The following is a 284,795-nucleotide window of genomic DNA, read 5'->3' on the forward strand; positions in this document are numbered from 1 at the left end:
TCCAAAATTCAGGAGTAATAGCTGGGTGACGGACACATTCATTATGTTTCTCTCTACTACTGAGTATGAAATTATCTATATTAATTTTTTAGAAGTCTAGATGGGATGAAAATTTAAACATTAAAAGTTAAATCACATAAAGCTTAGGGAGAAAAAGGGGAAGGTGGTGATCTTTGAAATCTGGGAAGTCTGTCCCTGGCTGGTTTGGCTCACTGGTTAGAGCATCAGCCTGTGGACCAAAGACTCCTGGGTTTGATTCCGGGCAAGTGCATGTACCTTGGTTGCGGTTTGGGGTCATGTGGGACCAGTCAATGTATGATTGATGTGTTTTTCTGTCTCCCTCCCTCCCTCTCATTCTATCTGAAGATAAATGGAAAAATATCCTCAGGTGAGGATTAAAAAAAAAAAGAAAGTCTACAATGGTGAGACCAAGGCAAAGCTTCAAAGTCATTCTCTTCCTTAAAGCACCATGGCCCTTAGGTGATTGGCTGAGCTCAGATGCTCTTCCTCCATTAATTCCTCCCGATTCCAACCGTTTGGATTACATTAGGACAGCGATTTTCAACTTGTGTTCTGCGAGAATTTTTAAAACATGCAATACCTGACTATTCAGTCAGTGGCACTAACCTCTTTTCCCTTAGATTGTCCAAAAAGTGACAACAGCCAACACAACAACAGCCGTCCTGTATGAACGAATCAAAAGTATACTTTTTTGGGTCAGATTGGCAAAAAAAAATTTTTTTTTGGTATGCCACAGAATGTTAGTAATTAGTTTATGTGTGCCATGAGAAGAAAACGGTTGAAAATTGCTGGGTTAGGAGTGAAAATAATTGGAGACTTTTGGGGCCCACTTAGGTTGGGGAAGTACTGCATCATTTCGTTTAATTATAGTGCACATGGCCCTGTGACCCACCTCAGAGTCTGGGACAGAGGAGCCTGGAGCAGGTACTGGCAAGTCCTTTGATGACGAATAAATAAAGAAATCGGTGGTTGCTGGGCCCTCCCCAGGCACCCAGGAGGACAAGTCCCAGCCCTAGCTGGCCCCCTCCGCCCGCGCCCAGCCTACCTCTCAGGCATCAAGCCCTGCCCCAGGGTCCCTGTCGCCTCCCCCCAGCTCCTCGTTCCCGGCCCTGGGCTTGCCCCTTTGCTCCTGGGCTGCTCCCCACCGTCCTTTCTACAGTATGGCCAACCCTGAACACGCCCTTCTCTACCCAGAAGCTCTTTCTGGCCCTCGCTCACTGAGCACAAACCCCAAGTTCCTCCTCTTGTCCCGAAGGTCCTGCAACACCCGTCTCCCGGCCGTGCCCCTCTCCCACCACAGCCGAGCCACACCGGCCTCCCTGGCGCCCCAAGGCCCCTTCTGGGGGCCTCCAGTCTCTCTCCCTGCCAGCTGCACCCAGAAGCCGGGGGCTCCGTCCTCCCTGTCCGTGGGCTGAAATGCCACCTGCTCGGGGAGGCCGCCCACCACTCTGCGGCCTGTTTTACTTACCCCAACCGGGTGTTACCCAGGTGTGTCGGACGTGCCCCCGCGAGCCGTGCGCCCCCGCGGGGAGCACCGATGCGGAGCCCCCGCAGCCCGCGCCCCCCGCCCTGCGCGCACACTCGTGGGGGCGCGAGGCTCCGTTTCACGGCGCGCTGACCTCACGGCCCCGAGCCCCGCCGACAGCTGTCGCCCTCTGGTGCTTTTGGGAACAGGACAGGTTATTAGTCGGTGCACGAGGTGGGCTGCAGGTGGGCTCGCTCGGTGGTCCGGCTCTCGGAAGAGGTCGTGGGTTATTCCTTGCGAAAGACAAAAGGGACACTAAGCTTCCCACACTTCTCCCCTGAATAGGTCAGGGGACCTGGCTCCTCACCTTGACCCCACTCCGGGTACAGGCACCTTTGAAGTGATTATGACGTGCAAATGAACCTCCCTTTTATAAAATTCAGCCGTGGAGAATGCGGGCATCGATCCCGCTACCTCTCACATGCTAAGCGAGCGCTCTACCATTTGAGCTAATTCCCCAGCTCCGGGGAGGTTTCCGCCGCGGGGACACATTGTGGCTCACGTCATCACCGGTTTCCTCCAGCCCCTCCGACCCGCCCGCCCGCTCGTCCCGCTACCCCATTGGTTCCCTTGCAGCCCCTAGCTCCACGGCCATGATTGGTTTGGCTCAATGGAGTTTTAAAAAGCATTGGCTATCGGATTGGTGGTCCAACACGTCCGTCAAGGGGAGGCCCTGCTGTTGCTACGGCGTAGGGGGACCCGGCCAGGTTTCTCCTGGTTTCTGATTTGTTTCTCCAGACTCCGGGGTTCTAGAGGTTCCGGATCCGTCAAGTCCATGGGAAAAGAATGCGCCTCTCGCGCTTGACTGACGGAGCCTGAAAGCCAATCGGAGTGAGTGCAACGGGGCCCCTGGGCGCGCCAATAGACTACAGGGGGCGGGAGAGGAAGGCCAATGACCGTGGAGCCGGGGGCGGGGTCAGGGCTGCAATTGGTTGCGAGGCGGCCGGAGGGAGGGCGGGGGGAACTCAAGGCCTGCTTGATACGTCCGCCATTTTGGGCGCTTCGCTGATGGTGTCGGTGAGCGCGTTTCCCGCCTGAGCGCAACTAGCGGCGGGTCGCGGGCACCTCCAGGTAATGAAGAAGGAGGAGGGCGGCGGCGCGGGCGACGGCGCGGGGTGCGCGGGGTGCGCGGCGCCCGGGCGGCGGCGGGGTCCCTGCGTCCGGGCTCGGCGGCGCGGGGAGGGAGCGTCCCGGCCCCCTCCCCTCCCCCCCGGAATTCGCCGCTCGGCGGCCCGGGAGGCGCGGCGCTCAGGCTGCCCGGGCCGTCCCCACCCGCTCCTGTCAGGCGCCCGCTCGCCCGCCGCGGGGTGGGACGCGGGCCCGGCGGCGAACTTTGAGCCCGTGTTGAGGTCCGCGGCCTTACGCGGCGGCGGGCGGACCGGGCGCGCCCCTAAGCCGGCCGGGCCCCGCTCTGCTCCGGCCTGTCCGCCCCGAGCGCCGCGCCGCGTGCGGGTCCCGGAGAACTTCTCTCCGCGCGGGCCCTTCTCCGAGCCTGTCAAGTTGAGGGGCAGCTCGCCGCAGACCCTTGTTGGACCCCGTCCCCCCGGAAAACAAGTTCTGTGGGTTTCTTGTGTTCGTTCGCCGCAGACGCTCCGGAGTATTTCGGCCGCCTCCCGAGCGCTGTTGGGACTCCGGTGCTGTGACTCGGACGTAGCCCCGGTCGCGAACGCCGCCCTGGCGCGTGCGAGCCGGCGGGGTGGCCCTCCCGCCGCTGCAAGGACCTCCCCCTTCGCGGAGCCCGGCCGCTGCTCCCGCGGACGGGTTTGGTCCGAGAGCCCGCTGGCCGATCGCAGCCGGGACTCCGGCTTGGGGGTGCGCGGACTGAGCCCTTGCTGGCAGCTCTGGGTCCTGACGTTTCAGCCCCGGGAGCTTCGTGCGGTTTTCCCGGCGCTTCACGTTTTCTGCGTGGGTCCCGCAGCGCTCGGCTTATGCTTTGCTCTCGGCAGGGGCGCTTGGTAGTGTTTCCTTTCTCCCCCACAGCACTCGATAAGGTGGGTATTGTCCCACGTCGTTCACGTGAGTTTCACTTCGAGTTTGTCCTCAAGGTCATGTTGCAGGTGGGCAGCCAGTGGGAAAGGGACTCCAGGTGTCCAGCCGCTGGGACGTCTACGGGGTGGGGAATGTTTGCGCTGTTTTCGCCCCGGACCTAGGTCGCCCGCGTGCAGATCTTGGTGTCACCAGTTGGTAGCTTTGTGACCTTGGGCAAGTCACTCAGCCTCTGGACTTCTTCGGTGATGTGGGAGTAATAATAGTGTCTACCGAATAAGTTAGTTTGGAGTAAATGAGTTCATACATGTAAAGCAGCTAGAAAAGGTGCCCAGCATGTAGACTTAGTTTGGTAATTAGTGGCTATTAGTAATTTAAGTTTGGTTTTTAAATGTTTAGGTATTATTAGGAAATCAAATGAACGTCTTTAGAAAGCTCCGGGTATTTAAGAGTCAGCTAGACTGAGGAAATGAAGTGGATTTTTTTTTTTCCAGCCTTTAACTAATTGGATTAAATAAACATTTCCAGGGTGATTATTAGTGGTGGTGCCTCAGAATGTTTTGTTTAGGAGATGGTTAAAGAAAAGCCCATTAGGAGCTCAAGTCGGATTCTGTTCCTTTGACCTTTGTATGCTACATCATAAGTGTGATTGGCACCCAAATCATGAACTCCAGGGCTTCTCAGCGTCTGTTGAAGATAGTGTGTTGAAGATAGTTTGGGAAATAACTGTTGTCCTGGATGAATGCTCTGAAAGCTGTTTTGCATTTCAGTGTGTCTGACCAGGGAGTCTAGAGTATCTAACAGAATGCCATCCACTCAGTCACACTTACACTCACAGTCTTACTAATTCCTGCCCCATGCTCTTCTCCATGGTACTCGAACCCATGCTTGCTCACTCTTCCCTTGGCACTCCTTGCTTGGGACCTGGCTAGCACTGGGAAATGTTATTTTGATAGACTCAGTCTTAAGTAGAGACGAGCACCTTGCTGGTGTAACTTACCCAAGAACAGGAAGAAAATGGCCTTGGGTTATAAAACTAGCTTTTGTGTAAAGTATACAAAACAAACAAACAAAAACTTGCTAGTTTCATTTAACTACTTGAGAATTTGAGTCTGACCATAGCTGGACATAAAATGAATAGTAATAATATTAAGACTGGACAGGGTGATGCTTGCTTAGCTTCTTTAAGATAAGGTTTTTTATATCCATTTTGGTACAAGATTACGTGCTTATTGAAGATAAAACATCAGCTCTTCCTTAAAACAGTATTTGTGGTATTAGTTTGTTTCTGTGATAAACTTGTATCTTGCAGTTTTATATTTTGGATATTTGAGAGGCAGCCTGAGGATATATTGTTCTAAAATTTTGCAATGTCTGTATTACCCTTAAGAGTAAATGGTAGTGACAGTGGAGCTCTTCTAACCATCGCTCAACTAAAATTCAGCATTGAGTGTATTTCTTTTTAAATATTATTTTTCCCTTTATTGATTTTTAGAGAGAGAGGAAGGGAGAGGGGGAGAGAGATAAAAAACATCTATGAGAGAGAACATCCATTGACCGCCTTCTGCACGCCCCCCACTAGGGATCAAGCCCACTACCTGGGCATGTGCCCTGACCGGGAATCGAACTGGCGACCTCTTGCTGCATGGGTCGACGCTCAACCACTGAGCCACACTGACTGGGCAGCATTGAGTTTATTTCATAAAAAGCACAAGAAGCTGTGGTTTGGTTCTCCTCATAAGTCAAGACCTGTGCCCCAGTGAGAGCTGAATAGTGCTAGTTACTTCTCTTAGATAAGATGGACTGAAAAAATAGACCTGGCCCCTTGGCTTTAAGCAGCTTTCTTTTTTCCCCCTTTCTTAAGGTAACTTCATATGATTGTTTTTTATTTACCGTACATCAGTGCTTCTTAACTGGGGATGATTTTGCCCTTTAAGAAACATTTGGCAGTGTCTGGAGATATTTTTACTGTGGGGAGTTGGCAATGTGCTACTGGCTTCTAGAGGGTAGAGATCAGGGATGCTGCTAAACATCCTGTAATGCACAGGACAGCATCTCTCCTTCCCGGACACACACACACACACACACACACACACACACACACACACACAAATTATCCAGCCCCAAATATCAGTAGTGCTGAGGTTGAGGAACCCTGCTCAAAGATAGATACTAGACTGGCCTCCTTTAATTGTTTGGGATACTTTTTAAGACCATGGATGATGGATCTCATCTCTGGAAATTTGTGGTGGGATTGATACGTTTTCATTGATTTTTTTTTTTTTTTAGAGAGATAAGAAAGGAGAGATAGAAACACCGATTGGCTGCCTCCTGCATGTCCCCTACCATACATCCCCTTCTGGGGATCGAGCCTGCAACCTGGGCATGTGCCCTCACTGGGAATTGAACCTCTCAGTCCATGGTATGATGCTCAATCCACTGGGTCACACCGGCCAGATGATAATACATTGTTTATTTATTTATTTTTCTTCATTGATTTTCAGAGAAAGAATAGACCTGGCCCCTTGGCTTTAAGCAGCTTTCTTTTTCCCCTTTCTTAAGGTAACTTCATATGATTGTTTTTTATTTACCGTAGATCAGTGCTTCTTAACTGTGGATGATTTTGCCCTTTAAGAAACATTTGGCAGTGTCTGGAGATATTTTTACTGTGGGAAGTTGGCAATGTGAGGGAGAGGAAGAGGAGAGAGAGATAGAAACACTGATGAGAGAGAACATCAGTTGGCCACCTTCTGCATGCCCCACCCCTGGGGATTGGGCCTACAGCCTGGGCATGTGTCCTGACTGGGAATTGAACCTGTGACCTCCTAGTGCATGGGTTGATGCTCAACCACTGAGCCACACTGGCCGGGTGATAATATAGTTTTTAAAAGCTCCCAGATAATACTGAAGTGCAGCTAGGTTTTGGAACCATTGTGCTACATCAAAAATTGTAGGGACTACTTGTGGGTCAAGGAATCCTTTAGGTGATTCATGAACTGTCTTTGTTGTACCTGGATTCTACCTTGGAGGTTATTTAGTAGTGGGAGAGATGGTGTACATACATTATTTTCAGGTGCCTGAAGACTGAACTTTAAAAGAAAATTTTAATGAATTGATGTTATAAAGTAATTTAGAAATGTTTTTCCCCATGAAAATAATTACCATATTGTACCCTGGCTGGATGGATCAGTTGGTTGAAGTGTCATCCCATCCACCAAAAGGTTGCAAGTTTGATTCCTGGTTGGGGCAACCGATCCATGCTTCTCACATTGATGTTTCCCTTCTTCTCTCTCTAAAATCAATAAAAACATATTTTCTGGTGAGGGTTTAAAGAAACTTTACCATGTTATGTTGGATCTTACCAGCACTCTTGGATATTTAGGGTTGTTTGCCCCTATGCTGAGTAACCTTAAACTACTGTGATTTTTGAGTTTTGCATCTTTTGCCCTCATCCTGTTCGTCATCTGTCAGTTCTGTTTTTAGATGTCAACTTCATCATTATCTTTTTTTATTCCCAGAGAGTTGGCCTTGGTTCAGTTTGCAAATTCTGCCCTTTGAGGTCAGGAGAGAGGCATACTCTGTGCTTCACCTTTCACACAGTGACCCTTGCCTGCTAGTAAAGGGGGCTCCTCTGTGCCCTGAACTCTGACCCAGATGGGTGTTTTCCTTTTGGGGAAGGTGAGGTGCAGTAGTAGAGAGAAGGACAGAGATCCTTTTATTCACATACACTTAAATTTTAAATTATCTAGTTTATTGAATGGAAGAATGTTAATATAAAAACTGCATAGATTTTCAGCAACTAAATGTTAATATCTAGACATACGAAAAAGATCATGCAGACACTTTCTAATCCTACATGCTGAAATTTAGTTTATGGTTGTATTTGAGAGTGACAAGCAACTCCTCTCCCTATCTACTTCTTCTAATCTTCACTTATTTGATCAGCAAATATATTGAGTCCTTACTCTGCCAGGAATTGTATTAGGGATTCACTTATGAACAGGTGCTTAAGGACGTGCAGTCTAGAGGGAGAGACAGCAATTTACAAGAGTTACAGTTTTGGCTGGGAGACCATATAACAAAGCTTGTTAAAATTGTATGTGGTGTAAGTAAGTAGGCTCTTCATGAGAGGCTCTCAAGGCCTCAAAGGAAAACGCTTATATGTGCTAGTTAGGTGGTTGAGATCACCAGGGGTCTTTTGCTAGAGAATAAAGGAGTTACATCTTTGTTTCTCCTGTGTATTAAGTGGTCATGTTGACTTGAGTCCTTGGTTTGGTGTGTCTTAAAAAGCATTGCTGTTCTTCCCATGCTGGTGAAGCTGTTTTGTAATGACAAATATGATCGATCTATTATGTCTTTTTTAAAAATATGTTTCTATTGATTTTTTAGAGAGGGAGAGAGAGATAGAAACATCGATGAGCCCTGGCTGGTTTGGCTTAATGGTTAGAGCATTGGCCTGTGGTCCAGAGAGACCCGGGTTTGATTCCCGCTAAGGGCATGTACCTCGGTTGCAGTTTGTCCCCAGTCGTGTGGGTGGCATCCACTCGATGTGTCCCTTTCACGTCGATGTTTCTCTCTCCCTCCCACTCTATCTGAACAAAAAACGAAAAAATGTCCTCCGATGAGGATTAAAAAAAAAAAAGAAACATCGATGAGAGAACATCGATTGGCCACCTCTTCCATGTCCCCCACTGGGGATTGGGCCTGCAACCTGGGCATGTGCCCTGACCGGGAATCAAACCAGTGTTCTCTTGGTGCGTGGGTTGATGCTCAACCACTGAGCCATACCAGCTGGGCTCTTTTTTCTTTTCTTTTCTTTTTTTTTATCCTCACCCGAGGACATTTTTCCATTTTTTGTTCAGGTAGAGCGGGAGGGAGAGAGAGGAACAGAGAGAGAGAGAGAGAAACATCGATGTGAAAGGAACACATCGAGTGGTTGCCACCCGCACAACCGACCAGGGCTGAGGACAAACTTCAACCAAGGTATGCGCCCTTAGCGGGAACCGAACCCGGGTCTCTCAGGACTGCAGGCCGACGCTCTAACCGCTGAGCCAAACCGGCCAGGGCTCTTTTTTCTTTTTTCTTTTTTTTTTTTTATTCCTCACCTGAGGATATTTTTCTATTTTCAGACAGAGTGGGAGGAAGAGGGGTAGAAAGAGTGAGCCCTGGCCAGTTTGGCTAAATGGTTAGAGCATTGGCCCAGAGTAAGGAATAGGGTTTGATTCCGGTCAGGGGCACGTACCTAGGTTGCGGTTCAGTCCCTGGCCCTGGTCGGGGTTGTGTGGGAGGCAAACAGTTGCTGTCTCTCTCACATAGATGTTTCTCTCTCTCCCTCCCTCTCCCACTTGCTCTCACTCTGTCTGAAGATAAATGGAAAAATATCCTCGGGTGAGGATAAAAAAAAAAAGAGGGGAGAGAGAGAGAGAGAAACATCAATGTGAGAGAGACACATCGACTGACTGGTTGCCTCCCACATGACCAGGGCTGCCTCCCACATGACCAGGGCTGGGGACTAAACCGCAACCTAGGTACATGCCCTTGACCAGAATTGTACCTGAGACTCTGGTCTGCAGGCCAATGCTCTAACCGCTGAGCCAAACCTGCCAGGGCTTTAATGTCTTTTGCTCCATAGATGTTGGATGTCAGTTAGTCAAACTTGAAATACTGACTGGTTCCATGCCTATCAGGGCGTGATGTAGGTACATCTTGAGTGTCCTTGAAAAGGATGGTCTTCCAGTGGTAATGGGTTTTTTCCTGCTACAGTCTGGATCTTAGGTTGACTAGAGATTTTTTGTGGCCTTTTTACTTTGGCTTAGATTTAGTTGCCACGGGAAACCCTTTTCTTCCTCTCTCCCCTTATTTTTTCTTTCCTGGGCGAGGGGGAGATATTAATTACTAGTCGCATCAGTACCCGATTTATTTCAGGTTTTGGATGATGATGATGAGCTGCATCTGGACATGGGTAAATTGGCGAGATGGTAAAGAAGCAAGTGAAAGGGATCTTGGCAGTAGTCGAAAGGCTCTTAGTTACGTACAGCTGGCTGGTGTTGACCTGTTTTAGAAGTATGTGTTAGTGAAGACTACACAGTCGGCTGTGAATTTATATAAATAAACTTTGGTGGATTATGAACATCTTTTTACTGATATAAGGAGGCTCTGATTTTGTACTTAAAGACTCTGGAGTCCATCTGGTGTGGCTCAGTGGTTGAGTGTTCACCCATGAACCAAGAGGTCACCAGTTTGATTCCCAGTCAGTACACATGCCCAGGTTGTGGGCCCAATCTCCAGTGGAGGGCATGCAGGAGGCAGCCAATATCTCATTGATGTTTCTGTCTCTCTCCCTCTCACGTCCTCTCTCTCTCAAATCAATCAATAAAGGGGGGGAAAAAAAAACCTCTGGAGAAAAATAGGGTATAATTAGTTCCAAAGTTTCTTGTAGTGGGAATGTATACTGACTTGAAATGGTTTGTGTGCCCCAGAGGGTAACTGTCATGAAATCTGGTGGTCTAAAGGAAAGATGGGTAAAAAATTGTTTTTTTTTTAACTTTAGAAAGCAGAACTAAAAAAGGCTGCAGAAAAAATAAGAATAGGTCAGAAGTAAGAGTATAATTGAATGTTGAGTCAGACTTAGAGAAAACTGCAGATTGCTAGTTGGAGCTTTGACTTTACCTGGATGTGTATCTGATCAACAGTGCTGGCATCAGAGAGGCTCTTTGACAAGAAGAGAAAGCAGAGTTTGCCTGAGAACATGGGGCACTCTGAGACCCTAAGCAGGGTAAGTAAGGCAGCTGTGTTATACTATCCACTAAAGCATGTTTCACGGTGGCCTAGTAGTTAATAGACATTGGTTGGACCTTGGTGAAATCTGGGCTTTCTTTTTTTAAACTTTTATTTATTTGTTTTTGTTTTGGTGCCCTGACCGGGAATCGAACTAGCAACCTTCTGTGCTCCTGACCATGCCCAGCCAACTGACCCACACTGGCCAGGGCAAATCTGGGCTTTCACTCCCCAGATAGGGGCAGTGGTGGAAGGAACATTGACAAGTATTGGCGTTTGGGGCTTCCCTTCATGAGAATCATGGTTTTGGAGCTGGAACATAACTTAGAGATCATTGATTATCTTAGAGAAAAATTTAGGCTATGCTGGAGAATGAACATGTAGGCAACTGAGAAATCTCAGTTCCTGGGTGATTCCTTAGGGTTTTGCTGGCTCCACTAGACTACAAGTCCAAGAGTCATTTGTTTTAAGAGTTGACATCACAGGTGGATCTCACTGAGAGTTAAGAACAAAGGGTTAACTTGTGAATTACTTCCTTTTGGTAGTAGTGCATGCCAGTTTTTGTCATTGTAGTAGGTGAGGTGATAGTGTCTCCTAGTTTTCTTTTGTTGACATTGATACACAGGGTTTCTCTTGCCTCTGGACCGTGGGTAGTGGGTAGGTCTCATCTGCCTCTGTTGCTGTGAGTTCGTGAGACCCTGCCCCTTGTGATTAAATAACACTTTGAATGAGCCCCACCCTTCTCTTCCTTTCCACAGTGGACCTCTTGTCCTTGCTTTATTACATTGGATTCAACAACTGTGCATTTGACACCTATCATAGACATAGTATTTTAAGCTAAGGGAGTTTTCACAGGTTAGTACCTCCTCTCTGTCCCCAGTTCAGAGTAAGTATAGTATGGAGGTCAAGAGTGTTCAGGGTCTAAAATAGCTTGTTTTGAGTTCTGACTCCCACAGTCTTCTGGCTGTGTAATCCTAATATTAGATGACATTTCTGTTCCTTAGTTTCCTTATCCGTGAAGTGAGTATTAAATATAGACTAATTAGCACAATGCCTAACGCAAGAGTAATATTTGTATTAATATCATTACTGTCACCGATCTTAATAATAATAGAAACAACTGCAGAAATGACTCTAATATTTAAAGATGAAGTGAATGCCCTGAAGAAGTGAAATGGACTATCAAGGGATCATAGAGGACCTCTGAGATCTAACCAGCTGCTCTGGAGAAGTACAGGGTGATGGTGATATGGGTCAGAGGAGGTTAAGGAGTTGGTGTTTGTATGCAAGTGTATGTTTGTTTTTTCAAATTTAGATTATGTTATTAAAATGTCTCTGTCATTATAAAGGTAACTGCTTTGGAGCCTCCCATGTTATATTGATTCATATATATTTTTTTCCATTTTTTGTACAGATAGAGTGGGAGGGAGAGAGAGAGGAAGGGAGAGAGAGACAGAAACATCGATGTGAAGGGACACATCGAGTGGCTGCCACCCGCACGACCAACCAGGGCCGGGGACAAACTGCAACCGAAGTACATGCCCTTAGTGGGAACCGAACCCGGGTCTCTCCGGACCGCAGGCCGATGCTCTAACCACTGAGCCAAACCGGCCAGGGCAGATCCATATTTTTTTAGTGTACTATGCTCTTAAAGAAAAATCACATCTGCTTTGAAGGATCAGTGTGTTTTAACAGATGATTGGTGTTTTTTATTTTGCACTTAATTTCTTCACAAATTCCACATTATTACCAGACAATTCTTCTGTAAAGAGTCAGTAAAATGTGAGGCTCTGGAGGCTCTATGGTCTTTACAACTACTCAGCTCTGCTGTGTTGTGTGGAAGCACCATAGACAGCATGTAAACAAATGAAGATGACTGTCTACCAATATAGTTTTATTTACAAAAGCAGGTGGTGGGCTGGATTTGTCCAGTCTCGTGCTAACCTATTTTTTTTTAATTTTTAATAAGATCACATGTTCAAATAATAATATCAGCATGTGTACAGATATTAAGTGTTAAAACCAATAATTGTGTATATACTAACCAGCTTAAGAAACATGATGTTGCCCTGGCTGGTGAGTACAGTGCCTAGAACCTGTCCCCCACCCCCTTCCAAAGGGTTGATTCCGGGTCAGGGCACACACCCAGGTTGCAGGTTCTGTCGACATTTCTCTCGCTTTTTTTTTTTTATCCTCACCTGAGGACATTTTTCCATTTTTTGTTCAGGTAGAGTGGGAGGGAGAGAGAGAGAGAGAGAGAAACATCAATGTGAAAGGGACACATCGAGTAGCTGTCTCCCACAGGACCCAACCAGGGCCCGGGACAAACTGCAACCAAGGTATGTGTATACCCTTAGCGGGAACCAAACCCGGGTCTCTCTGGACCTCAGGCTGATGCTCCAACCGCTGAGCCAAACTGGCCAGGGCTCTCTCGCCTTCTCACTCTCCCCCCTCTCTCCCTCCCTTCCTCTCTCCTCTCTGAAATCAATAAAATAAAAAGATAATTCACAGAAAAGTCATATACCAGTCATGTGATATGGCAGGGAGAAAAGTAAAGAAGGGAAGTGGGTGGTTTGCAGATTGAAATCTGGTGATCAGGGTGTACCTCCCTGAGAAAGGGACCCTTTTTAACAGAAGGTGGTGAGGGAAAGAGCCTTGTGGCTATGGGTGTGGGTAGGATGGCAGGAGAGCCCAGTGTGCCTGAGGTGCTCGGAAGGGTGGGAGGGAGGGACAGTAAAGAGAGACCATCCTAGGTGGAGGGAGAGCCTTAGGAAGAGTGGCAAAAGATAAGCTCGGAAGAGGTGGGAGTCCCTCACCCGGCTTTAGTTAGGATTTTGTCACTTTCTCTGAATGAGATGGGAAATTGTAGTGTTTTGAGCAGATGTGTGATGTGATCTAATTATGTCTTTGAAAGGTCCCCCTAAAGCTGTGTTAAGAATAGCTATCACCGTGCTGCTACAAGATAATGCAGCTGGGACTGAGGGGGCACACGGGTGACACTGAAAAGCATGTGGTTGGATTCTGGATGCATCTTGAAGGTAGTGGCATGTAATTAGCTGAGAGCCAGTGAAGGATGATGATACTGGGGAGTTTTGCTTGCTATGGGAGTTACATTTATGGAGAAAGGGAAGATGAAGGGAGGCAAGGTTGTGGAAGTAAGATCAGGAGTTGGACTTGGGGCATGTTAAGGTTGAAGCTTTAGAGCCAGCTGGAGACATGTAGGATTAAAACGTTTGGAGTTAAGCCCTGGCTGGTTTGGCTCAGTGGAAATGTACTCTGCCCGAGGACCCAAGGGTCACGGGTTCAATTCCCAGTTAAGGGCACATAACTGGGTTGCAGGTTTGATCCACAGCCCCAGTTGGGGTTGTGCAGGAGACAACCAGTCCATGTATCTCTCTCATATCAATGTCCCTCCCCCTCGCCCCTTCCACTCTGTCTAAAAATCAGTGGACAAATAACCTCAGGTGAGGGATAAAAATAAAGCTAAAAAAACCATTTGGAGTTGAGGGGAGAGGTTGGGGCTGAAGATAGAAATCTGAGACTGTAAAAGTTCTAAGGTTGAGTGAAAGCTCTAAGGAATGAGGGCTGAGTCAGCAAGGAAAGCAGGGCCCTGGTAGAGGTGAGTGCTGCCAAGGAGAATGTTGTCATGGAGGAGGGAGTGTGAGACCTGTGCTCAGGGCTACTGCTGTAAGGTCAAGTCGAATGAGGGCCAAGACTTGTCTGGTGCCTTTAGCAGCATAGAACATTGATGACCTTGACAAGAGCAGTTTCCGGAGGATGGTGCTGGAAACGCCTGGAATGGAGGGTTCGTGAAGAACTGTTTAGAGAAGAGGACCTCAAATGCTGCAGGGAGATTTGGGGCCCTGAGAAGGTTTTGTCAAGATGGGAGAAATTACAGCTTTTTTGTCATGTTGGTGGGAGATGATCCTGTACAGAGTGAACAACTTGATGAAGCAGGAGGGGGACACTTGCTGGAGCCTTGCTTCTGGGACAGCCACAGGGGATGGGCCGATTGGAGGTCCATAAGCTCCTCCTTGGTGAGAGGGGGGAGAACAGAGTAGGGGAGTTGAGAAAGTGGGAGCTGGTGGACATTTTCTTTTGTCTTTCCCAGTAAAATAGGAAGACATTATCAGCAGTCATTGGAAATGAGGGTGAGTAGGAGCTAGTGGGTTGTGGGAAGAGAGGAAAAGGTATGAAATATTCTATTGTTAAATAAGATAAAAATGTGAGTGGATTAGCAACATGGAATGGCCTAGCTGAGGGGAGTGATCTGAAGAGTTAAGTTCTTTCTAGCAGAAGCAGGATAGGCTGTGCTGCAGTTATGTTAGAGTTTTTGCCCCTGTCCCATTCCCAGCAAAAGTGGCAACAAACTGGTCAGAGGAGTGTCTACTAGTGGGGCATGGAGTTGAATCTAGGAAGGGATGAAGTGAGGACATGTGGGTAGTGAGGTTTGTCAACAGTGATGCATGTAGCTGTAGTCATTCCTCTTCACTTCTGTGTCCTGTTTTGGACTAAATACATTTCATTTTATTCTTTGTGCTGTCATTGGAGGATAGGATTGTTTTAAGTAAAGAAACAGTGCTATGAACAAGGGCAAAAACATTTCTCTAGGGTATAGACCTTGTAGAGTAGTGGGACCTGTACACCTTTAACTTTAGTAGCTGGTGCAAATTGTTTTCCAAAATGCATGTCCAGTTTACCTTCCCACCAGCAGTGTTCTACATCTTTGCTAACCCTTGCTGTTAGACTTTTTTTATTTGCCAGTTTGTTGGGTGTGAACTTATATGTCATTTTTTTTTAAAATCCTCACCGGAAGATATTTTTCTATTTATCTTCAGATAGAGTGGGAGGGAGGGAGAAACTTTGATGTGAGAGGGACACATCGACTGGTTGCCTCTCAGCACAACCCCGACCAGGGCTGGGGACAAACCGCAACTGAGGTACATATCCTTGACTGAAATCAAACCCATGACTCATTGGTCCTCAGGCTGATGCTCTAACTACTGAGCAAAACTGGCCAGGGTGTATTTTTTTTTTTTTTAAATAACTATTGAGATATAATTTACATGTCATAGAGTTCATCAATTTAAAGTGTACTAAAAATTTAGTGGGTTGTGGTATAATTACAGAATTATGTAATGATCACAGTCTAATTATAGAACATTTCATCACCCCAAAAAGAAATCTTGTGCCAATCAGTAATCTTTCTTCATTTCTACCTAACCCCTAGGCAACTTTCTCTTTCCATAGATTTGTCTATTGTGGACATTTCAAATGAATGGAATCAATACCATATATATAAATGGAATCACACAGTATGTAGTCCTTCGTGTTTGGTTCTTTTTGTTTAGCAGAATGTTTTATTTATTTTTTAATATGGTTTTTAATTTATTTTTTCAGAAAGAGGGGAAGGGAGAGAGAAATAGAAACATCAGCCTGAGAGAGAAATATCTGTCTGCTGCCTCCTGCACGCCCCCTACTGGGGGATTGAGCCCACAACCTGGGCATGTGCCCTGACCAGGAATCCAACCAGGAGCTCTCAGTCCATGGGAGGATACTCCATCCACTGAGCCACACTGGCTGGGCAGCAGAATGTTTTCATGGTTCATCCATGTTGTAGCATGTGTCAGTATAGGTAATTAATTGCTTTTTATTGCCGAATTAATACTTCATTGTATATGGATATACCACGCTATTTATCCATTCACCAGTTGATGGACATTTGGGTTGTTTCCAGTTTTTGACTATTCTTTATTTTATTTATTTATTTTAAAATATGGAACACTTCACGAATTTGCGTGTCATCCTTGCGCAGGGGCAATGCTAATCTTCTCTGTATTGTTCCAATTTTTAGTATATGTGCTGCCGAAGCGAGCACTTACTTTTTTGTTAATTCTCACCTGAGGATATTTTTTTCATTGATTTTTAGAAAGAGTGGGAAGGAGGGAGGGGGAGAGAGACAGAGACAGAGACGTCGATTGGTTGCCTCCTGCACTTGTCCCCAGCTGGGTCTGGGGATCAGAGCTGCAACCCAGGTATGTGCCCTTGACTGGGAATTGAACCCGAGACCTTTGATGTTGGGGGCCGACACTAACCATTGAACCATACTGGCTAGAACCACTTTTTTACTATTATTAATAATATTAATGAGCATTTGTATAGAAGTCTTTAGGTGGACATGTTTTTATTTCTCTTTGTGTAGACTTGGAAGTGGAATTGTTGGGTAATGTAACTATGTTTAAATTTTGAAGAACTACTCGATTGTTTTACAAAGTGGCTATATGGTATATATTCTTACCAACACTATATCAGGATTCCAATTTCACCATGTCCTTGCCGGACGTTTACTATTTTCCATTAAAAAAAATTGTAGCCATATTGAGTATAGAGTGTGATATCTCTTTGTGGTTAGATTTGCCTTTCCCTAATGATAATGCTGTTGAGCGTCTTTTCATGTGATTATTGGCCATTTGTATATCTTTAGAGGAAAGCATTTAAAAACTGCTCATTTTTGTTAATTTATTTTTTGCATGGGTTTAATGTTCTTTTTTCTCTGATTACTAATACAGTGGAGTATCTTTCTGGCTTTTTGGATTCCCACTTTTGTGAAATGCCTGATTGTCTTTTTAATTTTATTTTACTGAGTTGTTTGATTTTTCTTATAGGAATTATATATTTTGATTAATAATCTTTTATGAATTATCTGTGTGACAAATATCTCTTTCCATTTTGTGAATTGCCCTTTTTAACTGTATTTGCAGGATGTTTAAAAAGTGGTTAATGAAAGCAGGGAATAAAAGGGCAAAAAAGGATCTCAGTGTTCTGATCTTCCCTTCTAGCCTTCATGCTACACAGGTAGAAGAGAAAATAGATTTTTGGTTTATAGGTAGTTGTCTTTACAAAAGTTTTATGATTTTTCTGTCTATAAGTCTTACACATCTTTTGTTAGATTTATTCTTTGGGTATGCTATAGGTTTGTTTTACTGTTGTAAATAGTTTTTTAAGTTAAATTTTCTATTTGTTGGTAAATGGAAACACAAATGACTTTATATACAGCTCTTATATGCAGTCACTTCTAACTTAATAATTTGCCTGTGGATTCCTTTGGGATTTTTATGTAGGTAATCATCTCATCTTTGAATAATGATAGTTCATTTATTTTCAGTCCTTTTACTTTTTATGTATTATCACACTGCTTCAGGACAGCCATTACAGTGGAGAATATAAATGTACTGGCAGGCATCATTGTATTCCTGGTTTTAAAGGGAATGCTTTTATCTTTCCCCTTTAAATGTGTAGGCATTTTTTTTTTTTTCTTTAACAGGTTGAGGAAGATTTCTTTCATCTTAGTTTATAGAGAATTTTTCAAAAATCACAAGTGGGTATTGAATTTAATTGAATGCATTATTTGTATCTATTGAAGTGATGATACTATGATTTTTCTCCCTTCAATCTGGTAATGTGAAAAATTGCTCTAAAAGGTAATACTGATGCATTTCCAGGATAAATCCAGCTTGATCATGACATATTCTGTTTTTTTAAAAAAATCTTTTTTGGGGTATGTTTTGTTTGACTTGTTAATAATTTAGGATTAGTGGATCTGTGTTCTCTGGTAAGATTATTCTTCTATTTTCCTTTTTTGTATCAACCTTGATGACTTTGGTCATCAAGGTTATTCTAGTCTAATAAAATAAGCTGTAGTATTTCTTCCTTTTTATTCTCTTAAAGAGTTTTTATGTGAAGTTGGAAATATTTGTTTCTTCAGTGTTTGATAAAACTTGCCTGTAAAACGATCAGGGCCGCCCTGGCCAGTTTGGCTTAGTGGTTAGATTGTTGGCCTGAAGACCAAAGAGTCATGGGTTCGATTCTGGTCAAGGGCATGTACTTTGGTTGCAGTTTGGTCCCCCTCCCTCCCTTCCTCCCACTCTATCTGAAGATAAATGGAAAAATATGCTTGGGTGAGGATTTAAAAAATAATAATAAAACGAAACCATTAGGACTTGGTGATTTTTGTCTGAGATTTCAAAATTACTGATTTTTTTGCTTTATTATTATTTAAAAAAACTTTTTTTCTCTTGATTTTTTTTTAGGGAGAGAGGGGAAGGGAGAGGGAGAGAGAGATAGAAACATTGATGAGAGAGAACATTGATTGGCTGCCTCTTGCATGCCCCCCACTGGGGGTCGGGCCCACAACCTGGGCATGTGTCCTGACCGGGAATTGAACTGGTGACCTCTTGGTGCGTGGGTCGATGCTCAACCACTGAGCCACACTGGCCGGGCTGATTTTCTTGCTTTAATAGTCACAAGATCATTAGAATCTTTATTTTTTTTCTTGAGTCATATTTGGTAATTTACATTTTTCTAAAATTTGTTTATTTTGTCTGCATTTTTTTTTTTAAGTCCTCACCTGAGGATACTTTTTTGTTTATCTTCAGATAGAGTTGGGGGTGGGGGAGAAAGAGAGAGAAACATCGATATGATACATCAATTGATTGCCTTTCACACGACCCTGACCAGGTCCAGGTACCGAACCACAGCCGAGGTCTGTGCCTTGTGACTGGAATCGAACCTGAGACTCTTTGGTCCTCGGGCTGATGCCCTAACTGCTGCGCCAAACTGGCCAGGGCTGTCTGCCTTTTTCAAATATGTTAGCAGAAAATTCTAATTTCTTTTTTTCATTCATGAGATATATATTAAAATAATATATTAAGGGAAAAAAATCAATACAATGTATATATACATCATTACCGAAAATTGAATACCATCATACAAAAGATTTTATTTTGGGAAAGTGATTCCTAATTTATGGCAGGTTTTACTTTCAGAAATAAGACCGAAAAACAACACACTCTAATTCAATCTTAAAGGCTGGCGTGCTGAGCAAGGTATGTTCTTCCTCTTTGTAGAAACTCCTTCTTTACATTGTCAGGTACCAGGGCTCTGCCTTTTGGTGTGATTTCAGCCACCAAGTCATCAACAGTAACGTGTTCTAGTCCTTTTTCTTTAAATTACCTCTTTACAGTGTGCCTTCAATTGATCCTTCAGCCACATTCAATTAATTTAGCTCTCAGCAACTCTTTGAGATGTTCTCTTTCCCCAGTTTCTGTCAACTTTTGGTTAATTGCTGCTCTCATCTATGTATCTTTGTTCATCTTGCTAACCATGCTCTTCTGCTCCCCAGACTTTGAAAATTCTAATCTTTTATCTTTTGTATCTCTGCCTTATTTGTAATTAATCACTAATATTTAACATTTTAAACAGAATGCTTAGGTTATTGATTTTTAGATTTTTTCCTATACTTATATAAATATAAATATAAATATAAAAGTAGTAATGTCTCTTTAGTACCACTTCAGCTACACCCCAGAAGTTTTGTGCTGTAGAATGTCTGTCTTTCAGACATTCACATTTTCATTTGGTTTTTAATTTGACTTAGAAGTTTAGAAAGTATATTGAAAAATCTTGGTGTATACAGTATCTTTCTTTAAACCTTTATTATTGGTTGCTAATATGCATTGTGTTAATGAAATGTGGTTCAGTGTGATTTTGATTCTTTGAAATTTGTTGAGGTTGTTTTAACATTGTCTGGTTTGTGGCAGATTTTTATCAAAATTCCATGCGTGTTTAAAAAGAATGTATTTTTCCAATTTTATTTTATTTTTTAATATTTTTTTAATTGATTTTTTTAGAGAGAGAGGAAGGGAGAGAAACATCAGTGTGAGAATCATCGATTGGCTGCCTCCTGCACGCCCCCTACTGGGGATTCAGTCTGCAGCCAGTGAATGTACCCTGACTGGGAATGGAGCTGGTACCTCTCAGTTCATGGAACGATGCTTAGTTCACTGAGCCACACTGGCCTGGCTGTTTTTCCAAATATATATATATATATATTTTTTTTATCCTCACCCGAGGACATTTTTGCATTTATCTTGAGATAGAGTGGGAGGGAGAGCAGGAGGAAGAGAAAGTGAGAGAAACATTGATGTGAGAGACACATTGACGGATTTGCCACCCACTTGACCCCAACCGGGATCGGGGACAAACTGTAACTGAGGTACGTGTTCCTAGTGGGAACTGAACCTGGCCTCTCTGGTCTGCGGGCCGACACTATAACCTCTGAGCCAAACTGGCCAGGGCTGTTTTTCCAATTTTAATGTGAGATTTTCCCATGTCTATTAGATGAAATTAATTAATTGAATTCACATTCAAACTAGTAATCCTTAACTAGTTTAGTCTGCTTGTCCTGTCAGTTACAGGGAGGGGTGTTTTTAAAATCCCTTGTTGTGGGAGATTTGTCAAATATCTAGTTCTTGTTTTTGCTTTGTTCCTGTAAGTTTAGAATTGTTAAATTCCCAGTGACTTGCACAATTTGTGAATATTTGTTTCTAGGAATGTTTTCTCCATTAAAGTGTATTTTGTCAGATATTGATATAGCTGTGCCAAGTGACTTTTGGCTGATGTTGGCCTGATAGATACATGTTTTTCTGACCCTTCACTATCAAGTTTTTTGTGGCCTTAATGTTTTTTAGGTATGTCTTTTGAAAGCATCACACAATTAGATTGCATTAAAAAAAATTTTTTTCTTTATTGATTTTATAGAGAGAGAAAGGGAGAGGGAGAGATAGAAACTTCGATGAGAGAGAACATCGATTAGCTGCCTCCTGCATGCCCCCCACTGGGGATTGGCCCACAACCTGGGCTTATGCACTGACCTGGAACTGAACCGGCGACCTCTTGGTGCATGGGTCTGTGCTCAACCACTGAGCCACAATGGCTGGGCTAGATTGCATTTTTTTTTTAATTTTTATTTTTTTTATCCTCACCCGAGGATATTTTTCCATTTTTTTTTGTACAGATAGAGTGGGAGGGAGAGAGAGGAAGGGAGAGAGAGAGAGAAACATCGGCATGAAGGGACACATCAAGTGGCTGCCACCCGCACGACCAACCAGGGCTGGGGACAAACTGCAACCGAAGCACGTGCCCTTAGCGGGAACCAAACCCGGGTCTCTCCGGACCGCAGGCCGACGCTCTAACTGCTGAGCCAAACTGGCCAGGGCTAGATTGCATTTTTTAAATTTGACTTTAAACTGATGAGTTAGTTCATTTATGTTGTGATAGGCATATTTAATTTATTTCTATTACCTTATTTTGTGCCTTCTAATTTGACTCTTTTCTTGTTTTTTTTTATCTTCTTGCCTTTGTATTGTAGATTATTTTCCCCATTCCTGTTTCCCCCATATACTCACACCTTTTCTTGGTAGTCTTAGACATTTCATATTTAACTTACAGGCTAAAGTTAATTGATACCTTTGCCCTTATAAGAATCTTAGAATGCTTTAAGTCTTCTGCTGTTATTGCCTGATTTTAATTTTAGCCTGTGTGTGTGTATGTATTCTTAAAAGGCATGTTGCCTGACACTCATGTGTAGGTGAGTAATTATTTTCCCTTAGCACTTTTACAGTATTTTCTGCCTTCTTCCATTGTTGCTATTGAGATGAATGAGAAGTTAGCTGTCACATTGTCCTTATCCAAAAATTTGAGATGTTCTGTACCTAAAGCATTTGTTATGTTGTCTAGTACAGCATTTTTTTCTTATATTATATATAAGAAAAAAATCCTCACCCAAGGACACTTTTATCCTCACCCAAGGACACTTTTCCATTTTCTGTTCAGATAGAGTAGGAGGGGGACAGAGAGAGAGAGAAACATTGATGTGAAAGGGACACATCGAGTGGCTGCCACCCACACAACCCAATTAGGGCTGGGGACAAACTGCAACTGAGTTACATGCCCTTAGCGGGAACCGAACCCCTCTGGACTGCAGGCCGATGCTCTGACTGCTGAGCCAAATTGGCCAGGGCTTTTTCTTATGTTTTTAAGTTGCTGATATCTCTTAATTTGAATAATTATTTTGGTGTCTGGCTAACTCTGAATAACCAATACCAGACATGTGTTTTGGATAAGTATTCAAAAAACTTTTAAAAATTACAAGTAATGGAAGATGTTAATTTTTTTCCCACCGTACTAGGATAGAATGGATCACCTCAGTAGCTTCTGAGGCTAATATGTTTCTGTCATCCCAGTTACTTTAGCAAACCTGGAGGATGTTCATTTTAAGAGCTGGCAAATACGAATTTTTTTTTCTTCTTTAATATGGAGTGTTCCTGTGCCAATAGGAATTTCTTAGAGATTTTCTTCTTCACATTAGGTAGCTAATTTTAATATCCAGAAATGGGAAAGATTTCTGGGATAATTACCTTTTAAAATTGGGATCATTTGGTTGCCAGAAAACGTTTATGTGAACCTTAAATGTGACTGTAGCCAAGTACAGAACAGTGAAAACAAATCTGGAAAGGGATGTGGATCAAAATAGATCATGAGCTGAGAAGAAAGGCAGAGTGGAGTTCAGCATTTGTAATACATGGCCTGTCCCAGGAGAGAGGAGGGACTGTTTTATATTTATTGCCTTAGAGTAAAAAAGACTTTTTTTTAACATTGACTAATAAATGGAAAAGAGGCGATCAGAAACAAAAGAGGCATCAAGGGACATAAATGGCGTGTAAACTGCTGGGCTAGAGTTGGACCTCACTTTGTGACACTCTGGTTAGCAGACCCTGGAAATGGTGGTCCTGCTTCTGCCACAACTCTTCCTGAGGAGGGTTTAGGAGGTTTGGTGCCAGCAATGCTGGTCTCAGGAGCAAAGACTTTGTCCAATCTCAGTAATTTTCAGTAAAGCTAAAGAGTTTGAAATGCATAGGCAGTATAACTATTGTTTTCATCAAACTTCAAAGAAATGTCATAGTCTTCCAGGGAATTGAAGATAGAATGAAGAAGGATTGTAGAGGGAGGGCATGGAGGAGAGAGAGGGTCTTTTTTTGTGTGTTAATCCCCAGAAAAAAGTAGAGGGAGTCCATTCCTGCCATTTTATATATTCTCAGTCCTAGTTTTCCACTTTTTGGCATCAGTTGCTACTATATCACTGCCTTGTGATTAGTGTAACCCTTCAGCAGCCCACTGGTGCCTGCTTTGCACTAGGTGTATATCAGTTGTTTCTATCTTGTTTGCCCAGTGCCTGTTATTAAAGTTGTCACTTGTGGTTGATTCATTCTGTGCATTATTTTTACCTGTTTTTCCCTCAAGGTGAGTGTGGGATGTTGTTTTTCACATGAGGAAGCAGCCTTTGCGAGGGAGGGGAGGTAGTCTAGCCAGAACGGTTTGGAGGAAGGGTCATTAAGTTGTTGACCATTGACTAGCTGTCTGACTTTGGGCAAATTATTTAACTTTTCTGAGCCCCAGTTTCTTCATATGTAAAATGGAAATATTATTAAAGTTCTCTAATGTAGAAATCAAAAACTTGCACAGAACAAGTGGTTAAGGCCAAGCTGACTTTGTTAATAATTATTATATTTGATGAACTCTTACTGACTTTAGTCTTGAAATTTTGACTAGAGGTAGGATATTGTGAATTTTTATTTTTTATTCTATTGCCATTTTTTCTGTTTGGAATACAAAGTCCTAATTGTTTTTTTTAAAAAATTACTCAATATGTGATTATATTTGCTTTGCAAAAAAGTAAAATTATAGATAGGACTAAAATCTTTTGTGATCACCTCACAGTCCTTTTACACCTTCTGCTGCTAATAGTTTTGTGTTACTTTAACTTTTTTTCTGTGTTTGCATACTTAATATGTTCTTATGGAAATTAAATAGTTATGGGAGCATATATTTTTTTTAAAAAACCATTCACTACTCTTTATTGAGTCCCATGCAGTACCTAGAGGTCTGCCTCATTCTTTTTTTTTTAAATCCTCACCAGAGGATATTTTTCCAATCCATTTATCTTCAGATAGAGTGGGATGGGGGGGGGGAGGTGAAGAGAGAGAGAAACATCGACATGAGAGAGACACATTGACTGGCTGCCTCCCGCGTGCCCCTGGCTGGAATTGAACCCGGGACTTCATGGTCTGTAGGCTGACGCTCTTAACTGCTGAGCCAAACTGGCCCGGGCCTGCCTCATTCTTTTTAATTGCTACATAGTGAAAGTGTACTTAATAGCCATTTGCCATAAAAGTGGGCTTTCCTTTGGTATAATAAGCACTTTGTTCTTAGAAGCTTTTAGAAGTACAGGGTTTGCTGCAGACATAGATAAAATGCTAATTTATAAGCTGGATTCTTTTGTTTTTTGTCTTTGCATGTAAAGTGTAAGTGTTGCCCTGGCCGGTTTTGCTCAGCGTTTAGAGTATCGGTTTTGCTCAGCGTTTAGAGTATCGGCCTACGGTCCAGAGAGACCGGGGTTCAGTTCCCGCTAAGGGCACGTACCTTGGTTGCGGTTTGTCCCTGGCCCTGGTTGGGTCGTGCGGGTGGCAACCACTCGATGTGTCCCTTTCACATTGATGTTTTTCTCTCTCTCTTTCCCTCTCTCCCTCCCTCACACTCTATCTGAACAAAAAATGGGAAAATGTCCTCTGGTGAGGATTAAAAAATAAATAAAATAAAGTGTAAGTGTTAAGCAGTGGGAAAAAACCTCTTTTAAGAAAGCCGTTTCTGTTTATCTCCTTTTCAAATGATGTTTAAGTTATAGTATAAACGAACCATTAGCAAATCTTTTATTGTAAAATATATATAACACAATATTTATATTTTAACTTTAAAAAAAAAAACCTCACCCGAGGATATTTTCCCATCTATCTTCACGTGAGGGTTGGGAGGAGATCAGTGGGAGAGAGACACATCTATTGGCTGCCTCCTGCCCGACCCCAGCCAGGGCTGGGGACTGATCCACAACCAGGCACGTGCCTTTGACTGGAATCGAGCCTGTGACTCTTTGGTCCGTGAGCCAGTGCTCTAACTGCTGAGCCAAACTGACCAGGGCTAGACTTTATAGATTTCACAGATCACCACCTTCCCCTTTTTCTCCATAATTTTTTAAATTAATAAACTTTATTTCATAGAGCAGTTATAAGGTCACAGCAAAGTTGAGCCAAAAGTACAGAAAGTTCCTAAATACCCCTGTCCCACCTATCCCCCCTCTATTATCAACAGCACCAGAGTGGTAACGTTGGTTACAATGGATGAACTTACATTGACGAATCATTATCACCCAAAGTCCCCAGCTTATATGAGGGTTTACTCTTGGTGTTGTACATTCTGTGGGTTTTGACAAATATATAATGAGATGTATTCAGCATTGTAGTATCCTACAGAATAGTTTTACTTCTCTAAAAATTATCCTCTGTGCTCTGCCTGTTCATTCCTGTCTCCCACTTAACCCCTGACAACCATTTACCTTCTTAGTGTCTCTATAGTTTTGCCTTTTCTTGAATGTCATATCGTTGAAATTACACAGTGTTTGTACCATTTTCAGATTGCCTTCTTTCACTTGGTAATACACATTTAGGATTTCTCCATGCCTTTTCATGGCTTGATAGCTCATTCTTTCTAGTGCTGAATAATACTCTCTTGTATGGATATATGACCATTTATTTATTCACTCACCTACTGAAGGACATCCTGGTTGTTTCCGAGTTTTGGCAATTGTGGATAAACGTCTGTTTGCAGGTTTTTGTGTAAACATAAGTTTTCAACTCCTTTGGATAAATACCAAGGAATGTGATTGTTAAATGGTATGATAAGAGTATGTTTAGTTTACTAAGACACTACCAAACTGTATTCCAAAGAACCTTTATCATTTTCATTCCCATCAGCAGTGCATGTGAGTTCCGGTTGCTCCACAATCTCACCAGCATTGGGTGTTGTCAGTGTTCCGTATCTTGGTCATTCTAATAAGTGTGTACAATCAGCCCTCATTTATCATGGTTAATGAGTTCCGTGAAGTAGGGTTCTTTATTTATAAATAGAATATTTTTGCAGTTAGAGCATAGAAAACCTGTTTACGACATTCTAAAAACGTTTTTTAACATTATTAGAGCCCTCTGGACATGAAATAACACCCTTTAGTCACCATTACACTCGTATTACCCAATATATTAGACGAAATAAGAAAAAATAACATACTAGATGTTACAAATATCATATTATTATTGTACATTTAATTACACACACACACACACACACACACACACACAGTTTTTACAACCACTAACCTATGAAAATAGTGCAACTTGTTTAATGGTGAAGCGGTGAAGATGAAGAGATGTACTGCACAGCAAAGAAGAGCAAGGTTACTGCTCCTCTGAAGGCACGACCTCAGTAGGAGAGTCTTCAGGTGGTGCAGTATCTTCAGCAGGTGCATCATCATCTTCTGCTGAAGGAGTACTAGTAGTAGGCAGTGGGTGTCTGGGTGCGAGGCTGAAGAACATCGTGATGGGCAGTTGCTGGCGCTGTCTTTTCATACATGTGAGGAGGCTTTTGTAGGGTTCTATCGCTCCATCAAGTTCATTTCGGAATGCACGCATCATTTGTGGATCCCATTCACCAATCATGTCCTGTATCACCTCAATAGTCCTCACTACTTGCGAGAGACTCTCAAGTGTAAGGCCAACTTTCTCCTCCTGACCACTCCAGGAACCTCTGGCTGCTCTTCTCCTCCTCACTCGCAGACTTAGTCGTCATCACCAGATCCTCATCAGTTAAGGGATCCAAATGTGTCTCCAGCAGCTTATCTACATCATATCGGGCCATATCCGTGAAACCTCCTCCCAGCATCCGGGCTAGCTAACTGCCTTATCCACTGCTGAGTTGCTTATATCCTCTGGGGTGTTCACGTAGTCCTCTGCTGCAGGCTGGTCAGCAGAGGCAGCCTCTCCGTGGAGAACGACACGCTTCAGATGATACCTCTTCTGGAACTTCTTGAACCAACACTTGCTCGCCGTGAAATCCGTGAACGTTGCAGAAGAGGGTCCTGGTTGAGGTTCATCTGCTGTAAAGCGCTGATAGAGCTGCCTCTCCTTCTGGATCACCGGAATGTTTTTCTTGCAGCTGTCGCTGATCCAAACGGCTAGGGCAGACTGTTTTCACTATGAACTTATTACGACTTGTCACGTTGTGCTTTGCTTCCTTGTTGAAAGAAACAGTAGCTGTTGCACAGATGTTCTTTTCATCTTTACGGATGGAGCGAACAGTAGACTCATTCAAGTTGTAATGGCGGGCAACCTCCATGATTTTCTTGCCATCTTTGATCATATCCAAGAATTTCACCTTCTCCTGGATGGTAAGCATCTTCTGGCGCTTAGTTTCATCGTCAGAAGGCTTAGAAGAAGCAGCACGTTTAGGAGCCATCGTGGGGCTTAGATAAAAGTTCTCAGAAATCGTAAACACTTACTAGAGCAAAGATACTTCTGATGCAAAGCGATGTAGAAGCATGTATGAGAGAAATGAACTTGCATGAGGCTGAACCAATTAGTGGCCAGAGTAGGAAGAGGATAGGATAGCCAATCAGTGAACAGCACGCTCTGATTGGCTTGGTTTCACCACACCTGATTTTTTGGAAAAGTGTGATTGCCCACACAAAAGGAGTGGTCAAGTGGTTGCACCTGGTGTTGAAGTATTTGCGGGGGTGCTTGAATACATAGGCTTACAGTCCATATGTACAGTAATTCTAATTTTAATTATAATATAAAGGTGTATAATTGACTCAGACAAATGAGTGTGCACTGTATCATTTTCAGTCTCGATCAATTTTTTAATGAATATATTTGAAAAACCATGATAGAGTGAAGCCACGAAAGTCGAAGTGCGAAGTGGCAAGGGACAACTGTAGTAGTTTCTTGTTTTAATTTGCATGTTGCTGATGACATGTGATGTGGATCATCTTTTCATGTGATCACATCATTTTTAATTATATTTCATTGGATGGATAAAAGAACTTTGGTGCAGATAAAATCATTATTATTTGCATTGGATATTTTGGTACCATGTATTTGTGGATGACCTAGATTATTTGTCCTGTGGTAGTCCCAACACTGTCATGTGTTTTCTATATTTTCACATTTCTCTCTTTTTTTCTGTTTTAAATTCTTTGGACATTGTTACATTATAAAACTTTTTACTTAGGGTAAACTCATAGTAATAGAATAATTGGTCAAAGGATGTGTAGCTTCTCACACCTTTTCATGTCTATGGCCAGAAATGCCATGCCAGTTTATACTCTTACCAGCAGTCCCAGCCAGTTTTCCTCTTTTTAAAAATAAAAAAAAAACTTAAGTGATAGTCTTTCTTTTTTTAAAATAATGTTTTCATCAATTGTTTTTAGAGGGAGAGAACCATCGATGTGAGAAACATGGATCAGCTGCATCCTGCACGTCCTGTACTGGGGATCGAGCCTGCAGTCCGGGCATGTGCCCTGACCGGGAATCAAACCAGGACCTCTCAGTCCATGGGACGACACTCAACATGGACATGAGGACATGCTTAGAGAGACAGGGTTGCGGGGAGAGAAACATCACTGTGAGAGAGAAACATTGATCTGTTGCCTTCCATATGTGCCCCAACCAGGGATCAAAACTGTAACCCGGGTATGTGCCTTGGCTGGGAATCAAACTGGTAACCTTTCTGTGCACAGGATGGTACTCAACCAACTGAGCCATTCTGGTTAGGCCAACCAGTTTTACATTAAGAAATTATTATTTTTTATTTGGGGAAAATTTCACATGCACAAACAGAATAGTTTAATGAACCCTCAGTTACCCAGTTCCCAGCAACCATATACCCAAGGCCAGTCCTGCCCCACTTATTTCCCCATTCCTCACTTCTCTCCTGTATTGTTACTATTTTAAAAACTATTGAATTAAAGTACAAATACAGAGAAGTATATACACATCATAAATGAATTTTCACAAGCTGAAACCCATCTGGGTAATTGACAACGCAGGTGTCCTCTTTGTCCACCATCAGTCATTTTCTCCCTTCTAAGGGCAACTGGTAACCTGACATCTAATTGCACTGATTAGTTTTGCCCAGTTTTTTCCCTTAAATACGTAGAATCTTATAGTGTGTTCTCTTGTGTCTCATTTCTTTCTCTTGGCATTGTGTTTGGGATTGCCCATATTCACTGCATGTGGCTGTTAATTCTTGTTGCTATATGCAATTTCATTTTTTTTGTTTTAATCCTCACTGGAGGACATTTTTTGCATTTATCTTCAGATAGAGCGGGAGGGAGAGAGGGAGGAAGAGAGAGAGACATTGACGTGAGAGAGAGACATCGACTAGTTGCCACCCACATGACCCCAACCAGGTTGGGGACGAACCACAACCGAGGTACATGCCCTTAGTGGGAATCGAACCCTGGACTCTATGGTCTGTGGGCCGAAACTCTAATAACTGCTGAGCCAAACTGGCCAGGGCAATGCAATTTCATTGTATGAAGTTATACACAGTCGTCCCTTGCCACTTCGTGCTTCAACTTTCGCGGCTTCACTGTATTGCGTTTTTTTCAAATATATTTGTTAAAAAGTTGATGGAGACAGTGAAAATGAAACAGCACGCGCTCGGTTGTCTGAGTCAGTTATATACACCTGTATTGCAAGTCAGTCCTGGCTGTTGGTGGGAGGCCACAGTTTCTTTTGTAAGGGATTGCTTCATGTTCTGTCCTCAGGACTTAGTGACTGACTTTCTCTAGACACACTGATTTGAAAGAGAACCAGGTGTAAGCTGTTGTTTATGACATAGCCTCGAGTCAAATGGCATTTAATTTTGCCATGTTCTGTTTGTTAAAAGTCACTCAAATCATTCCATCTTATGATAAAAAAGAATGGAGTTGGGCTCCATCTTTTTGGGAAGGATGAATGTCAAAGAATTTCTACATTTTCAAACACAACACTTGGTAGGATTTCTTTTATTCTGTGTAAGTCTTTCAGGAGATACAAGTATGGTGAATATCTTCACCTGCTCTGTTGGTTGTCATGTCTTTTGAAGAAGAGAAATTACTATTAATGTAATTAATTTATCAACTTTTTACCTTTATGGTTAGCACATTTCATATCACTTTGAAGAAAATCCCAAAATAATTATTTTGTTTTTTCTGTAAATACTATGTCAGTAAATCTTTCAAAGATACTGTTTTTGTTTTAACTGTGACATAACCACATAACTATCATAGTTAAAAAGGAAATCCCACACAGTTGTTGCTTACTATTATTCAGTGCTTAGTCAGAGTTGAAATTTCCAATTGTCTGAAGTATAATTTTTTTGTACAGTTTAATAATTTTGGCAAATCAGGATCCAAATAAGGCTCACCAATTTAAAAATATATATATAGTTTCCTATTCATCTTTCTCTTAGACCACCCCCACCTCCTGCCATCTCTTTTTGGAAGACCTGGATTTTTTGTTTTGTGGTGTCCCCACAGTGTTCGGTACCGTTAGCTGTAAGTTTCTCTTTGGGGTTGGGTTGGGGGTGGAACTTTGTTGCACTTTCACTAGTGTTGCTTCTTTGGTTTTGATCTGTCTCTTGAGGTTGACTGTGGACCCAAATTGAAATTTTTGAAGAGCTTCCAAACTAAATCACATTGAAATTCATTCAATTTCTAATGAGTTTTTCTATACTTAAAATATAATGATGTCTGTTTGGAATCAGCTTTCTTCACCATCATTCTCTGTGTGTTTGTGAGGCCATCTGAGCACGCATTTTCTGTCTTCTGTCGATGACAACACACTGGCTGGAAGCCTTGTCATTTGGAGCGCACCACATCCTCCCTGGTAGTTTAAAATGTTGCAGGGCTATTGTTACTTAGTCCAGCAATTTTCAACAGGTGTATTGCAAGAATTTTTAAAACATGCAGTACCTGACTATTTAGTCAGGGACACTGACCTGTTTTTCCTTAGACTGTCAATTTAAAAAATGACAATAGCCGCTTGGCCGTGTGGCTCAGTGGATTGAGCGTCGTCCCATGGACTGAGAGGCCGGTTCTATTCCCGGTCAGGGCACATGCCCGGGTTTCAGGCCCGGTCCCCTGTAGGGGGTGTGCAGGAGGCAGCCCATCAATGTTTCTATCTCTCTCCCTTCCTCTTTCTCTAAAAAAGTCAATAAAAACATTATTTATTTATTTGTTTGTTTGTTTATTATTATCCTCACCCAAGGACATTTTTCCATTTTTGTTCAGATAGAGTGGGAGGGATAGAGAGTAAGAGAGAAGGAGAGAGACACATCGATGTGAAAGGGACACATCGAGTGGCTGCCTCCCACACAGCCCCAACTGGGGCCGGTGACAAACTGCAACCGTGGTACGTGCCCTTAGCAGGAACCGAACCTGGGTCTCCCTGGACCGTGGGCCGATGCTCTAACCACTTAGCAAAACCGGCCAGGGCACATTTTTTTTATGAAAGCCAACACAATAATAGCCGTCCAGTGTGAATGAATCAATATTGTATCTTTTTTTTTTTTATGTCAGGCAAAAATAGTTTTTGGTGTGCCGCAGAATTTAAGTAATTAGTTTGTATGTGCCATGAGATGAAAAAGGTTGAAAATTGCTGACTTGACACACTATGTTTATTGTCTAATTGTATTTTTCTTCTTTTACTGTCTACTAGTTTTACTTATTTTGCAGCTGATTTTTTGAGTTGTGATGACCAATGTTTTAAAGGTTGATGACTCGGAGTCTTAAGTTCTCTTTAGGCCACTTTACATTTCTGGTCTTCCCGTCTCTGTTTTTCCCTTCTAATAGACACGTTAGCAGTGAAAAATTAGGGAAATTAATGACAACGTGATTAGAATAAATGTAAGAGAAATAGACATTATTTCTTAAAATTCATGTATTTCTAAAGCTTAATTTGGAGAGTTGTTTTCCTAATATCAGTGGTATTTTAAAAATATCATTCAGCTTCAAGTAAGCACAAAATTTTAGTGTGTTGTTTTTAAGTGAATCTACAATAATGGTACCAGTTGTTGGCTGTAATTGATTCAGTGGACATTTGGGTGCCCGCCCATGCCAGGCCCGTGCTCTGTGCTCTGTCACAAGTGGTAACCAGATGACTGGTGCTGGTGCCCTCGTAGGGGTGCTCAGGACAGTGTCTCAGTAGGGATACGATGCAGGCCACATATGTAATCTTAAATTTTCTAGTAGCCTCATGAACAAAAAACAACAAAACAGGCACAGTTAATTTTAATGTATTTTTTACCCAATAATCCAAAATAGTATCATTTCAACATGTAATCAATATAAAAATTATTGAGATGTTTTTCCTTCTGTTTTTTTTTTGTACTAAGTCTTTGAAATCAGGTATGCATAGCACATCTCAATTTAGACTAGCTGCATTTCAAGTGTTCACACCTTTATGTGTCTCTGTTGAGTTTATATGAAGATACTGTAGCGGACTGCATAGGTCAGAATTAGCACCACTATTATTGCTCACATGGAGTAGCAGGGGACATTGACTAGGAACCCAAATAAACAATGGCTTGGAAATGCAGGGAGATAAATTAGGAAGTTGTTTTTGGTTACAGATGATGGCAGAAGAAGATGGAGATATTTAGAAGGTGGAATTGACAAAATTTTGATGGATTGGATTGGGAGGGAAAAGAGGAGCCAGGGCTAATTTCCAGGCGCTGTCTTTCACATCTGGAATGTGCCATTTCTGAGACAGGGAAGACTTAGGGAGGAAAAGGTTTGGTCCATGGTTGGTATATGATGGAGGACAAAAGCTCTGTTTTGGATATCTTAAATTTGATGTGCTTGTGAGACATCCGAGGGGAAATGTCTCCTAGTGGTTGGGTACCTGTGTTTGAAGCACAGAGATAATCTTACAGTATCTCAACTGTGTTTATACATGGAAAGAGCTTCATTTAGTCCACAAAACTTTTTTTTTTTTTTTTTTTTTTAATTCTCCCCAGTTTTTGTTTCAGTTGCTGGGGCAAGAGCGGGAATAGAACAAAGATAAATTGACATCCCAGCCAAATATAGTCACCTGGGAGAGGGTGATAAATAGGCAGTTCCATAGTGTGAACCCTGTGGGAATCTGTACCTAGGCAGTCATATAGAAGAGGAAGAAGAAGCCGCCTGCTAAGGAGGTGAGAAGCTGCAGTGAGAAAACAAGGAGTGTGCTGCCAAAGAAGCCAAGTGAGGACAATGCTCAGTATGCGGGTCTACTGGTCCATTGTACTGAGAGCTGCTTAGTGCAAGGCTAGGAAGAGTGTCATTTGGATTTAGCCCCATCTGGAGGTCACTGGTGACTTGAAAGAGCCATTGCAGTTGAGTGGTGCAGCTAGACCCCAGATTGGAATGAGTTGAAGAGGGAATGCTGTCAGACAAAGGGCTTCTTTTCTTACTTTAAATAACCACTACAAATCATTGACAAGACTAGCCTACTAGAAAAATGAACAAAGGATATAAACAAACATTTGGCAGGAAAGTGAAGTATAAATGGCTCTTAAACACATAACCAGTGCCCTGGCTAGGTAGTTCCGTTGGTTGGAGTGTTGTCTCATACACCAAAAGGTTGTGGGTTCGATCCCTGGTCAGGGTGTGTATGGGAGGCAACCGATTGATGTTCATATCCCCCCACCCCCACCCTTTCCTTCCTCTCCTAAAATCAATAAAAACATCCTCAGGTGAGGATTAAGAAAAACACATGTGGGCAGTGCTCATAAGACAAGGGTATGAGGAAACAGACATTTCTACACTGCTAGTGGGAATGTGACCTCCATGGAGAGCCATTTGAAAATATGCATCTATTGTAATTAGGAATGCTTACTGTTTGATTCAGCAGTTTCACTCCTGGGAACTCTGGCTTTTTGTAATACAAAAACTAAATGGTCATCAGTGGTGGCCTGGTTAAATCAACTATAATACAAAGGAAAGTCTGTATCAGATAAAAATATTATATTCTCCAAGAAAGTAGAATTTGTTGTTGCTTTTTTCTCCTACCATATAAATCAGACTTTATAATGATTGAGAAAAAGATCAGCAGGCTGTTATAGGCCACGGAAGGTATTTGGAAATGTGCCTTTAAAGAGCTGTGCTAAGCTTGTCATTTTGCCTTGACCTTTTAACACATTTCACATAAGTTATTAGTCTATATTCCCTTCTCCAGATACCTGTTAAGATTCTTTCAAAGGACCCTACCCTGTTTTAAATAGGTACGAGGTTGTATACCACTGGAAAGGCTTCAATGGATGAATTCACACTCCAGCTTACCTTACTGCATCTAAAAATAACCACAGCTTCCATCAAGAGAGCAACAAGTTACTTGGTTTGGGTCACTGACAGAGTAAGAAATATATGATGATGTTTGAGAACCCGGAATGTAGCAATGGGTTTATGCTATAGCTGTCTGATGTAGGAGGAAGACTTTCTTGGTCAACATTTTGTTGGGGAAAGGGACACATGAACCTGTATAGGCTGTATGTTTCCTTGCCACCTACATTAACCTGGTTCTACTGACCTTTCTGCAGTTTGACCTTCTTTGGAATAGCATGTGTTCACATATGGACTTAAAAATAAAAAAACCAGGCATACCCAAATCTGTCTCCCACTAGAGTACATTGGTATTGTACTTTAAATTCTCTGTCATCAGGACTCTCTAAGATCTTGTTTACATTTTCTTAGTTAATTTCTTAAGAATTTGAGACTGGTTATTTATTCGATTCCTTTTTCTTCATTTCTTTGAATATCCTGGTTTCACTTATATATTTTTTTTATTTCTTAGAGCCATAGGAAAAAAGTATGATATTTGAAGCATCTTGATAGTTTAATCCTCTCATTTTACAGACAAGAAAACAGGGTTAGAGAGATGAGGTTTCTTGCCCAAAGGTTGACCGAATCAAAACCATGTTCCCGTAGTCTTCTTCCCCATCAAGTTTGGTGGTGTGAGAGGTAAATGATACCATATATTATCATCAGGCCTAGATAACCTGCCATAATTTTGAGGGGTGTGTGTGGTTTTAATTACATTGTAACAATTCTAATGGAGACTATTACTTTATATGCTGCACTAATGTATTTATAGTCATGGGGACAGTCTAGTTGATCTCTACATTTTTTGGTTGAGAAAGTTGAAGCATGGAGATGTGAATTAATTCATCCAAGATTATATATGTTTATTCATTATATATGTTTATTTATTTAGTTGTTAAAAAAAATTATCTTTATTCTTGTCCGGCTTGTGTGGCTCAGTGGTTGAGTGTCAGTACATGCGCCAAGATGTCGCTGGTTCAGTTTCCAATCAGGGCACATGCCCAGGTTGTGGGCCCAGTCCCCAGTGGGGGGCATGCAGGAGGCGGCCAATAGATGTTCTCTCTCTCCCTCTCTCTAAATCAATAAAGAAATCAATAAAGAAAAGTTTCTAAATTCAATAAAGAAAAATTATTTTTAAAATTATCTTTATTCTTGAAAGTATCACATATGTCCCCCCTTTTCCCCTATTATCCCCCACCCTGCCTTTACCACACTATTGTCTGTGTTCATTGGTTATGCATATATACATATAAGTTCTTTGGTTCCTCTCTTCCCACCTCCCTCACCCCCTCCCTTTGAGGTTTGACATTCTGTTCCTGTGCTTAGTTTTTAATGATATTCTTTATCTGTTTTTATTGTAAACAAAGTTGAAAATTCAGTTTCTTTAGTCATATTAGCTATAGGTGCTCAATAGCTAGTTGTGTGCGGCTGGTAGCTACTGTATTGGACAGCACAGATCTAGAACATTCACTTTAAAAATATTTTTTTGAGAACTTCAGAAGTGTTAGTGGTGAAAATCAAGGCTTTATGAGTATGATTAGAATTGCCAACTAGAAATTAGGTTTGTGTTCAGAAGTAGGAGGAAAAAGTTTACTCTTGAGTTCATGACAGAGATGGTACAAAAGATGCTACATCTGGCAATGGCTTGGGCCTTGTTTATATTTTACCCATTCTTCGGAACAGCAGTCCAGAACTTATATGAGCCTTGGCTGGTTTGACTCAGCATTTGGAGTGTCGGCCCAGATTGAAGGGTCGAGGGTTCGATCCCCAGCTCTGGTGGTCAGGGTCTGTGGGAGGCAGCTGATCAGTGTATCTGTTTCCCATCAATGTTTCTTTCTGTCCCTCTCTCTCTGTGTCCCCCCCGCCAAAAAAAAGTGAAAAAGTTCGTGGAAGAATATCCTTTGGTGAGAATTGACCAAAAAAAAGATAAAAGAACCTATATGAAGGGTTTTCTTCTTTTTCCATCATCACTTAGCTATCTTGTTTTGCCAGTTGAAACTTCTATCCTTGGCTTTAGTTTTCAGTGAACACATTCATCCACCTTCATGGAGTTCAGCATGTTTTTCAGTCTCCATATTTATATTTTACATATTAATCTTGATTACCAAGATGCCCTACAAAAAGTTTTGATGTCTTTCTTGCTGTCATACTCTGGATTATGGAAATTTTGGCTTATACATCAAAATAAGTTTGCTGTGTAAGTGGCTGAGCCAGCTAGGTACAGCTTGGTATTGGAATTCAGGAGTCTTTTGTACCATCGCGCTACATCTTTCATGCTGTTGTAACAGGCATAGTTGGTTCTCTGGGCTTTACTTTGGATGCTAATTTACTAATTTATGAGTTGGCTCCATTTTAATAGCAACTTAGATTGGGTTGGCTTCATGCATGACTGCAGTGATTTGAGTGTCCATTAGGGTGCATAACCAGACGATGATGTAATCCAATCAGGTGCCAAAGTTTTTACTTAATGTCTTTCCATACATGATTTTGCTTTTAAAAATTGGTAGTATGGATTTACCTGGGGTATATTATACTTTAAACAGTAGCCTTTTTGCATTCTTAGTACAGCGATATTTGATTAGTGGTTCAGAAGCCTTGATATTCTTGCCACGGCTTGTATTAAAATGATTGCTATTTCTGAAATTAGCTGTGTGTGTGCATGCGCGCATGCGTGTACATGCGCTCAGCTTGAATGGATTTTGTATTCACAATTTTATGGATTTAAAAATAATCCACAGTGGTAGGTATTGAGGATAAAATGGTGAACAAGACCTCATAGATATGGTTATCTTCCCATCTCATTATCTTCCATTTCTTTAGGCTTGGATGTTTTGGAGAACATGAATGAGGATACTTGCAGAAATGGGATTGAGCTGGCCTACCTTAGGACTTCCTGGTATTAGTGAGAAGTTGAGTTACTTGCTTTTGTATGTACAGGCTTTGGGCTATATCACCTGTCTGTAATTGAGAGGATTTTTTTTGGTTGTCTGTGTGGGATATTCGATGTAAGGAGAAAATGTTTTCTTGCATGTTATATAATAGCTATGGCTTGCGGATGTAAATTTTTTTTTTTAATTCTCTCCCAAGGATATTTTTCCATTGCTTTCTAGATAGAGTAGAAGAGAGAGGAGAAACATCGACGTGAGAAACACATCGATCGGTTTGTCTTCCACATGACCCCCACTGGGGCCAGGGATCAAACCTACAACCCAGGTACGTTCCCTTGACCGGGAATTGAACCCAAGGCCCGTCAGTCCTCAGGCCGAAGCTCTAAATGCTGAGCCAAACAGGCTAGGGCTCCTGTTATAAATTTGCATTTAGTGAGGAATATTGGGAACTTATACTAAAAATTCATATGACAGCATAGGGAACAGATTATTACTGCTTTTTTTCTTAAGGTGAATTTAAAAAAATAAATTTAGTGTTTATATAAGGGTTATTTGGAGTAAATCCTTATTATCCTCAATTCTAAAATAGGAATAATGCCTAAGAAGATTGAGAAGGACTTGTATAATGCTAGCACAAAGGGTTTGTTAAGGGTAGATGTTCGTTCCTGCTATTCTCAAGTTCTGTGACTAAGCAAGTACATATTTAGATACTGTTTAGTTGAGAATCTGTTCTTCTGCTGTTTTAGGCTTAACTAGTCCTCATTTCTGACTGATGTTTTTACAATTATGTTGTTCTTGCCTTCTCTTCATTGGTCTTAATCAGAATCAGTAGTGTTAAAAAGAGGAGACACTTTTTGATGGAGTGAGGTTGTATGGCCATTGAAGAAAATGTGGCTCCTTGAAGGAATAATTGGTAAAAATAAAAGTATATAATTTTTTAAAAAATCTAGATTTCTTCTTTTGAGGGGGTCCTTCTGGATCCATTGGCTCTGAGAGAGTAATGTAATGAAACCAACTGCCATAGACTGAACATTAGTGTCTCCCCAGGTGTGATGGTATTCGGAGGTGTGGGTGGGATCTTTGAGAGGTGATTAGGTCATGAGGATGGAGCCCTATGAGTGGAATTGGTGCCCGTATAAATGAGTCTCTGCTTGCCCCTTCCCACAATGAAGACACAATGAAAAGATGGGTAACTGAACCAGAAAGTAGGTCCTCACCGGACACTGAATCTACAAATGCTATGTATGATCTTGGACTTCCCAGTCTTTAGAACTGTGAGTAGTGGATTCTTGTCGTTTATAAGCCACCCAAGCTGTGGTATTGTTACAGCAGCTGAAATGGACTAAGACATCAACTATTAAGTGCCATATTATTTATTAGCAAATGTATTTTTTTCTCCTTTAGCTTCCATGACATTGTGCTATTGCTCCCACTGTCTGTCAGTATTCTGCTCTGTAACCATGCCCCTTGTTCATAATTATCTTTTAATTTTTATTTTAGAGACAGGGAGAGAGAGAGAAACATTGAGTTGTTGTTCCACTTTTATGTATTCATTGGTTTCTTTTTTTTTTTTTAATTTAAATTTTATTTTTAATTTTATTTTTGTTATAGATGTTTCTCCTTTTTTACCCAATGGACACCCTCCTCCCCATCCCCACCTCCTACCCCTCCACCTCATCCCCTGGCTTTGTTGTCCATGTCCATTGGTTATGCGTACATGCATATAAGTTCTTTGATTTATACCCCACCCCCCCCGAGGGTTGTCAGTCTGTACCCTACTTCCATGTTTCTGGGTTTACCCTATTCCTCAGACTGTTATGTTCATTATATTCCACAAATAAGTGAGATCATATGGTATTTGTCTTTTTCTGCTTGGCTTGTTTCACTTAGGATAATACTTTCCAGGTCCCCCATGTTGTCTCAAAGGATAAGAGATCTTTCTTTTTTTTTTTTTTTTTATCCTCACCCGAGGACATTTTTCCATTTTTTGTTCAGGTAGAGTGGGAGAGAGAGAGAGGAACAGAGTGAGAGAAACATCGACGTGAAAGGAACACATTGAGTGGTTGCCACCCGCACAACCGACCAGGGCCGGGGACAAACTGCAACCGAAGTACGTGCCCTTAGCGGGAACCGAACCCGGGTCTCCCAGGACCGCAGGCCGACACTCTAACCGCTGAGCCAAACCGGCCAGGGCAAGAGATCTTTCTTAACAGCTGCATAGTACTCCATTGTGTGTATGTATCACAACTTTTTTTTTTATCCTCACCCGAGGACATTCTTCTGTTTTTTGTCCAGGTAGAGTGGGAGGGAGAGAGAGGAAGAGAGAGAGAGAGAAACATCGACGTGAAAGGAACACATCAAGCGGCTGCCACCCGCATGACCAACCAGGGCCGGGGACAAACTGCAACTGAGGTGCGTGCCCTTAGCGGGAACCGAACCCTGGTCTCTCTGGACCACAGGCCGACGCTCCAACCGCTGAGCCAAACCAGCCAGGGCTGTATCACAACTTTTTTATCCATTCGTCTACTGATGGACGTTTGGGCTGTTTCCAGATCTTAGCGATTGTAAATAGTGCTGCTACAAACATGGGGGTACATACATCCTTTCTGACTGGTGTTTCAGGCTTCTTAGGGTATATTCCTAGAAGTGGGATCACTGGGTCAAATGGCAGTTCAGTTCTTAATTTTTTGAGGTAACACCATATTGTTTTCCATAGTGGCTGCACCAGTCTGCATTCCCACCAGCAGTGTACTAGAGTCCCCTTTTCTCCACACCCTCGCCAGCACTTGTTTGATGATTTGTTGATGGCGGCCTTTCTGACAGGTGTGCGGTGATACCTCATTTTTGTTTTAATTGGCATCTCTCTGATGATTACTGATGTTGAGCATTTCTTCGTATGTCTCTTGGCCATTTGTATGTCCTATTTGGAGAGGTGTCTATTCAGCTCCTCTGCCCATTTTTTAATTGGGTTTTTTGTCTTCCTTTTGTTGAGTTGTATGAGTACTCTATATATTTTGGAAATTAACCCCTTATCTAATGTATCATCATTGGTTGATTCTTGTATGTGCCCTGACCTGGAATCTAACCTGCAACCTTGGCGTATTGGAATGACACTAACCATCTGAATTATTCTGCCAGGGCCATCCTTTAATTATGATGTAAAAGTTAACGGTTTCCTAGAAATTGAGTACTTGGGGAGAATTCCCCCTTTTTGATCTGTATTCTTTAGGAATAACCTTTCATCATCCTTATGGATTTCACCATCATCTGCATATTTTAACTTTCAAGACAGACATCTCTTTCTGGCCTTGGTTAGCTTTTTTCCAGTGGTCTCATGTCATAGTTTGTTTGGATACTGTTAAATTCTTTCTAGGCCAGGGTCAGGAGCTTTGTCTTCATTTTTTAAACAATGCTTTTCTAACTTCTCCTTTATTATCAATACCATAGCAGTACCCAGGCTTAAAGCAGATTTTTTCCCTAAGGTACTCTTTCCATTTATTCTTTCATCAAGTCCTGCTTAGTTCTTTCTGTAATTCAGTTTGCTAATGTCTGTAACGACTGACACCATATTTACAGCTTTATTTATTTTTGTATTAGATTAATAACTGATTGAAGCAGGAAGAAAGTTTAGAGTTAACTTAGCTAGTCTAATTTCTTTATTTTGTAGGTGAAGAAATGGATTCTCAGGTTAAATGACTTGTGTCAGATCAGAGCTGATGTTAACAGCTCTCTGGTCTCAACATTTACTGTCCCTTCTCAGTCTAGCATTCTTCTTAAAAATTTATTTAAAAAAACATATTGGTCAAAGCTTTATCCATAGTTAAGAGTGAGCTAGGTCTGGGAGGTTGGATAAGATAAAAAGCAATTCTTGGCGACCCCTCATTTCCCTCTTTCCTGAAGGCAACTATAATAATTTGAACTCTTTTAGTTAATTAAAAAAAAATTTACCTCTGTATGTCTGAAAGAGCATATTTGAAGTTAATATTTGCTTGAATGCTTGCTGATTTTTTTAGTTTAAAGCATATCTGTTGATTTTCTACTATGGAAAGATAGGGTTTCTACTATGGAAAGATAGGGTTTCTACTATGGAAAGATCTAGGATTAGCTTTCTCTTCTTCCCTCACTGCATCCTCCACACATTTTATCTTTCCCATCCTTGCAATATAGTTTTATTGCATTTTTTTTAAATCAGTATTTAGTTCTGTCATTATGACTGTGTGTGCTATTTATAATGTTTAGTGTTAAGTTACCAATACTTGTCCTTCCATAAATAACTTTTGTTTTCTCTTGGGAATGTTGGATCATTTGAATAAAAAAGTATTATAGCCAGTTACATGATCAGGTATTCTATCAACTTTAGCTTTTTGAAGAAATCTTTTCCTGCTCCAGTCTTGCCCCTCTGCTGGGATCATAGTGGTATACTGTGATCCAAGTTTGAGATGAGGGTTTTGTTGTTGTTGTTGTTGTTCCCTCTCTCCTACATTGAATCTCCTGTTTCTCTAATCATGATTGTTGTCTGTCTTGTTGTTCTCCCTCCTGTTTCAGTGGAGCACAGTCTCTAACAGTTTTCTGTGAGAAAGGTATATAGGAGGCAAATCTTTTGAGTCTTTCTCTGTTTCTGTGTACTCTTTTTTTTTTTCTTTTTCTTTTTATACTCACCTGAGGACACCTTTGTACTATCTTGAGATATAGAGTGGGAGGGAGAAAAGAAGGAAGAGAGAGAGAGAAACATCGATGTGAGAGACACATCTAGTAGTTGCCGCCACCCACATGACCCCAACTGGTGCAGGGACAAACTGCAACTGAGGTACGTGCCCTCAGTGGGAACCGAACCTGGGCCTCTCTGGTCCTTGGGCCGATGCTCTAACTCCTGAGCCAAACCGGCCAGGGCTCTGTGTACTCCTGATTGGGTATAGATTTCTGAATTAGAAATCATTTTATTTCTGTTAGTCTATGCTCTTTTGCACTTGTTTTTCCTTAATGGATGCATTCTCTTTTCAAGAATAACAATTTTATTTTATTTATTTTTTTCTTTATTGATTTTAGAGAGAGAGGGAAGGAGAGGGAGAGAGAGAGAAGCATCGATGAGAGAGAACATTGATTAGCTGCCTCCTGTGTGTCCCCCACTTGGTATTTGGCCCACAACCAGGGCATGTGCCCTGATTGGGAATTGAACTGGAGGCTTTTCGGTGCATGGGTCAGTGCTCAATCACTGAGCCACACCGGCCGGGCAACAATTTTATTTTTATGTTCTCTTTTTTATATACAGTCTTTTTCTCAACTAGCATTTTCTGTTTGTTTTGCTCTCTACCATTCACGATAGAGGCTTTCCTGAGATATCTGGTAACCCTTTGGTTATTTATTTATTTATTTATTTGTTCATTTATTTAATTCTCACCAGAGGACATTTATGTACATTTATCTTCATATAGAGCGAGAGGGAGAGAGGGAGGACAAGAGAGAGAGAAACACTGATGTAAGAGACACATCGAGTGGTTGCCACCCACAGACCCTACCCACGGCCGGAGACAAACTGCAACTGAGGTGTGTGCCCTTAGTGGGAACCGAACCCGGGACTCTTCGGACCGTGGGCCGATGCTCTAACTGCTGAGCAAAACTGGCCAAGGCTTCATTCATATTTAAAAGTCGAAATACACGTAGACATCACATAGAGTTGATTCATATGAAATTGTCATCTTTCCCAGCTTTGCCCACTATCTATGAGCATACTCAGCTCTCAGATCTTCATTTCTAGTTAACATCCTCCACTAAAAGGAACTAGGGCTCTTTGGAGAAATGACTGATTTCATAGCTGAGGCAGAGAATGGACAAGATAAATCTGGAACATGTTGTGCCCAGAAATAAGGAAGTGCTAAAAAAAAAAATAAGAAAAGCACCCAAGTCTGCTAGATAGAGCTCCCACTGGCCAGATCTGGGACAACTTGAGCATCAGAATGAATAATGACAATAAAGTAAGAATCTGTGAGCCCATTCTATTAATGAATTAAAGAAAAAAAGAGTGGGGAGAAGGGAACATACCTTACCTTACTGAAGTTAGATTGTCATCTGATAAATGCAGAAGGAACAGGGGATTTACGGGGAGGGGGGCATCATTTTAATTGTCACCCTAACAGTTGATTCAGGCAAGAGTTGACAATGAGTACTAAAACTCGTGGGTGAAAAAAATTTTTTTTTTCAGTTCTTTTTCTTTTTTTTTTTTTATTAATTCATTTTTACAGATGTTTCTCCTCCCCCCCCCACTGATTCCCCCCTCCCCCTCCCCGCCCTGTCCCCAGCTTTGTTGTACATGTCCATTGTTCATGCACACATGCATATAAGTTCTGTGGTTCATCTCTCCCCACCACCCCCTCTTCTGGGTATTGTCAGTCTGTACCCACTTCCATGTATCTGGGACTACCCCATTCCTCAGACTGTTATGTTCATTATATTCCACAAATAAATAAGATCATATGATACTTGTCTTTCTATGTTTGGCTTGTTTCGCTTAGGATACTACTTTCCAGGTTCCTCCATGTCGTCTCAAAGGATAAGAGATCTTTCTTACAGCTGCATAGTACTCCATCGTGTATATGTACCACAGCTTTTTTATCCATTCATCTACTGATGGACATTTGGGCTGTTTCCAGATCTTAGCGATTGTAAATAGTGCTGCTACAAACATGGGGGTACATACATCCTTTCTGATTGGTGTTTCAGGCTTCTTAGGGTATATTCCTAGAAGTGGGATCACTGGGTCAAATGGAAGCTCAATTTTTAATTTTTTGAGGTAACACCACATTGTTTTCCATAGTGACTGCACCAGTCTGGATTCCCACCAGCAGTGTACTAGAGTCCCCTTTTCTCCACACCCTCGCCAGCACTTGTTGTTTGATGATCTGTTGATGGTGGCCATTCTGACAGGTATGAGGTGATACCTCATTGTTGTTTTAATTTGCTTGGGTGAATGTTTTAAGAATGTAATCTCAAAATATCTTTGTACATATTACTACTAATTAATTACTAAGAAAAAAAAATGGTTATTTTACAGTGGAGAAATATGGCAAATTTTAGCCAAGTGACCAAAATTATCACCAGTAATGTGACAAATTGACATCATTTTGTCTCTTTATATGCGATACTCTAGGAAAAACAAAACTTCATTTATGTGGTATTCCTGCCAGATATGCATACTTGTATTCTCCAAAAATATCAGTGATATGAAAGACAAATGCTGAAGAACTGTTTCAGATGAAAGGAAATGAAGGATACCTGACATTAGGTGTGGTATATGATTCTGGATTGAGGTGAAGAGGGATTGCCATAAGGAACGTTATAGAGCTGTTCGCAGAATTGAAATACAAGCTATATAATCCTTGTTTGATGATTAATATGTTAAATTCTTGATTCTTACATAACTGGGGTTGTGTAGGAGAATATCCTTGTTCCTTGGAGATACACAAGGAATTATGTAAGGGTAAATGATGTGATAGCTGCAATCAATCAAATGTTTGGGATGTGTGTGAGAGAGGTCAAGCAAAAGGAACACAGTGATTGATGTGAATCTATCTAGCAAAGGCTCTGGGAGTTTTCTCTTATTGCTCTTGTAACTGTTCTGCAGGTTTACAATGAAAAGTGTTTTTGTTGTTTTTTTTATGGCAGCTTAGAATAAGAGTGGTTCATTGGAGGCTCTGATCATGGATGGGCTCATTGCCTGTGCGCTTCCCAGCTGTGATTACTTGAGCTCTTTGGTTGGGAGGCTCCCAAGTGTCACTATTTTTAGACTTTTTTTTTTTTTTCCCCGTGGAGGTCAGATCATTCATTCAGAAAACACTTTTTCAGTCTTCAACCTGGCTGGGAATATTGGAGCTTTGTAGGAGGATCCGGTTTGGGGTGCGGTGTGCCTGTGTCTCAACATTCATTTTGCAATCCCACAGTCCCTGTGTTTTCAGTGTGGCAGGCTCATTTTCAGCTGGCCTGGGACCTCCCAGTTCAGAGACCTTCCTTTTTGGCTTCCTCCTGTCATCTGCTAGGGATGTGAAGACAAGGAGATTTAGGTATCTAAAGTGTTCATTAAATAATTTTCAACCAATACTCCTTTTGCCTCCTTCTAGCACTCCTTGCCATTTTGTCTTATCCTGGTCCTTGTGGATTGTGCCTTTAGAAAACAAGACAAAACAACCAAAACAGTTTTTTACTGTAGTTCTGGAGGCATTTCAATGTGTGTTCTTACACACTTTTTACCCAGGAATCTCAGTACTGCATTTGTACACCATTCCATTCTCTTTTCCATCTTTTTATCTTGTTTCTCAGATCCTCACACTTTAAAATAACCAAATTTCTTACCATCAGTATGTAATATTGACGCACTTTCCCCTCAGTAGTCTAAGTGAAAAGACCAAACAGTTAAAGACTTTCTCAGAAAAGTGGATTATGTCTCAGCATACTTGTTACAACGTAATAAGCACCTCTATTCATGCTTTTTTTTTTCCTTCTGGTTTCCCTGGGTGGGAGTGTGCCATACAGTGAGGCAGGCAGGTTGATACAACTCCTCTGGGAGCCTGTGATTGAGTGGTCTGCACAAATGGGTCAGTGGGTGGTTCTGGCTGGTGGGAGAAATGATTGCAGTTCAGCTTTGAGGGTCCTGCAGTCACTCTAAGTTAAATGCCTTCTGTGGCGTACATAACTTCATTAGAGTTGAAAGGAATGTAGAACCCCTGTCATAGAGAGTGGTGGCAGTGGGACTAGACACCTCTGATGTTTAGTATTTAGTAGTGCACTTTTTACACTAACATGCTAAGCTTGTCCTGTCTAAGGACTGCAGTGGTACATGATCTGTTATGATTTAAAGCAAAAGTTTAAATGATCAATTATACTTTTTCAAGTGCATGTTCAAAATGCTTTTAGCCTTGGCCGGGTGGGTCAGTTGGTTGGAGCATTGTCCTGTACACCAAAAGGTTGTGAGTTTGATTTCTTGTCAAGGCACATACCTAACTTGTGGGCTTCATCCCTGTTTGGGGTGTATACAGCATTGAAACAACAATCAATTGATGTTTTTCACACCAATGTTTCTCTCTCTCCCCTCCCCCCTCCTCCTTTCCTCTCTAAAAGCAATAAACATATTCTTTTTTTTTTTATAATACTCACCCGAGGACATTTTTCCACTTTTTGTTTAGATAGAGTAGGAGGGAGAGAGAGAGAGAAACATCGACGTGAAAGGGACACATCGAATGGCTGCCACCCACACATCCCAACCAGGGCTGGGGACAAACTACAACCGAGTTACGTGCCTTTAGCGGGAACCGAACCCAGGTCTCTCTGGACCGCAGGCAGACACTCCAACCTCTGAGCCAAACCGGCCAGGGCAATAAACATATTCTTAAAAAAATAACACATTTAGCCCTGGTCGGTTTGGCTCAGCGGTTAGAGCGTCGGCCTGCGGTCCTGAGAGACCCGGGTTCGGTTCCCGCTAAGGGCACGTACCTCGGTTGCAGTTTGTCCCCAGCCTTGGTCGGTCGTGCGGGTGGCAGCCACTCGATGTGTTCCTTTCACGTCGATGTTTCTCTCTCTCTCTCTCTCTCTGTTCCTCTCTCTCCCTCCCACTCTACCTGAACAAAAAATGGAAAAATGTCCTCAGGTAAGGATAAAAAACAAAACAAAACAAAACAAAACAAAATAACACATTTAACTCAGAATTAAATATTATTTTCATTTTATCCTAGGTTTGTTACTGTTTTTGTCAGTTCATTTTGTTTTATGATGCACTTAGTATTGTTTCTGTTTATTATCTTATTTGAAGGAAAATGTTGAAGACACAATAGTGTTTTATATGGAAGAAAAGCATGAAACGAACAGCATTTTTTTGAGATGCCTTTGCATTCTATTTTTATTTATTTATTTTTTTGGTATGTGACCCTAGCGGGAACCGAACCTGGGACTCTCTGGTCCACAGGCTGACACTCTAACCGCTGAACCAAACTGGCCAGGGCAAAAGATGCCTTTGCATTCTTAAAGCATTTCTAATTAGTGTAATGTCCAGAGTTTGAGTCTTTTTCTGCAGTATTAAGTTAAATGAAGTGTCTTGGAGGACAGTTTATACTTCTTCCGTGTGTAGTTTGGTTAATTGACATTAGAGACAGCTAGTACTTCAGTGACTTTAATGTTCTGCTCATAGTTCCTAGTAAACATTACAATTGCTTAATAGTATTACATGGGACTAGTTGTGGACATTTAGAAGAAGACACCTTTAAAATTTGTTTTGGTACTTAAAATATAGTGCCTTTGCAGTCAATCCTATGTTGGATAAGAATATTATTGGTGTTTTCGTAATACAAAGATGAATGTATTTTTTCTTATTTGCTCATGGATAGTGCTGTTATGGTGCTTCTACTTCTGGGTTATTGTTAGTTTAGGATGAAAGCTGAGATACAGAGATGATCATGCCTTTTTTCTGTTTTCACATAGAAAAAAGTTCAATTAACTAGAACTTTTCAATCTCCTGAGGTATAGTTCTGTATGAGTCAAGATCCTGAACCAGTATCTTTAATAAAAGTAGTCAGTCATCAGACCAAAAGAGAACATGTTATGATTATATGCTCTTTTTTTTTTTTTTATAGGAGAGTTTCTGTTTTATGTCCGCATCCTTCTTTATTCCTGCTAATCTGCTGATGCGGTAAATTGAAGACAACCGTTGCCAGGATAACCTGTAATGGGCAAGGAGCCACAGAAAGAAAACATTTCTTTTAATTTTTAAACTTGGTTTGAAAGGTAAGACCATTAAGAGTATTAGGGGTTTTCTTCCACAAGTTACATCAAGAAAAGCAGTGTACTATCATGAGACCCCAGGGTTTAGGTGGACCAGGGCTAGGCCATCTCTTTCAAATAGGTACAGTATAGTTCTGTGGCACTATTTAGGAAGTTAAAAGCAGCCTCTGTAGGTTACTTTGGTATGTCTTGCCATCTGCAGCACCCATGGGATTCCGAGTATCCTAGGAGAATTGATCTGGGTCCCTAGGACCAGTCAGGCGTAGCAAGCTAAAGGAGCATGCAGAGAAAGCCTACTAGTGGATCAGCTGCAATTTCTAGGTAACCTGGCTCTGTGTGTGTGTGTGTGTGTGAGAGAGAGAGAGAGAGAATGTTTTGTTTTACACCAGCCAAAGGACATCTGGCTTCTAGCCAGACACCTGAGTCCTTTTTAGTACTAATTGTAATCACTTTGGAACTCTTTAATGAATCTTTTCATTAAAGACCAGAAGTTGACTTTGCATATTTGACTTTTGGCTCAATAGTCACTCCTTTGTGAACTCTTAGAGTATCTCATGAAATTGTTTTAGGATTATTTCTTCTCTTTACATAGATTTTAAGCACTCAGCGAAGAAAGTGTTCTGACTTCTACTTTAGTGCTTTTAGTTTTTAGTACTTTAAAAATAATAGGTATTATTAATAGGTGGTACGAGCCAAAATTTTGAGACATTTCTCAGGATAACATTTTTAAGACTTTGTTTTTCCCTTTTTTTCTCTCTCTTTTTCTTGTTTTATTTTTATTTTTCTTTGCTGGCAGAGACTGTTAGCTTTGGTAGCTTATAGAACAGTTTCTTAACTTTAGCTTTACTCCTCCCTTTTCTTGTTGTATGCTCCTCTGATCATCAGCAAGCTGTCCCACACTGGAATGGATGAGCTCTTCTCATAAGAAATTACCCAGACGTCTCCAGGATGCCTAGAATCAGTGCCAGGTGGTTGAAAAGGATTCCCAAAGAGCCCGTGGTCATCAAACTAAACTTTTGTTGCAAAGGATCAGATAGTAAATATTTTAGGTGTTTGTGAATCCAGAGGCAAAAAAGAGGATATGATGCATGTATTTATATAATGAGAGAAAACAGATTTTTTACAAATTTTATTGAAGACATTCAAAATATAGAAATTGAGTTCAATTTTCTGTAATACAGATCTAATGAGAAGGGTGGAATTCTTTTTTTTTATCCTCACCTGAGAACATTTTCCCATTTTTTGTTCAGATAGAGTGGGAGTGAGAGAGAAACATCGATGTGAAAGGGACAAATCGGGTGGCTGCCACCCGCACAACCCAACCAGGGCCGGGGACAAACTGCAACCGAGGTACATGCCCTTTGTGGGAACCAAACCCAGGTCTCTCTGGACCGCAGGCTGACGCTCTAACCACTGAGCCAAACCGGCCAGGGTGGAATTCTTTTTTCTTAAGGGTAACATTTCACCTACCTGGTATTTAGAATTAGAGGTCTCTTCTCAAAATCTATTGCAAATAGCCATCTAATCTGTTAAGGCTGATCAGCAGTGAGAGTGTACATATTTCATATTTGAGATGTCTTTACATAGCTGGTGCTGCCACATTCCTCTGTCCACAGCGTAGGTTCTAGTTGAGTATATTCATCACTTGGAAGGTATTTATACACTTCCATAAGTTTTCTCTTTCATTTAGCATGTAGGTTAATTTACAATTGAAAGTTAGGTGGAAGCTCGTCAGTTGCAGAACTAAATGGATGCTGAAATAGAGAAATTTTCTTCACCTGCGCATTAAGGTCTGAACGTGCTGTTTAACTGTAGTTTGAGTTCAGGAAGTACATTGACTGCAAATTTGTTTTTTGGTTTTTTTATCCTCACCCGAGGACATTTTTCCATTTTTTGTACAGATAGAATGGGAGGGAGAGAGAGGAAGAGATAGAGAGAGAGAAAGGGACACATCCAGTGGCTGCCACCGCACGACCAACCAGGGCCGGGGACAAACTGCAACCGAAGTACGTGCCCTTAGCGGGAACCGAACCCGGGTCTCTCCGGACTGCAGGCCAATGCTCTAACCGCTGAGCCAAACCGGCCAGGGCCATTGACTGCAAACTTGTATGGGAATGAGGACAGCATGGAAAATTTATGAAGCAGCCTGAATTTATGATTTAAACAGAGTTAGTATTGAAATGACTACTATCATATAAGTTTTGCAGGTTAGTGCTATTTTGCCTTATAATTTTAGGTTGACTTCATTAAGAAACATCAGGACTTCAGCAAAGGCAAATTTCCACAGCCATTTATTGTTCAGTAGTAGTGGTTGAGTGCTGTTCTTCTCATTCAGAAAAACATCAGTCTTGGTCTTCATAGGCTAAATCAGGAACTAATAATGGTTAAGTCCTGAGAGTAAGTTTATTAATGTCAAATTAATGTTGACATCATTGGCATTGGTTCAGTAACACACAAGGATTTTTAAAAAATCCCTCGAAGTACCTGCTGACGAAAGTAGAAAGAATAACCCTAAGCTTTAAATACTAGGTTATCACAGGTTTTATAAATTTGTCAAATTAAGCCTTTTGGCTCCATCTAATTTTCCCACCAGTGTAGCACATCATAGCAGATTCTACTACACATTGTAGTGATTTTATCTTTTCTCAACTTCTCTGAAATCATTCTGCTGTAGTTGTTTCATGCCGACTATTCCTAGAAGCAAATTCTTCATTACTTCAAGCTCCTCAAATAAACGACATTTGAGCTGTATCAACAGTCCTATGAACTCATCAAGAAACAATGGAGACCATCATTGGCTTCCTTGCTTGGCTAGCAAGCCAATTGGAAACCAACTTTGTGCCTTCCTTTTCATTTTTCATTTTTGGGAAGAAGTTCACCTGTTAGGAGATACTCCATTGTACATTTTCTAAGTTTTCTGACTGTTGCTTTCCTGTGAGTGGTGAATACTGTGATGACTGCTTTGTCTGGTAATGTTGATGTATACTATATTCTTTTAGCATAGGTGTGGTGTGATTGCATAATAAACAGCACTCTGCCATCAGATTTCATAACAAAGCAGTCCACATCCCACTGTGCCATAAAAGCGCATTTGAAGTATAGTTTTCCTTTTCTTGTTTTGACATGTTGGGTATGCTGGGTAGTAATAAAATCAAATGTTGCGGTACAGCATGTGGCCCTTGGAACACTGTTGCCTTATAACCCTGTCACTGTGATGGGTGAGCCCAGCTGATCTGTAGTGCAGAGTGGTGACAGCACCACCTATGATTTCCGTCAGTTACTCAGGTCTGTCCTTGTGTGAAAACAGCCAGAGACAGTCTGTAGATAGGAACGGTGTGCCTGTGTTCTAGGAAAACTTTATGGGCATGAAAATTTGAATTTCAAAGAATTTTCACAAGCCACGGAATGTCATTCTTTTGATTTCTCTCCCACCAAACAATTAAGAATGTAAAAACTTTTCTTTGCTCGGAGGTTGTATAAAAAATAGGTGGCAGACCAGATTTGGCCATCTCAGTACCAGGTGTCCCATGTCTCTGGAGTTGGTTTACATACTGTGGCAGAAAGAATGGGCTGAAGAGGGACCTAAACATGAAAAGGTACTATTGTGGTTTTGTTGCTGGTTGGATTTTTCTCTTTCTTTCTTGTTTTGTACAAAGGAGTCTTAGTGTATGCAGTTGCCTATGGTCTTAGCTTTCTCTAAGACTTGGCAGGTTACTAGTCTTTCCATTGTCCTGCTTTCAGACTGAGATTACATTTATAGTGCTCTCACTGAGTGCCAGGGATTGTACAAAGTGCTGTTATATTTTCTTTTCATAATTCTTAATTATATCATACGTAGGTTTATGGTTCAAAAAGTCAAACAGTATCACAAAATTATAACAAAACGTAATAGTCATCTGCTCCTTTTTTCCCATTCAGTGCCCTCCTTATCCCCGAATTACTGGCTAGGGGCAGCTACCCTCATCTCTGAGCTGTTTTCTCATATTTACTTCCTTTCATATTTCTAAACTCATATGGGTAGCTATTTCTCATCTGACTTCTAACTATGAAGATGAAGGTTTGGCCCTGGAATGCATAGCTCCTTCCTCCCCATTCTTCCAGCATAGTTAAAGCACAGCTTTGGTTAAAATGAATAATAAAAGTATATATATTTTGGTTAATTTTTTCCCGTCTCTGGCTTAATTTGTAGACATCTTCTCAGCATTGTCACATGTCGGATAATTCATCTTTCTGGACACAGCCTTTCTAGAACCCCCTGCCTCACTCATTTTTCTGGCTGGTTCCTCTGGACTTTCTCTGAGCTGCAGGAGTCCCCTTCATCATCTGTGTGTGTTGTGTCTCTGGTTTCATGTACCCTGTATCTCCCCTCGTGGCTATTGCCATGCCTCAGGGAAGCCCATTCTCCAGGAGTTTTGAGATGGTGTAACTAAATCTTTCAGACCTTCCATGTCTGAAACTGTTCCTTTTTAGAATTGCAATTGAGGAAGCTGGTGTCATTCTGATTTCCATTCCTTTTATGAGTGTTTATTTCTCTATAGAAGCATAGCTCGTCTCTCTGTGTCTGATGCCATGGAATTTCACATTTTGCCTTAGAGGATCTGACACACCACTCCCCAAGAGAGCATGCGCGGGTCCAAGGGTAGAGTCATATTCTTTATGCTCTGAGACTTTATTTTTGATGAGAGGAGTGGTTGTGGATTATAATATGTTCTTCTAAAACTTCTGTTACTTGGATATTGGATTTTGCGAATTATTTTTCCATTTTCTGTCTTCATAAATTTGCTGGCAGTCTCTTTGGCTGCTTTTGCTCTTCTTGGTCTTTATTGTTGTTGGAGAGTTTCCAGAGGAGTGGAAACCTGTTTAGGGTTCAACCAGCCCACTGAGCACCTGGAAGGTGGTGTCATCCTTTCTATTTTCTTGTTGAGACTCCCTGTCAACCCAGATGTAGCCATGCCTTGTAGATCAGATGGACTTTAAGAAGATGTTTATCAGCCCTGGCCGGTTTGTCTCAGCGGTTAGATCGTCAGCCTGTGGTCCAGAGAGACCTGGGTTTGGTTCCCGCTAAGGGTATGTACCTCGGTTGCGGTTTGTCCTCGGCCCTGGTTGATCATGTGGGTGGCGGCCATTTGATGTGTCCCTTTCACGTTGATGTTTCTCTCTCTCTTTCTCTTCCTTTCTCTCCCTCCCACTCTATATGAACAAAAAATGGAAAAATATCCTCGGGTGAGGATTTAAAAAAAAAAGATGTTTATCAGACAACATGGTGATCACGTAGTATGGCCTTCCTCTCTGGAATGGAAATTCCTCTGCCAGTGCCCTCCTAGGGCATCATCATCAGGCTTTGCCAGAGCACCTCCAGCCGCGGGGCCTCACGTGTGTTCTGGTCCTCATCTTTAGCAGGTTCCTGCTTCTGCTCTCAAGCAGTCAGTACCTTCCCTCACTGGATCTCATTTTATCCTTGGGAGCTCTACATGGTGGGGTAAAAAGAGCTTTAAGATATTCACCCCAGCCCTGGATGGTTTTGCTCAGTGGTTAGAGTATCTGTTTGTGGACCAAAAGGTCCTGGGTTTAATTCTGGTTAAGGGCACATACCTCAGTCGAGATTTGGTCTGCCGGCCCTGGTCAGGTTCGTGCGTGAGGCAACCAATTGATGTGTCTTTCTCATATCTTTCTCTCTGTCTCTCTCTTCTCCCTCCCTCCCACTCTATCTGAAGATAAATGGAAAAATATCCTCGGGTGAGGATTTAAAGAAAAAAAATATATATATATATTTATATATATTCACTCCAAAGTGGTGCATTCCTTTGCCACCCTAATCATCTCCTTGGGTGCCTTGAGGTTGGCAGTGTCTTCGTCCTCCCCAGAACAGGATGTGATAATGCCCAGCCATGAAATGACCTGCCCAGGACAGGCTGCCGTGGGATTAGTATCCTCTGTGGTTCTCGACACAATTGAACAGTGACTACATTCTGAGACTGCTTTGCTCAATAGTCACATCATAATATGACTTGACGTTGAGCTTCTAATCAACTGAAATCCTTGGACTTCATCACTTTAACAGTTTCTTTTTCTTTATTATTTTTTTTTATCATTTTTTTTAATCCTTACACAAGGACATTTTTCCATTTTTATTCAGATAAAGCAGGAGAGAGAGAGAAACATCGACGTAAAAGGGACACGTCGAGTGGCTGCCACCCGCATGACCAACCAGGGCCGGGAACAAACTGCAGCCAAGATACATGCCCTTAGCGGGAACCGAACCTGGGTCTCTGTGGACCGCAGGCCGACGCTCTAACCGCTGAGCCAAACCAGCCAGGGTTTAACAGTTTTCTTATACCTGGTCTGTCCTGCCCTTCCACCCCCCTGCCCGCCATTATGTTTTTTTGTCTAAAAGGACTTTACATTTATCCCTGTTAAATACATTTCTCTTAGTTTCTTCATGTCAAACAGCTTCTGAGCACTGATTCTCTCATGTTTTCTGTGCATTTTAACAAGCCTTTGGCATCCTAGCCACACGAGCTGAGCTCCTCCAGTGTCACTGTCCAGCCAACTTGTCTGTAACGCAGTTCTGTGCCCTGCACATGAGGGCACATGGTTCCCATTCGTGAACGTGTCCCAAAAGCCATTAGAATACACGTTGACCAGCTGTGGTTGCCTGGGGCTGGCTTTGCTCTTGATGACTGCTGCACACAGCTGATCCCACTGTTCTGTGGCTGTGTTCTGATGGAGGGAGCCTTGGGCGCTCCCTAGGCCTGGTTGGAGTCCAGTTCTGACCAGCACATTTACTAGCTCTGGTCTTTGGTAGGTTATCACTTCTCTGGATCTGAGTTTTTCCATCTGTAGAATGAGAACCAAACCTTGAAGGGTTGTTGTGAGGTCAGGATAATGTATCTAATAGCATCAAGCCCAGAGCCTGGCATATGGTCGGCATTTAATCATGTTTCTAGCTTAAATAGAAAGTTGGGATGTCAAGACAGTCAGTGTTACTGTGGCATAGCTAAAGAGATTGAAGATGGCTTTTCGTAAGGAGCTATCAAGACCATAAGAACTGTTCACTTCTCATGCTCTTAACTTAGCTTTTATTCCTGAGCAGTCTAAACAGCCCATGAATCTGCTTGTCCTTTTATTTTTTTAAATCCTCATCTGAGGATATTTTTTCCATTTATCTTCAGAGAGAGTGGGAGGGAGGAAGAGAAAGAGAGAAACATCAATGTGAGAGAGACACATCGATTGGTTGCCTCCTGCATGACCCAGACCAGGGCCAGAGACTGAACCACAGTTGAGGTACATACGTACTCTAGACCAGAATCCTACCTGAGACTCTTTGGTCTGCAGACTGATGCTCTAACTGCTGAGCCAAACTGGCCAGAGCTGCTTTTCCTTTTCTTGCACATTAAGTTGCATACGAGAAATTGTTCATGAAGGAAAGCACTTCTTGGAGGTTAACCCTTAATTACTGCCAGTCTAGGGGCTTCATGGCCACACTCAGTCTCATGAAAGTTTGCTGGGCGAGGAAGATTGAAAGTAATAGGAAGCTAAAAAATAGGCTTTCAGCCCTGGCCGGTTTGGCTCAGCAGTTAGAGCGTCGGCCTGCGGTCCGGAGAGACCCGGGTTCGGTTCCCGCTAAGGGCACGTACCTTGGTTGCGGTTTGTCCCCGGCCCTGGTTGGATCGTGTGGGTGGCAACCACTCGATGTGTCGCTTTCACGTCGATGTTTCTCTCTCTCTCTCTCCCTCCCACTCTATCTGAACAAAATATCGAGGAAAAAAAAATGTCCTCGGGTGAGGATAAAAAAAAAAAAAAAAAAAAAAGGCTTTCAAAGATTTTTATAACTTGACAGTTCTGTCTTCTGTTACCTAATTGGTTATAACTGCAAATTAACTAGGATGGTTAGTTTATTCTTAAACCTAAACTCTGTTTCTTTTGGCCTTTTTTCCAAAAGTATGTCAGTATGCTCTGGAATTTGTACCTGACTTGGAAAGGCTGTTCTCTTTGGGCATCTTGTCTGTAACAAATAATAGTGGCCACTGCCACCTGCTTCAGGTTGGGTGATTCACAAGCTGCATGTAACTTGCTTTCACTTAATGAAAATTTGGGTGAGTTCGATTTTCCCATCCCGTGTTAGTATAGAGCTCTGTGTTGAGCTGAGCAATTCTCATTTAATTCCTTTACTTGCTCAGGACTCCCTTCCTCCCTACAGTTTTGGGAGCTAAGAAACAGTTTTGTGTTATTGCAGATAACAGCCGTCATGTTTCCCTTGCTCTCCAGTTACATGCCACTTCTTTCTCGTGTTTAACTCAGATTTATTGAGGGGCCTACCTGGTTTCAGAGATTCAGAGGCTCCTGGATGCCTGAGATGGAAACCCTCTATTCAGGACGTACAGGAGTTTCTTATTTCACTTTGACATTTATTGTTCCCTCTTGCCTGCACTCTCCCCTGCAGCATGCGTGTGTGCAAATGCTCACATGCTCACACACGCTCACACAGAATAGACACCTAGATCTAGCTGGGTTTCCCTTGTATTTATTCCTTTGCTCTCTGACAAGTTTCCTGGCAGGACTTGATTACCATTATCATCCTCATTATTTGTCTTTTTTCTTTCCATCCCTCAGTCTTACATTTCTTTTCTTTTATATCCTCACCCGAGGACATTTTTGCACTCATCTTCAGATAGCGAGAGGGAGAGAGAGAGAAAGAAACATTGATGTGAGAGAGACACATCGACTGGCTGCCACCCATACAACCCCAGCCGGGATGGGGACAAACTGCAACTGAAGTATGTGCCCTTAGCAGGAACCGAACCCGGGATTCTCTGGTCCATGCACTGACGCTCTAACCACTGAGTCAAACCAGCCAGGGCTCCTGTTTGTTTAAAAACTCTTCTTAGTAAGATAAGTCATACTTTGCACGTACTTTTACTGAAGTTTTTGAAATTGTGGGATTTATACTTAGAAATTAATGTACGTTTGAGTTTTCATAGTGAGAATTTGTAGAGGAACATGTTGTTGTACTTGCTTTACTTGGGACGAGGTGAGCAAAGCAAGGCTGGGTTTTCGGGTGACACTTGGCTTTCTATTATGTAGAAGTGGAGAGGGTGATGAGACGGCTCTCACTCTGCCCTCGTCATCTTAGTGTATTTGGAGTTGCGCTCATGTGTGGTAGGCATTTGCTTTCTGAGGGTCATATGTTTCCCAGGCAGCTCAGAATTCCAAAGGCAAGCCGTAGGTTTTATCATCTGATACCAAAGTACAGCCAGAAATGAAGGGAATATGAAGATGATTAGGTTTTGAGGAGGCAGAATTGTGGTTGAAATTTGAGGAAAATGGTAATTTAGTGTGAAATCTCTTAAGGGACACCTTTCAAAGTAGAGGCCGTTGCAAGGCCTTGCCATGTTCTGTGAGTTCTTCAAAAGGTCTGGAGTCTTCCTTTGGGCTCATCTCTCTCCAGTCCGTCTTTCACATTGTTGACAGTTCTGTATTTATTTATTTATTTATTTATTTATTTATTTATTTATTTATTTATTTATAATCCTCACCCGAGGACATTTTTCCATCTTTTGTTCAGGTAGAGTGGGAGGGAGAGAGAGAACCAGAGAGAGAGAGAAAGAGAGAGAGAGAGACATCGATGTGAAAGTAACAAATCGAGTGGCTGCCACCCGCACGACTGACCAGAGCCGGGGACAAACTGCAACGGAGGTACATGCCCCTAGCGGGAACCGAACCCGGGTCTCTCAGGACCGCAGGCCGATGCTTTAACCGCTGAGCCAAACCGGCCAGGGCGACAGTTCTGTATTTAAACTGTAGATCTAATCTTGCCACTCATTTGCCATGTCTTAGCATGGTGTTCCATTCCTGCGGTGACCCACCTTACTGGTCTTGTCTTCAGCACTCCCTCTCCTGGCCCTTGTGCCCATCATCTTCAGACACATGGCCTTTGTAGGAGCGCATCCTTTGTTGAAAGTGTACTTGCCACAGCTTAAATGTCATCTCTACGTCACCTTTCCTCTACTTCTATTTAGAGTTGTTTATGTTACTAAAATAAATTGCTTAATCTTTATGTAGATATCTTAATGTAACATTTATCTCATTTAAAACTCACTGGTTCCCTCTTTGCTTCTGCAGCACGCCCACGCTGCTGTACTGTTCATTCCTGCATGGCCCTTTGTGGTCTTGTGTTGCCTAACTTTATTCCTAGTGTCTTCTGAAAGGCTCACTCTTCGTGTCATCGGCATTCTACTTGCCAGGAGTTTCCTGAAGCTCCTGGGTCTTTCTGTCCTCTGTCTGTAGACTTGTTTCTCCTGGACTGGAATACTTTTGCTTCTGCATCACCTACTAAACCCTATTTCTCTTCTGAAGCCTCATGTATAATCAGGTCTCTTCTGTCCAGGCTCCCTTCTGGGGAGCTACCTTTCTACAGAACAGGCCTGGAGTTTTTATCCCCTTTATTTTCTATATCTTTTATTCTCTATTTTCTCTCTTCTCGTTTTATTATAGTCCTCAAGGGGGAGGGACCATCTTTCATATCATTCCTGTGTTCCTCAGTACAGTGCCTGCTTTACAAGTACCTGTTGATTAATATAGCACATATTAAATGAAGTTGAGTTTTTTATTTACTCAAGAAAAAAATGAAATATCAAAGAAATTGCAAAGTAAAACTGGGAAAGATTCTGGAATGTCTGGATGGTAGAGACTTGATTGTCTTTGACTTGTTCTTTTAAAGAAGTAGTTACAGAGCAAACACCACAAAACTGGCTCTGAGTTTGTAGTGCCCTTTCCTCTAAAAAATATGTTATCTCTAATAGGTACTCTGATATTAATTAGTCGGGACTTTGGGTGGGGGTGACTGTATGGAATGGATGCCTTTGCTAAGAATGGAGAAGCAGCTACTGGGTGGACTTTCCAGGGCTTTGCGATCTTTTTTCTTAGTACTTAGACCTGCCTTTGAAGGCCGGCTATTATTTCTTCATGTCCCATGTTTTTGCCTCTTCGGATATAAATTATATGCTGCCTGGGCATTGGAGCTTTGCCCTTAGGGGAACTTTTTGGTTAACTTACAACTCTGAGAGGTGATCTCCCTTCAGAGTGACTCTGCATTCTCCTATTTATAGATGCTCTCCTCCATTGTCCCCTTCTTAGTGGCATGAAGCTTTCATTGTACCGGGTGAGCAACCACCAACCCTTCTTGAACCTAAGCGTTCCTTATTTGGGTCTTGTCAGACGCTGTTCCACTAAGTTCCCTGCGTACCTGAATCCAAGCCCAGGGAGGGGTCCTGAGACTCCAGGTGTCTGGACACTGACAGGAGCAGGTGAGCCAGTAAGGAGAGCCTTTCAGCAGTTTACTGTATCCAATACATCCTATTCCCAGGCTTGTTGTAAACTCGGCCAGCGGTTTGGTGTAAGCATGCTGCTGCTGGTGGAATAAGCAAGTTGTTTTCAGTCTAAATGAGGCCGTGAGGCTCAGTTTTCTCCAGGAAAAGTGGGAAATCTAGTTTTTGTTTTAAAGAATAGGAGGGGGGGGAGAAACATCTGGAACAAAAATATATTAATAAAAATTGCAAAAAAACAAAAGAATAAATGGGAAAAAATTTGTTTATTGATTTTTAGAGAGAGTGGAAAGAAGGGGGTAAGAGAGGAAGAGAGAGACAAAAAACACTGATGTCATCAGTTGGCTGCCTCCTGCACACCTCGCACTAGGGATCAAGTCCACAATCTAGGCATGTACTCTTGACTGTAATTGAACCTGCAACTTCCTGGTGCACAAGGTGATATTCAACCAACTGAGCCACACCAGCCACGGCCGGTGTTGCTCAGTGGTTAGAATGTTAGCCTGTGCAGCAAAGGGTTACAGGTTTTTTTTTTTTATCCTTACTCGAGGACATTTTTTTTTTTTTGCATTTATATTCAGGTAGAGCGGGAGGGAGAGAGGGGGGAAAAAAGAGAGAGACACATTGAGTGGTTGCCACAAACTGCAACCAAGGTACATGCCCTTAGTGGGAACTGAACCCAGGACTCTGTGGTCCGTAGGCCGATGCTCTAACCACTGAACAAAACTGGCCAGGGTGGGTTACAGATATGATTCCCAGTTAAGAGCACATACCTGAGTTGCAGGTTCGATCTCTGGCCCCCCGATTAAGGTGCGGGGTGTATGCGGGAGGCAACCAGTCGATGTATTTTCCAAATGGATGTTTCTCTCTCTTTCTCCCTACTCCTTCGCTTTCCTTCCTCTTTCTAAAATCAAAACAAAAACAAAAATCTATGTTGCTTGCACTGTGGTTTGAGTGGTCTTTGTATTAGATACCCCCAGCTTGGATGATAGGTGGAGCTAACACCATCTGCTGGTATTGAGAGAAGGGGCCTCTAGGCAGTGCTGCAGGAAGACTTGAACTTGGGCAGTGAGTGCTTACATGTCTTTGTATAAGATCATGACAGAATTTGTTTACGATTCCCTTCATAGAATATTTTAAAGAAATAGAATTAACAGTTATAACACAGTTTGTTGTTTTAAGTCTTTCCCATGTGTTATCATAGGTGGAAGCAGCTGCTTCTCCTGTTTTTGTAGTTTGCACTTTGTACGTTTAGGAAACTGCAATTATTTAAACTAGAAATATCTTATGCAAGGTTATTGCAAGACTGGAGTATGATAGCAAATATTCAGTTAGGATTTGGAATTGTGGGGATCACAGTGGGGCCAATTATGAAATGGTATAGGTGGGGCTGGCTCCATGGGTGTGTGATCTATGTAGTCTCACAGGGCCCCAGACCCAGTGTTTGCTTGAATGTTCTTCTCTTGCTGTCTTGAAATTCTTGATAATCTTTAAATTCTTTTTTTTTTTGCCCTGTACCCAGTCAGTCTTGCATACAGATATTCCACAGTTGATAGCAACATGTAGACTTGAGGTTTTATCTTTTTTTTTTTTTATCCTCACCCAAGGACACCTTTCCATTTTTTGTTCAGATAGAGTGGGAGGGAGAGAGAGAGAGAGAGGAAAAAAAAACATTGACGTGAAAGGGACACATCGAGTGGCTGCCACCCACATGACCCACCAGGGCCGGGGACAAACTGCAACCGAGGTACATGCCCTTAGCAGGAACCGAACCCGGGTCCCTCTGGACCACAGGCCGACGCTCTAACCGCTGAGCCAAACCGGCCAGGACTTGAGGTTTTATCTTACTGAGATAGAAAATTGCTAAATTTAAGCAGAGTTAGTTTATATGAATAGGAGATACTGAATTTTCAATTTGTTAAGCCCTTCCTAATTCCCACAGTTTGCTTCTCGGTTGTAGGTAGGGTGATTAGCAGTTTCTTTCTTTTTTTCTTTTTTTATCCTCACCTGAGGGCATTCCTCCATTTTTTGTACAGATAGAGTGGGAGGGAGAGAGAGAGAGAAACATCGATGTGAAAGGGACACATCGAGTGGCTGCCACCCGCACGACCAACCAGGGCCGGGGACAAACTGCAACCGAAGTACGTGCCCTCAGCGGGAACCGAACCCGGGTCTCTCCAGACCGCAGGCCGACGCTCCAACCGCTGAGCCAAACCGGCCAGGGCAGCAGTTTCTTTCTTTAGAGTTCTAATAATTTATCTGTTAGCATGTTCGTGGCATCCTTTTTTCTGGCTCCCATTGGAAAGTGACATAACATGTTATATTCTGCTGTCCTGTAGAAAGAAAACCTACTAACATCAGCTTGTCCACTGGGGGTTTCTGAAATAAATAGTCACATATTTGCATAGCATGCTTTCCCTCTATTTCTCATGAATTACTTCTTACAGTTGAGTACAGATGGTCAGTAGTGGTTTCAACCAAAGGCAGCATTCTGAGAGCTTGCTAGAGAAGTTCAGGCCTGATCCCTGCTTTTCTGAGTCAGAATTTTAACAAGACCACTAGGTGTTACCTGTGCCCATGGAAGTTTGGGAAGCACTGATGTGAAATTCACTGACTTCAACGGTTAGCACGTTTACTGCAGTATAGCTTCCATTTGCCGAGTGCCTGTACGCTCCAGTTACTGTACTGGGCCTTTCTTGACACCTCTCAACCAGTTTACTTAGGAGGATACTGAGGTTTAGAGAAGTGAGGTGGTTTTCCCGCAGCTTCAGGGCCTGCCAGCAGTGGACTCGGCATTGGAATCCAGAGCTGTTTAAATGCTTACTAGTCCTAGCAAGGCTTTGGGGGAAATGGTGTTTATTGGTGAAAGCAAGTGGTTGTAGATGATTTACATAAACCACAATTGGGCCCCTACTGAATGAATGAATATACCCTACCAGCAGTGAGTGCTGTGATATGTTCTGCGGAAGGACTGTTCTTGGCATTCCTCGTATGGATGGTTTAAGCACATCACCCCTCCAGTTCCTGTGTCATAGAGACAGAGTAGCACCTTTTCTTTCAGAAATAAAGTGTCAGTGCCTAAATGCTGTGAAATAAAGGTACCATGGCATAGATTTTGCTTCTGAGAAGGATGGTGTTTCAATAATTTCAGATAATCTTTAATTAAAGCAGCTGATCTGAGATGAATAGGTTTAGGGATCCTTTCGTCCCATTTTGCACATATTAGATGGTGTTTTACTTGTGTCTTAAGTTATGAGGAATGTAGGAAACAGCAGAGGCCATTTTCTGTGGCATCAAGTAACAGGAAACTCCTCAGTAGCCTACGCATCTGATAATCTTCAGCCCTGTTGGAGAAACACCTATTTTAAAGCATCTTAATCAATTGTAGCTGTAAGATGACTTTTAAAGGGTATTTATGTTTACTAAAAATGAACTGTTAAAATTCTGGCTCCTTTCAGTTTTTCTGAGTATCTTAGAGTACTATATTTTTAAAAGTACTCTACTTTGCCTCAGGATCCTGGGCAGTTGAACTTTATAACTGTTAGTTTATTGGTAGCTCGCTTCTACTTAAAGGGCACAAACAGAAGGAGGGCCAAGCCAGTGATTTACCAGTGCCATTCACTTCTAATCAATTTGCTGTTTGGCTAAAAAATAAAATACATAACATTTGCTTTAGGAATCCACTATGGTTTTATTTTTAAATTTGTAGTACCCAATTTAAAGAAAATGCAGTATGGGAATGTATATTTCAGTGTTCTGACTTGAAAAATGCTATTGTAATTCAGGATACTGGAAAACAAGCCGAGTTAGGCATTTTATTTTATTTTATTTTATTTTATTTTTAATCCTCACCCGAGGACATTCCTCCATTTTTTTTTTGTTCAGGTAGAGTGGGAGGGAGAGAGAGGAACAGAGAGAGAGAAACATCGATGTGAAGGGACACATCAAGTGGCTGCCACCCGCACAACCAACCAGGGCCGGGGACAAACTGCAACCGAGGTACGTGCCCCTAGCGGGAACCGAACCCAGGTCTCTCAGGACCGCAGGCCGACGCTCTAACCACTGAGCCAAACCGGCCAGGGCCTGAGTTAGGCATTTTAAAAAGATAGTTGCTAAAGAATTCCTTTTCTTGTATTTAAAAAAGTATAATAAAAACATGGAGTCACAGATTTGGGGAATTATAAGAGATGGTTGGTCAGGTGGGCCACATTGCTGGGACACAGTCCAGGTGTAGGGTGGCTCACCCGGAACACAGCTGGGGGCAGATCCTTAGGTTGGCGGGCAGGTTTCTTCCCTATGGCGATTTGGGAACAGAAGCACCTCCATTTTCAGCTCTGTTGTCCCTTAGAGCCTTTTATGTCATCAGCACCCAGCCAAAGGCAGGGGAGGGCGCATGGAGATTTTACTGTTCACAGCACATTGGCAAAAACTCATGTGGCCATAGCTGACTGCCTGAGCCAGTGGTCCAGGTGAGTGTCTAAGGAAAGGTGCTTAGATCTGGGCTGGGATGTGGACTCAGAGATAGGTAGAGGAAAGAAAAGTTAGCAGGAACTCTAACTTCGAGCCAGGGACACTAAAATTTTTCTGTCAAGGACCAGAGAGTAAATATTTTAGGCTTTGTGAGCTGCATATGGTTCCTTTCACTTCATCGTCTCTTTCCCTAAAACAACCCTTTAAGAATATCCACACTGGCCCTGGCCGGTTTGCCTCAGCGGTTAGTGTTGACTCATGGACCAGAGAATCCCAGGTTCGGTTCCCGCTAAGGGCACATACCTCGGTTGCAGTTTGTCCCTGGCCTGGTTGGGGTCCTGGTTGGGGTCGTGTGGGTGGCAGCCAGTTGATGTATCTCTCTCACCTCAATGTTTCTCTCTCTCTTCCTCCCTCTCCCCCTCCTACTCTATCTGAAGATAAATGCAAAAAAAAAAAAATGTCCTGCCCTGGCCGATTTAGCTCAGCGGTTGGAGCGTCGACCTGCGGTCCCAAGAGACCTGGGTTCGGTTCCCGCTGGGGGCGTGTACCTCGGTTGCGGTTTGTCCCCGGCCCTGGTTGGGTCGTGTGGGTGGCGGCCACTCGCTGTGTCCCTTTCAAGTTGATGTTTCTCTCTCTCTCTCCCCCTCCCACTCTTTCTGAACAAAATATCGAAGAATGTCCTCGGGTAAGGATTAAAGAAAAGAATGTCTTCGGGTGAGGATAAAAGAAAAAAATTAAAAAAAAAAAGATAGCGCCCTGGCCGGTTTGGCTCAGCGGTTAGAGCGTCGGCCTGCAATCCTGAGAGACCCAGGTTCGGTTCCCGCTAAGGGCATGTACCTCGGTTGCAGTTTATCCCCGGCCCTGGTCGGTTGTGCGGGTGGCAGCCACTCGATGTGTTCCCTTTCACGTCGATGTTTCTCTCTCTCTGTCTGTTCCTCTCTCTCCCTCCCACTCTACCTGAACAAAAAGATGGAAAAATGTCCTCGGGTGAGGATTAAAAAAAAAAAAAGGATATCCACACCGTTCTTAGCTTGCAGGCTGTAGGCTGGATTTGGTCTGTGAGCCTGTGAGCGCAGTTTGACACTTCCTGCTCTTATTTCTCCACTGTTCATTATCAGTCTTAGTTATACATTCAGTGATCAGCGAGTTAACCTTCAGAAGGTTAACGTTTAGGAAGTCAGGTTTTACTTGAGGGTAGATATCATTGTATCTTGATCCATAAGTTAGACATATGACTTCATAGTTTGTAGACATTATAATTTATTTTTGATGTATGTAATTAGCCAGTAGTTCGGACCTGATACCATATTTGCTTTTTTTGTGATTTATTTTTTTAGTTTTTTTCATTATTGAAAAGACATGCTACTTTAAATGAGACATAATTTTTAAAAAGGGTTTCAAGCTACATTATTAACTATGTGCAGTTTTCTGATTTCAGGTGGAGGGACTATCAGAGTATAAGAAATTTGGCTTATAGACCAAAATAAGCACATCCTGACCTGGTAATGTTGGTGTGGGAAGATACTTTAATACACCTAATTATTTTACTATGGTGTTTCAGTCTGTGACTTTGAAGTATTTACGATAAGGAAAATGAACTGTTTTGTCAGTCTGAGATCTAGGATCAAAATCCCATGATCAACTTGGACACAAGGTAGACTAATGTGATCGTTCTTGAAGGTGATTTTCTACTCCAGCTAAACTAGAGTAGAAATGGAAGAATGTCCTCGGGTGAGGATAAAAAAAAGCAGTGCAGGTTACTGTGTGTGTGGAGTGTGAGCAGGGCCCAGGCCTCAAGTCCTGTCAGTGGGCATGGTGCTCAGCTTAGCTGTTGTGCCCTCCGTGAGCTCTGATGTGCTCCATGTGGGGAGGGAGGAGAGCTACAGTACAGGTATTTTCAGAATGCGCCACTCAAAACCCACAGGTAGATGAGCCCAGGTGCTCCAACAGAAGCATTGTAGACTGTACTGTCAGCGTTACTTTGTGCCCCAGACAAGGGATGACTTCTTTCTCTTTGTAGGATTGGAAACCTGATTTTTTTCTTTCCTCCTTTGGAATTATCTTCTAATATCCTTTTGTCTTTCATTCTCCTTTTCAATTTTATTAGGATCAAGTGGCATTTTCCACAAATCTGAAAACCAAAAAACATTTATGTGTAAGATTTATTTCCACTGTCCTTTTCCCCAGAGTTCCTTGTTATATGTATGTGGATCATCTTTGCCATTATTTTCTTGGTAATTTCCTTAAAGTAGAAGTCGGTTGCTCTTATGTTTGAAGCATATGTTTCTTTTGTTCACTAGCAAATGTTACATGCCCATGGGCATTGTGCCTGCTCTTTTCCTCAAAGGAGAAAAGTCACTAGTAGTGTGGGTGACTGCTGACTGTGCTGGGACTTGTGACGTTGCTCTTCTGGCATGTTCTGTGATGTCGTCTGTACCTAATTATTGGCCTAATTATGAGTAGGTAAGACACAGCTGTGTCTTGTGGGCCCTGCTTTGTGTCATCCCCTTGAGCTTCATGGTGAACGGCAGCCTCACCTGCTGGCTCTGAGTGGGGCGTTACCAGCCTGGTATAGGTGAACCTTTGTGGGAGCTTCTCATCTGTAACTGGGTCTTGGTTATACTACTGCTCATTGATGCGAACATACTGCTTTATGTCTCTTTGAAAACATTGAAAGATTTTTTTTTTAAACAGACAACCACTACAACACTGTATTTCGTATTTTACCTAAAACTTGTTCCATTAAGGAGTTCTTTTTCCCCCCCAGCTCTGTTAAATCTTTGCTGTGTTTTAAACATTGTGATTACATACTGATGGTGAAGTCATCTGAAGTGGGTATATATGCCTTTGCACTTCCTTGAGGAACCAGCTGGGGCACAGGTTGCTTTGACTAGCTGTATCTTAAAAAACGTTCCCCTCAGTGATCTCTATTTTTAAAAATACTATTTTGAGCAGGTGTTTATGAAGGTATCAGATTAGGGTATATTCCTACCCAGTGTCCTAATGTGGGTAGATTTAGCAAATATAGACTTCTAAAAATTTGTGTGTGCTGGTCATAGAATACGACCTTTTGCAGCTTCTTTCCTTTTACCGAGGCTCCTCCAGCACAGGATTTGAAATGAGCACGTGTGGATATTAACATGCTTTTTAGTGATAATGATAATAGGTGCCACTTCACTAGGTGGATAGTGAAGCTGCAACTGATCTGCAGCTTGAGATTTTGGGGTGAATGGAGTGAGTGTGTATCTTACTGAACCCTAGCTCAGGAATTCTGCAGTGAGCGCCTTTGACAGATAGGAATGACTTTTGAATAGTCTTATCCCTAATCAGAACATTTGTCATCTTACCAGCTTTTGGTCAAAAGTGGCCTTTGAGATTGTCTTGTTATGGCAGCTTTAGATTATGTGGTGGGCCCTATGTTTCATATTTGCAGTTGTAACCAGTAAGGACCTTCTTTAACTGTGTAACTTGAAGAAAACAAAGTCTGTGTTTTCATTGTTGAGGAGGGGTAGGAGGAAGAGGCAGGAACAGGATATTTGTGGCATTGTGGAACTGTTTGAGTGTGTCAAGTGTTTTTCTAGTAACTGAGAATTGGTTTCTCTCGTTCCTCAAGAATTGATTTTCAGTTTCTTAGTTTCTTTATTAAGAATGGCACAAGTTTTACCATTTTGTAACTTTCAGAGTTTCAGCTGTGAAGGTGCTGTCAGTGGCTAAAAGTGCTGGTTGGGGTGGTTATTGATGTATTTGATTCTGAAGAGCAGTAGAAACTTACATTTTAGTACTTGTCATTGTTGCTGAAGATATTTGTTCTGTGTAAGAATGTGTTCTTCACCGTTAAAGGATTTCCTTTCTTCCTTTCCCAGTAGAAATTCTTAAAGTGTGGATAATTTTACAGGTTAAAATCCCAAGTATAAGCATTCTTTCAGCATTTTCAAGTCAAATTTTTGTTATCAGTAAAAACATTTTTTCTGAGAAGGAAAAAATCCTGCTCAATTTTACCTACTTAGGGAGTATTTTATAGGTTCAATGTGAAACTTATTTTACTTATTGCATTTTAGACTGTTAAACTGAAATGGAATGAAAAAGTAATGTGTGAAATTGACATTTTATTTGAAATACTCTCTGCATTTTGTTTAGACCAGCATGTTTTGGAAATTTGATCTTCACTCATCATCCCACATAGACACACTTCTGGAAAGAGAAGATGTAACGCTGAAGGAGTTGATGGATGAGGAAGATGTTTTACAGGAATGTAAAGCTCAGAACCGCAAACTCATAGAGTTTCTGTTAAAAGCAGAATGTCTCGAAGATTTAGTCTCGTTCATCATAGAAGAACCACCTCAAGACATGGATGAAAAGATCAGATACAAGTAAGAAATTCAGTATTTTCTTTACGGTGGGACTGAAGTGAAGTGGGGGCAGCATTCATTCTAGTTGTCCAGGGACTCCCTGTGGCTGCTGCCGACCATTTACAGTAGGTTAGGTGGCCAGGAGTGACAGGCTCGGTGGAGCACACAGTCTGTTCTAGAGCAAGTCCCGTGAAAGGGTGTTTTAAAACCCGAGTATTTATCTTTCCCTCAGAAGGGCAAAGTGCTTTATAAGTAGCGATCAGGTTTCTTAAACTAGTAAGGCCATCCAAGTAATTATTTTCTTTTTTGCAAATAGGAAGGTAGAGGTTATGTGACCATATAAGATCACACAGCAAATCTGAGCCAGAGCTTGGGTTCTGGAGAGCCTTGCTGATAAAATAAATTCTGACCTTTTTTTAACTGAAAGTAAGGGTGTGGGTCTGTGTGTGTGTGTCGGGGTGGGGTGGGGGGGATCTTTGCCCGAGGATATTTTTCCATTGATTTTTAGATAGAGTGTAAGGGAGGGAGGGAAGGAGAGAGAGAGAGAGAGTGAGAGAGTGAAAGAAACATCAATGTTAGAGAGACACATTGATTGTTTGCCTCCCACACAACCTCGACTGGGCCTGGGCATCGAACCTGCCCCAGGTATGTGCCCTTGACTGGGAAATGAACCCGAGACCCTTTCCGTGGGCCAACGCTCTAACTGCTGAGCCAAACGGCCAGGGGCGAGGATGTGGGTCTCGGTGAATATTAGTGTTGCTAAATTTAAGCATGTAATACCTTGGATAACTACAGTGGATTTATCTATTCAGCACTAGTTTCACCTGCTTCCAAGCGGAACAGTAGTACAGTGGGACCCTTTCTCACCGTCTCAGTGACACTTTGTATACAGACCCCTGGAAACTCTAAATAGTTCATATGTATTTGAAGTATTGGAGTTTCAATTAAGTCATTTTTCCATCTCCAACTCTATTGAGATATTTGGCTTACCACTCCCACCCCTACCCTCCAACCCCCTGGGAAAATGGTACAAATTTAGGAACGAAAAGTTATTGATTATGTATTAAGTAAACTTCATGGAATAGGAAGAATTGTGGGGGTTTATTAATCCTCACCCCAGGATATGTTTTTATTGATTTTGGGGAGTATGGGGGAGAGACAGAGAAACCTTAGCGTGAGAAACATTAATCGGTTGCCTCCTGTACGCACCCCAATCAGGGATTGAACCCACAATTTAGGTATCTACCCTGACCGGAAATCACACCCACAACCTGTTGAAATACAGGACAGTGCTCCAATCAGCCAGGCCACCCGACCAAGGGGGAAGAATTATCTTTTTTTGGTAGGTTCACTTTTGCCCTTTCTTCCCCAGAATGGCCCCCTTTTTAGATATTTTTTCATTTTTTTGTGGTGAGAATTTTGCTGTCAGGGAATAATACTTACTGATGCTCTTAGTTATGTTCTCTGCCAGCCATGAAGATTGACAACTAGCATTCAACAACAGCCTCCACTCAGAGATCAGTGTCTTAGAAGAGGAAAAAAGTTTGGTGACAGAAATGCTAGTGGCTCCCATTCTGCAAAAGATAGACACTGTGCTACTTTGGAATCCCCCAAGTGTGGGTGCTGCTTGTCTGGGGCTTATGCTGGTAGGACGCAGTGTGGTGTGGGCTTTGTATCAGGCCCTCCTGGGTGGGGCTCTCCGCTCTTAACAAGATCTGAAAACTTGAGCAGGGGTCTTGCCCTTCTGGAGTCTCTTTCTTCCTGTACTGAATGAAGCTGATACCTCTTTAACTGGGGAAGAGTAGGCACGCCTATGGAAAGTTTATTTTATCAAAAAGTAGTTGTGACTTTTATCGTAGTGCCATGCCAGCATTTTGTTTGTGTTTTGTTGTTGTTGTTGTTTTTGTGCTACATTTTGAGGTTGCGAGAGTGGGCGTGCCTGCCCTGGACACAGCCTTCTGAATGGCACCATTTCAGGAGTGTAACTTGGGCAGAGCGGTTCTCTACTGTGCTTCTTGCCTGGGCAGAGCCAGCAGCTGTGTGTACGTTCGTTACACGCAGCTGAATGACTAATGACAATTGGATTAGTGCAGGGGTTTCTCCAATGGAATCTGAAAGCTTTTCAGAGTTAAGGTAGACTATAGTCATCTAAGGAAATTGAGGCTGGTGTTTTGCAGTTTCTGGATGATGGAATGATTGCTATATTCTGTGAGCTTCACAACTGTATATTAGTGACACATGTATTAAACTCATCACTGTTCTAACTTAGTTCAGTGATTGTATGCAGTGTATTGAAGGATTGTTGTTTTACACTATTTAAAAAATATATGTTTTTATTGATTTTTTTTTTTTATGGAGAGGAGGAGGAGAGAGAGAGAGACATCGATTGGCTGCCTCCTGCACATCCCCTACTGGGGATCAAGCCTGCAACCTGGACATGTGCCCTGATGGGAATCAAACCAGGACCTTTCAGTCTATGGGAAGACGCACAATCCACTGAGCCACACTGGCCGGGCGATGCCTCTGATGTTTAAATAATTTAATATAAATTTGAACTAACAGAATGTCTAAAATAGACCCATAAGTAGAAGTTCAGAAACTAAAATGCTATTAGTTGGGTCAAGGTTCCCACAGAGGAACTGTGGATTGGCTAGAAGCAAGAGGAGAACCAAGAGGGGCTGCTACCCTGAGAACCAAGGAAAGACAGGCTTCCAGAAGAAGGGACAGAACGGTGGGCAGGGCAGCTGCCCGTGTGCCAGGTGACTGTTGGCGTTTGCATTGTGGAGCACATGGCCCTGGATGCTTTGAGGAAGATAGCTCTTTCCGGGAGTTTCCTGGAAAGGGAGCAGCAGAGGGAGAAAGTGGGAGCTGCAGGCAGATGTGGGGTCAGGAGAAGGGGGCATTTACTTCTACCCCAGATGGAAGAAATAATGGTGTGTTCATATGTTGGTGAGAACAGTGCAGTTCAGAGGGAAATGACGGTGAGCAACGGAGATGGAGTAAAGCGTGCTTCGCTGGAGTAGGTGGGTGGGGATGGGGTCAAGAGGACACGTGAGCTGTGGCTTGAGGAGCAAGGCTGGCTCCCGTGTAGGGAGGTCATCTTTTTCATTCTGCACCCATTTTCCCACAGGTGACTTGGAAGTATGATATAGTTAAAAAAGGTGCATGTGGGGCCTAGGTCTCGGTGCAGTCGGGCTGGGTTCTCTTCTGATTGCTTTTGCGTTCTCAGTACTAAGGGAGGAAGCAGGGTCAGAGTGTGTGGGGGATAGAAGCATAGGCCTTGCCCTAGGATGGGGTGGAGGGGGGTGTCTTTGGGTGTTTTTGAGGCTTGTTTAATGTTAAAAAGGGAGGGAGGGGCGGAGCGCTTAGCCCAGCCTGTCCGGAACCAGAACTTTGAGCCTTCTTTATAGTGCCTAGGCCCCACATGTGTGCCTTTTTAGCTAGATCATACTTCTAAGTCACCTGTGAGAAAGTGGCTGCAGAATTTAAAATTCTGTGTCAGAATTTAGAGAATGTACCCTACACATTTGGTTTACAGCTGGGGATGAAGTCTGCTTCCTTTTACCAGTGCTTTATTTGCCAGGAACTTTTCAAATTGGGGCAGGTGAGACATTCCCCCCAAGCCCCATAGCAACATTTCAGCAGTTCTAGAAAGTAGAAAATTAGGAATAAAAACAGCTAGCATTCATTTATTCCAGGCCTCTCTTCTCAGTATTTTGTACATATAATCTTCCCTTGTGGGATAAGGACTATGTTAATATTAGTCTTGGAAACTGAGGCCCAGAGAGAAGTAACTTGCCTCAGGTCATACAGCTTGTAAGTGGTGGAGACAGGGTCCTAACCTCAACGGTATGACTCCAGAAGCCACACCCGTAATCACTGGATAATCCTGTCCTCAGCATAATGGTGACTTTATAGTATAGCATCTATATGCCAACCTGTTTCTTAAAGTGAGGAAGACTTTAATATGATTGAGCCAGAAGCCTCCAGAAGAGGCTATTTGAGAATGTGATCTTTATGCCCATACACCTACCAGTTCTATTGCTTTTCAGTTTTTCCCCTCCCTGCAAAGGTTCATTTATTGATTTTATTTTAGAGAGAGGAAGGGAGAGATAGAAACATTGATGTGAGAGAGAAACATCAATCAGCTGCCTCCTGCACGTCCCCTACTGGGGATTGAGCTTGCAACCCAGGCATGTGCCCTGACCAGAAATCGACCTCTCAGTCCTTGGGATGACACTCAATCCCCTGAGCCACACTGGCTGAGCGACAGCTCCTTTTTTATATACAGCTTCCCACCTGGCTCACTCAGGGTGATGTCCTGTTCTCTACTTCAGTATATTATAATATTTATTCTCTTAAGATGTAATGTAGACTGAACATTGGAGAAGCTCCAAAAACAACTTTTAGTACTATTTGCTACCCATGTGAAATTAGAAGTGGCCAGCCCAGGAACCTAAATGTGTCTTGAGTAGTTACAAGGTGCTGTGTGCAGGGCACGCAGAGTTCCCCATGGTTGTCCTAAGAGTTGTGCTGCTTTTCATGCCAGAGTAACTGCTGATGGCTGCAGCCCAAGTCTTTTACCTGCCACATCTTGCCTTACCTGAGCAGGCCAGTGCCCGCAGCATGACCCACCTTGGCTCCTGAGTCCTAGGTGTATTCTTATTTTGATGGAGAGAATGTATTTTTATTAAACCTGGGTTTAAGAACAATTATTTTAGACATAGAAAATTCACTTTAATCTAGAGGTTAGACAGAATAGATTGAAACAGTTTTCTAATTCTCAGAAGATAATTTTTTTTTCCACAAAATTTTAGGAATCCCTTCTGATTTGTGTGTTACTTTATGTAATTAAACTGTTAATATAGATGATGATATAAGTATCCTATTCTTCTAGGTATCCAAATATATCTTGTGAGTTGCTCACTTCTGATGTCTCCCAGATGAATGATAGACTGGGAGAAGATGAATCCTTGCTAATGAAATTATATAGCTTCCTCCTAAATGATTCCCCCTTGAACCCACTACTTGCCAGTTTCTTCAGCAAGGTGCTAAGTATTCTTATCAGCAGAAAACCAGAACAGGTAAATATTGTTTTCCAAAAGGTAAGTATTAGGGCTGATCGTCCCTCTGAGATGATCCCCAGTAATTTTGTTGCTTCAGTGTTCTGAGTGTGCCTTAAGTTCAACTTCTGTAAAAGAATATATTTTAAACATTAAACATTCTAGATGTTCGCTGGCTTAACACTGATTTACACTTTAATGAATATATTCTAACTTGACATTCTTTTCTGAGTGCTTCATATGTCAGTTTGTTAGTAGACAGTGGTTTTCTCTTTTGACAGGTAGCTAGAAGCATGAGAATGCCATCCTCTGTGAAGATGGTATAACGGTGCATACTGAGTGGTGGAATGTGTGGGTGGAGTCTTAGTGTAGTGATTGTGGTAAAGTAATAGTTGTTTATTTTTTCCTTTCCTTTAGTGATGATTACAAATGAAGCTTGTATCAAAAAGCTTTTCTATAAATGTAATTGGTGATTGGTTTATGCAAATGGTGATTGTTTATTTTGATCTACTCAAAAACTTTAGCTTGAGACATCTGGGTATGGACGGTCATGTACCTGTTTTGCTCTGCAGTAGTGCCTGACAGATTTGTGCCTTACTGTAATGGCAGGACCCCTCCCCACTTAGTTTGCTTTTTAAAAATTCAGATGTCCTTGGGAAATTTATTTTTCAAGTATTGGTTATATGTGTAATGGTTCTAAAAGTTTGGTCCCTGGACCAGCAGCATGAGTACCACCTGAGAATTTGTTATTAATGCAAGTTCTTGAGCCTCACTCCAGACCTACTGACTCGGACACTGGAGGTGGGGCTCAACAAGCTGCGATTTTAACAAATCTTCCAGATGACTGATGCATGCTGAAATTTGAGAAGCACTGCTCGTCGGTATTGGTGTGAAAAGGTTCTGCTGACCAGAGATTATCATCCACTTAGGGAAACAGGCAACCAGGGAGCATTGAGCCTCAGATGCCCAAGTACAAACTAACAGGCCTGCCAGAGTGCAGTGAGCAAGGGTGTGATGACGGGTACAGGTGGTCAAACCAGTCAGGCTGGCATTCTTCATAGGGGAAAGCAGGCTCCAGGACCCATATCAGCACACGTGGAGCGACTGGAACTATTTTAGGCCCAGTGTGTCTATCCTGTGAAGTTGATACATGATTTATTTTAGAGACAAGGTCATTCTTTCATGTCTTAGCTGATCAGAGGGTTACCTTCCTAAATGTATTGGAATTGAAGTTCTTTTTTCTTAGACAATCATCCCCAAATCATGAGTACTCTGATACAGATTGTCTTTCTCTCTTCTGCCTTCCCATGAGAAATAACAGAACTGCTGACTCACAGGAACGTGCAGGTCACCCCACAGCCTAGGTTACCAGTCAGTTCCAGATGGTTGTAGCGACTATTGACCCAGGTCCTGGTTTTCAGTGTCATGGGTGAGAATGCACTTGGAGCTTTCTAAGTATTTATATTGGTTTTCAAGGTCAGACGTAGTAACTGTAAAGATGGTGGTATGTGCCCACTAGATGCTGAGAAAGGGGCCCAGTCACACTGCTGCTTAGTGAGTGTCTTAGTTCAGGACTCCTTGAATGAAAGTGAGCGCCTTCTATACAGCCCTCGGGCTTTTAGCTACAAGAAAAGGTCAAGCCTGCACCTCTATCATTTTGAGAATTATTAATGTAAATAAAAGTTTCCTCTCGCATGATGTATTAGTGTATATGCAGCTGCAAGTAATGAAAAAAATTCAGACTCAGTCTGGCTTAACCAATACAGACATTTACTAGTGGATTAGGAAGTCTAGTTGTAGGACACCTTCAGTGTTGGATGATTTAGCACCTCAACAGTGTCATCCTCTGTACGGGACAGCTTGCTGTCCTGGCTGTGCCTCGGGCTCCAGATCCAGTACTTTTTCCTTCGCTCTCCTCAACTGCGCTTTTAATAACTATTGTGTGACTCCGTTGTGAGTGGATTAATTATGTATAACTTCTTGAAGGTTTATTACAACATTTAACGTCATTATCTGGAGAAGCCACATGTGATTGTCCATCCTGCACTTATTACACCTGGTTCTGTGTGTGAAGCAAGTTTAGTTGGCTGTTAGACTCTTTCATGTGGGATAATGGCAGGATTGTGGCTTCTGGGATGTACAGATACAAGTTTAAATTTCAAGACAGCCTCTGTTTAGTTTTCTAGCAAGATACTTAACTGGCCTGAGCCTCGGTTTCTGTATCTGCAACATTGAGTTAAGCAGCCCCAGCATATAGGCTTTTGAGTGACTGCAGTGAGCCTGCGTTAGAGCCGCTGCCACGCTAGCCTGCTGCCTCTGGGACTCATGACTAGATGACTCGTGCACACAGACAGGAGTCAGAGCAGGACAGGACAGAGCAGTCTCCCTTTTCTTCCTGCACAGAAGAGACCCAGGTGGGCAGGGTGGTACCTTTATTTCCGTTGTCATGGTCTCCATATAACTGTCAGCCTCTGCTGTACTCACTCTCCTTGGTGAGTCTGATCAGGCGAAATGCTAAAATAAAATCCACATGTGATGTTTTTATAATAGGTGAGTTGGTCACTCTGACTGATAGAGAAATCTCTACATTTTGATTTTTTTTTTCTCTTACTGGCTAGAGTGTAATTAGGATTTTGATATGTATTCCACACTTTAGTGCACAGTCTAATGGACTTGTTTTATGTTTATAAACTGAAATGGTATATTCTCTTGCTCTTTATTAAGTTTTTCATCCTCATTCTTTGAGGATTAATAATGAAAGTGAACAGAAATAAAAGATTTTATTATGGTGTATTTTGTATTAGGGAATGTGTGATAATTTGGGAGGTTGTTTCCCCCCCGCCCGCCCTAGGGGTTTTTGAATAGCATAACAATTAGCAGGCTTCCCAACTCGACATCTTATTATGAATTCAGCATTCACCATTCCTCCACTCAAAGTGGTGTGATTTTGGAGGGGGCAGGGCTGACAGCATTCTGAAGATTATAGCTCCCAGGTTATATACATGTCTTTCAGTTTTGATTTGTTCTCCTCTAGATTGTGGATTTCTTAAAGAAGAAACGTGATTTTGTAGACCTTATTATAAAGCACATAGGAACTTCAGCTATCATGGATTTGTTGCTCAGGCTCCTGACGTGCATCGAGCCTCCACAGCCCAGGCAAGATGTGCTGAATGTGAGTAGATTGTGACTGTCCTGGACCGGGGTGGGAAGAGGTGCGTGAGCCCACGGGCTGCTCTCTGCTGGGGGGGGGGGGGGGGACGATTCCAGGGGATTGGTATGAGAAGGTTTTCTGGGAAATGGGGCTGGGGTGTTCTGAGATAGGAAGAGATTCAGATTTTGCAGGATTAAGGTTTCAGATATGCACCCCCCCCCCCCCGCCAGATTCTCAGGATGTTTCCTTGTGGGGGTTCAGTTCTCTCTGCTGGCTTGTTTGTCAGTGGGGTGGGAAGGTAGAAAGGGCTGAGGATTTGTCTCAAAGCTGGCCAGATGGGGAAGGCAGAAGTATGACTGTTGTGAGCTATATCTCATCTGAGATGCTTTGAGGCCTCTTTCTAGAGAAGATGGTCACACTACAGGGTTATCTCTAAAAGTTGAAAAGGAGAGCTGTCTGTATTTCCAGGGAATGAGGCTTCAGAAGTAACTTTCTTCTCCAGGGGACCTAGGAGCACGGGGTAAGAAGGAGAATGGAGCTTATTTCCTAAAGGGCACATATTTATAATTTTGGTGAGATGGTTATTTTAGGACACGTGTGCTGCTTGAGTGGGATTTGAGTGGGAAGAGGGAGGTGTGAGGAATGTGAAGGTGAGGTTTCTCAGAGGTTCTTGTCTTGCCTCCTGTCCTTGTCTTCTGTCCCTCCCTCTCGTTCTCATCACTGCCTTCTCTGGAACCATTCCCTGGTTCATTCCAGCTTTCATACTCAACTTTGAATCTTAGAACTTACTGATTTCTCAGGAAATGAGTTTCATTGGAAGTGTTGGTTTTAATTAAAGAAGGAGAGACGGGAGTGTCTTTCAGGTGGTGCCCCAGGAAAGGGGGTGCTCCGCTGAGATGGGCAGGAGTGCAGGGCGTGTGTTGGCCTGAGGAGGAGGATTGGGGATGGGGTCAGAACTTCACCTCTAGGACCAGGCAGGGTTCTACCGGGAATTGTGAGCATCGTGAGGAAGCCAGCTGGCAGACCTAGGGAATGTCCTGGGAGCTGCCTGTGCAAGGGCCCTGAACCAGGACACTGGTTCCTTTTAGGTATGTTTTTGTGGATGTGAAAGAGGTTGAGGATTCCAGGGAAGACTGTTGAGAACAAGGGGGAAGGTCGCCTTTAGATTTGAATTATTACAGGGGGAATTTTCGGTATGGTTTTTTTAAAAGAAGGAATTAGATGCACCTGTGGAGATAGGCGTTACTAAAGGCATGGATTGGGGGAAGGGTAGCTAAAAGCTCCTAAATGACACTTTATTTGGGGCCTTCTGTGGGGGATCAGTCTAAAAGTAGGCTTGGAATATAGGTGCTTGTTACTAGCTGTGAAGGCACTAGGGTAGGAGACTGACGAGTGATAGTCAAGACCCTCCCCCCCTTCCCCTTTGTACAGGTGTTACTTACCATTCTGTTTTAGGACTTTCCCAGACATCACCTGAGAGCTTGTTAGAAATCCAGAAGCTTAGGTCTCCCCGCTGCCCTACTGAGTCAGTTCTGCATTGAACATGACCCTGGGAGGGTGGTTCATTTGCATGTCATAAAACAGATTTTAAACTCTGAAGTTGGACCTTTGCCTTTGTGGCACCCACCCTAATAGCTATTGTTTATATTTTCCTTAAGGAGCTGGAGACAGTTTTAGGGTTTTTCTTTATGCCTTTAGCGAATTAGGTTTGATTTCTTGCCACCCAGTTCTTCCCCCCATCACCTTTGGGGAGGGGGGTGTCCTTTCTAGGTAGTGAGCATCTAGTTTATTATAGTGTTTCTGTTCCTTGTGGAACCATATTACACCAGCTGAGTTGTCATTTATTCTTCCTTATTTTCATCCCTTCATGTTTTCATTCACAGCAGTGTTTCATGTATGGGTGAAGAAGAGACTGTCCCAGTCGATGAGAATAGGTCTTTGCTAACGTGTGACAGGGCAGATGAACTCTGCTTCTGTAGTGCTGCCCCCGCCCCCAACGTTGCCTGTGGTGGTGGTGGTTTTGGAATCTAAAAGTTCATAATGTGTTTTGACCCAGAGGCTTAATACTAAATAATTTGTTTTCTTAATCTTTCTGAAGCTCTCTCAAAGTGAATACTCTTTTATAGAAAATGTATGAATTCTACCCCCAATTCCCAATAACCAAAGTTCAAACCCTTTTAGCGCTCAGTGTCTGAAAAGTATCCCATGGCTAGGAAGCTGATGTATAGAGTTTTCGTGATGTGGGTGTTGTAAGTTGGGGAGTAGTTGATGCTGTTGGCTACTGTTAAAATTATATATTCACTGGCCTTTTCCTTGGGGGACTTTTAATTTCCTGTAGTGTTCAAAGTCCAGAGAAACCTGTAACATTCTACTTAAAATGTGATGGATATTTCCAAGTATGTTAATCTTCATTGGGGCTTGAACAAGAGCCACTCATTGCTATGATCACTTCTACAATGTGTTTTACAGTGGTTAAATGAGGAGAAAATTATCCAGAGGCTTGTGGAAATAGTTCATCCATCGCAAGAAGAAGATGTAAGTTCTTTTGTATGACTATAAACTGACTTAAAAAAAAAAAACAATATTTATTTGGACACAGCATAATTGCATGAAATATGAAATAGAGGACAGGTAGAACAGTTATAATCTGGCACTCTTAAAGCTGACAATTTTTTAAACACTAAAGGCTTTTAAAAGACTGTGTTTACTATGTTTTGCTGATACTCAGAAAGTTTCCAGAAGTGTGAAAGGCAGCAAGCTCTGGTTGTAGCAGTCTCCTTTCTAGAGCTCGGATTTCATGCTAATTGTTTGCCTTTGTTACAAAGCTCCTCTGTCCTTACTGTCTTTTTTTAAAATACCCATCTTTAGCCCAAATGAGATGGCCACATCTGCATTTGTCAGGGCCTTGGTCACTGTTGACGTCTTTGAATCCCTGGAGTGACCAGGTCTCAGTGCTTGTCCTTCCTGGCTCGAGCTTTCATGCTCTGGCAGGTTTGGCTTTCTCCTTGGTGCTGAAGATGGACTTGGCATCAGGATTGGCACTGCTTTGCAGTTTGCAGAGTGAGCTCTGTTGGGGGATGCCTGTCAGGATGGGGATGCCAGGACAGCCCATGTGGCTCTGTCGAGGAGGCAGTCACTGTGCTTCTCTGCTGCTGCTCTTCTTTTTTTTTAATCCTCACCTGAGGATATTTTTCTATTTATCTTCAGATAAAGTGGGAGGGAGGGAGGGAGGGAGAAAGAAACATGTCGACTGGTTGCCTCCCACATGACCCAACCAGGGCCCGGAACAACCGCAAGCAGAGTACGCAGAGTACGTGCCTTTGGCCAGACTCAAACCCGCAACTCATTGGTCCGCAAGCTGACACTGAGCCAAATCAGCCATGGCTGCTACTCCTCTTCTTACCACCTTTAGTGGCGGGCTGAGCCATGTGGAAGTGTCAGCAGTCAGCCATTTCTACCTACAGACATGACATTTCCATGCTGTTCGACCTAATATCTATGAAGAAGTTGATTTAAAGAAGATGTAGGATACATCACAAGACACAGGGGGCCCTCCTTGTGCTCTCTAGGTTGCTGGTTAGACAGGAGCGTGCAAAAGAGGAGATGCGTTGCCAGAGGGTATTTCCTCACCAAGGCTAATTTTCTGTTAAGATGGGTTTAGCCCCTCCTCTTCCACTTCTGACCATTAAAAAACTCAGTACCTGGAGTATATCCTAAAAAGAAAAAAAAAAGAAAAGAGCTAGCTATTAACAGGATTGTTGATTCTCTGTCAGTCCTCTTGGGACAGTATAGTATTGTTACTGTCAACATTGAGGACACGTTCCAATGTGTCAGGTGCCCGAGTGTGAGAACCCTGCTTAGAAGGAGCATCGGGTCTGGGTGGGAGGTTGTCCGGCTCCTGTGGCCGGGAGGTGGGTGGTGCCATGCAATGGGTGTGTGGAAGGTGATGGCGGGAGCACAGCCTGCCCATTCGCAGGAGCAGTGACCCTTGGACCAGGCTTGCTCATCACTAGGTTCAGGTTCTTGAGCAGAAGAACTTGATGACTCAATAGGATGTTATACCTGTCTGCAGGGTCCAGGCAAAATTGATAAAGGAGAAGCCCAGCTCTGCAACAGACTTGTTTTTTTTTTTTTTTTTTTTTTTTTTTGGTGAAGGACCCATGTGTTTGGGCACCAGCACCTTCCCTACTTGACTTGCAAGAAAGTTAATTTCGTGCTTTGTACAGTCCTGTTGATATTTCTGCATTAGATGATAGATTACATGCTAAAATTGAACTGACGAATTTATATTTATTAAGGAAATGTTAGGCTCCTGACTCCAATCAGTGGATTTTGATATCCTGGTGCATAGTCATCTGTGCTGGAATAGCACAGTTCTCCTTGTACTGCAGGTGATGCTCAGTGTTTGGGTGCTGAGATGGTAGCGTTTTCCTGTAAGGTAAATACATTGAACACTTGGGGAAGGTGTGATATTTACTATCCATTGATATATTCCAGGAAGGTGTATTACCCTTTTTTTTTTAATACCATAGAAATGTGTGCGTCTTTCTATGCTGATAAAAGTGTATGTTTTAGAGAGATGTTTTTTCCAGGTATTCAGTTGTAGAAGCTTTACCTTGCCAACACTTTTATCACCTCTTTTATCACACATTACTGTTTTTATCACGAATAGTAATATGTACTGTGCAGTATTGTTAGGTAATGCTCATTAGCTTGGCAAAATAAAATTCTCATCCTTTTTACATGCTCTTTGAGCTTGACTTTTTACTTATTGCAGCTTATGGCCAGTGTTAATTTTTCATGTCTTACGCAGTTTTCTGCCTAACTTTTTATTATAAATTTTACTTTTGACTTGTTTTACAGTTAAAATTGTATTTTTTTCTTTAGCGACATTCAAATGCATCACAGTCACTTTGTGAAATTGTTCGCCTGAGCAGAGACCAGATGTTACAAATTCAGAACAGTCCAGAACCAGATCCTCTGCTTGCCACTCTAGAAAAGTACGTTTAAAACTCTATTTTGTCCTTTCCTCTTGATGCAGTTTGATGTATTGCCATTATGAGCTCGGTTAAGTGTTCCTTCCGTATGTGGGAATCACATCGCTGGAAAATAATACCCTTGGGTGGGTGAGAAGGTAGGAAAATTGCTTGTCTGATCCCAGCCATTCATGATGCCCATTAGAGACCTACAGGGCAAGGATGTAAATAATGGACATTTATATGTAGACTCTGAACTTTTCATATAGTTTAAACTAGAATTCTATAAAGCCATTGTAAGGTGTAGCAGCCACATTGTAACTGTACTCACAGCCTCCACAAGTCTTTGGTGGAGAATCTCTTATGTATGAACTAATGTGACCTATTTTAGTGAACAGTTTTATTAGAAGCCCTTCTTAGGGTTTACTCTCCTTTTATAGTGGACTAAGGGCAACCTTATCTGACCTACTTTGAAGGGGTGCATGTCATGTATGTTTCATTTCTTTGTACTGCTTCTGCCCTTATTTTTAGATAATTCCTAAATGAATAACCATGTCATGTGTAGGTTTCGAAAGACAACTTGGGGATGGTGTGCCATTTGAAATTTGCGAGTGGCAAGTCTGCATGTACTAGTTTTTTTAGATTCACACATTTTCAGAAAGAGTCTTTATCATCAAATATGAGCATACATTTGACCTGCATCCATACAAGCTAAAAGTATTTTAATAAAGAAAAACCTGGTGTTTTCCCATTTAGACGATTGATTGGAAAGTTAGCATTATTAAGTGCGAATGGCTGTGTCGTTTCAATTTACTGCTACTCTTGCAGTTCCTTTCAGTGACTGTCAGTCCTGTTTTAGTCCTGTATAGTGAGGCCCGTTGGCACCTTTTGGCTTAACTCCTTGGAAGGCCCTTTTATTAAAATAAACATTTGTAAGTATTATTTACTTGGCAGTGTGACACAAGCAAGGACCAAATTAGAGACAAGGTATCTTGTTTTAAACTCTGCCTTCTGGAAGTAAAGTTGTATTTCCTTGTGTTATAGTACTGGGAGGCATTGACTAGTTCTCTCTAATAGCCAAACTTCAGAGGCTATCAGCTTCTGAGTACAATGTGTTTTTACCTGCCCCATTTCAATAATTCTTGGCATTTGCACTGCTTTTATAACATATACAACATTTCACGTTCAGATACTAATAATTATAGTAGTATTAGGTTGAATCATGTAAAATTGCTATTTGAGTAGATTAAAAAAGATTGAATAGCAGTGATTTCATATGGTTCATGGCAGTGCTGTCCAAGAGAAACATAGTAAAAGCCACATATAATTTAAAATTTTATATTAGTCATGTTAAAGTAAAAAATAGGTGTTTATTTTAATACATTTAATAGATACAAAACAATAATTCAACATATGCTGATTTTAAAAAACTATTAAAGAGATACAGTTGTTCCTCCACATCCGCAGTTTCACCCATGGATCTAAAATATTAGGCAGGGGGGAGTTGTGACGTTGCTGACGTGTCCTGTGTACTGAACATGTATAGACTTGTTTTCCTTGTCATTATTCCCTAAACAATATAGTGAAACAACTATTTACATAGCATTCACATTGTATTATGTATTATAAATAACCTAGAGGTGTAAAGTATACAGGAGGATGTATGTAGGTTATATGCAAATACTTTACACAGTTTTATATAAGGGACTTGAGTATCCTTGGGTTTTGGTATCCATAGGATCCTAGAACCCTTGGATACTGAGGGATGACTACATTCTATAGTCTTTTCTTTGTACAAAGTTTTGGAAATCCATTGTGTGTTTTACATTTAAGACAGGTTAATTTAGACTAGTTAACGTTTTGAGTGTTCAGTGGCCAAATATGGTGAATGGCTCCAGTCTTGGACCTCACAGGTTTATCCTGAATGTCAGACTGATCACTAGTAATCACTGAGTTCTTCAACGCCACTGCTGTCCTCTGTTCACACAGCTGTGTTTGAACCAAATTAGGGGGTCTAGCCACTGGATTCTCTGTGTATACTAGCTGCTGCATTTCAGGGTGTGTCTTTAGTCCTGGATCAGGCAATTCTCATTTGATGCAGATTGGTACATGCTCAGTATTGATATCATTAAATACTAGTTGGAGTTGGGTTCTTCAAATATATGGACCTGATGAGTCAGGCCCTACGATGTAACTGAGTTATACCTTCCCTGCACTTAACAGTGGGGAGACTTATTCTGCTTCCCACACTCTTGTAGAGAATGAGAACCAACCCCTTTAAATATCAGACATGCTCCCCCATTATAATAACCTTAGTCCCTTGGTTTACGATTTCTTCTGTATTTGGTGATATTTGTATGTTTAGATAAGACTCAGAATATGGCTCAGCTACTGTGTTACATCTTAACCATCAAATGTTTGCGGGTTAGTGTATTGTTTTTTTCCATTAATAGAATGCTCTCTTGGATAGAGTAAACTTCGAATGATGCAAGCCATGAAATAGTGAGGGCCTCTTTGTTAGCTACTCCTTTCCAGCGCAGTGTTGATGAAAGTGTGACAGTGCTCCCTGAGAAGTAAGAATGAGGATGACACTTGAACGAGAAAGTGGACATCTATAGTCGGATGCCATGTCACTACCCTCTTCCTGGGCTACTTGAAGAATACACATATTTATTGTAAAAAAAAAAAAAGAAGAAGAAGAAGAAGGCAGTCTGTCTTCCAGAGCACAATCCCAGGCCTAGTATCTATCTAGTAGACTGCCATGCCGAGGGACTGTTATAGTGCTATTTTGGGTAGAGGTCTCACAAGTAATTTTACTGCAGGTCTGGGAGTTCCCGAAAGCTGCTTCGTACAAGGGGATCCTCTGAAGTTAGTTTAGATACCAGTTTTATTTGCTTCCCCCAAGTGGAAAGAGATTCTCTCCTTGCTGCCCTAGCCTGGCAAGGGACCTGGTGTTAGGATACACAGTGAGCACAGCTGTGCCTTGGGGTGACTAGTGAGCAGCAGGGGCAGCCCAGCCGAGTGTTACATTGTCAGGGAGGTTCCTTTTCTTAATTCACATGGATTCTGAAATTTACTGAGATCCTAAGAAACAGAGGTTTCCTTGAGAAGTCCATATATATTTTCCCAGCAGGTACCCTTGGGATTTACATTAACTGTGACCTTGCCTGTGTGTGGCGAGCTGTCATAGGAAGAACCTGCAGACAATACTTTTTGGGCAGTAGTTCAGTCAGACCCATTTTATTGTGTTTTAATTTATCAAATTTTAATTGTAGAGTAAAAGGCAACGATTGTTCTCTTTTACCTGTTTTAGATTTTTGTTAATTATACATTAATATCTTTGTGGGAAAACACTTATGGGTTCTAATTAGCCTTTTTGAAAAATTCCCTTTTTTTGTGGGGGTGAAGGGTTCTAAGTCTTATGACCCCACCCCCCAGCCACTACCACCACTACTACTGCCCTGGTCTGAATGGGAGGTGAAGTCCAGTCTTGAAATATTTGTTTGCTTTCAACAAGCTTGGCAAAGGGAAGAAGGTCTCAGGTGATTTTGCTGAGGGGAGGACGGGAGAAATAGACGTATGGGAGAGTTATACTTACAATAGGCAGGATCACGTGCCCACTGGAGTAAATGTGTGGAAGAGAGAACTGTGTTAAGTGGAGCAACGTGCACCAGCGGCCCTCAGTGCTCGTTCAGTGTCTGACTCCCTGGTACTGGGCCGTGCTCTTGGGAGTCATTGCTGGTGGTGATGTTGCACCTGACTGTTGACTTGTTTCCCTAGGCAAGAAATTATAGAGCAGCTTCTATCAAATATTTTCCACAAGGATAAGAATGAATCGGCCATAGTCAGTGCAATCCAGATACTGCTGACTTTACTTGAGACGCGACGACCAACGTAAGCTTTTCCTTGTTCTTACAGAAGGAGCCATTTTGTTTTGCTTTTAGATTTTTTATAAGCTAAGAGTTGAGTTGTTATAAACTGTAATATCATTCCCTTGAATTTCAGGTGCTAAATCTTTTTCTGCTTTATAAACTACATATAAGTCTTACATGAATGCAATACCTAGGAATGCAGTTGAAAAATACAGTTAGGTGAATACTACTTACTGGCAATATTTGGATTCTGGTGATTTGGGTTATTGTAGTGCTTATGAAAATGTTGCGATAGTAAGTGCTATGTAATAAAAACCCTGTTTAGCCCTGGCTGCTGTGGCTCAGTGGTTAGAATGTTGGCCTGAGCACGAAAGGGGTCTCGGGTTCGATTCCCAGCAAGGACATGTACCTGGGTTGCAGGTTCAATCCCCAGCCCCAGTTGAGGTGCATTTGGGAGGCAACCAAACAGTGTGTATCTTACATTGATGTTTCTCTTTCTCCCCTACCCCTCTAAAAATCAATGGAAAAAATAAACTCAGTAGATTAACTGGGGGGGGGGGGGAGGCCATGTTTAAGAGCTCAAACACAAAAGAAGCTTATTTTTTGCTTATGAAAATAGGTGTGCTGGTTGGTGGGCAGATCTCCAAATGGTGATTGGTGGAGAGGGGGGGGCACGCTCTGCCTTGTGATTCTTTCCTCAGCCGCTAACTTGAGGCTGCAGGTTGTTTTGGGGGGTTTCACAGGTGAGGGTTCTGCATCCTTTTGGCTATGACAGTTCCCCAGACTTGACTGTCAGGTATTTTGCAGAATACCCCTCGATTGGGATTTGTCTTACACTTTTCCCATGATCATTGGTCTTTGAAAGGGAGACCACACAGATAAAATGCCATTTTCACTACATCATATGGAGGATAGCTACTGTCAACACAACTGTCTTTGATTATCTGGTTGAGGAAGTGTGTGTTGGCCTTCTCTGTCAAGCTCTTTCCTACTCTCTTTCCCACTGTCCTCTTTGGAAGGAAGTCACAAAGTACAGTCTGCACGTAAAGAGTGAGAAGTTTCATTCTTCCTCCTTGAGAAAGTATCTACATGAACTGTTTGGGTATTTGTCTCTTCTGACCCTTTATTTACATTACATTACATTAGTATGGACTTGCAGATATTTGTACTTTGGGTTATGATACAATATTGCTTTATTTTATTATGGAAACTGTTCCAGCTTTGGCTCCTATTTCCCTCTGACACCCATCCCTGGGGTAGGTTTTTGAGTGCTTCCTTACTCTCTGCACTACATGATGTTCAGACTCTTTTTGTATATATTGTTTTCCTTTATTGATTTTAGAGAGAGAGGAAGGGAGAGGGAGAGAGATAGAAACATTGATGAGAGAGAACATCTATTGGCCGCCTCCTGCATGCCCCCACTGGTGATTGGGCTTAAACCTGGGCATGTGCCCTGACCGGGAATTGAACCAGTGACCTCTTGGTGCATGGGTCAATGTTCAGCCACTGAGCCACACTGGCTGGGCAGTCTTCTTCTATATTTCTTGCCCTCCTCATAGAACCAGCTACTTTTCTCAGGAGCCCTGCTTTCATTTATTGGAGAACAGTATTAGGAACCAAGATCTGGGTACTCGTGCTTATTTCTAATGACAAGTCATTACTTCTAGCCCCTTGAAGCTCAAAAAACAACTGTCTTGCCCTGGCCAGTTTGGCTTAGTGGTTACAGCATTGGCCTGTGGTCCAGAGAGATCTGGGTTCAGTTTCCGCTAACTGCATGTACCTCAGTTGTAGTTTGTCCCCGGCCCTGCTTGGGGTCATGCGGGAGGCAGCCACTAGATGTGTCCCATTCATGTAGATGTTTCTCTCTCTCTCTTCCTCTCTTTCCCTCCCACTCTATCTGAACAAAAATATCCAGTGAGGATAAAAAAAAAAGAGCAACTGTCTTTTTGGTTTATCTCTTCACACTTCAGTATAAGTAACTTCTAATGCCCCACACTGATTCTTTCCTCATCTACGTCTGTATGTGAAAGTACCCAGTTCCTCCGTCTTCATGAAAAACTGTGATGTGCACTAGTTTACACCTTCTCCTTATTTCTTGAGTTTTATTAAAAGAATCTGGACTTGATTCCATTTTTGTCAATATCTGATGTATTTTAATTAATCATTCTTAACATTTAACTTGCACAGTCATTAATTTTCACATCCCTGTTTCATTTATCATCATACCTACCGATATTTCCTTATCTTTTTTTTTTTTTTAATCCTCACCCGAGGACATTTTTTGTTCAGATAGAGCGGGAGGGAGAGAGAGGAAGAGAGAGAGAGAGAAACATCGATGTGAAGGGACACATCGAGTGGCTGCCACCCGCACGACCAACCAGGGCCGGGGACAAACTGCAACTGAGGTACGTGCCCTTAGCGGGAACCGAACCCGGGTCTCTGTACCGCAGGCTGACGCTCTAACCGCTGAGCCAAACCGGCCAGGGCTATTTCCTTATCTTAAGTTCTTCATTCTAACTTATTTTCTTTAATTTCCCTGAGGAACAGAGCACATATCAACAATAGTATTTTATGGTCACTATCCTGCCGGTTTTCAGTACTTAGCTTTACAAATGAGATGCATGGCAATCTGATTTACCTTGTAGTTGACCCATTTCTCCAATCCATATCCTTTTAAGATTTACCCTTTATTCTTGGGATTTGGAAATCTCATCAAGATAAGGCTAAACTCTGAGTCCTTTTTTAAAAAAAATATAATCTTTTATGTTTGAGGATAAATTCCTTCTGGTCAGAAATTTCCTTCTATTTCTGTTGTATCCTCTCTGTTTGCTCTAAATTGTGCAGTTATGTCGTTTCTCTTTTCCATATACAAAACGGTATCATTTTTCTCAGGTTTATTCCTTTTTCAAGTCACAGTACCACTTCATGTGCTTTTAAACCATTTTAAGAGATGGTACAATGACCTTGCAGCATGAGTAGCGAGCTAACCATCCTATATCACTTGATTAATACCTTAAGTTTTGGTTACATTATTTAAAATATGATTTACTAGGGAAAACATAACCAAAATCATAGATACAATCCACAGACCTGACGCAGAGCTGCCTAAGTGCCCTTCCATTATCACCCACCAGTGAGTAACGGACTGGGAATGGAGACGTAGAACGTGGAAGCAGGGCTGGCAGGCTGTGTTCACTGCTTTGCTAGAAAAAAGATGGCGTGATTCAAAGCTAATCCAGAAACTTGGTCAAAGTTTCCAGTGCCCACAGCAGACCTTTCCTGTCCTCGTCGCTGTGCCCTCTGGTAGGCTGCATGGATCCAGCAGTGAATGAGAACAGACTCAAATCTCTCAGCGCACCTTGCAGAGACACTTACGTATATATCTCCGCACATTATCACGCTCCAGGGAACAGTTAGAAAACCGACAAGTAAATGAGCATTGGACATAGACTAGAAAGAATAACATGACAAATATTAAAGGGCACACACGTGGGAAAAACATTTCTGATTCTGAAACACTTAGCGCACATTTCCCCTTAAGGCCTCAAGCCTCCTGCTCGTCCACTTTAGATCTGTCTCAGGATGGAGAACGCTGTTTTTGTTTTGTTTTTCTCTCTCCCACTCTCTCTGAAAATTAAAGAAAAATATCCTCGGGTGAGGATTTAAAATATCATATAAAATATGTATTCATACTATAATGAGTTTAAACTAAAAATAATAAAAAATATTTCTGGAATATCACCAAATATTTGGAAATGAATCAACACACTTATAAATAACCCCAAGTGTCAAAGAGAAAATGACAAGAAAAATGAGAAAATATTTTGAACTAATTGAACAATGGAAACATTTTTTTAAATTTATGGAATGTAGTATAAAAGCAGCACAGGGAAGATTTATAACATTAATTGTTTATATTAGAAAGGAAAAACGTCTCGTGTCGATGATCTAAGTCCCACATTAAGAAACTAGTAAAAGGAGAGCAATTAAACTCAATACAAGCAAGAAAACAAGAAATAATAAAATTAAGAGCAGAAATCAAAGAGATTGAGAAGAGAAAAGCAATACAGGAAAATCAATGAAACTAAAAACTTTTTAAAAAAAGATTATTAAAATTAAGTCTCTAGCCAAATTTACTAAAAAAACATAGAAAAGATACAAATTAAAAATAACAGGACTGAAAGGAGGACGACATACCCACCTTCCCTACAGATATTACAGGGATAGTGAGAGTACGGTACTTCAAACAGCTCATTGTCAGATTCAGCAGATGAAATGGACACATTTCTTAAAAGAATAAAACTACCAAAGCTCACTCAAAAAGAAATTGATAACAGTAACAGTCTTCTATCTTTTGAAGAAATTCAGTTCATATTTAAAAGCTTCTAACAAAGAAAACTCTTGGCCCAGTATCGCGTCATTGGTGAATTCTACCGAAGATGGAAGGGCTCGCCCAGAATACTTTCCAGTTCATTTTATGAGACTAGCATTACTTTAAACTAGACAAAAATATTACAGGAATGAAAACTACATAAGATTCCACGAGAGCTTAGGTGCATAGTTCCTCAAGAAAATACTAGCAAATTAAGTCTGACAGTATATTCTACTGGTAATATATCATGACTAAGTATGGTTTACCTTGAGAATGCGAGGCTCCTTCATCTTTAAAAGTCAGTCAGTGAGATGGTCAAAGTCCAGACACTGGCAGCCAAATGCTGGTGAGATTGTGGAGCAGCTGAACTCGCATTCACTGCTGTTGGCAACACAAAACAGTAAAACCACTTTGGAAGACAGTTTGGTAGTTTCTTTTTTTAAAATATGTTTTTATTGATTTTTAGATAGAAAGGGAGAGGGATAGAAACATTGATCGGCTTCCTCCTGCATGCCCCCTATTGTGAATTGAGTCTGCAACCCTGTCATGTGCCCTGACCGGGAATCAAACTGGGACCTCTCAGTGCATGGGAGGACACTCAGTCCATTGAGCCACACCAGCTGGGCTATAGCTGACATGCTTAATGGTCAAAAAAAATCAAGGACATAGCAAGCATATTTGCCATCACTGATCCTATTCAACCTTATGATGGAGGTCCTAGCTAGTGCATTAGGCAGGAAAGAAAGAAAAGCCATCCAGATTAGAAAGTAAGATGTAACTGAATTTGCTTACAGGCATCAGAATTATCTTCTTAGAAAACCCTAAAGAATACATTGAAAACTAGAACAAACAAGTAAATTGAGCAGGACTGTAGGTTTTAAGGTCAGCACTCAAAAACGAGTTGCATTTTTTTTTTATACTAGTAGCAAACAGAACTTGGAATTTTCAAAAAAGTACTATTTACTTTATTTAATAAGGAATTTTTTTTTTCTTTACTGATTTTACAGAGAGAGGAAGGGAGAGGGGGAGAGAGATAGAAACATCAATGAGAGAGAACATCGATTGGCCACCTCCTGCATGTCCCCCACTGGGGATTTGGCCCACAACCTGGGTATGTCCCTGACCGGGAATCAAACTGGCAACCTCTTGGTGAATGGGTCAACGCTCAACCACTGAGCCACACTGGCCAGGCAAGTACCATTTACTTTAAAAGTACTAAACCATTTTTGCCCTGGCCAGTTTAGCTCAGTGGTTAAAGCATCGGCCTTCGGACCAAAGAATTGGGGGTTCAGTTCTGGTCAAGGGCACATACATTGGTTGCGGTTTGGTCCCAGCCCTGGTCGGGGTCATGCAGGAGGCAATCATTTCTCTCTATCCTTCCCTCCTACTCTATCTGAAGATAAATAGAAAAATATCCACAGGTGAGGATTAAAAAAAAAGTACTTAATCATTTTCGATTTCTTTGGATAAATACCAAGGAGCACAGTTACTGGATTGCACAGAAGAAAGGAAATACTCCTATGTAAATCTAACAAAATGTGAGCAAGGTTTACTGCTGAAACCTACTGCATACTGAGGAAATCAAAGACGCCCTAAATAAATGGAAAGAGATACTCTGGTCATGGATCAGCAGACTCCATATTGTGGAGATGTCAGTTCTTCCTAAAGTGCTCTGGAGATTCAATATAACTCCAATTAAAACCCAAGCCAGATTTTTTCTTTTGTAGAAATAAAGCCAATTCTAAAACATATATAAAATTTCAAAGCAAATAATAGTAGCCAAAACAGTTTTGAAAGAGACAAACAAAAATGGAGTATTGTTCCTCTGATTTAAAGCTGTAATGATCAGGATGGTATGGTATTAGTGAAAGGGTAGACGGACAGGTCACTAGTACAGAATAGTCCATAAGTAGACCTGCACATACATGGTCAATTTCTTTTTAAAAAAAAATTTATTGGCTATATTGGGTGATATTGGTTAATGAAATTATATTGATTTCAAGCAGTCAATTGGTTTTTGACAAGGTCTGGATGCAGTTAACGAGAAAGGATAGCCTTTTCAATGTGGTGCTAGAACATCCATCTGCAGAAAATTGGACCTTGATTTGAACCTTGCTCATTATGCAGAAATTAACTTGAAATGGATCATAGAACTAACTGTAAATCCCAAAACTATAAAGGTTCTAGGAAAAAAATCTGACCTCAGGTTTGGCAGAAGTTTCTTAGATGCATCAACAAAGCCCGATCGATAAAAGAAAAGTTGACAACTCAGACTAGATTAAAATCCTAAATTCTGCTCTTTAAAGGACTTTATTACAAAAATGAGAAGGTGCCCTGGCTGATGTGGTTCAGTTGTTAGAGCAACGGCTAGGAAACTGAAGGGTTCAATTCCCAGTCTAGGGCATGTTCCTGGGTTGCAGGTTTGATCCCTGGCCACGGTCAGTACTCATGCTGGAGGCAACCAACCGATGTGTCTCTCTCACATAATTTCCCCCCTCACCCGTTCCTGCCACCCTTCCACTCTCTCTAGAAATTAATGGAAAAAATGTCCTCAGGTGAGGATTCAAAAAAGAAAAAATGAGAAGGCAAGCCACAGACCACCAGAAAATATTTGCAAATCACATGTCTGAGAAAGGTCTGATATTCAGATAAATACAGAACACCCAAAACTTCATAGCAAGAACAATAATCTTGATTTTAAGGTCAAAGTTTGAGCATTTAGAGAATAATGTATATATCAAATACATGAAAACATGGCCAACAGCATTTGTCATTAGTGAAATTCGAGTTAAAACCACAACCATGGCTGGTTTAGCTCAGTGGTTAGAGCATCGGCCTGCGGACCAAAGAGTCCTGGGTTGTTTTGGTTTTTTTATATCCTCACCCGAGGATATCTTTCCATTTTTTGGACAGATAGAGTGGGAGGGAGAGAGAGGAAGGGAGAGAGAGAGAGAGAAACATCGACGTGAAGGGACACATCGAGTAGCTGCCACCCACACGACCAACCAGGGCCAGGGACAAACTGCAACCGAAGTACGTGCCCTTAGCGGGAACCGAACCCGGGTCTCTCCGGACCGCAGGCCGACGCTCCAACCGCTGAGCCAAACTGGCCAGGGCAAAGAGTCCTGGGTTTGATTCCCTCCAGGGGTGGCCCATACTTCAGTTGCGGTTGGTCCCCGGCCCCAGTTGGGGTTGTTCAGGTGGTAGCCTATCGATGTGTCTCTCTCACATCTATGTTTCTCTCTTTCTCTCTCTCTCCCTCCCTCCCACTCTGTCTGAAGATAAATGTAAAAATATCCTTGGGTGAGGATTAAAAAAAAACAAAATCAGCCCTGGCCGGTTACGCTCAGTGGTTAGAGCGTTGGCCCGCAGACCAGAGAGTCCTGGGTTCTTTTCCCGCTAAGGGCACATACCTCAGTTGCAGTTTGTCCCCAGCCCTTGTTGGGGTTGTGTGGGTGTCAACCACTCGATGTGTCTCTCTCACATTGATGTTTTTCTCTCTCTCATTCTCCCTCTCTCCCTCCTGTTCTGTCTGAAGATATATGCAAAGATGTCCTTGGGTGAGGATAAAAAATAAAAAAACAAAAACGCATTGAGATACCACGGCACACTTTTTGAACAACTAGAGTTTATTTCCTGTTTCCTGTGGGTGCTGTAACAATTCACCACAAACTCTGTGGCTTAAAATGACAGACATTTTTTCTCTCACTAACGGCATGCCAGAAGTCCAGAATCAAGGCGTCAGCAGTGCCTGCACTCTCTCCATAGGCTCCGGGGAGGCCCAGTCTTTGCCTCTTCCATTTTCTAGAGGCTGCTGGCTTTGCTTGTAGCCACTTCTTTCTCTGCTTTATCTTCACATCGCGTTCTCCGCTGTGTCTGTGTCTCTTCTCTCCTACAAGGGCGCTTGTCCTGACGTTTAAGGTCCACCTGGATAATCCAATCTCATTTTAAGATCCTTCATTAATTATATATTCGAATAAAGTAGCATTCACAGGCTCTGGGGTTTGGGATGTGGAAATATCTTTTGGGGGCCACCGTTCAGCCCTACTACATAGCTAAACCAAACTAAAAGAATAGACAATCCCCAGTGCTGGTGATGTTGGGGAGCAGCTGGAAGTCTCACATTGTTGGGAATGCAAAGTCACAAAGCCACTTTCTATAAACATTCAGCGGTTTCTTATAAAGTCAAACACATTTGTGTTATCATTCAGCAATCTCTTAGCTGTTTACCCAAGTGAAATAAAAACTGTGTCACACACAGACTTGTAAGTGAGCATTGATGTCACCTTTATTTATAATCACCTCAGACTGTAAGCGACCAGTGTGTGCTCCAGCTGGGTCAAGAACTGTGGTGAGCCCTGCAATAGCTCTCAGCAGTCGGAGGAACGGCTGCTGCTGCGTGCACAGCCATACTTGTACCTTTTCCAGTCTGAGTTCTACATTTAATGAAGCTCTGCTTGGAATGTCAGTGTGGGTTTGTTTTAGATTTGGAAAATTCTTCTATATATTTGAAAGAATAAAAATGTGAGACTAGCCAAGGAATTTTGGCTCGTGACTGAGAGAAGCTGCCTCCTGCGTGTTACAGTGCATCATTGATATAATAAACAGGGCAGTGTGATACTGGTATTTGGGAAACCAAAAGTTATATGAATGATTTAGGTACTTTATGGTTTTGTATATTTCTTCACTTGAGCAGGAAAGGCGATTGTTCTATAAATATGGCTTAGGAAGTGACTCACCACTTGGGAAAAAATGTGTCTATACCTATTTTACATAAAAATAAATTCCAGGCGAATTAAATGAAAAATACTAGAGGTAAAGTATGCAAACACTGAAAAATGTGATGGAATTGTGAAGAACTTTTAAACATGCCTCTTTAGATAGAAACTATAATGAAAAAAGCAGTATTTGGCCACATAAATTCTTGAAACCCCTACACATCCAAAAGCACTATAATCTTTTCCCCTTCTCCCTTTCCAGTCATTGAGTTTCTGAATGCTGTTCCATGTAGCTCTTGAAGTTAGAAATCACTTCCACGTGTGGAGTGTTTGCAAGTAACAGTCATAATAATCACTCTGGAAGTGAGCGGTGTGCCAGGCAGTGTTCAGTTCTATGTCTGCGTCAGCATGATGCTCTCGGCTGTCCTGGGAGAGACCTCAAGTGAGCCCATTTCCACATAGAACACAGAGCTGGGAGGGAGGAGCCAGGACCCGAGCATAGGCAGTCCTGCTCCAGCCACAGTGTTACCAGCCACTGGTGTGCAGTGATGGTCAGTTGGCACCCCCACAGGTATAGGCCCTCCTCCTATCCTTTCTCCCCCTCCTTGGGCTCTGTCCTGCCCCCACTTTGAGAATCCCTGTGCCCATGTACTCACACCCATTGGGATTTGGGAGTCTCATTCCACATACAACCTTTCTTGTAGGAGTGGGTTGTAATAAGTATAGATTGAGCTTTAGGGAGAGGAGTAATTTAAGCCTTTTGAATAGGAAACAACATTGATTACCCAAGAAAAACGCACAAGAGCAGGCCTGCTGTTTACATCCCAAATGGCAGGCAGTGAGGTATGCCCTGTAATTCAGAGGCCAGAGCTCCTACTTTCCAGAGCTTCTGGGAAGAGAACTGCTAGTAGTAGAACAGGTCCAAGGAGATGGGCAGTTCAAGGGAATGGGAAGAAGTCACAGGAAGTTTCTACCGACTCTAAAGGTCTTGGATTTTAGGTCCTGTTGGCTGATCTCTGTCAAATTTTTATTCTACATGCTTTCTGTCCCTACAGTAACATTGATATTATATGCATATATAGCTGTTTGTATATATCTACATGCTAATATGGAGCACCGTGATTTGTTCTGAAATTGTAATAAGTATAATTTATTTCAAGATTTGAAGGCCATATAGAGATCTGCCCACCAGGCATGAGTCATTCAGCTTGTTCGGTCAACAAGAGTGTTCTAGAAGCCATCCGAGGAAGACTTGGATCTTTTCATGAACTCCTGCTTGAGCCACCCAAGGTAGGGCAGCTGTCTAAGCATGGCTGGCCAGCTCAGCAATGTGATTTAGACAGTTGTTACAAAGAACATGAGCCTTGTGAGTAGTAGAACTGGCTGTGACCAGTGTGTGCAAAATATGTTACAAAGTACAGAGCCAGTTTTTTTGCTTTTGAGCTTGTTTCTAACTGGCTTTAATCTATATATAGTGTCTAAATTAATGATTGGTATATAATTAAAATGAAACAAATTTTTACTTGCTTAGGAAACTCAGCTTTTGTTTTTATAATTTCTGGTTACTTATATATATGCCCATAAAATAAACACTTTTCTTCTCGCAGCATGTTCTTTTCACATCTTTCAGGTAAAGTAAATCTTTTAGGAACTGACTTTGGAAATGAAGTTGTTTTATTCACAGTTGGAGCAGTGGAACGTCTGATGGACAGATACTTATTTCAGAAGCAGTCAGTTGAATGTGACTCGGAGCTTGAGGTTTTCCATAGGCATATGTGGATGTGGATGTCAAAATGACTGTTCATTCAGGCGGGCCAGGGAGCACAGAGACAGACAGTGAAGACCTGCAAACGGGGACCCCGGTCCCCAGTGGTTTTACCACTCCCCCTGCGCCCTCACAGTGGTGGACAGGTGTAGGTTGGGGTAGGAAGCTCTTCCTTCTGGCATCTGTGGGGCGGAACACTCAGTGCTGGAGAGTTCTGCCAGCACCAGCTCTTTGCATTCTTTTTCCTTCTGCCCTTGTTCCTGGATCCAGGGTCTTAGCCATTGTAGTACGAACCTCTGTGGCAGCTACTGTGTGAGTTACTGGAGATTTAAATTTAGTATGCTAGCTTCTTCCTTCTAAATGAAATGTTTTCTATTAAGCCATTTTGTGGAGTGGTTGCCCAGAATAATTTACGTCCATTACCCAGGGAGTCTAGTTCAGCTTCCGGATGGTTTTTTCAGATGGCTGATGCTGCCGTGAGCAAGCATGGTCCCGCCTCTGCCATGCTCTCTTCCCTGCACTTGGCCAGTGTGGGATGCTGGCCAGTGTTTGGGGTTCCCTCAGGGAACGTGCTTGTGTTGGTGTTGAACAGTTACGGGCAGGCCAGGCCTAGGCAGAAGAAGAGGGAGAGGCAGGAAGAAAAAGAAAGGATTTACTTGGGAGGAGAGGCGAGACCATTACGAGTGGAAGTTGGAGGAGGGAGAAGGATGAGAGAGAGAAGTTGTGTGATGAAGGGCCCCTGACCTGGGACTCAAATGGCCTACCCATCTTCCTTTTAGAGGAACAAGGAGGGCAGCGTCTTATGTGGAGTCTCACACTTGTACTCTTCTTGACCCTGGTCCAAAGTAAGCAGCATCTCGTGTGGAGGAGTGTGCTCAGTGTGTACCTGATTTTACTCTCTGAGGTGTGGATAGATCCATGAAGCTTTTTAAATGTCTGATAATTAGAGCGGTCATCCATGGAGTGCAACTGTGAGCCTCACAATTCTATGAAGCCTCTGGTGGAACAGGATGGGGTGAGGGTGCTGATGGGGATGGGGACACTGAGAAAGGACGACCACGCTGCCAGGTGACGACCGTCATTCTTCCTGAACTGAAAGGTTCTGTGTCTGTCTGTTGTGATTTCACACAATAGGAACTCTTTTATAGATGAGAGCAGGTTTGCGGTTGGTGGGGTTCATGGTTGTGGTCCAGAGCAGCTTCTGAGTTTGCATCTTTTTTTTTTTTTTTTTTTTTATCCTCACCCGAGGATATTTTTCCATTTTTTGTACAGATAGAGTGGGAGGGAGAGAGAAGAAGGGAGAGAGAGAGAGAAACATCGACGTGAAGGGACACATCGAGTGGCTGCCACCCGCACGACCAACCAGGGCCGGGGACAAACTGCTACCGAAGTACGTGCCCTTAGCGGGAACCGAACCCGGGTCTCTCCGGACCGCAGGCCGACGCTCTAACCGCTGAGCCAAACTGGCCAGGGCTGAGTTTGCATCTTGATTAAAGATTTGGCAAAGGTGGCGCAAAACCTTGTGTAACTTCTCTTAGTTTCTGGTCAGGTTTGGCATATTGCACTGGTTTTCACAGACTCCTGTAGCTTTCTACTTTTTATCTAGGGCAGTTTAGAATGTTGAAGCAAGGGGCACTTCATTTCTTTAAAAAGTTATAGTCCAGGGAAGTTACTTGATTCTTGTTTTCCCTCAGTTATTTCTTTACATCTTGAAGATACCAATTTTCCTTCAGATGTAGAATTCAGGCCAAATTGTTTGCAGGGTTAGTTTACCTGGTGTTACATCGTAGCACGTGCCCTGCTGCATTCCGTTCGTTTACCTAAGTGAATTGCATTGGGAAGCTTTTTAATTGGAAGTGTTTTCTTCTTCAGAAGAGTGTGATGAAGACCACATGGGGTGTACTGGATCCTCCTGTTGGCAACACCCGGCTGAACGTGATTCGGTTGATTTCCAGCCTACTTCAGACAAACACCAGCAGTGTCAACGGGGACCTCATGGAGCTGAACAGCATTGGGGTCATATTGGTAAGACTTCCCTGGAAAGACGTTTTCATTTGCCCTTAGTATTTTATAGCTGTCTAACTCAAGGTACAATCTCACAAATTTACAGTGTATGTCAGTGACTTTTCTTGGTCTGGGTGTAAATGGTCTTTTTGGTAATTCACGTCTTGAGTTACTCATCCATTTTGAGCACTTCAAATTTGTCAGTAGTTATTTATCGTTGCTATATGTAAAGAAAACTATTAGAGACTTTCAGAGATGATGAAGACAGACTTTTCTCAAGTTCAATCTCACATAGTGAGTTAGTCACGCTCCTCAGGAGACTGTATGCGGTGACTGCTGCTGATAGCATTGTTTTCTCTTCGTAGCTAGCAAAGGGACACACGTGTCTTCTTTCATGGAGAGGTATCTGTATCATGTATCTGAGAAACTGTGGTCTTTTGATTAGAGTCCAAATTCTTCCTTGGAACAGCTGTTAGGCTGCTTGTCGGTGGAAGGGAAGAGGAAGAGCCCAGGAAGAGCCTTTCCCCAGTGTCACAGCTTGTGCTCAGAATCCACAGGCCCCGCCCCAGCGCCTGTGCTTGCTCTGCCCTGCCCCCCGCCCAGAAGGCACGCGGGCCAGCACTTACCAGGCTTCGCAAGGTGCCAGCACTCCGTCCACTGGGGGTTCACAGGAGGGTGTGGGTGTTTGCTCACTACACGGAAGGCATTGGAATGTGCACTTTGTGGTCATGTGAGCCTGAGCACAAAACCCTGTGAGAGAGAATAGCATGCCCAGAAAAGGGATGCGCTCCATCCCATACGCCTGCTAGCGTCACTTAGATTACTTACTTTGTTAAGTTCAGCTTTGGGCTAAATGACATGTCCACATAGGACATAGAGAGCAGGAACATTTTGGATAAAGATGAAATGTGAAAGGAATAGAGTATGTTTGGTGGCATAATTGTTGCTCTGGGGGACATAGTATTTGCCCTTCCCTCTGAATGGTAAAATTCCAGTGATATACCTTTCTACTCCTGTCTTTGAGAGCCTCCCTGAAGTTACCAGTTACTAGTCTTTAATCTTACTGTTGTTCATCTTTAGAGCTACTTTTGAGTGATAACGAATTTGATAAAACTCTCAAACGGATCATTAATTATTACTTTTTCATTTGAGATTAGCTAGCCAGACTAAATGATATCCTAAGTACGTACTTTATGTGTTTTGTGCTTTTAGGGATGTCTTTTCTTATTGTGTTATGTTACCTTCCTGGGTGATGTGAAAAACCCTTGTTTTGCTCCATTTGCCGCCAGGGCTTTGAGTTTCAAATGCCCAAAGTGGCTGTTCTTTGTTGAAGTGCGAGCCCCTCACCACGGGCCAGGCCAGGCCAGTGTCTTTCTCTGTCTGCCGTGCTGCACCTAGTCCTGGGCCCTGCACAGAACGCCTTCAGAAATACTTGTTGAATCAAAATGAAATTCTCAAAAATTTCTTTGAAAATTATTTAGTGAACTTAATATCAGTATTAGTTACTTTGAAAACATTAAAGGATATTCTTTCTCTTTGAGAAACTTACTATTACCCTTCCTTCATCTGTTTATTGTTGATGTCTACTCAATTTCATGAAAACTGGCATGTTGAAGGAGCAAATATCCTGTTACTGAGTCCATGGAGTAGAATTTGAAACCCCCTTTAAAATAAACTTATGATCCTTTTCATTATTCCTGTTGGACTAAGAACACATGGATTTATTTACTTTATTAAATCATTGTTTGGTAAATGTTTTAAAGTAGTGGTTTAAGCTGACTGGTGTGGCTCAGTGGTTGAGCATCAACCCATGCACCAAGAGGTCACTGGTTCGATTCCTGGTCAGGGCACATGCCCAGGTTGTGGGCCCAAACCCCAGTGGGGGCATGCAGGAGGCAGCCAGTCGATGTTCTCTCTCATCAATGTTTCTGTCTCTCTCTATCTCTTTTCCTCTCTCTCTACAATCAATAGAGAAAAAATATTTTTAAAAAATAATTAGTAGGTTAAACATGGAAGTAACTGAATAAAAGAAAGCTTTGTGTTTCTTTTTTATAGGATATGTTCTTTAAATATACATGGAATAACTTTTTACATACACAAGTGGAAATTTGCATTGCACTGATTCTTGCAAGTCCCTTTGAGAACACAGAAAATAGCACAATTACTGATCAAGACTCTACTGGTGACCATTTGTTATTGAAACACGTAAGCTTACTTGATGTCTTTTTTCTGCTACTCCTGGTTATAATGTTTTCCACTTAAGTGTGAAGTGAATTGAAATTGCTCACATTTAAAAAGTAGAAATGTATTGCCCTGGCCAGTGTGGCTCAGTTGGTTGGCCCACTGTCTCGTGAACTGAAGGGTCTCATGTCCCAGGAGTGGATTCAGTCCCCAGTCAGGATGCATTTTGGAGGCAGCTGATTAGTGTTTCTCACACTGATGCTTCTCTCTCTCTCCCTCTCCCTCTCCCATCCTCTCTCTGAAATCAATAAAAATAATATCCTTGAGTGAGGATTTTTTAAAAAGTACAAGTATCATTATGAATTCTGAGTTCAGTTTTTGCCAGACAGAATTTTCTTTATTCCGTTTTAAGTTTGGTTGGGCTCTGTATTTCTGGGACCAATTTCTATGGCTAATAAAACTTGGCTTTGCTTGAGGTCCACAGCTCATTGGGAGTAGCACTTGAAATACTGTCCTTGCTCAGTACATGTGCAGCTGAAGGCGGGTCCCGTCCTGAATCCCTGTGCTGCTCCGAGAGCCTCGGGTAGACACATAGTCACACTGTTTGATGTGCCCGTGATTCCCAGCTACGTTTGGCTTACTGGGTTATACATGTCACTGTTCTGCTCAGTTAGAGTTCTGTCTCACTTCAAAATTTTGACACTTTGACATTTATATAAATGTTAACTGGAATATTCCTTTTTATTCAGCTTTTTCAAAAATGTCAGTTAATAGAACGAATACTTGACGCCTGGGAAATGAATGAGAAGAAACAGTAAGTAAATTGTTTTCTGTTAGGAATTCCGTTTGATTTTTTATTTGAAGAAAATGTCCTCCCATGCCCTGGACAGAGAGCAGTGAAAATAATTACATAGAATATGCCACTTTATAGTTACACTCCTCTCGGGCGTCCAGGTTATTGCATTGCAACAGGTATTTTTCTCATGATTTATTTTGCATTTTTTCTCTCTTTCTACCTCTTGAAGGAAAACCAGGGGTTGGGAGGACTCCCCACCTCTGTGCTGCTTTAGAAACTTTCTGGTCCCTTTTGAATGGCTGTTTTTCTGAAAATAGTGTGGCGTGGAAGGAAGAGTTAAAAAGTCCTTTTTGGTGATGGTTTAACCCAGCACGCTGGTCCTGATTAGTCGTGTTCTCCTTGCACAAAAGTCACTTCATGGGACCTGGGGGATTGCCTGCTTTCTGGTCAGAAATTTTCATTAGCTGATTAGCAAGGCTATAGACTTCTTTTTTCCTAGTGGTGGTGTCTGTAACAGGCATTTGTCTAAATGGAAAGATACGTAGTTGGAAAGATTAGACTCTAAATGGGGCAAGGGGCAAGGGATAATTTGCCTGTGTTCCAATTGGTATATGGGCCAGACACAAGTTGACTACTTCTGTTGGCCAATTCCTCAAAATCAGCTAGTAGTTCAACTTGAGAAATGCTATTGGTAGATGACTGTCTCTGTTAATTGGTTGGTCTGATTAAAATTTTATGTCCTAACAGTGAATCAGCAGAATTTTTACCTCAGTTCCCTACAATCTGTTTAAAGTCTGAAAAGAAGTTTCACAAAAAGATAAAAAGGAAAGGCACAGAAACAGCATCAATGAATGTTTGGGTTTTGTTTGTTTTTATTTTATTATATTTTATTTTTTTATCCTCATCCGAGGACATTTTTTCAATTTTTTGTTCAGATAGAGTGTGGGAGGGAGAGAGAGAGAGAGAAACATCGACGTGAAAGGGACACGTCGAGTGGTTGCCACCCACACGACCCAACCAGGGCCGGGGACAAACTGCAACTGAGGTACGTGCCCTTAGCGGGAACCGAACCCAGGTCTCTCAGGACCGCAGGCCGACGCTCTAACCGCTGAGCCAAACCGGCCAGGGCTGTTTGTTTGTTTTTAAAGATAATATGTTATTAAGGATTAATGGTTGGTTGGTTGGTCTATTTGAATAAACCTTGTCCCTTTGAGGGAGTCTACAGTATAGTCTTTGAGTTGACAGTTTTTGCCGCCCCACACCCCCTCCCAGCCCCAAGCCTGGACATGCTCTGACACTCTGCTTTTCTGTCCATTCTCATCTTTGGTGCGTCGGGTTTTAGAGTGGTTGTTGAAATCCACTGTATTTGCCAAGCTGTTCCATCACTCCTCCTGTCAGGGCCTGAGTGTGTGTCCTTCTTCATCAGGGCCGAGGGAGGAAGGCGGCACGGCTACATGGGACACCTGACGCGGATAGCTAACTGCATTGTGCACAGTGCCGACAAGGGCCCCCGCAGCGCCGCCGTGCAGCAGCTCATCAAAGGTAGGTGGGCTCCGGGGCCTCCCTTCCATTTCCGTAGGCACCGAGGAAGGCTTTAAGGGTGACATGGACATACTCATGTCATTTGTAATAGTTCTCTGTGTAGTTTCTTTATTAACTATCTGGAGATTTGATGAGGTTCTTGAGAATGTTCTGAACAATGTAGTTCTTTGCCCTTCTTATTTCTGCAGTCCTTTTAGTAAGTACTGCAGGGTTGGCTGGGTTCAGTACTGGAGTTACACACTTTCATTCTTAAAGAGCATTGCTCAGTGACCCATTCCGTAAGCTATAGTTTCTCTTGCTTTTCCTTTCCTTCTGAAGACTCCTGTGTAGCCTGTGGATTGAGTTCCTTTAACTGGGTTATTAAAGCGTTTCTCAGCATTTGTCCACATCTCCATTACGAACACAAGGACTCTTTCCGTACTAGCATTGAAATGTAATCAGCCCAAGGTTACTTGAAAAAAAGTGTGTAGGTGCCTTTTACACTGGCATCCAGGCCACGAGTTTGTCACCCCTAAAACGAGAGAGCTCTGCGTACCAGCATAATCACTAGTCTCAGGACTTACTCTGAATGTGAAAAATCTTTACCTTTGCAGCAGAGTTCATTCAGAGTTAACTTGATGGAAATCATTTTCCAGTCTATTCTTCTGTTTATCTTTCAAGAATGCTTATATGTTCAAGAGGCTGTACCTGTCAAAGAATGGTTGTTGCCTAGTGATGGAAAAATTAGGGCTTGCCCATCTGTAATTTTGCTTCTCAAGAGTGGTATAAGCCGGGTCATCACAATTTATCTTTGTGTTCTTACCAAGGAGAAGTGGCTGTGTGTGTGATGGATGTTTAGGCCAGTGTTTATTATATGGCAGGTGCACGCCAGCATGCGTGAGGGTGCATGCAGGTGTGTGTTTGAACCAGAATTGTCAGCTGACAGCGGTAGTCTAATAGGCCTCCAAGATTACAGCTATGGTTTCATTTCTCAGGGAAGTGTTTGTGTATCCTTTGAAAATTCTCTAGAACATAGAATTTTACTATTGCATCTGTATCTGTGTGTTGGTCTATGACACAGACATTCAGGAAACATTATTTTTAGTCATTGAAAAGCCAGACTGGGTTCCATGGTGCATTCTTCGGCTGGCTGTCAGTTAGAATATCTCAAGAAAGTGTGCAGGAGCTGACATTTGCAGCATTTCCTAAACTTGCGTGACGGTGGACAAAGACGCCATTCCCGACCTTAAAGACCTGTTGCCTGTGTCAGAGGAGTTTATTGGAAACACATCTTCCATTTTAAGTTTTCAACCAAAAGTTTTTTTTTTTTTTAATCTTCACCCGAGCATATTTTTCCATTGATTTATAGGTAGGGTAGGAGGAAGGGAGGAAGAGAGAGAAATGTTGATATGAGAGAGACATAGTGATTGGTTGCCTCCTGCATGACCCTGACAGGGGCCTGGGATCAAATCTGCAACTGAGGTACATGCCCTTAACCAAGAATTGAACCCTTGACTCTGGTACATTTGCCAGTGCTCTAACCACTGAGAAACTGGCCAGGGCTAACCAAAGATTTTTAAAAATGTGTTATATTCAGTTGCTAGGGGCTGTTGACATTAAGTGTAGACTTTTGGGGGAGGGGGTGTAGTTCCTGAAAGCCCTGGGGTTCCTCTGAGTTCACCTTTGTGAACTGTGTGGTGGGCCCTCCTCTGTTACCTGGTGATTTTATTTGTCTGCGTGGTTCACTGTGGTGATGATGCCTTTCTCCTCCTTTCCCTCAAGATCTTCCAGACGACGTCAGGGAGCGATGGGAGACCTTCTGCACAAGCTCCTTAGGAGAAACCAACAAGAGGAACACGGTAGATCTAGTAGGTTTTACAAGGTTACATTTCTATGGTTTCAGGGCACTTGGTCCTTGCCCATTTATTCCGAACGACGTGAAAGATCTTCCATTTGTCCCAGTAGTAGTGCATCAAGGATAACTTTGTTTCTTTACCAAGAAGACAGGTCAGTATTCACATTACATTTGCTAATTTGCCTAGTCAGCTCCTGATTCCTGCCTGGGACGACAGAGGAGGTACAAGAAGCCACTGACACTATTTCACACAAGATTTGGCTTCTATTTCCCTTAGTATGCTGCCCCCTAAGCGCCTCCATCAGCCTCTAGCCTGCCTGTTACTCCTCACTCCTCAAGTGAGTTGCCTTCTGTCCCAGGTAACCCTGGGTGGTCAGAAAACCTACATATTTCTTTGGGTGTTTTCTGATGTTGTTGAGTTGAGTTGACCTTTGAAACCCCTTAACAGATTGGTACTTTTAGCCAGGGAATAATGGCATTGATCATGTTTTTTTTTTTTTCTTCTTCATTATATTGGACTTTGGAATGCATTTTTTTTTAACACATTAAGTTTTAAGGTGAGTATTGCCTTTGTTTTTAAAGATGTGGGAAGGCATTTTCTTTTATAAGCACATAGTAGCCAGTGGTTGGGGTGGTGGCTTTGATTCCACATGGAAGTGGGTATGTAAGGCTTTTAATTGTGTATTTGAAATCCAGCAGCCGCAGTCTTGAATTTCTAATAAACAGTGACTCTTCGATTGTTAGGAAGTCAAGTATCTGGCAGCCTTATCTGTTCAAAACGGAATTTAGAAACAGGAGGGAAACGGAAAGGCTGAGGCAGCTATAGACTGTCACTTGGTCAGCCCAAGTCACACCCTGAAGGGCCTGTTGCCTCCTCCATTGTAGCATGTCTAACAGATTTGGTTATCTTTTTCCAGACACTTGACAGATTGGGGGCCTAATGTCTTGTCAAGGTTGGTATATGCTAGAATCGGTAGGTATTAGGAGTTGGAGGAATTATGAAGTTAAGAGATAACTATAGAACAGAAGCTGTGTCAGGCCATCTAATTAAAATAGGTCTGATGGCCCTTAGTGTTTGAGTGTATTATTGCCCAACAGAGAAACACTTTTACTTTGACAGCCCTGAGTCATCAAGGAAGGATTAAGTCATTTTTAATGAATATAGTACCTACTGTAGATTGACCCCCCTCCTCCCCCCAATCAAATGGATAAACATTCTGGATAATCAAATTTTATTGTAGGGTGAAATTGTCCTGTGCTGACTCATTGCAGGCAAGGTGGTCTCCTTTAAGGGGATTTTTTGTCTTATTTCTATTTATAAAGGAATATTTAGGAATACTATTTAGGAATAGTCTCAATCTGTTTGGGAAACTTTTAAAATTATCCTTTGATAGACTTCATTAAGTAAAACGTACAGTTAAACTTGTGGAAGTAAAAAACGTACTGTTAAACTTGTTATAAGGAATTTTTTAAAACTTCTTTATCTTTAGTAATTCAAGCAGATTTGTTTGTGAGCAGTTCTGTATAAAGGACTTCATTGCAGTTCAGATAACACTCAGCTACTTTGCACGGTGCTTTCAGTAATGTGGTGTGTGACAGACGTTGTTATGTATGTCCACACGCGTGCCGTGCAAATGAATGTGCAGCCTTTCGGGGTTAGACACATCTAGATATGACACTGTTGAAGGAAAAGTCCCCATGGGCTCCACCTGCTGCTTTAACTGAAGCTCATTTCTCCTTGGCCTGCTGCACCTTTTGCCACCAGACTCGGGCTACACAGATAATCCACAGTAAAATACAGTAAGAAGCAGTTGGCTTTTCACTTCCCAGGGCGAGTTCACCCCACTCGACTGTTTTCTGTTGAGACTTTCAGGTTGCTCTTTCAGGACCTCTTCACTTCCCTGGTTCCAAATACCAGGTACTAAAATACCACCTCTGTTTACTCTGAATTCTTTCCAATAGGATTTTTACGGATACAGATAGATGTTTCAGGTTTTAAAAGATGCTTATACAGTAATCCTAGGCCACCAAGGAGTCTTCACCTGCAGCCTCCAAGCTCTTCAGTTTTCTGCCCAGAATGTCTCAGGCAATATTCCAGTAGTGTGGGGTACCATGTTCCAGGGAAGACATGCTGTAGTAAATATCATTGCAAACACGACTTGGTAACGCATTGGACCTTACCCTGGCAAAAACATCGTACACAGAGTCCACACACTGGTGAGAGTAGTGCAAGGTCCAGGTGAAAGCACTTCCCTTCTCATTGTCTCAGGCATATTATCACTGAAATGGGACTTGAAGTAACAGATGGCTTCCTTCCTGGCCCCTCCCCAAATAGATAGATTGAATTAGACACACTGCCTTGATTTAATTAGTTCAGGATGGTTCAGGTACCTGGGAATTGTTTCAGATATACTCACAGGATTGGGTCGACCTGGAGCTCAAGCACCAAATGCTTGAGGTACTAACTACGTAGTTGTGTTGCCCTAGCTCGTTCTTTTTTTCTAGTCACAGCACGAATCTGCTCATTACACACCGAACACTCACCTGTCTGTTTCACTGGCCATGGGCCTGAGGACTTGCTGGGTCATGTAGGGTAGGCTGTGCCAGCTCCAAGCTCCTATCTCTTCTAGGACAAGGAGTTTCATCAGTCCCTCTGAGAGCTCTGAATCTTCTCATCCCTCATGCCAAAGGACACGCACAGCACACTCATAGATTGCTTATGTTTTTATGTTGGGAGTTTATTATGAATGAAATTTGGTGTTTGAATTACATCCAGAGACCTTTCTGTTTTGATTATGCTCTCAAACTGTAGAAATTGGTAAGAATTTAGATACAGAAAGTGTAGATAACATAGGAAATGTTTTTGTGCTAACTTTGGAAAATTGAGTTTCATTCTGTGCCCTTCTCTTCAAGAGGGAGAACAAAAAGTCCTGGTGCTGCTTTTCCAGCACTGATGAGAGAGTTTGTGGAGGTTGTTTGTGTACCATAACACACATTGCACGTAGGAATGACCTGGAGATCCAGCAGGTTCTGGGGGAACCTTTGAGAGCTGGTGTTTCTAACCAGACCTGGGTCTGAAGCTAGCAGTCAAGTCATGCTTGTGGTTTTCCTTAGTAACCTAATCAGCAAAGATGAAGAACATAACTTGTTTTTTCCTGTATCAGCAGTTAATAAAACTGAAATTTTTGTATAAAAGGTGGTAACATCTCAAAAGCTTTTTTTCACTGCAGCATTAAGAAGGTACTTAGAATACATATAGCTTGGCAAGAGTGTTCTTACATACTTGTTACTTTTTTTTTTTAAGTGATGCTTGATTCATTTTTTTTTTTTTAAAGTGCTGCATAATGCATGATTAGGTAGGTCCCTGAGCAAGTGAGGGAGAGAATGGGAAAGCAGATCTCACAGGCTCCCCAGGCCAGATCTTGTATAACTTTTAGTCCACAGCAAGCCCCTTGGGTTGCAATCTTAGTGCAATGAAGAACCATAACCCATCCAGTGTGGCTCAGTGGTTGAGCATCGATCCATGCACCAAGAGGTTGCTGGTTCGATTCCTGGTCAGGACACATGCCCAGGTTGTGGGCCAAATCCCCAGTGGGGGGCATGCAGGAGGTGGCAAATCAGTGTTCTCTCATCAGTTTTTCTGTCTCTCTCTCCCTCTCCCTTCCTCTCTCTCTGAAATCAATAAAGAAAAAAAAAAACTTTAAAGAACCATTAGGTTTGGAACTAAAAAGTGATAATACATTTAAAAAGATGATGCCCGGCCGATGTGGCTCAATGGTTGAGCTTTGATCCATGTACCAAAAAGTCACCGGTTTGATTCCCAGTCAGGGCACATGCCCAGGTTGTGGGCCCGATCCCCTGTGGGAGGCATGCAGGAGGCGGCCAATCGATGTTCTCTCTCATTGATGTTTCTTTCTCTCTCCTTTCCTCCCTCTTTAAAGTCAATACAGAAGAATTATTAAAATAAAAAGATTATTATGTCTGCTGGATTGAGACTTGACTATAGTGGGCAGGCAGGGAGACCAGTTTGCTGCCTGATACAGTATCACACAGACAGGGTTATGGGGACCTGGACTGGGGAGGTTGGTTATAGAGACTGGATGATTGGCTTTGGGTGGTGGACACACAGTATAATATACGGATCATGTATCATAGGAATCTCCACTTTAAACCTATATGATCTTGTTAACCAATGTCACCCCCAATAAATTTAATTAGAAAAGATTTAATGAGCCCTTCAGTGATTAGAGAGTCGGCCTGCACACTGAAGGGTCTGATCCCTGGGTCGGGGGGTGTGCCGGAGGCAGTCAGTTGATAGGTCTTTCTCACATTGATGTTTCTCTCTCTCTCCCCCCCTCCCTTCCTCCCTTCCACTCTCTAAAAAAATCAATGGAAAAAATATCCTCAGATAAGGATTAATAAAATAAAAGAAAAAAGATTTAATGAGAAGTGGTATTCTAGGAGATATTTTTATGTGTATATATATATATATATATATATAAATAAATAAATTCTCACCCATGGATATGTATTTCATTGGTGTTTAAGAGAGGAGGAGGAGGGAGAGAAGGGGAGAGAGAGAGAAATTAATGGGTTGCTTCCTGTACGCACCCCAACCAGGATTTAACCCACAAGCCAGGTATGTGCCCTGACCGGGAATCAAACCTGTCACCTTTTGGTGTAAGGGACGACACTCCAACCAACTGAGCCACCTTGCCAGTGCTAAGCTATATTTTGACAGCAGAGTAAGTAGATGTGCTCGGGATAGAAAACAAGGTGACTGAGATTTTAGCTGAGGGCCAGAAGAATAAAGCAGCATGTATTGAAATGGAGATGCTTCATAAGGGTGTGTTTAGCAGTTTAGATCAGGAACTTACTTGGTGGTGGATACATCTATGTGATGAGCCACTGGGATTCCAGTTAGCAAGTTTTCCCCTATGTTTTTCTACCTCAAAGTATTAAATCAGAATGCCTGTATCTTTTAATAACATAATTGCAAAGGTGTATATTCATTTTGTTATTTTTAATTTTCTAAAACAGTGTGAGGTTTTTTTGAGGGAAAAAACTATTTTAGATCCCTTCCAGAATTGCTTTGAGGATACATGTTAAGGTGAATGTGTAAAGGGGTCACAGTGTCTGGCACATAGTTGCTCAACAAAAGCTAGTTTCTTTCTTATGTTTAATTAATGAGCTAAATATCTTACGTTGTAGCAAAAAGTAAAAGTATGAATGAGGATACATTATATCCTACTTAAACTTTGGTAGCACTGCATGCCGGGAGTAGCTTTTTTGGGGGCGGGGTCCTCTTATTGAGTTCACCCTACTTGCTCTTTGAATTGTCTTTAATTCTGTGTCCCACCATAGGGTTGCACCCCTAAAACACACACCCAGTTTAATATGACTCTGGCACTAGCCTGTCAGCCAGGTGGCCCAAAGCTCCTCTGAATCCACTGCAGTGGAACCACTTAACCTGCTCTTGATAGCAGTGGCCCCGGAAGATGCCATGCGCCCTGACAATGCAGTACCCTACCCTCCCTTCTGCATTCTGGCTGAGCGCTCCTGGCACACCCCTCCTCCCCACATCTTCCCCATTAACTCAATGCAGCTGCAATTGACATAAGCAGGACTCCTTCGTTGATCACAAATTCTGCCTCTGATTTCATCAGACCAGACTCAGAGTTAAGATGTGAGTGCATTCTCTAGACCTTAGGGGATGTGGAGAGGGAGGGAATGAGCTGGAAACACTGGGTAATTCACTTGGGCTTAGTATCTTTACCAGAGATAGTCAACCATAGAGAAAAATAATTTTGTTCAGGCTGTGATTTACTCAGAATTTCAGAAGCTGTACCACATAGCCATTTGAATTCTACTTTGGGTTTGAACCAGTGTTGGAACCTCTCAGAGCAGATGAGCCAGTTTCTGTAACACTACACTATTCAGCACAGCTGGTAGGTAATGGCCACTTGTGTCCTCCCCTGATGACAGTGGTCTCTGCCCAGAACACCTGTACAGAAAGTATAGGAAGAATTACTCAGAAAATGCTGTGTGGGTGCTGGTTTTTCTAGGACGTACAGACTGTTCATATTACTCGCTATGTAGCAATTATTGCTATTAGTGCTGTAGTCATTTGTATATCTTCATTTCTAATTGTTAATCCATTTCCCCCTAATCTTATGTGACATTTGTGAATTAATAAAATCACTTACCGTGGCTTGGTGAGCAGTTTATGTTTGCATTTTTGCTTAAGAAATGAATTGGTTCTAAGTTCTAAGGGAAGAGGGGTACATTTTAAGAGGCAGAAGATTTGGGGTCTTTTTATGAGCAGGGGACTATCAACTCAAGTCATATGTAGTGCTTATGGACAATGCTTTTCTTAGAGTGGGCAGGAAATGCAAGAATTTAAAGTGAAATCGTTGTATTTAAAGCTGACCTTATAGTGGCTGATTAGTAATCCCTGGGAATTGCAGTTTTAGCTTTCAATTTTGGCACATATAAATTATTTTCATATTTCATCTGAGCCCTTCTGCCTTTCCTATGTAAACATTTTATAGGAGATAATTATCAATCATTTGAAGGGAGTAACTCATCTCTTACCTGTTTTCTGGTGATGCTAGCAATGAGTGAAATCACCACGAGTGGGCGGCAGAGGGCAGGAAGCCAAACCGTCTGGTTGAGTGAAGTGCACCCTTGAATATCGGGTGGGTTTTGCAACTTAACTGTTACTTAGTTTCGTTCTTGCTGTTGTGATTTTTCCATAACATTGATGATGCAAATGTCCAAAACTTTTCTCTGTTAAATAGTCTTTTACATTTTTATGCATATAGGTTACAACCTGCCATATTCATTCATCCAGTGATGATGAAATTGACTTTAAAGAAACGGGTTTCTCACAGGATTCTTCTTTGCAGCAAGTGAGTCATGCCTAAAGCTTTGCTTTTTGTTTTATTTTAAATGCTTAGTCCAGTTGCCATTTATGAATCAGTTTTGGAGACAGATTGTGTTAGGATGTGATTTCTGGGGCTACTTATTAGTTAGCAAAAGCATTTAAATAGGAAGTGTTGGGTATGTGAGAGGAAGGTTTGTATTGATTATATTTCCAAGAAATGTTTCATGCCTGATAACAATGATGAATTGGGTAAGTTTTCAGGAGATTTTAATGAACTAAATAGTTTAATAAGCGTCTCAGACATACTAGCTGTACAGACCTTTACAGTAGTTGAGTTGTTGCTTAAAGATTCCTGCACTAGAGAACTGAGGGTAAAAATAATAGGACTAAGACCTTTTTAATGTCACGATATCCCTGAACCAAATGGCTTGTTTCTAATATCGTTAATGTCTGTTACGGTGACTTCTAAATTCCGTTCTAGTTGAGGCAGTTCATTTCCACCCTACCCTCCTGCCCTCAGCCTCATCTTCGTTTATCACCTGCTTGCAATCTTTGGGGGGGAGAAAACAGGATATAAAAATAAATGTATTGATTTATCATCCATTGGTGATTCTTGGAAAAGTGTCAAGTAATTTCATGATCTCAACTGGGCATCAAGTTTAGGAGCTAAAAACAGAAGCCCTTTTAAAAGATAATCAGTTCTTCATATCGAGAAGTCTTTAGGACCAGGTCTTCAAACATCAGTTCCTTTGGTGTGACAACAGATTAATGTAGTCACCTTCCTACCTGGCGTGGCTTTTTCTCAACTTTTAAGCCTCATCTTTTACCAGGGCCAGGATGAAGCACCTGATGGTTATGCCAGCCCTGTCTTTTGGCATCTAAGTAGACTGTCATTCATACTCCAGTATAGGTTGAACTAAGCCATCGCTTGGTTTTGATAAAAAGGCAGATTAGCATTCACAGTTTCAGGACAGGTCTGAAGTAGCATTTCTGCGCTTGGCTGGCCTCTCTTGATTCTTGACACTGCTGCCCTTGGATTTGAAGCCAACCTCCTGTAGTTAGGAACAGGGAGCAGCCATCCTGTAGGGGGTGCTATTGAGCAGCAGGGCCTTCCTGTAGCCAGCAGCAGCCCCTCACTGCCATCCTCCTACCTTGGCTGGCCAGTCAGCAGCACTAGCCACCCAGGGTGCCCACCCAGCTCACTCTGAGCCCCTCATACCTGCAAGCGGTCCTTTATTGACCCAAGTTCTCTGACACTGCCCCAGGAAGCACTTTGACATCAGCCTTCCCCCCACTGGAGTACCTGCAGAGCACTGAAATGCTCCACTTCACCGAGTGGGGACCCCATGCTGCATTGCTCCACCCCCACAGTGAAGCATGATGGTGGAGAACGTATATTCTCAAGGCGATTTTGTACCTGTTAAAGTAACTTTAAAACAAAGAATCCCCTAAACATCTATTGGTCCATAAGCTAATAAACTTGGAGCTTCAGGCCACTGATTTAGTCAAGGAGTGGCTATGCTTAGGTGCCTGGAAGTGGATCCCTGCTCAGGAAATCTGGTTCCAGGGTTACAACTGTTCTGGGAGAATTTTCTGACTTTTTTATGTTTTGGCTGACTGCCGATGTAATCCCAGCCACAAAACTGCCTTAGTAACACAGCTCTCGCCAGGCTTACTCCTGTGGGCTTTATCTACTCCGTGTGACCCTTTAGAAGTAGGAAAGGCAGCTATTCTTGCCTAACTGACAGGCTTTCAGTAAGGTGTTTTTTTTTTTGGGTTTTTTTTAATGTTTAAAACCAATCATGAGTCATTTTGAAAATAAGAAATAGGCTCCAAAGCATTTTTTTTTTTTCATTTTCATTTGAGAATACAAATCAAGGTTACTTGGTCTACAGTTCTTTTTATGTGAATGAGAACTTTAAGTTCTTGTTCACATTGGAAATTAGGTCTCATGTTGGTCAAGCCCTAAGTATAGAGAGCATAGGGCAGGTTATTAAACAAGGTTTCCTGTGCATGTCACCTGTGGGGTCACGTTTGACACAGGGAGTGTCCCACAACTTTTGTGCCTCTGCCCATTTGTTTTACCTCCCACCCCTCTGGTTTCTTCACCTCTAGTGTTTGACTCTTCTTGCTCGTATTGCTGCCTAACAGAGACGTGGAGGGTGAGAGGGTCTTCCTCTAGCTCCCCCTGTCCCTCACTCCAAACAGGCTTGTCCACAGGCCGGCAGGTCAGAGTTGCTCAGGAGTGTCTGTTGCCCAGGTGGCCCCACCAAAGAGATGTGCTCAATAAAGTGGTGGGCTTGCTTTTCAGTGACTTGAACAGTCCCTGACTTTGGCCAGGATGACAGTTGTGGGAAGTGTGGTTTTGGTTTAGGTTTTTTTGTTTGTTTGTTTTTTGTGGTGCGTGCCCCTAGCGGGAACCGAACCTGGGACTCTCTGGCCTGCAGGCCGATGCTCAACCGCTGAGCCAAACTGGCCAGGGCAGTTTTGTTTGTTAATAATTAAAAGATTTTAATAGTTACACAGCCATATGGTGTTTTCCAGATTTGGATTTCTCAGAGTTCAAAGCACAGTTTATGTAGCTTTATTTTTTTTATTTTTTGTGGTACGTGTCCCTAGCGGGAACCGAACCTGGGACTCTGTGATCCGCAAGCCGATGCTCAACTGCTGAGCCAGACTAGCCAGGGCAGTTTATGTAGCTTTAAATAGAATACAGTAACAGTCTTCACTTATGTGGGTTTAGTAAGCCTTGATAGCTTTATTAGTGAATCAGGTTTAAAACCTGAAGTTCTTTGCTAGTTTGTATCTTCGTAGAAACTGTAATAGACTTAGCATTAATGAGGACTAGGTTTGTTCTGTTTATTTTTTCCTGTGCTATGGCACAGGTTAACTATGTCTATGCATTGCAATATATCTCCATGGACGATTGATAGATAGATAGATAGATAGATAGATAGATAGATGCAAGCAAATATGTGTGTACATGTGTATGTGTATATGTATATGTATATTTGTACAGTCGGCCCTCTATATCATGGGTTCCGCATTGGTATATTCAATCAACCTATGGTCGAAAGTTTGTTGCTGACATATACTGTATAGCTAGGCCTCCAGTGGGTCTGTACTGAACATGCACAAACTTTTCCCTAAACGATACAGTATTAACAATTGTTTACATTGTGTTAGGTATTATAAGTAACCTAGAGATGATTTAACAGGAGGATATGCGTGTTTTATATGCAAATACTCTACACAGTTACAAAAGGGACTTGAGCATCCTTGGATTTTGGTATCCGAGGGGGTCCTGTGACCAATCTCCTGTGGATACCAAGGGACGACTGTATGTACATATATGGGTATGCTCATACACATTTATCATACATTTAGTATTTGCATTCTGTTTATGAAGCAGTTAAAGTGTCATGAAGCATTTAGGAACACTTTTGGTAATATTCCTTCCCTTTTACACCCAAAAGGCTTACAATAAGATCTCTAGAAGTACAAAAAACTAAAGGAAAAAAAAAAATCAAACAAAATACTTGTGGGGACCTTTTCCCTGTCTGGCCAAATTTTCGATAAACTCGGAGCCAGGTGTGCTGTTTGCTCGCTCAGAAGGGCAACTCATCGCTCTTTATCACACCTTTGAAGTTGCCAAGCGTTATTTTACCATATAAAAGACAGCTGGTTTCTTTCTTTTTGATTTAATGAATCTGAATGTTACACATCATCTTTTCCAATAACATGTTCAGAACTCAGTCCACCCTCCCCGAACTTTGCCTCCCCTTCTGTGTTTAGCTGCATTCCCACAACTCGGCCTGGTGAGCCTTACTATCAGGATGTCTGTGAGGCTGGCCCATGCAGTGTCATGTCTATGGGCAAGAAGTGACAGCCTGAAAGTGTGAGCGGGAACAGAGGTGGCGGTGGGTATCTGGAGTTAGAGAAGGAGGTTTTAGGTTTCAGTAAACTAGATAGTTTTTTTCAGACCTAAGGAAACGATGCCTTCCAAAGCCAAATATAAGGTTTATTTTTTCATTATCCACAACTTGGAGTATTCATGCCATGATTCCCTGCCACCAGAACGAGTGATCAGGAAGGAAGCACAGAGGCATGTGTGCAGTGGACATCTGCAGGGTGGAAACCACGGCTCCTCCCAGAGAGAACCAACTAGGCTGCAGCTCCTCCCTGCCAGCAAGGGCCTTAGGAGTGATGCCCCTAATGCAGCCAACCACAGCTGCTCACGTCCATTGTATGGGATTCACCTGCAGGAAAAGGCAGTCTCTGATGTCCACAGCTGTCCATGGGGGAGCACACATGTATTTGTCTCCATATTTTTGTTGGGGTAGATTAAGGAGTGGTACTTGCTTATCTTCATAAATTCTTCACTCCTGATTGATAGCATGGAATACATCCCCTGATTTCACTTGTTCCCCTGGGCCTGCTTGTTTTCTTTAAATTGGAATATCAGCACTTCTATGGAATATCAACTCTTTGTGGAGTCCACTGTCACATTCCCCATTTCTCACCTAAGAAAAGACCCAAGGGGCTAGTGCACTCTGGAAGTGGTGTAGGAAGCAGTGTAGATTTTTCAGAGTAATTGCAGATCAGTATTAAAACTTTGTCCTTTCTCTAATGTGCATATCGTAGAAGTTACTTTAATACTCTCCCCAACCTCTAAGACTTAAGTCTTTTTTGTTTTCAATGAAGTGCCCCTGAACGCTGTGTATATAGGGTCGTGGTCGTGATTGTTAGCCGTGTTTCTCTAGTGCAGTGTTGCTGTAGTGGATTGGGGCGGGGGATGCAAAGAGGGAGGCGGGTGGTCACCACTTGATGGGTCTTGATGAGAGGGTTGGTTGTGTCCAGAGGTGACTGACACAGCTTATAATTCAGACTGTCACATGTCACTTGAACCACCTCTTTGAACCAGACAACCCAGTCCTCTCTCTAAAGATAATTTGCAGTAGAGGACAGAGTGGTCACTTAACATTTATTACAGTGGCATGCATTTGAATGACTTGTGGACCAAATTCCAAGTATTTCCTCTTTTAGGTAAATTATTCTGAAGTTATTTGTTTTTTTTTGTTTTGTTTTTTTGGTCTTAATAACACCAATTTTAAAGCCTTATGGCCATGTAACTAAGGTGGTTTCTGGAGCACAAGTGGGCGAATAGCATGTAGATTGTCATTAGAATCATTGTGTCACTGTCACTGGCCCTGGGGTCGCCAGGCCTTTTCTGATTATCAGATGCAACAAATGACGTCCGATTTTATTGACCAGTTCGGCTTCAACGATGAGAAGTTCGCGGACCAAGATGACATTGGAAAGTGAGTACATTTCCCTGCTTTTTAAATTGTTTCCTACGCTCCTGCTCTTTTGTGAGACATTTTCTGATTTTCCTGGATTTTTGGAACTTGGTTCCATCTGTGGATTGGGAGGAACCTGACCTCCCAGGTGTTCTTTATTTCCAGCCTGTTCTGCCCTGCAGCCTCCAAAGCACAGGGAGGAATTAGATTGTCTCCTACTAAGAGGGATTGCCTTTGGGCTTGACTGACACTTTCACAGAAGTTTCTTTTTACTGGATTTAGAAACTCAAGTCATTCTTCTGCTTTTTTAGTTATCAGTGTTAAGTGGCATTATCTAAAGCAGTAGATCCCTGTGTGAGTTACCTGCTTTGAGCCAGCAGTTTTCCTTACAGCACACTGTGGGGTATTATATTACCAGGGCAGCCCCACCCTCCTGAGTCCTCTTCTCTCGAGGTGACTCACCATAAGGCAGAGTTGGGTTTTATGCAAGAGCCAGGCAGTCAGACCACTCATTCTGCAGTCAGGGTAAGAGGAGTGCAGCAGTGGGAATTGCTGGTGGTGTAGAAAACCAGTGGACAGAAGATGTGTAGGTGAGCCCAGAAATGGAAACAGGTGGTCGACCATCTGCCCTTGGACATACAGTGTGTAAGAGACAGGCAGTGGCTCCTGGAAAAGGGAGTTTGGAATGCTAGGTGACTGCTCTCAGGAGACTCCAGCCAGGATTGAACACCAGCCAGGATTGTTGTGGTTCCTTGCAAGTTTGTTGAACTACAGCCAGTGGAGGCTGTTGTCTGTCACAGTTTCAGTTTGGGTATGGGGGAAGCTCAGTGACTTTCCGGCACACTGTCACTTCCACGCAGCAGGCCGCGTCAGTGCCCTGTGCCTCAGGCTCCACTGTCAGCTGCCTTGCGAAATCCAGTAGGAGCGCTCGTGTCTGAACCCCAGGGGTTCACACACCAGAACCTCCAGGCTCCCCATGTGGCATCTCAGCTCATGCTTGTCTGCCTGTCAGGATTGCACACACACACCTTGTAACACTGTACTGGGGGCCTGGAGTACTGGCCAATTATACCAGACCTCTAAGAATGGTAAGGTAGCCCCCACTGAAACATTAAGTTACTAGGCTATGAATTCTTTTACTCTCTACGTTCTTCCTAATGGTGCACAGTAGAGCTTAAGATTTCCGGGATATCTGTACTTTATGTATGAGTTTGGCTGTGCCGGGAGAAAGCTCAGTGTCTGACAGCGGTCGTGTGCTTTTTCATGTTCTGACTTGTTTCTTTGTGAGTAACCTTTTTCCTAGTTATGGAGCCATGGTTGTCCATGGATATTTAAAATGTTTTATAAGACAGCTTTCAGGGTGTGTTTATTGTTTCTCAGAAAACTTCCATCTTAGCTTTCCTGTTTTTATATAAACTCCTTAATTCCAAAGCAGGAGGTATCATTTAATGCAAGCAGGTGTTTTTTTTTTTTTTGGTGGTTGTTTTTTTTAACTTACAGAAATGTTAATTTAAATATTTTAAATTTCACGTATACTGTTTCTGTGAGTCTAGATAATTAACTGTTCCTACACTTATATTTTGTTTACAGTGTTTCTTTCGATCGGGTATCAGACATCAATTTTACTCTCAATACAAATGAAAGTGTAAGTATTAGTGTTTCCTGCCATGAATAAGGACACATGGGAACTGGGTACGTTAGGCTGCATGTGGGTGCTGTGTGCACCAGGGCCCCTGGGCCAGCAAGCTTCATCTTAGATTGGTGCTTCTTCACCCACTCCCATGGCCTGCCTGGCCCTCGGGTTCAGATGTGACAGGGGTAATAAAACCAGGCTCACTTGTGATTGCAGTGTAGACATGTGGCTTCAAAGAGTGCAATTTGGTGCTCACCTGCTCTGCTGCCTTTGACGTCTGTTGTATGTCAGCAGGATAGAAACTTGGGCTAGATCAGCACCAGCCTCTCATCCCCAGGCAGTTTTGAAATACCACATCGCCCACACCAGCAACTGATTTGTTGGATCAGTGTCTCTTGAATGGGCACAGTCTTGATTTTTGTGTTGACCAGTATGATAGACCATTGGTTTATTGGTTGACGTGATAAAGTAGAAAGTGCTGGCTCCGGTTGGTGCTCATCATTGCTTAGCTGGCCTGGACACGCAGAGGGAATATCGGTTGCTTTTCCTGTTCAGACAGATCCAAGACTGCATCTCAGGTGGGCGGGTGCTTCCCCAGATGAAAGCGAGTCCCTGAGGACGGACTCCGCTGCCTGTGTGCTGGTTTTCAGGCCAGGCTCAGTGGGGGTTTCTGTAACTTCCACAGAAGCTGACACTAGATGTTTACATTTTATTTTGGTGTATGTGATCAGCACTGTTTTTTAAAGGAAATGGAAGAATGTAATTTATATTAACTTTTGGCGAAAATTTGAGCTTTCAATTTTTGTTCTTTCCCTCCTCTCATTTTCATTTAGGGAAACATTGCCCTATTTGAAGCATGTTGTAAGGAAAGGATCCAGCAGTTTGATGACGGCGGCTCTGATGAAGAAGACATCTGGGAGGAGAAGCACATTGCATTTGCGCCAGAATCCCAAAGACGGTCCAGGTGAAGGATAGTCTGACCCAGTAGTAATAATGTCCCGTGTGTAAAGCAGAGATTATTGGGAAGAAATCATTGTAGCCTCTCCGAACATATATATCTGATCTGGAGACCAGAGCTTTGATCGTGATCAGCAGTACCCTGGTTAACTGCTGCGAGCTGGTGCCAGTGCTCCTGTGGCAGGACAGAAGAATGGACAGGTCGAGGTGATCTACTTGGAAACGCTGGGAGTACTTCTATGTAGTTCCCGAAGCGTTAGGACAGCCTCTCCTGCCTGGGAAACGGTGCCTGGGAATGTGCTCATACAAAGCTCTTTTAATAACTGTTCCCTCACCAGTAATAATAGCAGCCAGCTGAGTTACGTATTGTTTCTTACACAGACTGAAAGTTTCCCCAAGGAGGGAAAAAGGGAAAAGTTGTTTCTAAAAGCTAATCTAACTTGAGGAGACAGACTCATATTAGTTGATACCCATCAGAATCAGAATCAATTCAGTCTCTTTTTTTTCTCTTTCTGATTTTTTTAAGTTACTGTATCACAGAACCTGAATAGATTTGCTTCTGTATTCAGGGGCTTCTTGTTATCTGAGTCTTCTTTGTAGAATCTTTACAGTTAAGAGAACAATAGCTTAACTATTATCTATGTACCCAGTAACAGCTTCAAAATACATGGAGAAAAACTGATCAGACCGCAAGAAGTAGACAAATCCACAATTATAATTAGATATTTCAACACTCTTCTTTCAATAATTGATAAAACAATAGGCAGGAATCAGTAAACAGTAAGTACTTCCACTTCACCTGACCTTCTGGACATGGGGAAGCATTCTACCCAACAACAGCAGGGCACACGTGCTTTTCAAGTGCATAGGAAATATTTATTCAGAGAGACTGTATCTGGACCATAAAGCAAGTCTCAGTAAGTTCCAAGGTTTCAAGTCATACAGAGGATGTTCTCTGACCACAGTGGAATGGAATTAAAAATAAATACAGAAAGATCTTTAATTGAAAGAAAATAAAAACACAGCATGTCAGAATTCGGAGAATGCAGCTAAACAATACTTTAAAAGATCATTTTTAGCCCTAACTGCTTATTTTTAAAAAGAAGAAGCATCTCAAATCAGTGACCTCAGCTTTCACCTTAAGAAACTGGAATGTGCCCTGGCCGGTTTGGCTTGGCAGTTAGAGTGACGGCCCATGGACCAGAGAGACCGGGTTCGATTCCCGCTAAGGGAAGCTGGAATGCAAAACAGAAAAACAACAGAGGAGATCATTGTAATCAGAAGTTGTTCTTTGAGAAAATTAAATCTTTTTTTAATCCTCACCTGAGGACATTTTTGCATTCATTTTCAGATAGAGCAGGAGGGAGAGAGGGGGGAAGAGAGAGAAACATCGATATGAGACACATCAAGTGGCTGCCACCCACACGACCCCAACCAGGGTCAGGGACAAACTGCAACCGAGGTACGTGCCCTTAGCAGGAACCGAACCCAAGACTCTCTGGTCCATGGGCCGACACTCTAACTGCTGAGCCAAACCGGCCAGAGCGAGAAAATTAATTAAATTGGTATACCTCTAGACAGGATGATCAAGAAAAAACAGAAGAGCCCTGGCTGGTTTGCTCAGCGTTAGAGCGTCGGCCTGAGGTCCAGAGAGACTCAGGTTCGGTTCCCGCTAAGGGCACATACCTCAGTTGCAGTTTCTCCCCGGCCCTGGTTGGGTCGTGCGTGCAGGAGGCAGCCACTCAGTGTCTATTTCACATCGATGTTTCTCTCTTTTTCTTCCTCTCTCTTCCTCCCACTCTATCTGAACAAAAAATGAAAAAATGTCCTTGAGTGAGGATTAAAAAAAAATTTTTTTAAGAAAAAAACCGAAGGTATAAACTACTAATATCAGGAATGAGAGAGGTGGCGTCTCTACAGATTCTACAAATACTAACTAAAAGGATGATAAGGGAATCTCATGGACATTCTATGGCCATATTTATTACAACTAAAATAATCTGTGATAAATGACCAAAGCTCAAGCAAAAACGATAACCTGAATAGTCCTGTATCAAAAACTTTTCTGGTGAATTCTTTCAAACATTTCAGGAAGAAATGATACCATTCTCTATAGTACAAAAGCTTCCAGAAAATGGAAAAGGAGGACATAGCACTCATCTTATTCTATGCTGTCACATTAGTGCGCTCTGATGCCAAAAGTTGATACTACATTACAAGAAAAGTGACCAGTTATTCTTAAGAACATAGATGCAGGAACTCTGTATCCATATATATATTTATTTATTTATTTATTCCTTACCCGACAATATTTTTATTAATTTTACAAAGAGAGGATGGGGGGGGGGGAGACACACACACACACAGCGACTGGTTGCCTCTCATAAACACCCCAAGTGGGAATGAACCCGTAAACTTTTGGTGTACAGGAGGATGCTCCAACCAACTGAGCCACATGGCCAAGGCCAAAAACTCTTGAAAACTTTAGCAAATAAATGTGACAGTAATATGTTAGGGCCAAGCAGAGTTTAGTCCAGGAATAGAGTTGGTTTGGTTTAACATTTGAAAATCAATCAATAAGCATGTGACCAAATTCAGCATCTATTCCTAAGAATTCTCAGCAAACTGGAGACAGAAGGGAATTGCTTCAACCTAATTAAAGCTTCTGTAGTAAAACTACCGTTAGCACCATTCTTAATAGTAAAAGACCAAAAGATTTCCCCTCAAGATCGGGAATAAGACATGAATATCTGCTCTTGCCTCTGCTTTTCAGTATTGTGCTGGAGGTTCTAGATAGTGCAGTAAGTCAGGAAAAGAAAGAAAGGGTACCTGGGTTGGAAAGGAAAAAGTAATACTATATCCACAGACAGCATGACTGTTGATGAAGAAAGTTTATTAGCATCTACAAAAAAACGACTAGAGTAATTAAGTGACTTAGCAAAATTTTACAGAGCAGTCAGCACATTTATATTTCCACCTACTGCAACAGTTAGAATTGAAATAACTGCAGTACTGTTAATAGAGGCACCAAAGCATTAAGTGTGTAGGGATAAACTTGGCAAAAGTATGTGTAAGACCTGTACACTGAAAATGATAAAGCAGCTAAGAGAAGCCAAGGCTTGATAACTGGTAAGTGTTTGCGAATTGGAAGACGCTATATACTTAAGAATTCAGTTCTCGCCCTGGCCGGTTTGGCTCAGCGGTTAGAGCGTCGCCCTGCGGTCTGGAGAGACCCGGGTTCGGTTCCCGCTAAGGGCACGTACCTCGGTTGCAGTTTGTCCCCGGCCCTGGTTGGTCGTGCGGGTGGCAGCCACTCGATGTGTTCCTTTCACGTCGATGTTTCTCTCTCTCTCTCTCTCTCTGTTCCTCTCTCTCCCTCCCACTCTACCTGGGCAAAAAATGGAAAAATGTCCTCGGGTGAGGATAAAAAAAAATAAAAAAATTATTAAAAAAAAAAAAGAAAAAAAAAGAATTCAGTTCTCCCCAGATTGGTCAAGATTCATTGCTGTCCTAAACAAAATTGTAACATGTTTTTTGGTAGCTATTGACAAGTTGATTTTTAAATGTGAAAATACAGAGGACCTGGAATAGTCCAAACAACTTTTATACAGGACAAAACTAGAGGGCCAACAGGACCTGGTCTCAGGTAACTGAGACAGTGTGATGATGAAGGCAGGGCTGGACTGAGGGACAGTGTGGAGCTCATGACTGGGTGTATAGACAGCTGACTTGGTGGAGGTGCTAAGGCAGTTCAGCGGGGAGAGGAAAACGAGCAGACAGTGCAGGCACAGTTGGAGGTGTGTGCAAAGACTTGGGGACAAACAGTGTAGGTACAGTTGCATGTGTGTGCAAAGACTTTGGAGCAAACAGTGCAGGCACAGCCGGACATGTGTGCAAAGACTTTGGGACAAACAATACAGGCACAGTTGCATGTGTGTGCAAAGACTTTGGAGCAAACAGTGTGGTACAGTTGGATATGTGTACAAAGACATCAGCTCAGTGCATATCTCTTACTATGTACACACGAACTCAAAGTAGGTCATAGACCTAAAAACTGGGAAACTTGTACTAGGAAACCTTTGTGACCTTGGGTTAGGCAAAGATTTCTAAGTTACAACACCAAAACACTGTACATGAAAAACAGATTTTAGTGAGTTTTAATTTATCAAAATTGAACACTCTACTCTTCAAAGGACACCTTAAGAGAACAGAAGGACAGCATACACTGGGAGAAAGCATTTGCGAGTCGTGTCTAGTAAAGGACTTGTAGGCGAGGCTATGAAGAACTCTCAGAACTATTATGAGAAAGAAGCCAGTAACCCAGTTTTCAAACGCACTGAAGATGAGAAAAAACATCAGAAAAGAAGGTATGTGAGTGGCAGAAGCAGTAGGGAGAAGAAATTCAGCATCCTTGATCATGAGGACAAGGCAGGTTGGCACCACTACGAGGTCCCTCTGCACTCCTGTTAGGCCCTGCTCCACATCGAGCAGATGTTAGGCAGCGTGCTCAGAGCGGAGTCTAATGAACTGACAGTCCGATAAGCTCCAGTTAAGTGCCCTGTGGTTTCCTGTTGTCAGATGACCAGTAGAATTTTCTGGGTTTGCCTTGTGGCTGATATGTGGCATTGACTGTTTCGGTCCCTTTTTCTTAGCTCGGGAAGTACAGACAGTGAGGAAAGCACAGACTCTGAAGAAGAAGACGGAGCAAAACAAGACTTGTTTGACTCCAGTAGCGTCAACACAGAGGACAAGATGGAGGTGGACCTCAGTGAACGTAAGCCGCCTTATTCTTGGTGTCCGTTGCTCTGTGTTGGAAACCTGTTTTTAAAAGGGGCAAACTGGTCTGTAGTGTCTGAGGTGATTTCTGAAGGTATAGTCCTTCAAACGTTGTCGTTTGACCGAGCCTGTGGGAAGGAGCAGGTTACACCTTTGCTGGTGGTTTGTGACGGCTCACTGTGTCCTCTGGGTCCTGGTGCTCAGGGTAGGGACCATAGACGTGGGGGTACTGTGATTTTAGAATCATGAAGGCACTGTGCCAGAGGAAACACCTTAAAGCTTAAACAAGTTTAAGTGGGTTTTTCAGAGTTTATTTGTGAAGCTTGTAATCCTAAAACTCACTTATTTATGTCCTGCTGCTTGCTAAGAAGACTTGCCTTCACTGGCCAATTAAAAGTACTGTTAACTTCTACGAGTTTCAGGTGAGATATTCAAGCATTTGGGTACCGTCCCTTCTTGGTATCAGTGCAGCCCTGCCACACTCACAGACTGAAGGGCAGGAAATAGAGCAAGGAACTAATTCAGTTCCTGTGGTGTGCAGACCCTTGCTGATCCTCAGCACAACCTCAGCAGGTGGGCAGCCCCTGTTAGAATTGAACAGATGAGGAAACCCAGGCGTGGGGAAGTTAAATAACTTTCTCAAAGTCACAGTACGGTGTTTAAAACTAGCACATTTCTGTTGTACACAGGCACTTCTTAGTCATTTGTCTCTAGGAGAATCTTCCAAATAGCTGGCAGATGCCCTAGCCTAGCATGCCGTTCTTACAGCCTGGGGGTTCCCAGTGGGATAGGAAATGTCCCGGAGAGAGAACAGGGTTTTCTACACCCAGCTTGTCCCTGGCAAGGATTGGGGAATCAGCATGAGCACTGGGAAAGGGCAGCATGGTATGCCCCAAGCACAAATGACAGTCCTCATAGCATCCGAAGGGACACATCTCTGAGCAGGTGACATTTAAACAGAGACCCACAGGAGGGCAGGCAGCATGGTGAGAAGCACCACAGAAAGGAAACAGATGTCCACCCCATCTCTGCAACCAGCTCTTGTCTGCAGGACTTAGAAAGTAATTAAGAACCTCTCTCCTCTCCCGGCTCTCACTGCTGACCCCAGCTGTGTGGGCCCTCCCACATGGACCACGTCTCTGACACGGCTGGGCATCCCACAGCTCGGTTTAGATGCTGTCAGCCTGGGCCTGGGTCGGGTGTCACAGGAAGGGCGCACTCCTGCAGCCTCCACTGCGGTGCCATCAGGAAGCCGGGCCCCTGGCACTTCCAACCAGCCGTCTATGAAGTGGGAGTTCCTGGGACCTCTTTGGGTCTCATTATTTGCTGAGAGAGCTCACAGAACTCAGAAAGGCACTTCACCATTGCCAATTTATTACAAAGGGTTTTTTTTTTTTAAATCCTCTCCCAAGGATATTTTTTTGTTTATCTTCAGATAGAGTGGGAGGGAGGGAGAGAGGGAAACATTGGCGTGAGAGGGACACATCAACTGGCTGCCTCCCACATGACCCCGACCAGGGCTGGGCACAAACCTCAGCCGAAGTACATGCCCTTGACCGGAGTCAAACCCACCACTTTTTGGTTTGTGGGCCAGTGCTTTAACCACTGAGCCAGATCGGCCAGGGCTACAAAGGGTATTTTAAAGGATACAAATGAATAGCCAGGGCAGACAGTCCGGAAGGGTCCTGAGCACAGAAGCTTCTGTCCCCGTGGAGTTTGTCATCTGCCATGCCAGAAGTCCTGGCCCCTCCAGCTTGGGTCTTTATAGGGGCTCCATGAATTAGGCATAAGTGATTAAATCGTGGCCATTAATGATGAGCTCGATTTCCAGCCCCTCTACCCTCCTACAAGGTTGGTTCCTGTGGCAGCCAGCCCCCTCCTCAGGATGTCCAGGAGCCCTGGGCCACCAGTCAGCTCATTAGCATACTGAAGAAACCACTTCAGGGATTTGGGGTTGGGGAGGGGGACCAAGTACATTGCCTGTTGTGTCCTTGCTGGTGGTCTTAGAAGCTTGAGATGGGGCCAGATACGGATTGAGAAGCATTTCGTTGTTTCCAGTTTACCGCAATTGAATGAATAGTGAACATGTTCTCTTCTTATTTTTAATAAACTTTTATTTTGGAATAATTTTAGATTTACAGAAAAGTTGCAGAGATTTTACAGAGAGTAGCTTCCTTCACCCATCTTTCTCCCAATGTTAATATGACCTTGGTACATTTGTCAGCACTGAGAAGCTAACATTACCATATTCTTTCATGTGTAGTTTTGCATCTTTATGTGATATTTCTTCTGGAGAAGAAATCTTATGGGAACTGCTAAGGATCAGAGGGCACTGCAGGTGATAACAGGGTGCTGTGCAGTTGCCCTCCACGTGAAGGTGCTCTCCCCCGCTCCCCAGGGATTGCAGGGAAGGGGAGTACTTTTCCTCACAACTCCCATCTTTTTTAATCATTGTGTGAACCTACTTTTGAGAAATATCTTGTGTTAAACTACTGAAATGTTCTCAAAATGAAATTCCTCCCCACTTTAGCACCCAACTGGTCAGCCAACTTTGATGTCCCCATGGAGACAACCCATGGTGCTCCCTTAGACTCTGTGGGGTCAGACGTCTGGAGCACAGAGGAGCCGATGCCAGCGAAAGAGACGGGCTGGGCCTCTTTCTCAGAGTTCACATCGTCCCTGAGGTGAGCGCAGGCGCCAATCCTCCAGACCTTCCACGGGACTGGGTGGCGTGCGCTTGCTGTCGGCCCCGTCGGTCGTCCTGACTGACTTCCGAGTTGAGCAGAGTGTCTTAAACCACACGGCGATCCACGTGGGGAGGTGCAGACACTGCTGAGGTCCCAGAATGCACTCGCCACCCTCCCTCCTTCCAGCCAGGGCGATGAGGGGGCGGTACATCCTGCACAGCAGCCTGGACAGACCTGCCCCGGGGAGCCGTGGGCAGGGTGCTGAGGACGCTGGCATCTCCCAGGCCTGCTGTGGCCCTGCCGAGCTGTCAGGACAGGCCTGAGGAGAGGGACGCGGGGAGCCCAGGGACTGACAGCCCCTGTGGGACGTGAGAGCAGTGAGAACAGTGCGATGTGCCTGGACTGAGTGATGACGTGGACATAGCTCCTCTAGTGCTGCAGACGGAGGGGTGACGAGTGCACCCCTGTCTTATCTGTGTTCTTGATGGCAGCCTGTGCTCGCACCGTTTTCCTAAACATGTCAGCATTTGAGTATTCACCATGGATTTCGTGTCTTGTTAGGCTTAGTTTGATTTGCAAAACGTTGTTTCATTTTGTCTACTGAGAATATGAGCGAGCAGTTATCATCTTAGAAAAACCAAAGAAGAGGCTAAAACCCATGTTGCTTTATAGCAACTCTAACAATAGCAGTAAGTAAGCTGCTGTTCAGAGATAAAGTAAGATTGGTGGAAAATGTCTTCAAAATGTTGTGAATTATTTCACCAACTCTGCTGCAGTACAGGACAGTCAAGTTTGCACCTCTTGCTTTTCTCTGTCTTTTTCTAACTGTTGGTTAGCTGAGAACGTGGTTGAAGCGGCTCGCTTCCCTGCTCCTGTGCACAGCTCGTGTTTTCTCAGGACCTCAGCAGGGCTGGGGCCTCCAGGCAGCCTGGCTCTGCGTAAGCCAGGGTTTCTGCAGAGCCGACATGGAGATGCCGTCAGTCTGTGCAATGTTCAGTGTGCAGTGTCGCTGTCCCGGCCTTGGGAGCTGATGTTCATGGGGAGGAGGGAGGTGGGGCTGCTAGGAGCCTTGGAGGGGTCCCTGCATTACTGCCCCTGCTGAGTTGGCAGGTGTTTACCAAGCACATGTAGGTCCATGTGTCCCTGAGTCTAACCAACTACTGATGTCTCCCCAGTGGAATAGGACTGATTTTCAAAGGTTTTTAGTGAAGAATGGTAACGGTGCTATTACCTACTGCTCACATGAGAATTTTCTCTTTTCTAAAAGTACAAAAGATTCTTTAAGGAGTAGTTCCCCAGTGGAGATGGAAACCAGCGCTGAGCCGATGGACCCTCTGACTCCCAGTGTCGCTGCGCTGGCTGTGCAGCCAGAAGGTAGGTGTGGGAGCCAGCAGGCTCGGCCCTGGCGCTCGTTATTTGGCTGTTCAGGCTGTAACGTGCGCTTAGTCTTCTAGATCTGAAAAGAAGGTGTCTTGATCCACATAGCAGGTTTATGAAACCAGACTTGACTCTCAACTTTCGGGCTCAAGAGCTCAGAGGAGCCGGAGAAATGAGAAGTGCACACTCCCAGTGTGGATCGAAGTGGGGAGGCTAGAATCTGTCACTGCCTCCTCTGCCCTTCCTGTGGGTTGGAGGACATTAGGAACAGCAGAGTCTGCAGGAGGAGAGTCGGGTGTGTGGGTAGACACGGAGTTTGGAAGGCCGGGGGTACTCACCGGTCCTGTGCTGAAGAAAACCCATGGAACGTCTCTCCAGTGGGCATTTTTAAGAAGCCTGTGCCCATCAAGAACTGGCCCAGGCAACAGTGGGCCAGCCATCTCACTCTTCCAGCAGGATGTCACCCTGGTGGAAGGGTCTGCACAGAAGAGGGATGATGGTGCTTGTTTGCTGTTGGTGTGGTGACCATCAGCTGTGTGTTGTTTTGTGTCGTTTTTCAGTGCCAGGCAGTGTGGCCATGGAAGCCAGCTCTGATGGAGAGGAGGATGCGGACAGTGCAGACAAGGTAACTGAGACAGTGATGAATGGCGGCATGAAGGAAACTCTCAGCCTCACTGTAGATGCCAAGACAGAGACTGCGGTCTTCAAAAGGTAACCAGGGGCGAGAGCATGTTGGCAGCTTCAGGTTGTTGGGAGGATAATGGGGAGAAACCTCAAATATTAACATCTTTAATTTTATTCCAATGTGAGTTCAGACATTAGCCTGACATCTTTCTGATATATCTGTCAAACTCAATAAATCTTAATGAAGAGATGAAAAGTTTGGGTCCCTGCAGCAGGGGAGGGGGAATTTGGGTCCCTAAGTGTCTGTGTCTCTGTCTCTCTCTCATAGTATTTAAAAGTCTGTTTAAATATAGCAGATTCAAAATACGTAAGTATAAAAATTTGACAAATCGTTAGTCGTAGTAGAAATTGATTTGTATTCAGGCTACAAGGCTCAGCCCATCAGAACCAAAGGTTCAGTATTATACTGATCATTTTCTTCAGATATCATGCAGTCTTTAGAATTCAGTAGCAAAATGAGAGCTTTAAAAAAAGTATGAGCCCTGGCCAGTGTGCGTAGTGGTTAGAGCGTCAGCCCACGCACCAAAGGATCTCGGGTTTGATTCCAGGCCCTAGTCAGGGTACATATGGGAGGCAACCAGTTGATGTGTGTCTATCATGTCAGTGGCCCCTCTCTCCTTCCCTTCCACTTTCTAAAAATCAATGGAAAATATCCTTGTGTGAGGATTTGGAAAAAGTATGAAAAAATTTCTATTAACCGTCAGAGCGCAGTTAAGTCTGTGCTTAGAGCTTTGGTTTCCATATCATGCAGTGTTTCAGCTCACAAGGGGACACTTCCCAGCTCATTATGAGGTCCCTGCAAAATGGTTGGCATGAAAGAGGAAAAGGAATTGTGGGCTAATTTCACGTGTGGGCACATATGCACAAGACCTGAAAGCTAGCACACCAAATTCAGCAGTGTTTTAAGCCATGACCAAGGAAATATATCTCATGAATGTGAGGACATTGTAAAAATTATTGAAACTAATTCACAGAGAGATAAAAACCATTTGGACTTTTAGTAGATGGAGAAAAGCATTCAATAAAAATGAAAGCTGTTCAGGACTTTTTAGCAGCCTCAGCATAGAACACGGCTGCCTGAGACTGACAACAGTGTCCACTGGGAATCCACGTCAGGCTTGGTCTTTTTTTTTTTTTTCTTTCCTCACCCGAGGACATTTTTTCATTTTTTGTTCAGATAGAGTGGGGGAGAGAGAGAAAAACATCGATGCCCACTGGAGAGACGTTCCATGGGTTTTCTTCAGCACAGGACCAGTGAGTACCCCCGGCCTTCCAAACTCCATGTCTACCCACACACCCGACACATGGAGTGGCTGGCACCCGGACGACCAACCAGGGCCAGGGACAAACCACAACCAAGGTGCGCGCTCCAGCGGGAACCGAACCCAGGTCTCTGGACCGCAGGCCGACGCTCCAACCGCTGAGCCAAACCGGCCAGGGCCACATCAGACTTGATCTTAACAGGGAGCATTAGAGAAAGCCCCTTCAAAGGTGTGGCCCGGACAGCGAGACCTGCAGTTGCTGCTTCTCAGCACTGTGCTGGGGTCTTAGCAAATGGAGCATAAAGTAAAAATAAATAAAAGGTATAAATATTTAAAAGAAATAAAATGATTATTGTTTGTAGATTTATGACAGACAATTGAGTCCATAGACTAGTATTAGAACTATTAGCCGAATTGACTAAACATACACACAAATCATTTGCATCCTGTGAATCAATACAAGATGTCCTAGATGTGTTCCCTTTCTCTAATTGAAATTTAAACTCTTTCTATAAGATAATTAAGATTGAAAGATACAATAAAGACCTAACTAAATAGGGAGGTACACCATGTTTGTTAATGGGAAGATATCTCTGGCATTTCATTTAAAACGAATCCAGAAAATGAATATATTTCTCTTCCAAATCCTAGTGGAGTTTTTCATGGAAATTGAGAAGTTGGTTGTGAGATTTCATCACAAAGACCAAAGAGAGCCAAGAATAATCAAGATCACTTTGAAACTCTGGCCGGTTTGGCTCAGCAGTTAGAGCGTCGGCCTGCGGTCCAGAGAGACCCGGGTTCGGTTCCCGCTAAGGGCACCTACCTCAGTTTGTCCCTGGCCCTGGTTGGGTCATGCGGGTGGCAGCCACTCGATGTGCCCCTTTCACATTGAAGTTTCTCTTTCTCTCTCTTCCTCCTCCTCCCTCCCACTCTATCTGAACAAAAAACAAAAAAAATGTCCTTGGGTGAGGATAAAAAAATAATAATAAAATTTTTTTTAAAAAAATCACTTTGAAGAATAAAGGGTGAGGGGACTTCCCTAGGTTAGGTGTCAAGGCTTCTTATTGAAGCTGGTGTTGATGTGATGCAGCCCTGGCCCCAAGGTATAGACAGCTTGGTCCTCTCCCCACAGGGACTTGTGCGCGTTAGGGAGCGAGTGACAGTACCGTTCACTCGGCAGGGGAAAGGGCTCATTAATACTATTACTCAAAAGTTAAAACACCAAAATACTATAGCAGAAGTTACACTTAATCAGGAAATTTTAGACTTTCACTTAAAGTGAGGAACAAATAAGAATGTCCATCATCACTGCCACAGTCCTGGGCAAGGCTACAAGGAAAGAAAAAGAAATAGAGGTAGGTAAGGTTAGACAGGAAGTGGTGAAACTTATCGATCAGTTGTTATCTAATAAAAGTTCAGCAAAGTCCCTGGGTAAAAGATCACTTTTAAAAATTAGTACCCTTTTTTTTACATCAGTAATAAGCAATTAGGAGTATAATAAAAGGCAAAGTACCAGTCACAAGATACATCAAACTATAAATTATTTAGGAATTATGTTAACCCCAGATATCTATAGAGAAAACTTGGAAGTGCCGATAAAAGCAGCCACAGAAGATCTGGACAAGTGGAGGCCAGTCCTCTGTGTGATGGGCCAGCCCAGTGCTGCAGAGATGTCCACTTTATCAAATTAATCTTTACAATTAGTGCCATTCCACTCAGAATTCCAGTTGGGTTTTTAAAGGGCACTTGATAAACAAAGTTTTCCAAATTGCTTAGAGGAACATACGGAAGATGAAATAAGATACTTGCCCTGGTGATAATTGGTCATGCTGCAAAGTCACAGGAATTAAAACTGGTATTAGCACACAGGTGAGAGGCCAGTGTGATGGGAGAGGAAGCCCAGTAACAACTGTGATGGCTTGGGGGGGGGGGGCAGTGAAATCAGAGCCTCCCTGGCTTCCATTCGAAGGCAGTTCCTGGGGGGTTTCGGAAGATCATGTGGGAAATACAAGCCCATGTTCAGTGCTTTCCATGTACCGGGCTCAGTTCTCTAAATGGCTCCAATGTATTAACTGTTCCTTTATTTCCCTCAAGAACCCGAGAAGGTAAGTATTGTGGGTGTCCTCCCATTTTCCAGACGAGGAAAATGAGACTCTGGAGTTAAGTGTTGCAGCCAGAGTTTCATGGTAGTTAAAAGAAAATACATTGTTGCCCGGGCCGGTGTTGCTCAGTTGGTTGAGCATTGACCCATGCACCAAGAGGTTGCTGGTTCAATTCCTGGTCAGGGCATGTGCCCAAATTGCAGGCTTGATCCCTGTTGAGGTGTGCATGAGGCAGCTGATTGATAATTGTGCTCTCACACTGATGTTTCTTTCTCCCCCTCTCTCTCAAAATCAATAAACTGGCCAGTTTGGCTCAGCGGTCTCAGGTTCTCTTCCCGGTCAAGGACACATGCTTGGGTTACAGGTTCAATCCCTGGCCCTGGTCAGAGTCATGCGGAAGGCAATCAACCAATGTCTCTCTCTAACATTGATGTTTCTCTCTCTCTCCCCCTCCCACTTTTTCTAAAAATCGGTAGAAAAAATATCCTCGGGTGAGGATTAACAAAAACAAAACAAAAAAAACACCTCAAACTATTAAAAAAGGAAGAAAGAAAAGAAAATGCAGTTATCTTTCTGGCCTGTGGCAGCAAAGGACTTCCTTTTTAAAGACAAAACAAGAAAACGTTCAAAAGCATAAACCATAATGCTAAAGATAGACTTGGATCACATTCAGGTTAAGAATTTCCACCTGATAAAGCACTATAGACAAAGTTAGGAGGCAGGTGACAAATTGAGGGGATAATGCTTGCAGTTTCTAAATCAACAAGAAACTGACATTTACTATTCAATGCCTATAAACCAGTAAGGAAAAGATAGAAAACCCAAATCAGAAAATGGGCAAAAGATATCAGTAGGCAGTTAATAGACGAGGAACTTCAAAAAGGCTAGAAAGAGATGCTCAGAATGCAGTTTTCATCCAACACCTCTCAGAGCCTAGCAGGAACGTGTGGATAATGCTGAGTGCTGGTGGGCTCTGGGGCTCCAGCACCCCATTGCCCTGCTAGTGGGCATGCAGACTGGGCTTCTCTAGATGGGAGGTGACCGCTTCTCCACTGCTGAGAAGCGCCGGCAGTCCCTCGGACACGGCGTGCAGGTGGATGGCGCTGGCGCTGTGAGAGGCAGGGAGAACTGGAGGTGCACACCTTGGGAGGCGTCGTGTCAGCAGGGACAGATGGACCTTCCAAAGTGTGCTCATCGCAGCGGTAATCCAGTGAGGGGTCCGATTCAGGGCCAGTGACAACTGAAAATACATCTGTAGTGACTGCATTTTACAGGAGGGAAACAGGGCGGGCAAAAGGTTTACAGTTATGAGTACACGAAAGAGTGCATTCTTGTTATTTATTGATCATTGTGTCATTTTTCATATGAAAAACTGCAAGCCTACTTTTGACCCACCCTGTATGTATGAACCCTCAGGGTAGTTGCTTTGGTGGGCAGGGAGTGGAGAGTGAGGGTAAAGGGGAGTAATGAACCAGGCCACTCAGATTGTCCACACACCTTTAGACTTTGGTTCATTGTCCTCATAAATTGCCCTGCTCCACCTGAAAGCCATCGAGAAATCACGGGGACTTCCAGCTGCCCTTTCGCTCACTTGAGTGCCATCTTGATTGTGTCAGAATGTAAATCCAGACAGAAAAAGCAGAAGTCTGGACTTACAGCCCACAGACAGTCAAAAGCATTTGCTACTTGTCTGTCTTCACCAAGAGCCATCGCAGGGGACAAACCCTGTCGTGTTCCCTTCCCCGGCCCTCTGGCCCTCCAGGTCCATCTGTGCCTGTTCTGGCCACAGTTCTGGGCTCCTCCGTTTGGGTGTCTGTCCTCTCTCGTGGTTGGAGGGCAGCTCAAGAGGGGCAGGCCTGGTTCTGGCACTGTGGAACCCCGCTCCCAGGACCTCAGCCAGCAAGCTGATGGGGGTGTGTCCTCCTGACTGTTTAAATGGTGGGCTCGGCCCCGAAAGCAAAATGCTTAACTAAAGACTCATTCCTTCAAACAGGTTCATTTGACACCTTCACCGAGTCTGCAGATTTGCTTATGCACAGTCGTGGGCATATTACCCCCACCCCATTATAGGAGTGTTCTGAAACTCTTGTACATTTCTTTTCTGTTTTGCACACTTGGCGTCAGAGTGTTGAAATCCTATCGGTATGTAAGTCGTGGGGGGCCGTTCTTTATCAGCACCAGCTGCATCACATCATCCCTTTCAGTTCCCTCCTGCGTGACCCTTTCCTCCTGTGGTTTCCCAGTCACTGTCTGTGCCCCTGTGTCCCTCACCTGAGCATGCTCAGCCCCAGGGCTTGACCCCATGGCAGTCATGACTCCAGAGCCATCGCATGTGCCCTCCCCCTCCATTGGCGCTGGCGCTGCAGGACTCTGATGCTGCCTCTCGTCCTCTTTACCGCAGCGAGGAAGGAAAACTGTCTACCTCTCAAGATGCTGCTTGCAAAGATGTGGAGGAGAGCCCTGAGCCGGCCGAGGCGAAGTCTGCGGCCCCCCGGCCCCCCAGCAGTAGTCCCGAGCAGAGGTAACAGCCCGCTTCCTCAGGTCTGCCCAGGCCCTACTCTGGCTTCGGCTGTTGTTTTCTGGGTGCTGGGAGGGAAGTTGGCACCATGGTGTTTGGTTGGGCGAGAGTCATTACAATTGCCCCTGAACGTTCAGTGACTTACTGAGCACAGTGACATTTTCTCAGTCCTTTGGGGATCAGGGTGACTGAGCTCAGAACTTAGAAATAAGTATATCTCTTTACCCCAGAAGCTGAAAGCTACCTGTTTTTAAAGATTCAATAACATCACTGGCTCTTTTAAGAAATTACTGGGAATGTAAGGGTCTCTCATGCTGGCCTTGCCCCCTCCCCTCCATTTGATTGATTATCTTGTGGACTCACGCAGCCGCCAGGCTTGAGTGGCTCCTGGTGCTGTTCTCCCGTGGACGTGCCCATGTGACACACGTGGAGAGCTTTCCTGGAGACCCTTTCGTATGTGCAGCTAAATATTACCCACTCTGATGATACCCTGTTTGGTTTCGTTTTTGCAAAATATCTTAAATGTTAAAATCCCACTACCAGGTTTCTTTCTGGTCACCTTTTGCTTAGGCCAGGCCAGAGTCCCAGGAGTGAGGGTCATCTCACACCCTGGAGTGCTCACTGGAGGGTGAGGGTTTTCCTGGGGCCACAGGGACTTGGCTCGGTGCTTCTTAGAGTTAACTTTTTTTTTTCCTTTTATTGATTTTAGAAAGAGAGGAAGGGAGAGGGAATGAGAGATAGAAACATCGATGAGAGAGAACATCAATTGGCCACCTCCTGCATGCCCCCCAACCTGGGGATTGGGCCCACAACCTGGGCTTATGCCCTGACCCGGAACTGAACTTGGCAGCTCTTGGTGCATGGGTCTGTGCTCAACCACTGAGCCACACTGGTCGGACAGAGTTAACTTTGATTAAGTATCTAAGTTTGAATATTTCTTCCCTAAGGAATAAAGTAACCTTTTAAATCATTTCAGAGAAGTACTTCCCCTATCACCAGACCACCCTCTCAATCTTCTAGGCATTTTAGGGGTAACGTAACCAGCGAGACCAGCAGGGGGCACTCTCTGTCTACTGGTCAGCAAATCTCTATAGTAGCAAACTGCCTTTGTTTTTCTCATGGAAATTACAGCCAGAATGAATGTGGTTTTTAAAGTATAGTTTTACATAGAAAACATTAGCTATGAGAACTCTTTGGATACGTTGGCTCTAGTGAAGGCTTTGGGAGGAAGAAGCAGGGTGGTGACACTCCTGCTTCTAAAGGTTTGGGCAAATCTTTTTCTGCCTGTGTTTTCAATGTATGTCTTTTATGAAGACCTTTCGTAGATCTGATTCCTGATTAGTTGTCATCCCCCTGGTTTTTGCTTGTAAGTTCCCGTGATTTTGAGACCTGCCTAGAAGGTAGGATAATCCATGTCTGTCCTAATGGGATAGTTGCATCGGGAGTCTGGTCTTGGCTTCTCTGCCGTGAGAGAGGTGCAGGAGGCTGTGGGCACGTGTCCTTGGCTCTCTCGAGTGCAGAATCACTCACCTTGGGAAACCGTGTGCTTCTCCATGCAGAGAACTGAGAACCAGCTGGTGCAAAGAGCCTCGCCCCAAATCTGCAGGGCTGAGGTGGTGGAAGAAATGTGGGGCGAACCAGTGGAAGGAGCAGGCATGACCTGTGTCCATATGGACATGTGTCCTTCTGTCCTTGCTTCGCATGGCTCAGCATGGTAGTCGCTGGTCTAGGTCTGATGAGAAAGTGGTAGCAAAGCGGACACAGTGCAGGGATTCTTAGAGAGGGTGCTAACGAGGAAGAAGTAGCTGGGCAAAGGAACACGGGTCCCATTGTAGGTAGGCTGGGGCAGGGCCTCTGAGAAGGGGACGTTCGAGCTGCGGTCAGGGCAGGGATGGTCGGTTTCTGGTGTGTCATGTTTGTGCTCCTAAAGCAGTTGTGGCAGTGTTGGAGGCAGAGCCGTTGGGACTCTCCGTGCGCATGCTCCTCAGCCCGGCTGCTGGCCGAGCAAGCCCTGATGGTTGCCACACATTCATTTTTCACTACTGTTCATCAAGTATTTCCAGTACCTTTGCCTGCCAGCATGCTAAATACTTGCACACATTGTATACTCACGAACCCTGTGTGGGATTATTGACCCCTTTTACAGGGGAGAAAACTAAACTGAGAGGTTAAGAGATCAACTTAAGCCCTGGCCAGTGTGGCTCAGTGGTCAGAGTGTCAGCCTGCACACCGAAGGGTCTCGGGTTCAATTTTTGGTCAAGGGCATGTAACTGGGTTACAGGTTCAATTCCCATCCCTGATCGGGGTGCATGCAGGAGGCAACCAATCTATGTCTCTCTCTCTCTCTCCACCCCGCCCCCACTCTAAAAATAAAAAGCAATGGAAAAAATATCCTTGGGTGAGGATTAACAACAACAAAAAAAATAAGGTCTCACAGCTTTTAAGTGGTGATGGGAGGATAAGTGCCCTGTTATGTCTGGTTCCATAACTCGCAGCTCCTGTGTTTCCTTTTTTTTTTTTTTAATTATTTTCTTTTCTTTATTGCTATTAGAGAGAGAGAGAAACATCGATGAGCCACATGGGCTGGGCCAGCTCCGGCCCGTGTTACTGATACAGGGCACATCCTCAGAGTGGTGTATTGTGTGTGTGGACTGGACTTGGCTCTGTTACGACAAGCGGGTATCTGAAAGCGTTTTGTTTGCACATTTTGATGCTAGTTCAGAAGTACTTGTGTGCTTCTCAGTTTGGCCTCTAAGCATCCTTCTTACCCCACTCTACATAAGATTTGGGTAAAGTCATCAAGAGTATCTGACATGTTCAGGTTGTCATTTTGGCAGAAGGCAGATGACAGTCTGAATTCTGCCAGCATTTCGACCATACAGTGCCCCTCCTCCGCCCTCCCCACTGGAAGCTTACATTGGCTTCGTGAGGGTGCATTTGTTCCAGTGCACACCTTTCCTTTATTTATTGATTCATTTATTTGAGAGAGAGCAAGAGAGACATGGATTTGTTCCACTTATTTATGCATTCATTGGTTGCCTTTTTTGTTGTTAATTCTCACCTGAGGATATCTTTCCATTGATTGTTTTTATTTTTATTTATTTTTTTATCCTCACCCGAGGACATTTTTGCATTTATCTTCAGATAGAGCTGGGGGGGGGGGGCATCGATGTGAAAGAGACACATTGACTGGTTGCCACCCACACGATTCCAACCGGAGCCAGGGACGAACTGCAACCGAGGTACGTGCCCTTAGTGGGAACCAAACCCGGTCCCTCTAGTCCACGGGCCAACACTCTAACCGCTGAGCCAAACTGGCCAGGGCTCCGTTGATGGTTTTTAGAGAGAGTGGAAAGGAGGGAGGGAGGGAGAGAAACATCAGTGTGAGAGAGACACATCGATTGACTGCCTCCTGCATGACCTCGACCAGGGCCGGGGACTGAACCTGCAACCCCTTGGTCCGTGGGCTGACACTCTAACCACTGATCCAAACTGGCTAGGGATTGAGCCCGCAACCTTGGCATATCGGACGATGCTCTAACCAACTGAGCTACCCAGCCAGGCTCTACAGTGCACACCTTTGTTTGCAACAGTTGGTCCTGTTGACAGGCTTTTTCTTTTGTTTCCTTTTCCTCCTTTCTCAGTAGCAGAATCCTGTTTTCCAAGTGAAACTTTATGTGGATTCTAGTACTTGGAAGAGAGAAAAGGCTGTATTGAAGGCGGGATGAGCAAACAGCCTGTGACGGCTCGGAGCAGCCGTGGAAACCGCTGGCCTGGCCTGTGCTCCTGAGCGCTGAGGGGCCGCGCTCCGGGGCACCTGCCCGTCTGGCCTAGCTCTGCCGTGTGTGCTCTTCAGTCCGATTTTCTGGAGCTTTCGAGAAATTCATTTACAAAGCATTTCATTACATGACTACTCAGTGCCAGGCTTAGTGCTAGGCATTGCACAAACAGATTAAAATAAACCTCCTCCACCCTTAGGGAGCTCAGTGAAGTTAATTTTCAATCTCACATTTCTGCTTAAGTGCCTCAGATGTCTGTCTTACTCCATAGGACTGACCAGCCAAGTGTGCCAGGCGACACATCAGTTAATGGCCCTGTATGATGAGTGACCTCTGCTGCTGACTGAGGACTGCAGGCTGCCACCATTCAGGGCTCTGGGGCTTCAGCTGGGGCCGCCACACGCCCCTGCTGCCCTCTCTGCACGGGATCAGGACCAGCAACCTTTCTACTCTAGATGCTAAGACATTGTACAGAGAAATTCAGACGTGTACAAATATTGCACATTGACAAATACCAAGAATTTTTGCGTATGTTTATATTGTATTGTTCTAAATAATGGGTAGCCTGTGAAATAAGATCTTGCCACCCATGTAATAATAGTAGTAATACTATAGTTAAAATGGCTGTAAGAATAGTTTTATAAAAGTGAATACACAGAGCTATTGTATTTGAAACATAACTATTTGACAATTATTAGTGTGACCAAAGTATTAGGCAGTTTTCATACATTTTTCACCTTGTACAAAATTCTGAATTCATTTTTCTTCCAGGTTGGCAAGGAGTAAGTGTGGGATTAAAATGCCCTCTAAGTGTTATTTTGGTTGTTCTCACAAAAGTGATTTTGAGTAAGAAATATTTGGTGTTCTTTTTATAACCAGTTTTTGATTGGTAATTGTTTTCTGTATTGTTTAAAACGGATCAAAAAATGTAAGTCTATTGGTAGAGATTAAGTATTTATTGCTGCAACTCAGTTGATGAATTGATGTTATTGTAAAGCCATATGTTCTGTTCCTGTCTTGTTCGCTTGGAATGATTGTTCCTGCAGGTGAAACACTAGAATATTGGGAGTGTACATGGCTTGTGGTTTGGTTTTTGTTTTTGTTTTATTTCTGTTTTTTTTTTTGTTTTGTTTCAGTAGTTCATCTGCCTTTTAACCCATTCACCAAAATTTACCTTGTTAACAGGCATCACCAATGAACATTTCAGATGATCGGCATATCTAACACCCCTGAGTCATGTTAGGCGAGTCAGCGCTGCTAACGGAATGAGAGTGCGTTCATCTGCAGGCCGGCGTCTAAACTCGACTCAGCCTCTGGCGCCTACGCATGTCAGCTGTTCTGTACCCTGTGAGATTTCACTCGTAAATTCTCAGCCAGTCTATTTTTTTTAGTACTGGTCTATGTATATATATAGTGATTATGGATACTAATTCAATGTAATTTATAATTTTCTATGTCAATATAAAAATACATCACAGCCTTCTCAAACAGCTGAAGCAATATGTTGTATATTGCATACCGTCTGGTGAAAGGGTTAAATGACTTCACCTCTTGCAATTTTAGATGCAAATCAGTTTTTCATTTCTGTAATAGAAAATTATTCACCTATTTTTACATCGTTTGTTTTTCCTGACCAGTATTTAAAACCAAAAGGATATTCTGAGAAATGGCCAACAATTTTTTTTAGAAATAGCATCCCAAGCAACGTGCCTAAACATTACATTGCATATGGAAATAAAAGAATCAAATGTCTAATGCCTTATTTCTTATTTACTTTTCATTGTAAGTGGTGTAGAAACTCCTTGCGAGGCTTACCGAGGCAGACGCACTGAGGGACCGGGCCAGTGGTGCTCCTGGGCAGGCGCGTGCCCGGGCCTTCGCTGCCTCGGGGCCCGTTCTGGGGTGAGCTCTCCAAGAGACTGTCTCGTGCGTTCCCCTCTGGAATCCAGCGCCACCAGAGGACAGGGCTCCTCTTGTCTCAGGATGCTGACTTATGTGGCACAGGACCTCGGGGACTGCTGATGGATGACACGCTCGTCTTACCCGGTGGAGAGCTTTGCCGGCGACACCAGGGCTTGGCTCTGGGGTGGCACGTGCTGCCCTGGACAGTTTGCATTTGGTTGGCGTCTGTCCCAGCCAAGGTAACAGTGTCTTATTTCACCCCTGCTACTGCTGAGGAAAGAGCAGTGGGGTTTTCTTTGTGTTTTGTGTTGCTTGTCTTAATGTGGCAGGGAAGGACCCAAGGATGGAAGAGCAAAGCCTGTTGGCAGTTGGAGGGTGCCGGACGGAGGACCAGAGCGAGTACACTCTCATTAGTTCCTACTTATTTCTGTGTGTGGGCCGTACTGAACTGAGAGACTAACCGATGTCTACAGTACAATACCTGTATTAAAAGTAACAACAATAAAGCCTGATTCTTTGTTTCTAGAAATCTCTTGTACTTTGCGTGGGCTCCAAAACCAGTCAATGAGAGAAGCACCGTGGACTTGTGATGGGCCCTGGCATGAGCCCTCATGTTGACCAGACCCCGTGCGGGAAGACAGAACTGGACTGAGTTCAGAGTGTGCCATCATGGGGTCATGCGCTCGTCTGCCCACTGCTGTAGCCCAAACACTAGAACAGGCAGCGCCTGGCACTCAGATCGGCATATTCTTGACAAGGGCACTGCCACGGGCTCCTGTCTTCAGGGGCTTGTCCGGACCTCTGGCTTCTCCGTGAGTGTTCTTCCCCGAGCTGTATTTGTTGGGCTCCAGTCCTACCAGTGATTCTGGGGTTTTCCCTCCTCGTGATGCTGCCAGGCGCAGCGATGTTAGCTGCCTCTGCACGTGTGCGGATAGTGTCGGAGCCTACTCCACCATCGACCTCTGTGTGCAGACGAGCCGGGTCCTCAGCTAGTGGACCTTGCATCATCTGTCCGTGAATCTGCCCTCCACACCCAGGTCCCACTCATCACCAAGGCCGATCTGTCTGACTACATGCCAGGTCCTCAACCGGCAGGTAGATGTGAGCAGGGCAAGAACAATGGGTCAGGTGCAGGTCACCAGGGCAGAAAGTCTCAAATGCCTCATAAGGGGCAAAACTGGGAAAACAAGAACCTCACCCCCAGGATGACTTTTCTCCCCTAGCATATCACTGGTCATGCAGTTTGGACCCCCTGGCTTTTCATATCACTGGTCATGCAGTTTAGGCCCCCTGACCATTTCCTCCCTAAAGGTAACATCTGGGCCTCAGCTGTATTTCAGCTCCAGGCTCAGAATAACAGCAAAACCGGGTAAGTGGCACTGTGTGTCATTGACGAGGTTCAGGGGCAGTTCCCGCAGTGAGATACCAGGGAAAGCATGCGGAGCGGACATCAGGAGGGAGCAGCAGCATTATTCAGCACTCCTAACGGCATTGGACAGTCCACACGGACGGGGGGTGCATGGCGCATGCGGCCGTTTGCTGCCTCATGCTTATGTAAGGGCTCTGTTACATGAAAAAGCATGGTCTGTGCCTGTGCAGCCAATTCCAGGGTTACGTCCTGAATCTCGGCCTCTATCAGCAACAGGCCAAGTTCCCGGGTCCTTTCACACTGGCTAACTCAGGCCCAGCTGCATTGACTAATGACCCCCTGCTCTGGCTCAGGCCAATCAGTGGCCACACGACCCTGGAAGAGCACACCTGGAAAGCTGAATCTATTGAAACCCTCTCCTGAGACTGCCCCTAAGACTCCCACCTGCTGGTGAGGGAGCAGTACCCTCAACACAAAGGACCCAGCCTGTCCTCTCCCCCAGGGAGCACGCCCCACGCCCTTCCCTTCCCTTCCGTCCGAGGGTCCCCACAAGACTTGCAACCAGGGGAGCCATGGGCAGCAGCAGCTCCTGTCTGCGGGGCCCTGCTTCCTCTGACTCCCACGAGCCAGGCAGCCCCGCCCAGGCTCTCCTGTGGCTGCCTCTGTCCGCGGCCCTTCCTCATGTCACTGTCCCGAGTGTGTTCCTGCTGCAGCCAACACATTCCCGCTGGCCTGGCTGCACTGTCTCTCGACTGAAGTCTTTCCTTCGGGAAGACCGGAACCGAGGTCTCGCCCCGCCAATTAACAGTCTGATGGCAAAGGCCACCCTGCATTCTGTTCTCCCAAATGTCTTTAACCAAAGCCCCTGGTCTCAGTAGCCTTGAGATGAACGGTATGCTGATTAGCTCCTGCTGCAGCCATTGGCTTGACCCACTGGTCTGGCCTCCGCACCACCAGGTGCCTGTCCAAGGGCCCGGGCCTGGCTGCTTCCGGAGGCGGTCCACCACAGGGTGGCCAAGGGTGATGCTGGAACAAAATGCTGCCCGTTACGTCCGGGGGAAGATCACCGGCCCCAGGGGCCAGCCTTCGGAGGGGCCCCAGGGTCCGGCACTCGGCCCCAAACTGGCCAGGTCAGTGCGGAGGATGGACGGGCCACGCCTGCAGCCCAAGGCCCTGGCGCTGATTCCCAAGCCAGACGGAGGCGTCGCTGCGATTGGCTGCGTGGCTTTGGCCCCGCCTCTTCGCAGAGTCTTCCTGGTCTCTGCCGGAAGCAGCTGCCCTGTGAGCAGGAAGTCCCGCCTTCCCCTAGGGGCGGGGCTCGCGTGAAGTCCCCGTCCTCGGACCTGTTTTCAAAACAGGCCTCGGCACTCGAGGGGTTTCTTGGTCTTTTCCACCTCGCGTCCTGCGGTTTCTGTCCTCCTGTCCTCGCTTCACCTTCTGCATCTCCAGCCTTTCCTCTCCAGCCTGTCGCCCTTAGAACCGGACCACCCCCCCATTTCTCCCTCCTTGAACTCCTTTTAGAATTTATTTCATTCTCACCCAAGGATACTTTCCCATCGGTTTTTAGCTACAGTGGAAGGGATGAAAGGGGCGAGAGAGAAACGCCCACGTGAGAAAGGCAGCGCGACGGGTTGCCACCCCCAGGACCCCGACCAGGGCCCGGGGTGAACCTGCACCTCCGGTCCACCCGTGGGCCCACCCTCTTAGCGGAGCCACACCAGCCAGGGCCGAGCCCTTCTGAAGAGCTGGAGGAGTCCATTTAGGGTGGACCCTGGTTCTGCCACACGCTAGCGACAAGGAAACCGTCAGTTTTAGACCGGGGTGCACTCAAGAGCGTGCGTTTGAACAGAAGGCGCTGCAGCCAGGGGGGCTCAGGCGACGACGGAGCTGGGTCCCCTAACGCCCTGTGACTTCTTGAGCGAGCCCTGCCTCTGAGCCGAGCGCACCCGGTTCCCCGGGGTGCTGCCGCCAGACAGGACGCCGGCCCCCAGCGGGTCTGCCTGGGGCCAGCAGTGTGTGGGTCTGGACCTCGTGCGGGGTGTCGCCACACGGGTCCAGGTGACTGTTAGAGGACGTTTATTAGGAAGGGCTGGGGACCGAGCCTGGGCTGGCCGCTTTGGCTCCCCGGGAAGTCAGAGGGAAGGGGGCCGTGGGGACAGGGTCAGGGGCTTGCCTGGGATGACCTGCCACTGCCCACTGCTCCCTGGCGGTAAGCCTCGGGGGTCCCCCAGAGTCTAGGGCAGCGTGCCTGTGGGGGAGGGGGAGGGCGTGCCCCTGGGAAGGGCAGTGAAGCTGGGTCCTTTGTCTTGAGGCTTTTACTTCTCTTGCAGGCGGGGATCTCAGGATCTGGGGGGCGGGGGGGTTCAGCGGAACCTTCCGTGTTCTGTGAGCTCCCTCACCCACGGGCCAGTGCAGGGCAGGCGACCTTAGTCATTGCCGCTGGTCCTGGTGTCGCCCACCTGGTCCTGCTGCTCTTCTGGGTCAGAGCTGAAATACAGCTGAGGCCCAGACGTTCTCTCCAGGGAGGGCACCTTCCGTGGCTGCTGGAAATGGCTCTGTCCGTTTGTTCAGCTCTGCCTCGGTTTCCCTGTGCCGCCTGTCCTGGCTCACTGGCCTCTCAGTACCAGAAGGTGTCCATGCGGATAAACGCCGGATCCTAGAATCTGCTAGTGACCCTGGAGCCAGCGTCCTTTCTTTTAAAAGCGAGCCGATGAGAAATGTCCCATCCCAGCACCCCACCTTTGCCAAGAGAACCTGGCTATTGAGTGCCGGGCACAAGGGGACCCAGTTCTTTGGAGGGAAAGGCAGAGCCAAGGGTCCGAGTCCTGAAAGCAGATGGAAGCCTCCCAGCAGTGATTATAGGCACCAGTGATTCTATTAGATGTGATGACTAATCATGGTTAATGCCACTGTCGTCAATTAGCCTCATTAGCACAAGCAGTTGGAGCACAGGATGGCATTACGTTAATTACAAGCAGGTGTTCATTTGTGGCGGGGGGGGGGGGGGGGTGCATCTCCAAAAAGGCTACGCTTTCTGGAAATTAATCGTAACCCCGGCATTGTTGGAAATTCAGGAAAAGGGGGCTGGGGGGACCATAAGCAAGCAGATAAAAAAAATTAAAGGTGATGAAAGTTCCACCGTAATTTTTACTATTATTTTTCTATTTTATTTCCTTGGCTAAAGTGGCCTCGGGCCATTGTACGCTTTTTTCCCTGAAATGTGTGCGTGGGAGGCGAGATGTCTGGCATTACCGCCCAGCCAGGACATTAGGCCCATTAGGGAGGCGATGCCAAAGAGCCTCAGAGCGGCTTTCTCTGCACAGGCCCAGGTTCGGGAGAGGGGCCAGCTCTGCGGTGCTGGGCTGACGTCCCCAGGCGGGCCCAGGCCCGCAGCCCCCCCTCCTGCGGCCATGCTCTTCCCCGTCCGCAGGCTTGCACCGCGCTGTGGGCTGGTTCTGTTCCTGCTGGCCAGCTGGAGGGGGCAGCAGGGGCTCACCCACGTGGTGGCCCCCTCCCCACCCCCTCCCGCCATGCCCTCAGCTCTGGCCAGTGGTGGGGCTGGAGCCTGTGTGCTGCTGGATGGGACGGTGGCCTGGGGCTGGCAGGCCAGTGTCACCATCACAGTGCCTCTACCCCTCCCATCTCAGCTGCCCCAGCAACTTTCAGTCCAGATCCTTGGACACTGACTGTGCCCCTCTCCCATCTGCCCCCATTCCAGGGCCTGTCCCCCAGCCCTGCTCCCTGCTCTCACCCTCCCAGCAGGTTCCCGACACCCCTTGGGCGTGGCCTCACCCATAAATGGGGGCGGGGGTCTGGGGAGCGTGCCTACCTGTGACATCACATCCAGTCAGGGTTCCCTTGGCGCCCGCTGCACGCCAGGCCCCGGGGACTCAGATACAGGGAGCGTGTGTTTCGTAAGGACCCACCCAATGGATGCGCCCACACGGAGCCACACCCACAAGGTGGAGGGTCCCCAGAAGCCCCCACCCCACCCCCTTGCAGCCAACACCCTCCTGAAGGTGAACCGACTGGACGACAGGTGCCTGGGCCAGTCCCCGTCTTCCCTGCAGGGCCACCTACAGCCTGCTCCTGAGGTCAGCTTCCCGCTCGCTCAGGTCCCTAAGTTCCGCCCAGGTGGTCGATGGGTCCTGAGTGTGCTGGTCTTCGCAGCTCTGCAGTGTCTTGAACAAGTGTCTGCAGTTTCTTGTTCCGTTTCTGCTGTCGATGGAAACAAAACTACCTGTTTCATCCAGACAGTACGTTCAGCTGGCTACTGGGTACTCCGGCCTGATGCTCCGCTGTCCCTAGGTGGCCCACCCTAACTCGGGAGCTTCAGGTCTGGGCCTCGGGTCCCACCCCACCCAGGCTGGGTGGGTTTCCACGCCTGTCCCCTCACCCCTGCTCCTGCCCCTCTTCTGGTCCCTAGGCCCCCAGGGATGAGGGGGTGCCCTGAAGCTGGGGCTGTGGGGCCCAGAGTGCTGCTTCGCTCTGTCTCCTGGGCAGACTGCTCCTCTCGTTTAATCCAGCAAGGGGACATTTTACGACCCAGACATGACTTTATAGGGCATGTGTCAACGTGCTAGACAGGCGTCTCTTGCCGCTGTTACTGCTGGGGACATCGCATCCCCGTGACTTACTTAGTTTTTTGGTTTTTTGTTTTTTTTTAAGAAGCACTTTAAATATGTTTTTATTGATTTTTCTAGAGAGAGAGGAAGGGAAAGAGACAGAAACATCGATGTGAGAGAGAAACATCGATCGGCCGCCTCCTGCACGCCCCCTACTGGGGATCGAGCCTGCAGTTCGAGCATGTGCCCTGACGGGGAATTGAACCGGGACCTCTCAGTCCCTGGATGACGCTCAGTCCCCTGAGCCGCACCGGCTGGGCCTTATTTAGTTATAACTGGAAGTCTGTGCTCCTTAATCCCCCACCCCTACCCTCTGGCTCATCAACACATTCTCTGTTTCTGTCCTGTTGGCTCATCTAGTTTGCTTGGACCCCACATGTGGGTGATGTCACGCAGTGCGTGCCCTCCTGTCTGTCACTGCATTTAAGTCAGTGATGGGCCAGGAAGGGCCCGTGCGAGGCAGCTGCAGCGCTCGGGGTCGGCCATCGGCACAGGAGCGGTGCACGGACGTGCCCGGGGACCACGGAAATACTCCCCCTGTCTGGGCTGAGCTGTGCCCCCCAAAGGCAGGTGCAGGTCCTACAGCTTCGCGGAGCTGGGCCCTGCCAGCGAGCTGGGTGAACCGGCGGACTGCTCACAGCTCAGCGGCGTCCAGGCCGGTGGCCCGCGGGCCAGACTGGGCTGCCTGCTTCCTCGCGGCCCCGATGGCCTACAGCCAGCTGGGTGGCCCCTGTGGTCCGGGCGGCTCCCCCACTGCAGCTCAGCGCCTTCTGGTGACAGGGACCAGAAGGCCCACTAAGCCCCAAATAGTCACTATCTGGCCCTTTATAGGAAATGTTGCCTGACCTTGACTGAGCCGACAAGGTCACCGCTTCTAGGATGGATGGCTGCCCTTTAGGCCTCGCTGGGGACGGAAGACTTCGTGCTGAGCTGGGTCCAAGCCTGGCCTGGGGGCTACTGGACAGTCACCCTGGCCCGGCTGTGGGTGGCCCAAGGCCCCTGGGTGCCCTGCGCCCCTCTGGGCATAAACTCACCGCAGCGCAGAGCTCTCCCCCCAGGAGCTGGCCCTTGCTCGGGAGGGTCAGCTCTCCAGAATGTACTCAGCTCAAGTTCTTAATTCTGGCAAATATCTGGAGATGCGTTTTTAATAGCTTCAAATGAAACTCGAATCTTATTAGGCGGTATCAGAGCAGATCCCAATATAAATCTCCATTTCACTTAGCGTCTTCATATATTGAAGTTATCGACGGAGAGCCCAGTAAAGGAATAAAAATGCAAATGGGATGGAGCGGCTGGCCCGCAGCTTCCTCGGGTCTGGCCCTGGCCCGGCCTCGGCCGCGCGTGGCCGTCTGTGCCAGCCGAGCTCCCGAAGGCACGGAGGAGCCGGTACCTCAGCTGTGACACGTTAAAGAAACACCACCACCAAAATGTAACCACGGAACAGCTCACAGATGCCCCCAAGCTTCCTCTTGGTCCTGTGCTGAGGAAGGGCCACCCTCCACCCGCCGGCTTCCGGGGCCCCGATCGCCTGGGTTTCAACAGAGGCCCGTGTGCTGCTCCGGCTCTGTCCTGGGTGATGCCAGGGAGCCTGTGCCCTGTCTCCAGGCCTGAGAGGCGGGCAGGTGTGTGGTGTCCCCGGTGGGGGCCCCTCGCTCCCCTTTCGGCCTGCTGTCACCCTGGGCCAGGGTTGCAGGCCCCCAGAGGTCTCCAGGAGACGTCACCAGACCACAGCTCCGTGGAGAGAGGCTCAGGGTGACACGGACAAGATTATGGAGCCCATGACCTGGTGGGGCGCTCTGCCTTTTAGGGGCTCCCTGAAGAGGGGTTAACAAACACACAGGTCTGGCTTCGGGGGACAGAGGAACAATAGAGGGGCAGGGCTGGCGAAGCTGTGAGCAGACTGGGTGTCCCCCAGCCCCAGTGTGACACATCTGGAGGTGATTAGGGCTAGATGGGGTCATGGGAGTGGGGGCCCCCATCGTGGGATTGGTGCCCCAGACACCAGAGAGCTCGCTCTTGCCCCTCCTGCCACACGGACAGGTCAGGGCACACAGGGCAGCGCCTACCCACCCAAGGAGAGGTCTCGGGAGGAAAATACCTCGCAGCACCTGGATCTGGGACTTCCGGCCCGCCAGGTGCAGTGCTGGGGGCTCCCCTTTTAAACCTGTCACGAGATAAAATGTGTGGCCTGGTCATGTCAGTTGCAATGCCTCAGGCTGCCCCATTTGGGGACGAGATGCCATGGGAGGGGTGACACTAGGGGTGACAAGCATCCAGGGGGCACCTCTTTTGTCCTGTTTCAGAGTTTGACATAAATGAGCTCATGTTCTCCTCAACCCTGCTGTCTGGTTGTACAGGTGTGCGGGCTGCTGTTCGCCCGCCCGGGACAGCACAGGGCCTCCAGGACGCCCCCTAGGGGACAGCCCTGAGACCCCACCGGGCTGGTTGGTGCCCCCAGGGGGCCAGACCGTCCCAACCCCAAGCCGGCTGAGACACCCGATGGTGGGCTGCCCTGTCATTCCTAAGCTGACCTCTGCCCTGCAGTGCGGGTTCAGGTGGGCAGCTGTGGGAACTGGGATGGTGATGGGAGGTTTCATCAGCCTCTCCCCTTGCCAGCTGGGGTGACCGACCCCAGCCAGGGGCCAAGCTTGCCACGGGGGAGGAGAAACGGCCCAGAGGACAGCCTGGGGCGGGGCGGGGCGGGGGCTGCTCCTGCATGCGCTGTCTTTAGCCAGAACAGCTCCTTCTAAATGGCCCTGGTGCCGGTGGGCAGTGAAGTGTGGGGGCGATTCTCTTGGCTGAGGGGCTTCACCAGGAAGGGCAGATGGCCCGCGGACGCCTCTGCCCACTTCATGACATGTTCAGGGGATTGGCTCTTTTTGAAACATAAAAATTCATTTGCTATGTGTTATTCAATTAGGAACCTTACCAGGCATGGTGATGCTTTTTTAAAAGGGCAAAAATAACCCAATAAGTCAAATTTGATTTGGCAAACTGAGTCCATATGTTCTCCAGTGTGGTGAGGCCGAGAGCCGCGGAGAAAGATAGAAGGGAGTCGTGAGCGAGAGGACAGGCCGCGGGGCAGGCTGGGGGGCGGCCGGCCACTACCCCCCCCCGCAGTGCCACCTGCTGGGGGAAGGAAAAGAGCCGCTCTGACCCCAAGTCCCTGCACAGGCGAAGTGCCAGGGGCCCACCCTGCCCCTCCCCGGGCAGGTCGCTGCTCAGGAGCCGGAGATCAGGGGGCAGAGACCCCAGGAGGGCCTGAGAACAGAAAGGGTCTGTCACACCCAGAAGCAGCCGAGGTCATCCAGGCAGGGTGAGGTGGCCACGACGCACGCTGGACAGGTGGGCGCACACACGCACCCCAGCACACACTCACACACTGTGCCCGTCCGGCACTAGCACACTCACACGGGGGCCGGGGCTCGGGCTGCCCCGCCCTGACGGCATCTGACCTAGAACAGCCTGCGGGCCGAGCGACCGCCTGGCTTCTGCCTGGGTCTCCGTTGAACGGGGGACTTGTGACTTCAGACCATGCATGTCCAGGGGAGAAGGGGCTGGGGTTGGGCCAGGAATCCAGCGACCCCGTCCAGGGCTGGAACTCGGCGTCCAGCTGCTGTCCTGGCCTCAGTTTCCCTGCCTGTCACGCCATGTGCAACAGCCTCCCAGGGCCCCTCAGCCTGGAACAGTCTAGAACCTCGGAGCTCCAGTACTCACGTCTGTGACACGTCTGACGTCGGTTCTTGTCAGGATGAACGTGGCTGTTCCCAGATGGAGCTCGTGTCCCCAGAGACTCACTTCCCCAGCGGCTCCCGGCCGCCAGCTGCCTGGGGTGCAATGACTCAGGGCAGGCGGGAAGAGGAAGGGGGAGCAGGGCTCCCAGGTGCCCCGTGGAAGACAGACCCCTGCCGGTGGGGGGGTTAGAGAAGGCTGGGGAGGGGCACAGGGCAGCCCCCTGTGCGCGCTGCAGCCCAGCACCCCCCCCCCCCCGTGCTTGAGGGCACATCTCTGGGCCCCACTGGCCTGGCTTTAATCCGGGCTCCGCCCTTTCCCGCTGGGTGACCCCCACTGAATTACTTCACTTCTCTGAGCCTTTTCCCTCTTTATTGAAGGAGGTGAATGATTTTGGCTCCAAGTTATGTGGAGTCTTGGGTTATAGTAACAAATGGACTTAAGGTGACTTAAGCTGAAAAGGAAAATCTATTCAAGGTGACTTTGTGGGACCTCAACCACAAAAGGGCAGCTGAGCCTCAGGCAGCCCCTGAAACCTGCGTCAGAGGGATGACTGTCAGGGACAGCACTTTCTCTGTCCCTGGTCTCGTACGTTCTGTCCTGCGGCTACATTTCTGCTCTCTCCTCCCAACCTCCTGAAGGGCAGGAGGTGATGACGTTCCTAGCAGGAGGCTTTCATTCTTCACACCTGGATCCTCTAGCTTAGTCCCAATCCCAAATTTTGAGAGAGGAGCTCTGACCCAATATGAGTTAGGTGCCCAATATACCCAGATTCATCCCATAACTCCTGATTGGGGTGCGGGTACCTCGTGGCACAAAAAGGCTGCCAGGCGCCAGCCCAAGCAGGTGAAGAGGGGAAGACATTGGGTTCACTAGCTGGTGGATATCTCACACAGCTTATATGATTCAGAACTTGAGCCCAGGTGGGAATACCTCCAAACCCTCGGCTTTTAACTCCAGCAGAACCAGAGACCGAGATTCTTGTGGAAGTGGATTGTTGAGGGAGTGACCTGGAGAGGAACCAGTAAGGAAGTGAGGGAAGCAGACAGGGCAGGAGAAGCCAGGTGAGCCTCGGCCTGAGGTGCTAGTGGCCTCACAGAGCTATCTCATCCTGAGGAAGAACTTCTGGTTATTACTAGGGCAGTGAAGAAGGAAGTGCATCCCCTCAGCCTCTCTGAGCGGGGCAGGTCCCACCGGCAGCAGGCAACTCTGCAGGAAGGGGGCAGCAGTGAGCACGAGCATGGGGGTGGGGGCATGGCGCCTGCTACACTCACTCGGCTCCCGGATCTGGGGCTGCAGACAATGGCTGATGGGCTGTCGGGGCTGAGGACCGATGGCTCAACCAGAAGGGGAAGGGGACAGCGGGGAAGGGTTCTGTGCCTGGCTGGTTTGGGGAACACTCCCTCCATGCTGATGTCTGCATGCCCCCATCTCAACACGGTCCCCCAACCCCAAGGGAGAGGGAGCCTGGGGAAATGGCACCAATCCAACTCCAGGACGAACCACTCCGAAAAATAGAGACGCACACCCGTGCTGTGGACTTGTCTGAGCGGGACAGTCCCACCCCCGCTCCGATGGACTGGTGAGCGAGGAGCACCGGCCAGACGTTTAAATCTACACCACGGTGTCCACTGGAGAACCCTTCCACCACGCCTAGAGATGAGCTGGGATAATGCCGCCTGCAGGGTCCCGCCGCCCTCCTGATGCTCTGACGGGACGAATTACGAATTACGTAAGGATCAGAAAGCACTGGGGTGTGAGGGGCCGGCTGAGCCACACAGCCTCGGGGCCCTGGGCCTGTGCTTGTCCCCCTCTACAGGAAGCTAGCTTCTGAAACTTGTAAAAACGTTTTGCCAAGTTACTTTCTTTAATCCTCACTCGAGGACATTTTTGCATTTATCTCCAGAGTGAGAGGAAGAGAGGGAAGAAGAAAGAGAAACATCGACGTGAGAGAAACACATCGAGTGGCTGCCACCCACACGACCCCAGCTGGGGCCGGGGCAAACTGCAACCCAGGTACGTGCCCTTAGCGGGAACCGAACCCGGGTCCCTCTGGTCTGCGGGCCGACGCTCTAACCATTGAGCCAAACCGGCCAGGGCCCAAGTTAATTTTTTGGGGGGAAATTTGTGGATCATTGCGTGACTTTGAGAATGAGTATTCTTTCGGGCTGATGTTTCACTTTAAAAAAATTGCAGTAAAAGAATTGTGGTAGAACATGTAGATCATACATTTTACCATTTTATACATCTTCAGGTCACAGTTCAGTGGCACAGAGCACAGCCACACTGTTGTGAGACCACCCCCACCGTCATCTCCAGAACTTTCCGCCTCCCCAAACCAAACTCTGTCCCCCTCAAACACACCTGCTTCCCCCCGCCCCCAGCCCCGGGGCACTGCTGCTCCACTTCCTGTCCCCAGGCTCAGGCGGGGCAGCTGTCCCTGCCCTCCCTCGTGAGGCTGCGTGACATTCCATGTGCCAATCCATCATCCGTCCACGGACACGGGTTGTTCCCGCCTCTGGGCTGCTGGGCACCGTGCTGCTGGCACACTGGGCAACGCCAGGCGCTGGGCTGGCGTCGGAGGTCCCTGCCGGCTGCAGGGGCTCACGCCCTGGCGCTGTGTCTCCAGGAACAGCGGGCTTCCTCTAGGGGCTTCTCGTCACCAGGTGAAGAACCACATGGATTTAGGAATTAGCCGCACGTTTCAGGAGTCTAAGAATGTCCGCACTCTATGACCAGCGAGTCCATGGGGATTTATAGCATCAGGACACCCCCAGAGAGGTGGCTCAGGGTTTGTCACAAGTGGGGGTCCTAGGGACATTAGTTCATAGACAAAGCATAAAAAACAAAACTAAGCCCTGGCTGGTTTGGCTCAGTGGTTAGCACGTGGGCCCGTGGACCAATGAGTCGGGGGTTTGATTCCGGGCAAGGGCACGTACGGCGGTTGCGGTTTGTCCCCCGCCCTGGTCAGAGTCCTGCGGGAGGCAACCCGTCGATGTGTCCCTCTCCTGTCGATGTTTCCATCTCTCTCTCTCTTCCTCTCTCTCAAGATAAACAGAAAAATGTCCTTGGGTGAGGACTGGGAAAAAATAAATAAATAAATAACAGTTTGTTTCCGCTGCAGAACCAGGTGAGGCTGCGAGTTACACGCGCTGCCACTGCCTGCCGTCTGAAATGCCACTGTCCTGCCGTCTGAAATTACACCCGGGGCTCCGAGTCTGATCCGTCCCTCATCTCTGAAAATCGCCCGAAGGAGAGGCGGCTGCTGGGGCCCACAGGGCAAGGGAGAGGGCCCCGTAAACCCTCTCATAGGTGGGGACCACCTGCGCGGCTCAGCACTGTGGGGAACCTCGCCCTGGGCTCCTGACACCCCCGCCCCCGTCCCGCAGCGGGGGCCACACTCCGCCCCCGGCTCTGAACTGCCCGGAGCAGGGCTGCCCAGTGAGGCGCCGTCCCCAGGGTGCAGCTTCAGGGCCCAGCCTCCCCAGCAGGGCCCCTCCTGGACCCAGCTGCCCTCCCCGAAGGGCACCCACAGCCCCGCTGGGTGAGAGGCCTGCCCCCTTTCTCCCCACCAACAAACTACATACAAACTACAACACGTGTTGGCAGCGGGATGCAACAGTCGCCACATCTGGAGATCAGCGGGCTCCTTCCGGGGCCTCGGAAGGCAGCCCCCCACTCGGAGCCACCTCCCGGCTGCCCCGTGCGTGCCCCTCCCCGGGCGGGCGCAGAGCCTGGCCCCCGCCTCCCTGCCCCGCCGCAGGCCCCTGGCTCCGATCCACAAAGGAGCCCTCAGATGAAAGTTCCTGTAATGGATCCTCCCACGTCCCCCCGGGAGGTGGGAGAAAGGACATCAAACCAAAGTGACCAAAGGAGCCAAATTAGGGTAGTTCAGACACAGAGCGAAGAAAGCAGCTAATGGGCTCAGCGAACAGCCCTAAATGGCAAAGTGCGCCCTTGGACATGGACCCGCGACGTGGCTTTCATCAGCCTCCCCTGCAGGGAGCCGGGGCGGGCTGGCTCCCCCGGCCCCCCTCTCCTGCTCCCCTCCTTGGAGGCGGCGGGGGTCACTGTCTCGCCATCCACTCTGCTTCTAAGAACCTCCCTTTCTGTGCATTTCTTCTCGGTGTCAATGAGACTTTGTTGCCATATACTGTTTCCTGGGAGAGAGAACATTTTTAGACGATTTTGAAATAACTTCTTGGTTAACAGGCTATAATGCTGAACTATTTTATTTGTTGTTGTTAATCCTCACCTGAGGATATTTTCCCAATGATTTTTTAGAGGGAGTGGAAGGGAGGGAGGGAGGGAGAGAGACACACCGATTGGTTGCCTCCCCCATGACCCTGACTGGGGTTGGGGATCGAATCTGCAACCCAGGTAGGTGCCCTTGACCAGGTGTCGAACCCGAGACCCTTTGGTCTGCAGACCGACGCTCTAACCGCTGAGCCACGCCCGCCAGGGCTGAACTATTTTCAGAAGGAGAAAATAAATGCTCTTCTCTCCCTCGGCACAGTTGTGAGACTTCCAGTAGGATCGAATTATCTGGAGATGGCTGGCTACTCTTGGCTATACAAACCAATCACCGACTTTCCCCGGCGAGGAGAAATATCCCAAGTTACATGAACTTCGTCATGTTTGGAGACCAACGAGCTTGAAGGCACACAAGAGAGCCCTCCCCGTGACTGGGGGGAGCTCCAGGGATTGCAGGGTCCCCAGGAGCCCGTGGGCCCTGCTGTCCGCTGTCCCTGCCCCGCGTGACGAGCCATCTCACAGAGATGCTCCCAGGGAGAGACGGAACGTGCCTCTCTGCAGGGTGGTCCCTTTGGTTCCTGTGTCAGGCCCCAGGGGCGTGGGGAGGGCACCCCCACGGGAGGGGGTGCGAAAGGCCCTATAAACACGGTAGACAGGTGAGGCTCACACTCAACCCCCCGCCCACGTGCCACATCAGGCCAGCCCAGTCTTAGATGCCCTCCACCCTGGGCTGGGGGTGGGCACAGGCTAGAGGCGGGTGTGTCTCCGGATCCCCAGCCCCATGCCCACCCAGGCCTCCCCCTCTAGACGGAAATCCAAGTGCTCACCTGCGGTGGGAGCAGAGGGCACCAAGGCCTGGGGGGAGGGCCCACGGACAGGCCCACGGACAGGCCCATGGACAGGCCACGGGGTGTCAGGCAGCCCTGGTTCCCGATGGGCTGAAAAACGTTGCTGGGTGGAGACAGGAAGGAGACTCTCGGCGGGTACCTTTTATATCAACCTTGATTTTTGAACGTATTATCCATCCACAAAGCTGCGGTTTCCTTCAATAAAAGACTAGGCCGGTTAATATCTGGAAATTTCCTATTCTGCTTCTGTTTCCATCACTGAGAATTAAAAATAAAAATAAAAAAAGGACAAAAGACCCTCGAACGTGAAAAAATAACTTTATTTTCTAAATGCGGGCGGAATGATCGGTGACGGCCAGAGGACCGGTACAACCCCCGAAAGCCCAGGGCCGCCCGGTGACCGCACTGCTACCTTGGGGCTGAGCCCTGGAGAAAGTGCACCGTGTGGATGGAGCAGCTGGTTCCCAGAACGTGAAAGTCAGTGATGCATGGGCCACCGCTGCGTGCGCCGCCCGCCCTCCGGGAGGAACGGCCTGCGAGTCTTACGCCTCCAGCCTCTGAGCCCCGGCCGGTTTGGCTCAGAGGTCAGAGCGTCGGCCCGCGGACCAGAGTCTCAGGTTCGATTCTGGTCAAGGGCATGTGCCTTGGTTGCGGTTTGGTCCCTGGCCCTGGTCGGGGTCGTGCGGGAGGCAGCCAATCGATGTGTCTCTCTCACGTCGATGTTTCTCTCTCTCCCACTCTCTCTGAAGATAAATGGAAAGATATCCTCAGGTGAGGATTAAGAAAAACAAAACAAAGAAACCGCTGAAAGGTTAAAACAGCCAAGCACCCTCTGCAGGGGCCTCCACCCACTGTGTCCCCAAAGAAGACCCTGCGGGGAAAACCCGAAGTGCTGCCAGACAAGACCGCAAACACCCCTGTGTCATGCTCCCTGCGCCTACAGAGCCGCCTTCCTTCTGGACGGGGTGGGTCCCGTCCCTTGCCCATGGACCCCGGTCTCATCTCCCGGGGACACCCTCGGGTTTCTGCCGTCGGTGCTTCCCGCGCAGGGTTCTCCGACAGCACAGATGCTTCTTGCCTCTCACTCTGAAAGGCCTTTTATTTTTAGGTTAGCAAGAAAAAAGAAAAATGTACCCCCAGAGACAGGGTGGCCTGGTGTGCAGACCACAGGTTTGGGGAGCAGAATCGGGGGCAGCGGGGGGACGGAAAGGCACCGGGCAGCCCGCGAAGCCGGCTCCCGTCGTTTGAACATGGTTCTGCAGACAGGACAGCGATGGAGCGCCCTGGTTTCCTGGCAAGAAGGAGCTGCGGTCGGATCTCCTCTCTGGAGAGCTCACAGGGCAGCCACAGCGTGGGCCTGGCCGGGAGTGGCCGGCTAGACGGATGTTAGACAGGGCACGGCTCTCGAGGCCTGGGCATTCTTCCGAGATGCTGCTCTTGCTGGGCGTTAAGATGCAGCCCAGTAGTTTGCAGACCAGACGTAAAACAGGGTGAGCTGGACAGGAACTCAAGGGGTAAATGCAGACAACTGAGATCGATGAGTAATGGGCTACGGTGCCGGTGAGTGTGGCTAAGCTTCCTCCGGGAGACGGAGCTGTGTGTGAATCCCGTCCCCTTCGCTTGCTGCAAGTAAATGCAACTGCCCTGTGACGAGCAGACGCGTTCTTGACTAGAGCCCCCCGCAGCGAGCCCCCGAGCTGGGTAACAGATGTGGTGTGTTACAGTCACCCCAGATGCCTGGCCGGTGCGGCTCCGGGTTGAGCGTCCTCCCATGGACTGAGAGGTCCTGGTTCGATTCCCGGTCAGGGCACATGCCCGGGTTTCTGGCTTGATCCCCAGTGGGGGTCGTGCAGGAGGCAGCCCACCCATGTCTCTCTCTCACATCGATGCTTCTATCTCTCTCTCCCTCCCTTCTTCTCTCTCTAAAAAAATCAATAAAAAAGATATTGAAATAAAATAAAATCACCCCAGGGACTTGCCCACTTGCCCACTGAGAGGCGGGGTCTACGTCCACACCCCATGCCTCTGGGCGGAGCCTGTCACAGGTGTGACTCTGCGGGACCCAGGCCTCTCCTCCCTTCCTAAGGCAGCCCCTCCGGAGAGGAGGCCCAGTGGTGGGAGGAGGGGCCCACCCAGCCCGAGAGCCAGCTGCAGGCCCCGGGATGAGCTGTCCCGGCCAAATCCTGCCCGTGTGCAAAACCACACGCAAATGAACGTTTTAAACCACTGGGCTTGGAGCAATTTATGACATGGCAATAAACAGTCCGAAACACTGGCCACGGGGGGCTGGGGAGGGTTCGGCGGGGCTCCCCCATAGGCACTTGCGGGCGAGGGGGCAGCGCGTGGCCAGCAGATCCTGGGCAGCTTCGCAGCTGCTTCCAGCGTCTCTGCTCAAACCGCAGCCACCCCCACCCCGCAGGCTGCGGTCTCCATGGCGACGTGGCCAGCTGGGGGTCTCGGGCGGGGGGCTGCTGCCTGGGCCGCTTCCAGGACAGCTGTCTCCCCGGAAAAGGATGGCCCTGGCGCTGGTAATTGGCAGATCCTTCCTTTGGGAAGTCATCCTGCCTCTTCAAATATAATCACAGGGTTGGAGAATTCGATTTTTCCCAAGGTCACTTGGTTCCGCGGTCCGCGCGGTGCACGGGGAGAACGCTGTCCCCGAGAAGGACCTGCAGCCTGCTTCCCTCTGAATCACCCCATGTCCACTCCCCCCAGATCTGGGCCTTGGGTAAGGGGCACGGAGCCTTTCACTGCTCCTCGGAGCAGAGCCTGACCCCAAACACTCCCCGTGGAGAAGAGAGTGACCCTCCGGAGCAGCTCGTCCCCATGGCGACAGGCGCCTGGTGAAATCGGAGTTTCAGACGACAGCAAGTGACATTTCAGTGTGGCGCGTCCCAAACGCCGCATGGGGCATAGTCACACTCAGTCTCATCGTGGGTCGTCTGACATTCACATTTAGCTCTGGGTCCTGTGTCTTTATTTCCCCAAAACACCTGAGTCAGCGAGGGGGTCATTTGGGGTGAAATGGAACAAAAGCAGAGTGGCCCAGAGCGAGGTGGGCCGGGGTGGCAGGGGTGGCGGGGTGGCGGGGGGCAGGGATGGCGGGGGGGCAGGGGTGGGGGGGCAGGGATGGCGGGGTGGCAGGGGTGGCGGGGGGCAGGGGTGGTGGGGTGGCAGGGGTGGCGGGGGGCAGGGGTGGCGGGGGGCAGGGATGGCGGGGGGGGCAGGGGTGGCGGGGGGGCAGGGGTGGCGGGGGGCAGGGGTGGCGGGGGGGCAGGGGTGGCGGGGGGGCAGGGGTGGCGGGGGGCAGGGGTGGCGGGGGGGCAGGGTGGCAGGGATGGCTGGGGGCAGGGGTGGGGGGGCAGGGGGCCGGGGGAGGGGTGACGGGAGATCGAGGAGCAGCCTGCAGGGAGTGAGGGCCTGGACAGTCCGGGCCAGCCATCCGGATTTTCAGGGCAGAGGAAGCAGCCAGCAAAGACATGGTGAGAACAGGTGACAACTGTCCAGGTTGGCTCGGGACTGTCTGGAAACCCCTCATTCTCAGGCTAACTGGGGTGGTTGGTCACCCAAAGTGGAAGAATGTTCTAGAGCAAGGAAACAGCAAGGGCGAAATCCTGGAGGTGAGTTTGCCTCCCGGACACGCCCACTGCCCCCAGCCCGGCAGGCCCCACCCGCGGCCAGGACCAGGGAAAGGCGGCTGAGGCCAGGGCGGGGGAGGGGCGCCCCCAACTCAGCCATCAAGACAAAGACTTCAATGCAAGGCTTACAAATCAGAATAAATGTGCACTATCCACGATGAACAAAGTATCAAACATTTAAATACCATGCTTCAAAGAGTTCAGTGCAACTGCCCGTGGCCCAGCCGCCCTGCTCACGGGTACACACCTGTGAGAACCGAAAGCAGGTGGAGTTCACCCCAAGCCGGTCCACGAGCATCCGCAGGGACCAGACAGACACAGCGTGGGCCCCCAGCCGCGCCCTTCAGCCACAAAAAGGGACGGAGCAAGGACACACGCGGAGGAACGCCAACGACACTCGGCTCCGTGAGAGAAGCCGGGCACGAATGCCCAGAACACTGGGACAGGCGCCCCTACCGCTGCTTAAGCAGTCCGGTAGGCTGGCACCCAGCCAGGGTTGGGGACAGAGGGCACCTGGACTCTGCAGGGGGCTGTAAGGAGCTGAGCCTTGTCACTTGGTGTTTGTAAGGAGTTGAAACGTCCACACCCTGGGTCCCCGTGTCCCCACGACTATTTCTCTATCGGACCGGGTGCATGTCCCCGACCCGGAAGGTCAGCTGGGTCACGCACCGGGCAGTGGAGCGGTGCCCGGCCCAGAGGGACAGCGCACTGTCCTCAGCCACAAAGACAGCTGAGGTGGCAGGGGGAAGGGCGGAGCCACAGCAATGGTCCACCTTGTCTTCACCATCGCAGGGTGACCACGCGGGACAGAAGTGGGGGACCCAGCGCTGTGTAGAGTCTCCTTCTGGAAGCAGGGCTAACAGAACCGCGCTTCTTATTTTAAACCCTTTGGAAGTGAAGGATCGTGGGTGAGGTTTTCCGTTTTACAATGTCCCGCCTTTTGTGAAGATTACATCTTTTTAAAATAAATATGTTTCACCCGGCCGGTGTGGCTCAGTGGTTGAGTGTCGACCCCCACACCAAGAGGTGGCCGGTTCGATGCCCGGTCAGGGCACGTGCCCAGGTTGTGGGCCCGATCCCCAGTGGGGGGCACACAGAGGCGGCCAGTTGATATTCTCTCTCATCAATGTTTCTATCTCTCCCTCTCCATTTCTCTTTCTTTTTTTATTTATTTATTTATTTTTTTTATCCTCACCCGAGGATATTTTTCCATTTTTTGTACAGATAGCGTCGGAGGGAGAGAGAGGAAGGGAGAGAGAGAGAGAGAAACATCGATGTGAAGGGACACATCGAGTGGCTGCCACCCGCACGACCAACCAGGGCCGGGGACAAACTGCAACCGAAGTACGTGCCCTTAGCGGGAACCGAACCCGGGTCTCTCCGGACCGCAGGCCGACGCTCCAACCGCTGAGCCAAACTGGCCAGGGCTCCATTTCTCTTTCTAAAAAGCAATGTTTTCTAAAGAAAAAAAATGTTTTTAAATAAAAAATAAAATAAATGTTTCTATTGAGTTTAGAGAAAGAGAATTATCGATGTGAGAAGGAAACGCTGATCAGTTGCCTCCTGTATGCACCCCAACGGGCAATTGAACCCCACAACCTGGGTAGGCGCCCTGACCAGGAATCAAACCCACGACTTCTCAGTGTACAGGACGCTGTTCCAACCAACTGAGCCGCACCGGCCAGGGCACAAATCGTACATGCTTGACAATAAGCATTTAAGGTGATTCAACACTGAGACACAGCGGGCCCTCCAGAGAGGGGTCTGCGTCCGGAGCTGCCCGCCGGGGAAGCCGGAGGGTACAGGTGGGGGGCGGAGGCCCGGGAGGGCTGGGGACAGGTTCCAGGCCTCACTGCTCAAGAAGGCTGAGGCCGGATTTGAACCCGCCGCCAGGCCCCTTTCCCAGCCTCTGCTTCGTTCCCTCAGTTCTCCCCAAACTGCCTCCGGGCACAGGGGGAGTGGAGGAGCCGGTGGGGGCGGCTCTTCCCCACAGCCTGGCTGACCTGTGACGTGAGCCAGCACCATCGCTGTGCCCGCTGCTTTCTGAGTGACTCACTCACCCTCCACGCTGAGCCGGCCACAGCCGGCCACGGCCGCCCTCCACCGGCTCGGCCGCGCTGACTCAGGCAGGTGCCCTCGGACGGTGGTCTCGAGGCCACGCAAAGGGAGCTCAGACGGAGGAGGAGGAAGCCCACGCTGGAGCAAAGCGCAAAGCCCACCCACACAGTCCTTCCCTGCGCTGGGAGTCCGGGGAGGGGGGCACGTCCACCCTGACGGGGGCTGGGCACTGCGCCTGTGCCAACGTCCAGCCAGCCCAGCACTCACTGCGCCTTTTTTTGTGCAGGTTGTTCTTCTATTAAAGGGCTTTGAAATGCTCCTTGTCTCCGAAGTCTGTGTCCCTGAGGGGTGGCCACACAATGAGGCTGCCTTTCTGCAGAGCCCAGACCCCCAGGGGCAAACACCCGCCTGCTTCGGACACTGTGCCTCCCTCTGGCCCCCCAACCACCTGCCGTCTCCCTCGGCACCCACATCCCATTAGCCAGATGGGCTCCCACATGTCCCTGGGGAGCTGCTGCTCAACTCAGGGGCCGGAAACAGGAGAAGCCTGCAGCTGGGTCAGCAGCTTCCTGCACCCCAACCGCAGGGCATCAGCTCTGCCCTCCTCCAGGCTGAGCTGCCAGGAAAAAACCCACCTGCATGAGTCACCCCAGGGCACAGATGACTTCCTGGACTCCCAGCAGGGGGCCAGGCCTCTGACCAGCAGCCATGTCCCCTGGGAGGCTTGTCTGGGTGGACTCTCCCCTGGGGGGTACTGGCATGGAGGTGGGAGAGGCAGGAGGGGAGGGCAGGGCTCGGAGGGGTCCTGGGGGGCGGGCTGGGAGGTGGGGACTTCCTGGCAGAGTCCAGGGCAGGGGGGGGGCAGGGCTGGGAGCTGGGGAGGTGCTGGCGGCTCCGCACAGGAAGGCAAGGATGGCTGCACCGGAGCCCGGGTACGGATGGCGACCAAAGTGGGACCTTCCAGGGCAAGGTGCCCCACTCCACTCACCGAGGAATACCTGGGGAGCTGGGTTTGCACAGTGTGGGGTGCAGCTGGTGCGGGGTTGTGGGCTTCATGAGAGGCCCCTCTGGTCCCCAGGACAGCCGCTGTCTCTGGTTCTTCTGGGGACGCTGGTCTTGGTTCTCCCATCTCCCCGGGAGGTGGCGGCATTCGGGGCCGAGCCAGCCACTCTGCAGAGCACCTGCGTCACCCCTCCCGATGCCAGGGCACGGGCACTGCGGGCGGGCAGCAGCAGCACGGGTGAACGCGAACCCGGGATCCGGCCGCAGAGCACAGACTCCGCCCCTCGACTCGGCATCTCCGGGGAGAACCCGGCGGTGGCGCTCGGCGGCCATGGCACACGGCTCGCTTCCAACTTCACAAAACTGTGCCACCCCGAGGCAGAGCCTGCACATCGCCTACACCAGCATCCCGTCCAGCGTCCCCTGGACCTGGATGTCAGTGGGGTTCTGCCAGTACTGTCCCTACAGGAGACCCCATTTCCAGCAAGATGTTCGGAGGAAGTGAAAGGAGGGCTCTCCCCAAAGGCTGCCTAACAGGAGGGCAGAACCCTCTCATCCAATGTTCCTGCCCCCCCCAGCCTGCACCCCTGGTTAAAGCCCCGATTGCTCCTGTGGTCAAGGTGAGCGAGTCTCCACACCGAGGGACCGAGTACTCGGGGACCACTCCGACGCTTCCCGCGACGTCCGCTGTAGCCAAACGCTCATCACACTGCACCTTACCGAGCTGTTTCCAAGGAGCGGCTCAGGATATTTTCCTGCAGACCGGGTAGCTGGAGTGGGGCTGGGAGGGTGGGGCCAGCAGCAGGAAAGCAAGGAGGGGGGTCAAGGGTGGAATAACAGCCCACTTTAGATCCCTGAGCCATTTCCCGGTCTCCCCAGAAGCAATGAGATCAGCGGCAGGCAGTGCCGCTTGTCAGCATCTCCTCCCAGTTTCTCTTTCTCTTTTCATCCTCACCCGAGGTATGTTTATTGAGAGAGAGAGAGAGAGAGAGAGAGAGAGAGAGAGAGAGAGAGATTGGTTGCCTTACTGTACACACCCCGACCAGAGATTGAACCCAAAACCTAGATATGTGCCCTGACCGAAAATCGAACCCAAGACCCTTTCGTGCTTGGGATGATGCTTTAACTACTAAGCCACACCAGCCAGGGCATGAAACACTGTTTTAAACAGGACTAATTCCAACTACATATAATCATAATAGAAAACAAATAACATTGGCCTAAGAGCCTAGAGGTGGGCAGCCCAAGGACCCAGACTCCTTTGGTCTTGCTGTCATCCACAGTCATTACCTTGTGATCCAAAACGACTGCTCAACTCCAGCCCTCGCACCTACATCCCAGGCAGCTGGACGGAGGAAGGGAGACGAACCTAAGTGAGGGCCTACCCATGTGACCCCTCCACCTGGAATGTGCTGGGCCCCATCCTGTTCACCCGCCAGGCTCCCTGAATCAACAGGCCTCACGATAACAAGGCAGTTATTTGTACAAAATAGTTTGTGTCTTGGTCTCCCGGAGGGCAGGGACGTCTGCTGTGGACCTCCCTGCTGCAGCCAGGGTGGTGGGGAGGCAGCGTCCCCCCGGGGGCACGGCCGAGCCCCAGAGCGGGCACAGCCGGGTTTCTCTGCGCCCGGCTCTCTGCTCGTCGGACCGGAGGGCTGTCTGTGGTGAACAGGACTTCTGAGGGGAGGTGGCCAGCGGGCGATGCAGGTGCGATCGTGCTTTCTGCCGGTTCCCATTACTCTACTGGTGACCCATTTGTCTGCCACACACTGGGCCGTCTTCGAGACGACAAGCTGACAGTGACCCCCGTCGGGTCACTGCCGGGCACAGAGCCCATGAGAACACGGCCGTGGGGACGTGGCCGCCCGTCCTCCTGAGCGTGCTGCCCGGACGTCACAGGGGCCCACTCCGCCTCTGCCCACGCCCACCGGCTCGTCCATCTCCCGTCACAGCCGGACAGGGGACAAGCGGCCCTGCTGTCCGCCCAGCGGGTCGTGGTGGCAGACTCTGAACTGGGAAGAAGGGCTTGGTCTGCGCACAGGCTCACCACGCAGAGCTTTGCTGAGTGGGCTCATAACACCAGGGAACACTGCTTATGACTTTCCCACGAGACACGTGGGGCGTGGCCAGAGGGCAGGTGTCTGGTTACTGCATACCTTCCTGTTCCCGAGTCCGAGTGCCACGTCCCCTCGGGTCCACGCCAGGGCCCTCTTGCCACCCCCCAGCCCGCTCTCAGGAGGGTTCTGCTTCCGGAAGGTCTGGGGCTATTCGGACACAAGTTTGAGGACCCCACCTAAGTGCAGGGCGGACGTGCACCCCGCTGGTCCGCAGGGGCCGCCCCCTCCCACTGTGAGACCTCAATGCCGATTCTGTCCTGGACCCAAGTTTTCAGTGGAGAATTTCTGCTTCTTCAGACTGAGAGGCTCCTTGACGAAGCAGGTTGAAAGCAGAGAGCTCCTCAAGCTCTCATTGAGGGCAAGAGGCACCTCTCTAACCCGGGACACAGGCCCAGGGGAAACCGGCCAAGCTGGGCCTGCACGGGACACGTTCCTTCTCAAAGGAAGAGCGAGTTCCCGAATGCTGGCAACTCCCCCCTGCAGCCGGCAGTTCTCAAAAGGTGGTGGCATTTCTCAGGTAGCCGGGGGTCCCTGTGGTTGGCCTCTGCCCACCCTCAATGTCGTCTACATACGAGGGCACAGGGCATGACGCGGCATGACCATCGCTCCCGTGATGAGGGACAGGAAACTGCTTCTCTCTGCCCCCAGCTCCCGCTGCCCCCCCCCCCCGGGGGAAAGGTGTCCTGGGAATTACCGTGGCTCCTGGGCAGGCTCCTGCCCCTCCTGTCTTCCTGCCTAGGCTGCCAGAAGTGGGGGTGCCCTCGAGAACAACCGCAGCCACAGCCGCAGCCGGGAGTCTTCCTGAGACCCCTCGCCAAGCCACGCCTCCCTGCCAGCACCCCTCCCCGATGACACCAGTCAAGCTAATGTTCAGCTGGGTGGGTGGGGAGAGGGCTGCAGCCCCCCGGGAACTAACTTGGGGCTGGTTGGCACCTACAGGCAGGGGCTGCCTCTGTGCCACTCCTGGGGACGTCAATGGCCAGGGAGGAGGGGTTGAGGCAAGTTTTTGCTTGAGGGCCTCACCCCTCTTTAGAAGCCTGGAGGTGCCCCGGCTCCGTGTGCCCTGAGGTCTGAGCAGGGAAGGGACCCGCTGGGCCCGGCTCCAGCGCAGGAAGTATTCCTGGGGCAAGCAAGGAGGGCCGGTTCCCGCCTGATTCCTTTGCCGCCTGCCACTGCCTGTTTCTGCTGCCCTGCTCGCTGCCCCCTCGGCCCCCTCCGGGAGCTGAGCTGGTCTCTGCTCTGGTCCCCCAGGTCCCTGAGGGCTTGACCACTACATGATCTTGCTCAAGACTGCTCTGTGCCCTGAGCCCGGGAGACAGCAGGAGAACGTGGGCAGGGACCCACTCTAAGCCAGCAGTGCCCATGGGGTGTAGGGCACCCACAACTTAGGGAGGGACTGGTCTCCCAGGCCCACCGCCCAGCATCTCTGGCTGATTTGCCCCCTTTTAGCAAAACAGGACTGGGCACCTGAAGGCCACTGGGAACCCAGAGGTGGACAAGCTAGGTGCCAGGAAGCGGACAGGGTGCCCAGGGCTGTCCTGCAGGGCCCTTCCAGCGTCTGGGCCATGGAGCTGGTGGCATCCTGGCAGGGAGTGCGGGGCTGGGACCGGGCCCTGGTCATGCGGTTGGGGCTTTCTGCCCCGCAATGACCCAGGGTGTTGAGGGCTCTCCATGCCTGTTTGGGGGGCTCTCTGCATGGGCTGGTAGAGGCTCTCCATTCAGAGTGATGGGGTCTGCCCCGCGGGGCTTGGAGGGGTCTCTCCGCTGTCCCCGCGACCCCTCCCCCAATACAGACCACTACATGGCCCTCCCCTGAAGCTTGGAGCCCCCTAAAGAGCAGAGTGTTGCGGTCGCTCCCGCCGCCCCCCCCCCCCGCCCCCGCATTCCGAAGGGGAGGCGGGAACTGAGCCCCGTGACTTGGCCACGAAGCATAAATAGCGGCGGCAGCTCCGGGCGCTGACACGTGGAAGGAGCCCGACCCCCGCGCTTCCTGCCTCCGTGCCCCGCGGCCGTGCCATGCGGTGAGCGTCCCCGGCCCGACCCGGCCCGACCCGACCCGACCGGACCCGCCGACACCCGCCGACACCCGCCGGACACTGACACCTCGGGACCCGCCGCCGCTCAAGGTACCCGCTCGGGGCCCAGCGGGGGTGCCCCTTCTCCGCGTTCCCGCGCCCAGCAGCCGCCTGCGCTGGACGCTCTGCCCCGCCCCCCGCCCCTCGCCCCCCGCCCCCCGCCCCTCGCCCCTCGCCCCCCGTCCCTCCCCTCGCCCCTCGCCCCCCGTCCCTCCCCTCGCCCCTCGCCCCTCGCCCCTCGCCCCTCGCCCCTCGCCCCTCGCCCCTCACCCCTCGCCCCCCGTCCGGGCACTGGCCGCTGGGGCACAAACCGCTGGTCCTCCGCACCCTCCGTCCCGCCGGGGCTGGGGTCGGGCCGAGCTCCCCGACGTGCGCTGAGGCCGCCCCCGCCCTCCCCTCGCAGATGCCCCGAGGCGGCGCCCCGCTGCTCTCCTGCCTGCTCCTCGCCTCCGCCCTAGCGGCCGCCCTCGGGTCCCCGGTAAGTGCAGGGCGGGACGGCCCTCCCGGGAAGGGGCGATGGGGAACCGGACTGGGGGGGGCCGGGGCGGGGCGGGCTCCAGCTGCGCCACCAGCCCCTCTGGGAACCGCGGCGCCCCCGCTCAGAGGGGCCGCCCCGTGGAGCCCGCGCCGCAGCGGTGCGCGGGGAGCCGCCCGTGGCCCCGAGAAGGGCTCGTGAGGCGAGTGGGCGGACCGGCCGCACAGCGCAGCGGGTTGGGGCAGCCCCGGAATTCCCGGCCGCTCCCAGAGCACCGGGTTTACAGGCCCCTGTGCTGGACGCCCGGGGACGTCACCGGCGGCTCCGCTCACTTGAATGGTTTGCACTTCGCTCGTCGTGTGAGCATAAGTGAAGCCGCCGGTGACAGTGCTGCGGTCTCCGAGTCTGGGCCTGGGGGGCAGGCGGGGCCATACCCGGAGCTGCCTTTGGGGCCCTGAGCCCACACAGCTCTTGCCCTCTGACCCCCTTCTCCCATTTAAGGTGAAGGAAAAGAGGGGCTGGACCCTGAACAGCGCTGGCTACCTTCTTGGCCCACGTAAGTGACACGCGCCGTCTCTGGGGACACTGAACGAGCTCCGCGGGCTGGCGTAGCAGCGGTCACTCGGACACGTGGTTGGCCCAGTGTCACTGAGATAAAGGGATGGCGTTTCCTGAGACAGGACGGGTGTCCGTGTAGGTTAAAGACATTTGACGCCTCTCTAGGTGGCCCGTCCCCCACTCTGTATTCCACTGTACTCAGCTCCCTCCCTCCTGCAGAGGGACTGTCCCCACCCCTGACCCGTCCCCAGCCTTGAGGCACCGCTGGGGGTTGAACCCTGACCTGTCCTGCAGCCCTGAGCACGTCTCCACCGACTTCCCCCTTTGCCCCGTTCCTCAGGGCTGCCCCACCCCCTCCCCCGGGAGCTGTTTTACTTCTTAATCCCGGAGTTTAAATACACACTTTCTCCTACTCAGATGGTTGTTTCGTCCATCTCCTGGAGTGCCCGAGTGCCCGGGCACAGAGGGCAAATCCAGATGGGCCACAGGCAGGATCCAGGGGGGGTGTTCGGTCTCAGGTCCCACGTGGACTTGGCACTGGTTCAAGGGGCGCGCGTTTTCCCGGATCCTTCGCAACCCCGCGTACTCCCCCCTGGGAAGCACCTCCGGGTGCTACTTGCCCCAAAGGCAGGAGGAACCCTTCAACAAGAAGGTGTTTCTGTCACTTTGGGTTGAAAGCCCCGGAGACGGCACCCTGAGTTAGGAAACATTCTCGTCCACGTCAAGTTCCCCTGTCGCTTTGCCCTCACTCCGCCCACAGTGACAGGCCGACACCCCGTGTCGGAAGGGTCAGCTGCTCATCGCTCCTCTACCTCTAGTGCCAGGAACACTGCGTCTGCAAAAATGAGGTCGTTCCCTTCGTCGGGCCTGGCAGATGGCACAACCCACCAGGCCCAGCAGCCAGAACCCCCCCACTACCTCGCTTCTCCTCCATCTCCTGTGCCCCAAACCGAGCCCCTTCCCTTCAGGCCAGCCACTTGGTTTAGAACCTCATTCTTTTTTCCAATAACTTCTTAAGGGATCTTTCAGGATTCACACCACCCAACAGGCACACACAGACGCAGTCCCCCGCCCCCCTGCCACGTGAGTCTGTCTCTCCCCCTCCTCCAGCCCACCTCCCACACAGCTGCCAGAGTGGTCTTTGAAGAATAAAAATCTGATTATATCGAACTTAAGATTCTCTGGTGCCCCCCCTTGTTTTCAGCCCCTGTCACTGCTGGGGTCCTCCTCGTGCTCCCCGCTGCACCAGGCCTGTGCGCCCCGGGCCCTGGTCCTGCGGCGCCCCAGCACCTGGTAACGCAGGGGCCTCGGGCCCCAGTACACATTGTGGACAGTGTCCTCCCCTCTTCTACGGTTCCCACGGGGCTGCGAGCACTTTGGTCACCAGCCGTGTGGTCCTCGGGGTGTGGGCGGAGACGGGTGCAGTGATGACACTCACGCTGTCCTCTCGGGTCTGCAGATGCCGTTGACAACCACAGGTCCCTCCAGGACAAGCACGGCCTCGCTGGCAAGCGGGGACTCCAGCCCGAAGACGACGCGAGGGCAGGTGAGGGGCTTCCACCCCGGGGCTCCGAGTTGCTCCCCTGTCTGTCACCTCCTGGGTGCACAGGGCGGTGGCCTGAGCCCGGCCCGGCCACATCTGTCCACTGCTAGAGACAGAAGCAGCAAGACCCGAGAGTAAGACGTGGGGCAGCGCAGGGATGGCAGAGAGCCCTCCGAGGCTCGGGGCTCCAGGAGAGGTCCTGGGTCACCAGGGTGCCTTCATGCTGGGGGGAGGGGTCACTGACCTCAGGGTGCCTGTGGGAGGTTGCAGACGGCAACCTTTTCTGGTTTCTAGGGGGCTCAGACAGGCCTTTGCCCGAGAACGTTGCACGCAGGGTGATGGAGTTGCTGACTTCCTTGCATCTCAAAGGTATGTGGAATGTGCCCGATTGACACCCCCACCTCTTAGACCCCTGGGCACCTGGCCGCTGGCCGGGAGGGGATTGCCAGACTTCTGCTGCACGTGGGCGCCCCACAATGTCACCAATGCCGGGCCAGCGGCCAGCTGGGGTTGCTGCCCGCCCCCCACGGTCCCTGGGAAGGGTCATCAGACTGACTGCTTCCAGGGAGACAGACCATCCCTGCACGGCCTCAGTACACCCCAGGCCAGGTTCCGCAGGCCGTCTGAACCCTTATCTCATAAGCCATCAGGAGGAGCCGCGTTTCAGTTCAGGTCTTTCCTTCCGCACTTGGGGCAGGCTCCCCTCGGGCTCGGCCCTGGCGCTCTGCTGCCTGTCCTTCGTCCACAGGTCCACAGCGCCAGCCTGGCCCCTCGGGCATCTCCCCGGTCCACGGCCTGTGGGAGGCACACGCTCAGCGTGAACCATGGCGTGGGGGCGGGTCACGGGGAGACCGACACTGTGATGCCCCGGGAGACTTTGGCTGTCACGATTCTGTGTGAATTTGACAGCTGATTCCGCTTCTGTCTTGACCTGTTTGCTCTCGGGCTGCACAGCCTTGGTTGAGGGACTTCAGGTGGGGGTGGGAGGGGGACGGGGCAGGTGGGGACACGTAAGGCCTGCTGCCTTTCCTCAGAAGAGGGAGCGTGGGGACAAGGACTTCGACATCTCAGAACCAAGTCACCGAGGCCCGTGTGAGCCCAGGGGCGCCTCCGGGCGGTCTCTGCCCAGGCCCCCAGCAGGACCCGTCAACCCTTCCCGAGTTTTTCTGTTTTTTTACTTTCTGTTTTGAATTTTGTGACATGGACTTCTTCCATTAGGAGATACCAATCTCTACTACTCGACCAAGATTTATACTTCCTTAAAGCATGGATTTAAAGTCTGACAGTTTCAGATGCATGCTGAGCAGGGGACTTGTCAGCAGGGGTGAGGAAGGCTGTGTGGCGGGGATCTGCGCCGCGGCCACCCTGCGTCTGGGCGGTGAGCTGTGACTGTCCTCCGGGCGGTGGTAGGGCCCGTCACCCGAGTCCCGTCCCGTTGCAGAGGCCGGGCCCCGGGTGCCCCTGCTCCTGCCGGCCGTTCCCTGGGAAGACGCAGAGCAGTGAGTCCGGAGGGAGCCGCGTGAAGCCGTCCGGGCAGTCCCGAGGGTCCGCCGTGCCGACCTGCGCAGTCCGTCCCCCGCCCGTCCTCTGCGTTGATGCTGTGTTGTTGTAATGTACGATTTCCCCCTCTGGTAATTGTTTTGAGCCCCAAAATAAAAACCAGAAGTGCTTTCGTTGTCTTTCTTCCTGGTGCCGGTCCGGACACCACCGCCAAGGTGCTGTAAAAGACAAGCTGGCCCCGGCCGGTGTGGCCCAGCGGTTAGAGCGTCGGCCCGCAGACCGGGAGACCCGGGTGCGGTTCCCGCTAAGGGCATTTACCTCGGTTACAGTTTGTCCCTGACCCCAGCTGGTGTCATGTGGGTGGCAACCACTCGATGTGTCTCTCTCACATCACTGTTTCTCTTCCTTCCTCTCTCCCTCCCGCTCTTTCTTAATAAAAAATGGAAAAATGTCCTCAGGTGAGGATTTAAAAAAAGACAAGTCTGGAGCCCCTGCCGGTGTGGCTCGACAATTAGAGCGTCAGCTTGCAGACCGAAGAGTTGCGGGTTCGATTCCGGTCAAGGGCACGTACCTCTGTTGGGTTCGATCCCCAGTCCTGGTCAGGGTTGTGCAGGAGGCAACCAGTTGATGTGTCTCTCTCACATCAATGTTTCACTCTGCCCCCTCCCACTCTATCTGAAGATAAATGGAAAAGTATCCTGGGGTGAGGATTTGAAAAACAAAAACAAACAAAAGACAAAGCTGGAGCCCTGGCCAGGTGGCTCAGCTGGTTGGAGCATCGTCTGTACACCAGGTTGCAAGTTCAGTCCCCGGTCAGATGCATACGGGAGGCAACTGATCAATGTCTCTCTCTCTCTCTCTAAAAAAAATAAAATAAAATAAAAACCACATCCTCAGGTGAGGATTAGAAAGAAAAAGGAAAGAAAGCTGGAGTGGGGTCACATTAAATTGAGTCAAACACACTTACGAAGGCAAGTCTGTTACTGAGACAAAAACATAAGACAGATTGGACCCTGCCCTTGGGGGCTGGTCCTTGGAGGGGGGGGGGCGGACACAACGTCATAGCAACCGAAGCATGACAGGTGGGTGTCGTGTGACACGTGATAAGCAGGAAAGAAAGAGCCAGCAGGGTCCGGCTGGGAGTGAGAGGGGGAACCACAGGTGCGGTATTAAAATTCGTGTGGTCCAGGCAGAAAGGTGAATGTCCTGAAAACCCTAACTGCTTTATAGACGCGGAGATGTGTGCCCTGTCCGGCTGCGGGAAAGCCAGGGTGTGGGAACAGCTCCATAAACCGGCAGGGACAGGTGTGTCCCCTGAGCGGGAAGACGGGCGCCCCGGAGACCGGGGAGAACATGGGCAGCGATGGAGGCCGCCTGTCGGGCCATGAGACAGGTCTGTGGGGGTGGGGCGGTGTTCCCGCGCCTTTGCCCTGCGTGGTTCTCGCCCTGGCTGCACAGGGTGTCCTCAGGGCGCCAGGGGGCCCACAGACCGCAGCATTCAGAGTCTGGGACTGTGTCTTTAACAGTCCCCCAGGGATGGCACCTGAAGAACTGCTCCAGGAGGACATGGACACAGAGGGGACCTGAGCCCTCGTCACTCTCTCCTGCTCCTGCTCCCTGACCCCCCGAGGAGGCGCTGGGCCGCCCTTCCAGCCTCTTCCCTGTGGTTCTGAGACTCGCTGGGCTGTTCCCCGTCTGCAGGGACCGCGCTCAGACCCAGTGTGCGGTCCAGCTCCGCGTGCCTCTAGACAGTGGGCCACCCTTTACTCCCTGCCCTCCCTTCCTTCCCATTTCATTAATTCTCTTGGACTTGGGGGGCACCAGGCCATTCCCCAGAGCGCGATTCCGGAGGGCTTTGGGCAGAATCTGCACTCCTGGTGAGCACCCGGGAGGCCTGCTGGCTGGGGCCACGCCCCGTCTACTTGCTGATGCCCGCAGCCTTCCTGCCCAGTCTCTGAGAGCTGCGTGCCCGTCTCCCCAGCGGCCTGGGCACCCTGGCCCAGCCCCGGCCCACCCTGCGTGCCAGACCACAAGAAGCCAGGTCCTAGACGCGGAGAAAACATTTGCACGAGACACGTCTGATCAAGGACTGTTTTCCAAAACATACAAAGGAATCTTACAACCCAACAATAAGAAAACCAACAACCCCATTAGGCCTGGACAGGCCGCCGCCGAAGAACAGACGGAGGGGACAGCACAGGAAGAGCTGGCATCGCACGTCACCGGGGTCATCGGGGCCTGCGGCAGAAGCAGGGTGAGGCAGGGCGGCCCACCCGGAGCGCCCACCCAGCGCAGCCCCCCCACTGTGCTGAGGCCTGTGGGAGCAGCGTGGTGGGAGCAGCGTGGGCCAGAGCAGGGGCCGCTTCTGCTTCAGCGTCTCTTACCCAAACTGCCGTTCTCGTACCTTCTCAACTTCTCCATCATTTTATCTTGGTCCCTAAACAGTGTTTTAGCTTACTTCATACAATAATTTGTGGCTTGAAGCTGCACCCCGCCCCCCAAACTAGGCCTGTCCTGGTGGAATTTGGGGTATCGGAGGGTTTTGTAAAGTGACACAGAGCCGCAGGGCCAAGACCAGGGTTACAAGTTGGTGTCTGCGGATGTTTCACCGTCAGCAGAGGGTCTCTCTGGGGCGTTGGTTTGTCCCCATGTTTCCCGGATCCTGCACCCGCTTCTGGTGAACTGACAGGAAGGAAAATGTTCAGCATGTGACATAAACGGACATTTGGTCTCTACCCCCAGCTCCTGACAGTGAGCTCCTGACTCCCTTGGAGTTTCCTAGGTGACAGGAGGTGCCTTTGTTCAAATGAAGTGACTCTGGGTGGGCTGCTGGGTGGCTTCAGGCTGGCGACTGGCCACCAGGAAAACCAAGGCCCTGATGAGAAGCTTGGACCTTCAGCCCCACCCCCGGCGTCCGGGGAGGAGAGGGGCTGGGGTGGTCACTGATCACACCTCCGTGAGGAAGCCTCCGTGAAGTCCGGCGTCCACGTGCCGGGAGGTTGGTGACCACGTCCACGTGCCGGGAGGTTGGTGACCACATCCACATGCCGGGAGGTTGGTGACCACGTCCACATGCCGGGAGGTTGGTGACCACGTCCACATGCCGGGAGGTTGGTGGCCACATTCCAACTCCTCGCCCTGTGCCTCTTCCTCGGCCGCCTGTCTGTATCCTTTACGACAAACCAGTGACAGCGAGTAAGGTCTCCCCCCGAGTCGTGTGAGCTGTCACTGCACGTGTCTGACCCGAGGACAGGGCATGGCAGCTTCAGATTGGAGCCAAGTCAGACAGTGTGGGAACCCGGACCCGCGCCCCGTGGCCGGTGCCTCGTGGCCCCGGGCTCCAGGCACTCTGACGCTAACCCGGGTTGTGTCCGAAGCGATCCCATTCCAAGACACCAGCTGGTGGCCGGAGAGTCGGGGCGCCGGTGGTGGGAAATGCCCACATTCGGTGTCAGAAGTGTGAGTAGAGAAACAGTCCTCTGTTAGCATGTCGACTTTTTACAACCTCTTCGCAGATTCTTGAAAAGACAGATTTAAGCTAAGCCACCTGTCTGGGAAAATAAACCCAAAACTGAGACGCCCGACGGGCAGCCCAACCTCAGTCACAAAGGGGGCCCAGGCCAGTGAGTACATACGGTCAAGGGGGTGCAATAAGGACAAGCTCTTTCTCTCATATTTAAACCATCTTTACTTACAGAATGCCACTCTGAGAAGGTAACTCCATTAAGCTCCGATCACTTCAGGAACAGTTGCGACTTACACTGAAAAGGACTGAAGTCAACATTGCTTTGGAAGAGGGACCGAAATATCGTCCGGTTTCCTGTGCTCCTGGATGTTCCCTAGGAGTGGGCCACTGGGGGCGGGCCACCCCCTGGGCGCATCTACCTGCCTCTGGATTCTCCCGGGTTCTCGGAAGGCCCGGGGCTCCTGAGCCCCCCTCCTGGCAGCACGGGGTCTGAGCAGACCCCCAGAGTCTCAGCTGAAGGCGGGCCCAGTGGGCGGGTCGCGCCGGGATGCTCTCTCTGCTCAGCGCCGCGTTCACGATAGCGTCTTCTTCCAAAGTTCACCCTTAAGCTCTGCTTCAGTTCACTTTCGGCCGGGGGAAGAATTTTCTTCCGTCACCTCATCAAGGTGTCTTTCAGCAGTCAAGCTGCCGACCAGCTGTCTGTGCTTTCTCGCGGGAGAGGATCCCCCCTGGAGGAGAACGAGCGGCTCTCTTCGCTTCTCCCCATCCCGGGCGCCTTCCTGGAGGTCTGGCTCTCCCCGCGTGGCTGATCTCCGCGGCGCCACCAAGCTCCCCTCCTCCAGCCAGCGGTTTCCTGGCTGCGAAGTCCGGAGCAGCTCGCATTCTCCCCGCCGCTCAGTCCACTTCTGATGCTCGTTTCCAAGGCGTTCATGTTCTGACGGCCGGGAGGCTTGCTCAGCCTGGAGAGGTTTAACGCACTCTGAGCTCTTCCTTTGCTTTCTCTGCTTCAGTTACTTGAGTGTATATTTGGTTTCTTTGTCCTCTGGGGTTTTTTAAAGAAGCTTTTAACTTGGCAGCTCAATCCACTCGCCAAGCTCCTGTGTCTGAGGCGGTCCGTGCTCTGGTACACTCTCCAGCTCCGGGTCCGAGTTGCCCTCCGGCACAGCAGCCAACCTGGCGTCCTCGGCAAGCGCCCAGCAGACTCCGTGTGACTTTCTGTAGCACGTAGAACTAGTTCCGGGCACGCTTTGGAGTCTCCAGGTGTGGTGTTCTGTTTGTCGAGGTCACGCACTTGCTCTTCCCGTTCAGCTCCGTGGAGCGGCCGTCTCTGGTGTCCTGGAGTGGGACCCCCGGGCACCTGTCACAGTTACCCTGGCTCGGTCTTCATTCATCGGAAACATTTTGAAGGTTGTTTTGGCTTCAGCTACTTGTGATTTGAGTGATTCTGATCCATCCTTTTTGAAATATCCGCCATCGATCCATCTTGTTCAGAATGTTTAGATTTCTCTTCCTCCAGCTCATTTTGCAGGAAGAGTGTGTCATCCTCACATTCGGACTGGGGACCGCGGTTCTCACAGCCGGCCTCCACGCGGAGCTGCGGCCAAGGCCCGCTACGAGCTCTCTCTCTTTAACGGCTAATTCCTCTGTACGAGGCTAATTGCTCAAGTAGTTTACCTTCAATTAGTGTGGAAGTTCACAGCAAGCGTTCTCTCTCCTTCCACACAAAGCCGGCTTCTAATCGATCAAAAGTTTCTGCACAAAAATAAGAAAACAGCAAAAAAAACCAACCGTAGCTGCACATACCGGCCGTTGCCACGGAGCCACGGGGACTGGGATCTCTCCTGGCGTCTTGGAGCCTGGCTTTCCCAGGACCAGCCCCTGTGCGGCCGAGAGCAGTCCTGGGCCCCTCCACGCGCCGAGGCTGCCTGGACACAGCGCCGCCGCTGGGCTGGCTGTGCCGGGTCAGCGGCAGAGAACGCGCGCGGTCCGTCCAGAACCCAAACCCGCACCCACAGCCGGCCCAGACCACTGTGGAGCCACGGGGCTGCGAGAGGGACTGGCGCCCACAGGCCTCAGGGCCCACACCGCCCGCTGGGAGCCAGCCCCAGTTGGCTTTGTGTCTGATGACCCGAAGGCCCACGCGCCCCCACACCCCGCCAAGAGCCATGACTTGCCCTCTCCTTGCCACCCACCCCTCGGCTTTTATTATTATATGGTTTTGAAATGGCATCGGCTCTACCAGAAACAAACAGATGCGGTTTCCTCCCTTTTCAGGAGTCCGATGTAGCAGTTACCGCCGGGCCGCGTCACGTGACCTCACACACAGCTCCGCTCGGCTTGTACTTCTCACGCTGGCTTTGCCGAAGGCTGCGCCGACTTGCCAAGTCCTCGCCCTGGAGCCACCGCACGGGGTCAGGCCTCCAGCTGCCCCGGCCCGGCCTTGGCCTTCGGTTGCTGGCTCAGCTCACCTGCTGCAGCTCGGAGGCCCCGCCCCTCGCGGCCTTCAGGCGCTGGCTCGGCTCACCTGCTGCAGTTCGGAGGCCCCGCCCCTCGCGGCCTTCAGGCGCTGACTCAGCTCACCTGCGGCAGCTCGGAGGCCCCGCCCCTCGCGGCCTTCAGGCGCTGGCTCGGCGCACCTGCTGCAGCTCGGAGGCCCCGCCCCTCGCGGCCTTCAGGCGCTGGCTCAGCTCACCTGCTGCAGCTCGGAGGCCCCGCCCCTCGCGGCCTTCAGGCGCTGGCTCAGCTCACCTGCTGCAGCTCGGAGGCCCCGCCCCTCGCGCCCAGCTGCAGTGCTGGGTCCCTCTGCCCTGGGCTTTGCAGGGGGTCCACCTGGCCGCAGGCCTCTCTAGGCTGCGTCACCCAGGCCCCTACTGTGTGGTGCGGGCTGAGTGCCAAGTGCACGCTGTATGTTAAGGCTCAGTGCCTACGAAGAATGTGAAATGGCGCCATCATTTCTATTTGGGTTATATATTAGAATAATAGTATTATTTATGTTGGAGTAATAGTATTGTGGGGTTAAGTAAAAGATTATTAAATGTAATTTCACCTGTTCCTTTTTACTTTTTAAAATGTGTCAACTGGAAATTTTAAAACTGCCTGAGCGGCGCTGCTGAGAAGAAAGGCCGCCCCAGGAAGGAGTCACAGCGCCCTCTCTGTCCCCTTCCAGCCCCGGGGTAGGCGACCCTCAGCAGCAGCCTGTGCCGCTCTGTCCCTGCTCGTGGGAACCCAGGCTTACAGGTCTGCCTCTGCCTCTGGCTTTGCCTCAGAGTCTGGATCTGCGGGAGACAAGGGGCCAGAAGCAGGGAGTTCGCGTCAGCTCTGCCCGCGCCGCTCGCGCTGCGCCGGATGAGTTCGCAGACATCGCCTGAGGCCAGGACTGTGAGCACCTGGAAACACCAGCAGCTACGCAGCTACTCGCAGCCATGGAAGACGGTTGACATTTTTATTCTTTGCTTTTTACAATAGAACCAGAAGAGTCACCCTAACAGCCAATCTGATCTGCTGGTTTCTGCAACCAGTTATTTTAACCAAACTCTGCCAACAACAACGACAGTATAACAGTCACTGTGGGGAAGTCAAGTGGAAAACAGAGCTTTCCCACAATCCAAACAGAAACACTTAAGAAACTAGGTAATTTTCAGTCCCACTAACTACAGATAGAGCGGGGCCGCTGGGGAATGTCTGCACGGACCCTTCGGGGCTCAGCAGCTCTCTAGAGATTTTAAATTGCAGCTCAGAAGCCCATCTGGAGACTTTATTTCTAAATAATTTTTGGGCAAAATCATTACTGCTTTTTATGCAGAGAAGCCTCCGGAGGGAAATCCCCCAAGGGGGTGCGATCAATGGGCCTGGACTCCCACCTTCCCTCCAGAACCTGCTCCGACCCTCCGGCGCTGGGTGTGGGGGCTTCCGGTCCCACAGCAACGCCCACAGCATCCTCAGAAGGGGCTCTGGATGGCCACAGGCTCCCAGACGAAGTCGCCCGGCCCAGACGTCCCTGGGAGCCCCGGCCACGCCCACAGGCCCTCGGCGGCCCTGTCGGCTCTACTCCATCTTCAGCCCTTTGGACTTGAACTCGATGTGCAGAATCTGGGACAGGCACCTCCCGAACTCCTCCAGGATCATCTGCTGGGCCAGGTGCTCGGAGCAGTGTCCCTGCTCGGCCTCCTCGCCCTGAGCCAGCAGGCAGGCGCAGGTGGCCTCCACCACCTCCCAGGAGATGCAGGAGGACCACCTGCGGAGACACAGCGAAGGCCACAGTCAGGGCCCCTGCTTGACATGCGCTATGTTCGAGGCACATGCTCGTCGTGGTGGTTTAAAGATTGTCACAGCAAAATTGCATGCTGTCTTCCAAATACCAAACTTATTCACTGGGATCATGTCAAAGATTGCTTTTAGAAGAGAAGTATAGAGGAAGGTCACCTGTGAGCTTCTTGACATACCTCTCATGGTAGATTCTAAATTTTCTCAAAATTAGACCCACTCACAAACGCAGAGGCCTGGGCTCCGGTCAATCCTGTGGGCTGGGCAGGGAGGAGCAGCAGGAATCTCAGCGACCACAAGTCCCAGCAGCAAGCAGCCTGGGCCCGAGCTCCGTGCAAGGCGTGCACGGCCATCGCGTGCTGGCCTCCCCACACAGGGCACGGGAGCTGGAGAACCCGATGACTCTGAGGACCCCTTGCCTGTCACTCCTGGGGCGCTCAAACGCTCCGTGGAGCCCCGAACAAGGCTGCGAGACAGCTGTGTGTGACCCGCAGGACCAGCCCATCCCCCGAGTTTATGTCGTGCTCACAGGGGAACTTTCAGGATGTGCATGAGTGAACTCCCTCCAATCAGCCCCGCGCGCCCGAGCGGGAGGGTTAGTGAGGGGGCCCACCTGTCTCTCCTGAACTTCGGTAGTCCTGACGGAGGGCAGCTGCCTTCGAAGCCTCCGATTTCCAAGTAGTTGGGCCTGGCCATTAGCGTTTTTCGTTCTGGGCTTTCTTCATAATTTTTGCAATCAATGCATTTGCAGATAGAAGAACACATAATTTTGGCCTGGTAACATAAAATGCTTCAATAAAATTAGGTTGCTTTACAATTCATCAAAAAGAACCTATTTGGACCTTAAATAACTTTATATTTGTGTGAGCGTATAATCTGCAATTTCATGCCAAAATAAAAGCAGGAGTGAAGAGGAGCCGATGGCCCTCATGTGAGGAGATTGTTTTGTTGTTTTTTTATCCTCACCCGAGGACATTTTTTGTTCAGATAGAGTGGGAGGGAGAGAGAGGAAGAGAAAGAGAAAAACATCGCCGTGAAAGGGACACATCGAGTGGCTGCCACCCGCATGACCGACCAGGGCCGGGGACAAACTGCAATCGAGGTACATGCCCTTAGCAGAAACCGAACTCGGGTCTCTCAGGACTGCAGGCCGACGCTCTAACCTCTGAGCCAAACCAGCCAGGGCCACGTGAGGAGATTGAAGTGCAGGTTTCAGGTGTCTCACTGTTGGGGGGACACAGTGGTGCGCTGACAAGGGACGTGGGAAGGGGGCTTTCAAAGTCTGGTGAGTGTGGGTGGGAGTCCCTGGGGGTGCCCTCCTCTGACCTGGTTTCAGATGGAGCTGTGTCAGCCGGTTACGGTTTTGGCTCGGGCTTACCCTGCCCGCGGCTCAGTGTGCCGCGTGCCCCGCTTGGCAGAGGGTGGGCGTCGGTAAAGCTGCACCCACCAGGCCGGCCTGCGCTGGGCATTCTGGGGCAGGCCCTCCTGCTTCCTGGAGGGTGGGCTTCACTTCTTGTTACGTGGCAGAGTGACACCCAGGGGGAAGGGTGGGGGTCCCAGCTGTGCTTGGCAAGCCTGGGTCGGAGCCCTTGCTCATGCCAGCCCTGGGGTGGTCTCAAGCTGGCCCTGGGGAACACGGGGTTTCCAGCTTCCTGTGCTCCAGCCCCTGGGATTTCCCGCCTTTCTGGCTCAGCCGTGCACCTTGAGGGGTGCCTGTGCGTCTTGTTCTGCTCCTCTAGGTGCTCTGAGCAGGCTTCTTTGGGGTTTCTAGTTACCCCCACTCCAGGGACTACAGGTCACCTACCCATCCGGTGGCGCAGTGACGAGCAGAGAGGGACACCACGGCGCCGGGTGGGGGGCACTTACTCTCAGGATCCAAGCTGAGGGACAGCTGGGTCTGCTTGTCAGACCTTTCAGCGTCTATCTCCAGAATCATGAGGATTTCTTACACCTGACCTTCTACGACAAGCCTTTATCTTTTTTTTTCATCCTCACCAGAGGAAATTTTTGCATTTATCTTCAGATAGAGTGGGAGGGAGAGAGGGGAAAGAGAGAGAGAGAAACATTGATGTGAAAGAGACACATCGACTGGCTGCCACCCACACAACCCCAACCAGGGCCGGGGGTGAACTGCAACCGAGGTACGTGCCCTGAGCGGGAACCGAACCCGGGCCTCTCTGGTCTGCGGGCCAACGCTCTAACCGCTGAGCCAAACTGGCCAGGGCCTAGGACAACCTTTCAAAATGAGAATCTGAACCACCAGACCGGCCTGTGCCAGGCAGCTCGGTTGGTGGAGCAGCGTCTCAGGCACCGGAAGTTGCTGGTTTGATGCCCATCAGGGCACACACCTGGGTTGCGGGCTCCATGCCCGGTTGGGGGCGTGCAGGAGACGGCCAATCGATGTCTCTCTCTCTCTCCCTCTGTCTTCCTCTCTCTCTCTCTAAAAAATAAAAAAAACATATTAAAAAGAAATGAGCCCTGGGCGGTTTGGCTCAGCGGTTAGAGCGTCAGCCTGTGGTCCGGAGAGACCCGGGTTCGGTTCCCGCTAAGGGCACGTACCTCGGTTGCAGTTTGTCCCCGGCTCTGGTCAGTCGTGCGGGTGGCAGCCACTCGATGTGTCCCTTTCACATCAATGTTTCTCTCTCTCTCTCTCTCTGTTCCTCTCTCTCCCTCCCACTCTATCTAAACAAAAAATGGAAAAATGTCCTCGGGTGAGGATAAAAAAAAAAAAAAAAGGCCCTGGCCAGTTTGGCTCAGCGGTTAGAGCGTCGGCCTGTGGTCCGGAGAGGCCTGTGGTCCGGAGAGACCCGGGTTCGGTTCCCGCTAAGGGCATGTACCTCGGTTGCAGTTTGTCCCCGGCCCTGGTTGGTCATGCGGGTGGCAGCCACTCGATGTGTCCCTTTCACGTCGATGTTTCTCACTCTCTCTCTCTTCCTCTCTCTCCCTCCCATTCTATCTGTACAAAAAATGGAAAAATATCCTCGGGTGAGGATAAAAACAAACAAAAAAAGAAAGAAAGAAAGAAATGAAACTCGCAGGTGCCCTCAAAGGCCTCCAGCAAACCAGGGGGCCTTGTAAGGCAGGGCTCCTGCCGCCGGGTCTGAGGCTCCCTCTCTGCCTCCCCCTCTGCTCCCTCACCACGAAGAGAAGGGAGGGAAACGGGAGGAAGAAGCTGAAGGAGAGCACAAGGCCCCCTCCTGCCGTTGAATCAGTGACAAAAGAAAGCGTTTGTCCAGGAGCCGGTCTGCACCCCGGAATGCACTGCCAGTGCTGGCCCCCGAGGGCTGGGCCGGGAGGGGCTGCCCGCCCACTCCAGGCACCCGCAAGTGGCTGCCCGGGGACATGTCCCCTGTGCTCTGCCCGGGGAGGAAGAGGCTGGGCCCACCTCTGGGGCCACCACACTGCTGGCCACGGAGCATGGCTCCCAGCGTTGGAGCTGTAGGGTGGGCCCTCTGGGGACACGGTGGGCTCGGGGAATGGGCCATGCTCCCAAAGGAAGCCTGGGTTATCTTCCTTGACTCGTAAAGCGTGTAATTCTATTTAAGAGATGAACACAGGTCAGTGAGCCCCCTTCAGAGACCCTGGAAGGAAGAGCACGGCCAGCCGGGCCCCGCCGTCAGCTGTGCTGACCGGCGGCAGGTGTGACCGACCTCATAGCACTCGCAGTAGTTCTTCAGGCAGCCCGACCTCCTGCAGTGACACCCTTTGCTGCGTCGCGGCTTCACGTCCCCCACGCTCCCCGTCCCGAGTTTTGGGTGGAGAGCTTCTGGATTTCTGTCAAGACAAGCCTAGGACAGAAAACGCAGAACGCCCATCACGCTCTAGTTTGTTTTATTTATTTACTGTTTGGTTAAACATAACCCAATCCTCATCCAGAAGTGTTTGATTTTCATTGATTTTTTTTTAGAGAGAGTGGAAGGGGTGGGCAGGAGAGAGAAACATCGCTGTGTCCCCATCGATTGGCTCCCTCGTGACTCCTGCTCACTGACGCCCCACAATGGGGACCCCTATTCTGCCTTTGCTTTAGTTTTGTCTGAACTCTCTTCTGTCTGGCTCTGCCATCAGCGCAGTCCCTTGTGCTGCTGCACATAGCTCTGGCTCTTCCCTTTTCACTGATGTCTAATATTCTACTGTATGCTTCCCCTGAATAGACGTATGAATTCCCCCCTGGACGGACACTCAGGCTGTCCCCAGTTTGGGGTATTACGAACAAAGCTATTGTGAACATTTTCATTCACAGGCATGGGCACTGGCTGTATTTGTGGGAATAAAACTGGTGGGTCATAGTCCATACAAAGGGTTAGCTCTAGTAGCTGGTGCCAGACAATTTCCCAGCTCGGTGGCACCCATCACCACTCCCCCGGCGACGCCCGGGATCCCACCGCTCTGCAAATGGAGTGTTTACACTTCGAACTGCAGACGGTGCCCTAAAGAAAACGCTGCCGTCCTGCAGTCAGACGCACCGCCGTCTTCTCCCGTCCTGTGCGTCTGGCTGATCAGATATTTATCTGAAATTCAAGAGGGGAACTAAATTACTGTAGAAACAAATAAACAGATCAACCGTGGCACAGGATGACAGGCTCCCGTTCGTGGGTGATGGCTCCCCTGGTAAAATAGAGGGTGCCAACACGTGTGTGGAGCAGGCTGCCCCAGCCTCACTGTCCTCCCTGCTCCGGTGGCCTTTGTGCCTACAGAAAGGGACGGTGCTGAGCTCCTACACTTAGCCTTTAGCCAGCGGCCTGCGGGGCCGGGGGCCCTTGAAGAAAGCTCAGATTCTCCCGTCACCCTGAAGCACGGATCACCTGCGCGATGGCTGGGCGGCCCCGCCCCGCTGACCTGCACAGTGGCCTGCCCACTTCTCTGCTGTCACACTGCTCCAGCCGGGCCTCTCTGCCAGGCATGACCCAGTTCCTCAATCCAGACCAACACGGGCATTTGCATGTTCCTATAACAGGACCTTCGGAGACTGCTTGGAGTCCCATGCTGGGGAGGTGGCCCCATCCACGGGGACGGTCACAGTCGGCGTACTTCTTCAACACCTCAGCCTTCCCCAGTATTCTAACGCGGAATCTCTGCAGATGGTTTTCACAAACATCTCAAATCCTTCTTAACACTTTTAAAACACATGTGTCTAATGGAAAAGTTACTCACCTTAATGGCCTTAAAGCGTTCCAGTCCGTGCCGTAAACTGTTGCAGCAGGTGTTACAGTTGCAGTTGTTGCAGAAATCCCCACTGGCAAAGCAGTCACAGTGCCTGTGAATACAGCCACGTGGCGTCACAGTCAGCACGGAGTGAGTGTGACGCCGAGCAGGCCAGCAGGTGCGTCCACACAGCTCCTACCGAGAGACAGGACGCTGTCCTGCGTGACTCACCCGGGAAGGAGACACTACCTCACACCGTTTGTTTGCAAAGCAAAGCAGTTTCCCTGAAGTGTCCGCTGACGCCCACTGTCCCCTGCCCCCAAGCCCGCTGCCCTTGTCCCAGAACACAGCAGGGTGGGGTGGAAACGTCACAGAATAAAGAGCCATCTTCCCATCAACTGTCCCGGCCCTGGTGGGGAGTGCAGACTGATGGGACCTGGCGGTGGCACCGGGTCTCAGCTCTGTCTTTCTGTTTCTCCCCGTCCGTGTGCAGGGAGAGGCGAGTGGGACACCCCTGTGACCCGGCTGTGTCACTCGGCTACAGCGCAGGTGCTTCTTGAACTCGGCTTGCCCCATGCTCTGCTCTGCTGGTGGCATCTGCCCACAGTCCCCCAGCAGAGCAGCGGGACCTTGCGCGATGGGTCTTCCTGGAGAGTCATCAGTGTTCTGCAGTAACTACGCCGCGTGCTGAGTGACAGGCGCCGGCAGGCTGTGCTTCACATTTTTTTCAGAGTGAGCAGGGACACGGCACTTTCCTCAGCTCGTGAAGACTCAGTGTTGGGGCCAGGACTCCTGCTGCCCACGGACAGCCCACCCCGACGGAGGCCTCTGCCATGGGAGAAGACCCGGGGGCTCCAGGGGAAGCGCCTGCACCCCAGGGCTGGACGTGGGCTCTGCCGCCGGCTCCCCTGTTCGCTGTCAGCTGTGCCATGCAGCTCTTGCACCCCGCCTCCCAGGCGGCCGGAGCCCTGGGGTCCCGTGGGGCGCTTCCTACGGGTAGGTGGGCTGCACAAATGCAGGGACGGCCTCTGGGTCTGGCAGTAAGGTAAACCAGATGTCTGTAGAAACCTTCCTGTGACAGGATTCCCAAGCATGATTTTTAAAATATTATTTTTATATATATATATGTATGTACACACACACACACACGCATATATGTTGTTGTTAATCCTCATCTGAGGATATTTTTCCATTGATTTAAATTTATTTATTTATTTATTCATTCCTCACCCGAGGATATTTTTCCACTTATCATCAGATAGAGCGGGAGGAGAGAGACAGAGAGAAACATCGACGTGAGAGACACATCGACTGGCTGCCTCCCGCACGACTGACCAGGGCCAGGGACGAACTGCAACTGAGGCACGTGCCCTTGACTGGAATCGAACCTGCGACTCTCTGGTCCGCGGGCCGATGCTCTAACCTCTGAGCCAAACCGGCCAGGGCTCCATTGATTTTCAGAGAGAGTGGGAGGGAGGGAGCGGGGAGAGAAAGGAACATTGATGGAGACACAGCGACTGGTCACCTCGGGCTCGAACGGGCTGCTCACGCAGGAGACGGACGGAGCCTGGGCTCCAAGAGGTGGGAGCTGGACCAGAGAGCCCCATAAGCTGGATCCTTGAAGGGCGACCTCCCCACAGACCTACTGCACAGGAGGAGTGGGCCCGGCCCTCTGGGGCCGCAGTCCGCAGCCAGGGAGGCGGGAGCTTCCTGTGCGGAGCGTGGGAGGCGAGAGGACGGCGCCCGGTGTGGGGGGCCGAGGAGAGGGCCCCAGCCACACTGCGGGCGACGTAACTCTGCCCTCCGTCTATACGTGAAAGACTTAAATCTGTGCCCCACACCTGCTGTCTTCCCACACTCCGGACCCCAAACTCGGTGCTGCTTTTCCCCTTTCTCCACCCTCCTGTGTTGGGGTCCCCTCTGTCCCACTCCTCGAAACCCACAGCCTCCTCACTGGAGCGGGGACCGTCACCGCCTCTTCGCTCCCAGCACTGTGACACTTTTATGCCCTAGAACCAGCTCCCCAACTTTCTACCGGGCACTCTTTCCCCACGTGACATGTCCGAACCTTCACTCAGTCTCTCCTTCACCCCGCCGCGTAGGCGTGCCCCGCCCCCCCCCCCCCCCGCATTCCTCTGCTGTCACCCACCCGGGAACACAACCCCGCACGCGGCTGGTGGTCACTGTCTCCCACAGCCAAGGGCTTACGAGTCCGCTGATTCTGCTCAGAAATGTTTTTTTATTTTTTTTAAATTTTCAGTTGATTATATTTTTAAAAAATGTTACAGATGTTTCTCCTTTTTCCCCCATTGACACCCTCCTCCCCCTCCCTCCCTGCCCTGTCCCCAGCTTTGTTGTCCATGTCCACTGTTCATGCACACATGCATATAAGTTCTGTGGTTTATCTCTCCCCACCACCCCCTCTTCTGGGGATTGTCAGTCTGTACCCCACTTCCACGTCTCTGGGACTACCCCATTCCTCAGACTGTTATGTTCATTATATTCCACAGATAAGTGAGATCATGTGATATTTGTCTTTCTGTTTGGCTTGTTTCACTTAGCATAATACTCTCCAGGTCCCTCCATGTCGTCTCAAAGGATAAGAGATCTTTCTTTCTTACAGCTGCATAGTACTCCATTGTGTATATGTACCACAGCTTTTTTTATCCATTCGTCTACTGAAGGACATTTGGGCTGTTTCCAGATCTTAGCTATTGTAAATAGCGCTGCTGTGAACATGGGGGTACATATATTCAGAAATGGCTTTTTAAATTTTTTATTTGCGATCCAAAAAAATAATAATAATAATTTTTGTTGTGGAAATTGAAAAATATATAAATAAGCAAAAAACAACAACAATAGAACAGTCCCTCAGAATCCCACTCCTCAGAGATGATCATTTGATGAATACACTGCACACTTTTTCTATAAAACCATATACACTGAAATAAATATATACTGTTTGATTAGATATTACATGTAAACAAAATCAAGGTCATATTCCATACACTGTCTCAGTGTGGATTTATTACTTATCAATATAATTAATATAACAGCTTGCTTTTATTACTTATCAATATAATATTATGAGTGGTTCCCATGTATATAGATTTGCACACCATTTTGATGACTACATAGGACCTCACCCTATAGTGACACCACAATTTATTTAATAACCCCCCACACTGAACATTCACATGGTTTTCTACACAAACAGCACTGCACCAGCAGCTCTGACCTCCTTTCCTGTTCTTCAACCCAGGACCTCCCTCTCCTGCCACAGGGCCTTTGCACCTGTTTTCTCAGCTGTCTTAGACCACTCTTAGCCACTCACTTTCAATCCACTCCCACCCAATTGATTTTTCCTCATCCAAACAGCCCTCCTCAGGGAAGCCTCCGCTAGCTGTCCCTGGGCCAACTCCTCCCTCCCACCCCCACACCCAGGACTGCTCCTCGGGATGAAAAATGGTGTGGCCTCTGTGGAAAACACTCAGGCACCTCCTGGAAAAGTTAAACAGAACTATCACGTGACCCCACAGTTCCACGTACAGGTACATGACCGAAAGGACGGAAGCAGGGGCTCGCACCCATGCTCATAACTGCACTATTCACGACGGCCGAGGGTAGAAACCACCGCGTCCATCCACAGTGGCCGGACACACGAAACGTGCTCCGAGCGCCCAGCGAGCGAAGCACCAACACGCCGCAGCGTGGACGCACACACACTCCAGGCGAAGGCCGCACGAGTCCACGACCTGAGGTTTCTGGAGGAGCGAGGCACACAGGGAGGGGGTCGTGGAGGGGTCATCGGCAGACCTCGGTTCTGTGTGGGAAGAGGACATTCTGAAGCAGAATGTGGGGTTGGCCGCACAGCACGAAAGGGATTAACGCCACTGAATTGCACACTTAACATGCATGGTTAAGATGGCCCTGGCTGGCTGGTCAGTTGGTTGGCGCGTCATCCCCTATATAGAAAGTCACAGGTTCAGTCCTGGGCAGGGCACACACCCACATTTTGGGTTCGATCCCTGGTCTGTGTGCTTATGGGAGGCAGACAATTGATGTTTCTCTCTCACATCAATGTTCCTCTCTCCCTCTCCCTCTTCCTTCCTTTCTCTCTAAAATCAATAAAGAAAAATATTTTTTTAAAAAGAGAAATCACACAAAATATAGTAAGTATTTAGCAGATTTAAACAACAGAATTAATAAACTTGAGCTCACGGGTAAGCAGCTGCTTCTGACAAGCAGAGAATGCACTGTTTGCTCACATGAACACGTGCCATTACAACAATGTCTAATCCTCAGAAGCAGATGATCATTAAGTTAATATACATAGCCGCAATTCATTGCGGGGCTGAGATCAAAGAAGACCGCGTACTTGGTAAGGTTTTAAGCCCCCAAAACAAAAGCCACTTCAACCATTTCCTTCAAGAACCAGTCCATTCAAAGGGAGAATGAAAAGGATGGGTCAGCAGAGGCCTCCGACGTGTCCTCCGGGCGTTTCAAAGGCTCCGCTGCTGTGTGGGCTTCAAAGGACACAGAGTCACTGTGAAGATGCTCCCAGCATCCCCTCCGTCACCTGACAAGGACAGTGCTTTCCCCCCAAAATAGGCATCTGGGAAAAAGACTAGCTTTTTATTTATTAATAATTCAACACATTTGGGTGTGATGCCCACCAGCTGCCAGCCCTTCTCTGGGGTCTGGGCGCAGCACCCGGTGAGGTCAGGCCTCCGCCTGCTCCTCAGAAACCTTCCCAGCGGCTGCGAGGCTGGCGGCGGGCGCCGTGGGGAGCGTGCCCCTGCCGGCCTCACGGGGAAGCTCACAGGGGAGTGCCGGAGGGGCCACAGCCCGCAGGACTCGGGCTCCAGCCCTGCTGTGAGCAGGCTCTGGCCTTCTGGGTGCTGGGGAAGATGCCAGAGCACCACAGAGTCAGCAGCCAGGCAGAGCCAGGTCGGCGGATGGGGTCTCCTGGTCTGGAACAGACCCCTCCTGAAGGCCAGCAGGTGCCAAGAACCTGCTGCCCACAGCTGGAGGTCCCAGGTGCTAGGGAGTCCGGAAGGGATTGGCCAACCACTGAGGCCCTGCCCCTTGCCCTCTGATCCCCCCCAAAAGCTGGACTCAGTGCGCCTTTCTCCATTGTCATTTCCATGGAAACCCCAGGCGCTAGGAAGTCATGAAAGAATTGACCAGTCATTGAGGCTCCGCCCCTTGCATGCACCTTTCTCCATTGACGTTTCCATGGAGACATCACAAGCTCCTGACTGAGTAACTTCAGTGGGTGCTGGAGCCCCCAAGGAGTAAGAAATGGAGTCCTCCCAATTTCTACTCTCTTCTCGGTTCATTTGGCACACAACTGGCTCTAGATGGGCAATTTGCTTTCTAAGTTTCATCTATTATTCTGCCATCCCTCGCCCAGTGGCCGTCGCCCAGTGGCTGTCGCCCAGTGGCCGTCATCCAGTGGGTTTTCCTGTTCACTTTAATGATGCCCCGCCTGGCCAGTCATTGACCGAGACCACCCACTGCTCCTGCACCTGCCGGGGGCCCTGGTCACAGGCTCTCCCAGCGGGACCGTGCACCTGTAGCATCTGGCTTTTACATCCAGCCGAGAGGGCCGCGTCCTCTCCCCCATGCTACGGGCTTCCCTCTGGAGATGCGCCCGTGGTGAACTGGAAGGACCCCCCACAGGAGCCCATGTGGTCTGCTCCTCCCTTCAGGGCGTGTGGACCCTCGAGAACGGTCTCTGTCTCTCCTCCAGGGCACAGGTTTTCTCTCCCACACTCACCACCTGAGCAGGATAGAATGACCAGAACAGCCCTGCGGCGATGAGATCTGCCGTCGGCGTCCAGGCCCCTGAAGACCCAGGGAGTCCTCACTGCCAGCAAGCGCAGTCTGGGCCCCTGGACACAGGACTGAGCACTCAGGAGACAACTCATGTGGGCCCGTCCAGCTGTGGCCCATGTGGGCCTCCTCTGAAGGCCAGCTGGTCACAAGCTCACAAAGCCTGCAGGGGACGTCCTGCCTCCTCTGAGGCCAGATTCCGAACCAGCAGTGCTCTCTGACCAAGCCCCTGCTGCTCCCTGCTGCCAAGAGACCCACGGGGGAGCGGGAGCGCCGGGCGGGGACCATCCGCCCAGCTGTCAGGTTCACTAACTGTAAAGAGACGGGCACTGAAAAGCCATCAGGGAGCAGCCCTCCGCTGGCCCCTGCGGGCAGGAAGCCCTTCCAGCAAAGTAATCTCCCCGGTGCTGCGCCACCCCCTGCTCCCTGGGGCGGCCCCACGGGAGGAGCACCGCCTGGGTGCTCCCGTGTGCAGACCGGGCTCCGGGCCCACCCACTCGGGTTTCTCCTCAGGCACCTCAAGGGCGACGAAAGCGACTGGAGGATGGGCGTTCCCAGGCCCCTTGCTCCGGCCCGCGGCTCCCACCCACCCCGGCCCAGGCCGCCGGGGAGCTGCCCCAGCGCAGGCCCCGGGAAGAGGGGCCAAGGCGAGTGGGCAGCGGGGTCTCCCCTACCCTCAACAACACACTTTTTAAAGTTAATATATTTTTTGAAGTTAATATAAAATATAAAATACTTTATAACATTAAGTCATAAAGTCTACATTAATTTCAAAGAATTGGTATTATATAGATCAGATTATCTGACGGCAGTATAAATATAATTTTAAATTAGCAATAAAAATATATGCCCTGGCCGGTTTGGCTCAGAGGTTAGAGCGCCAGCCCATGGACCAGAGAGTTGTGGGTTCAATTCTGGTCAAGGGCACGTACCTTGGTTGCAGTCCATCCCTGGTCCTGATGTGGTCGTGTGGGAGGCAACCAGCCGATGTGTCTCTCTCACATCGATGTTTCTCTCTCTCTCTCTCTCTCTCCTTACCTACCACGCTCTCTGAAAATAAATGGAAAAATATCCTTGGGTGAGGATTAAAAAAAAAAGTGTGTGTGTGTGTGTGTATATATATATTTAAATATACACATATCTGCACACATACATACACATCTGGATACTTTTGAACGCACACACGGCGCCTCGCGAGGTGGAGACACAGGACCCCAGCGCGGGCGGCAGTGAGTCCCTGGAGTGACCGTGCGGGGCGGGAAGAAGAACGTGCGGGAATTTATAGCTTCACTTTACTTCCTAAAACACTGGAAAAGATAGAAAACAAATAAGCATTTAGCACACACACACACACACACACACACACGAGCACAGTGACAAAGGTGTGAGGGTGGTGCAGGTGAGCACTAAAGCGCTTCTGGAGTAGGAACAAACGTTAAGCGAGAAAATCAATAAAACCAAAAGCTGATGCTCTAGGAAAAAAACAACAGACAAAATAGACAAACCTCTCATGATCAAGAAACAGGTACAAATAGCAAGATTTAAGTTAGAAAATTAGATGATATCAAAGGCTGCAACCACAGACAGAGAGATCGTTTTAAAGGTGATATAAAGCTGCACATGGATTTGAAAATGTAAAGAAACCGGCAATTTCCAAGAAAAATATAAAATATCAAAATGGACTCAGAAGAAATACAATACTTCAACAACTACTGAGGAAGTGATGAGTACTCCGTCCCCGCCCGTGTCCAGGGGCTCCCCAGGCCAGTTCTGTGGGAGCCACGGCACACCCCGAACCCCACCTGTGCTCGGGAGGGGAGGGTGGGTGCAGACACTGCTGAGTTCTACGAGGCGGAATAACATCAACACCCAAACCAAAGGAAAGATGAGCGAGGAACGCGCAGACTACCTCACGTGTGAACAGAGATGTAAAAATTCTAAGCAAAATACTAGAAAACAAAGTTCTGTGCGCAGAAGACGAGATCAGGACATGGCAGTCAAGTTGGGTCCAGTCCCTGCATACCGGGCAGATTAATGTTAAAAATGTTGTTGTAATAGATCACGGGATAAGGCTTAAAGAGGAAAACAATCCGAACATCTCAATAATGCAGAAAAAAGCATTTGACAACATTCACCACTCACGTGTAATAAGAATAAAAAGGAAAACCTGAAGCTGAAGGAAACTTCCTGACCTGACAGGCACCCCCACCAGCCTGTCCACAGAGCCAGCAGTACGTGGCCACATGGTGGGCACCCCACCGGCCTGTCCACAGAGCCAGCAGTACGTGGTCACGTGGTGGGCACCCCACCGGCCTGTCCACAGAGCCAGCAGTACGTGGCCATGTGGTGGGCACCCCACCAGCCCGGTCCAGAGCCAGCAGTACGTGGCCACGTGGTGGGCACCCCACCGGCCCGGTCCACAGAGCTAGCAGTATGTGGCCACGTGGTGGGCACCCCACTGGCCTGTCCACAGAGCCAGCAGTACGTGGCCACGTGGTGGGCACCCCACCGGCCCGGTCCACAGAGCTAGCAGTATGTGGCCATGTGGTGGGCACCCCACCGGCCCGGTCCACAGAGCCAGCAGTACGTGGCCACGTGGTGGGCACCCCACCGGCCTGGTCCACAGAGCCAGCAGTATGTGGCCACGTGGTGGGCACCCCACTGGCCCGGTCCACAGAGCCAGCAGCACGTGGCCATGTGGTGGGCACCAGGAGACTGCCTTCCCCAGCCTGCTGCTTTGGAAGGCGGTGCCTCCCCTCCCCTCCCTTCCCTTTCCCTCCCCTCCCCTGCCCCCGAGGCTGGAGTGGATGAGACAGTGGAGCTGGGCGGACTGTAGTGAGGACGCAAGGCTGTGACAGAGCAAGCTGAGGACCGACTCGGGTGAGCGGCTACACAAGCCCTGAGCTGTCGTTTCGAGTCCTTGCTGCAGCCTCTCTGCATACACCCAAGTACAGAGTGTCTCTCAGAAACCTACGCGGAGCCCAGCCGGTGTGGCTCAGTGGTTGAGTGTCGACCCTGCACCAAGAGGTCGCCAGTTCAATTCCTGGTCAGGGCACATGCCCAGGCTGTGGGCCTGATCCCCAGCGGGGAGTGCAAGAGGCGGCCAATGGATGTTCTCTCTCATCGATGTTTCCATCTCTCTCTCCCTCTCCCTTCCTCTCTCTCTAAAATCAATAAAGAAAAAAAAAAAAAAGAAAAAGCTATTTAAACAAACAAAACAAAAACCTACAGCAGGTGTCTGATTTTGGGCAGGGCAAGGAAAGGTTGGACGTATATCTATGAAAATCAGGAGCAAGCCTACACCACCGCCACCTGCACTGGGGTCGTGGCTCAGCCGACCAGGCGAGGAAGGGACCACAGTCCTTGCTGGCAGACGAGATGACTGGGAATAGCGGGAGGAGAGGCACAGAGGGGACACCACAGCCAGGAAGCGGGAGCCGGGCCGGAGCAGTGGGGCCCCAGACCCAGGCCCCGTGCACCAAGCAGGAAACGCTCTGCCGGGCGTGTTTCCCAGTAAGTGGAGCTCGACAGCTAACTGCACACGTGGGAAATGGCACGCGACCCCCCTAACGCCATTCTCAAGTCAATTCCAGGAGTGTTAAGGCCTCGATGGTACAAAGCCACCCTTCAGAACTTTTAGAAGTAACTCTAACAGCACACCTTCCGACCTTGGGACACGGCCAGTCTGCCTGAGGGAGGCCCAGAGAGGCGCTGGCGATGAAGACGGGTAACTTGGACCGCCTTACACTGGAAACCTGTGTTCATCAAGGCGTGTGTGTCGAGAGCCAGTAGACCTCGGACCTGTGCTGGCCCCTGGGGACACGGCCGTGAGCACAGCGGGACAGATGGCACGGCCCTGACACACCCCTGCCCCCCCACTCACGTGGACTGGCCCTTCTGCGACAAGGTGCCCCCCCAGGCCCAGTCCGCCCGCGGCACTGACGGCAGCTGGAGAGTCGCACGGCATGGTCCTCGCTGGCTGCGGCTGCTGCCTTGGCGGGATCGGTCCACACAGGGCTCCAAGTCTTCAGTGGCAGAAAACCAGGCTGCCCGGGGTTGGTGTGACTGTGAGTGGTGGCCTCCCAGAGCACGCCTCTGTCCTGGTGCACGCGGTCTGTGCCGTGGGCAGGTACTTGCACTGTCCCTGTCTTCAGTCTGTGCTCACTGTTGCCAGGAGACCACATCTGGAGCTGCGAACAGAGTGAGCATCACCGCATTGACGGCTGTCCCCAAGGCAGGGCCGTCGCGGGGCAGGCAGGCTGGCAATGCCCCGCAGGTGTGGGTGGCCCTGCTGTCACTGGTAAGAAGGTGGAAAGACCCGCAGTGACATGCATTCTAAATTCATTCTTTGTTCGTTGGCATCCTGACAAATCCCTGCCGTGAAACACTTTAAAATCCCAGATTCAATATTAAAAGCCTTTGTAGATACATAGTTGAGCTGGTCAAAAATGAAGGAAACCCCTCACAGGTCAAAAAGTCAAAGAGAACAAAACTCCGGGGGCGGCAAAGGCAAAAGCTGCGGCTTGCAGCTGTCCTGGGCGTCTGCCTGGGCCGTGGTGCCAGGGGACCGCCACAGGCACACGGCAGCCGCTCCCCACGCGGCAATGCACGGACCCCAGCCTGGGCACGTCGAGGAGGGGGAGCAGCGCTAAGGCCTGAGCACGGAGCGGGGACAGTGGAGGGTCTGAATCCGGCAAAAGACAGAACCTGGAAAAAAGGGCTGAGGACTAACGGCAGGGACGGTGGCCATCTGGGCATTGGCTTGGGAGGAGGGGCCCCTCGGGCTGAGGCCCGAATTCCCGCCGTGTCGCCTAAAAGCCAACCTTTGCCCGCACTTCTCAGTCGTGCACATTGGCAGGGCCCCAGGCCCCAGAGGGAAGCAAATACACCCTCTCTCTGGAGGAACGGACCCTCGAGGCAAACTCAGAGATGTCCCCACACACATGTCCATCGATCCCAATTCACAATTTAAAACACAGTCACAAAACACACGAGGTGACGAGCCATGCGCGTGAAAACTCAAAAGAAGCCAACAGCAGAATTGGACAAGCAAAGACTTCAAGTGTTAGAATGACCGGCTACAAAAACAAATTATGGATTTGATATTCTAGAATACAGAAAAGGAGTCAAAGTCCGAGTGAAGAGCGAGAGATTGCAAAGTGACTGCCAGGTGTGACCTGCTCACAGAACCAGGGCGAATGAACAAGCCGGTGCCACAAAGACAAAGCCCCTTGGAAACCAGTACTGGCGGCCGCCCGAGCTCTGATTGAAATCAGGTTTAGATTTGATTAGAGTGAAAAAAGAATGTGGATAATATAGCTGCTCCCAACGAATCCCACCACTGTCTCAGCAGAGCCTGAATCGAGGGGAATGGAGGAGGCTCAAACACCAGGCTTGGGTATACAAGTAAAACTGTCCGGGAGCACCATGCTCATGACGGGAAGCCACGCCTGCTTCTAGAGCGACTTCAGCTCTGAAGTTACTGTCTGAAGGTCCAAAGTTTAACCCTTATGTTGCAGCCTTTAACAAACAAGGTCCAATGATAAAAGTGGCTTTTACAACTGGTGCTTTAATAAGCAAATTAAGAAGCAAATCATTGTTTAAAATGCATGAAACGGTTCATAAGAAAGGCAAATCCGCCCTGCCGGTGTGACTCAGTGGATGGAGCGTTGTCCCATGGACTGAGAGGTCCCGGTTCGATTCCCCATCAGGGCACATGGCTGGGTTGTGGGCTCGATCCCCAGTGGGGGGCGTGCAGGAGGCAGCTGATCAATGTTTCTCACATCAGTGTTTCTCTCTCTCTCTCCCTAAAAGTTTCAATAGAAACATAAAAAAAAAAAAAAGAAAAAGGCAAATCCAAAAGTGATGCAAAGGTAGACATGAACCACTTTAAAAATCTTAAAATCGCCCTGGCCGGTTTGGCTCAGCGGTTAGAGCGTCGGCCTGCGGTCCGGGGAGACCCGGGTTCGGTTCCCGCTAGGGGCATGTACCTCGGTTGCAGTTTGTTCCCAGCCCTGGTTGGTCATGCGGGTGGCAGCCACTCGATGTGTCCCTTTCACGTCGATGTTTCTCTCTCTTCCTCTCTCTCCCTCCCACTCTATCTGTGCAAAAAATGGAAAAATGTCCTCTGGTGAGGATGAAAAAAATAAATAAATAAATAAAAAATAAAAATCTTAAAATCATTTAAAAAAGTCAATCATCAATCTTCAATGAAATAACCACAAAACATTTATCTACCTTTTTATTAAGTTTATATCAACAGCCCTGGCCGGTTTGGCTCAGCAATTGGAGTGTTGGCCTGTGGACCAAAGAGTCGCAGGTTTGATTCCGGTCAAGGGCACGTACCTTGGTGGCAGGTTTGATCCCCCGTCCCTGTCAGAGTCATGGGAGAGGCAACCAATCGATGTGTCTCTCACATCGATGTTTCTCTCTCTCTTCCTTCCTGTCTCCCACTCTATCTAGAAATCAATGGAAAAAAATATACCCGGGTGAGGATTTAAAACAAAAAGTTTACACCAATACCATTTCAATTACACAGATTATTTTTATCATTTAAAAATAATTCCCAACACTTTTGGCTAAAGAACAACGAAGGCTGGCTGGCGTCAGGTTCCGGCAGCCAGGGGGACGGAGGAGGGCGGCGAAGGGGTCAGTGTAACCACGGGACCCTCGTCTACGACGGCGCCAAGGCCTCGCCGGTCCTCACAGATGCGGAGGCAAGCCCCAAGGCCTGAACGTGGAAGCCGGACAGTGACCGCTCCTGGGGCCAGTCGGACAGCTGGGAGGGGTGTGGCAGGGCACCAATGCTGTCCACTGCAGTCTGGGCTCTATCACACTTCACCCCTGTGCGTGTGTCACTTTGACTTTATAATACATTTTTATGTGTTTTTGATTTTTTAGAGAGGAAGGGAGAGATAGAAACATCCATGTGAGAGAGAAACATCCTTCAGCCGCCTCCTGCACACCCCCTAGTGGGGATCGAGCCTGCAACCCAGGCATGTGCCTTGACTGGGAATTGAACTGGGCTCTCAGTCTATGGGACACTCAATCCACTGAGCCACACCAGCCAGGCTCACTTTGATTATTAAAAGACAGTAATGAGTTTTTTTCTTTGATGATGGCCAATTAGTTGTAACCCCTCTTGACCTTTATCCAGTGAAGTAAGGCAAAGAAGATTGCATGCCGTCGCCTTGAGAACACGCCTCGGTGTGGGCAGTCAAGAGGTGAAGAAACTCAGTTATTCCTGGTGGCGATGACACACTTGTCAGGGAAGCTTGGTGCGTCCACTCCAGCCACAGCTGCCAACGCAAAGACCCGAGACACACGTGGAGACAGCGTGGACTCTGGGCTCGGGCTAGTCTACGCAGTCCTCAGCCTTTCCAAACACGGTGTTTCTGGAGAGCAGCAGCTTCTCAGTGGTGGACAGATACCCACCTAACCATGACGCTCTGACCAGGACACGTGTGCGCATCACGGCAGAGCTAACAGTACCTGACTCATGTACAAGTTGCTAATGTTACTTTTTCTGGAGATGTCTCTTATTTTGGAGATAATGTCCCCAGCTGTCACGGAACACTCTATTAACCTATTAGTCATCTCGCTTACTTCTCCTGACAGACAGGAGAGCGGAGCTTGCTGCCCTCATGGGCCCCAGGCCCGTCCACCCCGGGCCAGAGGAGGGGCCTGGACACGGCTTCCCTGCTCTCACCTTGGCCTCAGACCTGTCCTGAAGAGAGGCCCAGGGGGCCAGGCGCTCCCTGTTCAGGGGAACCAAGCTCCTTCACAGGTGGCGTGGGCGCCCGGAGGCACCCAGCGGCGGCCAGGACAGCGCGGAGTGTGGTCCAGGGTGCGCGCGGGGCAGACGCAGTGGGCAGCAGGGCGCGGTGGCCAGGACAGCGCGGAGTGTGGTCCGGGGTGCGCGGGGTAGATGCTGCGGGGCAGACGCAGCGGGCAGCAGGGCGCGGTGGCCAGGACAGCGCGGAGTGTGGTCCGGGGTGCGCGCGGGGCAGACGCAGCGGGCAGCAGGGCGCGGTGGCCAGGACTGCAGGAAGTGCTCAGGGGACGCCAACACACATCCAGACAGGCCCAGCACCTGTCCCCGAGGAAGGCCCAGGGACGCGGAAGCACAGCTGGAATCGGAGGAGGCCCTGGTCTCCGGCCTGGCGCGGGTGGACGGTCTGACACTCAGAGGCAGGACCCCCGCTGCGGCGGGAGCGCTCCCAGCACAGCTCTCGGAGGGTCAGCCTGCCGTCGGCTCCGAGCCGAGCCGGGAGGTTTCGCCACCGGCCCACAGGATGTCTCCGTGGAGGCGCAAGGGCAGGAGGGGACCCCTGGTTATAGCAGGAACTAAACTTGGACAATGTCCACGCAAGTCTGAAAACGGAAGCATCATGAGAGAAACAGGCAACTCTGCCTCAGGAAAACGTTATAGACAAACGGCCCGGATGGACATGACCCCTCCTTCAGACAACGATTCCACAAGAGCAGCCCCTTCACACCCTTCACCTGTCACCAGGCGGCGGCGCGGCAGACTTCGCATTGGCACCCGCACCGTCACCGGGGTTAAAGCAGCGCAGGGCTCACTGAGGGAGCAGCCCGGCCAGGAGTCAGCAGTCCACACCCCACAGGAGAGTGACGACTGGATGTGATCTCCCCACCGCCGACTGGCCGCAGGCCCACGCTGACCTGCGTCCCTGGGCCCCTCTCGGAGGAAGCGCTGGGACCTTCCTGCGCCGAGAGCCAGCTCCTCCCTGCCGTCCGCAGGCGCAGCTGGGCCTGCCTTGTGGGAGGGAGAGACAAAGGTATGGGGGGGCTGAAGGTGGAGAGCCACCAGCAGGGCTGCGAACCCGGCGGAGGGAAACGCCCGCAGCCCCGACAGCTCCCTCTGCCGACACCGGACAGCAGCACAGGGGGGTTCAGACAAAGATAACCAGGCTGATTCAGGGCAGTGACATCAAATCAAGTAATTATTGCAGCAAAAAAATATGAACACAAAGCTCATGTTGTTCTTGCACATCACTCATAATAGAAAAATCTGTTAAGCCCTGAGTAATTACTTCAAAATACAGGAAAATGTGTGCCTGACCGGAAAACCTCACAGAGACTGGGGGGGGGGGAGGTGTGGCGGTAGCACAGCGAGGACGCCCCCCTGTGGTCTGCACGGGGCGGGGGGGGGGGGGGGGGAGCCCTTGGGCAGCATTCAGAGAAGCCGGATGCACGAGGCTGTGAGCACACGCCGGGAGGGGAGGGCCGGGAGCACCAGTCCCCCGAATGTTCCGGATGCGCCAGAGCACACAGTGCTGCTCCCAGATTACGAGGACGATGAGGTGAGAACTTTGGGACCACAACACTTGTCATGCTGCGTGACCAGACCTATAATGCCACAGCAGAGTCCACGAGGTCTCACATTGTCTTGTGTCATCCAGAAATGTTTAGGGCCATGGTGATGGGACCAGTTACAATAATAGCAACACGTCGTGACGCAACACCCAGAGTGGAGCAGCGAGCCCAGCTCGTCTCTCCGGGAAACTGACTGAGACCCCTGGCTGTGGACACTCGGCCAGCAGCTGCTGACCCTGCACAACTCCTCAGGGCCACGCAGATGCTCCAGCGCTCGGCCGGGTGCTCACTGCCCAGCGCCTTGGTGGCTGGTGCCCACAGGGAGCACGCAGGAGCCCGCGGTCCCTACATTGCTCCAGCCGAGGTCCTTCAGGCCTGGCCACGGGGCTGCGTTGGACGGGGTGCCCCAGACTCCTGGCGGTCAGAGCCAAGGGTGCCCGGGACCTGCTGGAGGCTCCGAGGGAGAGCGCTGCCCGTCCACTGTGGGCCTGAATGTTAACAGCAGCGTTTCTACCCGCTGGGTTGGTTTGATTACTTTCGATCACAGACACCACCTGAAGGTGGCAGGACCGGTCCCAGGTGAGAGTGCAGCCCACGTCCACCTGACAGAGTGTGAGCCGACCACGCAGGGAAGGCACACCAAGACCACCCACGTTAAGTGACTGCCACGCCATGACTTAGGTTGATGAGGGAGGAAACGAAAGAAGAAATAGAACAGCTTGTGTAAACCAACGTGAACCCGAGACGCAGCCTCTGCAGCACAGGGCCAGACGGCGCGGAGTGGGCCTCCCGGCAGCCCTGCCCCACGCGCGCAGGCGCCGCTGCAGAGCCCTGGCCGTGCCAGCGCCTGGAGCCCGGCTGCGGGCAAGGCCAGCTCCACACCCCAGGACATCGCCCACGCCCCCGGACGGCTCTCAGTCTCTTAAAGTGGCAGTAGATTGCTCTGGTGCTTACCCAGCCACAGGTGTCCTGGGTGGTCCCAGAAGGGCTGGTCCCGAGGGGAACGCGAGCCCGGCGGCTCTGGACTGCACGGCGGCTCTGTCAAGCTGCAGAAAGACCAGGCGGGCTCTGCGTCAGTGAATGTTTTCAGGCTCCACCCAGTCAGCCCAGCTACAGAGAGAACTATCTTTTCCTTCTAGGGTGTCCCGTCACAAGCCCTTTACAACACGCCTGGGCTCTTCACCAGGATGATGCCACTAGCTCCCAGCAGGCCCTGGGGGCGCAGGCCCTGCCAGCGGGACAGGGGGCGGGGTCCCGGACACGGCACACACTGCTGTCGGGCGGCTGGCCAGAACACTGGCTTTTTCATTTTGTGAAATAAATTCAATGCAAATTTCTGTAAACTGAAAATGTCCATTATTATTATTATTATTACTGTTACTATTTTAATCCTCACCCGAGGACATTTTTCCATTTTTTGTTCAGGTAGAGTGGGAGGGAGAGAGAGGAAGAGAGAGAGGGAGAGAAACATCGATGTGAAAGGGACACATCGAGTGGCTGCCACCCGCACGACCAACCAGGGCCGGGGACAAACTGCAACCGAAGTACGTGCCCTTAGCGGGAACCGAACCCGGGTCTCTCCGGACCGCAGGCCGACGCTCTAACCGCTGAGCCAAACCGGCCAGGGCTCTTTTGCCTCTTTTGAAGTAGTGTGTCACCATTGCCTGCTGGGGCTCGGGAACACCATGAAAGCACCCTGGTCCAACTCTGTGCACACCGAGTGGCCCGCAGACCTCGGCCCCAGGACCCCTCTCCCGGCTGAGCCGGCTGCCCCCTTTGACTGTTTCCAGGAGGGGTGTGGTCACAAGCCACGCCAGCCACTGCTTCTTTAGTCACTAGACACCCGATGGTCGGGCCACGTCCCCACACGACAGTCCGAGGAGCTGTGACTCTTTGGGAGAAAGGATTCCACAGTTCTCAGGGTCGAGGCGATTCTTTAGTATAAGTAGCGCCCCCCCCCCCAGTTTATTTAGCCTCAAAGCAAAGCAGAGAAAAAGAAAGTCTGCTAAGCACCATGTGGGCAGTGAGCCTGGGGCAACCCTGCCGGAATCCCCAGCTTTCCTCAGCAGCGTTTGGGCACCCAGGAGTGAAGAAAGTAAAATCGATAAATAAAAACTTTAAAAAGACTTAGCCCTGGCTGGTTTGGCTCAGCAGTTAGAGTATTGGCCTACAGACCAGAGAGTACCAGGTTCGATTCCGGCCAAGGGCGCGTAACTCAGTTTCAGTTCATCTCCAGCCTTGGTTGGGGTCGTGCAGGAGGCAACCAATTGATGTGTCTCTTTCACATTAATCTCTCTCTCTCCCTCCCACTCTGTCTGAAAAGAAATGTAAAAATATCCTCAGGTGAGGATTAAAAAAAAAAGACTTAGGGAAAAGAGCAGAGGTGTCTTATCATTCCATTCAATGTGCGCATAGTCAGTGCGACCGTACAAGCATGACCATAGCACCGAGGAAGGCGAGGGCAGCCCAGACCAAGTGGGCGGTGTGTGCGGAGGCAGGACCACAAGGGCAGCTCAGCGCAGGGCAGGACGGTGCTCAGAGGCCACGGAAAAGCCGAGGCTGGCAAAGGGCGCGTCTCGGCCTCACCCATCCCCCCGCAGGGTTCACACTGAGGGGAAGGGGCTAATGCGGGATGACTGTTTCACTGTCAATCTTTATATTTTTTTAATTTAAAAATTTAAAAATATGTTCTTATTGATTTTTTAGAGAGAGAGGAGGGAGAGGGAGATAAAAACATCCATGTGAGATAGAAACATCGATCAGCTGCTGCCTGCACGTCCCCCACTGGGGATCGAGCCCACAACCCGGGCATGTGCCCTGACGGGGATCAAACCAGGACCTCTCAGTCCATAGGATGACACTCCATCCACTAAGCCACACGGGCCAGGCTCACTATTCATCTTTAAATGGAGGATAAATTTCTTCCCTGAATTTTGACAATGGAAATTTCAAGAGACAATAATGCCCAACTGTATTTTTTTTTTTTTGGTTAAAACAATGACTCACTTGTGTAATGAGATTTAACTTTGCTGGTACTGGCAAAAATCTTCCTACTAAAGTAGTCAGTGGTTTAGGGACATCTGTAAGGAAGACAATTAAAATTAATTGATACCATATATTGCTTTTCTTCCACTTTCACATGGAAGAATGTACAAAAATTAAAATATATCATGGATTTATTGTATGCAAAGTCATTTAAACTTATCTTCATCCCATTTGTCTTTTGTTCTATAAAATCTTTCAGGTCAATGTATTTTTTTTCATGAATTACACCCTTTTTCTTTGCCATAAAGCTCCTCAGCTTGCACTCCAGGGACAGTCTATGCTGAACAATGTTGCCAGTGCCCAGGTTCCCAAGCCCCTGGCGCCGCAAACCCACCAGGGAGCCCGGATAGTTTGTTTTCAAAGAAAGCACAGCGACATCTGTTGGACACCAGGTGAACTACTTTCAATTTATGTGCATTCTTTTTCAACTGGTTTACTAAGTTGTTAGGATGTAAATATTTGTCAGGCTATTTAGACCTGAACTACTTAAGGATTAGAACTGATAGGCATTTCTTTGGCCTAAGGGCACAAGGAAAAACTTTCCTGAGATACTGAAGGGCCTGTGAACCTTGGTGCTCGTGGGTCCTCATGGAAGGTGGGGTGCATCAGTCTCCTGAATCACCCAACAGCTGGGCACATTTTCTGAGGCAGGCTTGTGCAGCCTCCAAGTGACACTACTTTGAGACTTAGGTCAGGATGCAATTATTTTAAGGCGATAGTGTGTTCACAGCGTAACAAAGGGGACTGGGCAAGGGAATTAGGTTATATGTCAAGGAAATGCATTCAGAGAGCATCATACAAGCCCTCTCCTGCGGATCAAAAGGCGTCAGGATTTGCCGTGCGCCAGCGGGAAGGGAATTAGGAAGAACCCCCCCTGCCTGTGTGGAGGACCAGATGCAGCTCTGGCTGCAGGGACCGGCCCAAAGTCCGTGGCTGTGTCTTGGAGGCTTTGACTCCCTGGATAAAGAAATTATCAGGATGGAACAGGAGTCACAATCTTTTTTTTTTTTTGCCTCAGACTCCAAAAGTCCACTGAAGTGCCACCTGGGTTTAAATAATGTTGATTTGAATTATGGGCTAGTTCAGTGAATCATCTGCTCAGGAGCTATCCTGGCTAGCCCAAGATTTAGAGTAACACAATTACGTATGCAGTCCACATAGAAACGCTTGGTTTCCAAGAACTGTGTCCAACTTCCATAAACACAGCCCTAAAGCTGTGCATTTAATCCCCCGAGTCACTTAGCACTACTCGCCTGTTTGGAGACGTTTCTGAGGAGAAGAATGTCAGACAGTCGGCATTTGAGACAGCCATTTCAGACTCGTGGTGACCAGACAAAATGGTTACATTACATGCAGTTGATACCACACCTGAGCCGTCAGCCCCACCCTCCCGGGAAAGGCTGATGCTTCCCCAGGCACTTCTGGGCACACCCACTAGTGGGCATGAATTGTCGTCTGTTAGGGTCACACAGCTCCCTGCAGCTAGCACAAGTATAAGACGGCTGTCCAAAAATTTGAGACAGTCAATATAATGCACACAAATTAGTCTATAAAGATATTTTTTCTATTCTTAGCTACTACTTGGAGTATGAAGGTTACCAAACTGCTTAATACTTAATACTCTGCCTGTTTTGCTTTTATTCTATGTACAAAGCCAAACATATTCACTTACCAACTTATATATATGACATAATCTCTAAGTTAACTTGCTTTGTACCTGACTGTAGAGAAGGGTTTTGGTCTTGGTACTGAGGGACCAAGTGGAGCGCCTTCAGGTCCCCTGCGCCAGCGCCGTCTGCACACAGCACCTGCGAGCCCTCCTCCAGCTGGCCTCGCACCTGAGACAGACAATGACCGGGTTGCCCTTTGCACTGTCCAGTAATATGGACCTACAGACACTTCAACCTGAGAACATAGCTTCAGTCCAGAATTTAAGTTTCCATGGAAAATAGCAAATGGTAGGTCTGGCCTCGATTTCTTACCCTACAACATGCTCTCTGGAGGGAACTGTCCCGTGAGTCCTGTGGGTGGGCTAACAGAAGCTCCTGCCTCATGAGGTTAGGTAAGGACCAGGGGACCATGCGCCTCATTCCCCGGGGCCCACATGAGCACAGAGGGTGCAAGCTGCCAGCCCCATTCTGGGGAAGGCTTCGCCTCCTGGACTCCATCTCTGTAGCTGGTTACATGCTTAGAATATTCTTTTTTTCATCCTTACCCGAGGACATTTTTTTTTTTTTGCATTTATTTTCAGATAGAGCGGGAGAGAGAGAAGGGGAAGAGAGAGAGAGAGAAACATCCAAACATCGATGTGAGAGAGACACATTGACTGGTTGCCACCCACACGACCCCAACTGGGGCCAGGGACAAACTGCAACTGAGGTACATGCCCTTAGGGGGAACCGAACCTGGGACTCTCCGATCTGTGGGGGGACGCTCTAACTGCTGAGCTAAATCGGCCAGGGCAGAATATTCTTTAATTTCATGGCAATTGTTCTTTCCTGCCACATGCATATTTTATTATTTAACACATGGGATTTTTAAAAAAAGTCTATTGATTTTATTTCCTACAACTTAGAAAAGTTAATCCAAGAACCAGAAAGTTCTAAGAGGACACGTCAGTATTCCTGGGCCCGCCAGCACTCCCCGACCACCGCGGTGGATCCGGGCCGCCGACCCTTCGAGCCAAGCGCGCCCATCAGTCAGTCGCACGTCAAGCAAAGCACAGCTACAGCCCTCGCGTGTGCAGCCCGGTCCGAGGCAAGGGTACTGCGCTTTCTGCCCACACACAGCTTCCACTCTGATGGTAAAACAACGTGCGCCCACAGACACTGCGCTTTCTGGCCCTGGTTGCCTTTGGGGTTCCTACACGGGAAAACTCAAGCATAAAGAATCAGTGTTACCAAAATAACACACGCAGAGCCTGTGCTGTTGAGGTGCTCATCACCGCGTCAAAGCTTCTGCTCATAAGAGGCTTGGGTTGCGGTTCGATCCCTGGCCCTGGTCGGGGTTGTGTGGGAGGCAGCCAATCGATGTGTCTCTCTCACTCCATAAGAGGCCGGCATTCGTGTTCAGTTGGAGTTTTATTTGTATCTGGAGGATTAAGTTATAGCCACACACACACCCCCCGAGAGAAAGGCTCAGTATGGACTCTCCAGGCCTCTGTCCATTGCACGTCCTCCTGGTGTGTGCTAACCGCCCTCAGTCGTCCGCTATACCTGAAGGAGATCTCGCCCTGCTCATTGGTCTGTGTGTCCTGGAAAACTCTGTCCTCATTACTGTGGCCCGAGTAGACGGCAGACAGAGGTGAGCACTGGCGTCTGCCACCGCTGAGCTCAAGTTCATTTCCTAGGAAAGCGAGGGCCTCGGGCTAAGGCCTCCTTTCTCAGACGAGACTGGGGGGGGGGGGGGCATTCCTGCTTGTTTGGGCTCTTTGCTCAGGAATGTTGGGGGTTTCCTGGCTCCCCTCTTTGCCAGTCCTCGCCACTGACACCAGTGTCCTAGAGGCACCCCATACAAGCTCACTTTGTAACATCTCTTTTCTTATCCATAAAATGGAGACAAAAATAATGCCTACCCTATAGGCTTGATAAGAGGATTAAATGCCCTGGCTGGTTTGGCTCAGTGGTTAGAGTGTCGGCCCCCAGACCAAAGGGTCAATTCTAGTCCGGGGCACATACTTCGGTTGCAGTTCGATCCCTTGCCCTGGTCGGGGTTGTGTGGGAGGCAGCCAATCGACGTGTCTCTCTCATGTCAATGTTTTCTCTCTCTCTCCCTTCTTTTTTTTTTTATCCTCACCTGAGGACATTTTTCCATTTTTTGTTCAGATAGAGTGGGAGGGAGAGAGAGGAAGAGAGAGAGAGAGAAACATCGATGTGAAAGGGACATATCAAGTGGCCGCCACCCGCGTGACCCAACCAGGCTGGGGACAGACTGCAACCAAGGTATGTGCCCTTAGCGGGCACCAAACCCAGGTCTCTCCGGACCACAGGCTGAGCCAAACCGATCAGGGCTCTCTCCCTTCTTCCCTCCCTTCACTCAATCTGAAAATCAATAGAAAACTATCCTTGGGTGAGGATTAAAAGAAAAGAGAAATGTCACGTAAACCACAGCTATCCCAGATTCCCTGTCCCACAGGAGTGTTGGTGGTATTATCAGAAACCCGGAGGCAGAAGGAAGGACAGCGGCCACCACCCACCTCCCACCAACATGCCAGCAGCCAGCTGAGCTGTGCGGCTGGTCCCGGGGCCAGCCCAGGTCTGCGCTGACTGCTGTGACTCAAGTGCAGCAATGTCCTCATCTCGGCAGAAACGAGAATCTCAGCGATGTGAGGGGCATTAGGAGGGCTCTCGCTTGTGTGCCTCTGACGGAGGAGACAACCAGAAATGTTGATTCAACACTCAACCAGAACGGAAACCAATGCCTGAAACGGCAGTACTGTCGACTCAGAGGTCAGTGATAAGATCAAACACTGCAGCGGACAGCCACACTCTGGGGCGCGGTTACCATGGGGTTGGCGTCCCTCTCAGAGCTGCCCGAGGCGTCCCTCGCTTCCTGTGACGAGGGGAACTGGCAGGGTTCCTGGGGAGGAGGGTTCTGCAGAGCTGCCTCCTCCAGCGTCTCGCTGGTCAGAGCGCCATCTCCTTCCTCGACTTCGACCTGAAAGAGAGTCACTACTTTGGAATCACATTGTGGACGCTGGGCTTAGCGGGTGCACAGTACCCTTCGTGCCTCTCTCCCTCGCTCTCATTCTCCCTGTGGGGCAACCAGTCGGCTAGCCAGCCTCCCTGGGGACTGAGGATCCTGAGGACCCAAACCACTGCCCACAGGTGTGGAGGTGTGGTCTCCATGCGGCGCCTGGTGTAAGTCACCAAGGGGTCCCTGGGTTGGTCGGTGCCCCTCACGCTGCTCGCCAGCCTCCACTCTGACAGAGCTGCACCCTGGTGGGACCTTCCTGAAAGGCTGACCCTGTCGCACTGTCCTCAGAGCAGGCTCATGGGGCTGCACAAAACGTTCTGGTCCGTTGTTCGCTTTTCCCGCGTGAAGCCTGAAACCCCTGCTGCTGTTTTACAGTATTTACAGTGTGTTCCTAGGGGCAGTTATAATGCAGTAGCAGAGCTTTTCTAACTGAATAGCAGGAAGCGAGCATGAGACAGCGAGCATCGGGATGTCCGCCAGCTCCCGTTCAAGCTGTGCCCTGCCACCACCACCACCTCAGTGACACTCAGCAGACTTACCTAGAACAGGGAGAAACCCAGGATATCACCGAAATCAATGGAATTAAACACACACACACACACACACACACACACACACAGCCTGTTAAAAAAATGACCATCAGAATGGAGGGTTCTAAAACTGGGATGCTGTTAGATCCTGGCAAGAATGTAAGGAGGGCTGGAAACAGGGTCAGCCCGCACTGTGCACCCCCCCAACCTCCACCTGCCCAGCTACCTGAGAGAGGACAGGTGAATCCTTCAGAAAGATGGCGTTTCTAAGGGACGTGCTAGGACCAACAGGCGGCAGATGCCGGGCAGGTCGGCCCAGTAGCAAGTGCAGTCTAACATTCAGGCCATCTGAAAAGTTCTGAGGGAGACCCGTGCCCAGAAGGCCTGGGGGACTCTGTGGTCCCTCCCTGTCAGGCGGGAGGATGGCGGAAGCCCCAGCCTCCCCTTCACGCGGAGGACCAGTGACGGTGCTGAAAGAGAACCAGAGAGCAGAAACCCACGGGCTGCTGCTATGGCTCGTGGTCCAAGAAGTCAGCTCCGGCCATCTCAACACTGACCCAGGGGTTCCACAACGCTTAAGTAGGACTTACTAAAATGATTTCATGTCTGAGTGATCTAGTTTTCTAAACTAGATCCTTTGGGGGGCCAACATACATTTCCTTGGGCTCTTTTGCTTCCTTAAAAGTGGATTTGTTCAGCAACGAGGAGCAGAGAATCACCCAGCGGTTTTCCACAGCAAGAGGAGGGTCGTTAGCTGGACATGCGCAGGGATTTGCTGTGATTTATATTACAAACGCTAGAGACGAAAGCACTATAAATACGAAGGGGTCGGGGAGCAGAATGCAAGAAACGTGAGGACAGCCAGGCCGCATTTGCTTTCAGAGCGCGCTCGCTCTGACCACGGCCCTCGGGCCCTCTGCAGGGCCGGGCCAGGCGACCCAGGGACCCAGGGCAGAGTTCGCCTTCAGGGGGAATGCCTTGGCCGGCTGCTGCGTCTTGGGCTGCAGAGGGCTGCACCCTGTTGGGAATGCAGGACTCCCACCAGGGATGCTAGAGGCGCAGGGCGACCCCCGGAGAGGGAACGTGGTGTAGGCCGGCGCTGGGGAGGGCTGAACGGGGTGCCTACTTCGCGCTGGGGAGGGCTGAACGGGGTGCCTACTTCGCGCTGGGGAGGGCTGAACGGGGTGCCTACTTCGCGCTGGGCTCTTACTGGAATCACCCGGACACCGGGGTGGGCGGCTCCTTCCAGGGCCCAGGCGCCCAGGGGCACGACGGCGGGGCTCCTGTGCGGGGTCAGCAGGGAGGACAGGAAGTGGACGTTGTAGGCCTGCGGCGGGGCGGCGGGGAGAACCGCGTCCTCCAGGGGGTCGAGCTCGGGGAGACTCGGAAACTCCCCAAGGATCTCCTCCTCGTGCTCGTCCACCAGGAGCCCGGCTTTGACCTTGTTCCCGCAGTCCAGGTGCAGCGGGGGGCTGAAGGCGTGCAGCAGGGGCTCCTTGGGCTCCGCGGGGCTCAGGTACGGGTCCTTGAACACGTGGAACTCGTCTTCCTCGGCCTTCGCCACCCCCGGCGCTTTCAGGGCCATGTTTTCCGGAGCGAACCGACTCTCCGCACCGAACAGGTCTGGCCCCATCTCCTCTTCGGGACCCGGCATCCCGCCAAGCAGGGGGGCCTCTTCCATGTTCGCTGACGCCCCCTGGGCCGGGCAGCGCCCCGCACCCCCTGCCCGGAGGACCAGCGCACCTGCAACGACGCGCCAGGTGAGGCGGCGGGCTATGGGGGGGGCTCCCGCCGCCCCGAGGGGTTGCCCAGGGCCCACCGTCCACCTCCCGCCTGCAGACCCGACGCCGGGCCCGGGACAGTGGGGAGACCCGACGGCGGCAGCGGCCTCAGGTCCGGAGGGACGCACCTGCGGCTCGGGGGTTGCTGGAACACAGGTGTGGCAGTTAACGGTTGAGGAAGGGGGCGGGGTCAGCGACGGAGTGGGCGGGGACTGGGGAGTGCGGGGCGGGCGCGAGGCAGTGGGCGGGGCTTGGAGCGAGGAGCGCGCGGAGGGGGCGGAGCCGGGGGCGGGGCGCGCAGGTGGGTGGGACGTGAGCGGGCGGGGCGGGGGAGTGGATGGGGTCTCGGCCAGGAGGGTGGGACGCCGGGTCCGGTAGGGGCCGGGCGCGCGCACAGCAAGCGGGCCCCAGGGACTGGCAGTTGCGTGCAGGTGGGCAGGGAAGGACGCTCCAGGGCTCAGCAGCTGCAGGCCCGGGTGGGGAAACTGAGGCCCCCAGGCTGGTCTGAGGCCGCCCTGGTGGGACTCCCTAACTTGACTTATGACCTTAGTCTTTAAAACATACTTTTGCTGCCCTGGCGCTCTGCAGCGTGGGCCCGGGAGCGCCCAGGAGGACAGGAGGGCCAGGGGCTTGCCCACGCATTTTCCCAGCAGAGCACTTTACACCCTTGGTGCTGGAGCTTGGGATGTGTCCCCCAAAGCTGGGCATCCGAGTCAAATGTAAACAACCCAACATTGATGACTGATGTTGGGGGAGGGGGTCCGGCAAGACCTAGAAGTAACAAATACAACTCACAGTAGTGTAACGCACACTTTGGGGGGAACTGAGCTAAATCCACCCCTCATAGCTTATTTAGGGTCATGGCCTGACCTGCCAATCCAACCAGGCAGAGTTGGATGGTATTCGGGGTTGGCAGTGGGGTGCGGGCGGTGAGGAGCGATTCACCTTGACTCTCAGGTACTGTTTCATGTGCAGATATTGTTGGGGTAAAATTAAAATGTAAAACATCAACTTCCTAATCTCATTTTAAAAATTTAAACCTTTCAGACAGTAACCGAGACAGCAATACTGTATGCTACTATTTAGCTGTCCACTTTTGCATTCAAGAAATCTCAAGAACATTTTATGCAGTTGAGAAATCCCAACTTATCTTGCTGGGACTTATCTGAAAAATCCTGGGACATTCCAGTGGAGTTCGAACAAGACAATGTGGTTAAATTAGCACTGTTGGGATTTTCCAGCCATGTGAATGGCCTGAAAAAGATTCCCAGCAACCTGTTCATTCCAAACATACTGGACTTGACCTGAAGTCCACTTTTCGGAGAATTCACTTACCGTGCCTGTGATGGATAGGACAGGACTCCATAGAAGGCTTTAGGGTCTTCTTTAGACTAAAACTAGGATAGCCCTTTTAAAACACTGTGTAAACATAAAACCTCCTACTGAAATGTTTAACTATCGCAGATGAAGCTGACGGCCCCTTGAGCACCATGAGGTCCAGTCACACTGCCTTTCAAAGAGGGGTCCCTGTGAGTAGTCTTTTGGACCCTTTCCCCGGGATTCGCATACGTAAGTGTGTAGACGGCTTTGCTCCAATCCCGTGGCTGGAATAATCACATCACGGTGAGCGCAGCTGAGTTAATAAGGGCAGGCGGAGAGTACAACTCAGGCTTCCTAAACTGTAAGGACCGAGAAGGCAGCTGCTCTAATCTAAGAGCCCCAGTAACAAAGTGAGCGGCTTGAATAGCAAGCACGACCACCCCCTTCATTTACTCACACACCACACACCTGACTGAGCAAGCTCCCAGGGGTCAGCGTCAGGCATCCCGTCCTGTGCACACAGCACCCTGGACACCGAGCCGGCCACTCGCTGCTCCTGGCCGTTCTCCCAGCCCTGATGGACCATCTCCGGTCAAACCCGTTTCTCCATGAGGCCCCTTCCTGGGCCCACTTGCCTTGGACACGTACAATCCTTTGACGGGTTCTCTTGGTTCTTAACTCCTCCCACTGGAGTTGGATCTCCAAGTACAGTCAGAACTAGTGGGGTCCCCACTGTATCCCTGTGGCTCGGACAGTGTGCTCAGCGCAGCTGGCGCTCAGTGAGAGCTGTTGAGAAAGTGGAATTCGTTGTGCAGATACTTACTGGGCAGCTACTCTGTGTCAAGCACTGTTCTAGGTACAGGACATGGAGTGGATGAATGAATGGATATCCCGTAAAAACCCACAGCCCTACTTGGCAACCTCCCTTCTCAGCCAGGGCACGAACCCAGCGCGGTCTACTCTGCCCAACCCCCAGGCCTTTTTCTACGTATCTTGATCTCTCACCTTTGTCCCAAGTGCCTGAGCTTTGTACCTGACTTACAGCCTCCTTATTAACAGAACATAAGAGACAGAAACAAATACTGTGGTAGACTGGGATTAATGCTTTTATTAACGATAACATCCACACTGCGTTTCTAAGATTTACATCCAAAAGAGCATATTGTATTTACATGCACTACACAGTCCAAGATTACAAAGTCAAACCACAGCTCTGGTTAAGACCATGGTTTGTCCCAGATTAAATTAAATACTTAATACTCTCACCTCTTCCTTTCAACATGTACAGTAAAAGTCCACCCTTCCATCTTTTTAGGAATATAAAAATTGCATTGACAACTGCACTGATTAGCAAAAATATTTAAAACCTGAGAGATAAGCCCAAGTATAATTGAGTGCTAACACATGTACACTGGAACGCTAGGTAACACAGACTGGTCAGTGGTCAATAATGCATGATTCAGGTGGCTCGGAGTGACCGCGGGGCCTTGATCGGGAGCCGCGCGGCCCGAGCGGCAGAGTGGGCCATTCCCCCACAGCTCCTGGGCTGCGTACCACAGACGAACAGGGTTTTCTTACTATGGTGGTTGTTTTTCCCGTTTCCATTCCTTCTTGCTTTTAAGACAAAAAAGAAATCTTTGGCCCATTCAGATGGGGTTTCTCCATTACAACACCGTCATAAATAAAACACGCGTGTGCTCTGTGGCCAGCGCCTGCTCTCCCTCCGGCCGTGCGGCCCCGTCTCGGATCACAGAGTGCGGAACTCTCACGGAGGGGAGCGCAGCCAGGACAAAGTGGTCAGGCAAATAAATAGCCAAGTGTTTAAATGGGCAGATGAGCTTGTCACGACAGCCCAGAGACAGTGGGTCTTTCAATCCGGGATCCTTTCTTTTTACATTAAATACTGAAGACAATTCAGTGCATAAGTGCTTGTTTTGGTCACTCACCCTCTCGATAAGGCACTCTTGTCTGAAAGTAGGCTGCGGTCAACCCCACACCCATCGCCTGCGCCACGCTAGCCGGGCACCAAGGCTCACACAGCGCTGGGACACACAGTGCTGCCCTGCCCTGGCCACGTGGAGCCTGCGGGCCCCTCTGCTCAAGCTGGGTTCCTTTCCCAGGGGCGGATGTCACGGTCTCCTGGCCATCGCTGGAGTAAGCGGCGCTGCCGAGGCACACGTCCTATTTTATTGTTCAGGGAATGCTCCAGACACAATACTCGACCATCAAGCCAATGTTCCCCATTTCTGATGCATGCCCACCTCCCAAGGCATGGGGGGCCCACAGAGCTGCCCTCAGAAGGGAACCAGTCTTCCTAGGGGTAGGGGAACCACGGGAAAATGCCTGTTTCGGGTTATCCACTCAGTGAATTGAGGAGGTGAGGAGGACCCCCCACAATTCCATCTAAAGACTTTCCGAAATCAACCTTTCTCCCGGTCTCCCGTGCGTTCCGGGCCTTCCGTTCTGAAGGCACTGGGTTCTGAACACTCGCGAGGTCAGGACTAGAGGGGCTCACACTACGTGTTTGAAACACAGCCAGGCGAACGCACGCGACGGAGCCAGACGAGGCCAGTTACCGCAGGGACGAAGCTTCAGAAGCGCAGCGTTTCAGTGAGGGCGGCACGGGCACGTCCGCCGCCAGCCGCTAACATCTCCAGCCCGCAGGGCGCTTTTCTCTCTGGGCAGGACACGTGCTCACCCTCCTCTGCTAAAACTAAACACCGGGTCCTGGGCTGCCCCCAAGGAAGTGCCACCCCTCCATCTCCGACACCCGCGACGTCACAGCGCCCGCTCCTCCGTGAGCTCATCACCAGTCCCATCCCTCCGTGGGCAGAGCGGATGCGGAGACTTCCCGGGGCCCTTCCTCAGCTGTCCCTCAAGTCAGGACCTGCCTAAAAGGAGGAGGGCTGTACCTCACGTGGTGGAGCCTGCAGTCACAGAAAAACAAGACACCAAACCCTTGATGGCAAGAGAAGTTCTGAGTTTTTTTTTGTTTGTTTTGTTTTTTGTTTTTGTTTTGTTTTTTTTTAGAGCAATTTTTCACCCTGAACTAGGATCAGGAGTAATAGCTATTTTTCATTTGGTTTTTATCCGAAGGGCTCACTTCCTTCCCGGCGGCCGTCCTGGGAATTACTTTCTGGAGTTGGAGCTGAACCCAAACAGAGTGATGATGTCGGTCATCGCCTGTCTCAGGTGCTTCCCGAAACGATGAGAATCCTTCCATGCGGAAACACAGAGGCGAACAGGCGTTACCACCCGGCAGCTCCCCCGTTTCCAGCCGCCCCCCGGAACCTGACTCCACCAGAGAGCCACCGTTTCTCCCCTGCCGGGCTCTCGGCCGGGAGGCCACGGCTGTCGTGAGGGGCACGTTCTGGAGACCTGGGGACCCACGAGAACAGGATGTGTGTGCGTGTGGGTGTGTGTCTGATCGGAAGCGCTCCCTGATGTCAAAGCATTAAATTCCACATAAAAGCCCTGGCCGGTCTGGCTCGGTGGTTCAGTGTCGGCCTGTGGTTCGGTTCCCGCTTGTCAGGCAATGTACAACATGGCAAGGAGAGACTGTCAATAAGGATTAACAGTGCCATGCTCGGAGCAGGGCAGGTGTTCCGGTCACAGAACCCCACAGAGCCCGGCCTCATTGAGTGTGAGTGTGAGTGTGTGTGTGTGTGTGCGTGCTCGTCCACGCTCCAATGCTGCAGGGTCTGGAAGTTATACAAGATCTTCAACACTAAGATTCAAAACCATTGCTACAGCCTTGGCCGGGTAGCTCAGTTGGTTAGAGCATCGTACCCAAAAGGTTGCGGGTACGATTCCTGGTCAGGACACATACCTAGGTTTCGGGTTCAATCCCTGGTAAGGGCGGGTATGGGAGGCAACTGATGGATGTGTCTCTCTCACATCAATGTTCCTCTCTCTCTCTCTCTGAAAATCGGGGTAAAAACCCCAATTCCTACCAATCACTCCCATCAACCTCCTGCCCCATTATCCTTAGTGACCCTTCCCATCTCTTTCATCAATCACTTCCCTGAATTACCCTCAGTACACCCTTTCCTCCTCTCTAGCCTCCCCTCCTTCATTGTCTAGGGCCTTGACTCACCCCCGTGAACTTCTCTCCCCTTTCTGACCCTCTTCCACACCTACCAGACACCCTCAGCCCCCCCCAACACACACAAGAGTCACTCACATTGTAACCCTATTAAATACATTTAAAAAAATCAGCCTGCCAGTGTGACTCAGTGGACTGAGCACCATCCCATGGACTGAGAGGTCCCGGTTCAATTCCCCATCAGGGCACATGCTCAGGTTGAGGGTTCGATCCCCAGTAGGGGGCGTGCAGGAGGCAGCTGATCCATGTTTCTCACATGAATGTTTCTCTCTCTCCCTTCCTCTCTAAAAAATCAATCAAAACACCATAAAAAATCAGTTTAAACATGTCCTTGGGTGAGGATTAAAAAAAAAAAAGCATTGCTACCAGCAAACATAAACATGTAACCAAACCAGATCATTTCTTTAAAAACAAGGTTAAGAGAATTTCAAAATTCATTAATTTGAAAAGATCCAAACCAAGTAAAAGTACACAAGTGAACTGAGATTTCCTGCAAATTCCAGACACACTCCCCTTGGGAAACAACAAACGCACGTCTTTGAGAAGGGGACTGCGTTCGGTCCTCACCGTCTCGGGGCTGGAGAACTTGGAGGAGACGTGGAAATTGATGAGGTTCTCTCCCACCAGGATGTAGGACACGCCGTACCCATCGTCAGCGACCTGCAGAGCAGAGCGGGTGGGAATGTAAGGTCAGGAAAGGCTGCAGTGGAGGAGGGCTTTCTGAGGGTCCGGATCCCGGAGCGGCGCCAGGCGGGGGCGAGGACAAGCGCTTGATGAAAGGTGGCAAAACGGGACCAAGAAAGCGGTGGACCCGTCTCTTAAGCTGACTGGTGCGATGTGAGCACCGGCCTTGGTCAGTAGAAGAAACGCTGGGAAAACACTAGTCATGAGATCGCAAGGAACCAAGTCACGTCGAAGGGTCTCAAGAGTTGTGTTTCTTTTTCTAATCTTTTCTTTTTAGAGAGAGAGGGAGGGAGTGGGAGAGAGATAGAAACATCGATGTGAGAGAGAAACATCGATCTGCTGCCTCCTGCACGCCCCCCCCACTGGGGATCAAACCCGAAACCCGGGCATGTGCCCTGACTGGGAATCAAACCGGCTCCCTTTCAGTGCTAGGCATGATGCTCAACCACTGAGCCACACTGACCAGGCTAAAATCAGACTTTTAATAGTGATAAAAAAAAAAATCCTGCCCAGCCAGTGTGGCTCAGTGGTTGAGCATCGACACTGCACCAAGAGGTCACCAGTTCGATTCCCGGTCAGGGCACATGCCCAGGTTGTGGGCCTGATCCCCAGTGGGGGGCATGCAGGAGGCGGCCAGTCGCTGTTCTCTCTCATTGATGTTTCTATCTCTCTCCCATCTTCTCTCTCTAAAATTAATAAAGAAAAAATATTTTTAAAAAAATCCTATCTGTGAAAAGCAGAAAAAGCAAACCATCTGTATTCATAACCAGCAGGAATTCCTTTATAGTTCTCTGAACTCAGACAGGCCGGAGTGGTGGGGACAGACATGCCTTGGCCCTGGGGACGTCCTGGCTCCAGGACTGGTCACTCATCCACACAGAGGCCCGTTCACTTACCGGCCCAAAGCCCCCTCCGCTGGACACATACTCCGGATTCCTCTCCAAATCAAATAACTCCACCTGCTGCTGAGGGGTCTGGCTGGTGGATAACCTCCAAGGCTCGGACAAGACCTGGTGATGGACACAAGGAAATGTTCCAAGGACACTTCTAGTCCCGTCCTCTGTCCCCGAGGGGCCCCAGTGGGAGACCAGAACAGGCCTGCTCGGTTTTGGACTGTTTGGGGCCAGTACACCTGCAGACGGGGGTAGAGCAGGTGAGCACACCTGGGCTGGAGGGGCCAATGCCAGCTAACGGTGTACCCAGCAGAAATGGTGGTGGACACATTAAGACTCCTAATGGGGCTGGGGCCGCTGGACCTCCTGTGAGCCAACTGCTAACCTTCAGAAATCTCTCAAGCAGCTTGTTGAACACAGCCACTCCTACAATTCAATTTTATCAGCTTAGTGACATACTCAGGGCTTGTCACTTCTTCATTATTTCAGTATGTCAGTATTATTATCTCTGTTCTGATGGTTTTTCACATGTTGCAAGTCAAGCGGGCCGATGGAGGGCAGAGCGGTCCAGGGTTGAAGCCATGCACCCTGGGATCACATCTCAAACTGTCCATCGTCTGACAGTTGAGCCCATCCCTACTCATAAAGCTGCCGCACTAAGTCACCAAGCTTTGGTTTGGCCACTGAGCCCACGGGAGCTGCCGCAGGAAAGCACGACCTACTTCCTTCAGGAAAGGGGACTCCACGGCGAGATACTTGGACACCACGTAAAGGCAGAAGAGGTGGCGGTCGATCCCAGCGCCGGTCATCGCCAGGCGGTACAGGTGCTGGTGCTTCTCGGATGCGATCTTGAATAATCGGAGTCTCTGCTCAGCCTGAGTAACAAAGAATGGGGCGTCTCAGGTGTGCAGTCCAGACCAGGCCCCGGGGCGAAGGTCCCGGCCCCGCTGGCAGTGCGCCCGCCGGACGCTGGGAAGGAGGCCACTGGGGGGGGTGCAGGAGCCACGGCTGAGGCCACCGGCCAGCGGCCCAACCGACTGACCACCCCTCCCCCGGGCTGGGAGGAGCACACGGGGGTCCCGTGTGCAGCCCGCCTGGTGGCGTGGACCTGTCCCACTAATGAGATCGTGAATGCAAGCATGACAGACACGGAGCCACTTCAAAATGAGCCGAAGCTGCCGCCCCGGAGCATCTGCCCTGCACGCCCTATGCCTCAAACCTTGGGAACGTTTCAAACGGGGCAAAATAACCTGGGAACTGAGCCCAAAGCAACAGTGTGTCCCTCAAAAGTGTCTGCAAAGGTAACAAGAAAGCAGCTCTCATGACTGCAGGTGAGCAACATTGTTGAGAGTGGCAAACCCTGTTGTTATCCCCACAACAGAAACGCCCCCCTTCTGTGGCTGCGCCGCCCCCTCCCCGCTCATAACCAACACCCGCCCCCTCTCCCGTCGGAGCAGCGGGCTTCTGCCCGCCCAGCCGTCTCTGTGACCCCGGAAGTGCTTGCGGCCTCTCGCTCTGTCTGGCCTTTCATCTCCGGGTTAACCCTGAGCAGGCGGGAGAGCCGAGGTCCCAGCTCTCGTCTGGAAATGAAGTTCTGCTGCGGCGCCACCGCGGGCCGTGAACACCCGTCCCTAGAACAGGGCCTTTGGTCCGACCGGGCTCCTCCAGGTCAATCACAGAAGGCTGGAGGCCTGTGCGGGCTGTGACCACCCACTGGAGACCCGGTCATCAGGGCAATCTGCGTGACACCTACTGCTTTCTTCCCAAGGAGGGAGACTTTCCCCAGTGCCCCCAGCAGACAGAGCCCCGCTGTGCCTCCTGAACATCAGCATGAGCACCGGGGCTCTGGGTCAGCATGCAGGGCTCAGCGCATCCACATCCCTGTTCCTCTAGCTACGAAAACGAACTGATACCCCTTCACGGGCCACTGCCGGGATGTTCAAAGGTACTGCACAGGGAGCCGGGGCTCCAGCCTGCCCCGGGCGGCAGGCACCCCAACAGCAGGTCCAGTGGGCTGCTCCCCTTTAAAGACTCCCAGGGAGCCTGGCCAGTGTGGCTCAGTGGTTGAGCATTGACCCAGGCACCAAGAGGTCACCGGTTTGATTCCCGGTCAGGGCACATGCCCAGGTTGTGGGCCCGATCCCAGTGGGGGGCGTGCAGGAGGCAGCCATTAGATGTTCTCTCTCATCGATGTTTCTATCTCTCTCCTTCTCCCTTCCTCTCTCTGAAAATCAATAAAGAAAAAAAACCCCACTCTCGGGGAGTTGAATCTGATTTGTAGATGTTACAGAACGAGCCAGGTCAAACGTCAACCTCTCTGCGTGTCCCGACCACCACGTTTCAACCCTCCAGGTGCCCTCGAAAGGGTGAGGACGGAGCCGCTGGACAGCAGCAGGCACAGGAGGTGGTCAGGGCCCTCAGGAGCCCTCCGCGGGCCGCGGGCGAAGCGCGTTCTCGTTACCGTCTGGCGGGGGTCCATCATGGCCAGCACGAAGTTGCAGGACTCGACAGTGCAGGACCGCACGGTCTCCGTCCTCCCCTCTCGGAAGAGCCGGGTCATGGAGGCCTCGTACGTGAGGCAGAACTTGCCCATGTCCTGGGAGAGAAACGGCATTTTACACAAGGCACACTGAGAATGAAACGCGCGAGGGGTCGGTCAAGGCCGGCAAGGAAAGCGGACTCGGTGGCCGGCTCCGGTGTTTAGTGGCCAGTTTTCACACGGGGTCACGCAGCAGGCACGTGGGGACGCCGTTAGCTTCGGAGAGGCCGGGGGTCCATCCCAGGTGCAGCTGACGCCAGGGCCCGATGTCCCGTGTCACACACCTGCCCACATGCTGACCGTTACGGAACAAACACATGACAAGCAAGTCCGCGTGCAACAGTTTCCAATGACTGAAAGGTGGAAGGCGCTGGCGGAGAGTCACCTTATTTAGTGACAGTGGGAACACCCGGTAGAGACACTGGTGCTGCAAGAGGGGACAGATCCGCAGGACTGTCCTCCAGCAGGAGGGGGCGGCCAGCCTGCACCCCCACTGGACATAGGGGTCAGCTGTGGGACGGGGACGCGGCGGGGGGTCTCTTCGGAACTCTCACTTTCTCGGTGAAACAAGGTTGCGGCTGACAGCAAGGGGAGGAGGTGCTGGAAGTCAGAGGGGCGCGCACGGCACTCAGGAGCACAGGGAGCAGGTGCCCGGGGCCACCAGAGTCGCTGCTCGTCAATCAATGACTGAGCCAGGGGCTGGGTGTTCTCGGGCCGAGCCAGCTCCTCGGGAGCAGGGTGGACAGGGCAGTTCTGCTGTGCTTGGGCCGCAGGGCGGAGGTCAGGGACGGTGGACTGAAGCAGGGGAATCTACGGCGAAGGAGGAAAGGAGGGCGAGGGGGGGAGGCCGCGATTGGGTTCAGGACTAGAAAGGGGCCGGGAACGGCAGGCAGAAGGGCTGGTGGGCCTGGGGGTGCCGGATGACACCCCAGCGAGGGCTCCATGGGAAGAGCAGGGGGGAGGACAGAGACGGGGGTCCCCGGAGCACGTAACGACCCACCACACGCACCGTGTGGGGAGATCACTTGCGATCCTCCCGGGGGGTGCCCGCGGCCACCAGGCAGCTCAGGGATGAGCGGGTTCCCCACGTGGGCAGGAAACTGGAAAATGGCAGGGTGTGGACCCGAATTACTCCTGACCAGAGCGACAGAGGGTGCCCTGTGACCCCCCAGGAGAGGGTGCCAGCACCCAGCCGGACTCCCTGGTGCGCGGTCCAGACCTGCGGGCTCCCCTCCCCACAGCCGCTGGGGTTCCGGGACACGCGCCGTCCCCCCCGGGAGGAGCGAGCGGCGCGAGTGAGGCTGCAGGTCTACGGGGAGCTCGTCTTGTCACTGAGACTGTGCCCAGCTTCCGGGGTCCACCCTGAGGGCTCCCACGGTGCCCCCACAAAGACCACCGGTCACTAAATTCCCCCAGATGGGGCCCAAGAGGGCTCCACCACCTCATTCCAGCCCAGGGTGAGCAGGGTCCCCGTTACCCCTCAGATGTGCCAGGCAGAGAGCCCCCACAGGCCCTCTTGTTAGTGTTTTCAAGGGGGCTCGTTGTGAAGTGGTGGGGAGGGTGCAGGGAGGGAGGAGAACAGGAAAAGGATAAATCTGGTACTTCAGTCCTTCAATGAAGGTTGACTGGGGACACAGGATGCAGTGATTTATCTGCGTGTGTAAGTGGCTAGCACAACCATGCACTGTCCTCGCAAAGACGGGACCGCCTGAAACCTCTCGGCAAACGGACAGCACGTGAGCGTGTTTAGACCCCGCCCAGAGCCAAGCCTGCAGCCCCCCTAACCTGCCATGACCAGCGCCATTGGGGGGCGGCCGCTTGCCACCCTCAAAGCAGGATCGAAAGACAACGTCTACAAAGACGGGAACACACGCGGCATGAGCACAGACCCGCGACACACTGGGACCGCCGCCCTGTGCCTACCTGTGCAGCTCGGGCGGTGTTACCCCCTAGTTTCCTAAAGAAAAAGAAATATGACCTAAGAGTGGGAAGCAAGTGACTACAGACCGAAACTGTGACCACTGCCCAGGGTCTTCATCCTGCCAATCATTAACTATTTACTGCCGTCTCTTCCCGTGTGGCCGGCACGTGCTTGGCACTGGGGGTACATTGTTAAACAAGACAAATCGTGTCCCTGCCCCCAAGGAGCAAACAGTCTGGCCAGAGATACGAACATGATGTCACGTACACTGAACAGAAATGATGCCGCGTTAGTGAAGACAGTGATGGGGTGGCGGCTATTTCAAATAGGAGACGGTGGCACTGTGACCAGACCGAAGCACCCACGCCTCAATCTGGGAGGCAGCACCTGCCAGTGCAGAGCACGTGCAAAGGCCCTGCGGTAGGCATGAATCTCATATTCAAGAGCAGTAAGAATGGAAATGTGGCAAAGACAGAGTGAATGAGGCCCAAAGTGGTGTTAGAGAAGGCCGGGGCTAGCCAGGGGCCAGACCAGTGGTTCCTAACCTGGGGGATGTGTGAGGTGGAAGGGAAAGATTCAGATACTTTAATTCCCACTAACCTCAAATGGAAATATCGCCTTCAGAAGCACAGGCAACAAACCAGTCACTAGGAGCAGTGCCTGTGACTCAAAATCTAGTGCATAAAGAATTACAAATTCCCCGGCCAGTTTGGCGCAGCGGTTAGAGCGTCAGCCCACGGACCAGAGTCATGGGTTTGATTTCGGTCAAGGGCACGCGCCTCGGTTGCGGTTGGTCCCCGGCCCTGGTCCTTGTCGTGTGGGAGACAGCCAGTCGATGTGTCCCTCTCTCTCTCTCTCCTTCCCACTCTTAATTTAGTGCCACTCGAAATTTAGTGCACAAAGGATTATATTGCCTGCAACCAGGAATGTGCTCTGACTGGGAATCAAACAGGTGACCTTTCGGTGCATGGGACGAAGCCCAACCAACCGAGCCTCACCGGCCAGGGCTACGTCACTGAATCAGTCATTTTTAATAGATTGAGTGCTGCATAAGAAATCAACTTGGGGGAGGGGCACCGAGTGAAATCCTGATTCTTTCTGGCCAAAGGGCAACGGACAGGTATAAGTGCTTCAGTTCTTTATAATAAAGGGGGGAGGAAGGGGCTTTAACTTTTAACAAGTAACTCGATTCCTTAAAGAGTAATTGTGATACCGGCTTGTGCAAAAAATATTAGATCTGAAAAATGTAAGGAAGTAGAGACACACCCTCACAGGACCACTGCCAATACTTCTCTTCTCTCCTTTCTCAACTCTGCAAACAATAGTCAAGGGCTGGGAGGCGTGTCCTGTGAGGCGCGGGTGGGGACTGTCACAGCCTTCGTGGGCCGGGCGGTCTGTCTGAGCCCCCGTCTCTCACCAGCAGCCATGGCCAATGGGGCAAAAGCGGGGTGTGGCTGGGCACCAGGACAACTTTCTCTGTGGAACCCTGGAAATTCATGTGATTTTCACGTGTCAAAAAATATTTCTCTTTTTTGGTTTTTATCAATGATTAAAAATGTAAAACCACCTGACCAGTGTGGCTCAGTGGAATGAGCGTCGCCCCATGGACTGAGAGGTCCCGGTTCGATTCCTGGTCAGGATTACTCGATCCCCAGTGGGGGCATGCAGGAGGCAGCCAATCAATGGTTCTATTTCTCTCTCCAAAAAAAAAAAAAAAAAAAATCAATAAACACACATTAAAAAAAAAGAGTAAAACCATTCTTGGCTCAAGGGCCAGGCAAAAACAGGTGGAGGCCTGGATGTAGCCAATGGCTGGGCCAGAGTCTGCTGGTCACGGCGCAGAGTGACCGACTTTCACACACTGTTTCATGATTAAGTGTCAAAGACTAGGCCACAGACATCACTGGATAGTTACACAACATTCCACGGTATAAAAAGGACCCTCAGCCCTGGCCAGTTTGGCTCAGTGGTTAGAGCGTTGAGCCGCAGACCAGAGTCCGGGTTCGGTTCCCGCTAAGGGCATGTATCTTGGCTGCAGTTTGTCCCCGGCCCCGGTTGGGGTTGTGTGGGTGGTGACCACTCGATGTGTCTCCCTCACATCGATGTTTCTCTTTCTCTCTTCCTCCTTCTCTCCTTCCCACTGTATCTCAAGATAAATGCAAAAAAGAAAAAAAGATGTCCTTGGGTGAGGATAAAAAAATAATAAAAAATAAATAATAAAAAAGACCATCATTTGAGAAGTTGCATATGGATAACCTTTCAGATTGCTTCAGATTTTTACCAGGAGGCACAAACTCACCTTTGTAAAACTTCCCCTAAAGAACACTGTTCTCTAGAAATATGTGAGCTGCCCTCACTGGGCTCCTGGTGAGATTAAACTTTCTGTGAACCTCACTGACCATTTGTAATTCTCTCCTTTTGGGAAACACCAATTTCTGCTCCGACTCCATTTTTTTTTTTATCCTCACCTGAGGACATTTTTCCATTTTTTGTTCAGATAGAGTGGGAGGGAGAGAGAGAAAGAGAGAGAGAGAAACATCGACATGAAAGGGACACATCGAGTGGCCGCCACCCGCACAACCAACCAGGGCCGGGGACAAACTGCAACCGAGGTACGCGCCCTTAGCGGGAACCGAACCCGGGTCTCTCTGGACCGAAGGCCGACGCTCTAACCGCTGAGCCAAACTGGCCAGGGCCCAACTTCCTTTTTCTGCTGGGCTATTTATTCCCCCGAGATGGACCCATCCAGCCGATTTTTCCCACCCCGTGTACTAACCAAGTCATCCCCTCCCCCTGAGGTCACCGTCTCCCGCGGCGCCTACCACGTCACGGAACCACCCGGCCGCGCTGCGCCGGGCTCGTCACCCTAACGTCTCACTGCGTGCCAGGCTCCACGTCCTCCTGCCCTGTCCCACCTCACTGCCTGTACTTTCCAGAATGCCCTGGCTGTTTTCCCGCGTCCGCTCTCCCGGGTCCACCTGGAGATCCATGGACCAAGCTCCTTTCCTCAATTCACCTCCACGGTGTCAAGTCTTCCTATCCAAAGTCACGGCCCCTCCCGTTCCGACCCTGTTCCTCCTGCCCGGCCCCTCTGCACCCGCTCAGGGGAGGCCCTGGGGACGCGGAGCTGCTGGAGGCAGCCTCGCCCTGTTCCCACGGAGCGGCCTCCACAGCCTCACCTGTCGGGCCCGCGCCGGCCACTGACACCCAGGGCATCACCACGCACCGTGCGAGGGAAACAGCTCCTGTGACTGAGTTACCGGACGTGCCGGCTTCTGTCACAAGGACTCACCTAATACCACGACCCATCTACTACCCCTCCCGCCGCCCGTATGAGCTGCTGCTGGAGATACTGTTTCCCAGACTGGCAGAGTCTACTTGCTGACATTGCTTTTAGGTCCTTTGCATCTAATATCACGAGTCCGTTTAGTCCACGTCACAGGTCAGAGACGTCAAGCCATCTGCCCTGGGCCGTCTAGCCATTCCCGCCTGACTGAACCCAAGGACCATGCCGATTAAGGTTTGGTTCTCCCGTTCGCAGAGCATGGCGTCTCGCGGGGCTCCCGTCCCAGACTCTCCGTCCCGGGGGTCCGGGACCCTGCCGGTGTCCACCGGGCTGCGCTGGCACCCCAGCACGCGTGCCTCTGCGGGACCGGCCCAGCTCCCGGGCGCGCTCGCCCACCTTGTAGTGCGCCAGCTGCAGGGCCAGCTGCACGAAGGCGTCCGGGCTGGTGCGGCACTTCTTGATCAGCCCCTTCCCGAAGGTGTCGAACGGGAAGGAGTGGAAGTCCACGTCGTTGGCCAGGAGGTTCGCGCTGCTCAGGGACGTCTCTATCACCTCTTGACACTGGAGGGAGAGCAGAAGAAGGGTTTCCTTGTGGGGGAGGAGCTGACACCCCAGGGCAGGAAAAGCACAGCTGGTGGGCAGGGCAGCTCAGCGCTGCGGCTCAGACACGCACAGCACAGTTTCCTGTCGGTTCTGTCCAGGCTTTCCCGGGGGCCGCAGGGTGATAGCACCCGCACCCGCCCCTCCTCGAGGAGCCGTGGCGGCCCCCACACAGGCAGGGCTTGGGGGCTTCCTGGCTCCCGCAGGACCCCGAAGGGCATCCCCAACCGCCTCTGGTGTGTTATGTAAAATCCATTATTCTACAGTGGCGACCAAGGAAACCATTCAAAAAACTAAATGGACTGGGACCCAACCATACAGGGGAAATGAGTTTTTCCAGCCACGAAATAACGTGGAGTCCCAACTACCGACCACTAAGTGGAACAGGCCGGTCAGAAAAGCCGGACAGGGGCCCCAGGCAGGGACGTTCTGGGGGGGGAAGGGAAAAGGAGCACAGGCGGGAAGACACGCCGGGTAAGGCTGAAGTGTGGGACCCGTATTTTCCACATTGAAATTACTTCTAGCTCCCAAGGAACGCGAATCAGACAATTAAATTAAAGATCCGTGTAGCCCCGGCCCAGGGGCTCAGCTGGTTGGAGCGTCGTCCCGTACACCAGAAGGCCTCGGCTTCGATCCCCAGTCAGGGCACATCCCTGAGTTGTGGGTTCAGACTCTAGCTGGGGCATGTGCGGGAGCTGATCGGTGTTTCTCTCTCATGCGGATGTTTCTCTCTCTCTGAGATCAATAAGCATGTCCTCAGATGAGGACTGAAAAAAATCTGATGTATGCTGAAGTCTGCAAGGGTACATCATAGGTTTTTGTGGTTAATCCTCACTTGAGTATATTTTTTGATTGATTTTTAAAAATTATTTATTTATTTACTGATTGATCGATTGATCGATTGATTGGTGGTATATGCCCCTAGCGGGAACCGAACCCAGGACTCTCTGGTCCACAGTTCGAAGCTCAACCGCTGAGCCAAACTGGCCAGGGCTCCATTGATATTTAGATAGAGTGGGAGGGAAGGAGAAAGGGAGAGAGAAAGAGAGACAAATGAATTGGTTGCCTCCCACACAACCCCGACCAGGGTTGAGGTCAAACCTGCAACCAAGGCACGTGCCCTTGACTAGGAATCTAACTCCTGACCCTCCGGTCCAAGGGCCAACGCGCTGATCACTGAGCCAAACTGGCCAGGGTCATTATGGCTATTTTTAAAAACAATGTAGTCAGACAGTTTTAAAACTGCATTGCTGAAAATCATTGCTTTCATCAAATGAGAAATAAAAATTTTTTTTTTAAATCCTCACCCAAGGACATTTTTCCATTTTTTTGTTCAGATAGAGTGGGAGGGAGAGAGAGAGAGAGAGAAACATCGACATGAAAGGGACACATCGAGTGGCTGCCACCTGCACAACCCAACCAGGGCCGGGGACAAACTGCAACCGAGGTACATGCCCTTAGCGGGAACCGAACCCGGGTCTCTGTGGACCGCAGACCAATGCTCTAACTGCTGAGCCAAACCAGCCAGGGCATAAACATTTTTCTTAATCCTCAACCGAGGATATTTTTGTATTTATCTTCAGATAGAGTGGGAGGAAGAGAGAGACAGAGAAACATCGATGTGAGAGAGACACATCGACTGGTTGCCTCTTGCATGACCATGACCAGGGCCGGGGACCCACAACTCATTGGTCCCTGGGCCCACGCTCTAAGCACCAAGCCAAACCAGCCAGAACAATATTAAAAATAATTTTTTAAAAATTACTTCTTGGGCCCCAGGAATCCCTGCTTGCGTTAGATGAGCCAGGATCTGGTATTTCCAACCCTAAAATCCCTTCCCAAAAGGGCTCGTACTGGATGGACTGCATCTGAGAATCTTTAGGCGAAACAAACATTATAAACGAGTGACTTAACATATTTCGACTCCAAAGGAGGTCGTTTTGCGTCTCACGTTCTCAGTCTGATGTGCAGCTGAGCCTGGGCTGGGAATCTCTCTGACCATCTTAAACTAAAAGCTTCAGCCCTGGCCGGTTTGGCTCAGCAGTTAGAGCATCGGCCTGTGGTCCAGATAGACCCGGGTTCGGTTCCCGCTAAGGGCGTGTACCTCGGTTGCAGTTTGTCCCCAGCCCTGGATGGTCGTGCGGGTGGCAGCCACTCGATGTGTCCCTTTCACGTCGATGTTTCTCTCTCTCTCTCTGTTCCTCTCTCTCCCTCCCTCTAAACATGGAAAAATATCCTCAGGTGAGGATTAAAAAAAAAAGCTTCAAACAGAGGAAGAAATGTATCTGGGGGTTTCCAAGGCAACGGGAGCCGGAGCTGCTCCAAGGCCCGAGCAAAAACTCCTCCGGCAGAAACTCCTCTGGCAGCCACATCTCTGGCTCCAGGGTCTTTGGCGAAGCTGTGAACACCCAGGAGGAAGAACTGGTGAACCCCCCCCAACGCCGATCAACACCCACGTGACAGCCGCTCTCACCTCCTCCGGGATGTCCCACTGCAGCCGCGTGGGGTACGGGATGTTCGGGTTGGTGTCCCCTTTACAGTGTCCATCCTCCAGGTAACCCAGCTGGAAGCTGTCAGTGGCCAAGACGTACTGTCGGGAAAAAACATCCATGTGGAAAGTCACGGGCGATGCTACAGCTCAGGGTGCAACATAAACCGTCTCTGTCCTCCAAAGCAGACGAATCCCTGCTCTTTTTTTTTTAAGTATGTTTTTATTGGTTTTAGAGAGAGGAAGGGAGAGAGAGATAGAAACATTGATGAGAGAGAGAGACACGAACATCGATGGGCTGCCTCCTGCACGCCCCCCCTGCTGGGGATGGAGTCTGAAACCTGGGCATGTGCCCTGGCCGGGAATTGAACTGGCGACCTCTTGGTGCATGGGTCGACGCTCAACCACTGAGCCACACCGGCCGGGCCAAATCCCTGTTCTTTATAGAGACCCTGAGAAGACACACAGCAGCTAGGTGTTTACAGCATGCTGAGCGCTTCAGATCTCTGCACGGCCAAGTCAGGATCCACACAGGCAAGACCCTTCTCACCTCCACGCTGGAGCCGAGAAAGGAGACCTGGGAGGCCCAACAGCCCGAGGACAGACAAGAGAATCCAGGAAGGGACGACAGGAGCTCTAGCCCAGTCTTGAGAGAGGGCTAGGGCATACAACACTGAGAAGAAGCGGGGTCGGCTGAGGGGGCCAATGGTGGAAGGGTGGAGTGTTCTAGGCAGAGGAGACAGCACGTGCAAAGGCCCTGTGGAGAGCAAGACCTGCTCTAGTCTGTGTAGCTCTAGGGAATAAGTGGGCAGACACAGTCTTACAAAAAAAAGTCCAGCCCTTGCTGGTTTAGCTCAGTGGTTAGAGCATTGGCCTGCAGACGGAATGGTTGTAGGTTTGATTCTCGGTCAAAGGCACGTACCTGGACTGCAGGTTCGATCCCCAGCCCCCATTGGGGTCATGTGGGGGGCAACCAATTGATGCGTCTCTCTCACATCAATGTTCTTCTCTCTCTCTCTCCCCCTCCCTCCCACTCTCTAAAAATCAATGAGAGGGTATCTGCAGGTGAGGATTAACAACAAAGAAAAAGTCCAGAGTCAAAGCCCTCATAGGAACTTCAAGAAGAAAGAGTGAAGTAAAAGCATTAAGATGTCTTCACAAGTTTACTACACGGCTGACCAGGGACCCAGCCTGGGCTCAGGTCCTGTGAGGGACAGCGAGGGAATGAGCCTGTGGTCGCCGGGGGGTGTCCCCTGACCTGCAGCAAGGTCGTCTTATTCCAGCCGCTCGGCCAGCAGGACAGCAGAAGGCTGTGTGATCACAGCCCTTGTGTTCGCCGTGACTCTCCGCGCTGCTTGTTGCTTGAACCGTTACCGCGAGTCTCATCAAACCAAAAACATACAGAAGTCTGGCCCAGTCCGCCGTCGCTGACCCCAGAGTTTAGCACGTCCTTCGAACCAGAGCCTGACAGGTGCGTCAGGGAGACAAGGCCTCGTCAGAATGCCAGGCAGGTCAAATGGTTCAGAGACAAGTTCGTTTTTAAAAGTTTAAAAAGGTGCCAGGGCCAATCCATGCTGTGTTTTAAATTTTATTTTTACTTATTCCTTGTTGTTGTTAATCCTCATCTGAGGATATATTTCTCCCACTGACTGTTGTTTGTTAATCCTCACCTGAGGTTTTTCCATTGATGTTGAGACAGAGTGGAAGGGAAGGAGGGATAGAGAGCGAGAGAAACATCGACGTGAGAGAGACACATCGATTGCCTGCCTCCTGCATGACTCCAACCGAGGGCCAGGGCGAGGCCCGGGGATGGAACCTGCAACCGAGGCACGTGCCCTTCACCAGAATCGAACCCGAGACCCTTCGACCCGCAGGCCGATGCTCCAACTGCTGAGCCAAACCGGCCGGGACTGGGTTTGGTGGCTTTTAAATAACTTGGTAATTTTAAGAATGAAATAACGTGGTGAAAAAGGCATGCTGTGTCTTCATAAACCCAGACTTCCAAATGCCTGCTCCTATCTGGCCTGAAACTTGGCAGATTCAGAAAATCTAGAAAATACAGCAAAAGGGTGGTTTCTTGCAGAATAGACAGAGCTTCAGTTCGGCCCCAAAGCCACGGCCGCTTCATCCTCTGAGTCCCCCCACGAGGTGGCATCGCCTGTGTTTCTAGGTAAGGAATCTAATTTGCGGGACACGAAGACACGAAGCCTCCGGTTACTGATTTAACTTGACCCACAGTACATACTAAAAACTGTTATTCTACGGTCCGACCACTGTCTCTGAATGAATCCACTCCGGGGCTGGATTTCCAGCAGCGACATCCCAGCCCGCGGCGGCCCCGCGACAACTCACCTCCCAGAGGTGCCCGACGATGGGCGCGTCGGCCCAGGAGTGCTCGGCGTTCATGCCTATTTTCCCATTTTTGAAGACAACAAACGTGAAGGACTTGTCAAACCACCTAGGGAAACAAAGGCGTTTCCAGACCTTACACGTCGAAAGAGAAAAAAACAGACAGAAACTACGACCTTGGACCGAGCCCCGGAAAGAGGAGAGAGGTGAACAAGTCTCTGCGAGCGGAACCAGCAGCCCCGCCTGGACGGGCACAGGCTCCCCTGTCCAGACACAGCGACGCACAGACAGGCCGTGTCACCATAACGCAAGGACACCCAAGGTCACCGCGGGGGCGGGAGGCTCCCCGGGCCTGCTCCCCACTGCGGGCAGGTAGGACCTCACTTCACACGAGGACAGGCGGCACCAGGAGCTGGAACTGCCTGGTCACCATCCGTCACAGGACCACAGCCGACATCCAGGTCAGGCCCCACCGCCACCTCCTCCCGCCCGGGGAACCGGCCGCCTCGGTAGCATCTCAACAGAGCTGGCGGCCCGGAGCGGGAGAACCGCACACTTGCTCTTCAGCTGCCTGCGTGCGTGTGTGCGTGTAGAGGGGCCGCCGGCCGGCAGACGGTTTGAGCAGAGAGAAGAAAGCGAAGTTCCGCTGCACGCTAGCCGCCTCCGCGCCCACAGCAGGCTCCGCCCGCCTCCGCGAGGGCAGTACCTGTCACAGCACCTGCCGTGCAGCAGGGACTTGGCGTAGCTGTCCAGCGACGTGCCGGGGTCCTCCTTCTTATACCCCTGCTCCGTTTCGTCCAGCGTCACGAAGAACGCAGCCTTCTCCACGGCGTCCAGGGACTGCTTGTTCTTCCCGCGCCCAAAATAGGCCTGGCGACACCGCGCCCAGGGCACCCTGCAGAGGAGCCCCCAGTGAGGCCAGCGCGACCGGGGCCTTCCCCTTGCCCGTGACCTTTGCAATGACACCGTTTCCCCGGGTTTTCAGGAACCCAAGGAAAAGCACGTGTTTGGTGACCGTCCTAACTTGACGTCTGGCAGCGGAAGCCGCGGCCAGGGCGTGGGAGCCGAGCCTCTTCCGTGGCTGCCTCACCCCCTTTCAGGTGAGGAAACCGATGCACACAGATGAGGCCACAGCTACTCTGTGGCAGGGAGGGGTTCACACCCAGGCCAGCCTGCCCGGGTCTATGCTACTAAGACACAGGACATCCCGTGGAGAGGGACACCCGGGAGCCAGATTCAAGGGATTCCCTTCTGTCCCACTTCACGTGGCACACGTGGATCTGACGTGGCACCGGCCGTGGCACACGTGGATCTGACGTGGCACCGGCCCCCCTCACTTGGGCCCTGCCCAGGTCCTGTGCCACTGTGCACTCCCAGACCACGGTCATCTGGCCCGTCTCCCGCCCTCTCCTCTCCCCTAGGGCGTGGCCGAGGTGCCCTGGTGCCAGAAGACCCATAAGCATGATGGGTCCCCACCCCGTCCTCTGTGCCAGACGACAGAGACGACAGCATGGCCAGGGAGCATGTCCGTGTGAAGGGCTCCGGTAAGGGGGTGAACGATGCCCCACGCAGGACGCATCAGGGTGGGTCCCGAGGGGCGAGTGGTCCCCGGTGCCCCCACTCCTCCACAGCACCTGCACCCCCGCACCCCCGTCCAGCTCACGCCCCGCTGACACTCAGCAGCACTCCGGACAGAGGCTCTGTGTGCCCGCGCCGGGGCAGCTCCCGCGTCTCACCACCTCGCTCCTAACGCTGGGTAACAGATGCCATCTCAGAGGCCACAACCAGGGGCGACACTGTCCCCCAGCGGCACCAGGCAAAGTCTGGAGACAGTTCTGCTAGTCACGGGGGTTTGCTACTGGCGTCCGGGGGTGAGGGCCAGGGATGCCGGGCACCATCCTGCAACGCACGGGACAGGGACCCCCACACCCCGAACGAATTGTCCAGCCCAGCTACCAGAGACACCCGTTCTGAGTACCTGTACCCGCTCAGTCCTCAGGCGAGCGACGGCACAAGGCAGGAGATGGACCCTGACCCAGGCCCTGGTCTGACTCCTGTTTCCTCAGTTAAATATGAGGCAGCCCCATGAAGAATCCTGACTCCCGACTCCTCCTCCTTCGTGTGCCTGGCGCCTGTGTGCACCCCCACGTCTGCCTGTCACACGCAGAGGCGGCCAAGGTGACCCAAGGCAGGAGCAACGCAGCCCCCGAAAGCCGCGGACACACCGCCTCCTTGCCAGGCAGGCCCCTGGGCACGAGCCCAAGGAGCGCGCACGGCCCCAGGCGCAGCCAGGGTCCCGGAGGGGCTGCACACCTCTCTGCCGCGGTGAGGGCCGCCAGCTTCGCCTCCCCAGCCTGAGGCTCCGACGGGTCGTCCAGAATCCTCTGCACCTGCTGCTCGATCTCCCGGGGCTTCAGCAGCCGGCCGTCGTGGTACAGCCAGACCTTGAAGTAGCGGCCCTTGTGAAACACCACCATGTGCCTGCTGTCCCGGACGTGCTGGATGGTGTCTGGGGCGGGTGCGGGGAGACAGAAGCCACGACACAGGTGAGAGAAGGGGAGAAAGTTACCCGGCTTCTCAGCGCAGGCTCCATGTCTCCTGCCCGAGAGGGTTAAACACACGGTCGGAGCCGGCAGCTCTGGAATGAGACAGGCCAGATTGTAGGCTCTGCGTGGCCACTGGGAGACACACTGGCTTGTGCCAATGACAGAACCCTCCCTGAGCCTCCGCTGTCCCGTCTGTACAATGGAGCTAGTAGTCACGTCCCGTGGACGTGCAGGAATGAACAGTATCTTGTTCCTGGACTTAGAGGAAAAGCTTGTCACACACGGACTTTAGTATGTTGCAGTGCATTCTTGCTACTTTTGTTCAACAGAGTACTAGAAGTCCTAGCCAGAGCAATTAGGCAAGAAAAAGGAAAAGGCATCCAAACTGGAAAGGAAGAAAGAAAACTGTCAATATTTATAGATGACATGATATGTATATGGAAACCCCAAAGGTTGCACCATAAAACTGTTAGAACAAATAAACAAATTCAGCACAGCCCTGGCTGGGTAGCTCAGTTGGTTAGAGCATCATCCCAATACATCAAGGTTTTGGGTTCGATCCCTGGGTCAGGACTCATACAAGAATCAACCAATGAATGTGTAAATAAGTGGAACAACAAAAAATAATGTTTCTTTCTCTCTCTTTTTCCCTTGTTTTCTCTCTCTAAAATCAATACATTAAAAAAAATCCAGTATAAAGTTTCAGGATACAAAAATCAGTTGCATTGCTATACACTAATAACAAACCATGTGGAAGAGACATTAAGAAAAGCATCCCATTTACAACTACATCAACGAGAATAAAATACCTAGGGATAAACGTCACTACGGAGGGAAAGTCCGGGGGTGGACGAGAAGGCCCGAAGCCGTGTTCTCACCTGTCTCCTCCCCCGGGATCCGAGACGTGTTGAACGTTCGCTCCCACTGAGCCGAGCAGAGCGGAACTGTGGATCCCAGAAGAAGAATCTGTAACAGAAGCATGTGTCAGACAAAGATTCCACAGGGGGAAAGGAGCAAATGCAGAGCACACACGTCATGCTGGGTTTGTGTTCTGCGCACAGGGCGTGGTCTGGCTGAATCTTTTCCTAACTTCGTAAAGCACAGCTGTTCCCTGGGGTGCCGGGCTTCCCTGGGGACTTACTGGGCCGTGCCAGGGCGCAGCTTCCCACGTGGTCACCTCCTAAATCACACACGCTAACTGGTCACGTATAAACCGACGCTTCAACCAAAGGGTATTTACAAAAGAAATGTTTTGTTCCTGAGCCGTTCACCAGCGGAGTTATTTTCCTTCTAAAGTCAATAAGAGTTTCTTCCAGGGGCACATGACAGAAGTACGTCGGACATATCCAGACCAAAAGCAGCGCATCTTGTACGATTCCATATACAGAAAGCTTTGGAAGATGCAAACGAGCCCAGAGTGGCGGAAAGCGGGTTCCCTGGCGGGCGGGCGGGTGGGGAGGGGCGCAGACGGGGATGGGCAGCGGAGGCGCACGAGGGAACTTTGAGGGGTGACTGCGCTCACTGTCGTGGTGCGATGGGCATGTGAGCGATGTCAGGACTTACACACTGTGCAGCGACTCCATCATTCCTCAATAGAGCTGTTCATACAAGGATATTTTGAAAAAAAAAAAAGTTGGTTTACTCACTGGTTTGATCTCCTCCCGGTCCAGCTTGCGTCTGTACAGTAGGAGGGCATGGATGGCGTTGCCGGCCCTCGCTGCCTGGATGTGCGTGGGTATGATGTACAGAAAGTCCTGCAACGGAAGGTGTGTCAGCAGGGCGGACTGCAGAGACACACAGGCCGATGCAAACACGCTCGGACACTGGCATCGTCCGCACGAGCCAGGGAACGCACACCTGCTCTGCTGGAAGACAGGTGGCCACCTCATCATCTAGGCTTCGCCAACCTTCCTTTGTCTTTTATTATTATTACTGTCAATCTATACAGTTTTAAATGCTTTTATTGATCTCCTAGAGAGTGAGGGAGGGAGACAGAGATAGAAACACCGCGCCCTGGCCGGTTTGGCTCAGCGGTTAGAGCGTCGGCCTGCGGTCCAGAGAGACCCGGGTTCGGTTCCCGCTAAGGGCACGTACGTCGGTTGCAGTTTGTCCCCGGCCCTGGTCGGTCGTGCGGGTGGCAGCCACTCGATGTGTCCCTTTCACATCGATGTTTCTCTCTCTCTCTCTCTCTCTCTCTCTCCCTCCCACTCTACCTAAACAAAAAATGGAAAAATGTCCTCGGGTGAGGATAAAAAAAAAAAAAAGAAAAAAAAAAGAAACACCGAGGTGGGGGGGAAACATCGACTGGCTGCCTCCCTCATGCCCCCCCCGCTGGGGATCGAGTCCACACCCCAGGCTTGTGCACTGATCGGCCAAGCTTTTTTATTATTGTTTTTAATCCTCACCGGAGGATATGTTTTCATTTTTATTTGTTTTTCTAATGCTCTTATTTATTTATTTTAAAATAAAAAAAAAAATTTTTTTTCCTTTTTGGTACGTGCCCCTAGCGGGAGTCAAACCCGGGACTCTCTGGTCTGCAGGCCGATGCTCAACCACTAAGCCAAACTGGCCAGGGCAAAAATTTTTTTTTCTTTATTGATTTTAGAGAGAGAGGAAGGAAGAGGGAGAGAGAGAGAGAGAAACATCGACGAGAGAGAACATTCACTGGCCGCCTCCTGCACGCCCCCCATTGGGGATCGGGCCCACAACCTGGGCATGTCCCCTGACCAGGAACCGAACCAGCGACCCCTTGGTGCATGGGTTGATTCTCAACCACTGAGCCACACTGGCCGGGCATATGTTTTTATTTTTACAGAGAGGAACATTGACGGGTTCCCTCCCTACGCACCCGGACCGGGAATCAAGCCACCTGGTCAGGGCTTTTTCCTGTGTTATAAGAACACCCACCCCCCCAAGTAATTCTCAGGCTAGTAAAGGAAACAGTATACTCTAAAATTAAATTTTAAATGACTATGATTCAAACTGAAGAGAGTAACGGTACTTTGTCCCAAATATCCTCCTATAACACATAAAAAGAGACACAGACACGACAGGACCACCAGACAGGAGGCTTTTCTGAACGAGAAGCGGCTGGAGGTTCAGTCACCTTCCCTACCGGGCTGCACCGCACCTTCCCCGACCTGGGCACCGTGTCCTCGCGTCCTTTCCCAGACGAAGGGGAGGCCGAGGGACGCAGGTCTGACTGCGCTTTGGAGGACGCAGGACAGGCACTCAGGCAGGGAGGGCGGCAGGCGGGCAGCTTCCTCCAAAGGTCTCTGTGCCAGGCCCAGTCTCTGCCGCTCTGACGGGGAAAAACGTTCAGAGGGAAACTGAATGAGGAAAAACCAGAAGGAAAGAAACAACAACACAGAGGAGGAATGCGGGAAAAATACAAGGAGGTAAAGAACAGAAAGGATGCCCGGCCAGTGTGGCTCGGTGAGCTGAGCATTGTCCTGTGGACTGAGAGGTCCCGGTTCGATTCCCAGTCAGGGCACGTGCCCGGGTTATGGGCTTGGTCCCCAGTAGGGGGCGTGCGGGAGGCGGCCGATACACGTTTCTCTCTCACGTCCATGTTTCTATCTCTCTCTCCCATCCTCTCTTTCTAGGAAATAAATCAATATTAAAAAAAAAAAAGAAAGAGAGAGAGAAAGGAAGGATTTGACTGACCAGTTACTAAACGATGTCCCAGGACCTAAACTGAGGGGCTTCTAAGCAAACAGTGACGTGTGATGTGCTCAGACTGTCAGCGTCTCAACAGCGGACCAGCCACGTGAGCACGGCCCGTGGCGGGCGACTCCGCGGGGCCTCGGGGAGCAGGACACAGCTCTGCGGGAGGCAGCAGGAAAACGCCACCACCTGCTGCCCGCGCCCTCCGCCCGGGTGGCCCTGCCCTGCATGTGGGGCGTCGGGAAAGTGGGCAGAGGCACACACTCTGATTGGGAGGACATCCTGTCTGCCGCAGGCTGTTTTGGTGACCCGAGTTTCTCGGCAGGAGCAGGAGCCCTTGAGCTACTTTGCAAGCACAAAAGGACATCGCGTGGTTCTGTGGCGGGGGAAGCGGGTCCCGGGCTCCCTGGCGGGCGTGAAGTCTCGGGTGGGGGGAGCAGAAGGGCGGGGCCCCCGGGCTCTGGGGGGCACTCACCATGGCGTAGTAGTTGCTGTTCACCATCAGCGGCCCCCGTCCTCGGAGGTAGATATACTCCTCCCACCAGTCGCTCACCTGTAGGTGCGGACAGACAGACGAGCTCAACAACAGTGACGCCGGCTCCGTGGGGGTGCATTTGGAGCAAGAAAACGGGCGATAGAAAGAGGAATTTTTATTTTACTTGATTATTATTATTATTTTTTTTGGTAGGCGCCCTTAGCGGGAACCGAACCCAGGACTCTCTGGTCCTCAGGCCGACGCTCCCACCGCTGAGCCAAACTGGCCAGGGCTGAAAGAGGATTTTTTTTTTTTTTTATCCTCACCCGAGGATATTTTTCCATTTTTTGTACAGATAGAGTGGGAGGGAGAGAGAGGAAGGAAGAGAGAGAGAGAAACATCGACGTGAAGGGACACACCGAGTGGCTGCCACCCGCACGACCAACCAGGGCCGGGGACAAACTGCAACCGAAGTACGTGCCCTTGGCGGGAACCGAACCCGGGTCTCTCCGGACCGCAGGCCGACGCTCTAACTGCTGAGCCAAACCGGCCAGGGCTGAAAGAGGATTTTTTAAAGTCACAACAGCCCTGGCCGGTTTGGCTCAGCAGTTGGAGCGTCGGCCTGCGGACCAGAGTCCTGGGTTCAGTTCCCACTAGGGCCACATACCAAAAAAAAAAGACCCACTGGAAGAGTGGCCAGCGTCGGCCTGCTGGCGTCGCGGTGGTCAAGGCCCACAGTGCACCGCTTCCCGCGTCTCCAGAAGCAGCCGCTCTCGGGGCTGAGCAGTTCCTTTCAGAGCCCTGGGGCTGTCCTCACTCCAAGCAGGGTCCCTGGGTCCCCTCACCGCAGCCCTCTCTTCCTGACCACACCCACGGGCTCTGGACCCTTCACAGCCCTCTGGATCAAGAGACCTTTTCTTTCTGCATCGTGTTCACGTGCTATATACACAGATCGGTGCCCCGGTCAGAGTCTAAGCACACAGGTGACCATGTTTAAGGATTCAAACACCTGTGTGCCCAGCCCTGCCCTGGTTTGGTCTGGGTGACAGTCAACACCCCTCTTCCACGTCAGCTGTTCCTCAAAACCGAGACTCCCACCCCCACCCGGTTTCGCCTGCCAGATGCCCCGTCTGGCCACCGTGTCCGGGGAAGCCCCGTGTTCACGGAGCTGATCGTTTTCCTCGCACAGAGAACGCCTTCAGGAAGGATCGTGCGTAGGCACTTACGTAATTGGTCGCCCACCAGGATTTCAGCTTCAGATACCACTGTAGTTTCGGCCCGAGGTTGACAGCGAAATCTTCGGCGAGAGCCGTCATCCGCTTAAATTCGGTTTCCTTCATGAGAGGCCTCACCGATTCCAGATACTGGGGTTAACGAGCACAGCACAAGCCAAGTTAAAACACCGTTTCCTTAAGAAAAAAATCTGAACATACTGAAAAGGTGGGAAGTCTTCCCCCAAATCGGCTCTGCTGGTCTGAGTGCCGGCTGCCTAGCTCCAACGCTAAGTGATGTTTTCAGTTACTGATAATAAGACCACGAAGCCTGTTCGGCCTCTGGTGGCCCACAAGCCCCCAGATCCTGCAGGACCAGAGAGTCAGCAATGTGACTTCTAGACGGACAAGATCGCGGCGTGGTTAACAAGGGAACTCCGGGGGTATCTTTTGCGTGTTACCCGGCCCTTAACAAGGGCTCCGTTCTCCCCTGGGCACAATATGCAATGACATGGGGGAACACTAGGTGCGGGGCGATTCTGCCCCAGTGCCCAGGACACCAGGACAGAGAGGAGGAGCCGGAATACTGACAGGGGACGAGACAGTCATGCCAGGATTTCCACAACATTGTGAACGTACTTAATGCCACAGAATGGTACACTTTAAAATGGGCATTTTTATGTTATGTATATATTTACTGCTATTTAAAACAATCAGTGATGCCCTGGCCAGGTGGCTCAGTTGCTTGGAGCGTCATCCCATACACCAAAAGGTTGCAGGTTGGGTCCCTGGGTCAGGGCACATGCCTGGGTTGTGGGTTCCATTGCTGGTCGGGGAGCATATGGGAGGCAACCAGTCAATATTTCTCTCTCACATCGATTTTTTCCTCTCTCCTCTCTCTTTCCTTTCCTCTCTCTCTAAAATCTGTAAGCGTGTCCTCAAGTGAGGATGAAAAAATAGTAATAATAAAATAAAATGGTCACTCTTTACACTGTAAATATATATATTTACCACAATTTAAAACAACTCGTAATGGAGTCTAACAAAACTATTGAGTTGGATGCTTGGACAGAAGTGTATGGTATGTGAATTTTCTCTCAATGAAGCCGTTTAAAACATTTGCCAAGTGGTTTCTCTTTCAAACATGATGCCCCTTACAAAGAAACACGCCGCAGGTGTGCCGACAGGGAGAAAGATTTCCCGTGACAGCCCCCTGGACACTGCTGGGTGCTAACACCCGCACGACAGTCCATGAACTGCCAGTCGTCCCTACGTCATAAACCTTCACCCCACGGGCCTCTGAGGGAGGGCGGAGCCTGCAGCCACACCCACCCTGGTCACTGTGTCCCTCACGGCGGGCACGGGCAGGCGCGGCAGAGACGTCTGGAAGCTGTACAGCATGGGCTTCCGGCCCGAGAAGATCTTGACCATCCCCTGGGAGAGAAGGCACATCGAGACGACGCTCAGGATCCGAAACCAGTTCTCAGAGGTGGTTTCTTTCCCCTCTGGTCCCTTTTCTGCCCCTCCCCTTGCAGACCTCAGCAGAGAAACAGGTAACCCCAAAGGACAAGCAGGTGGAGCAAAAGCCTGGGTCTGACAGCGGTTCCGAGGTGTCCCACCCGGTCCAGGAGGCATCGGGCCCTCCGGCCGGGGCCCTCCTCAGGCACCCTGGTACTGCAGTCCGACTGCCCCCCGCACATGGGGCGAGGTCACCCACCTACTTGTGCAAGGCTCTGTCAACAGCACCGAGGGTGCTGGGACCTCAAGCCAACCCCGGGAGCAGTGTGGCCGTTCGGGTCACCGCCAAGCCCAGTGGACAGCATGCCGGTCACGGGCCCTTGCTTTAGGCTGCAATGATCTGAACTTGGTGTGATAACTGGCCGTCCCATGCTGACCGGACCTCAAAGGAATTTCTACGGCTCACGGGGTGTGTTGTGTGGGAGGAGGGGGTACCCAAATGGACATCAGCTACCAATGTCACCCCAGGAGTGTCACTGAATTTGTTTTGTAAAGTGTGAAAACCATCTCTGCCTCTCTTCTGAGTGTTAGATCCTGCCTCTCCGGAAATCAGAAAACGTAATCCAAGCAACGGCAGAATTCAATTTGGAAAATGGTGACGTGGGGGGTAGGGGGGCTCTTGCATATGGGGGTGGCTCCCAGGCCTCTCACTGGTGGGCCCGGGGAGGCGGCGGCGATGGCTGACACGGGTACAACCCCCCACGCGCACCGCAGGTGTAAGGGCCTGGAGGCTGATGGCAGTCCTGGCAGCTCAGGGTGAGCCAGGGAGGCCTGGGAGGCCTGGCATCGGGGGGAGCCACTTTACCCGGCCTTCCAGTCCGAAAAGCTACAAAGTCCACGGGTGGCACTTTCATTTCCCGGAGGACGAGAGGACCGACCTCGTGGCCATGAGCATACAGGTTCAGAACTCACGAACACTCGAGAAAATATTCTTTGGCCCAAACTTGGGGGTCACGGGGAATCCATCCTCTCCGGCAGTTAGAGGTCGACCCCCAAGTCAGCGAGGGTCAAAGGGAGAAGCCATCCTGGGAGGATCTTTCATTAAAAAGTAAAAGGCCCCCACTCGAGACGCCGGGCTAACGAGCCAGACACAGAAGGACAAAGGTCACAATCTCACTGATCTGTGGAATCTAAACGGTCCAAGCGACAGGCCAGGAAACAGAATGCGGCCTGCGGGCTGGGGAAGGAGGGTGATGGGTGAAGGATACAAAGTTTCAGCTCCATGAAAGAAATCCTTCCGCAGACCCCCCACACAGGGGGCGGGAGACCACGGAGGAGGGGGCCAGCTTCCCCGGCGCCCAGTGCTCCGAACGCGCAAGCAGGCTCAGGGAGGCGGCCAGGGAAGCGCACGCCGGCCCCACCGAGCGCCCTCCAATTACCATCCAGACTTTGGTGGCGCGGCTGATCTTGCCGTACTCGGCGAACATCCAGCCGTGGTAGGACAGCAGCACCTTCAGGGAGTAACGCATGGTGACGATCAGGGCCACCCACAGGCCTGTGCCGAACAGCACGCCGCTGACCACGTTCTTCGTCTGGCTGGACATGTAGCCCCTGCAGCGACGAGACGAGACAAGCCGGGGACGCGTGAGCGAGCGACGGGCTGCGGGCGACGCCACGTGCCACGGCGGCCTCCCATCCCCACCAGGAGATGGCAGACAGGGACCGGGACGAGTCCGGCCTGATCGGAGAGGACACCGTCTTAGTCCAACTGTCCAGACTCAGGCGGTCTTCTCGCCTGGAAATGGGCCAGCCCCTCTGCTTTCGTGGTCCTCAAAACCAACTGGGACTGCTCTGTGTGAGGGCGGGGAAGGCACACCTTCCTCCAGGGTCTAGGGAGGGTGACAGAGGTGCCGTGCGAGGCTGGGCCCGCCCCCAGGGTGACCACGCCCCCAAAGGACCCGTAGTCCCCCTCTGACCCAGATCATGTTGTTCTCGTGCCTCTGGATGTGACCATTACTCATCAGAAACTCATCACTTGGCAAAACTGGTACCTCATCTACTTACAGCAAACGCACACAAAGAAACTGGTCACATAAAATTGCCTTTCAGGCACTAAGGAAGGTATGTTTTCATTTGCTAAAGAAAGTGACCTATTTAACGGGAAGGTGGGGCTTTAGAAACGGGGAGAAAGGAGGCCATTAACATGTCTTTACGGCTTTGCTTTTGGTTTCAGTGGGTTTGGAAACTGCGGAATGTTGACAGAAGAAGAACTAAGTGTTTCTATAACTAAAGTTACTGAAACGACCAATATACAACCTGGCGGCGTCTCCAGTGTTCGGCAACTATCATGTTCACGTTTTACAAGACTTGGGTGGCACGCAAACACCTCTTCAAGGCCACATGCGTTGACTTCAGAACTTACATCTGGCTGGAACCTGTCAAAGCTACTCGAAGCCTGTGTGTCCTTTTCCGATAGTCTGTCTACAAGCAAACTTGGATGTAGGACCGTGACAACCTGTCTTTGAGATGATCTACATTCTAGATGTCCACCTGCTACGTCACGGAAGGAAACAGACATACTTCCTCGATGCACACCAATCCTGTAGTAGCTCGGCCTCAACAATAAACGTCGCGCAGGGTCTCACGCACGGGCAGAAAGGCACGTCGGTAAAAAGCGTGAGCACAGAAGGCTCCCTGGAAAGAACGTGCTCCTTCCGAGGCTGCGGGGAGGACTAACAGGGACCACCCGAGCACCGTGCACCCCCAGGAAGACCGTTCCAGACGGCCCCTGACCTGCGCTTTCTAAATTTGGGCCAGGGATGGCCCAGTTACCGCAATGGGTTCAGAAGGACAAAGAAACAAATCTTATAGCGCTCCCGACGATAAGGGCTTTAAATGGCCAAGCCTTCTCAAGACAACCCAGTGCGAAGAGACAGCCCACAGTCGAGGGTAAACTCACAATCTGTGCTAAACCCACGCCAGTCTGAAAGCAGCTAATACTAGCACAGTGTTGGGGTCCAGGCGGTGGCACTGTGCCCTCGGGAGCTACAGGGTGAAAGGAGAGAGGAGGGGCCGGGGCGACGGACTGACAGGCACCCAGCTCGGCGGGCAGGCGTCACTGACACGGAGGGAGCCGGCTCTCTGGGCCTCGCAGACGCGTGTAAGGCGCGAGCCCGCGTTCTCAGGCAGCTGGAGGCTGTGGCGACTCGGCTGGAGCCGAGTCCAAGGGCTTCTGAAGGAACAGTATTTAAACCCAAACGACCAGCAAGGTGCTGGTTTCCACAAAGGCCCAAAGCTCATTTGTATAGCTCAGACCAGACCCTGACACTGGAGACACGGCCCGGCGACCAGGTACGCACACACGGCTGCACCTCGTCCCTAAAGGACTTCAATGCTACACGCAACTCCCGGCCCCCAAAGACGAGGCCTGACCACGGCGTGAGGGCGCGGAGACTATTGTTTCTCTAGTAAGAGACCCGAAAGGGACGAGGGCAGTGGCGGGAGCCTGGGCACCAGCCGGGGCAGGGAGGAAAGCACAGACAACAGCAAAGGATTGCTTACGTTGTGTCAAGGGTCCGATTGATCTTCGCAATTATTCCCAGCGAGGGGTCGATCTTGGCATACATGGTTGACATCACGCCCACCACCACGATCAGCCAACTGGAGGGACTCGCCGGGTACACGCCAGTGATGATGCCGTTCTAAAAAAGACATGCGTATGAGCAGCGTCCCCCCAGCATCGCAGGGCCCCAGGCGACGGGGGCCGGTGACATGCCAGGTGGGGGGGAGGGGTGTCTGCAGCAGGTGACCACGATGTCACTACTGAAAATCTACCCCAGAGCCTCCCCCTGCAGCTGCTCCAACATCTGTCCAGCTCCTTCCCTTCTAGTTCTGAGCCACAACTCACGCGAAAAACATTTCTCCCAGAGTGACCCCAGGACATTAGAATCACCGAGTTTAACATACAGATTCCTGAGCTCCACCCAGATGGATGAATGACAACTGTGGGTTTAGGACGTCCCTGAAGCCACCATGAGGTCCTCTCCCCAACCAGCTGCACCTGAGAGGCCCCAGACTCCGTCTCCAAAACCACCCCTGACCCCCCGAAGCAAGATGCCGCTTAACCCTGAAGTATTTACAGGAGACCTCGCTCCACGTCGAGAATTTTCTGTAAGATATTTCAGCCAAAACCTCCCCCCCCCCAAAAAAAAAACAAAAAAGTAGCAGGAAGGGGGAGGGAAGACAATCGATCAGAACTGGCAGAACGTCAACAGCGGCGGACACCGGGAGGTGAGTGTGTGGTGCGCCATTCTCTTTACTTTTGTGTGTGTTTCAAAACTTCCAAGCAAAACAAATTCTTACGAAGGCCATAAACAAGACATTGATTTGACCAAGACAATGGATTAAAAAGCTCTCAACGCTTTATCTGAAGTTTTTAGAAGATCCTGGCATTCCTACGTGTTATTTCCATTGGATTTCCCCTCGTCCAGAGGGAAGAGCTTTTTTTAAAAGGGGGATGGGGGAAATTAGGCTAAAGTAAAACAAAGGAAGGTTCTAGAGAGTGTCTCCCGCTCACCGGCCCTCCCCCTGCAGCTGCTCTAACAGCCCTGCCCGCCCCCCCTCCGTCTGAGCAATTACCTTTAATAAGCCCTTTGGTCACAGGTGGCCACGCACTGTTTGATATCATTTATTTTTGTATCTATTGGTCTTGACTTCTCAGCCATAATACAAGGTCTTTAAAATCAGGAACATTTGCACTGGGTTGAAAGGATGCCCCCCGCCCCATTCTCCACCATGTGGAGGTAATGAGCTCCCAGCAAGGTGGCACACTTGGCTTCCCCTGCAGGTGGCGCCCTCCTGCTCTTCCGGTGCCTGTCGGGGGATGGGATGTGGCCCCTCAGGTACCTGGGCCCCAGAACCCATGTGCTGCGCCCAGGGACACCTCTGCTCTCACTCTCTCACTTGTTCTAGCTCCTGGGCCTTTTGCTAACCCTCTGAAAAGGAAACTGAGAATAAAAACACCCACTGTCTGATCTGCCCCTGGGGGAAGGGCTGCATCCCCTTTGACTTGCTGTCTCGCTTGAATTTCTTATACATGGCATGTATGTACTCCTCTTGTGATTTTTTTTTATTTCTTCCTCTTTATTTTTCTCCATCACCATTTATGCCCCCTATACCCTCCTCCACCTCTACCCCCTTCTGTGATTTTTAAAAACAAGACATGGCTCTGGCCGGTTTGGCTCAGCGGTTAGAGCGTCGGCCTGAGGTCCGGAGAGAGCCAGGTTCAGTTCCCGCTAGGGGCGCGTTCCTTGGTTGCAGTTTGTCCCCGGCCCTCGATGTGTCCCTTTCATGTCGATGTTTCTCTCTTCCTCTCTCTCCCTCCCACTCTATCTGAACAAAAAATGGAGAAATGTCCTCGGGTGAGGATAAAAAAACAAAAACAAAACAAGACATGGACTTCAAACAAAGGAATACATTTCCTCCTTCGGGTACACAGAACCGAGAACATGTGAAGGGAACTGTACTTGAATTTACGTGCATACTTCTCAACGTCTGAATATTTTATCGGTGAGACGCCCATTCAGCAGACTCACCGAAGATTCCAGCCGCTGGAAACAGCCTGTTTCTGGAAGGTTCTGGGCTCCAAGGGGGAGACACGTCCTTCCTCTGCTTCTACCGAGCAGCCCGCTGGCCCTCCGAGCCCCGCCCACAGACACCCCACCTGCCTGCGGAATGTCGACAATGCGGCCGGAGGGACCATGAAACCAGAAATGCCGTGCCCATGGCCACTCGGAAAGACGGGGACCCCGAAAGCACCCGAGTGCTCCTGTGGACACGGCCCAGGTTAGACAAGGGTCTGCAAACCTTGAATCTGATGAACTTCTTCTTCCAGGAATGAAGTCCCGACAGGTAGATTTGCTTCAGGGCTTCATGGCTGAGCCGCAGGTCGATGCCGTCGGGGGTGACGGTGAACTGGAAGGCCACGGCCTGGTGGGCTTCTGCCATGGTCAGCGATCTCCTGCGGCGGACGGACAGAGGGGTCACTGCGGGATGTCTGACTAGCTGTTAGAAAAACCCTTACACAGAAGTGTAATGTGTTCGGAATTAAAGTTTTTCTTCCCATCTAACGGATCTAAATGAACAGATCCAGCTTTGCGATGTTATACAGACCATTGCTGGCCCCGGGTGACCAGCAGGGTCCAGGAGTGCAAGCCCTCACCCCTGCCTGGCCTCCAGGCCCCAGGCCCGTGGACACCCCACCCCTGACCCCTGGCCCGGCCATCCCACCAAACCACCGCCTGGCCAGCAGGCTGGCCACCCGGAGCGGACATGGAGAGGGCGCCTGTTTAGCAGGTTGCCCGGCAGAGGCAAAGCCCACCCCCACACAGCAGCCACCTGGAGTCACAGATGAGTCTGCAATGGCCCTAACCCCTTACCTACAGGTGGGAACACCAGCTGACACCACCCACGTGCCCTCCGCTGTGCGAGGGGTTGGTGCCTTGAGAACCCATTTAGACGCCATGAAAGCCAGGCAGGACCCCGAGGACGGAGCTGGCCCTTCCTCCTCAGAGGCCATGACTGAGGTCAAACCCCTGGTTGCTGGAGCACGGACCCTCCCCATGCACGGGCGAGCGTCCCTCCCAGCGAACAGAAGCACATCTCATTTGAGCTGCTTTGGAAGCTATAGTATGTTCTGTCTCCTGGCTCCCGTCTGCTTCCTCCTAGGGACACGGGCCCCTCGAAGCCACCCCACTTCCCTCACGGCCTCCCCCACCTTCTGAAGGTGAGTGCGCGCACCATCTCCTCCTGAACTGTCTGCACAGAGCACCACGTGGATAAAAAGGCAGCCAGAGAGGAGAAAACGACCCGGCACCGTCATAAAAATCTAAAACTGCACGGCGCTTTCTCATCGCAGGCGAAGTTTTTCCCGTTTCCAGCCATTTAAGCCGATGAAGGGCAGAGGGGGTGCCGGTCTCACAGATGCCCAGCTACAGAGCCAGACTAGCCTCATCTTCAGCTAATCAGAGCCCACGAACCCGGGAGCGGGCCCCGGAAAGGCACCAACTTGCATTCGTGTGTTTGTGCGACGAGTACTTGTTGACTGCCTCTGACAGCTGTGGGGATCGAGACACTGGGAGGAAAGGTTGCCCCCAGACAGAGGGCAGGAAGAAGATGGGGTGCTAGAGGGGACCTACCAGGTAACACGGGAGGCTCAGGAGAGGAGTCAGCCAGAGGGCAGTCTTTCAGGCCCAAAGGCAGACCTGTGTGTGCAAGGACTGGAGGTAGAGGTCAAGGGCAGGGCAGCTGGGGTCAAGGGCAGGCAGCTAACTTCAGAGAGGAAGGCACAGACAGCCATGGTGGCAGCTGGCTTTCATGCTAAGGGCCATGGAAAAGCATCACAGCCCTGGCCGGTTTGGCTCAGCGATTAGAGTGTCAGCCTGCGGTCCGGAGAGACCCGGGTTCGGTTCCCGCTAAGGGCATGTATTTCGGTTGCAGTTTGTCCCCGGCCCTGGTTGGTCGTGCGGGTGGCAGCCACTCGATGTGTTCCTTTCACGTTGATGTTTCTCTCTCTCTCTCCCTTCCTCTTTCTCCCTCCCATTCTATCTCTACAAAAAATGGAAAAATATCCTCAGGTGAGGATAAAAAAAAAAAAAAAGAAAAGCATCATAGCCCGGCCGGTGTGGCTCAGTGGCTGAGCGTCGACCCTGCACCAAGAGGTCACCAGTTCGATTCCCAGTCAGGGCACGTGCCCAGGTTGTGGGCCTGATCCCCAGTGGGGGGCATGCAGGAGGGGGCCAGTTGATGTTCCCTCTCATCGATGTCTCTCTCTCTCTCTCTCTTCCTCTCCCTTCCTCTCTCTCTCAAATCAATAAAGATTCCCTGGCCAGTTTGGCTCAGCGGATAGAGCGTTGGCTTGCGGACCAGAGAGTCCTGGGTTCGGTTCCCGCTAAGGGCACGTATCTCAGTTGCAGTTTGTCCCTGGCCCGGTTGGGTCGTGTGGGTGGCGACCAGTCAATTTACATCGATGTTTCTCTCTCTCTCTGCCTTCCTATCTCCCTCCTGCTCTACTGGAAGATAAATTTTTTAAAAAGGCCTCAGGTAAGGATATAAAAATAAAATCAATAAAATAAAATCAATAAAGAAAAAAAATTGAACAACAACAACAAAACCGTATAACCTTAGCTCAGTGCAACCTGCAAGTGCTGGAGAACATCCGCATCCTGTTCAGCAGGCCTGCAGCGAGCTGTCAGAGCCCGGCCTGCTTTGAAGAAACAGACCCAGGTTTCTTGTTTTTTATTTTCCAAGCTTTTTTTGTCCCCTTATTGATTTTAGAGAGAGAGGAGGGGAGAGGGAGAGAAAGAGAGAAACATCAATGAGAGAGAACATTGATTGGCTGCTTCCTGCATACCCCCCGCTGGGGATCGGGCCCACAGCCTGGGCATGTGCCCTGACCAGGAATCGAACCGGTGACCTCCTGGTGCAGGGTCGACGCTCAACCACTGAGCCACACCCGCTGAGTTTTGTTTTTTTTTAAATCCTCACCTGAGGATATGTTTTTATTGATTTGTAGAGAGAGAGGAAGCGGGGGGCGGGGGGAGAGAAATCCATGTGAAAAACATGAATCGCTTGCCTCCTGTATGTACCGGGAATTGAACCCGAAACCTAGTTCAGGTATGTGTCTTACAATGATGTCCCCGATCCCTCAGGGGCTTTATTCGGGATGTGACGGCATTAGCAACGGCGTCGATTACAACAGTGTTTGGGGTCAGTCCTCCCTGCAGGTGTTTGCGGGGTTCGCTCAGAGGCCGTCTGAGGACGCTGGCAGTACCCTCGGCCTCGTCGGACTCTGCGTCTAGCTCAGGGTTCTCCTGTTCTGATGGACTCAGCCTAACAACTAAATATGAGAGTCCTAAACGCCCCCAGAGCAGACAGTCTGCTCTCTCCTTTTGCAATCGCCACAGTGGCTGCCCTGAGCCGGCCTCCCCCTCGAGCCGTAAGCGGGAATCAGTGAGCAGCCATCCACGGGGCTGGAAGAGCCCTCGGCGCAAATCTAATGAGCCGAATCCCATCTGCGCCCTGGCACCTCCTGTAGCTAACAGGGAAAGGCAAACCAAACCCACGGCAAGCCCTGGCCGGGTGGCTCAGTGGGTTGGGGTGTCCTCCCGTACACCGAAAGGTGGCGGGTTTGAAACCTGGTCGGGGTGCGTGCAAGGAGGCAACTGAGGTTTCTCTCTCTCCTCCTTCCTCTCTCCAAAATCAACAGAAAACAGCCCTGGCTGGTGTGGCTCAGTTGGCTGAGCGTTGTCCCATGTACCAAGAGGTTGCCGGTTTGATTCCTGGTCAGGGCACAGGCTCAGGTTGCGGGTTGATCCCCAGTAGGGGGCGTGCAGGACACAGCTGATCGACGTTTCTCTCTTGCGCCCTCTCCATTCCTCTTTCTCTAAAAACTAAAAATATATTTAATAAATAAAATAAAACCAGTAGAAAACATATCCTCAGGTGAGGATGCAATAAATAAATCTGTTTTTATTTATTTTTTTTTTTTTTTTTTTAAATGGTCTTTTATTTTTTTTTTTATTTTTTTTTAATCCTCACCCGAGGACATTTCTCCATTTTTTGTACAGATAGAATGGGAGGGAGAGAGAGGAAGAGAGAGAGAGAGAGAGAGAGAAACATCGATGTGAAGGGACACATCGAGTGGCTGCCACCCGCACGACCAACCAGGGCCGGGGACAAACTGCAACCGAAGTACGTGCCCTTAGCGGGAACCAAACCCGGGTCTCTCCGGACCGCAGGCTGACGCTCTAACAGCTGAGCCAAACCGGCCAGGGCAATAAATCTGTTTTTTAAAAAAGACCATGTCGACATCAAAATTACAACTAAACTACAGCACAACCATCATTCAGAACCGCCTGAAATCAAGCTGAATGGAAGTCCTACAACTACGGAATTAAAGAAGCCACATGGAGACTGGTAGGAGGGCGGAGGCGGATGGGCTGGTACCACACCCACGTGTGGCAGATAAAAATCAGGCGAACAGCTTGCCCTGGCCGGTTTGGCTCAGCGGTTGGAGTGTCGGCCTGCGGACCAGAGAGTCCCGGGTTCGGTTTCCGCTAAGGGCACGTATCAATAAATAAATAAATTAAATTAAATATATAAAAATCAGGAGGATACCTCGGCTGGGCAGGTCCTCCCTGAGGACTGAGGGGTCCCTGTCCCACACCAGGCGCCCCGCTCAGGGTTCCAGTGCCAGGAAGAGAATCCCCATCACTTCTGGCTGGAAAACCAGCGGGAACTGAGGCTGAGGGAGGCTAAGGCTGCGGGAGCCCCAGGCAGCTCCACTTAAAGGGCCCACGCACCGAATTACTTGGACTTGCTCCCTGAGTTCAGAGGGGAGGTAGCTTGAAAGGCACCAGAGACAGGGAAGAATTGAGCTGTTTGGCCTTGAAACAAGGCCTGGAGAGGCGGCTTTCTCCTGGTCAGACGTGCTGGTGGAGGCCTTTGTTCCTCTGGTGAGCTCTTCCCTGGGGTGGCAGATGGCAGCCATATCTGGGACTCCAGCACCAGGCTCACACTGTTTGCCCTGCCCTGGTGGTTCCCTGAGGCCCCGCCCCACTCAACTTTCGGGCCCACCCAAGCTGTTGCCCTGCCCTGGTGGTTCCCTGAGGCCCCGCCCCACTCAACTTTCGGGCCCACCCAAGCTGTTGCCAGTTGCTTTACCATAATATTGTCCTGTCTTGGATCCTGCTTCAGAGTTTCTTAAAATCTCTCAGCATCTGGCCTCAGTGAGCCCCATACCTCTTGTTGAGTGGCCTCAGGCCTGGCACTAGAAGGAGCCAGCCTTGGTTCACAACTTGGCTTTTCCTGGAGCAGCCATCGGCAGATCGCTTTGTAGCTTATGCCAGGTGGCCCCAGGTAGAACACAGGCAGTGGTGACCTTGCCCCAGAGCCAGCACACCCAGTGGACAGCTTCAGACCAAGTCGAAGCAGCACCACCCAACCACCTCCACAGGTGACACACTCAAGGAGCGGATTCAGTGGGTACCAGATGAAGTAAGTCTTGCTCTGTGTGGTGGGCCCCTGCACAGCTGATTCTCCAAGGTGGTCAAAGGCCAATGGTCAGTGGGCACTGCCAGTCCTTGTAGCTGATGAGCCTGAGTAAATCCCTCCCACTGATGTGCCAACAGCAGTCAAGACTCAATTACAACAGAAGGGTGTACACTCCACATGAGGGGTGCGCCTTGAGGCCCAGCTGGGGTGATCAGGGAGGCTGTGCCACTGGACCCTACAGGACACCTACAATAATAAGCCACCCTACGAAGTCTAGGAGACATAGCAACTCTACCTAATACATAGAAACAAACACAGGGAAGCAGCCAAAATGAGGAGACAAAGAAACATGTCTCAAGTGAAGGAAAAGAACAAACAAAAGGAAAAGAACTAAACAAAATGGAGACAAGCAATCAATCAGACGCATAGTTCAAAACACTGGTTATAAGGATGCTCAAGGAACTTGGTGAGACATTCAAGGAATTTAGTGAGGACATCAACAACATAAAAAAGGACCAGTCAGAAATGAAGGATGCACTAACTGAAATAAAGAATAATTTACAGGGAGTCAATAGTTGAGTAGGTAAAGCCAAGAAGCAAACCATCGATTTGGAATCTAAGGAAGCAAAAAACACCCAATCAGAACATCAAAAAAAAGAATTATAAAAAATAAGGATAGTGTAAGGAGCCTCTGGGACAACTTCGAGTGTGCCAATATCTGCATCATGGGGTGCCAGAGGAGAAGAGAGAGAGAGCATGAAATTGGAAAAAATAATGACAGAAAACTTCCCTAACTTGGTGAAGAAAACAGACATGCAAGTCCAGGAAGCACAGAGAGTCCCAAACAAGATGAACCCCAAGAGGCCCACACCAAGTCACATCATCATCAAAATGCCAAAGGTTAACGACAAAGAGAGAATCTTAAAAGCAGCCAGAGAAAAGCAGTTCGTTACCTACAAAGGAGTTCCCATAAGACTGTCCGCTGATTTCTCAAAAGAAACTTTGCAGGCCAGAAGGGAGTGGCAAGAGATATTCAAGATGATGAAAAGCAACGACCTACAACCAAGATTACTCCATCCTGCAAAGCTGTCATTTAGAATCGATAGACATATCAAGAGTTTCCCAGACAAGAAAAAGCTAAAGGAGTTCATCACCACCAAACCAGTATTACATGAAATGTTGATGGGTCTTGTGAAGGAGAAGATAAAAAATATGAACAATAAAATGACAATTAATACATATCTATCAACAATTGAATCTACAAACAAAATGAGCAAGCAGAACAGAAACAGTCTCATAGATACAGAGAACTTTTTCTTGCTTGCCAGATGGGCGGGGACTAGGGGGATGGGTGAGAAAGATGAAGGGATTAAGAAGTACAAATTGATTGTTAGACTGATGAACCTCAAAGGGAAGTGGGGAGGGAGGGCGGGATGAGATAAATCAAAAACTTCTACGCACAGATGCATAACCAATGGACACCGACAATAGTGTGGGGAAGGCAGGAGGGAGGTGGGACTGGGGAGGAGGGGGGTCAATGGGGAAAAAAGGAGGGGACATCTGTAATACAGTCAACAATAAAGAGGAGTTAAAAAAATACATAAAACATAAAAATAAATAAATAAAAAATAAAAGAAGACCCTGTCACACCCACGAGGAGTCTACAACGAAAAAGGATGACGAGGGCTGGGGGAGGGGAGGGCAGAAGCCCACCACTGCTGGTGGGCATGTAAACGGGGGCAGCCCCCTTGGAAAACAGCCCGGCTGTTCCTCGCAAGGACTGCCACCTCTGCACCGGCCGCAGGGCACGCACCTAACCTACCTGGATGTGGGTGCAGCCTGCCGGCACTGCCCTGCCTCTCCCACCCCCCGAAAGAGCCGCCATCATTTCCCAAGAGGCTGCCGGCAGCCCCACAAAAGCCCAGCCCTCGGTCACTGGGCCAGAGGGTCCCTAATGTCCCTAAAACTAGGGACCTTGTCTTTCAATGGAATCACGTAGGAAAGGTTGGAGGGTAAAGCCATTCACCCCTCTGGACCCGGAAGGTTGGGGGGCTCCCAGGCCAGTCTGAAAACCCCTGGGTCGGAACTGAAATGTGCCCCACTTTGACCAAGGCACCCTGGACGGCAGAAAACCACCCTGCTGTCCCTCCAGATGGGACACCCACTGAAATGGGCCTGGCTGGGGCAGACGCAGGGCCGCCTGGCTGGGGCAGGGGCAGGGGCAGACGCAGGGCCGCCTGGCTGGGGCAGGGGCAGACGCAGGGCCGCCTGGCTGGGGCAGACGCAGGGCCGCCTGGCTGGGGCAGGGGCAGGGCCACCTGGCTGGGGCAGAGGCAGACGCAGGGCCGCCTGGCTGGGGCAGGGGCAGGGGCAGACGCAGGGCCGCCTGGCTGGGGCAGGGGCAGGGGCAGACCCAGGGCCGCCTGGCTGGGGCAGACGCAGGGCCGCCTGGCTGGGGCAGGGGCAGACGCAGGGCCACCTGGCTGGGGCAGGGGCAGACGCAGGGCCCCCTGGGAGCGCCTCCCCACAGCTGGCTAAGCCTCCTGCCTTGTGAAGATCCAGGTGGCAGGCGCGGTTAACAAACTCTCGGAGCAGAAGCCCCAGTGACCTCATTACACCGCAGCACTGCCCCCAACCCCGTCTCTGTTTTAAGTCACGACAGTGCAAATGGAGGAATATCGGAACACTGACGGCCCCGAGTGAACAGCTACCAGTGCTTGGCCACCTTGACCCGAGAGACGGCGCTGTCTTCAACTCTCCTCTCCGGGACACCCGCCCAGGCGTGGCTGTCAGGGTGGCTGGGAACCCCCCACCACTGTGACAGGAAGGGCCCCGGGGCCAGCTGGCAGGCCAGGCCTCTGTGGATCCAGGTCACGTACCCTGGGCAGCCCCTCCTCTGTGTCCCTCCAGCCTCCAGGAGGGCAGCAAAGGGCACAGCAAGGCCCAGGGGCCAGGGCAGCAGCCCACCCCGCCTCCAGCGGCTGTGGGGGCGCGGCCACGTCTCACAGACAGGCATCAGCAGTCTCTGGGTGCCGTCCGCTTCCTCCGGAGGCGTGCCTGCTGTGGCCCCCGCCCGGTCTTCCGAGCCGGGGTCACCGGTCTGCTTCCGCCCGTCCCCGCAGCCCTGCCTGGGGCTTCAGTTCTCACCTGCGCAGGAGGCTCGAATCTCCAGCTCGTCTCCAAGGACGCCGAAACCCGCGAGCTGAGACTGAAGCCTGCCCTCCTCCCACCCCGCCCTCGCCCTCCCCACCATTTCCCATGAAACACGCCCCTGCCCGCGGAGCCGGGCATCCACGCTCCTCGCCACACCTGCTGCTTTGGAGAGGGACGCACCCCACACCGCCATCCCCCCTGGGCGGAGAGGTGGTGGCTTCCCTGGGGGCAGGGCTACTGGCATGACCGCCGGGACCCACCTGCTAGACCTGCACCTGCGCCCGAGTTGGCCTCCAGGGAGGACACGTGCACTGGCAAGAAGAGCTGACGAGGGGAGAGGAAGTCACAGAGAGGACAGGAGAAGAGCCCCGGCCGGTTCGGCTCAGCGGTGGAGCGGCGGCCTGCGGACCAGAGAGTCCCGGGTTCGGTTCCTGCTAGGGGCATGTACCATAAAAAAAAAAAAAAAGACATGAAAAGAGAGCTTAACCTCTCCCAGGTCAGTCATTGTCCTTGCACGTCAGCATGAGTCACTCCTGGAGGGAACAGGATGACCGCGGACGCACCTTCAGGGGACACAGGTCTGGCTGGGTGACGGGAGGCCTTGGGGACTGTTCTCTATGGAGAGACCCTGCTGGGCTGCAGGCTGTGCTCCTTCACGGTCCTGCTGGCACAGACCTCCCTGCCTGGAGCCCTCCTGGGGCGGAGGCCGCGGCAGCCCACGGGGACCAGGAGACCACTCGAGGGCCACTGGGGAGAGAGCCCCTGAGGTCGGCACAGGGCACTGAGCGCTGCTCGCTCACTCGCTCACTCGCTCTCAGGAAACACCAAGACCCGGAGTAACAGTCTGTAGGGGAGAACAAGGACACATTCACCATGTCCCGTCGTCCCGAGGACCAAAGAGTCTCATTCCGATCAAGGGTACAGACCTCGGTTGTGGTGCGTGTGGGAGGCAACCAACCGATGTGTCTCTCTCACACTGATGTTTCTCTCTCTCCCTCCCTCCCACTCTATGCGAAGACAAATGGGTAAATATCTTCGGGTGAGGATTAATAAAGTAATAATAATATTTCTGCCCAGCCGGTGTGGCTCAGTGGTTGAGCATCGTCCCGTGCACCAAGAGGTCACCAGTTCGATACCCAGTCAGGGCACATGCCCAGGTTGTGGGCCTGATCCCCAGTAGGGGGGCATGCAGGAGGCGGCCAATCGATGTTCTCTCTCATCAATGTTTCTCTCTCTCTCCCTCTCTCTCTAAAATCAATAAAGAAAAAATATTTTTAAAAAATCCACATCCCTGCCCCAGCCAGGTAGCTCAGTTGGTTACAGCATCGGCCTGTTACACCAAGGTTGTGGGTTCGATCCCCAGTCAAGGCGCATACAAGAATCAACCAATGAATGCACAAATAAGTGGAGCAACATATCGATGTTTCTCTCTCTCTCAAACTCAATTTTTTTTAAAAAGTCCACACCTCTGTGCGCTCGTGGTTGTTCCCTACACCTTCCCAACTCATCTCCCAGTCAGGTGACTAAAGGCCTCGGTTCTCTATCCTGCTCTACCTTCTTGCTTCACACCCAGCCTGAAGCTCCCCCTTTGCAGGGCCTGCTCTGATCAGCCTCTGAATTGTGGATGGACAAAGGTATTCCAGGGAAAGTAACCTCACAGGGGGACCTGATCACACATTCCTACCTGGGCAGGTCCCACAGGTGGCCATGCCCCAGGCCTATAATTTTTCAGTTTATCTTTGCCTAAAGCAAGGCCTGTGCACTGTTCTGTGCATCTAGGTTAACACAGCCCTCCTGTTGAGCAGCCAGGAGTAACCAGCAGGTCCCCAGCCAGGCACCAATCCTGTAATCCGATCCCCGCCTTGGCTCCCCCCACCTCCCGCCTCTTCCCTGTCCCCCCCTTAATCTCAAACGCACACAGGAAACTGGCGCCTTCGAGAGCTGGCTGGCTCAAATCAACACATAAAACTTCTCCAAGGGCTTGGCTGTTTCTCGCGTTGACAGAATCCACATTTTCAAAACACAGACAGCAGTGTGACCTGCCCTGCAGGCAAATGATTGTCACTTGTACATTATTTGTCTGCTTTCCCAAACATCAATGAAAAGCTGCCCCAGGGCATGCGTGCGCACACAACACATGCACACATCCTTGTTTAATTCTCTGTCAAACCGTGGAGCCTGCAGACAGTTCCCCCACACTGACCGTCAAACAAACCATGGTGGGGGGTGTGCATCACATCTCATTCAGTTTGGGTAAGACTGCCTTCTATTTAAACACTTTGCCCAATGCCTCCCCCCAAAACCCTTGGCCAGGCAACGGGTCTGTACTCTGCAATACGTCCCCTTCGTCCTGTTGTCCACAATCATTTCCTTCTCACCTAAAACCTTCCACCTCAGAGGTCAGCGGCCTGCAGATCCCGGCACCAGCCCCGGCCGAAATCAAGAGGCCATCCAAAAGCTGGGACTGTCTCCCTCCAGGAGAAGGCCGGGCCCTCGGGCAGGCAGACGGCGTGCGGCTGCCCTCCGGGGTGCCGTCCATCCCACCCCAGGGCCTGGACCCGTGCCACTAAGGAAAGGACAGAAAAAGTCACCACAGTGCAAAGTGGTGCCAGACTTCCAAGCCCGCCCAGGGGGACATGTGGAAATCGCTCTGTAACATGAGGCAAAGAATGGAGCTGGTCCTGTGACGACAGCAGGCTTCCAAGAATACATTCTTTATGGGACCGCAACACGGAACTGGACTGTGTGTGGCCAGCCGTGTTTCAACGTAGCCTTGAAAATCAACACACAGGCAGACAGGGAAGGGCCAGGTGGGGAGGTAAGCAGGTACATGTATGTGGGTGGGCCGATAGATAAGATCTACAGATTTTAACAACAAAAGCACAAAATATTCTTTCTACCAAACTCTTTGGCATATGCCAGACAATGGGATCACTTGTCACCTGCACTGGCCCGTTTAATCTATTTATTTATTTAAATCCTCACCTGAGGATATTTTTCCATTTATCTTCAGATAGCGTCGGGGAAAGAGAGAGGGAGGAAGAGCGAGAGAGAGAAAGAATGAGAGAGAGAGAGAGAGACATCAACTGGTTGCCTCCCACACGACCCTGACCAGGGCCAGGATGAACTGCAACCAAAGTACATGTCCTTGACCAGAATCAAACCCGTGACTGTTCGGTCCACAGGCCGATGCTCTAACCGCTGAGCCAAACCGGCCAGGGCTGCACTGGCCCAGTTAGTTCCCGCTAGAACCCTGGGAAGTGGCGACTACTGTTCTCGCCAGCGCCTAACAAGGAGACCGACTTGGCGGTCAAGAAAGCTGCCCGAGATCAGTCACAGCTGGCCCACAGCCGAGCAGGGGATCAGACTCAGGTCCACTTCCAAACTCACGTTCTTACCTACCAAGTGAAGTGGTAAGTACACCATAAAAAGAAAAAAAAAAAATCCCCTAAAGTTACAACACAGATATAAAATGAGGTCACCCTGTTGGAACCAAAGTGAGTGATTGCAGGCGGCAATAAAACTACAGTAAGTACAAGCAGGACGATGCCAGCTCTAAAATTACTCGCATGCTCGTCCTCCCGCTAGAATTGCACAACCCCCGCCACACGGGAGCGGGCCCTGCCGCTGTGGAATCCCGGCGCTGGCGGGTGGCTCAGGTAGCTGGAGCACCATCCAGTGCACGGACAGGCGGCCGGCTGCCCTGCCAGGCTGGCCTCGGCACAAAGCACTGCAGGGAGAGAACCAGGACCGTCCAGGAGGGGCGTCCCCAGCCCGCGAGTTTCCCTCAGACCTCCAGGAGCAGCAAGACTGGGGACTGGTCGGGCCCCTTCTTGCTCCCTAGTTTTCCTATTCCGGCCTCTACGCTGCCGAGCAGGGCGGGAAACCAGGTGGGGCAGGACGCGCGGGAGAGGGAGAAAAGAGACAGCTTCTCTCCACTCGCGTGGGAGCACGGATCCTCCGCGCCCCGCGGGCCACGCCGTCACCCACGTGCGATGTCAGGCCGGGCTGTGGGGTTTTCTCAGAACGTGTGAACGCAAGCAACTACAAACTGGGATTCCCCAGCCTGGCGGGGGCACCTCAGGAGCCACACAGGCTCGAGGCTCGCTCTGTGCTCCTGGGAGGGCTTCATGGCGGAGACGGAGCTCTCCCTTATCAAAGGCTGTATCTCGAATTCCTGACCGAGCCTTCAAGAGTTGCTTTATTTCAACTGGCCACCCGGCGAAGTTCTTGTACTGACATATCTTAGAGTTAAACCATAGAACTCACGGGGTGAATGTGCTGAGTCAAGCCAGGTTATAAAGGGAATTCTGAATCACACTCGTCTACGGCTCTCGGAAAGCAACTCGGCTTCTGCCTACCGAGATCCTGTAAAAATAAAGCAAATTCAAAGTTAAGCCTATATTACCCCACATCAACAAGTACTAGGCACTGAGAGAAATAGAGAAATAGACCTTCACAAGAACTGAGCTAAGGTCATTGAGGGTCACATTTCTGTAACGAAAACACGATGTCTTGGCAGCCCCAGTACCTCGCTACCTCCTCAGGTGCTCTCCTCTGCAGGGACACACGGGCCTGCCTGCGCACGTGGGCGCAACCCTGGCAGCGTGACCTTGGGGAGAGGCGTGCACCTGCCCGGAGATCCCCACATCTCTCCTCGTACCTGGATGCTGTTGTCACAGGTGTTTCTAAACCCACGGATGGCGCCCCGTTTTTCTCACGCATTCTTCACCTTTGCACCCAGAAGTACAACCAAACTCGTCACCCCCATGTCCTGACATGGACAATGCAGAACACACCATCACACCCGCCTGCAGCCTCCACGCTGTGTTCATTCCACACCCTGAAAACTGTTCTCACCTCTGGCCTCTTAGTGGATCCTCATAAAACCCCTGAATGACAGAAGGACGGGGGTCAGGGCACCACTTCCCAGAGAGGAAATGGGAACCCAGAAGCACGCAGGGCTGATTCAGCCTCAGGGCCAGTGGGCACGGGGGTGAGTGATGTCTGCACACTGGTCTGGGAAGCATCGGAAAAAGGAAAGGAGACAGGCTTTGGAGAACCAAGATCTGAGTCCAAATTCCAGCTCAGCCACTTAGTGTGTGTGTGTGTGTGTGTGTGTGTGTGTGTGTGTGTGTGAGTGTGCATGTGCGCGCGCTCACGGGCGTGTCCCCTTGAGAGAATGCCATTGCCTTTCATAAGATCTATTTCCTGGTATATAAAGTACAGATGCTCCTGGACTTAATGATGAGGTAGCATCCCGACAAACCCATCATGTGTTGAAAACACCATCAGTAGAAAATGCACTTAATACACCAAATCTACAGAACATCAGAGCTCAGCCCAGCCCACTTCCAACATGCTCAGAACACAAAATCCAATAGTAAGTCAAACTGTCGGGGCCATCTGCATGCGTAATACCCACAACCTCACACGACCAGAAGGAGAGCAAGTGCCAGACCTACGCCTACATTAGGTCTTTCATGCAGAAACAGTCTTTGTTCCCTCCCAACTGCAGTGGGAAGTCCAAGAGTGTGGACTTCCATGTGGATCTGCGTTCTTCCCCTTCCAATGCCCACAGACCAGGGCCCAAGCCCTCGGCCCATCGTCCTGGACATTTAAACCGCTGATTTATTTTCAGCATACCTATTGTGCCTCACATTACACAAGTATGGTTGGACAAGTAGAAAGAAACCCAAACTACAGGCATTAAATCTTTTTAAGGGCAGTAGGGGAGCTGACACCGAGGGAATTGGTGTGAAATGGGCAATTTTAGAGGAATTCTTTCATAAAAAGCAAAGTATGAATTAGAGCACATGACAGTTTCTTAAAAGCAAGGTAATTTTGTGTTTGCTTTGAACACAAACACGTATTACTTTGTTAATGAGGGGTGAAGAATTCTAAAGATAGGGGATTAACTCCTAACTTGAACCTTCAGAAACTGTCCTCACAGGGCTTACCCCCCGGGGGTCGTAACACAACATAACACAGGAACACCGTGTGTGTGCTGGGGACCAAAAGCCATGGAACCCCACAGGAAGCCAGGGTTGGTGGGAACAGGAGGGGTCACTAATCCTCTGATGTGGGGAATGAATGAGTTTGCTGGTCTCCAGTCCAGAGACCCTTGATCACAGGAACAGGGTAAAGAAAGGTGCAAGGTTAGGAGGGAGCCAACAGGTTCCTCCACTTCTGGTTTCCCTGGCACCAACTTCCTGTGCCCCAAAGGATCCCCACCACATTAGGCGGTCACAGCAATCCAGGAGAGAAAGGTTGCTTAAACATTCTGTAGTTTGTTCAACAAATATCTGAACGTTGCTCCAGCTCATGGAAATGGGGGGGAAGGCGAGGTTAGGAGCCATTTAGGAAGCAGCAGTAGCGGGCGGGGCTTAGGAGAGAGTCAGGAAGGATCCAGGATGACCCGCAGGTTTCTGGGGTGGGTGGGTGAATCACCACATGAAGAGCATGGAAGATGTTTTTCCTTATTACCTAAAGAATTCAGTGTTCAGCAATTAGCCAATAGTCCTTCAGAAGCAGGGCAGGGGCCACCCTATTTCCCAATCCCCCCCCCCCCCCAGGTGGCAATCACCCTGCCACACAACTGGGAGGGAAGGGCAGGCTTCACTTGGCAGCTCTTCTTTCCATTATCAGCTTCCAAGAACAACACTCCAGGACATAAAAATAATCCCCCCAAAAGAAAAGCAATAGTGGACATTCCGTAAAACCGAGGCTCCAAGTCACCCCAAAAGGTCAAATTGCCCACAGTCCAGGGTCTGCTGCGAACCCAACATCCATCAAACATTTGCTTGGGGTAGAAGGTGAAGTTCACAAAGGCAACACAATATTACACATCAACAGCAGAAACTGTTCCTTACTTGCGTTAAGTAACAGTTTTCTGTTTGTTTCCAAGCTCGCCCTGTACAGCCCAGACTATCTCCGGAATCATGAGAAGCTGTTAGTGGTGGCATGTTCCGGAGAGGAGAGGGAACCCGAATGAGGAGGCCAATTCTGCACCCTTCCCCTGCCACCCAGTGCCTGCTTACTTATCTTTTTTTTTTTTTTCTTTATTGATTTTTAGAAAGGAAGGGAGAGGGGGAGAGAAAGAGATAAAAAAATCGATGAGTGAGAACATCGACTGGCCGCCTCCTGCATGCCCCCCACTGGGGATCAGGCCCACAACCTGGGCACGTGCCCTGACCGGAAATCGCACGGGCGACTTCTGGGCCACCCGGGCCGGGCTTGCCTTATTTGTCTTTAAAACAGAAGAGTCCCAGAAGGGAAAGCCCAGCCGGCTCAAGCCCCTCAAAGAGAGAAGCGGCCTCGGTGCAGCACGAGATGATTTCTGAAAGCACACTAGCTTGAAGAACAGTTTTATTCTTCAAAGTCCCGCTTCTCCAGGAACTCAAGTCCCGGCTCCCACCGGCCAGAGCACTCCGGCCTGCCCATAAGGACCGTGCAGAATGACTAAACATTTTTTCCAACAAAGGGGAAAATAATGCTCCGGATCAAAGTGCAGAACCGGCTCCGGGCCGGAGCGGGCGCGCGCTCCCGCCTCCCACCTTCCCACAGCCTTTGGAGCCCAGGCTGCGTCTAATTGCCCCATTGGAACGCGCCCTCGAAGGCTCTGCCAGCAGCAGCGCCCAAAGCGCCCGAAGCGCCCCGGCCCCGCCCCCGCCGCGCCGCGCCCCGCCCCGCCGCCCCGCCGCCGAGTCACGTGACGGCTGAGAAAAGTAGGGGAAAGGTTAGCGGGAGCCCCGCCCCCGGCCTGGCGTGCCCCGGGCGCTCAGATCCTGTTCCACCCGCCGGGCCCCCAGAGACCTTCCGGAGCTAGCTGGCGCGCGTCGCCGGCGCTGCCACCAAGGCGACAGTGAGCGAAACGCAGCACCTTTTCGTGGGAAGGCCGCGTCCTGCGTGATCAGCCTTGGGGACAGCGAAGAGCTCGGTGTGCCTGGTGACGTCCCACACCAGAAACGCAGCACCGCGCCCGGGCGAGCCGCGAGCGCGTCCGGAAGGGGCTCGCCGAGGAGCACGGGGCGAAACTCATTAACGGTGTTTCTATGAATGAGCACACAAGGCCAGGGTTGCGTAAGCGCAGGCCCGCGTCCCAGGACTCCCGGGAGACCCAAGTTTGACCGCTCGGTGACCACTGGGCCCAGCCGCGGCCAAGGGCGCAGCGACGCCAGGTTTCTTCTCATCACCTCCGGGTTAGGCCGTTTGTTTTCGGCCCAAACTGGAAAGGCTGTTTTGTTTCCGCCACTCGGATACAAAGTATGCCTGCGCGCTCCTAGGGATGGCCCGGTTTCCGTCTAATTCAAACAGCTGTTCAGATGAGATACAAGTGCAAGGTCCGGGGTGGCCTCGCTACGCAGGAAGGGAACAGCGTATTTGCATGCGAATAGAGACCCCGGCACACACACCGGTCTAAAGGCGGCTTTCGGTTCCAGTCAGACACGACAGTCCGAGACACTCCCTCCACCACTAGCTTTATCAGCATCCACGTCCTCCTATCTATACCGCACTCATTCACTGCAAGTCACCTTAAGCAACTTGGGGGGGGGGGGCGACGCTTGCTGGCATAAATAAAAGACCAGTGAGTTCGGCCATTTTTTTTTATTATTATTCATTTGGTTTGTGCTTTGTAAGGAAATAAGCATGCTTGAATATCTGGAATGACCAGACACCGGACGCCCGTGCAAGAAAATGGGGTAGCAAAATACAAGTTTCAAAAAGAGTACACGGATTTTCATTTTATTCGGTAATTTTCAAAGTTACCGGTTTCCTACTAAACTTTGCCCATGGATCTTTTGATACTACACGGAGCACAGAAGGGTTGAAGGCCTGTCTCGAGTTGGGACTATTAAAAGCTATTCTGTATTCAACCGGATGAGTTACTTGGGATTTTTTTACTGTCGGTGTTTTAAAAAAAAGACCAGCCGTCATCTTTGTGCTGCGTCTTTAATGAAAGCTAACCACCATTTACACTGTGAAGACGCACAGCCTTCCGAACAAAACGAAAGAAGCAGCTAGCTGCTGGCTCCCGGAAGGAGCTGGGGTTAGGGGCTAGCCCGCGTCAAAATCGCCCGCCAGGTTGATCCTGGTCACGTGACGACCCCCACCACCCGCGCGGCAGCTCCCGGGTCCCGTGTGACCTTGGGCAGCTTCTTCGCACCCACCTGCCCCGAACTCTCCGTGGCACGGGAGAGGGTGGGGCATTCGCAAGCCCGGACCCCGGCTCAGCGCCGTCATCCTGTCCACTGCGGGCGGTCAGACCGCGTCTGCAGTACCCATGCGTGGAGTACCCGCGCCAAGGGCGTGTCCTAAGCCTGCACTGCGGGGGAGGGCCCGGAGGGAGGGGGGAGGTTGGGGGTTGGGTGGTGGCGCCCCTCGAAGTTCGGAGGTCCCCTGACTCTTGCATGTGATTATGGTACCCCAGACCTCATCCACTCCGTAGAGAGAGGTTGGATGATGGTGAAGAAAGTCGGTGGCCCAAGTGGCCCCGGGCCAGAGTCGTCCTGCCCAAGTCCGGAAAACCAAGCATCCCTCATCTGTTTCCTAAACTGTACCTGCCTACGGGTCGACTGACCCTCGAGCGAGCCCCCAGACCCATTCCACTCCTCGGGGGTGGGGTTGAGGTGGGGCGCGGAAGGACCCTGGTGGCCCGACTGGCCCCAGGCCGGAGGCGTCTGGCCAACTCCGGAGGCTTGAGCATCCCTCCCGCCGCCGCATGAGACCCTCTCGCGTGCAGATCGACCTCAAGGGGGACCCCCAGACCCAATCCACTGGCGGGCGTTGCGGAGCCCCTGACCCGCTCCAGTTGCGGGTTCTCTACTGACCCCGCTGTCCGACTGAGACACTGGGGGTTCCCCTCCGCGCCCCGGCTCCGACGGCCCCCCACCCTCCACCTGGGTTCGGGCCACGGCAATTCCCGCGCGCTCCCCGCCCTGGAGCCCGCCGCAGCCCGAAGGGCAGCGCCTGCCAGCCCTCCCCCGCGATGCGCGGCTTCGGCCCGGCCTTACCGAGTCCAGGGACCGAGGCGCGGCGGCGGCGGGGCCTGCGGCGGCTGGGGCAGCGGCAGCGAAGTGAGCGAGCAGCGATCGGGCACCGGGGACTGGAGGGCCGCGGGCGAGGCTGAATGCCTCCGACGCCGGCCGCCGCGGATTGGTTGCAGCGCGTGAGGGCGGTGCCTCGCGACGCCCGCGGGCGGGGGGCGGGACCTGAACGGGGCGGGTCACCAGGAGGGACAGGGTCTGAGCAAGGCGTCCCCGCGAGCGCCTCAGGTGAGAAACTGAGGTTCTCCCTGGCGCTCACCACCTAGGCCTTCACCAGCATGGGGTCTAGAGCAAGATTCCTCGCCCTACGAGCCTCAGTTTCCTCATCTGAAAAAATGGGCCAACTCATTAGGGCCATACCCATAAAAGCGCTTAGCGCAGTGCCCAGCTCAGGCTCCCCCTTTTAGAGGCATTGCCCGGTGTAATCCTCACGGTATCCCTATAAATAGCTGATCCCACCAGGGGGCGGGGATCATTAAGGTCCCACGAGCGCATGGCTAAGAAGATGGATCCGACGTTGGTCCCAGGGCTGACTCCAGGGCTCACGCCCCAAATCGGACCTTATACCGCTCCCAACCAGGGACAGCTGATGCAGTGTGGCTTTCGGGGACCAACACGCGAATGGGAATTCCGTCGACGTTTCTGAGCCCCCCTCAGCTAGCTGGGATAAAAATACTTTTCTTGCGGGGTTTTGGTAAGATTTCATCAAGTAATTAAACGGGCGTCTAAAGCAGAGTAGATCCAGGAAAGAAATGGCCGGAGGTTGTGACAGAGAGAATCTTGTGCCGGCGACTGAGCTCGGGAGAGGGGCCGGGAGTGGAAGCTGCGCACCGGCGATCCCAGGGGTCTGGGCCGAGGGCCGCCCCCGCGAGAATCCCGAGGAAGAGCGCGCGGCGGGTGCTCCGCGCTTCCCGCGGAGTGCGCCCCCCTCCCCTTCTTGGCCCACAAGGTCCCCGGGCGGAGCTGGCGGCCTTGCATACAGCAGATGCTCCATAAATGCACCCGTTTAAGGACAAAGTCTCCCCTCTCCTAAAGGTCAGTCTCCTCTTTGGGTTAGGAAAACTCGACGCTTTGTCTTTCTGTCTGAATTATTTGGTCCTTACCGCACAAGGATTTGGAAGAGAAAATGAAAGTCCTCGGCCAGTTCCGCCCCCACCAACGCCACTTCCACAGTTAACTGTTGATGCACACTGTCCAGGCTGTTCTCAACTAAGTCATAGGGTATGCGCTGTTTGTAAAACTTTTGTTTTCACTTTCTTCTGTCGTGGACGGAGTTCCTGCCCAGGCTCGGAAATGACGGCAACCGGCGCGGTATCTAACCCGCCGCGTGGACACTGAGTCCCTCCCCGCCCCTCACCAAAGCAGGCATAAATAACGCTGTCCATTCTCCCTGTAAATCCCTAGAAGTGAAGCAACCAGATCAAAGGGCAGGCATGTGAGACACGTTGGTGATACTTTCTTTTCTTTTTTCTTTTTTTGGTAGGTGCCCCTAGCGGAACCGAACCTGGGGCTCTCTGGTCCGCAGGCCGACGCTCCAGCCGCTGAGCCAAACCGGCCAGGGCATGTTGGCGACATTTTCATGTCCAGCTGCCCTCTAGAAAGTTTTCCACCGCCCAGGCGTGGGAGCGAGCCCTTGTCTCCAGGAGCTCACCAGTACTGGCTGTCATTATCCTCTTTTTAAAAATCTTTGCCAATCCTAAAGGTGGCGGTAGATATCCCTCCTTGTTTTAATTTGCATTTCTTTGCAGTTAGAAGTTGGCCCCACCCCCGCACCCCCAACCAGAGCACACCTGCCCTGGCCTCTCCAGGGTCACCTGCCTGCCTCTTTCCTGCGCTTGGGCCTTCCTGGCTTGTGCCTTGGAAGCGGGCCTGTCACCCTCATTTCAAATGCCCTTTCTTCCTCTCTCTGGAAACCCGGCTGCCTGCAGGTCCTGTCCCAAGGTCATTTTCTCCCTCACTCCATACTCTGTCATGTGCCCCACTGGGACTGGCCTGGTGCCCAGCCTGTTCCCAGGGCTCTTCAGCCTTGACCGTGCACCCCTCCCTGAGCGCTGTCTCGTTGCCACCTGCAGGCCGGGCTGTAGCAGGGCAGGGACTCAGGAGGGTCAGAGCGCCACCTCACCCACAGGGCTCCATACTCACCTGTCCCCCAGGGGCCCAGCTGTGGGGCAGCAACTAGGACTGCAGGTCCGAATGGCTTGGCCTCTCGGGGAGCTGTGAGCGAGGTCCATCCTGACTTCTCTTTCAACCCTAAAATATCCCAAGTCAGCCTCAGAAACAGAAACTAAACAAATCTTTCTTAAACTTGTTTTCTTAATTCTCCCTCAGTTTGAAACGAACATACTTGAGCAACTGCGTATTGTGGCTGTAAGGAAACCGAAAACACTTTTGTTAATGTTTATATTAATGTTTTATTATTACCAAGGGATTTCTCTACTTTTACTCTAAAAATACCTGTGTATGGAAAAATGTATAAAAAATCTTTTTTATTAGTCTCTGCACCATGCATGGGGACAGTTATGCTTGAGTCCAACAGGAAAGATAACTCACGGACAGAATGAAACATCAGATTTCTTCATTGAGATTTAAAAGTAACTCATACGGCAGGTGGACTGTGCTGGATGCCTGTAAAAGTAGGCTTTTGTCTGTTAGCACGTGTGTCTTGTCAGAAGCGGTGTCCCACGAGCTCAGTAGGTCTGGAGCTGGTCACCACATTGCTTGCTGGACCCCAGACAGCTGCCCGTGGTCGGCTCAGTGACGGAAGACGATGCGTCTGAGCCTCCAGCGCCGCTTCACACCCCGTGGACGGGACGTCATCGCACCGGTTTCTGAATCTGACGGGACAGCTATCCTGGGCAAGGGCACGATTTCTTCACCAGCCACTTCCTGAAGGTGCTTTGGCAAAACGGTCTTCTTCCTGAGTGAATGAATCCGTAGCCTCTCATCTGCACACTCATAGGCCATGTTCCGTCTCCTCACATCCCGCGACATTTTCCAGTCTAGCAGTACCTTCGCACTCGACCCGAAGCCGATGAAGGAGCCATCTGCCCACGGTCCGCAGCAGCAAGCCCAGCGTGGAGGCCGCCACGTTGTCCCGAAAAGTTTAAACATATCCCAAACCAATGAGAATAGTACAATAAATTCCTATGCAACCAAAACTCAGGTTCAACACTTCTGTGTCCCTGCCACACTAATCATTTCTTAAAAGCCCAGAAATCCTACCTTTTTTGTCCACAACTTCTTGAGTACAAATCTCTAACAGATAAGGATTCTTTTTTTTTCCCCCTCACCCAAAGACATTTTTCCATTTTTTTTTTTTGGTTCGGATAGAGTGGGAGGGAGGGAGAGAGGAACAGAGAGAGAAAAACATCGATGTGAAAGGGGCACATCGAGTGGCTGCCACCCGCATGACCCAACCAGGGCCGGGGACAAACTGCAACCGAGGTACGTGCCCTTAGCGGGAACCGAACCCGGGTCTCTCTGGACCGCAGGCCGACGCTCTAACCGCTGAGCCAAACCGGCCAGGGCAAGGATTCTTTTTTAAAAACATGACCGCAACACCACTGTCCAACCCAAAGTGGAGGAACAATGTAACATAAAACTCGTAAAGCACTTCCGCGTGCCAAGAGCTCAGCTGAGCCCTCTCTTGCCAGCCTCTTTCTTGTTGGCAGCTCCCAGCAGGTTTCGATCCAAAAGTGTGTGAGACTCTGGAACTCAGCTGCCATTTCCCATAGGAAACGGTTTTGTAATCTCCAAGCTCTGTGCTTCCCTCTCCAGGGCTCTGGGTCCCTCTGAACTTGAACCTTAAACTCAGTACATAAACAGTGACTGTCCCACGTCAGGGTGCTGACCATCTTTGCTAATGATATTTGCTCAGCCAGCACCCCTGGGGCTCGGTGAGGACACAGTGAGGTAACACAGGTGCAAGCAACCCGAGTGCTGCCGCGAGAAGAACTCGCAACAATGAAAAGGTATTTTTTTATTTTTTTATCCTTACCCGAGGACATTTTTTCATTTTTTGTTCAGATAGAGCAGGAGGTGGGAGAGAGAGAGAGAGAGAAACATCAACGTGAAAAGGACACATCGAGTGGCTGCCATCCGCACGACCCCAATCAGGGCCGGGGACAAACCGCAACCGAGGTACGTGCCCTCAGCGGGAACCGAACCCGGGTCTCTCTGGACCGCAGGCCGACGCTCTAACTGCTGAACCAAACCGGCCAGGGCTGAAAAGGTATTCTTAACAAATAGGCTTGCCCTCTGACCCAGTAATCCTACTCCTGGGTACATACCCGAGAATGAGAGCTCACGTCCACGTGGACTGGTACAGGGAAGTGTACAGAAGACTCGCTCCAATTAACGCAAGTCCAGAGGACAACCCGATGTCCATCAATAGCAGAACGAATCAATAAATGGTGGCTTCTCCACACAGTGTAATAATAAGAAGCGGCAAGACACACACATGGATAGATCTTGCTTATGTTCTTCAAAAGACCACCAGCAAGCACGCAGAAAGCATATAAAGTGTGTGTTCCATGAGGTAAGTGGTGTACTCTAATGGCAGTGATGGGCACTGACTGAGCACCCCTTGAAGGAGCCCACAGGGTGCCCAGGGTGACCACGCGTGGGGCTGTATGCCTAAGGTTATGCACGAGATGCTCTTTGCTTCCGGTGTGTCATGCCTCAATTTTTTTTTTAATCCTCACCCAAGGATATTTTTCCATTTATTTCCAGACAGAGTGGGAGGGAGGGGGGGAGAGAGAGAGAGAGAGAGAGAGAGAAATATCTATGTGAGAGAGACACATCCACTGTTGCCTCCTGCACGACCTTGACCAGGGCTGGGGACCAAACTGCAACAGAGGTACATGCCCTCGACCGGAATCGAACCCGCAACTCATTGGTCTGAGGGCCAACGCTCTAACCGCTGAGCCAAACCAGCTGGGGCAGGCCTCAATTTTTTTTTTTTTTTTTTTATCCTCACCCGAGGACATTTTTTGTTCAGGTAGAGTGGGGGGGAGAGAGAGGAAGAGAGAGAGAGAGAGAGAGAGAGAAACATCGACGTGAAAGGGACACATCGAGTGGCTGCCACCCGCACCACCGACCAGGGCCGGGGACAAACTGCAACCAAGGTACATGCCCTTAGCGGGAACCGAACCCGGGTCTCTCGGGACCGCAGGCTGATGCTCTAACCGCTGAGCCAAACCGGCAAGGGCAGGCCTCAATTTTTTACATAAATAATGATTGAGATCTGGCCACACAGTGTAATAATAAGAAGCGGCAAGACACACACATGGATGGATCTTGCTTATGTTCATCCAAAGACCAACGCTGTTGGCTGAGTGTCGTCCAACACTGATTGATCCCCGTCAGGGCACAGGCCTGAATTGCAGGCTTGATCCCCAGGAGGTGGTGTGCAGGAGGCAGCCGATCTATCTTTCCCTCTGACATCAATGTTTCTCTCTCAAATCAATAAAAACCTATTTTTAAAAAAACGATTGAGAGTTGAGTGGGGCATCGACTGTTAGTGGCAAGGGCGAGGCCGTCCAGGTGGCCATGAAATGAAGAGGAGGTGATGAAGCACAGTGACTGGATCACCGGGGGAGACAGCAGCGTTGGGAGCAGGAGAACAGGCTGGTGCAGGGGAGAGGCAGCGAGCGTGTCCCAGCGTGGGAGGTGGCAATGCCTTGGGCAAGAGTTGGAGAAGAAGCCTGTGTACTCCATCTCCTCTCCCTCCTCACCACCTGGCTTCCTCTGCGCTTGAAGTATCCAGCACCCTGATGGGCCGCTTGAGAGACCAGGAAGGCGGGCAGACATCGGCCCTGCTGAGGAGGCATCCCAGGGCACAGGCAAGCTCAGTGCCCAGGAGTGTGCGTGCCTGGCTGGCTGCGTGGACGCCGTGCTCCCCCACCCTGGCCTCAGTTTCCTCTCTTACATAAATGAGGGTCCCACCAGCCATGGGAGGCCACAGACTTTCGTCCCAGAACCATCACCCAATTTGCCTGTCACCTTGCGGAGAAGGCCCTGCTGCTAGAAACCACTGCTGTGACCCACTCGAAGCCTGGATCAGCCACGTCCCGGCGCTCTGCCAAGGCTGACCTGGGTCCCCCAGCCCCGGCCGGGATCCCTCGAGTGATCCGGAGAAAACCAGTCAGCGGCGCTCAGACTGGTAGCTCCAAACAGTTAAGGATTCTATCTGCTTTATTATTTGAGTGCTCTTGGACCACGAGTGATCGGGGTGGTGTTTGAACAGAAAACGGTATGCCCCCCAAGATGAGGGGGTTGCGCTGGGTGATTGATGAGCAGCTTTCACCACCGTGTTTTACTTAGCGGGAGAAGCAGCAATTCCAGCTGGCCTGGGTTCAAATCCCGACTCTGTCACTTACCGGACGAGCGACCTTAGTCTCTCTGTGCCTCAGTTTCCTCACCTGTGAAATGGGAGCATGGCGGACGCAGCCTTGGAGAGGCTTGAGGAAGATTCCCTGAGTGGTGGGTGGGCCACGCTCAGAACGTCCCTATTGACACCGGGGTGGCCACGTGAGCGTTAGCGACGATGACTTTTTCTCCATGGAGCCCATGTTTTGAAAGCTTTGTCTGCAAACAGGAAAATTCAATGAAAGAATAACTTATTTCCTTGTTTATTCATCAGCAACGGGCGCACCTGCCATCTGGGGCTCATTCCTCTCGGATTCCTTTCTGCCCTGGGGGCAGGGACTGCCAAGACCCACGGGATGCCAGCAAGAGCAGACAAGTTGAACGTGTCAGATAAATGTGGAACCCCCTTTAAGGCTTTTGGAAAAGATCAGAGTAGGTCAAAGGTCTTCAGATCCCAGTCCCCTGAGGCCCAGGAGCCCAGCCCACCTGAGCTTCTTGGTGTGATTGGAGCAACATGCTGGGCAGAGAGCAGGTGGCATCTTAGCGGGTGTGCCTTGAAGTCGGCGCCTCGACTGGCCCACAGGGGCCTCAGAGGTGGGGAAGGGTGACATTCTTGTGGCTCATTGTAGCAGATGCCTGAATATCCATCCACCTGAGAAGATGAGGGAGGTTTGTGTCAAGATGCAAATTCTTCCACTTTGGAGGGAGAAGGAGCCAAGCAGCTAATGCGGAGTCAATAGCTTTTCAACTTTGTGGGGGGCCGGGGAGCTGCGAGGGCACTGTTCCTTTAAAAAGTTGAAGACATCTACAGATGCTTCCCCCAGCAGAACGCACACACCCAGAGACAGTGGGAAATCATTTCCGTCTCGGACCTTCCAAAGCCCATTTGTAGACTCCTGACCTGCACAGGTTAAGAAACAGTATCCAGCCTGGCCGGTGTGGCTCAGTGGTTGAGTGTCGACCCATGCACCAGGAGATCGCCAGTTCGATTCCCGGTCAGGGCACATGCCCAGTGGGGGGCATGCAGGAGGCATGCCAATCGATGTTCTCTCTCATCGATGTTTCTATCTCTCTCTCCCTTTCCCTTCCTCTCTCTCTAACTAAACTCAATAAAGAGAAAATATTTTAAAAAGAAAAGAAAAGAAAAAGTATTCAACATTTGGAGAAAAAGGCAAAAGGATGTCTGCAAGTCCTGGCCTAGAGGTCCGCCCGAGGGTCAGCTCCTTCTCCAGGGAAATGGATCGGCGCCGGGCCCCAGACTCGAGGTTACATGTTAGCTAACTGGGAGCTTTCGTGCAACCGGAATGCAAAGGGTTTCTGTCCTCGGGAAAAAAGTGTTCGCAGAATCGTGGTTTATTGCTCTGTAGGATACCAACCAGATTCTGTTCACCTTCCTGTGCTGGGAAAAACCCTACTGAATTTCTCCTATTGTGTGTTTCTCTCCCAAGAGACTCCTCTGTGACGAACACCAAACACTTCGGAAACTTCTGCTCAACAAATGCGCGGAGGTTTTCCCCACATCTGCGAGCGGCTCAGCGAGATGCTGACACTGTTCCCCCAGACAGCACCTGTCCTCTCAGGGTAAGGGCTCGGTCCCACGCACTGCCCCCGCACCCCGACTGCGGAGGCGCTCTGGGACCCTGTGGGCCCGCTTTCCAAACCCCGTCTGTGCGGCACCTTTCCGCTTGCAAGTGCTGTCAGCCTCGGACGTCACATGTTCTCAAATACTTTCCTGTTCCTTAAAAAAGACCCAGGATGGCCCTGGCCAGTTTGGCTCAGCGGTTAGAGCGTCGGCCTGCGGTCCGGAGAGACCCGGGTTCAGTTCCCGCTAAGGGCATGTGCTTCGGTTGCAGTTTGTCCCCGGCCCTGGTTGGTCGTGCGGGTGGCAGCCACTCGATGTGTCCCTTCACGTCGATGTTTCTCTCTCTCTCTCCCTCCCGCTCTATCTGTACAAAAAATGGAAAAATATCCTCGGGTGAGGATAAAAAACAAACACAAAAACAAAAAAGACCCAGGATGGTCGGAAGCATCAAAGGCCAGGGAAGCCCCGGCCCAACGACACCGTCTTTGGTCTCCGCCCCAAGCAGCCAGCTCTCTAGGATTCTGAATTTGAGGTGGAGCAAGAGGTTTGCTTTCTGTGCTCCCAGTACCAAGTGGGGTTCAAGTGCCCTCTGGATTCTGCCCCCTCCCACTCCCTCCTGTCCCTGGAAGTCCCTCTCGTTTAAGAGGGACTAAGGAGAGGCGTATAAATGAGCTTACTCCCAGGGCGAGAACTTTTCAGCATTTTTCAAGCACCTGCTATGTGCCGGGCGGCAAGCTGACAAGGACGTGACTGCAGAACATGAGGCCTTCAGAGGTGCCCCTCCTGCTCCATCTCATCCGGCATCTCCTCCATCTATGGCACAGGTCTTCCGGAAGCTCACTGGGGACCCCCGTGCCTGCCGCCTCCCCAGGTCCCATCCTCTGCTGCTTTTCACTGTTCCCCACGTCCACTCCTGGGATCCCTCTCCCCCTTAACCTCCGAGTCAGCCCTGCCCCAGGTTCTCCCTGCCCTGGGACTGTTCTCAGATTCTTGCTTTGCTTGTCCTCCACCTGCCTCCCACCCCAACCTAGATATGGCTCTGACCCTCTGCCTTGGTCCTGCCACCCACCGGGCATCCCCATTCTGATCCTCCCAAATCCTCCCTGAGGGGCCTCAGCAGGAATCTCTCCAGCAGGGTTCTCCTGCCTCCCGTCCTGGTGTGCCCAAGCTGACCTTCCTGGCTCAACACCTTTGCTGCCTTCTGTGGCCTCAGGCCCAGTGCAGAACGAAAGTGCAGAGACCCTCGTTCAAGAATGGGGAAGAATTTCAAGACAGTGCCAGCCGAGCGGTAAGCCAGCCACAGATCCTTCTGCGTGCCGGCTCCACGTGACTGCGTGCCGCGCGCACCTGAGGCTGACCCTGTCTCCAGGGCAGGCTGGCGAGGCCGGCAGCTGGGCCCTCAAAGGACTGCTCCAGCCTGTGCGGCTAACCTCAGTGCCCTCTGCGCTCCTTCCGCCCCGGGTCTCACCCCACGCCCTGCCCCGGCCTCTGTTCCTGTGTCCCTGCTTCCTGCCATGCCTCCCACTCACCTCCTGTGTTTGTGCCCAGCCGTGGACGAAATGCCAGGAAGGGAGATGGGGTAAACCAGGACCCGTTTCAGAGGGCATCTGGGTTTTGGCTGAGGGACAGCCCTGCCAGCTGTGAGGCCCAGAGAAGGTAAACTTTCCTCTATTACAAAATGGAGTAATAACCAGATGGTGCCAGGTCCCTGTGGGGCTCCGCCCACAGCCCTCCTCCCTTTTAAAACATCTGCTAAAATGGGACTCATGTATACCATGACATCCAGCCTTTAAAAGTGTACAGCTCATCCCTGGCTGGCTTGGCTCAGCGGTTAGGACGTGGGCCTGCGGTCCAGAGAGACCTGGGTTCGTGCCTTGGTTGCAGTTTGTCCCCGGCCCTGGTTGGGTCACGTGGGAGGTGGCCACTCAATGTGACCCTTTCACATCGATGTTTCTCTCTCTCTCTCTCTCTCTCCCCCTCCCAGTCTATCTGAACAAAAAATGGAAAGGTGTCCTTGGATGAGGATAAAAAAAAAAAAAAAATGTACAAGTCATCCCTGGCTGGCTTGGCTCAGTGGTTAGAGTGTCGGCCCACGGACCAGAGTCGTGGGTTCGATTCCGGTCAAGGGCACGTACCTCGGTTGCAGTTCATCCAGGCCCTCATCGGGGTCGTGTGGGAGGCAACTAATTGATGTGTCTCTCTCACACTGATGTTTCTCTCTCTCTCCCTCCCACTCTGTCTGAAAATAAATAGAAAAATATCCTTGGGTGAGAATTAAAAAAAAAATATATATATATATATATATACATATATATACACACACACACACACACACACACACACACATAATTCGGTGGTATTTAGTGTACACAAGGTCATGTAACCATCATCCCAGTCTAATCCCAGAACCGTTTCCGAAACAAGCTCCCCTAAAAGAAACCCTGCCCCCTTTAGCAGTCACTCTGCCCACACCCCCACACCCCAGGCCCTGGCAACCCCCCTTCTGCTTTCTGTCTTCCTGGAGTTCCCCACTCGGACAGCTCCTGTGTCCCCTGTGTCTGGCCTCTTTCCCCTGCTTTCAAGGCTCATCCCTATAGCAGCCGTGTGGGACCACAGTCCTGGTTGTGGCTGAGTGACATCCCGTTGTGTGGAGAGACCCCTGTCCAAGCCTCCTCTGATGACTGCCCTCACCGGCGGCACCTGTGGGGGTGGGGTGGCTTGTGGCGCTCCTCCGCTGATCTTGACCCTGGAATTACCTGATGGCTGTCTCCTTCCCACCCGGAAGGTTCTTACTTCGCCTTCGAGGTCCAACTGAGACACCACCTGCTCCAGAAAGCCTCCCAGGTGACCCCAAATAGTCTGATAACCCCTTCCTCGGAGTCCCCCCGCAGTCCATTCCATTCCACCTTTTTTTAAGATCTGAGGGGCTTCCCGGGTCCCACACCAGATCCGGGACTGAGGTGAGTGCCCATTCTGATGACCCAAACTCTCAGAAACTTTCGTAAAAAGTTAAAGAAGGAATTGACTGGGCACTAATTGGCCGCCAGATAAGCGAATTGTTTCCTTGAGGTCACTTGCTTTTGTTGGGAGAAGAGAGGAGCCGGATTTCGGGGTGGGCTGGGGGGAGAGGAAGTGACGAGCTCCAGCCGCCGCCGGGAGGTGGCCGGGAGCGCAGACGGGGGTTTGGGCAGCTGCCAGAGCAGTTGCAGATAAAAAAGGCCCAATTGCCCTGATCTCTTGGATCTGTGTTTCTCCTGCCGGAAACTAGGCAGACGGTCCCAACGCTGGTAGCCCCACCCCTGCCCGCCTGGGTGCCCGACCCATGCCCGGGGAGGGGCTGATGCCCTGGGCATGACCAAGGTCCCGGGCACCGTGCGCAGGCGCGGGTCCTGCAGCTGGGGGTAGTTGGAGGCGCTCCTCGCGGCGCCCACCCCCAGCCCCGTTTGCGTCCCAAGCTCCGCTTGAGCCCCTCTTTTGCGCACTAGGAGGAGCTGCGGTGGGAGGGGGAGGCAGGCCCGGACGCGCTAGCCTCACCCCCGGCCACCACCCCGGGTCAGCCGGAGTCGCCAGCGGGCGGGAGAGGGTGCGTGGAGAGGTCGCCCTCGGTCAAGGTCGCCGGGCCCGTGAGCGGGGCGGAGTTAGACGGCGGGAGGGACCAGTGCCCGCCGGTGTAACGTGCGCCCTGGCGGACGCCGGGCCGCTAGTGGGGAGGGTGGGGTGGCGCGGGGCTCCCAGGGGACTCGCAGCGCGCCTGTCCTGCGCCCCGTCCCCCCCCCCGCGCGCGGAGCCAGGGCTTCCTCGTCTCGGCGTCCGCGCCCCGCGCCCGCCGTCCGCGGGGCGGCCAACCGCGGCCACTCGCCTTGTCTCCCACCCCCTCCCCCGCGGCTGCAGCAGGAGCTGCCCAGGCCCCTTCTGGAAGTTCCAAAGTTAGGCAGTTAGGAGTGGTCATTGTGGAAAAAGAGGAAACACTGAACGTAAAGCAGAAAGCTGGCCTGAAACCTGCTCATAACGCAGCTGCTTTCCTCTCCCTCCGGGGTGCAGCTCCCTGCACCCTCAGACTCCCGCTCCTGCGCGGGCAAGATGGAAGCTGCGGTTCTCTTGATGGAATGCTATTAATTTCCCCCGCGGAATAAGTGCACTGTCAGAAATAAACAGAAACTAGTCAGAAGCCCCCTGGTCACCTCTCCCTCCCCACCCCGCCCCCTCACTCCCTCCTCTGGAAGTGACCCCCTGTGAGTCCGCGGGGCATTCTAGACTTCTCCACATTTCACATCACACAGATTGGGTTGTGCATACAGTTCTGGAACATGTCTCCACCCCGTCCCCAGAAGCACATTTGGAAGTCACTCGTCTAGACCTACCTCAAGGGTTTGGGGATTCCAGGGTGCCGGCCGTCCCTTCTGTCGGCCATTCTCGTTGTGTCTTGTTGTTGGTTTGTTTCCAGTTTCTTTTTTTTTTTTTTTTTTTAATCCTCACTCGAGGACACCCCTCCACCCTTTGTTCAGATAGAGTGGGAGGGAGGGAGAGGAAGAGAGAGAGAGAGAAACATCGACGTGAAAGGGACACATTGAGTGGCCGCCACCCACACGACCAACCAGGGCCGGGGACAAACCGCAACCGAGGTACGTGCCCCTAGCGGGAACCGAACCCGGGTCTCTCTGGACCACAGGCTGATGCTCCAACCACTGAGCCCAACCAGCCAGGGCATGTTTTAGTCAACCATTGGTCCCCACTGTGTGTCTCGCACCCGCTGCACACTACACCTCTCCTAGGTTGGGGATGTACAGTAATGACCAGAGAGATGCCACCCTCTTGGGGCTCATTTCTTTCTTTTCTTTATTTTAATCCTCACTTGAGGATCTTTTTCTATTTATCATCAGATAGAGTGGAAGCTAGGGAGGGAGCGAGAGAAACATTGATGTGAGACACATTGATTGGTTGCCTCCTGCGTGACCCCGACCAGGGCCTGGATGAACCACAACTGAGGTACGTGCCCTTGACCGGAATCGGACCCGAGACCCCTTGGTCCGCGGGCTGACGCTCTAACCACTGAGCAAACCGGCCAGGGCATAGCTTATATTTTGAGTTGGGAATATCTTCAAATCGTTAATATGGTTCAAATATCAAATAAATGGGACAGGAGTCATCCTGATTGGTGGTGTTGCTTGTTGGGGCAAAGCAGATGTACAGTCCTTAGGGAATCCTGGCTTGATGCCTGTGTTGGTGGGCAGACCTGTTTCATGCCTGGGGCACATTTAAAGAAAGAGTATTTAGCCCTGACCGGTTTTTCTCAGCGGTTAGAGCGTCGGCCCGTGAACCAATGAGTCATGGGCTCTATTCTGGTCAAGGGCATGTACCTCGGTTGCGGTTTGTCCCTGGCCCTGGTCCAGTTGTGTGGGAGGCAGCCAGTTGATGTGGCTCTATTACATTGATGTTTCTCTCTGTCTCTCTTCCTCCCTTCCTCCCACTCTATCTGATAATAAGTAGAAAATATCCTCCGATGAGGAATACAAGTAATAATAAAGAAAGAGTATCTAGCCCTGGCCGGCTTGGCTCAGCGGTTAGAGCATCGGCCTGCAGTCCAGAGAGACCCGGGTTCGGTTCCCGCTAAGGGCACGTACCTCGGTTGCAGTTTGTCCCCGGCCCTGGATGGGTCATGTGGGTGGCAGCCGTTCGATGTGTCCCTTTCACATCGATGTTTCTCTCTCTCTCTCTTCCTCTCTCTCCCTCCCACTCTATCTGAACAAAAAATGGAAAAATGTCCTCGGGTGAGGATAAAAAAAAAAAAGAGAGAGAATCTAAGGAAAAGTTTTGCTTGCCTCCCTGCTCCAACTAGCACTCAGGTAATCACTCTTACTAATTTAGTGGGCTGTCCTTTCAGAATTTCTTTATGAAAATACAACCAAAAATGAGTGTATATTTCCTTCTTATTCATGTAAAAGGAAGCTTACTATAGCCCCCTGTCCTGTTTGCCTTTTTCAAAATTTGCTTATATGTCTTGGTGCTATTTTGTTTGAAGTCACCAAATTTGTCGTAACTTTTAAAAAAATATATGTTTTGCCCTGGCTGGTTTGGCTCAGCGGTTAGACCATTGGACTGCAGTCTGGAGAGACTCGGGTTTGGTTCCCGCTAAGGGCACGTGCCTCGGTTGCAGTTTGTCTCCGGCCCTGGTTGGTCATGCGGGTGGCAGCCACTCGATGTGTCCCTTTCACTCAATGTTTCTCTCTCTCCCTCCCACTCTATCTGAACAAAAATGAAAAAAAAAAGTCCTTGGGTGAGGATATATATATATGTTTTTATTGATTTTCTTTTAGAGAGAAGGGAGAGAGAGTATAAACATCGATGTGAGAGAGAAATATTGATCGGCTGACTCCTGCACACCTCCCACTGGGGACTGAGCCCGCAACCTGGGTCTATGCCCTGACCAGGAATCAGACTGGGACCTCTCAGTCCATGGGACGATGCTCAGTCCCCTGAGCCACACCAGCTGGGTGTAACTTTTTAAAAATTATTTATTTTACAGAGAGAGAGAAACACTGGTGTCAGAGAGAAACATCCACCGGTTGCCTCCTGAATGTGTCCTGACTGGGGATCGAACCCACAACCTGGGTATGTGCCCTGATCTGGAATGGAACCCGCCGCATTCCGCTGTAGGAGACGATGCTCCAAACAATTGAGCCACATCGGCCAGGTCTGTCTTGCTGCTATTTTCCTGTCATTCCTGTTTACGTTTATTCATATATGGTTTAAGGGTACGGTGTTCTGGTGTATGGTTTGTTTTACCACAATTTGTCCTTTGCTACACTTAGGTGTTTGCTGTCTTTTGCTCTATAAACACTGTTGCAATGAATAGTCGTACAAAGGTCGTCCTTCCACCTGCAAGTCTAGCCATCGGGTGGTTCTCCGAGCCGCGCCTGCTGGTCAAGGCCACGTGTGTGCCCAGTGCGGATGTACGTTCCCGGCGTGCCCTTTGTGTTTGTATCAGGCAGGGTTCTCCAGAGAATCAGAACCCTTAGGGTATTGGAGATGTATATATATAGTTTATTATACGGGATTGGCTCATGCAATATGGATGCTGACAAGTCCGAAAATCTGCAGCAGGCATGCTGGAAACCCAAGAGATAATTGGGTTTATGTTGGGATAATTCCAGTGTGAAGTCCAGTAGGCTGAAGACCCAGGAAGAGCCAGTGTTTCCGTTTGAGTCCAAAAACAGGAAAAAAAAAAATAGACATCTCAGTTTCAAGTGGGTCGGGAGGAGTTTCCTCTCACTCGAAGGGGGTCAGCCGTTCTGTTCTGTTCCTGTCTTCAACTGATTGGACGAGGCCCACCTGCATCAGAGGCGCAATCTGCGCTACTTAGTCCACTGATTCAAATGTCAATCTCATTCATCTAGAAATACCCTCACAGACACACCCAGAATAATGTTTGACTAAATATCTTGTCCCCCGCGCCCCTGTGGCCCAGTCAAATTGACACATAAAATTCCCCCTCACACCCTCCCCGAGGTGGTCCCGGTTCGCCCTCCCACCACGGGTATGAGCACACTGCACCGCAGGGCCTCACCAAACACGTGTATCAAAATACTGGATTTCCCCCAATCTGAGAAGTGGAAAATGGTCTATTCTTGTGCAGTTTTAGTTTGCATTTCTTTTATTATGAGGAAGGCTGGTGTCTTCATAAATTTGAAGGCTATTTGTATTTCTTTTTAAGTATACTGCTCCTGCACTTTGCTTATTTTTTTAAAAGGTTTTATTGACTTTTTAGAGAGAGGAAGGAAGAGAGCGGGAGAGAGAGAGGGAGAGAAACATCCATGTGAGAGAGACATTGATAAGTTGTCTCCCAAAGACCAGGAATCGAACCCACGACCTTTTGGTGTACTTACAATGCTCTAACCAACTGAGCCACCCAGCCAGGGCGGGGTCTAGATTCCTTTATAAGCTGAACTGAAAACAATTTATTTTTCACCAAGTCAGTCTTTGTAAAACAGCATCACCAAGCTGTGGTACATGTATACAGTGGAACACCACACAGCTGTAAGAAAGAGAGATCTGCCCTTTGAAACAGCCTGGAGGGACCTGGAGAGTATTACGCCAAGTAAAACAAGTCAGTCAGAGAAAGACGAGCAGCACGTGATCTCGCTTATTTGTGGGGCACAATGAACAGAATAAGCTGTCGACCAGGAGATCCAGAGTCATGACAAACCTCAGAGGGATAAGGGGTGGGGTGGTGGGAAGAGATAAACCAAAGACCTTATACATGTATATGCACAACCAAGCGACACTACGCTAGGCTGGGGAAGGCAGGCGGGTGGTGGGAGCAGGAAGGAGGGGGTCCATGGGGAAAAAAGGGGGACCTCTATAATACTTCCATAACTGACATAAACGAAACAGCATTATCAAAATATGATCCACACATGATACAATCCATCCTTCTAAAGTGTATATTTGGTCTGGCTGGTGTGGCTCAGTGGTTGAGCATCGACCCTGCACCAAGAGGTTGCTGGTTTGATTCCCGGTCGGGGTACATGCCCAGGTTGAGGGCCAAATTCCCAGTGGGGGGCATGCAGGAGGTGGCCAATTGATGCTCCCTCTCATCGATGTTTCTATCTCTCCCTCTCCCTTCCTCTCTAAAATCAATAAAGGGAAAAAAATTTTAAGTGTATATTTGAATGGTTTTTAGCATATTTACAGAGTCGTGCCATGACCATCACAGTCAATTCTAGAAAATTGTCATTGCCCCACAGAGAAACCTCTTGCCATCAGCAGTCACTGTCCGTTGGCCCCTAACCGTCCCGGGCTGCAGCGACCTCGAATCTCCTTTGGTCGGTGTGGATTCGCCTGCTCTGGGCAGTTCACACACCGCCTTTCGTGTCTGCTTCTCGTACGAGTGTGGTGTTCTCAGCTCCTCCTTGTGGGCTCCTCACTTGTGGAGTAGGGATAACAGGGCTTACTGTGTAGATTATTGTGGAAATTACATGGTTACATTTACGTGTCAACTTGAGTGGACTGAGGGACACATTGTTTCTGGGAGCCCTGAATTGGTAGACAGAGTAAAGAAGGTGCCCTTGCCTTCACCAACATGTGTGGGCCCCCCGAAAATGCGTCTCTTTGTCCTGAGGATGATCTTAGGCTGATTCTTTCTAAGAAGCAGAAGACTCAGGAAGTTTTTGTTTATTTCTCCTTCGACTGCCGAAGAGAAGGTGGACAGAGGGCCGGTAGGAGGAAGGAAGCTATTACCAGAGTGTCTAGAAAGCTTAGGAACCTGGGAGCAGCTTCGCCAGCCCAGTTTGTTCACTCTCCTCTCTGTTCCTTTGCTCCTGCTCCTGTGGATTGCCTGTTTCCCCGGCCTTCCAGACGGGGCCCCTTCTCCCTAGTTCAGAGTGGGACATCAGCCTCTGTTGCCCGACTGCCTACGCATGTGATGACACGTGTTCCCTTGTTATCTGTTCCGTGTCAGTTTAATTATTAGACCACCTAGAAGAACTTAGAAGATAGAGGACATTTTTTCTCTCCTGACACATGAGCAACTTTTCTCTCTGTTGAGCTGGGACATCCACCTGCTTAGACCTGGGTGCTCCTGGTTCTTGGGCCTTTCGGTTCGGATTGGGATGTGGACCTCTGACTGTCCTGGTGCTCGGGCCTTTCGGTTCGGATTGGGATGTGGACCACTGACTCTCCTGGTGCTCGGGCCTTTCGGTTCGGATTGGGATGTGGACCACTGACTCTCCTGGTGCTCGGGCCTTTCGGTTCGGATTGGGATGTGGACCACTGACTGTCCTGGTGCTCGGGCCTTCTGGATTGGACCAGGTTTATACTTTCTGGAGGCTCCAGAGTACAGGTGGCAGGTGGTGAGGCAGCCTCCCTAACCATGAGCCTCAAGGCACCTCTTTCTATATACCCATATAGATCTGTGGGTTCTGCTTCTCTGCAGAGCCCTGACTAATAAAGGGGGATTATTTTGGGGATTAAATGTGATAAGTCACGTAAAGTAAGTGCCTGGCACAGTGCCTGTCCTGCTGCAAACACTGGGTGATAGGGAGTGACAGGTGGGCGGAGCCTGCGTGCTTAGCCTGGTGGGGTGGGCGGGGCCAGACACCTGCAGAGTAGCAGAGGACTCCAGAGGGAAGTGGTGCTCCTCTGGACCTGCTATGGGCCACCAGTCAGGGGCCTGTGAACTGACCGCAGGGACTTCCCCACCAGGTCCCCTCCACTTCCCACGTGCCACGCTCCTCGAGCTGGCTCAGTTCCAAACATCCCATGTCTGCCAGGGCAGCAGGAAGAACACACCTGCTGTGCCAGGCCTTGACCTTAGCTGGAGTTAGGCTCTGGGCTTCCCCAGGGCTGTGGGCCTGGGGCCTGACCCAGGAAGCTGGTTCCTGTTCCCACATCCCTTTCATGAGCAGGGCTTGTCTGAGAAGTCAGCTTCTCAGGACTTTCTTTCCCAACATCCGTCCATCCACCATCCATCCGTCCTTCTTCTATCCATTCTTTCTTCCATCCATTGACACAGACTTTACATATTGTGATTTATTTGTTCTGCATCCTTTATAGGTTTTTAATTTTTATCCTCATCCGAGGACAGTTTTTAATCTTTTTGTTCACAGAGTGGGAGGGAGAGAGAGGGGAGGGAGAGAGAGAGAAACATCGATGTGAAAGGGACACATCAAGTGGCTGCCATCTGCACGACCAACCAGGGCCGGGGACAAACTAACCGAGGTACGTGCCCTTAGCGGGAACCGAACCTGGGTCTCTCTGGACTGCAGGCTGATGCTCTGACCGCTGAGCCAAACCTGCCAGGGCCCTTCATAGGTTTTTAAGTGCTTTGCCCACTATTATTTTGCAGACCAGGAGAAGGAGACAGAGACAGGTGTAGCAACTTTGTCCATGGCCACAGGGTTGAAGGGGCAGAGCTGGATGCAAACCCCAGCAGGTGGGCTCCAGGACCACGGTGAGTGACTGCCGTGGTCCGTGCAGACCCACAGCGCTGGCTCCATCAGCCCAGGTCAGGAGAACGGCTGTCACCTTGTCCTGTGTGGGGCGCTGGGCCAGGTTCTGTGCAGCACCCAGAAGCTATGATGACATTGTCCTTGTGTGCAGGGAGCTCAGCCTCCCAGGGGGATGCACCGAAGGACCTGGTGAAATTCCCAGTGCGTCTGTGTCCCTGGCCGCATCTGGAACGAAGTGACCCATGACCACGAGAGTGGCGAAGGCGGTGGGCCCAGGGGGAGGAATCCGAGTAATGCTGTGGATGAGAGATGGCAGGGCTTACGGCTGCCGGCCTCAGGACGAGGCGGGAGGTCAGGGTGCCGGTTCCAGCTGGGTGCTGGGAGGACAGGCGCGCCCTGGCAGGGCCCAGCTCATGGGGGCACGGTGTCTGCAGGGAGAATCCTTGACCTCACCATCACTCCCTGGCCTTGTGTGCCTACACCTGAGGGAGACCCGCCATCACGCAAGAACGTGTCAACGGTGGATCCAGACACACGCTCCTTGGGGTCCATCCGGCACGTTCCGGGCATCTGCGGCTCCGTTCCGGCTAAGGGATCAGCAGGGATGGGAGTCAGACGTGAGGGCAGTGGTAGGAGGTGAGCCCTGTCCACTCCGAGCTGCCCCTCGGGCGCCTGACAAGGGAGATTTAGGTTCGTGCGCTGCTAGAAGTAGGTAGGGTTTCTTGGAAGCTCGGCCTGGAAGCCAGCACCCAGGTCAGGCCTGTGGCGCTGGCTCGTCTGTGACCCCAGCCAGCTTGTGCTGGGCCGGCCCTCGGGGAGTGCAGATCTGCAGGGCCGGGAGAACCAGCCAGCTGGAAGTCTGCCCTGGAAGGAAACCACGGCACACTGGGTCATGCCCGCTGGCTGGACCTGGCGCAGCCGAGGCTGGACACCGGGGCTTGGCATTCAGGGCTGAGTCAAGAAGGTGCCTTTGGTGTGTGTAACCCACATCTTCAGCCTCAGTTTCCTGGGGACACAGGGTGGGGAGGGCTGCGACAACCAACAGGTGATGTGTCGCAGATTTGGAGGGTGCCAGTCTGAGGTGGAGGTGTCCGCGGGGCTGCGCTCCCACTGCAGGCCATCCCTCCCCTCTGCTGGCTCCCCATGGTCACCCCAACCCCCATGTGCCAGTCTCCCTGTGTGCGTGCCTCTGTGTGCAAAGGTCCCCTGTATGAGGACACCGGTGATATTGGACGAGAGGCCGCCTTTCTCCAGGGTGACCTTATCTTAACATCTGCAACCACCCTCTGTCCATATGGTCACATTCCGAGGTGCAGAGGTGAGGACTACAACACGGGAATTTCTGGGGACACGGTTCAACCAGAGCAACCAGACCAGCTGTGGCTTTTGGCTTTCTTTTTTTTATTTGTATTCCTCACCCGAGGATATTTTTCTATGCATTGTTAGATAGAGCGGGAGTATTTTTCTATTTATCATTAGATAGAGTGGGAGGGAGGAAGGGAGAAACAGAGAGGAACATCAATGTCATAGAGACACATTGACTGGCTGCCTCCCACAAAACCTGACCAGGGCCTGGGACGAACCGCCACTGAGTTACGTGCCCTTGACCGGAATCGAACCTGAGACTCACTGGTCCGCGGGCCAAACCGGCCAGGGCGAGCCATTGTTCTTTCAGCCGAGCTGTCTGCTGGGCCCTCCCTGCTCCGTGTCAGCTCTGGGGGGTGGGGGGGGGCTGTGACACGCCCTGCTGCACCCCACCCTGCTGCACCTTGCTGCACCCCACCCTGCTGCACCCCGCTGCTTGAGGCTGCAAAGCAGCTTCCGCATGAGCAGCCGGAGGCCTTGGGCTCAGCTGCCGGGGCCGTGATGACCACACTGGGCACAGAACACACCCCGGTGCTGCCGCCGGACCAGGTAAACATTTGCTGCTCTCACCTGCTGGGCTGCGAGCCGAGTTCAGAGACTCAGGAGAAGCCGCACACCTGCTCGCTCACGGCCTCCTCTTCTTAAAGTGCAAAGTGGGAGGCCAGGTGCTCTCCAGCCCCTGCGATGCCCCTGGGACCTGGGGAGGGTCGCTGCGCGCCCAGGCCCAAGCTGTGCCAGGCTCCGATGCCGCCTGGACCCTCGCTGCGCCCCCGGCGGCCTTTCGCTTTACACAGGGCTCAGAATTTCTCCCCCGACCGAGAACCTACCTCACGTGCACTTGGACCCCAGCCCTCATCTCCCCTTGCCGCAGAGAGAGGTTTATTCTATCGAGTCCACTCCTTTGGCCAGATCTTCTGGGGTGACCCCAGACGGGCAGCTTGCAGGACGTTCGAGCCCCTGGAGCACCGTGACCTTCACGCCTGTTATGTCCTGAGCCGCATCCCCCCCCCCCCGCCCTCCCTCTGGGGGTCCCTTCGGGGTTATTCCCCCCCCACCCTCCCTCTGGGGGTCCCTTTGGGGTTATTCCCCGCCACACACCCCCCGCCTCCCTCTGGGGGTCCCTTTGGGGTTATTCTCCCCTCCCCCTGGGGGTCCCTTCGGGGTTATTCCCCCCTCCCTCTGGGGGTCCCTTTGGGGTTATTCCCCGCCACACACCCCCCGCCTCCCTCTGGGGTCCCTTTGGGGTTATTCTCCCTCCCCCTGGGGGTCCCTTCGGGGTTATTCCCCCCTCCCTCTGGGGGTCCCTTTGGGGTTATTCCCCCCTCCCTCTGGGGGTCCCTTTGGGGTTATTCCCCCCTCCCTCTGGGGGTCCCTTTGGGGTTATTCCCCGCCACACACCCCCCGCCTCCCTCTGGGGGTCCCTTTGGGGTTATTCTCCCCTCCCCCTGGGGGTCCCTTCGGGGTTATTCCCCCCTCCCCCTGGGGGTCCCTTCGGAGTTATTCCCCCCTCCCTCTGGGGGTCCCTTCGGGGTCATCCCCGCCACACTGCCGCTCATGGCAGGCGCTGAGGTCACCTCCTTAGTGAGGGGCGCCGTGGCCTGGAGCCCGTGGCGAGTCTCACGGGTGCGGTGTGTGGGGAGGCTGCCCTCAGGGGAAGGGCCAGGACAGGGCTTCCCCACGCGCTGGGCACCTTTGGGGGGCGAGGACACGGAGGGGCGGGATTTCCGCGGGCTGTGCAGCGCACCTGCCAGGTGGGGCGGGAAGCGGGTCGGAACACCGGCGCCGGCCCTTCTCCCCTCACACAGCCGGCCGCCCGGGCACGGTCTCCCTCCCGCCCTCCGGCGCGCTGGCGGCTGCCCCCCGCTGACTGGGAAACAGCTCGCTGAGAGCACGCCTTGGACCGCAGGCCACCGTCCAGCACCTGGGCCTGACCACCTCCCCTGCCGCACACTGTCCCCCGCCCTGCACCCAGGCACCCAGGGGCACCCCTGGGCCCGCTGCACTCCGAGCCGGCCACGCCCAGACCTGCTCGCCCGCCTCCCGGCTGCTCCCCGGCCCCCGTGGGGCGCGGCCCCTCGTGTTGGGATCTGTGACTAACAGACCATCATTTCAGTGACTGTTGTCTGGGCCTCACCACACCTGGACGGTAATGAAACCTGCATTTTAAAGCGTGTGGAGGTGCCATCAGGAGGGCCCAGGGAAGGCGTCCCGTGCCCTCCTGCCCGCCCAGGCTGTGCCCTGTGAAGCAAACACTGCTCTTGCCCCAGTTGGCGGAGGAAGCCAGAGCTCAGGGAGGTGAACCTGCCGTCAGAGCTGGGCACCAGACCGGGTCGCCTGTCCTGGGAGGGTGAAGGGGTCCCACAAGAGGACCCCACACAGCCCCAGCGGAACGAGCATGGTGAACTCCATTAGTGCCAAGTGTCACTCATTTGGGAACCGTAGTCTGTGCTCCCCGGGGAGGGGACTGGCGGGCTGTGTGGGAG

The 284,795-nt window shown here is 49.8% G+C and overlaps 4 protein-coding genes, 1 non-coding gene and 3 pseudogenes across 55 annotated transcripts; 2 read left to right on the forward strand and 6 right to left on the reverse strand.

Annotated features, from left to right (window-relative positions):
• The first annotated feature begins 2,515 nt into the window (after positions 1–2,515).
• PPP6R3 (protein phosphatase 6 regulatory subunit 3) lies at positions 2,516–140,894 on the forward strand. Of its 45 annotated transcripts, none has more exons than XM_036257633.1 (27): positions 17,630–17,687; positions 19,122–19,194; positions 47,938–48,088; positions 48,288–48,406; positions 51,557–51,681; positions 68,017–68,249; positions 73,126–73,333; positions 76,326–76,463; positions 78,912–78,977; positions 81,330–81,442; positions 85,199–85,312; positions 95,541–95,670; positions 98,018–98,170; positions 100,205–100,354; positions 101,080–101,144; positions 102,553–102,668; positions 104,430–104,515; positions 111,327–111,413; positions 116,612–116,709; positions 118,279–118,333; positions 119,155–119,285; positions 123,931–124,052; positions 126,585–126,738; positions 128,009–128,115; positions 128,679–128,829; positions 134,568–134,687; positions 138,735–140,877. In XM_036257633.1, the coding sequence occupies exons 5-27, from the start codon at positions 51,613–51,615 to the stop codon at positions 138,784–138,786; spliced, it is 2,718 nt and encodes a 905-aa protein (XP_036113526.1). In that variant the 5' UTR covers positions 17,630–17,687; positions 19,122–19,194; positions 47,938–48,088; positions 48,288–48,406; positions 51,557–51,612; the 3' UTR covers positions 138,787–140,877. The 45 variants fall into 45 exon arrangements, with proteins under 45 accessions (XP_036113529.1, XP_036113556.1, XP_036113565.1 ...); XM_036257651.1 differs by lacking the exons at positions 17,630–17,687; positions 19,122–19,194; positions 51,557–51,681 and adding exons at positions 44,193–44,245; positions 59,303–59,391; positions 65,318–65,381; XM_036257636.1 differs by lacking the exons at positions 17,630–17,687; positions 19,122–19,194 and adding an exon at positions 2,516–2,617.
• Positions 16,080–16,187, reverse strand: LOC118629230. The gene has a single exon (XR_004959450.1). It is a non-coding gene; the product is annotated as a U6 spliceosomal RNA (small nuclear RNA).
• LOC118627500 lies at positions 19,171–19,473 on the reverse strand (annotated as a pseudogene).
• On the reverse strand, positions 22,327–22,436 carry LOC118629152 (annotated as a pseudogene).
• Positions 140,895–166,486: 25,592 nt separating the features above from the next.
• GAL (galanin and GMAP prepropeptide) lies at positions 166,487–170,162 on the forward strand. Its single transcript, XM_036259683.1, has 5 exons — positions 166,487–166,561; positions 167,060–167,114; positions 168,576–168,662; positions 168,954–169,028; positions 170,101–170,162. Exons 1-5 carry the CDS (start codon positions 166,487–166,489, stop codon positions 170,160–170,162), a joined length of 354 nt encoding a protein of 117 aa, XP_036115576.1.
• Positions 170,163–177,669: 7,507 nt separating this feature from the next.
• Positions 177,670–208,158, reverse strand: TESMIN (testis expressed metallothionein like protein). Of its 3 annotated transcripts, none has more exons than XM_036260050.1 (9): positions 207,688–208,158; positions 205,756–205,908; positions 202,970–203,090; positions 201,214–201,287; positions 199,162–199,253; positions 183,040–183,142; positions 181,539–181,676; positions 178,502–178,662; positions 177,670–177,859 (listed from the first exon to the last, which is right to left on the reverse strand). In XM_036260050.1, exons 1-9 carry the CDS (start codon positions 208,156–208,158, stop codon positions 177,670–177,672), a joined length of 1,503 nt encoding a protein of 500 aa, XP_036115943.1. The 3 variants fall into 3 exon arrangements, with proteins under 3 accessions (XP_036115943.1, XP_036115944.1, XP_036115945.1); XM_036260051.1 differs by having other exon boundaries at positions 199,162–199,243; positions 201,204–201,287; XM_036260052.1 differs by lacking the exon at positions 181,539–181,676.
• Positions 208,159–210,646: 2,488 nt separating this feature from the next.
• CPT1A (carnitine palmitoyltransferase 1A) lies at positions 210,647–263,243 on the reverse strand. 5 transcript variants are annotated; one of them, XM_036258189.1, is made up of 20 exons: positions 256,274–256,375; positions 252,265–252,435; positions 243,665–243,818; positions 241,361–241,500; positions 239,239–239,410; positions 237,674–237,775; positions 236,357–236,494; positions 235,131–235,208; positions 232,636–232,743; positions 231,868–231,955; positions 230,757–230,952; positions 229,150–229,338; positions 228,447–228,552; positions 226,080–226,196; positions 223,403–223,567; positions 217,722–217,856; positions 215,983–216,135; positions 215,264–215,377; positions 214,251–214,343; positions 212,708–212,794 (listed from the first exon to the last, which is right to left on the reverse strand). In XM_036258189.1, the coding sequence occupies exons 3-20, from the start codon at positions 243,803–243,805 to the stop codon at positions 212,708–212,710; spliced, it is 2,322 nt and encodes a 773-aa protein (XP_036114082.1). In that variant the 5' UTR covers positions 243,806–243,818; positions 252,265–252,435; positions 256,274–256,375. The 5 variants fall into 5 exon arrangements, with proteins under 5 accessions (XP_036114083.1, XP_036114084.1, XP_036114082.1 ...); XM_036258192.1 differs by lacking the exons at positions 252,265–252,435; positions 256,274–256,375 and adding an exon at positions 263,154–263,243; XM_036258188.1 differs by lacking the exon at positions 252,265–252,435 and having other exon boundaries at positions 256,274–256,374.
• A 1,319-nt stretch (positions 263,244–264,562) lies between these two features.
• On the reverse strand, positions 264,563–265,150 carry LOC118628758 (annotated as a pseudogene).
• Between the last annotated feature and the right edge of the window lie 19,645 nt (positions 265,151–284,795).

The sequence above is a fragment of the Molossus molossus genome, unplaced genomic scaffold (genome assembly GCF_014108415.1).
Source record: "Molossus molossus isolate mMolMol1 unplaced genomic scaffold, mMolMol1.p scaffold_m16_p_13, whole genome shotgun sequence".
NCBI classification, from domain to species: domain Eukaryota; kingdom Metazoa; phylum Chordata; class Mammalia; order Chiroptera; family Molossidae; genus Molossus; species Molossus molossus.

Coding starts and splice junctions, on each gene's coding strand:
- PPP6R3 (XM_036257636.1), top strand. CDS start 51,613: ATGTCTCTGGAGTTGGTTTACATACTGTGGCAGAAAGAATGGGCTGAA. Junction 85,313..95,540: donor CTTGAGACGCGACGACCAAC/GTAAGCTTTTCC, acceptor ATTTATTTCAAG/ATTTGAAGGCCATATAGAGA. Junction 101,145..102,552: donor GAAATGAATGAGAAGAAACA/GTAAGTAAATTG, acceptor CTTCTTCATCAG/GGCCGAGGGAGGAAGGCGGC.
- GAL (XM_036259683.1), top strand. CDS start 166,487: ATGCCCCGAGGCGGCGCCCCGCTGCTCTCCTGCCTGCTCCTCGCCTCC. Junction 168,663..168,953: donor CGAAGACGACGCGAGGGCAG/GTGAGGGGCTTC, acceptor TCTGGTTTCTAG/GGGGCTCAGACAGGCCTTTG. Junction 169,029..170,100: donor GACTTCCTTGCATCTCAAAG/GTATGTGGAATG, acceptor GTCCCGTTGCAG/AGGCCGGGCCCCGGGTGCCC.
- CPT1A (XM_036258192.1), bottom strand. CDS start 243,805: ATGGCAGAAGCCCACCAGGCCGTGGCCTTCCAGTTCACCGTCACCCCC. Junction 241,501..243,664: donor AGAAGTTCATCAGATTCAAG/GTTTGCAGACCC, acceptor TGTCTTTTTTAG/AACGGCATCATCACTGGCGT. Junction 235,209..236,356: donor CCTGGTGGGCGACCAATTAC/GTAAGTGCCTAC, acceptor CCGCACCTACAG/GTGAGCGACTGGTGGGAGGA.
- TESMIN (XM_036260050.1), bottom strand. CDS start 208,158: ATGGAAGAGGCCCCCCTGCTTGGCGGGATGCCGGGTCCCGAAGAGGAG. Junction 199,254..201,213: donor AGTTAAATCTCATTACACAA/GTGAGTCATTGT, acceptor GTCTTTCTGCAG/CTTGACAGAGCCGCCGTGCA. Junction 183,143..199,161: donor CCCAGGACACCTGTGGCTGG/GTAAGCACCAGA, acceptor CTGTATTCACAG/GCACTGTGACTGCTTTGCCA.